A 287,023-nucleotide genomic window follows, 5' to 3' on the forward strand; every position below is an offset into this window, starting at 1 on the left:
GTGGGGAAACCAGAACGTGGAGCCGTTGAGTGGACCAAGGCCTCGGCCTCTCTCTGCAGAAACAAAGCACTCGTTGAAACACTGGACCTACTGCAGTTTCACTTGTTTGATTAAAAACTGTTAATGTTCAAAAAAAAAAAAAAAGAAAAAAAAAAAGAGTTGCTGTCTGGCTTGGACGGACTGCAATCACTAAATGAAGGTTGTTGGAGGCTTGCAAAAAACTTCTAATTTATAAATACAGGCAGATTGCCAACATGCTGCCATGACTGTGAAGAGTCTTTATAGATTAGCGCAATTCAAGCTCGCTGGCAGCTGGTTGCATACTGGTGATTCCTACCTGTAATTGGCAGGATGTTTGGGATCATTGTCATGCTTGAAAACGAAGCTGTTGCTCATTAGATGCATTCCAAATGGTTGATTAAAATCTGAGGCTCCTTTTTGCATTCATAATTCCATCACTTTGATCTCTAACACAGCCTCTGATGAGGTTTCAGTGAACAGTGATGGATCAACTAAAAGGGATAGAGGTATCCGAGTCCTGTGTCAGGTCTTTGAGGATCTTTTCCCCATTTTTAAGGACATGATTTTCAGGTTCATCTGCTGTAGTTTGTAGATTAACTACACGGGGCGATCGTGGCTCAAGAGTTGGGAGTTCGCCTTGTAATCGGAAGGTTGCCGGTTCGAGCCCCGGCTTGGACAGTCTTGGTCGTTGTGTCCTTGGGCAAGACACTTCACCCGTTGCCTACTGGTGGTGGTCAGAGGGCCCGGTGGCGCCAGTGTCTGGCAGCCTCGCCTCTGTCAGTGCGCCCCAGGGTTGCTGTGGCTACAATGTAGCTTACCATCACCAGTGTGTGAATGTGTGCGTGAATGGGTGGATGACTGGATATGTAAAGTGCTTTGGGGTCCTTAGGGACTAGTAAAGCGCTATATAAATACAGGCCATTTACCATTTTACCATTTGCTGCTTCTTATTTTGTCTCCCACTGTCCAGTTTCCTCAAATGTTTTAAGGACCTGCTGCATACCATGCTAAGATGTTCAAAGTTTTCAGCTACACAACACTGGTCTTTTTTTTTCTTTTTTTCTTTTTTTTTTTTTTTTAAATTGGAAAAAGAAAAAATTCCTTTTAAAATGGTCGGGTACAAGGACTGGACTGAAAATGATTTTTAAAAAAGGAGCCAACGCCCCCCCCAAAAACTTTGAAAAGACCTTCAGAAATCATGGAGAACTATTGCTCCAGAGCACTTAAAGAATTACAAGAAAGTTTGTCTCCTTGGAAGCAAATAATTAAGAAAAGGGTGCACGAAGTAAGAAAAACTATAATTTTTTTTGATACAGTACTGTAAATGTGCAAATATTATTATAGGAGGACAAATGACAAGTGCAACGTCTTGTAGTCTTGGACTTTCCAGTCCTCTGGAAATTCATTTATTTCAAGCACTGTTGAGACAAGAGAATAACAGACAATGTCACACCAGTCTGCACCAGATACCCACATGGTAGGCATTTCACAAAGGGCAGTTTGCCACGTAGAGACAAGGGGGTTGAGTGGTGATGGTGGTGGGGCACACCAATACAAAAACACAAGTGAAAAATGTGAAGGGTGGGGGCTGTTACAGTGAATTTGTCATACACATGAACGCACAAGCCGATCAGAGACAAGGAGTTCACTCTGACGCTTCATTTGATGCAAAATGGGCTGCTGCTCAGACCTGTGCCTGATTTATAAAAGTTTAACAGGGTGACCCAACAAAAGTCATGGGATACTACAATGAAAAATAAAGCAATTCAACACTAAGAACATATTAAAATGTATATTGCATCAGAAATTTAGTGATAAAACGCACATACACACATTTCTCCCTAAAGTACAGTGAAAAAAGGTCTACGTTTTCATTCACACAACATAACCTTTATCCAAGGTTCAATATGCTGAAATTCTTTGAGAAATCCTTATTTAAATCTCCCTTGACTGCAAAACATAGATGTGAACCTTCACAAAAAGAGGAACAATCAACAAATTCCTCTTCTCTAACCACTTTGTTTGATTTTTTTTAGTTGCCAATCCAAACAGTTCTTGGGAGTAAAACAATACTACTAATAAAACAAAAAACAAAACAAAAACAAGAACAGGATTAGAATTTTTTTTTTTAAAGTAAAAACTAGTTAAAGAGTACATAATGGAAAACCAAATACCATTTGTTTATATCGCACCGTAAAAAACAAATTTTTAAAGCTGAAAGCCTCAAATTCAAGAATTCAAGGCCTATCCAACAAAACTTCCAAGCTCTCAAACAGAGTAAAACCGTGGAGATTTACTGGGATGTAAAAGATGCACAACTCTTTACAGTCAATCGCAACTTGGGATTAAAGCCATGCCACTTAACTCACATCTTACACGAGTCCATCCACCCTTACATTTCACTGATAGCTGTTATAAGGTCCACCATTGTTTATATGATATACAACAGCATAGGTAATTAGTACTGCAACAAGACTGTTTCCATATCAAAATATACAAAAAGGAGATTACCACTGAATCATTCCTTCATCCACCCAGGGCCTCAGGTCTGCCTCTCCTGCGCCTTCCCTCTCTTTTTTCCCCATACAATAATTTAACAGATTCCACTGAAGTCCACCCACATATTTGCATTGAAATGTAAACATTCATCCATAAAACACATAAAAAAACAAAACAAAAAAAAAACAGCCAAGTGAGCCAGATTTGTTTGTTGCATCCACTGTACAATTTCTGAATCCCACAGAGAAAGAGATCACCCTGAAATATAAATGTACTCTCACTGTTACACGGCAGCTATGACTTGTGCAAACACTTCTGCTAGACTACGCTTGTAAGGAGCTGGACGGAGGTTAGGTTCACAAAGGTATCGGAGGTCGGATGCAGCAGCCGGGAAGGTAGCCACTAAGCTTTATCTACACACCTGCGTGTTGATCAGGTTATAATTTAAACAACTTACAGACGGGTGGCAGCACGGATACAAAAAACCAAAAAAAAAAAACCAGGACAGCCAGTGGCGGTAGACCCAAGCATACATGAGGCTTCTTATGTACAACTACAGTACCTATTATTAAGCTAAACCATGCTTTGGCGCCACAGCTTAGCTGACAACTGTTGCAATGTTGTTATTTTTCCTTTTGTCCCGATTTGTACATGCCCTGCGTCGAGAAACAATGACTCCGAATCGTCACGATCACAATCCGCATGATAGATTTCTTCAGAGAGGCAGCAAAAAACGTGTTATGGAACTTTTTAGCATATACAGTGCAGGATGAGCACTACAGTCTGTATATGAAACAACATCCCGTTACACACGCACGCACACACACACACACACAACAGTATAAAAAAAAAGAATCATATGAATATTGCAATATTGACTAATATTATCTTTGTTTTCCCTCCACACCTACTAAGACTACACTGAGAAGTTGTTGCCTGGCTTTTCTCCTGTGCACTTCCTAAAATTAGAACAGCTGAAGCGTCCGAGGCATTTATAGCAACTTAAAAAACAAACAAACAAACAAATTAAAAAACAACAAAACAAAAACAAATAATCATTAAAAAGTCATAAATAAGTTTCTTCGTTTAAAACAACAAATATTTATAATTACATCCGTTAGAGGCGCCACAGTGATTTGAGAACCGAGAGAGAAATCGAGCAACTCTGAAGTAAACTTCGTTTGGCAGTCATTAATCTGTTAACAGTGTTGGAGGATGCGTGTGGTACTGAGAAATGCAGACTCTTTGTTTCTGTGATGATGTGGGACTTGGTCACAGTTTTCTGGACACATGCAAGGCCTTTAAATGCAAGTACGATAGCAGGTCAAAGCCTCATCTTCTCTGACCTTTGATCCCTGCAAAATAGAACTGAACAACTAACGCCCTTCTTTGTCTTTTGACTTGGTTTTCTGCGGTGTGGTACCCTGTGATCCCAGCTTGCTGCTGGGTTCCGACTGTGACGAGTTGATCCAGGATGCCTTGAACGCCTTTGACTGTGTGACAGGAAGCGTGGGGCTTAGAGCCGCCTCCTCCAAGTCGTCAAAGTTCACTTCCTGGACCGCCTCCTGTTTCTTGAAGGAGTCTCTGCGCTCTGATAGAGCCAGCTTCCTCATCACCACCATCTCTTTTGAGTGGTTGTTGGTGCTGCGCTGTTGTGGCAAGGCAGCAGAGCGGTGGTGATCGCTGCCTCCGCTGGCTGTGTCCTGGTGGCCTCTCTGCCCTCCAATGTGTAGGCCCTGGCGGCCGTGCTCGCCTACGCAAACAAACCCTGTAGCTTTGTCTCCCTCTAGGTCCTCCAGCCCCTCTCCCTCAGACAAGGGCACCTCCATAGTGTGACGTCGGGTGCTGTAAGCCTTCCTATCTCCGTGGTAACCCCCAGTCATCTTGTCACCAGTCAGTTTCTCTGCTGACTGAACTCTCTTGAGCAGCGGTGAGCGCGGCGGTTCTGCGCTGCGAGGACGCACAGAATGACGAGCGATTGTAGGAGGTGACAAAGTCTTGCCGTGAAAACTGTGCAGGGACTTGGGGTGACTTGGGAGGCTAGATGGCGAGCATTGAGGAGAAAGAGATTGGGGTGGTGGGATACAGGCCAGAGGCGAAGGAGGGATGCTGCTGGTGGACTTGCAACGACCAGCTTTCGTGTAGCGACCCAAGACGTGAAGAGAACTGGGACGAGCCTGCGGTACGGGCGAGTTTGGAGAGCTGGAGCAAGGAGAAGAACTTGAATCTAACAAAAAAAAAAAAAAAAGAGTTTAGATTTAGTGGATACACTTCCTCCAGAAAGAGACAACTACATCACTACAAGAACGATTGTCCTCTTCTCTCACCTCCAGAGTGGTCAGGGGCTGGGGAGCGACAAGGTGTTGAAGGCCCAGGAGAGAGGCTTTGTGTTGGTGAGCCAGAGAGGCTGTCACTAGATGATTGGTGGAACCCCGAAGAGAAGCTACGACTGCTCTGCATGGGTGGAGGCGGTGTATGCTTAGACAGCTTCTTCAAGATGCTGCGTCGTCTGCTACAAAAGTAAATTAAAAAAAAAAAAATTGTAAAAAAGCAAATTTACATCATTTACATCTGAGACAAGGAGCCAACTCGTGTTACTGTAATGCTAATCAAAGCTTCTCTAGGAGCATCACTCCGTCTCTCTTACAAAAAGCTTTTCGGAGGCTTTAAGGTTTTTAATGCACGAATCAGACTTGCAGAATGAAAAAAAAAAATCCTTTTTTTCCATTTGCCGACTTTATAATTGCAAAATCAGCAAATAGGAACTCTGCTATTTATCTGAGATCTAACATGAGGCTTCAAGGAGGAGTAAAACGTCCAATTCTTCAATATGATTTCATTCTCGCCCGTGTACCTGTCTTGTCCGTCCTTCCTCTTGCTCTTTTTGCTCCGCCGGGCCATCTTGGCCTTGTAGCTCGCTTTTCTAGCAGGTCCAACCTTGATAGAAGTGTTCTCCAGAGCAGTGGTTTGGAGGGTCACCTTGTTGCCACTCTGTCGCAAAAAAAAAAATAAAATAAAAAATTGAAATTTCTATTTAAATTCTTTCTTTAATTTGACAGTTTTAATCTTCCATACATTATAATGATCATTTTAAAAAAGCAACAAAAACCCTCGAAACAAAACACGTTATCCACATACCTTAAGCAAAAGCTCCACCACCTCAGTGTGTACGAGACCCTGGACTGACTCTCCGTTGACGTGAGTGATGAGGTCACCTGCCCTCAATCCTGCCTCGTGTGCAGGACTGCCCTCCTCAACGCACTAGATCCAAACAGACACAACCTCACAATTACTGGTAAAGCAACCATCTAAATGGTTGTTGCTGCGTTTCACCTATGCAATTAGTAAAACTAGTGTTTTTGGTTTACTTAGTTTAAACTTGTTGTGTGAAAAAAATGCCATGTATAGCAACAAAGTATCACGGCAGCATAAAGGTTTCATAAATAAAGGTATGCTTCTTGAAGAAATTTAAGAGAGGTCGCTGAGTCTGCTGACTTGATTTCATCAGGCAGCTTGTCCTACAGCTTCAGGGCTCTGACAGTGAGTGCACAATTAAAATTTTCAACCCCACCTCAGGACCAGATGAGAGTCAAGCGTTTGTGAATGTTAAGGTATATACAGACTCATATGAAACTAATTAGAGCATCTCTGAACCTTGAAGCAGACCATAGTGGGTGCCACTCCTGTTCCTGAACAGAAAACTGAGGCTACAATTCACACAGGTTTACCAAAACTGGCCAACAGAAGATTGGAAAAATGTTGGGAGATGAGTCTCAATTTCTGCTGCAACGTTCAGATGGTTGACAAAGCATCGATCCATCATGCCTTATAATAACGGTTCAGTGTGGTGTAATGGTGTGGGGAATATTTTTTTGGCTGCTTGGGCCTCTTAGTACTGACTAAGCATCGTTTACATGCAGCAGCCTGTCTGAGTATTGTTGTTGACCATGTCCATCATATTATGACCACAGAGTTCTCCTATAAAGTGAAAGGCTATGAAGAAGCTTTTATAAAGGCTTTTTTTTTTAAAAGAGTGAGGAGGGTCAATTTTTGGGGTTCTATGAGTCTGACTATTGGCTTTCTGGTTGAGTGAAGCAGCTGTTGTCAAATCACGAGAATGTAAAACGAATCATACCAAATTGCATAAGCTTTGTTTAAAACCTCAGTTCAGTAAAAGAAAAAGTTTGACATGTTCCAACAGGAAACCAGCAGATGGCACAATTTCTTTGCCATGTGCTGGAAACTATTTTGAGTCATTTGGTTTTAAATTATACCTACGCATACCTAAAAACTAGCAAACAGTCTCTCAGTGTTTGCATGTTGCTGAGCTTGGTGATGCTGATTTCACTCATTTTTAGGGCCAGCGCAGAAAAAGAGGCCATAAAGTTATTTAAACATCTATGCTTTTGATTCCCAATATAGTATAAATCTAGTCAGTACCAGATAAGATCGCATACCCAGACCATGTGATGAACGGTGTAGACGTCACTGTCTCCCATGTAGACTCTGATGGCTCGCAGCGCAAACCCAAACCTTTTCCCAGAGCTGTGGATAACCACCGGAGGCCTGAGGCAGCTGACATTGACGGACAGATCGCGGCTGGGAGACGAGTCTCTGGACGAGGGGTTGGATGATAAGGACAAAGAAGATTTGGGGCTCGTAGGAGGACCTCCTGAGTCATCTAGTTAGGAGCAGAAGAGAAGCAGGAAGAAACACAGCTGAGTCTTTATAAAGTGTAAGCACTACTGTTTTTAAAATGCTGCATCCAGTAATTAAAACCAAACAAACACTGTTCTAATCTTGACTTCAATATAAATAATGTGTTTTACAATATTTACAATAATTACACAATATTAGGCTGTAGAGGGCACTGTGAATACATGAACACTCGTTTCTTGTCACCATTTTCTTTTAATTCCAAACACTTTCTATAATGCATTCATCCTGCAAAGATACCTGGGGTAATGATGAGTGAAAGGCCAGAGACTGATGCAGACTTGGGGACTTTTCCAGAGGGGGACCTGGGTTTCTCTGGGGTCTCTAACTGATGTGCGATGCGTCGAGATGCCCCCCTCCTGAAGGATGGCCTCGTACCTGTGCTGTTGCTCCGGAGACGGATGCGGCGCAGGTTGGAAACCATCCCATCTACAATAGTGGGTACAATGTGTGAGTACTAGTGTTTCACAGCAGCAAAAAAAAAAAAAAAAAGTAGATAAGGTAGTTTCTGCATTTATTATACTCTTACCCTCCTCATCAGCAGGGATGGCAACTCGAGGCATGATGTCAAAGCTCTGGGTGTTGTTCATTACCAGTGGGCTGGTGCTGCGTTCCGACTGTGAGGAGCTGGATGACGCACGTGGACGGAGACTGAGAAAGATAAAGGTAAAATGCAGGTCCAATAAAAATGCAGATTTTAGCTAAGTTTCTCTTTTAGAAATTGGGCAGTAAACAACAGTTTCCTTCCTAACTACACAATAAATGTCTTTCAACAATAAAAACAAGAAGAACTGCCACTACGTTTTTTAAAAAGTGCATTACTTATAGGGCTGCAACGAGTCACTGAGTAATGTGAATGATTCAATTATTTTAAATTTTAAAAAAAAAAATGCTTGACGCACATTCTTTGCTTCGATGCACACGGCTCTGTGGTAAACGATTTAACATTTAACAAAAGTGTTTAACATTGATAACACAACAACAACAATAGTGATGATGACACAGTTTAACAAGTTGATACTGAGATGTTGAGCTCAGGTTTAGTGAAAGACAAAAGTGTTTCTAGTGTCCAAAACAGCAGCTCTGTTCCTGTAATCACCATTAAAACCATTACTGGGAAACAGCTAGTGAGAGTCCTTCATTGAAGCACCTGATCAACAAACTCAGACATTAAGAAAGGCCTCTTCATCCACCACCATTTACTTTACACAGCAAAAAAATCAGCTCTAAAGCTACAGAAGTAAAGCTACATTAAAATAGGAAGATGAGCTGAAGGCTGACTCCAGCCGTCCTTTTTATATGGAAGCAGTAAACACTGGGAAGTCTAAAGGGGGGCTTGGGGTGTTCTTATGTCAAGGCTTTTACTAAATTAATGAAATAATCAATAGCTGCAGCCCTAAATATTTTATTCGAAAACTGCAGCAAAATGAGCTTATTTGGTATTTTGTGGTTTTTAATCAATTTTCTTCTTAGATATCCTGTTTCTCTTTTATGGTTTAATGGTTCACTCCATTCAGCACCACACAGGGAGGCTTCAGTAAACGCTGAATGGATATATCACTTGTGTTTACACCCGTGGGCAATGTAAAGGCCTCCATCTGACATGCACGCAAGAAAACATCCAACTGGGGGAACTTTAGAATGGCTCATTGGTTTAATACAAAACGACGTGAAAAGACCTCTATAAAATTTGCCCTTTTGAAATAGGAAACGCTTCAACCCAATACGAGAGACTATTATATTTTGTGAATACAGAGAGGGCTGTGATAGTTTTGTTCTCATAATAAGGACATCACTCTCCCTTGTTCCATGCTCTCACCTCCCCCTGTGTCCATCTGCCCTCTTGTCTGCACTCGCCAAATGTTTGTGTCCGTCACCAGGGGAAAGGACTCCCCTGCCCTCCCATCGGTCCTCCTTCTCCTCGCTGTGGCTTCGGTCTGATGACGACAGGCTCAGGTTGGATGGAGTGGAGGTGGACAGGTGCTCTGTGCTGCTGTACACCTGGAGTTTAAGAGGAAAAAGGTGGCATGGATTAAAGAAGAAGGGTTTTTTTTTTTATATCCTACAAATAACCAGAGGTATTTCATTAACCAAATTACAACACCAAAACAAAAAGTCTTGCTTTGTTCCATGAGCCAGGTATTAATATTGATTATAACTCATGAGTAGTAACGAGTACCTTGCTGAAGCGGTGGGCTACAGAGGAGAACTGTCGTAGCTCCAGAGATGATTCATCATCATTTGTTTCATCGTCATCTGAGCCCAGATGACAGTATCGCTCTGATCGGGCTGGAGGGAAACATGGTGGCATGCAATAAATGATCACAAACTGGGAACAGTTTCCTATCCAAATTAAAACTACCACCATGCTGCATTGCTACAAATTTAGCTCATAAAATCATCCATTTTCTGAGAGCTCATTTCCAAATGAATTTCTCCTCACAGGTTTTTAACAATGCAGTGCATCTACTTCATAAAAGGCCCACAGTCAGTAAATCCACATACTGTCAAAGTAGCTGGTGTCCTCCTCGCTCTCTAACTGTGGGATGAATTCAGCTTTCTGCCTCAGGAGACCATTCCAGTCCAGGCCAAGGAAGAAATTGTGCATCTTTACCTCAGTGGCCCCACCTGGAGAAAGAAGTTATTAAACTCAAATATGGGCATCGAGGTCCCCAGACTTGAGTCTGAGCTTGTCTGATCCCCAGCCTTGAGGCATCTGTTGCCATGATTTGGTGCTATATAAATAAAACTTAACTGAATTTCATTCCATTCTCCTGGTCTCTGGCTTTATGCTTATTGTAAAACTAATTTGCTGCTATTTTCTATAAATTCAAATTAATTAATAAGAAAATTTAAAAACAAGCATTTAGTGCTGTGCAACATAGGATGCAATAAGACATTAAATTTCAAGTCTCAGTCAGGTTTAAATGTCAAGAGTAAAAATGAGTTTTCAAATAACTTAAGTGTAACGGACTGCTTCAAAGTTTACCTGCAGTTACAGCAAAGGCCTGATCTGTGGTTTAACCAGCTTCCCGGTACAACCAAAAGCATCTGGTCAGCTGACCTTAATGATCTTTTGAAAGTGTGCATAATTAAAAGGCCTGAAAAGTAAAGAGGTCCTAACCCATACAGTGACCTAAACACAAACAAAGTGTAAAGAAGTCAAAACAGTGGAAATTTGAAGTCTAAAACATTCAAGTCAGAAAGCTCTAGAGAGCTTATTGATTACTGTGAACTAGTCGACCTCTCTGTCTCTATGGGAGGTCTATGGGAAACAATTTTATCAAGCCTGGTTAATGTAAAATTCTATTAATGAATAATCTGCCAAATAAACACACAGAAGACCTCAAATCCTTCCTTATTCCTGTGCCAACTTTATTTAAACTCTTAAAATTAAATTCCTCCACATGAGGCCTTGTGCAGACTATGACCTCCTGGTAAGACACCCAGTGACACATCTGTCACAAAAAGCATGTTTTTGCCTTTTTCTGGCCACCTCAGAGTCACACTGTCCCGAGGCCCAGAGAAGGTTTTTCATCCATCAGCAATCATGCTGTCACCAACCTGTTCCCAGGCGCTCCAGAGGGTTCTGCCTCAAAAGTCTGGTGATAAGGTCCTGAGCATCAGCTGGCAGGGCATCCTCTCCATCCGGCCAGATAATATCATCTGAACACAGGAGAGAATGCAACGAAGGGAACTAAAGGTATCTACAAAGCCCAGGGGACTGATGTGCCAAAATACAGAGATCTATTGCAGAATTTTGAGCGAGAGGATGACAAATGGATTGGATTTACGTGTATAAAAATAACTAACTATGAGTTCAATTGAAAGATTTCCTACCATTAACCACTTGACCAAAGAGCTGCTCTGGTGTGTCTCCAAAGAAAGGCACACAGCCCACTAGGAACTCATAAAGGATGATCCCCATGGCCCACCAGTCCACAGGCTTCCCATAGCCCTGCCTCAGGATCACCTCTGGAGCGATATATTCTGGAGTACCACACACCTGTAGACAGGTTTAAAAAAAAAAAAAACAGAGTTAAAGAGAAAAGGCGGATTTTAGAGAAGCTCAAAATCAGAGGAGATGAAAAAAAAAGACAAGCGAGACGAGACAAACCTGCTTGTCAATGAATTCTCTGGTATCCTTTTCAATGTGTCCTTCATACAAGTTGGTTGTCATGTTCATTAGGCCAATCTTTGAAAGTCCAAAGTCTGTCAGTTTAATATGTCCCATGGAGGTGATCAGCAAACTACAAAGGAAGTAAGCACAGAAATGTTTCATGTTACATCAAATGCTTGCCCTCAAAGCACTGGAATTTCATCTTTAGAGAAAAAAAAATATCAAAGACTCAAAGTTTGAAAATATTCTGCTCTATCTTCAGAAAGATTCCATCTCCCTACAGATCACTGCAAGTTTAAAAATGATGAAAGCTTTTAAGTTATTTAGCGCTGCCTTAAGGCGTTCACAAGAAATATGGGGGAGGGGGGAAGGAATAAGAATATTCTCCTTGTTCATCCGTTTGCCTGACTCACTTGTCAGGTTTGAGGTCTCTGTGTACAATGCCGTAGTTGTGAAGGTACTCTAAAGCCAAGACAGTCTCAGCAAAATACATCCTGGCCATGTCCACAGGCAGAGGCCCACCGATATTCTTCAACAGATTGGCACAATCTCCACCTTAAAAACACAAATGAGGCCACCATGAAAAACGCTTTCAGGTCAGGTGACTTAGACTTAAAGGTGTACCTTGTATGGTAGATATATAAGAGCTTGGTGTGCATGTGTCTCTATGTGTCTACAGTCTGAGCCAACTGTACCTTCCACATATTCCATAACCATGCACAGGTGCCTCCGTGTCTCAAAAGAGCAGAACATGGAAACCACAAATGGGTTTTCAGCAAAGGTGAGGATGTCTCGCTCTACGAACACCTGTTGGATTTGATTTCTAAGGATCAGATTCTGCCTGTAGATCTTCTTCATAGCAAAACGCTGACGAGTGTCTTTGTGGCGCACCAGAAATACGGCCCTGTGTAAGAGAACAGAGGCAAAAGGAAGGGGAGAGGCAGTGACAACACAAAGAGAGACAGAATAAATAATCAGCAATCATCAACAAAGAAAGCAGGGAGATAATACAAAGAAAATCAATTGTGGGAATCACATAGTGGTAAATATCAGTTCAGACTGGAAATGAAACTGCCCTGACTAATTCCAGCCTGAACACAAAAATACTACAAAAACACATCCACATTTTAGTTTCCACTTTTATTTAGATCTCTGTGGTTCTTGGTGCGACTGACTCAGTCAAACGCAAACAAAGAAGTCTGTCTTACTCACCCATAGGCGCCGTTGCTAATGAGCTTTATAGTCTCAAAGTCGCTTTCCAGTGGTTTCCTACGAGGAGGGGTGCAGGCTGCACGGCTCTGAATCACGCAAATCCCAACGAGAGAGAAAGAGAAAGGGGGAGAGGAAAAAAATTACAGCTGCTGTGTTACTTTTGGAGAATTTTTTTCATGTTAACGAGAGCTCCATTTATCACTTAAATAGCATTGAATCAAGAATAATCTGCATGCTCTGCCAAATGGCATTTAATATTTCTTTGGTGCATATGCCACAGCCGTCAAGTTCGTCACCCACCACAGTTAATCCTGTCACAGACACAATTCAGCTCTGCTTTATCAACTGGAGCATCTTTTATGCACGCAACACAAATTGCTAGAGAAAAATGATTTAAAAAACAAAAAAACAACAACAACAACAACAATGATGCAAAGAGTATGCCAAATCCACACAGTGAAAGGCTGAAGGCTGGGATTTTGGGAACCTGCTAATACATCCAGTGCTGTGGAAAGGTATTTGCCTATTCCAAACTTCTTAGGTTTTTCACATATGAGTCACACTTCAATGTTTCAGATCAAACAAATTTTAATATTAAACAAAGACAAGCCAAATTTTCTTAATTATGATTTCATTCATTCATTCATTAAGAAGAAAAAAAAAACTATCCAAACTTGCCTGGACTGTATTTATTAAAAAAAAAAAAAAAAAAAAAAGGCTGTTATTGAGACATTCGGAGGTGGACTAGCTGGTGTGTTTTGAATCATTGTGCTGGTACATAACCTAGGTGATCTTTGGTTTACGCCATGAACTAATGGCCAGACACCCTCCTTCAGGATTTTCTGGTAGAATCTCTTCATTATTGTTGAATGATAACCTCTGACCTTAACTGAGGCAACTGAGGATTGGATGTTTTTAGATGATGTTCTAGTTTTTTTTGTGATAAGTCCTCAATGCAGGTCACTCCTGGGAACGTTCACCATTGTTCCAAGTTTTCTCCATTGTGGATAATGGCTCACACTGTGGTTCACTTTGGCAAACTTTCCAAACTAGCAGATGTCAGTGACTTTTTTTCCCCTCGACTGTTTCTTTAAATCGTGACACGATGTGCCCGTCTCATTTTGATGGACAGCTTCTATTTAAGTGATCTTTTTGATTCAGCAGGTCTGGTCGTAACCAGGCCTGAATGTAGCTTGTGAAATGAAATTCAGTTTTTCAAAAAAAATGTGGTTAATCAGTTAATTTATTATTTAAGGAGGCAATTACTTTTTCACAGAGGGTTAGGTAGGTTTAGAAGTGTTTAGTAATAAAATTTCTTTGATGATCATTTATGTGTGACAGATATGGAAAAAAACCCTAAGAAATCAACACCGTATCAACAAAGGTTGCCACTCGGTGACTTAAAAACTAGTAAGACAATCTTAAAGCAAATAAATCTAATCTAAAGGATGTGGAATATTTTTAAAATACGTGAGACATGAGCGCCATCTGTTCTTCCTGGGTCACTTTAGGGTTCACTGTATGCATTTGGTAACCGTTTAATGTAAGCTTATACCTGTGCAGATGTTGCCTCTCCAGTGTCATCAGACTCTCTGCTCGCTGATCTGTGAATCGGGCTAGTATGCTCCAAATGAACCATCTCTGTAACGGCAGCAGACAAAACAGATCCAACTTTATTAAACGCCAGTGCGAATCAAAGTTAAAAATCACAAAACTGTCACTGTATCTTACGAGATTAGTTCACAATGATTTATTTAAGCTAACTGCATTAGGGTTTTCAAATTTATCTGAAGTAAGCAATAATGAGATAGAAATATATATATATATTTTTTTAAATCTGCACCTTCCAGGGGGTCTCTGGTAAGGCCCAGCTGGCTGATTATGTATCTGGGAATATCAGTTTTGATGCCTTGTCCTACTTTGGCTTGACCCTCTGCAGCCTCCAAACGTTGGTAAAACTCCTCTGGATCAAACTCCTGGATTCAAAATATAAAAAAATAAAGGAAAGACAGTTCAGGTTTCACTCAAATATACATTACTTTGTTGACATAATATGTAGAAAAGCTTCAACTACTACATCGGGAAACGATGGATCAAACATTGTAATACAATTAAAAATGCTGAAAAATGACAGAAAAATGTTTCTGCTCCAATCTGGGCTTTTTTTCTGGCCTGGAAAACTGGAGCATCACTGGCACCTTACTAACAACAGACCCAGGCTAGCAAGGTGAACTTGGCTTAGTAAACAGTAAGCTGGGTTATTATTACTGCACAAACTAATCGCTACTACAAGATGTCAACATCATGTATGAGTCAACTTTCACGCATGCATCTAAGCTGATGGACATAGTGTTATTACGTCACTCGTAAAGCTGTGATTATTACTGCGTCTGTCATTGAGTCTTACCAGACACTCCAACAGCCTGGCAGGCCTGGAGATGATGATGAGAATCTTCTTGACCAGTTTGGTGATGATGGTCACCTCCTCGCTCTCTGAGCGCTCATATGCCTGAACAGAACAAATAGTGATGTGATTATTATAGTGACCTAATCCATTTGACACAAGCCATGAGCCACCACAACTCATCCAAAGAAGCTGTCTGCACTTGTCGGGTGATATTTTTAGCATCCATTTCATCCCCTTACATTGTCTGGTGGTGATTCAAGGGCTGGTATTTCAACATGTTGAATCAATACTCACTGCATGCTCTGCCAGGCTTATAAATAATGGAAAAACATTTGACTTTTTAACACTCATTCTTGCTTATCTAAATCCAACAGCGCTTTGATCAAACAGCAGGTTCAGAAAGTGTATGATAGAGGTGGTGAAACAGTCAGAGGAGCGATTATTCAGCAGTCAGTTTAAAACAAACTCTTGCCCTGCTAAACACAGAAAAATCCACTCTAAAAAAAAAATTGTAAACACCTTTATGAAAAAGCAACACTAGCAAGCAACTCAACATATGCATTTTAGCATGTGGAGAAGGGTCAAAACAATTTCTGTGGCCACAAAGAATATACTAATTAAAGAAATTATTATATGACAAAATAATCATTTAAACCACTGTTTTGCTGTAGAATACACAATCATTACAAAACTGAACACTTGACCACTGCACACCCCTATGTAATAACACAAAATACAGAACATTATTGACGGATGGAGTGGAATCAGCAGAATATTAACAGAGGAAATGGGCCTTTTCATTTCAATGTTCAGTGTCCTCAGTGCTGCTATAGTACAGCATGCAATGTCCCAGAGGGCAACCTGAGCTACCAACAATAACACCAGCTAGAAACATCTTAGAAAGAACCAACACTCCCTGACTGTTTGAAAAAGAAAAGAAGAGAAAAAAAATTCTCTGTATGAAAAAGATGAAAAATCATTTACTAAAGATGAGAGACACCCACCTCATGCAACAGCTTCTCCAATTTCTCCTGCAGCTCCATGAAGTACCTGGAGGTCACCAGGCCATTCTGGGACTTGTCCAGACAGTCTCTGGCGAGCTCCACCAGCTGGTGCTGAATGAATCCAAGCACACCATCAGCCAGGGGCAGAGCGGTGTCCGGGGAACACTCTGCAATGATGTCGAGCAGCCGACCCTCCATCTGGGCCGTCGCCTGGGAAACAAAAATGAAAGCCTTCGTTTAAACCAGTACTGCATACATTTCTAATCCATTTAGTGAGCAGTTGAAGATTTTAACTTTGATTATGAGACTTTCACACAGAAAGGGAGCTACCTTAGGGAAACGTTCTTTATAGACGTGATTCATCATGACAATCTCATTGTCAAACACCCCACAGGTCCGTCCAGGGCTTCACAGAAAGAAGACAAAAGGAGAAAAAAACAAAAACCAGATAAAAATATTACAAATGTCGATATTTTTTTGCACAAATGCCATTAACAAATAATGGAGACCAAACTAAAATAAAATGAAAAACAACTGAACTAAGTGGCAAACTGAACTGATGAAATCAACATTTATATCTTTACTGAACAGCCATACACACAACAAGCTATAACATTTTATGACCACATTAACAATTAAAGTGTTGACTAACATTCTAGGTCATACAAACAGCGTGTTTGACACAATTCAGATCAGGCTCTCATGTTCACCATCCACGACCACACGTGTTGCACCCAGAGGGTTTCGGTTACACGCAGGGGTCTTTTTAAACCCTCCTTACAAGTTCCAAATCAATGTACTGTCAGCACAAATGTTAAAAATAACAGTCCTGGGTGCTCCCTTACACTACGTTGCATACTAAAAATGACAATAATGTCAATATGCGACATGAACTTAACTTGTTCTGGGTAACCACAACAGTTGCACACGCGGTATGAATTTATTTCAGGGTAATGGCAACTGCTTAGACCACTCGGAACTATTTTGAGGCTGCAAGAAATCCTTTTACGCAACTTATAGAGCAAATTTAGAACAACGGCGACACATGTCAATCAGCTGCTGTTGATTTAGATGCATCATTAACAACTATGCAAAGGTCAGGTAAAACCCAAGGGGGAGATTTCTCCCCGGTGTAATTGCTAGAGTTACCCAGATGTACTTATAGAGTATTAGTGTACACATGCAGTGCGAATTACTGCATGTGGCACAGGCATGGACACGTCACCAAAAAAGCAACCACATCAACAGGCTGCCAAAATCCTCCCCAGCCTGTCATAAAAACTCTACAGCAACCTCAAAACAGCCTGCCATTGCAGCTATTCAGAGGGATGAGTCCAGCAATGCCAAGTGATGAGGAAAAGGTTTTATTCTATTCCAGGGGATCACGCACAAATGGCACAGAGGGTTTTTCCAGAGCCACATTAAATAATTATCCCAACATATTCTTTCCAGACAGTATTTAATTTATCTTTTTATAATCATGTGCGAAATATCTCCTGAAAAACCATTAAGCCTACTTTTGTTAGACTGGGCTGGAGTGGCAGCCTCACCAAACAGGGCAGTGCTCATTCACATACAACTTTACAATGTTCTAAAAAGAGCAACTACAACTACTTAAGGTGGCAAGCTTCGTGAGCTTAAACCTTAGCACAGTCTATCCCACATTTGCTGTTTAACTGTTTAACAGGTAAAGTTATTTAATTTACTATAAGCTTTGATTACTTGGTGAGTATGTAGTAAAGCAGCAGGAACGGGTAGCATGTTAGCCACGCTAGTTACAAGTTTGAGGTTTTCATTTTATACCCCGTTAGCAGATCTTCTCTTTCTGTTGTGAGAAAATGTGCATATTTAAAAAAAAACAAACACACTTTTTTTTTTTTAAGGGAAAATTTAGAGCACAGTTCAGTTTAAATATGGCACATATGATCACACCAGTGAAGAGAAACCTTGATTTGAAACTACAATTTAGCAGCACAAGGCCACAACAAGTGGCGCTCTTTTCAACTAAGATCAGGAAACTAAAGCTACAATTCAAATAAGCTCAACATCAGCCGATGAAAAATTATGCCTGGTCTGATGAGTTCTGATTTCTGGTGCAAACATGATAAAGAGCTCGCTGTATTCAAATGGCCTCTATAATCACCAAATCTCAACTAGGGATGGGTATCATTCAGGTTTTATCTGATACCGGTGCCAAATCTGTACTTTTGAAACGGTGCTGGTGCTTAAACGGTGCTTAAAGAATAGAGAACACAAACTTTGTCCAAAAACTTATGTTTTTATTTTTAGCAGTCTCTTTTTTTCTGCAAAATGATAAGCAACACACATGGGGCGATCCGCGCTAACTCGCTAATGGAGATTTACCACACCCGCAGCAGATGTGCTTGTTGTGAAGTCTTGCAGCAAGCTATCAAATACGGTGCATTTCTCGGCTTTTAAAAAACGCTATGCGTCGCTAGGTGTTTCATCAGATTCGAAGTGTCACCTCCTTTGCACAGTGTCACCTTAAAGCACTTGTTGCAGGCTGCTGAGTTTGCATCTTTTGCTGTGAAGTACAGCCAGACTTTTGACCACTTCGCCTTGAGCATTTTTAATCTGTAGCTCTGCTCTAAAAGAGCGTACGTACCTGAGCCCGCCTACTATTCTTGAAAAGCTAAAATGATTGGCTAGAATCCAAAGTGTATGACATCTCAGGAAAAAAGAAAAAGAAAAAAAAAAGCACAGAAATAAAGCACCGAAATGTGCGCTGCTTTTTGGTCTGGTTACTACCGTTTATGTCAGAACCGCCATAATGGCACCGGATATCGGTACCCATCCCTAATCTCAACCCAATGGAGCTTTGTATCATGGACGCACAGCAGACAATTGTGCAGAAACGGAGTGATGCTGTCATGTCAATATGGACCAAATTCTCTGAGCAATGTTTCCAGCACCTTGTTGACACTAAACCATGAAAATTTTAAGGCAGTTGTGAAGGCAAAGAGGGTCCAATGAAGTACTATTAAAGTGTAGCTAATGAATTGATATATAAGGGTATATAGAATGTACAGTTAGTATAATAAGCCTTTAATAACACAACAGTTTTATCTTTGTGCTTAAGTGGTGTGTGTGGTGAGCTGCTGTATACAACTGCTACTGCAGCACATAATTAAATCTACGAGACTGAAGCCAGTTGGGGGGATTTCGGTTCCACCCTTTCAAAACAAACGGCCCAGTGAAGTATGACAGAAATGTTTGTGTAACAGAGACAGTCTATATGCTGCATCAGCATATAGTATAGGAAAGTTACCTGAGACTGCGTGAGCGGACCCTGACAGGGGGCATGGGGTGGGCTCCTTCTTCATCTGCCACACTTTCTGGGCTCGGAAAATGTTTGAAGAGGAAGTGAAGATCCTCTTGCGTGGGCTGAAAGGGCAACTGGTGCAACAACTCCTGTGAAGAAGAGGACTGGGAGGGAAAAGTGGAGAAGAGAAAAAAAAAACCCAGGGAAGTAGGGTCAATGGTTAAGTTGCATTTATTGATTCTTTTTTAAATTAACGAAATAAAAAACAAAACAAGCAATCAACCACTGCCACTACCACTTTTATTTAAATATTCATACGTAGGCGGGGCTGTGCTTTGATTATATAACATCCTGTGTTAAAAGGCTTCCTCTGGTAAGACTCACACGTCTGCTCTCTCCGACTCACTCTTTATCCTGTTAATACCAAAGTCTTAAAGACTTTCATGTTACACTGCAGATCTTAATTAGATGCACCACCTTATATGGACATGCAGAGAGTTGATTTGTGATGTAAAAAACATCATGAATCCCTTCCTACATGAAAAGAAAGACTCAGTGAACTTTATAGATTCCCCAAAGCATTTTTCAGTAGGATTTCGCCCTTTTCACGCAGCACACATGGAGACAGGCAGCATGTGTGAATGTTTTGCTTTGTTTTTTTTCCTTTCCAAGTCAGGATGTGTGACACACCGCCTGGAATTTATGAGAACTCCCATTTGGCTAGGATCTTGTGTATCCCAGGAAGAGCAGAGAGAAGAGTGGCTCATTGGCCAGAGGAAAAACAGAAGAGCCAACGAGAAAGAAAAGCAGAGCGAGACAGTGAGAGACACTAAAAGGAGGAGAAAAAAAAAGAAAAGAAAGAAAAGAAAGCAACAGAGCAAGGACGTGACAGAGCAGTGATAGGAAGGTGGGGGTGGGGGTGAAGGGGCTACGCTGAGCAGGAAACTAGAGACTTGTCAGAATCGACTAAGAGCTGCATAAAGACCTCACTGACAGCAGGCCTGAAAGGGGCATTGTACAGGGAGGGCTGACTTCACCGTCTCAAAGCCATGTGGTTGGCCATACAGAATTTCAGCAGAGACGCAGGAGCTGGGTATTGTTTTCCATTTGAGCCAACTGCAGGTTCAGCGATGGCTTTCGAGATAAAATCCTAATAATCACCATAGAAGACATCGGCAAACAGCTGACAGGTATAGCTGGGCAGCACAAAGTGTGCTTGCAGTATTCCTGAAAGGGAAAGCTGAGTAGGGAAATGATGTGGTACAGCCCCTGCTCGTTTGTGATGTCATCCAGGAAAAAGAAACGGCAAATTTCAACAGGACCGGTATTATTGTAATGATAAGCTTTATTATTCCCGTACTTTCCCCTCAGTCAAAAGAGGACACGCTCAGATCAACTCAGTTCGTCTCGTGTGATGTCATTCATTTAATGATGGACACATGGTAAATAATTCACACAACCTCCTGTGTTTTGGTTTCCCCTTTCCCCAAGTTTTTTTTGTTGTTGTTGTTGAATAGGAGGTAGAGAAATATACCATTATGAGAAAACTTTTATGCCTTTTGACTTAAAAAACAAAACAAAACAATGACAACAAAATTTACTTTTTACCACATTTAATACTGTTTCAATAATTATAGGAAAACTTGGGGGAAAAGGCATCTGAGGACTAATTCTAATATCCTCTCCAAGGTGGAAAATATGACACATGGTCGATGATGGAGGGATTCATCATCCTTGGACGTATCCTGTTATGGCTGCCTGAGTCATTAAAAAGGATACCAGGATCCATCTCCAGACAGCTGCTTTATAAACCAACCGGTGCCCGAAGCTGTCAGTGTGAAGTTTTCCAACCACTTTACTGTATCAGTAAAACTAATTATAATCAAAAATGTCACAAATTTGTAGCGATAATAACGCTAAAGCGACAAGAATGCTCTGTAGATGTAACGAAAACAATCATCCAAACCCCCCGTAGACTTAAAAGCTAGTTGTAAAAAGTTGGCAGTCTGCTTCCTTGCCAAGGAGGTTGCAGTTAGTCTGGATTTATATCGACTGCAACTCAATCTGAGAAAGACAAGCTGTCACAGAGGAAATGGCAAAAAACCCAAAACAACCAAAGACTAAAACCACAAAACTTTTCTCTACTACTGTTTATGGCGAGTGACCCGGTAAGTTTAAAGTGAAGTTCAAGTTCTAAACTGTGAGTCAGTAAGATATTTTTTTTTAATGCTAAAACACAGTAAACATTCCTTTTCTATGAACAAGATACAGTGAAGTAACTCTGACGAGCTATGTAATGCTGATGCTACTTCTAAAATATTTCACAACCACTGTGGAAGCTTTGTTCTAGTATTCCTTCCTTGTACGGTATGTGCAATAGGCTAAAACTAACCAATAAATAACACAAGCCAATTCTATTAAAATTCATATTTTTGGCTAATTACTGCTTTCATGTGGTGTTCACGAGACTACGACTGATTTGGTGACCAGTAACCACAAAATACCAATTTTTAAAAAGGTAAAAATTACAGGTAGCAGTGGTAAGATTGGTTCAGTGGAACAGATTGTTTTGCTTTTCACGTGAAAGATCTGTGAAAAGTTCCCTGTGGGGTTGCCTCAGGATAAAAACTCCAATCAAACATGCGAGATACCTGCTGTGTGGCGACGCCTTGCTAATAAGGGAGAAGACAAAAGTAGGACAGTTAGCAGACTGTCCCACAGACTTAAACTACTCAACTCTGAAACAAACTATTGAAGTGCCATTCAGTGGGAGAGAGGACACTGACGCAAAAGGAGAGGACGTTATCTTCATAACCAAAGCCTGCAGTGTCCAGCGACCAGCTGTCAGCTACAGAGCGATGAGCAAATCTTTACAGACCTAGCCAAACATTTTGGCAGTTACACAAATTTTATTATTCATACACTTTTTTTTTTATTAATGCAAGTTATTTTTCGAAGACTTCTGCCATGTCGACAATCGAGCATTTTATAACTTTTAAAAGGGTTGTGTGCACAGAGTCTATGTTTACAGTGTTGACCATTCTTTTTCATAACATCTACAATTTTTGGTGGTGTTCTACAAAAGGGGGGGGGGGGGGGGGGGGTAGAATTGGATCAGCAAATCCACAGGATGGCTTTGGAAAATGTGAAGGATGGCATAAATTTTAAAACTTTATTTGCACAAGTTTTAAAGCTTTAGCTAACAAAAGACCTACCCTGTGGCCATTCAAACCACACCAAAGTAATTAAGTAACAGACAAACAATTACATGTCAAATATTTTCCTGTTTTGTTTGTTTTTCCACTATTTACTACAGAGATTTCTTTTTTCTTTTTTTCAACAATGGGTCCACATTTTTTGTGAATTGATAAAATCTTTGTTTTATAATCACAGGATAACCTGGACAGTTTTTTCGCTGTAATTTTAGACTATATGTAAAATTAATATTTGTTTCTTACAATTTAGGTCCAAGAGTCATTCCACCACATTTCTTTCATGTACTAGCATTTTGTTATCATGTAGAAAATGAGGCATACAGTTGAAATTGCCCCCTTTTTTATATTCAGAGATTAAATATGTAGGTTAACTTCCCAACTTTAACTCCCCATATTAGCAGAATGGGGAGTTTCACTGGTCCGCCAGCTTTAGATGTGTATGTAGGTCACGATGTAAAATGAGTTTGACATCCCTGAGCTACTGTAAAATCAACAATCATTTATAGGCAGATTTATGACACTTTGTAAGCTGATGGGCTTTACAGCTCAGTTAGTCAGCATCGGAAGTTTACAAGACACCACAGTCCTGTAAAGTGGAGAACTAAATGCCCCCAAGGTAGTGGTTTAGAGAGAGGTTGAATGTGTGATGATGGAAAGAGGTGACAGACAGTAAGAGATACTTCTCCGCTTACAGATACTGATGAACTTGGTGCGTTTGTGCAGTATCCAGAGGAGGGAACAGATGCCACCGACCACCTTCGTCCGTCTGCCCTGCTAAAAAACACACACACAAACAAGCACACATAAATAACAAGCTGCTCAGTGGAGGCTCATATGAAAAACTTTACATCCTGTTGACTCATTCCAATCTTCAAAGCCTAAAAAGGCCAACAGACAACATTTGATGTTTGAGTCTTTGCAAGAAGAAGAAACAGCAATTAGTTATTTTCTTACCTTTCAGTCCGGGCCAGTTGACTACGCAGATGCAAAAAAAGGGAATGGAGGCGAGAGATGCAGATAGAAAGAAGGGGCGAATGGAGGCATGAAGTGAGAGAGAAAATAAACACTGTTTAATGACAGTGACAGATTAAGTCTGCCTGTCAAAGTCACAGTCCTGTTAGTCTGACAGAACTCCCCGCCAGTGGCTGTTTGCTGTTTCTGAACACCTGCCAAGCTGCTATCATACTGCAGCATTGAGGCCTACAGACAGTTTCTCACTATGCACACAGACACACAATGCACTCATTAACACTGCAGAAAACCTCAACCTTTCTCTACCAAATAAATAAATAAATAAATTTCCACTGTCCCAATAGTTTTCCATCCAATACACTCTGAGGAAGTGGCCCAGTTTCCTTCACGGAGTCAATCTGTGGCAACAAAAGATGGTCGAATGCAGTTTCTCTGAGAAACCAGCTCTTGGGGACATGTAGCTAAATTAGAGGTGACAGTGAAAATGAAGGGATCTGAGGGTTAGTGAGCTGTGTTACATGTATGGTTTCTTATCTATCCCTATCTGATATGTACAACATGTTGTATCATGTTGCTGTAAGAAGCCACTAATAAAGGCAAAGGTTTCAAATCAATACTGGAATCAATGGCTTAGTTGTGAAAGGAACAAAATAAATAAATCAGAGTGGACCAGAGCACTGGTCGTCCTTACTCTTCAAGGCTACTCCACGTTCACATGAAAAAAATAACTGCACCAAAAGCAGAGCTACGAAGCTTTTGTGAATAACAAATAAACCCAGTGGAGCTGTCAAAAGTGCAGTCACAGCATCTGTCTACACTCTGGCAGCTTAAAAATGTCAATAAATTTAGATGAGCTGCACAAGGCAGTCCTCTAAGAAGACTTCCCCTCTGCATCCCTGAGCTCTATGGTGCAATATGGCATACTGCACTGCAGCTTAACTCATGACATTTGGGACAGTCGGTCATCACATACATTTAAACTACAGTGTTCTTGAAAATCCTACATTCAAGTATACATGTTGCTGCTCCTTACTAAAGTCTTCTTAGAGACAGGCTACCACACTATTTTCCGCTGCTGACTGAGGAAGCTGGTTGCAGCTAATGTTCCTCTAAATCCCAGCGAGTCTATAAACGGCACGCGTGATGAGAAGGCAAGCTCTGCAGTTTTCTTCCATTATCACAGCAGCCCTGAGTAATGAGTGCGCGCACCAACTCGCCTCCTTAATTGGGTTGACAAATGCCAAGACCCACGTCCAGTAAGTGAGTGACCCTGGGGGCTTTCAGCTGGTCAAACATGGTTCTCCACTGCCTCGATTTGAGGGGCAAAGGGAACAAGCCAGTGCATGTTCAGTTTGTGTGCACACAGTTTCCACCGAACCAAAGATCCCTTGGTTATTTTTTCTGATTTAATTTTTAGTCAAAGCGGGCCAAGAATAAAAATAAACTTTCACTGACTAGATATCTCTTTTTTTTTTTTTTTTTAATCTAATTTGCTGCCATTTCACTCCATTAAAGTACTTTTCATTGCAATATGTCTGTTTTAGTCATTTTCCACTTGATATTACTACGGAAAAGAAACTACTGCAATAATGTGCCTGGTTTAAACCAAGACTATATTAAAAAGCATTTCATTTAATTCTTACCTGCGGGCAAACTGGAAATTGGCAGAAGAGCTAGCAGAGACATTTCTGGGGCTTTCTGAAGGACTGCTACCAGCTGAGGAAACAAAACAAAACAAAATTTTTGAAAATTGAGAGGAAGCTGAAGGAATCCAAGCATATTACTAAATGCAGAATAACTGGACTGGCTTCCTAATGTTTTACACTATCAGTGTGCAACGGTCAACTTTGCAGATGGTTTTCCTTTACAAGTTCAAACTGAAACAATCAAATATTTTAATGACAGTGATGCATACACACAAAGTTATCTAGGGCCCTTCCTGTCCTGTCCTATTCAAAGAAGGATTGTGTCAACAGACAGCAGGGGGTATTTGGTACAATCACACCATATTGCATACTGCTAAAAAGGTAATTAAAGGACTTCCACTGTCCCTGAGGACAAGTCACAAAAAAGGGGGATACACGGAATGACACTTTTTAAGTGGAGAGATCAAATGATGAGGAAGCCTAGAAGGGACTACATTAAAAATGATCACAAGGAAAAGCATTGTATGGCTTTTACACTCTACTGTGGGCACATTATGAGAAAGAAGGAAATAAAACAAAGCACCAGAGGTAAACTAGCGATTGCTTCATGACATACAGCATCAAAAAAAACTTGAGACTGATGATCCTACATGAGACAGGCAATCCTGTGCTCTCCTCAACATTCCACTCTCTGTAACTTCTCTGCTTCACACGCAATCAGCGGTGGCTAAATGCAGGAATTCTGATGAGCCAATCCAATAAACCCTGCACTGAGGCGAGCAGACAAACGGGTAAAACCGAAACACAAGTACCTGTGGCGAGTGGGAGAGGTGAAAGCGGTCGTGACAGCGTGGGCGATGGGGTCCCGACCGCCAAACTCCTTCTCTTGTTGTTACGGGAACTGTGAGTGGAAAACAGCAAACAGAAGAGAGTGATCATCTGTTTTATGCAGTGTTGTAACAAACATGATCCAAGCACACTTTGTTTATCAATCTGTGGGGAAAAAAAAAAAATCAAACTCGATCAGCCTCTGAATTCATATTTTTTTGATGTGCTGACAATAGTAATGCCACTGTAATTATGTATATACATACAAAGCATGCATGACTACAAACATGTTGGCATGTAAATATATAAACAAACCAACTTGAGTGCAACTTCTTTCTTATGCATCAGCGCTAACTACACATTACCTGCTCTAATATTTAGAGGAATTAAACTTTTTGTTTTTCTTTTAGCCACTTCTAATCAGTAAATAATGTGAAGTCTGGATTGAGCAGTGTAGTACGATCCAATGACGTCTGAGAGTATTGTCATGTGAGATAAGGGAAATATATTACTTATCAGTACCACTGGCAGAGCCTGATTAGACAATAAGAACTTTGGAAAGCTGTTTTATCATGATGGAAATAAATAAAATGGTCCAAGTGACCCCTGATATAATTGAGCAGGCCATGACACACCGTCCACATGTTTGTACTTCGGTCTTTGTGAGCTGTGAAGTGTTGTTTCACTTCTGCTGGTATTTTTGAAGCTGGTCTGTGTTGTTTGTCCTGATCGGTTTTTTGGTTTCAATTTACAAACAGTGTTTCTTCTAATTTGCATATATTTGTAGAGTTTAAAATGCTCTTTTGATGCAGCTTTTGGAGTAAAGCAAACAACCTAATGCCTTTTTGGCTTACCAGTCCAAGTATAACATTACTTTAGAGTACCAGTGTTATCTTGTCCATTTCCTGTATGTTTGTATTTGGTGCCTGCAGGTTTCTGCACGCAGGTGTTAACTCCATGTTTTCATTAAGATTACAGTTTTGGCTTCTTTTCAGTTTTCTTTGTTCCCCCCCGTTTGTGATCTCAATGCTTTCTGTTTCATGTCGGTAAAGTAGATCCTGTCTCCCTTTCCTTCTGGCAGTGACCTAAAATAATTGAGGGGCTGAGACGACAACAAAGCCTGACATTTCTGGGTCGGTGCAAAGGCAGATTCACAAACTATATGGCCCCTCAACCCATAAAGACTCAAAGTGCCACAGAAACAGAAGGATGAGAGGGTCAACGTGTGCCAAGAGTTGGGCTTCAAAGTGTATACAGTACACCTCCAACCACAGAAACACTGTGAAGGTTCGCTTTTTTGCTCCTGTTAAAAAAAAGAAACATCAGCAAAAACACTCCAGAACCTGTGCCGAAAGATATGAGAGCACCACTGTATCACACTGGCACACCACGTGAGCGCTTCATCAACAGCTAGCAGTCATAAGACGACTGATATTTGGGACTAACAATAATGGTTTGTATGGATCTTGCAGGAAGACATGAAACATGATGAATGTAGGCCACTGAAACAGTCCTGCGTGTTAACTATGTCTGCTGCATTTGTTAACTGAAGCCAATTTCATCAGCTCACTGTGGTGGATCGGCCACATCACTGATTGATGCATGACCCCCCAACTACATGGAAAGAGTGGATAGTTTGACATTCCACAGATAGCCTATGTTTCAGCGTGCTAATGGCTTCTTCTTCTGAAGCTTCACTCAATAGCAGTACATTTACATTTTTAAATCCTGCAATATAAACTGCAGCTCTTGCGGTTTACACCACTGTAACAAAGGCAAATTGTGCCAGCAAACCAACAATTATGTGTTCAGTTTATGACAAAGAGGTGAGAGGTAGAGACGCGACAATTTAAGATCACTATGAACTCACTGACTGCCAAAGACATATTGAGTGCATTAAGGGCTAAGACACCTTAAGAGCTGACTGGATTTATCTGATTGATGAAAGCACGTTTACAACACTACTGTCCCACTAACCGCATCAGTGCACCGATCAGCAGTGGGCCCTGGTGTCGCTTTATGCGACAGCTGGCAGCAGACAATGCAGCCTGCCCGCACACATACACACAACAGTCTACAATGGCCACGTTTCTCTGTCGGAAACAAAAACTAGGGCGGATGTAACCGACACATACAGTGCAATGCTGAGGGGCTATCACAGACCCTCCGGAGGGATCAGATGTCTGAGCTGTGAAGCGGCTATATTAGCAGACAGTCTGGAGGTTGCCATTAAGCGCCTTGAATCAAATAGCTCGAAATTACGACGTTCAACAAATTGCTGTTTCTCAGAGACTGAACGGCACAGCCGATGACAAACATACAACCCCCCCCCCCCCCCCCCCAGACGTTTTGCAGCAGTTTGGTCGAGGCTAATTAACATTCGTCTCCATTTTCAAGGATAATTTTCTAGTTAGAAACAGGCTTTAGGTTTTGTTACCTTTTCGATCTTTTCATCATGGCCCCGGTCACAAAACTAGTTTTGTAGCTCGGCAGCACGGTCCAGTAGTAGTTTTGATCAGACATGTTGGAGGTGACCGCTAAATCCGATCCGATATGAGAATTAGTATACTGTCGTTAAAGAGGGGGCATCGCGGTAAACAGTCTCCCCTGTCGATTTAGGCTAGTACGTCGACTCCAAAGGCACAAACTCCTTTCTGCTTCTTCGATACAGACTGACCCCAGACCCCGGGCAGGGCAGCTCGGCGGTGCTAGCAACTGCGACGGCCATGGTCACGCTGCTCCTTTTCAATGTCATCAGTAAAATTTTCGAGACAGCCTGTCTCCCACGAGGTGCAACATTATCGACCGATAACTAGCTTCGACAAAACGTAAAGCGTTATTCTGGAGACAGAAACTTTCAACCACAGCAACGTCTCTGCCGCAACGCGCAGCCGCATCGCCGCGCGCCAGCAGGAGGAGGGATTTCTGATGCTTTCATGTCCTGTCGGAAATACTGGTTTAAAACGCTATGACACAAATAATCCATCCGGTACAAAAATCTAAGATTTTCAACGATAAATCTTTTTTTCCCTGTTCTTTTTAATTCTTCTCTTTTATTTTTTTTAATAGAAACAATAAATATAACATTTGACAAGAAGTTATATCAAAATTAGAAAGACTATTTTCAGAGCGTCCGATAGTCTTGAAGGTAACATTTTTTCAATAGAGATTATAGGGATGCTCGCGACTTTTATTGATTTCAAAGCCTATATAAAACAATGGTTCGGAGAGTTTAAGTCTTTTTTCTTACGTTTTAAAATACAGGTATTAACTGTGATAAATATGTATATTAGAAGACAGAAAAGCCTTAATGAAATCACCTGACTTGGCCAACAGATATCAGAGACAATGGGATACAAAGGATTTTATTGCACAAACATAACTTTGTCTCACAACACTATACTGGCAGTGGGACAAGTGTAGGTAAGCAGCACAAACACATGTAGCTTCTAAAGATCTTTGAAACTGTCAGCTGAGATGAATACATATTATTCAGTGATTCTGATATTTCCTTTCATTCCCAGCTATTGAAACTATCTTGGCTTCAGCTCTAGCCCATTCCAGGGAAAGTCCCTGGACAAGTTGGAGTCACATGTATTTATTTATTTATTTTTAACCAGAACGGCTTCTGTTTGGCAACAAATTCTCAGGTAACTTTCTTCATGCACTCCAATGTATCACTGCTGTTCTACTCCTAATGTCTGAAATGAGCTGTAACGATGATCTAATAACGTAGGAATTTTGTGCAGGATACACATTTGGCAAAAAAATAAATAAACAGTCACAACTAAGCAGTTACCTGTTAGATCTTCCTCAGCTTGCTCGCTCAGTTCAGCTAATAATATACAATGATATAGGCACTAGGATGTTAAATCAACTCTAGCACTAAATACAAAAGCAGATTCAAAGCCTGGATTCTTTCAGTAAAAGAAGAAGCGGCTTAATTTATTCTCTCACACTGAGACCTACAATGTCTCCCACTCTCTTCCTCTGTTTTCCCCCTCCTAACATTTACATAAAACCAGTCTTGGGCAGTGAGCCTGCTCTATCTTTCAGCCAAATTTCTTAGGTGCTTTAAGAAGTTCCTGCACTTCAGGATGTGAAGAAGTAAATGTTTACCGTCAGGAAAAGCAGCATGCATGCACAATAAAGCCCACATGTGACAGACAACTGACTGGCCTGGTTTGAGGCACAAAAAAAGGTGCAAAGGGGGACAAAGAGCGAAAGATGCACAGAATTGCCCAGATGACATACTTACAGATTTCCCCTACGAGGAAGACTCAGTTCTTTCTATAAGAGAAGAGGGAAAGGTTGAATTAAGAAAAATGTGATGGTGGTGGTGGGGACATCTTCCACCTTTGCTCTGAAATCACTGGCATCATCTTAAAGGTCTTCTTTTGCTGTCAAGGAGGACACCTATCATTTTGAATACACTGCTATGAATTACATTTCATGCTTACAGTCACAAGGTGCTAATAATAACGCTGCAGTTTTTCCTGGTGGCCTTGTTCTGTGTCACTCCTGTTTATTTTTTCATCGGCACTATGTAAATATCATTAGCTGCTGAATGGCCTAGTTTCTGGCGATGACAAGTGGGCCTTGTAGCCATTTAATTGCAAATCCTCGGTCCGTGAGTTTCAGCTAAGAGGACTGTAAAACTGCTCTTGCCAGTCAGGATTTGAAGGGTGGCACCATGTCACACTGCGAGAGTCTGTGCACAGAATTTGAGACTACCTGCACTTGTTTCATTACCTCCAGTGGTCTGAAAAATTGAGAAAGTGACTATGAAGATGGTTTTAAAAAAGGGAGAACTGTGCACTGAAACAGCATTTCCACCATGACCGTTATTTTCATTGTAACTGCATCGCTCCACTCCATCGAAATTCAATGAATGCAAGGTGGGAAAAGGCTAGTTACTATAAACAGAGACAAGGGAATGGGAACACCCAGTTTGGACTGATGATCAGTGTTACCGCCTCAACAGACCCTGGGTGGAAACAATGCAGCTTTGCCTACTAAATGAATTCAGAAAATACAGACATTAATGGAGCAAAAACAAACACTTAATTATTCTGTGAACATCTCAAATGAACATGGCACCCAGGAGAAGATGTTTCTGACAGTCTTCCAGGAACCATTGGCTTTTGTGCTCCAGATCACCAAGGCAACCAGATTGTCCAAAGCACACAGAAAGAGCTCCAAAATAAACACATAGCTAAGTAGTAGTGAGGTCAGGTCTGATATACACACCTTACATTCATAAAATTTATTATGTGTCCCCGTTGCTGCGGTTCGTGGGACTCCACCTTTTCTGAAAGGATGCCCACAGGGCATGGGGAAGATGCTCAGTGCACATAATATTTTCTAACAATGCCACATAATCTAATCAATAAAGCACAGATCTAAAGAGCAACGGTGAAAGTTTTGGGGGTTTTTTTAAAATGAAAAATAAGCTGACGCCACATAAGCCACGCTGACATCAATGCCTTGCATCGTCGGCAAATGGCTCATCACTTTGAGCTAATCTCGTTTCCCTAGAAACAACCACAACCGCGCGCTGTCATGACAGCCAGCCTCCGTTTACCTGTAGACCGCGGCGTCTCAGGATATTCGGCTCATCCATCACTGAAGACAACGAAAGCACACGGCGGATCCCCGGTCAGTCAGCCCATTCCTGCGCTCCGTTCTCTCCCCGGGAGCGTTGGATACACTCCTCCTCCCTCCTGCTGTTGCTGCTTCTACTGCACCACCATCAACACCTCCTCCTACTCCTCCCCCTTCTCCTCCCATGCACGACCTACCACAAAAGGTGGCCACCACCAGTCCTCCAGTCAGCTGATCACCTGACCAGGAAGAGATGCAGCGTGTTAACCTTATTAATGAAGAGAGGGGTTGGCGCTTTGACCTTCTTATCGACGTTCTATCATCTAGTTGTCAAAAAGCTGACCGCCTTACTGTCTGTAGCTAAATGGCCTTTTTTTAACCCCTAAGAACCCAAGACCTCCCACCCCCATAAATAAAACAAAACAAAAAAAAACCAATTCATGAATATTCAACACAGGTGTGAAACAGACACCTTTCTTCATTGCCACCAAAATTCCCATGAAACACTCGCACTCCATTCATTTCCGCATGCTGCCATCCACGCAGGATGTTTCTCGTGAGCTTGTGAAAAAAGAAAAAAAACCCCATCATGCCAAATAACAGCTTGTGCCTGGAGGAATCATGCTTTAACAGTGAGAGGATGCGCAACAACCGAGCTCTCAAGTCAAGCTGAACAGCGGGGACTGATCTGTGCCTGTCACGCAGTGACACTATGATGTTTTTGTTTTGGGGTTTGTTTGTTTTGTTTTTTTCATAAAACAATGGTCGATCTCTTCTCCTGTGATGTAACACGTGAGTTTACATAAGGGGAGGGGATGTGAACCCTTCCTTGTTCTCCCGTGAAATTCACTGTTGATTTGAAACAGCTAAAGTGGAAACTTACTGTGTCAGAATAAAGTTTTGGGTTTTTTCAGCTGAGTGACTGAATACAGTGACTCAGTTTATCACACTACGGTGTGTTGTTTTGTCTTTGTGTGACTGCTTTACGGAGGGAAGGTGTGAAACACTTGACTAAAACATATCCACATTTTTTCATATTTGTTCGAAACAGCTTTTTATGAAAAGTGAAAAGTGTTTCAGACTTTTTGTGGCAGATTTAAAGCATTAGACCTTTGAATTAAATATTTTGAAATTGTTTCCTCATGTTCTCTGTATAAGTCTTTGACTTCAAACCTCTGCGGCCAGTCAGCCATGGTGATCACAGACAAACAGTAATGTGTTTGGGTTTTCTGTTTGCCTTTCTTTAAATCTGTTCTCTTCGGCAAACAAGACTACAGCCCAAGCACACCATAATCCAAGGAAGTGATTTCCAACCATGAGACACTGAAGATGGGTGGATTCCCCCTGTGACGCTCGGCCTGCTGTTGTATTCACCTGATTCATTTTTCTTTGAATCTAATTTAACTGGAAACAGACAGAATCCCTCTTGTGCATCGGCCTGTTGTCAAGACTGACCGTGAAAGCGTTTGGAGCTCCGCTGAAGTCATCTTTTTACTACCGCACCAGTCGTCCGTGTCTCTTTTTACTCAGTCTAAGTTTATTTTTGTTCACTGAAAAGGAAAGGTAAAGAGGAAGAGATAAAACTCCCCGTACAATTGTGAAGTTTGGTAGTTACTTCTCAGTTTAGAGATGAAATCACAGACATGTTAGATATAGAAAATATTTCACATCTGGAACAGAAAGCATTTCTGTATTATTGGTCTGTCTCAACCTTGGGTTCAGGTTTATGCTAAAAATTGCGTCCTTCTCCTGACCAAATCCAGCCTCACTTAGCTAATTAAATTCTGTAGTGTAGCTTTACGATCACGAGGGGGCGCCACGGTGCAATAAGTCAATGCGCAAGCTGTCTGAACTTGAAAACGTCACCTCGTTATCTTATGGGAATGGTTTCAGTTACAGATATGATTGTTAGGCAACCGTCGCTCAGGGGGTTGAGGAAGCGTATCTGTAACCGGAAGGTTGCCGGTTCGATCCCTGGGCAAGGTTGCCAGTTCGATCCCTCTCTGTCCTGGTCGTTGTGTCCTTGGGCAAGACACTTTACCCTACTTTACGGCCAAAGGGGCCGATGGCGCGATATCCAGCCTCGCCTCTGTCAGTCTGCCCCAGTGCAGCTGTGGCTACAAGCTGTGGAAGGCAAGCTAAGGTTGTGTGAATGCGAGAGTGAATGAATAGTGGCATTGTAAAGCGCTTTGGGTGCCTTGAAAAGCGCTATATAAATCCAATCCATTATTATTATTAATGTCATAAATCGTGTCAATGAAATATTAACATGATTTATTTATTTTTTAAATTAAAATCTATCTATCTATATGATCCACTGTCACGTTGTTTCTGAAAACTTTTTCAAACAAAAACACGTATGACATGGGTGCAGTTCAATCGAAATGACTGCTGAATTGAACGTTTCTGTGCCTGGAGGGTTTGTAAAACATATAAAAATACATATTATGTATCTATATATATATGTAGCTATATAAAACAGCTGTATATCGTACTGAGAGTGAATTTCATCATATGCACTCACAGCTCGAACCTGATGCCCAGACGTGATGCAACGTGTCATCAGACACATATGTGTGTGTATATATATATATCACACAGAAGGACACACATACTTTTACATCATTTTAGTCTTGTCTGATGACACTTTGCATCAGGTCTGGGCAGTGTGTGAGATGACATTCACTGTCAGTACTCTGAAACTCCTCAGTCATGCTGACAAAATGAGTCAGAGGGTTTTTTCCTATCTCACTTAACAATAGATGAAGACCGACAGAGAAGACTGTAAACATTTAATGACAGATTAAACCAGGGTGTCAGTTCAGCGTGAGTCACTTTACACCTTTCACTCGCTTTCATCCGGCAAAAACTCACCTGGGAAAGCACATGATTGTTTCATCACCTTGGTGACTCACTGTTTACAGATTCGCACACATCTCTGCAATTATAAGGGTGGGGAGAATGCTTGGCAGTGCACTGACCCTTATTACTGACCAAAGTGAGACTTATACGTGCTGATAAGGTCTTGGCAGAGCTTCATGATGTATTTGTTTACTTCTTTAGTCTGTCCTATCAATCATCAGTGACGGAAACTGCAGCATTTTTGCTCTCTTGTTCAGCACAGGGGACAGAAGAGGCTGAGATCAGATATGCAGATCCATTTCGTGCTAAAATACACATTTAAGCTTAGGTCTATTGTGTGACCACATGATTGCTGTCATGGCAGATTAAGAAAGTTCCCTGTTTTGACATTGATTACCTCTTTGTTCTTTTATCTGTCTTCTATCTAACCTTGAGACATTTACTCTGTAGGGTGCTCAACATTAAGAGCCTTGATATAGACGTAATAAACTGTCTCCCTTTGTTTATTTTTTTTATTATCTTTGCCAGAAAATGGCCAGCCCGCTTACACATGTTAGGTGAATCTCTCATCAGTTGGAACTTGCTTTTGACCTTTGACTGTACTGGGCACAGCTGCATTGGAAACATTTAGACACAGACTGGTGAGGGTCATTAAACTATCACATGCATAACTCTGTTGGACTTCTTCGAAGTGGTCCGTGTGGATCATTTATTTGCGAAAAGTAATGAATAACTGGAAATTCAAATGCTTCATCATGCTGAGGTGGACGTAACCAAATCTTATCCCAAAATCTCTTCATCCCATTTCTGCTGTCGCCTCCTTCTGTGTGTTGATAAAAACAAAAAAACTTGCAAACGATTAAAAATTTTCTTTCTTACATTTCTGATGTTATAGTTGACATCTTGTTGTCACATAACACAAAATGCTACCATATTATGACATATGGCTCTGGATGAGCCCATCACAGGCTCACCTGACCAAACAGGGGTGTGGCAACACAGGAGCACTATAAATGAAGGCATGCCAGGAATTTAGTTCATAGCATAGGCAAACCTTATCCATTGACTGCTGCTGCTCTCACAAATCAGACCTACCCGGCTGGCTCACCATGTGCATCTCCCACGCGATTCTCCCACTCGTCACCTGCACGCTGCTGCTCCTCGCCTCCACCTCAGGGGAAGGCCAGCTTCACAAGGCCCACGAAAACACACCTGATATGGAGAGCATGGACAGCCAGGCAGTTCTGCTTCTGGAGGCTGTGAAGACAGGGATCCTCAGCTCTTTGGGTATGGACGTGGAGCCCAGACTGACCCAAAAGGCCTCGAAAAAGGAGCTTAGGGAGATGTATCAGCTCTACAGGAGAAAAATAAGGGAGATAAGAGGAAATTCCAGCCAGCCAATGGGGGAAAACTCGCAATCCACCATGTCCACTGTGCTCTTTCCAGGTACAGATGAGAACTCTGTTAGACGGGGCCGCCCACTTGAGCTGCTGTAATAGTGATGTGAAAAGCCAGGTTAGAAAGTTGGATTACAAGAAGAAGACTGAGGCTTTATTATAGTATAGGTTTAACACTGTGTACTTGCAAAACCTGCTATAGTGATGTGGTTATGAATACTACGAATAATATCTTTCCTAATAGTTCACATTCCTGATAAAGGCTGATGTAGCTTAAAATAGAATCTATAGTCATGAAACTGTGGTGTAAAAAAGCAAACACATTCCTGCAAGCTTTTAGAAATCATGAGCGTGACAGGCACACCTTATACACAATGCTTTACTTTGAGGATACTTTATTAGTGTTATCAATAACAACCAATTACAAGAGTTTCATAAAGAATTTATGCAATACTCTTTTATTTCCCCCTTCCCAATTATTCTATGACACAATGCTAATGATCAAAGGATGTTAACAACTTTGTTTCTAATTTTCTTTGTTGTTTTTTGTGTGTGTTTTTCTTTAGTTTCACCAGTTATAGCGCTTCGGAGGGGTTCACGGTCAGGTCCAAGCATGCGGTGGTACAGAGCTGTTTTCCAAAAGAATACGAATATTCAGAATGACTTGACTGTAGCTCGAGCAGAGCTGAAGATTTCCAGACAGGTTCTGGGTAAACTCACTTCAGTCAGGCCTGAAGCAAGGGAGGAGATTAAAATTAAAGTCAATGGGGGAAAGCCAGCAGTGTGGCCGGCTGCCTGGACTGACTCTGTAGCCCAAACTAATATCTCAAACATTCAAGATGCGTACCTGGACATCATCCCAGAGGTAGAGAAGTGGTTCAAGACTAATGGGAAGCCACTGGTTGTGGATGTAGGGGTGGCTAACAGAGGGGCCCTCAAGCCGATCTTTTCTCTGGAATTAGACCTCACACAAGCCAACCCCGCGCAGAGGACGAGGCAGCGTCGCTCCAACAAGGAAGATGACTGTGCTGAACCAGGATGGTGCTGCCGGAAGTCAGTCACCGTGTCCTTCGAAGACATCGGCTGGACAGACTGGGTTGTAGCCCCAGTCGAATACACCATGCATTTTTGCGACGGCACCTGCCCCCACAACTACAAGCCGGCAAGCATGCACACTCAGGTCAAGTCTCGGCTGCACCAGATCACCAAAGGAGGGACACCTCATCCCTGTTGCGTGCCGGCAGCCTACGAGCCCATGGTCCTCATGCACTACGACAGCAGGGGAAAATTGACACTGACTACTTTCACTGACTTTATTGTCAGTAAATGTTACTGTGCCTGAGGAGAAAATGCAACCAACCACTTCTTCAAAATTTAAAGAAGTGTATTTTCTGGAGTGTGTTGTCTTTTTTTTTTTTTTAAGCGTTACATACACAAAAACACAAAAAACAAAGGTTTTCAATGAGTATTAACGAAGCAATTACATTTAAAATCAGAGTTATGCATTCGTTTAAAAAGCAAAAATACCTGTGCTTGTAAACATTTTCTATTAGTTATTTATTTAAGTCTATTTATGGTACTGTTTGTGTTGCCTTGTTTTTGATTTGTTACATCATTATTTAGTACTATTTAATATTTAATTGCACTGGATTGTCTGATTCTGTGAGTTTCTTTTTTTTGTATTTTGGTTGATGTCTTATACATTTCCGTTCATATGGAAATACCAAATGCTGAACTGCTGCACTTAAAGTTGTGATAATAAAATATATTTTCTTACAATATTTCCTTGTCTACGAGCCTTTAAACACACACTGTAACACCTTGCCTCCACTGTAAAAGAGTGCAGCTACTTAACCAGCCTGTCTGAAGTCCAGATCTCTCTTCTAGCGAAGGCAGTTGGCAAGTTATGAAATGAAAAAAAGAAGAAGGTGAAATCCTAGGAGAAAACACTTGGCATTTGGAAAGTAAGGCAGCTGGGTGTCTCAGTTCCCAGCCACCTGTTTAAAGCAGAACTGATGCAACACGGGGGCAAACATGCCCCTGCCACAAAATGTCAAACTGATAATGTAGTATGCAAGTCGTACAAATAACAAAGTATAATACAAAAAAAAAATACCAACAAAAGCTTTCTAAATCAGCCTTGGCTCGGATAGCTCACGGGTAAAATTCAAAGGGTTTTGTCAGTGGAGCTAGTCACTAGTAATCCCTCCTTAGGCTCACAAGGTCCAGCCACGATGACGTCACTCTGTTAGCACTGAGCAAGGGCCGCCCTTTGGCACCCGCACCACACAAGTGTGCGGGGGCTGCCTCACTGAAGGCTTTTGTCTAGGCTTGTCTTCACAGCGGTCAGGATGAAAGAAAAGGGAGCAGGGCTTGTCAAAGAGGTGTATTTACATTAGAAAAGATAAAAGATGAAATAGAAAGATAATATTAAAAAAAAGACATCATCTCTTTTCTTTTATAGGCCAAAGGTGTTGACAGTCTCAACATCAAAATATCACAAAAAGCGTTTGAAGTGATTGAATAACCACGCAAGTAATGTAATCACTATTCACTATAAGTGAAAACTATGGAAAACTACCGTTTAGTCATATGTTGTCCATCAACTTAATGATTTGGAGGTCAGTGGATTATGTTTTTTATTTACATTTTAAACTGCAGCCAAACTTCTTTTTCTTTCTTTTTTTTTGGCAGAAGGAGTTGTTACAACACTATCAGGTACTAACCTGAAGTGGCTGATAGTGTCAGGTCAAGGCGTGCCAGAGAAATCAGGCTGTAAAGAAGAGATAGTCTCCTTAATGACCTTGGCGCTGTGTTTAGTATCATCTTGTTAAACAACATAAGGGATATATATATATATATATATATATATATATATATATATATATATATATATATATATATATATATATATATATTAGGGGTGCAATGATACACAAACTTCACGGTTCGGTTCGATACTTTGGTGTCACGGTTCGATATTTTTTCCATACAAAAAAAATGTTCATGCCTTTTTAATTTGTCATTTATTAAAATTATAAATATATATTTTAACTCAAAAGTACAGTTTTTAAATTTAACCCTAACCTTTGTGCGTGTTTTTTATTTTGACAGCGAATGCGCACCACTTATGTGCACCCCTGGTTATATAGCTCATCATATCGCAGCCACAGAAATTCTTTTGTCCATGAAACCATAAAGCTGCACTTTCTTTTTGCCTTATAGTCTGATTTGTCATAACTTTTCCGTTTTGTGGTAAGCTTTTCTTTGGTTGTCACTTCTTCACCCTGACCTGTCTTATTTAAATAAATGATAAATGGCCTGTATTTATATAGCGCTTTACTAGTCCCTAAGGACCCCAAAGCGCTTTACATATCCAGTCATCCACCCATTCACACACTGGTGATGGTAAGCTACATTGTAGCCACAGCTGCCCTGGGGCGCACTGACAGAGGCGAGGCTGCCGAACACTGGCGCCACCAGGCCCTCTGACCACCACCAGTAGGCAACGGGTGAAGTGTCTTGCCCAAGGACACAACGACCGAGACTGTCCCAGCCGGGGCTCGAACCGGCAACCTTCCGATTACAAGGCGAACTCCCAACTCTTGAGCCACGATCGCCCGATTTTTTTGGCTCAGCAGAACTAAAGTATATATCCTGCTGGTTTTACACACGCACTCACATAAGCTCAGCGATTCTCTGCGCGATCAACCTCTCACATGTTTAAGCTTGCTGCGGGAGATTTCACTTGTCATGTTTGCATAGTAAGCTAACGATTAATAGTATTTTAGTATTTAGTATTTATTTATTTATTGTCATTGTCAAGAACAATGAAATTGGGTTTGGGGCTTCCATACAACCCAAAAAAAAAGAAGAAAATAATAAATACCCCTTAAAACCCAAGTGTACATATTTAACCCAGTGTGACTCCAATGCAATAAGACAATCCTTAGCAATAATGTTCGTAGAAATTCAGACAAAGACCTGAGAAACATGACAAAATACAACAATGCACCCATTCAATATTATTGTACTGTGAGATATGATATCAGATATGATAGTTATCTATTTAAGAAAGAGGGGGGGGGGGGGGGGGGGGGGGGGGGGCAGGAGGGGGAAGAGAATAAAGATATGATGCACCAATGCAGACCAGTTCATTGCTATTAAGAAGTTGGATATGGTTATTGTCCGTGAGAGGGGGGCAGAGAGTTCAGGAGCCTCACAGCCTGTGGATACAGGCTGTTGGCCAGTCTGGATGTTCTGGCCTGTATAGACCTGTACCTTCTCCCTGAGGGCAGCAGATGGAAAAGGTGGCGCGCAGGGTGATGTTGGTCCCGCAGGATACTGTGCACCCTCCTCAGACAGCGAGTGGGGAAGATATTACTGATCTCTGGCAGACTTGTTCCAATAATTCTGCCAGCTTCTTTCACCACCCGCTGGAGTGCTTGCTGATCGGCCTTGGTGCAGCTGGGGAACCACACTAGAAATCCATACGTCAGAACGCTGCTGATGGCACAGTTGTAGAAGTTCAACATCAGAGATCTGGGAATGTGTGCGCTCCGCAGTCTCCTCAGGTAGTAGAGGCGCTGTTGGGCCTTCCGTACAACTGAGGTGATATGGTTGCCCCAGGACAGGTCCTCGGTCACAGTTACCCCCAAGAAGATGTCAGAGGAATTGGTGCACAAATTATCATCACTCACCAATCAGTGCTGTCACTCTCTATACACAGTTTGCACGATTGCAAAGTGAAAGCAAAAAAACAAGCGCAAATTCAAACGCGACTTCAATATGTCACATATTGACAGTGGCTCACCGATGCCAATGACATAATTACCCAGCTACATTTCTGAAAGAATGCAAAAGCATTGACATATATTTTTCCTACAATAGCCCGACGGGCAGGGAAGAGATAGATTTTGGTAGCCCGACTGAAAAAATCGCTAGCTCCGGGACGTCGGGCTAGCGATATTGCGAGCCCTGTATCTGATTGAGGAATCACTCATCTTTGGAAAAGAGAGTTTATTACAGAGAAATGGCTCTTTCCAAAATAAAAGCTATACTATCCGCTTCTTCTGGGCTATATTCTTAGCAGCATATTAAACATATCAGGTCCCCATAAGGAGAATCATGTGCTAACGCTGTCTAAATGACTCGGGTAAATTTGTAGCATGCATGCTTGTTGTTTTTGTCTGCTTCCACTTGTCTTTGCACTAGGATGATGTCAGAGTAAATGTGCAGTCATATTCGTTGTGTTCCCACTAGTGCTTTCAGGTTAATCTCGTTGAAATGACCTTAACGCCACAACACGGCAAATCTCCTTAATGAGCTACCCCTGATCGCCCGTGCATGGGGCTGGACAGCCAACACCTTAAGGAGCTAACTGCGCTAACACACTAGTTCACACCAATGTAATTGAGCATTGCTGGCACATCCAACATACTGTTTTACTTTAGTCCATGACTCGCTTACCTTCAGGGTCATACGCAGTGTTGGGACTAACATGTTATTAAGTAACGCGTTACAGTAACTACGTTATTATTGTGGTAAGGAGCACGATAACTAGTTATTATGCCAAAACCGGGAACGTGTTACTCGTTACTGGGATTTAAATAGGGTCGTTATTCGTTACTTCATGTGGTGGCTATCGCGGAGCTTCCACAGATTCAATAACATTAGCAAGTGGTGGAAGCCAGCAGGTGGATGAAGGAAAAGGGAGGCAAGAGGAGAGAGTGTCAGGTGAATTGAACTTCAGGTAAGAAGTTATAACCTGCAGTCCATCTGGGTCAGATATGAACCAAGTTTAGGTGGAGTTTATTTTCGTTATGTTGACTTTTTCCGTACTGCGTGCTAGCTAGCATGAGTTTCTATACAGCTGGGTGGTGCTATGTTACTGATGTTGAACTTTATTTTGTTCATAAGGTTAATTATTAGAGTTGCCAACCGTCCCGTAAAAACGGAATCGTCTCTATTCAGAAAATATTACGCGTTTCGTATTGAGGTGAAAAGGAACATTTTGTCCCGGACTTCAGCTACAATGAAAAAGACACAAAGCTGGATTTATTCTGTCTTTGCTGCAAAGCTGCCTCTTCTTCTCTCATCCTCTCCCCCTCCCTCTCCTGTTTCTACTTCAATCATGAAATTGATCAATGATCAGCTGATCGGCTTTTCTCTTTTATTTATTTATCGCCCACTTTGCACCAGAAAGAGGAAACCAGCGGATGTCTCGGTAAACAACAGCAGCAGTTTAAGCTTGATCAGCTGTTGTTAGAATTTATTTATTATTAATTTCTAGTATCAGCTGATGTTGGCTGGAGCCACAGCTGTAAACCTGCTGGTCATGATATCGGTTTGGTTATGTGGTGAGAGGGAAACATGAAGATGAAACCAGGAGATGTCCTTACTGAATCATCAGAGCTGTGATGGAGAAACAGGTTTACCTTTTAGGTGACATGAATGAGTTGAAGGGAAGTTATGAAGTAAACTAGTAAGTAAGTAAGTAAACTTTATTTATTAAGCGCTTTTCACATCGCTTAATAAATAAGCGCTGTGAAAAGCGCTTATTTATTAATACTTAATAAATGAACACTTAATAAATGAACTGTTTCTGAGAGACAAATAACACCAGGATCCTTTTCTAAGTAGCTGACAGCTGGTAACTGTGCAGGGGCGGGTCTAGCAAAGTGTTGCCAGGGGGCCAGGTAGAGCATTAAAAAGGAAAGGGGGGGCACAAGGAAATACTTTCTTATTCTCATTTAAAATGTCTCACTTTTAAAAAAAAAAATTATCTGAGTCTTACAACAAACAATCGATAGATTGATACATATATACCATCAGAACAGTGTACATCACTGTCACAACAGAGTTTATTTTCATTCAAAGGCTTTATGATTTTTCCTATAATGGTGGGCCGGTCTCTAGTCAAAATGCCCGGGACAATTTTTTTGTCCCAGTCCAGCTCTGTATGCAGCTCATCTGCAGTCTGGGGTTACCTACATCTTCCTATTCAGAAGGCAGAATTTCCGAGTTCTGAGTACAATCGAAAGCACCACGACTGCAGTTTTTGTGTTGGATGTAAAAAGCAGGCTAGGATAGAATCAGGCGTGGGATTTCTCTCGTGGAAATGTGCACATTATTTTTTCCTTTCTATTGGTAGGTGGCACAGTGCAGGTGTGGCAAGTAAGCAAGCTAGAACACTGGCAATCTTGCTGGGTTATGGAAGCAACACATTAACAAGAGAATTCTGAGTAAAACCAAAGTTACTTTCCCTAGTAACTAGTTACTCTGAAAGTAACGAGTAACTTGAAGTAACTGAGTTACTTTTGATAGAAGTAACTAGTAATGTAACTAAGTTACTAATTTAAAGTAACTTACCCAACACTGGTCATACGTCACATGAAAACCAAAATAATTCCAAACGCCAGATCTGAATGAGGGTGGGGGAGGTTCAATTTGCCATGTTGCAAGGAGAGCTTAACTTCAGTCTCGCTAGCTTGCCCTGCGCTCTTCCTTCTGACGATGCTGTCTGTGTTGAGTGCTCAGTGGATCTCAGTCGAACGCAGATTCACTGAGCGCTCAACACAGACAGCATCGTCAGAAGGAAAGTTGATAAAATAAATCACAAATTTTATATTGTTCGATACATATGCGTACCGAACCGAAAGCACTGTATCGAACAGTTCAATATCGATACGAGTATCGTTGCACCCCTAATATATATATATATATTTCTCAAGTAACTTGAAAAATAACTTAAAAGAAGCTTAAAAAAACCCTGAATTCATAATTACAGCTCAAGGTTTAGGGTGAAAAGGAAATATTAACAGAGCCTGTGGTAAAAAGTGAGCAAATTGATATCTGGCTTGACACAACTGGCTGTAATAAGTGCTTTATAGGTTTTTGGTTTTTTTTATCTTGAAAGGGATAAAGGTCAGTTAAACAGGAGCCCATGCTGCTTTGCGATCAATAGACCGAGCTTTTTTTTAAAAAGTGGGACATACTGAGCTTATTGAGTTAATAGATGATTAAGCAGACCTACTGGAACATCTGTTGGGCCTCTCAATTGAGTCACTGCTCATTCTTTTCTTAGCTTTTGTCCTGTTAATGCTTTGTTTCAAAGATGACATCTTCAGGGTTGCTGCACAGTCGTGTGTGAATGGATGGAAAGGCATTGATTCTCATGTGCTGAAAGGTTTTGAGCTGCATTCCACCCAAACGATACAAGCAAGCAGAGCATTTACTAAACCGTGCTCTGTGTGAGTGTGCGTGGCCTGAGACACACAGGCTTTCGTTTGGGCATTCCCTTCCTTTGGATCCTCAAATAGCCTACCTGGAAAACAATCAGCGAAATTAATGTCAGAATAACTGGAACCAAAGCTAAAAATAATCCTCCCAGTCTATTTTCACCTAACCGCTCTAAACACAGTCACAAACCTCACTTGTTATTCTGTGGCTTTCATATTTCGATTGCTCTCTGAAATCCGCGCAGATCTGGACTCGAGCTGTAAAAAGAACGACAGATTTTCACATCCTCTCTGGACCTTGCGCCTGAAAAAGCCGACAAACCACAGACTAGATAAAATAGTGCTGACCATTGCATCTTTTCCTGCCTTTGCATAAACCACATGTTTTCTGCTTTATATGAACATTTTTGTGTAGCAGTTACTACTAATCATGAGTTTTTTGATTCCTAATATAGTGTTTGTAAAGCCTCATTGGCTTATCATTTTAAAGGAAAGTGATAAGAATTTTATTTAAATTCTGCTCTTTGCATCTTATCTTGCATCTTATAGCATGAACTGGAGTAATAAATCCCACACATCTGGTTGGCTGCCTATACACTCCGACGCTAGAGTAAATCCCAGAAATATATCACGTGGGAGCCATCGAGCTTCTCACTTATCTTGTCCCTTTTTTAATTTCTAATTTAAATAAAAGTTTTAGTATTTTGAAACATTATTTAACTTTATCGGGTCTAAAGCATGTAATGTTTTCACCATGTAGAGTTGCGTCTGTGTGTAACTGCAACAAACTGTTGAGTCATTTGCTTTAGCAACAAAAACCACAGAGAAAAGTTTGGGTGCTGTGTCTGTCTGTCTGTCCGTCCGTGGTAACATGTTTGAAAGCACACATATTTCTTTGTCTAGGGTAAATATACTATGATATCATGTCTGTGATATGAAAAATGATTGGTCTCGCCGCTGGTTGCTATTCCATAACTACATGACCTTTAGTTTAAATTGCTGCTGAATTTTATGATGACTTGGTCAGCAAAATAGTTTTCCTTATTCAAACAGGAAAAAAATTCAGAGAAACCACTGCAACCTGTGTTTGGCCAGGGGTGTCAAACTGAAGTCCTGGGGGCCAGAATTGGCACGCCCAAGACTCCAATCCAGCCCCAGTGGAAAATGTGAAGGAGAGCATTGATTTTGGACTTCTCACTGTATTTTCTGTTAGTTTTACAGCTTTAACTACTGATAGAGACCTCCCCCATGGCCATTTAGACTGCACTAAAAGTAATTAAGTTATAGAAAAACAATTAATTGATAGAAATTGAGAGCATTTTTATAGTGGGTCCACAATAAAAAAACAAACAAACAAAAACAACAAAACTAAAAAAAATAAATGACTTTGCTTTATTATTGCAGGACAGTCTTTGCAATAATCTGCCAGAACCTTTTAGGTAATTTTACACATTTATTTCTTCATGTTAGTATTTTTTTTTCTTTACTCCAGCAGAAAAACTGAGATGTACTGTTGAAACTGCACTTCATTTTTTCTCATATGAAGACATCTCAAAGATTCAGTGTGTAGTTAAACGTTTTTGCACAAAAAGGGGAATTCCAAAGATATGTGTGTCCATATCCATATCTGTAGTTTGATTTTTAAAACCTTGGATTTATTTTGGACGCATTGTTTAGCAAAATACTAAAAACATAACATGATGTCAATATCTACGCAAGTTAAATGTTTCTAGATTTGATTTAGGACCAAGTGAAGAATTTCCAGTGAGAGAAAAAGGACAATACTGAACACACACGACTCACAAAACCTCAGATAGACTGCCCACACTTCTCTCCAAAGGTCAAAGTAAAGCCTCATCTGTAACTACAAGAGAACACCATAAAACAATCTAATCTAATCACAAACTTGATTACCTTGGACTGCTGTCAAAATTTGTACAGTGTTTTCCAGCGTGGTTGTGATATGAGATGTGCCAATAATAGTAGCAATCAAACATGTGTAACATAGATAATCGTACCAGGAGGGAGTGGATTAAATAAAAAAAAAAAAAAGGTTTGTTACTCTCCTCCAAAATGGGAGATAACAGATAACACTGACATGTTGCTACCATCCAGTCATTTCTGTTTACAGTCAGACTGTATCAAAAAGCAGCAGTAGCAGTATGCTGACTTTTAGCTGTACATCGTTATACAAAAACAGAGACAGAAATCAAAAGAGACAGCTTGCTGCATACAACAACTGGAGCAAAATGCGCAGGCCTTTCTATAAATGTGTCCCGTGATTAATCTGGCAAAACGTACACGTCTTCTTCTTGACAGTCATGTGATTGGTCATTAATGTATATGGCCTCATCTATGACGTCGCACTGCAGGTACACGCCGTCATCAGGTTCGACTGGGAACCTTTGAAAAAACAGTAAATGTGATGGAAAACAGTCTCGTTAGGTAAACTGTAAAAGTTTTTGGGTTTCTGTATTTGTCTATATCACAACAGGGTTGTGCAAAATGGGGAAACTGACACACACACACACACACACACACACACACACACACACACACACACACACACACACACATTGTTTCTTAATCCACTTCCGTCCGTTGCTTTTGAGCTTCTGCAGTTTCATAAGTGTTCCAAGAAATACATTTTATGAAAATCTACACGTAGAAAAAACAGTTAATGCAGCTCACCTGCTTTGGTTTGAAGCTGCCATGCTGGAGCCGCAAGTTTGAGGTTTCAGGTTTTCATAGATAGAAGATTGTCCTATTGACTCCTCTCGAATCATACCAGTATATTCATGGGAATCTGCTTGTGGGGTCTCTGAGTGATCCTCCTTTTCTTGCGCTGTTCTTTGTCTAAACGGCATCACATTGGCGATTATAGAGTAGAATTTATAAATGATTACACCAACTATGATCGCAAGCAGCAAAAAGAAGACCCCAAGCCCGACTCCTAGATTTGTAGAAGAGTTGGAGGAACTGTCACTGACTGTGTTATTTCCTCCTGTGCCATTGGTATACATGGTCTGCAATTATGGATAAAGAAACAAAATGGTTCAAAAAGCATGGCTGAAACAATAATGTGATAATCTGTCAAACTACAGCACAAGACAGTGTTTAGCAGTATAGCTGAGATGGAAAGTTAAAGGTTGATTCTAAACTAGAGACCTTCCACTGTTAAAATGTAACATTATAAATATATGATTAAGAATACAAGTTTAAAAAACACAATAAAAATGGATTAAAATGAACAAAACAGTCAAAGTTGACATGTTAAATCAATATGATTATGTAAGCCAAGTCAAGCAGCAGAGGTTAAGTCAATAAAAACACTCATGTTACCTTGAAGTGCTGCTTCAGTGTTGTGGGTCAAGGTCTGCGGCGTGAGCGTAATCATGTAGCTCACCATAAGCACCGTTCGTTAGCTTTGTTGAAGTTCCCTTTATTGAAATCATGGAACTGAGCAAAAGAGACGAAACTAGAATATTTCCTGTAAAAGCTCAGGCTGAAAATAGAAAGCTGCTGACAAGAGCTTAAAAAAAGTGTGATAGTAAACTTTGTGACTCAACAGGCGAACACTCTTCCTGCTTCTACTGAGGTACATCCAACTTTAGCTTCACTTGGTTGGTTATGACCAATATTGTTTTTTGAACAGCAGAGAGTTTAGGTTAAATTGATACTTCTTTCTTTCTCTTTCCAAAAAGTCTCAGATTCACCCAACAGAAAAGTCTTTTTTTGTGTGATTCAACTTATCAGAGAAAAACAACTTTAACTTTTTTGCGCCCTTTTCTCTCAGATGTAAACCCTTCAAGCTGTGTTGATAAGGGATTCTCATGATGCCGTTAAAGTGAAACTGTGCTACCAGCACACTCTCTAACAGACATAAACAGGATCAAACTGCCACTTGGTTCAACAGGACCTTTGCCTCCCCCTGCTGTCAGTCTTAGTCTCCACATACAGAACACGCTCATGCTTCATAACCTCTGCACTTTAATTCTGTCTGTGGATATTTGACCATACACCTTAATAACTTGTGAATTAATGACGCTTCGTTAAGCTTCTGCTGCTACTTTGCCACTATCTGAACCAAATCAACTGGAAGATCCTTTATTTGTCTCTGTCGACCAACAAAAGTCACGCTGCCTTAAAAAACTCTGTTGAAACACTTTCTCACACCACTTACAAGTTTAAATTTGTGTTCTTGAATCAACATAAACACTTGGAACGCAAAGCTGTGCTTGTGACAAGGATTTAAAAATGGCAATGTTTATCTGAGTCAGTCTCAAAAACTATCCGATTACTTTTGTGTTACCCAGAGGAAGAAACATATTAACATTTGTGACCTGCAGAGGAGTGAAGTAACAAAGTACAAATACTTTGTTAGTGTACTTAAGTTGACTTTTCAGGTATCTGTACTTGAGTAGTTTTTTTTTTTTTTTTTACTTTTACTCCCTACAATTTTAAACTAATATCTGGACTTTCTACTCCTTACATTTTCAAAACACACTCGTTATTTTTGGTTTTAAGGCATTTGAGGGGTCACTGGCCCTCAAACATCAAGCCTAAAAAGTAACACATGAAAATCCTTTTCGTTTATTAGTCACCAGAGGATAGAAAGAGACCAAAGAGGCACAATCGTGTGGCAAAGTCAGGGGTTCAAGTGGGTTGTATTTTCTTTTTCTGTTTTTCTTTTTTTTTGGTACAGCACCGGGACGACTGCAGTATCCATAGGTTGCTGTACTTCAGCATCTGGCTACTCCCACAGAAGACAAGCGAGCATAAAGGCAGTAACATTTTTTAAGTGACAGGTCATTTCAAATACAGCATTTCTATCAGCAAGCATGCAGACTGTTTGTGTGCAGGTTATCTGCACACAAACAGATGAAAAGGTCCAGCTGCTGTTTTTGACAGGGAGAGAAAAGAGAGCTAACTTCACTCGAAGATGGAGAAAGATAAGAAAGACAGAAGAGGAAGAAGAGAGGTTATATTTAAAAGTAAAGACGGCTCAGTGGTGTTTGATAAACTGGAAAGTTAAAGCTTAAATGTAGCTCCTCATGACCCAGATACTGGGTCTGTATATGTGACATTATGGTTTTTCATATTGTGAAACGTGCAAAACAAACTGTGGCTAACTGTGTTATTTAAAGGTAGCATGAACATCCTCTGCAGGTTAGTGCAGGTTAAACAGGTTGATTTTGCTGCACTGTGATGGGTTTAACGTGTGTGTGACTTGTGCACACTGGGTGTCTAGGAAAAAGTTACCACTGACAGTATCCAATCAGTGGTAGAGGATGGAAGTCAGCCAGGGAAACTCTACAAAGAGCAGCAGGTCAGCTGGACACAGCATGTAGATTAAGGAAATCTGAGCTGTGCTTCTTTTCACGCTGAGTCATTAAACTGATTTTTCGGCTTTCTTTACCTGCTGAGTCTCACTTTAACCCCTGACTGTACCAATGTTCCTGTTTAGAAGCAAAGAAAATAGAGCTAGTTTTAAATTTTCCTTCTTTTCCCCAGATTTTGTTTTTCTAATTAATTGATTCAGGCTAAGTTTTTATTCCCATCTTCTGATAGTAATTTATTATTACATTATTACAGCACAAGGTTCAGTTAGCTTTGCAGAATAAATAAATGAAAAATGTGGTAGAAAAAGAGCTACTTTCTTACTTCACAGCCTGTCATTTTTCATTTTTAGTTGAGTGAAGAATTTGAATCAGTACTTAAAGTGGTCTTGAGCAATAGTTCTTGGGGTTTTCAGGAAGTCTTTTTAAAGTTTTTCTCTGGTAATTGGTTGCATTTTCAGGTCAGTACTATTTTTGGAGATCCTTATTACGCCATTTAGCAGTGACCTATGAATCATTCAAGCACAAAAAGCCATCTAACTGAAGGGATGAACCAGTGTTGCGTCTACACATAACAGCCAACAAAACAAGGAACCGCTTTTAAATTGAATATTTGGACAATTTGTTAAAAGCAGCCTGTTACAAAAACATTTTTTCTAATTTCTTTTGTTGAATCTATGAAAAATATTGAATATAACACAGTTTGATAAACATAAAATAATATTTTGCTCCAACAAAGTGATTCCCAAAACACTATTAGCCAAAAACAGCATATCTCAACACGGTGTGTAGTGCTTCCTTAAAAAATTTGAGGAAACTGGGCGAGAGGAGGATGAAAGAAGAAGTAGCAGGAATTTAAAAAGACAAAACAAAAATATCTACAGCAGATAAGCAGTATCTGAAAGTCATGACCTTAAGAAGTAGTAAAAAAAAAAAAAATCCAACAATGACCTGACACAGGACCTGATAGATACAGCTGGTCCTTGGCAGTCCAGTCCAGTTGATCCACCTACTGTTCATTGAAGTCTCCTCAAAAAGGGCAACTGTCAAGAAGCCATTCTTAAGGAAGGGAAACAGAGAGAAAAGGCTGAGGTCTGCCAAATTTTACAACACCTGAGCTGACAATCAGAGTCAACAGGTCTGATCAATTAATTCAAATGTAACAGGTTTGGTTTAAATCATCAACAGGATAGAAGCACAACAGTGTCTACAGCCATCTGTAAAACATGGTGGAGCCCCTGTCATGGTTTGGGGCTGAATTTCAGTCAATGTTGTTGTGGATTTTGCCAAAATGGTTGGAGGGAAAAAAATTGCCATCAAATTTTGATGTACCATACAATACCGTCTGGGAAAATTCTGAATGGCAATGACTTCATTTTTCAGCACAACAATGATCCCAAACCCAGTCATTGCAGTAAAAGCATATCTGAATAGAAAAACACACAGTGCAACACTATCAGTCATGGGCCGGCCTCTTCAGAGCCCAGACCTCAAGTTTATTAAAAGCGTGTGGGATCATCTTGACAGAAACAGGTATTGTGGCTTTGGCATTGTAACTGTGCATCTACTAGATGGACTGAGTTCAGATATAGAATATTATTATAGTCAAAGGTTTAATCCATTTGTCCACCAAGGCCCAGTCATGAACTAGTGACCCAACCAGACTGTTCATGCGGATCACCTTGTGTTACCTGGCACATGCCTTCATATGTTTTATATGGTGTTAAAAGATTAAAAAGGTTTTTGGAGGTGTTTCAGAGGAAGATTTGGTACCATTTAAAAGGCTTGGCATACCTGAAAAAAAAGAAAACCTTTCTTATTTTATTGATAATTAATATTTGCCATCTTAGTACACTCTGCTGGAGCAGCATGCATGCTTCAGGACAAGTCTAACTACATTAAAGGAGCAAAGCACAAAAGACAGAATAATGTTACTTATCAAAGACTATGGGGTTCACCAAACTCTCTATCATTTATATCTGTTACCATCTCATCAGCGTTTTGTGAACAACACGGAGCCAGAGTGTGAAATTTGGTGTAGATGTTTAAATGACTTTCAGACTTTGAGCTCGGCCGATAAAGTGAAGTGAAACGTTCTTTCAGCTGTGCACTAAAGCTGAGATGTCGCTGCATGCTGGGCTGTTATTGTCACCGCAGCATGTTTGCATTAGATAAACATTAACAATATCTGACAAAGGACAGCTGGATACAGAAATCCTCCACATGCATTTCCCCCCGTTTTAAAAGGGAATTACATACAGGCTCAACTTAAAGCCTCTTGCCCCTTGGAGGCTTATTGAACAATAAAAATAAATAAATAATAATAATCCTGTGTTCAGACTCCTATCCTCCACCTGCCCTGGAGTCACTTCTTTTCCTATGTTACCATGGTTACATTACAACCAAATTACACTCAACTTAATGGCAGGTGAAACAGCTCCACTGTGTCTTTAGTGTCTGAGAACAAGAAACAATAATTAGGTGCGTTTATCCTTAAAACAAAACAAATGCTCCAGATGTTTTGTGTTTCGTGCGAACTTCAATCTGCAAGTAAGCTATTTTCACTGCGCTCCACACGGAGTCATAAATTAAAATCAGAGGGGGGGTTTTTGGAGGGGGGGGGGGGGGGGGTGTTAGGGGGGATGAAGCAGTGCAGGTGAAATTAAAAATCCCAATGCAGCCAAAAAACAGGTACGGACACGCAAAGACCTTTTCTTTTTCTCTTTCCCCTGCAGACGGATTCGTTTGTCATCGATGGCACAAATACCACATTTGTTTTTCACAAAAAACTCGTTTGTCTTCAGCGAATGTGTAGTCCATACAGCTTTTGTATCTGCTCAGTGGGAAAACTAGGAGGAGAGAGACACTCCCAGGGGGATTCAGAGACTTCTACATTCTCACTCAAGGCGCAAGTCATGTACACTAAGGCCAAACCAAACTGCAAATTGTCTCTCCACAAATGTAATGTGGAGAGAGAATGTAATGTAATGACATAATAATAATATTATTATTATTATTATTATTATTATTGTTATTATTGTTATTATTATTATTATTAATTCTGTAGATTACACTGTCCTCAGAAATATTAAGGGACACGCACACAATGATGCGTGTCTTCTTAAATAGTGTATTTTTGCGGGGGTTCCGCAGTCCAGATGTGCGGTGCGCCTCCACAACACCCCCGCGCAGCGACGTGACCACGCAAAGCCTACCTAGGGAGAAGCGTCAAGTTTGCCGTTCTCTTCCCTGAGTACACCGGAAACCAGCAGATTTCATAATAAAAGATGTGTAAACCGTTTGGTTTTAATCAAGTAAAAGTAAATGTTTGTTCGGTTATCTGCCTGCACGGTTTAACAGATAATGAGATAAAAACACGGTGGCCGGAAGTTGATTTTAGGCTCACATGCCGTCCCTTTCTTGCCTCGGCAGGTTATAACGACGGTTTTAGGGTCTTTGAAGCTTTTAACACTAAAAATGGCTGCATTTGATTTAGGTAGTCCCAGATCCCGGTGCGGACGTCATTCCCCACACACTAACATGTTTAATAAGTGTCAGCAGGATCACGCAGCGCTTTATTAGCACACTGGAGAGGCTTCATGGGATCCTGCACATGTGGCCTTCCTGTAATAAGTCACACACTGGCTCCTGTTGTTTTAGTTAGAGTCAGTCCACAGACTGTTTTAGCTGTAGATTATAGGTATCACCTGTGGTCAGTAAATTCAAATATGTGAAGCCCACTTGGCCTGCACGACACTGTAAAAACCTTTTAAAAAAATAAGTTTAAAGACTTTTCATTCAGGATGAAGGAAAAGCAGGTAAACGTTGCCTTTTTTGGGGGGGGTATTCTGTTTTTACGCTCTGCGTTGTGTCCGCCTCTCTAACCGGAAGCTGTGCGTCCTCCCTCCGTGTTACTTGACGCTGACCATTGAAGGAAAACGGAGCAGAAGAGCGAAACATGGCGACTTCGAACAATCCGCGGAAATTCAGCGAGAAAATCGCTTTACATAACCAGAAGCAGGCGGAGGAGACGGCGGCGTTTGAAGAAGTGATGAAAGACCTGAGCATAACCCGAGCAGCGAGGGTAACGACACCGTTTGCTGCCTTTTCCTTCCCTCCCTCCTGTCTGCGCTCCGTTTGTTTTCAGCGAGCTGTCAAATAGGCATTTGTAGCGCCGCGGCTGCACGCAGAACAGGTAAACAATAACAAACGACGCTTCCTGCCAGCTGTGGCCGATTTTCTCCTGTCGGTGGACGGCCAGCTGAGCCGACACGATGTGTCGGTCCTCAAATGTAGATGCGTACTGCGGGGACCATCTTTCCTAAAAGTTATTGGCTACAATTTTTGTCCCACGCAAGTGTAAAGCAAAGGGGCGTGCATCCGTGTTTGACAGCGCGCGTCCAGCACCGCGATTTTCCCTTCATCTCGTGGGCTTAGATACGAAGCGATTAACCTAAAGCATATGATATGATCCGTGAACGTAGAGATTGACATTTTAAAAAATGAATTAGAAAATCGTGGTGCATATAGGGATATATGTTAAGGTGTGTTTCTGTGCATATAAACCGCGGTGAACTTGTCTGACGGGTCCTCAGGCCTGTGTGCACTGCAACATGAGTGACATTTACGGCAAAGATGAAGGCCAGCAGATTATGTGGAATTTAAGCCACATACAGCACAGGCCTCCAGAATAAATCCTATGGAGGCAGGGCTTCAGTGGAAACCGCTACTGAGTGGAAATATGATGGACTTAACATCATTGCAAGCATCAGCCACTATCCTATCTAAGCTCTGTTTCTCTGAATCTGTGTGTTTGTGTCTGCTCAGAAGACGATAAAGAGCAACTTAAAGGTCTTTCTAGAATCAGAAAAGCAGAAGTATCATGTAACAGTAGATATCGTGGATGCTGGTTCACAGTCTCACGTCAATGGCAGACTGCAGTGCAAAACTTCTAAACGTGCATTGCTTTAAAAAAAAAAATTATTAGAAATACGCGCTCACCCGACACTTTGTTAGCTACACCTCACTAGTGATGGGCTGGCCCATTAAGAAGTGCCTTAAATCCTCTGTGTGATTTTTTTTTTTTTTTTAACTGCAGTTTCCTGTTCTTAGCTGACAGGACACCTAGTGTGGTCTTCTGCTGCTGTAGCCTATCTGCTTCAAGATTCAAAGATGTTGTGCATTCAGAGATGCTTCTGCTTCTTCTTCTTCTGCATGCTTTGGTTTTAATGAACTTTTTTTCGGGGATATTGTATCTTCCTATCAGCTAGAACCAGTCGCGCCTTTCTCCACTGACCTTTGACATCAACAAAGCGTTTTCACCCAGAAAACTGCCGCTCACTGGATGTTTTCTCTTTTTCAGACCATTCTCTATGAACCCTAGAGGTGTTTAGAAAATCCCAGTTTCTGAAATACTGAAATACCAGCTCACTTGGTCCTGACAACCATACTACGATCAAAATCTCTTAAATAACCTTTCTTCTCCATTTGGTTTGAACTTAAGCATCTTGACTTGACAGGTCTACATGCATAAATGCACTGAGTTGCTGCATTGTGACTGGCTGATTAGATATTTGCATAAACAAGCAGTTGAGGAGGTGTATCTTAAAGAAGTGGCCAGTGAGAGCACGCACAAAAATCGCTTGGTATAAACTGAATATATACCAATCAAGTACATTTCATTTGAACAGGTAACTTAAATGTAACATTTTACATTACACTTATGCAACATAGTTACGTGTAACCAAATAACCAAAAATCATCAGTTTGGGAATACATGTTAAGAAAAATGGCCTCCCTATGCTTTACCTTTAAACACGTCCTTATCTGGAAACTAATAGAACAAGTTGCATCAGAGTTATGACTTTATTATTATAGGTCCATATTTGTAGACGATATGTCTCGACAGGTTGGTGGAGGTCTGTGGCCTTATGTTTTTTTTTTTAATCTAGATTTCATTAAGTATGCAATCAGTCGTTTGTGTGTTTTTGGCTGTCAGTAAAATTATGCAAAAACCTCCAAGCTGACTATAATTAAAACCCAGTGGAGAGGTGGAGTATGAGCAAACCCATTAAACAGAGCGAAGCTGGATCGCTTTCTTCAAAACTGCGAGATGGGACAGTGAAACTGGTGAAAGGATGCACTTTTCCAGTGATTAATGGAAAGACAAACATTAGGTAGCTCTTGTTTGAGCCAGAGTTAGACATGCTGGAAGGATGCCTCGGGTTTAGAGTTTCACCCTTTCACACTGTTGCCTCCCTTTATGCTCAACTCTCACTCTGATTTTTCTTTTGTGCTTTTCTCCGTACACGGCTTCTTGTGATTAAAGTGACCCAGACTTCATATTCTGTTGTTACAGTATCTAATCCGTTGCATCAGAGACTGCGTTCATGTAGCTAAAGAAGTATACTCTGAGGTTGGAGGCTTATCAAAATACACCACTGATGCAGGCATAGTAATTGTTATTATTAGATTTTCTGCCATGCCAACAGTAAGCAGTGGGCTTGCATGAGACAATTTAATTGACTGGTCATGGGTTCTCTGATTGGACATGGAAAAGGAGGCTGTTTTGAAATAAACACTGGAGTGACAGTTTGGAGGGTTTTCTTCTGAAATGAAGACAGGCACATTCAGTGATACTGAATTATATCTATACTGCTTTGCTTGCACCTTGGCATTCATATAATCTATTCACATTAAATAAAAAAGAAACCGTTAAATTTGACACTAAATTAGCTGTAAACGTTAGAGCTTGCAACAAAATTTGTCACTAAATTAAACAGCTTTTAGTTTCCACCACTTCGATCTTCCTTTTCTTTACTGCTAAAATCCACAAATCTCACTTTTAGCACTTCAAAAAATTTAAGAAAAATCTGCAAACAGTCCTGTAATGTAAATGAAACAATCATGCAACTTAAAAAGAAAATGTTCTAGCAGAACATCATATTCAGCTCTCGTTATTAACAATATCACGGCCTGGTCCTTGGTTTTTAGGCGTGTGGGGTGTTAATAGCTAATTTATTACATCGCTGTAACTGGAGCGTGGACTTAATGCGAGCGAGAAACTCTTTTACTTCTTTTCTAAATTTCCCATAAATGCCTGCTGATTTACCTGATGTTGTTCTTCTTGCAGTTGCAGTTGCAGAAGACCAAATATTTGCAGCTGGGGCAGAACCGTGGGCAGTACTATGGAGGATCCTTGCCAAACGTCAATCAGATTGGAAACAGCACGATCGACGTGCCTTTTCAGGTACAGGATTGCTTATCTTTCCTTTGCCTTTCACATTTACAACTAAAATATACCTGGTGTAGGTCAATTCAATCTGTGGCCTTAACTGCAAAAATATATTGTGTGATATAAATAAATAAATACCCCCATTTTTTCCCAATCTCTATGAGTAAGTAATATCCTGCAGTATTGACTGGTCGCTTTTTTTAGACATCCTGAGGTTCTTTTTCCCTGGACTAAATATTCTTCTACAGGAAGTCACATACTTTGTGTAAGTCACTTATGTAAGCAGTATATGAACAAAAATAATACTTTATTTAGAGGCAGTGTAAGTATCCAAGGCCACAGCCTACATTAGGTTTGTATACGGTTGTAGCATGGCTCGGCGCAGGCTCTGTCCAATAAACACTGTGTACACAGTCCTGCAATAACTTTGAAGTTTATATGTTGCTGCCGCAGCGTAATAAGAACGTTCTTGAAGCCACGTCTGTCACACCAAATTTGAATTGTGTGTTTTATGTGCAGGGAGACAGCTTCATGCTGGGCTTCAGTGCACTCGGCAACAACGTGAACAGAAGCAGAAGTTTTTTTATTGCTTTAAATTGTTTTCAGGAGCAGCTTCAAAGGTGGCAGGAAAGGATTTGCATTAATTGTCGACAGAAACATAAAAGAAATGTCAGTCTTCAGTGAAAGCCTTAAAACTGATATTGCACAATAATGAATGTTAGAAATTGAAGGGAAAAAGGGTCAGGAGGTTGTGTGTAATTTGTTCTGAATAATAGGTTTCATTTTATTTGGGGAAATAAAAAAAGAAAAAATCATTGCGTTCAGTGCTATCTGCAACGCGACTGCTGCGTTGCTTAGTGTGTCAGTCTGTGTATATGAGAAAGAAGAGCTTCTCCATGTTTTATTCTCTCAGCCAGTGCTGGAAACAGTCTCTTGCTTGAAAGGCACTGAAGCTGCACAGCAAGACAGAAAACATCTGTCATGTGGGCTAAAAAGCCCTTGTCCTTGAAATTTCCACGGAATAGCTTCAGACAAATGGAACAAGATACCAACCTTTAAAAAAAAGGAAAATGTAATGCAGTTTCGTAGTTTTAATTTTCTTTGCCAATGAAATGACAACCCTCAAAAAAACAACAAACAAACAAGTTGAAGAACACGCGTAGAACATAATGCACACATTTCAGATTTTCTTTTTCCAGTCTTCCCCCATCCTTTTCACCCCGGACCACTTTACCTTTCATTCCTGTGCTACATGCTCATAGGAAGTGTTTATTCTCTGCTGGCCAAGAGCAGTGTAACTGAGGTAAAGTGCTGACTACCGTGGCTGCCGCAGTGCTTTTTGTAGATTAATGACCTCAAAAACTCTCTTGTTATTGTTACACATTCAGCTCTAATAGTGCAGGCCAGTGAGGAGCTGAAAAGTAATGTTTGCAATTTGCCCAGTTCATTACCCATTTTTTTCCTTGTCTTTATTTGTCAGAATTCAGGGCTCGACATGAACAGGTCGACGCGACACCACGGATTGGTGGAAAGAGTCTACCGCGATCGGAACCGCATCACATCGCCCCACCGGAAACCCCTGTCTGTTGACAAACACGGACGACAGATATCCTTTTATGCTGCCTGTTGGGTGAAGTGTTGTTTAATGTTGGGGCGATCGTGGCTCAAGAGTTGGGAGTTTGCCTTGTAATCGGAAGGTTGCCGGTTCGAGCCCCGGCTTGGACAGTCTCGGTCGTTGTGTCCTTGGGCAAGACACTTCACCCGTTGCCTACTGGTGGTGGTCAGAGGGCTCGGTGGCGCCAGTGTCCGGCAGCCTCTGTCAGTGCTCCCCAGGGTGGCTGTGGCTACAATGTAGCTTGCCATCACCAGTGTGTGAATGTGTGTGTGAATGGGTGGATGACTGGATATGTAAAGCGCTTTGGGGTCCTTAGGGACTAGTAAAGCGCTATATAAATACAGGCCATTTACCATTACCATTTTTATCTGGTTTCTGAGCTTCAGTTTAAATCAGAGTGCTTGGTCAAAACTTCACTCGGTCAAATTTTTCTTTAGGAGCAGTAGAGTGGCATTTCTGCAGATTATTAGGAATTTACACAGATGTTATCCTACCAATGCATGCCCCATGCTACAGTATTTGTTTTGGCCTGTTCATGCTGTTGGAAGCCTGATATACTTAATCATACTGAGAAAAAACAAACAAACATGTTAATATCCTAAAAATGGGTCAGTTTAACCCATTCCTAGGTGCTTACTAGGCATGAATATTTCAGCTTTTTGTGGATTCAAATGAGAAGTAGCTTTGAAATGAAAAACGATAGGGATGTCTCATAAACTGCTGTAGGTGCATGAAGCCTAAAAACAGGTCATTTTAGCCTGTCGCTAGGTGGTTGCGGGGCAACACGATGCCATCATAATGTGTCATGCATAATTTAGCTTTTGCGAATACAAATTAAATGTTACTGTTGTGAAATACAAACGATACAGTGCTTTTATAAGGTGCATAAGTGCAAAAAAATGGATCGTTTCAAACTGTTGCTGGGTGGTTGCTAGGCAATGCGATGATGCCGCAGTATCTGATATAGATAAGAACCTTCCGGGGCCTAAGATGAACTTGTGTGCACAGGTTTGGTTGCTCATCTTCTAATGCTCTCGGAGGAGTTGGTGGACAAAGAAACCAACGCACAGACAGACAGAGATTTCATGTATTATGATAAATATTCAGTGGGAGGAGTTTGGCTGGGAATAACATGGTGTCAACAGCTGAACATTAGCATCGTGGAGATGTTAATAAACCATAGTCTGCACACACCCACACAGTTCTGAGAACAGGACTAATCACACAGTATAAGTGAAACCACCTGCGGGCTCTCATCATTCTCCAGCAGAAGTCAATGCAAATCTTTAAACTGTATTATTGTTTTTTAAAGCTTAATATATGCATAAAATATACATTTGTGTTTAAATGCTCCTTCGTGGTAGCATTATTGGAAAATACACAGTGCAGAACAAGCAATTATTAACACCTTTTCATTAATAATGCTGTTGTATTCAGCTAGCTTTTGAAACGGAAGTGCTTCTTGATTTCAGATTTTTAGATCTTAATCAAACTCTTTGTGGGCATTTTTGTAAAAGACTTCGGCCTGTAGGTAATGAAAGTGTACCCTGTATTGTAGAAGATCACCAAGCACAGTGCTTTTTTTATTTATTTATTTTTTGAATTCACAGAAGAGAGTACACTGATTCTGCCAAGGCTTTATTCTCCAGCTGTTATTTCTTAACCTGCGATGTCACATTGACAGCTGTCCATATGGCTCAGTATATCTCTCGCCGCCACCTGATACTAGTTGGAGGAGGTAAGACGGTCTCTGATAATGACACAATGTCTCGGCATGGCCTTCTTGCAACTAAATGCATTTTTTTTTCACCTGTCATGAAGAAACGTGTTCAGATAATAACGCAAGACACATTCAGAGTGGAAAGACCCAAGAGGCTAACACTCTGACTGTGAAATCCTTCTGCATTGTCACATATTTAATGACTTTCACAGTTTCTGCCATTGAGAAAAATTATTGAAATGTTTATATTTACACTTAAAACTATTCCAGTGTCCTTATTCTAGTGTTAAACATTTAAAAATAACTGACTGCTGCATGTGATGTTGTTGTCGCGCAGTGCTGTAGTTGCCCACTATGTACTTTTTTGTGCTATTCGGGTAGATTTTGTCTATAGATCGCCTTATGTGAGTTTAAAATTCTTGTGCTGCAGGACAAACTCTGACTCAGCACTGCATCAGTGCACACTAATTCCTGCCCAGCAGGCCTCCTTCACTGGAGGATCACAGGAGCTGCAGCCAAAACGAGGTACACAAGATTTCGAAGATGTTCTCGTCATGTAGTGTAAGAGACATGTTCATTAGTGTGGTGTGTGTCAGCTCACTTCATACAGACACCCTGCATGAAATGAGCTTTTAACTCTGCCTTGAATTAGTCTATATGTGCTTTTTAAATTAGTGTTTTTTTGCATTATCTGCAGAATTCAGTGTTATTTGTTTTTTTGTTTTTTTTTGTGATCCTGTTTAGTTTTTGTGGTATTTTGTTGCTTTCTCCTGACGACTCAGTGGAAGCGCCCTCCAGTGTATGATGAAAGGGTTTGAATGCGGCTTTGAAGGCAAGAGGAGGAAAATTGATTGCTGTGCAGATGGTGCGCATTCAAGTACCATGTGAATTTCGCTCCTAATGGCCATGTGAGGGGAATTATGTCAATTTTAGAAGCACTTTGGTTGAATTTGTATGTATCATCTTGGAGAAGTGCTTGTGCTTTTACCCATTATTTGCATTCAGAATTCCTTTTTCTTTTACTAATGTCACACTTCTTGTCTACTTTCTTTTTTTGTTTTTGTTTTTCCTCTTTTTAAAGGAACCTTTTCTTCCCACTGTCATCAAGTGCTTACTCAAAGGGAATTGCTGGGTACCTTGTCATCATTTTGTACCTTACAATGCAATAGTGCTTGGATATATATAAATTCATGTATATATATGTTGTAACTTGACGCTACATACATTAACGACTGCACTTACTCACTTGATCTGATTAAATGAAGGCAGTTATTATGAGCTTCAACAGGCAGGACATCTGTAGATCCAAGAGATTGAGGAGATTTATTTTTTAATTTCTCCATCTCTCGCTCTCGCTCTTGCTCTCCCCAGTCCTCCTACTCACTGTACCGGGGTCTGAAGCAATTAAACAAGAGGTGGATGAAGATGGACAGAAACATAACTGGGACAGCAAAACAGTAAATCTTCACACAAAATGTTTTTCACTTGAGTATCTCACTGGTCTTCCTGATACACTAGTTGTCTTTTTTTCTCCCACTTTAGAACATTTCAAGATCCAAGCCCTGCAAAGTTCCTGGAATCCAGTGAGTTTTAATGTCTTAGGTTGTCTAAGGATACCTTCCTCTATAGTCTGAGTAACACAATGAAATTATGTTTCAGTGTAAATATTTTTGGGGGGCACGTTGGTCTCACTGTTACGATATAGTGTTTAAATCCAGAAAGGAAGCTTCGGCTAGGTACGTGTGTACACAAATCTGATGAATGGGTGTGAATAAAGCATCTGACTGTAGTTCAACATTTTCATTTTGACTCGCTCAACTGCCAAAGGAATGAGAGTGTGGAGCCAAAAGATTTGCAAAAATACCCTGGGCCAAATGCATGAAGTCCAAATATCTCTGGACTTGTTTGCCTCGGGAGACATTTCCAAGTAATCTGAATAAGCTACTGGTGTTGGCGGTTCTGCTATTTCATCACCGAGTATATCGAGCATGTCATCGCTGGAGAGTTTACGGCACCCATCTGTTTTTCTGCAGCATTTTCCCGTCTCCAGAACAGCAGCTGACCGCTTCGATGAAACCAGCAGCCCACAACACTGGCGGCTCTCTTCCCGATCTGACCAACATCCAGTTCCCTCCTCCGCTGCCCACCCCGCTCGACCACGACGACCTAGCTGCCGCCTCGTTCGGCTCCCAGAGCAGCACGCAGGCTCTGGGTAACACACAAGGTGGTAATAAGCACTCTCTCCTCTGTTCTCTCTGGACATATCTTAAAGTTATGTGCAGGATATGAAGGATCTTGGATTTCAGCATTTGCCACTTGTTTGGTGCCAAGTTGGGTCTTTAAGGAAACTGTTTTCTTGTGCTGGGTAGGAGTGAACACGTCTCAACCCACAGTAGCCATGGAAATCCAGGCCGGGCAGGATAGTGTGATTCCTCTCATCCTGAACGCGGGAGACTCCCACCAGCACCAGAACCTGCAGCTCTCCCCAACAACTCCACCTCTCACTCTCTCCCAGGTACTCAAGAGGAAAGCGTTGTACATTAATAGACATAGAAACAGTGTCATGATTTGTAGGCAGGCTACAAATACTGAAATGAATGCTTTTTGAGGTTTCTGTCATATAAAGTGCCGTGCTCCCAACAGGCAGCCATTAATGCCATGAACCTGGAGCAGCAGCTGTCCCAGTACGCCTTCTTCAGCCAGCAGCCGTCGTCCCAGACACACCCAAACCAGCAAGTGAGTTTCTATCCAAAGCCACAGCTCAAAACATAATAAACTTCATCTCATTCATATGTACGAACATCCAGTTTTATATAGTATTATGACCACTTGCCAAAAAAAATCAATGAATGAGTCAACAGCAGTTGTTTAACTCGGACGTGTGGCTCGTTTTGTTTTCATTTACCCGTTTTAAACATCCAGAGGATCGCTGAGCGTTAGTCCATCTGCATATGAAGCAATTCGCTCACTGTCTGCCGCTTTACAGCTGACAGTTGGTCGCCCTGCCCTGTTGTTAGTTACTTCAAACAATCACCTCAGAGTTGAGAGTAGTTTAACTTGCTTTCTGCCCACCGCTAAAGCCAAATCACTGCTAGTCACTTCCTCTTAGAATGTCTATCACCTTAGGTCAGAGTTATTTGAAGCCGAAAAGATAATGGGAAACTTTCAGCAACGTGCTCTCCTACACAACATGCTGCCAGTGCAGATGTTGCATATCGCTGCCCCCTCCCCCTGGCACTGACTCACTTTCTCTCTCACTCCCTCGCTTTTACCCGTGGTTTGTGGACATCTTTTCATTTTCTCCGCAGTTTTGGTTGCATTTCCTCTCCGGTTTTCTCTTTTCTGCCGCAGCCGTTCCTTAAACTCTTCCTTATAAGGAATTATATTTCTTGGGTCCGCTATAGTAGCTGCAGTGGATTCACACTCGAATCGCACTCTCGAACTTGTCATGTCATGTACAACATACAGAGAAGCGTCTGATCATGTTTGTTATTGGTAGTAGTAGAGAATGAGTCATTATCATCTGAAGTTAAGTCTAAATTTTGGAATTGATGAAATAATTTACTTAGTAAAAGTTATTCTGGGTCTTCCAGCCAATCAGAGTCCTGAATTTTCAGTGGCTGTGGTATAGACCTCAGGAAGTTTCACTGGAAATTAGGATCGAGTCCATTCCTTTACAAACCTGTTGCTGTGTTTCAGTTTGTGACGCTGGCGTTGTGGTCTGCTTTCCATTTCATCAGTCTGTCAGCTCCCTAAGCCTCCAATCTCGGGATTATGTTTATTAATGCAAGTACAGCTAATCCCAATCTCCAAGTCTTTCCAACTTCTTCCAATATTTTTGGATTTATGAATGTTTTCATTCTTTTCATTCTAAGAATGTTCATACATTTTATCTCTGTTTATCACATGAACGCTAAATCATTTGAAACTATAGCTTTATGTTAAATGTTACTGAACACGTGTCCTAACAAACTGTAATCATGAAGCCGTTCATGTTTAACTGAAATGAAAATGCATTTTTGTGTTCCACAGCCCATTAAAAAAAAAAAAAAGAATATTACAAAACTTTGATGTTAGCCAGACTTTAAGATCTCAGACTTAATGTTTATCTGCAGCTGCTGCTGCTTTTTAATTAGATTGATAGCATCCAGATTGTGAATGAGTGAGTAAGATGAAAAATGAGGGGAAAAATAGATAAACTGCATTTAATGACGATGATGCGTTTTGGCTCTCATGGGAACATTCGACTTACTTTGACTTACTTACGTTTACTCGTCTGTGATTCAGTCACCTCTCTATTGTTGAGATGTTTAATGAGATGGAATTAGAGAATAACCACACCAGAGTTATAGGAGCAGCAGTTCATAAATGAATTATTATAACTATATTTTTTTAATAAGGTTCCAAATAAATAATAAAACCTATGATGATTTCAGTTACCAGTTAGTTGGAAGAAAACTTCGCAAACTCTTTGATATTCCTGTCACGTCTGCTTTTATTTCATTTACTTTGATTACTTTTTGAGCAGATCTTCATTTTTGCCACAGTTGACTAAAAATAAAAACGCACCAACAACTGTGCTTTCCATGTCTTTATTCAACATACTGAGTTATTATCAGAGAGGCTGTAAAAAAAAAAAAAAGTGAATCCCTGCTAATTGCTTCTCCAAAAGCTGTTTGGATTCAGGTGTTCCAATTATGAAGATGAGACTAGAAGTGTGGGTTGTAGAGGTTGTTCTCAGTAAGAAAGCCATAGAGAGTTTTCTCTTGTGATAACTATGACTCAGTCACAAAAGCTTTCTCGCTGGGTTTTTGCACAAACCTCTTAAAAGCTACAGACACATTTCCAAGAATCTAGGCGTTCATCGGTCCACAATGAAATAAACAGAGGAGATAATGACGTGGGGCTATTGGGATCACAGCAAGTGCGAATACACGCGGTCCTGAAGAAGGTACAAAGAACCCAAGGCCAACTGCAAAACACCTGCGGAGATCTCGCTAACTTGCTAAAATCTTTGTTCGTGTGTCTCAACTCCCAGAACAACAGATGAGACGCAAGTATAACATTTTGACAAAAAATACACAATGATTTACTTAGAGGGGTAAAAGTAAAACCATATCCCTGCTGCCTCGGGGTCTGGGAAAAAAGACATTTCACAGGAGATTGTCAGTGCAGCAGTCCTTGTGCATAGTCAGGTCAGACTCTTCACCTTTAACTAGAAAGTTTATGTGTGTGTTTTTTTTTACATTTTGGCATGATCTTTGACAATAAAATTCAACAAAAACATATAAAACTCTAAAATCTAAACTCCTAAAAATGTCACATAAAAGGCAACTTGTAGCCTTTTATGTGATTTTTTTTTTCTTCTTTTGATGTGTTTTCATATCTGCCAAGATGTAATAAAATAAGATATGAATATAATGCGTGTGTGATAAGCAAGCATTAAAATTATACAGTGGTGCTTAAAGATTAGTTATCTATTTATGAGTCCACTGCTTATTTTCCAGCAGGCGGGTCTGGTCCAGCTGCCGTCCTCGGTGAACTCCTGCTCCCCGTCAGACAACCAGGCGTCCTCGCAAACCAACATGACCATCGACATGAACGCGGTGAGCAGTCTGTGTCTCGCTGATTTGTTGCAACAACAACCCAGTGATGACTGGTTCTCCTTGGCTGGTTCCCAGTTTTCCCAAAGAACTGTTTTCAGATGGTGTTAACGTGTTGGGCTCGGGGTTTCGCGAACACACTGCCACGTCGAAGTAATCAGAACTGATCTCGTAGACGTTCAGCTGTGACGTGAAGTTGTCCAAGAGTGTGTTTTGTAACAGACGTTTTGCTTGGGGGGGAAAAAAACGACGTGAAAATAGGACTGTGTGTGACAGTGCAATTGTTCTTTCTTTGTTATTTTAACTATGACACAAAACCATAATTTTGCAGTCCCAGAATTTCTTTGTTTCTCTGCAGAGTTCAAGTCCCCCCCAAAAACCACTAAAGCAGAATGTAAAAAAATGCACAAAGAGATTCGCAAAACATCTGTGAATCTGAAAGCTTCTGTAAGGCGCTGTTTCTCCTTCAGATCTTGGCTCTCGCTGCTTCGCTCTACTGTTGCGATGGGAATGTGTTTGGATTACTGCAGAAATGAAGTGGCCTACATTCTCTTCATCTCCGTAAAAGACTGTGCGGCGTGAGGTCACGGAAAACGCAGAGGAAGCTCGCTGGGATCTGGATCTTAGACTTGTATTCTTGTTATTAAACCGTTAATAAGGAAATGTTTTTATCATTTTACAGTCAAAGTAATGTCAAGGAAAACATGACCTTCTTTCATTTTCAGGCGAGTTCAAACAGGTTTACTCGACGCCACTGACCAGGTCACCGGTTTATAGCTCTATCCACAGACCTTGAACTCCTTTTTATCGCTCTCATCTCATGCTACCATTATTTTGGTAACTTATCTTTTAATAGTTTAGGAGTTTAAAGGTTTGAACGCCTCGTTGACTTGATTAAACATTATCAGCCTCATTTGATAAATCTCAATTACTTGATGGCGTATCTGTTGCTTACTTGGAAGGTTTTATAGTACTTTTTTTTTTATTTTGTTAGACAGTATAAAAAACATCTGATGATAGGACAGAACAAGAGATAGCAGAGTGGGTTTTCCCTGGTCACTATTTTTAAAATATTCACTTGCTCAGGTTTAATTTCCAGCGATATTCTTACTAATTAATCCCCTGTAGTACTCAGTCTTTCACTTTTCTTTTCTTTTTCTACTACTCCACTGACGTGAGATCTACACATCACTCGTCACATATTGTGATCATACTAATTACATTTCAGCATTAGCTACAAGTATGCACAGGTTCAATATTCCTCTGATCGCCAGTCTCCTGCAAGAAAAACACCACAGACATGGTTAACCAAAGCTCCTTGTTCAATAGGAGAAGAGTTACACACAACGAACGAGGGGGGGAAACAAAACGACGGCCTCCAGTGTGAATAACTCAAATGTATCCTCTTGTATCAGGCCTCGTCCCTTCAACAGTACCGCAGTAGGGTTGGATCCTCTGCCAATCAATCTCCAACCTCTCCTGTCTCCAATCAAGGCTTCTCACCCGGAGGCTCGCCTCAAGTAAGGGCGTATGGACTGAACGAGCTGCTGGCTCGCTTTGTATAAACATCACCGTCCCTTGCATCATAGTGCTGTGGTTATCTCTGCTGAGTAGGACTCCGTGCAGCTTTTTCTTGTTGATACAGATCTGGGCAAAAATAAAATAAAATAAAAAGCGAGCCCTTCAGCAAGACCCATAACATCAAAACAAGCATTTCCCCCCCTTAAGTTAATTGTATTGTCATTATTTATGCATTTACATATGATTACTTTCTGTGTTTTATAAGCCAAAAAAGAATAATATCTATTAGTATCTAATAAGTAGATAAAACACAGTGCAGCCTCTATTAGTTGACATTTTAACGAGCAATAGCAGGAAATCCTGGGGTTTCTTTGAGTCTGAGTCTACCGACATGCACAGCGGCATCATTAACCTTATAAATCACTGATGTGTTTTCCATGCTTGACATAAGAGGAAGTGAAACCGCGCAGTGAAGGAAATACTCTGGGAGAAAGCTGTCTGTGTGTACTTAAAGTTAATAATATATACATAGAAAATGTGCATTAAAAAGTTCTATTCCTGATCTGAATGATCACATTAAGCATTGACAAACTGTGAACCCTGAGCAGCTCTTGTTTTGCCCAGATCTGACCACCAGTCTCTTTAAGCAGTCTCTTAGTGTCATTGATGTGTTTTGTGATGTAGCCGTGTCCCTGACCTTCCTCCTCCTCTGCTGCTTTTTGTGGTATTTGCATCGCAACTCCACCGTTTCCCTCCCAGTCTTGCTTATTAGACTGTGAAGTGGAGTTTGTTTTGTTCTTTCCCATGTTTGTCAGATCTCTGTGTTTATTGTGGGTTTGCACCAGCATGGGGGGGAATGGGTGAGCATCAAGGGAGATATTAATCCCCTTCGAAGGATTTTTCAGGAAAAGCTGTGCAAACTGAACCTTGCTTGCAATGTAGTGCATTAAGATAAACTGAACACACCCAAGGTAAACATGGATTAGGGCTGTCAGTGATGTGCGTGAGACTTAGTAAAAGCATGTAAGATTTGCAAAAGGTAGTGCTGATAATCTTTTAATCGCTTATTGCTAAGTGTTCTTTCTTAAATACTGTCTTGAATTACACCTTTAAAAGTGCCATCTAGTAAGCCTTTACTGGTCCAAAGATTGAAGTTATAGTTTCTGACTTTTAAACATGCCCTTGTGTGTTTGAGATGTGGAGAGAGAGAGGAACGTGGCGAGTGACAGAGTTGATTCATGCTGTGTGTGCATTTCTATATGTTTGCTTTCCCAACTCGGGCCTTTCCAGAGCTGAAGTGGCTCACTCGTAGTCCCGAGGTTATCCACGGGCCAAACCACAACCAACAGTCTGTGTTCTCTTGTTAACCTGCTCTGCCCCGTGGGGAGTTGTGCAGCGCACACAGATAATGTGGTTTAGAACTAGGTGGAGCACAGACTGAGAATATGATCCAATTACTTATACATTAAGAGGCCACAATGAAACGGGAGAATTCCTGCTGCTGATTCGATGAGGACATTCAAATGAGGAATTTCAAGAGAATTAGCTTGCGCTGGATGAGTCGGTGGAGGGGAGAATAAAGCCACAGAGGGGATTACATTTTCAGTGATTCCCTTAATTTTAACGCACATTACATCCTGTTTGGTTTGTCTTAATTAAAACGTGGAAGCCAGAAGGCAGGAGAGGAAGCTCCTTTTTCATGTAAGGCTTTCCTTTTGTTGTCCTTACGTAGACGATTTGGGGCGTTTGGCCGGTTTGCATTTCAGTGTATTATGTATACAGAGAGCTGTAAGATATCGGCAGCTGATATTGAAAGATTTTGCCTCGTGTGATTAATTAAGCCATTTATTTATTTATTTTATCATATAATACATTTATTTACATATCTGCAGATTACTACAACTGTTTTTTTCTTTTATTTTTTGCAGGTTTTAAATCGTTTTTGTGCAATTAAAATGAAAAGGTTTGTGCTGCAGTAATGTCACACAAATGTGCAAAACGTTATGGCAGATGCTCAAAGACTTGTGAAGGCCTCCTCATGAAAGAAAATCGGCTATAAGCATTTTATAGAGGCATATAAAAAAATCCTAATTATTCTAAGCCTTTGTATCTGGTTGTCTAGACCCGAGGTGTCAAACATGCAGCCCACTTTGATCGTTAGTGGGTCAGACCAGTGAAACTACATGATAAATGTGTAAAATTCCAGTAAAACATCTGGTAGTTTATTGCCTAGACGGTGCTGTAATTCCGAGATTTTTTTCTTTTTAAAACACAAAAGATAAAATAAATACGCTGATGGTGCATCATTCACATAAAAACACTTAATGTGTTGGCATATGCAAACTGGGTGGGCATTTGTACATTAAAAACCTCACACATTTCCAGACGTTGTGACATGTTGCAGTGTTCTAGCTGCTTTGACTGTCTCGTTTTGTATATCCCGTGTTTTTTGTTTAATGTATTATGTCTGAAGCCTTGATGCAATACATATATATGCTCATATTGATGGTGCGCACTTGTAATTTTGACCTACATCTATAATAAACCGATCACTGCTTGTTTGTTGTTGCAGCACAACTCCATACTGGGCAGCGTGTTTGCAGACTTCTACGACCAGCAGCTGCCTTCCATTCAAGCCAGTGCGCTCTCACAGCAGGTACAGGCTCTGTCCGTGTCAGATAGAAACCAATCATCTTCGCATGTTTTTCCTGCATTTAGCTTTCTCCTACTTCAGGGACTTGTTGCATTATTTCTTTCTTTTGGGATTGCCAGTTGGAGCAGTTCAACATGATGGAGACCCCCATCAGCTCTGACAGCCTGTACAACCAGAACTCCACCCTCAATTACTCCCAGGCTCTTATGATGGGTTTGACTGGCCACTGCAACCCTCAGGACTCGCAGCAGCTTGGATACAGTAGCCATGGCAACATCCCCAACATCATTCTCACAGGTGCTTCACACGGCTTCTCAAGACATGCAGCAAGTGGCCTGTTAAGGCAGAGACCCAGACTTTAAAGTGTAGAACTGGTAGATCCAAGTGTGGAGGAACGCTTGTGATTCACATTTTCTTGTGGGTCTTGTGACAGTAACTGAACAGAAGAAGCTTCACAATGATTTGGTTGATTACTGGATTTGTATAATGGATGGAAGCAACAGCACTTTGTCATTCAGTCGTTGCATGCTGCCGCAACCCGACGTGTTGTTACATTTCTCACGAGTTGCACATCAAGGATAAAAAAGGTGGTTGCAGTTATGACGGAAGTTACGACGTAGATTTCCCACAGAAGTCTAAATCGGGCATAAATCACAGGATAAAAAAAATGAAAGTCCAACTTGATTATTTATGGTCTGAGCAGTATGAAAGTAGCGGGTTACCTGTCATTCAATCACTAGAATGTTAGCTCTGACATTGTTAAATGCTGCAGAGACGTTTAACACTTATCTGCATGTAGATTCAAAGATAACCATCCTCTTAAGGTTTGCCTTTATTAGTTTTTAAAAAATTAGCCCTCCTAATAATCAGCTTCACTTAGATATGTAATTATGATGCCAAGCTGTCCCCTTAAGTTGTTATCAAATCATAACCCACACTCCTCTGCATTCTTTTGTTTTCATTGAAGTTGTCTCTAATTTTAGCCTTCCTTCTCTTCCTTAGAAACCTCAGTGAGATGAATAGTATTTTTTTTTTTCTTGTTGTCTTTCCACAGTGAGTGGAGAGTCTCCACCCAGCCTGCCCAAGGACCTGTCTGGCTCCCTGCCCACAGATGTCAGCTTTGATGTGGACTCTCAGTTCCCGCTGGACGATCTGAAAATCGACCCGCTGACGTTGGATGGCCTGCACATGCTCAATGACCCGGACATGGTCCTCACCGATCCCGCCACCGAGGATGCATTTCGCCTTGACAGGCTGTAACAAAAGTAGCGGGTGTAACAGGTGTGTGAACTCTGCTACCTAAAGCCGAGGGTCTCTGAGGAGAAGGTATCTAGAATCAGGCTGATCAAAGGCCTCATCTGGGCTGAGCATCAATTCCACACGACCCAACACAATCGACTCCCACAAATGAGCTCTTAAAATGTTTCTAAAGACTGCTGCTAGCTTCCCTTTAATGGTTCTCTCACTACCTTTTGTGATGGATCCTGTTGCGATTTAGATGATATACCCGTTTTTTATTCGAGGAAGCTTAATGAAAATTTGGGGGCATAAACAGCCCGGTCTCTAATTCTCCATCAATGACTGACTAAACTATGTCTGTAGAGCAAACCCGTAATAAATCACACTATAGCGATCGCACGGCTGTTAACATAGAGTAGCTTGATGACTCAGAGGAAACACCTGTTGAGCTTAACCTCCCTCTGTCCCAAGCTGTAATGGAAGCCCCGGTGAGGCGATGAGTCACCCTTTTGCAAGCTCATTTATTTTTAGGGAATGGTGAATTTTGATTTTTATCATAGTCAGTGGCGGTCATCAGTTTATGCATGAAATCACAAATCACTGTGCATACTTGTTTTGCCTTAATAGCGTCTACATTTTGGTTTTCATGCAAAGATGACTCTTATGTAGATGAGGAAGAAAGAGGGGAAAAAAACAAAGAAGCATTTTAGGGATGGAGTAATTTTTTACAGGTGGTTTGGCCTACGTAATCCGCCGTTGTGTCGTCACTACCATATCATTTTTCAACTTCATTTATCGCACCTAAACGGATAAATGAGGAATACGAGCTAGATGTTTACAGGCTTTGTTTTATATTTTACATGTACAGAATGTGATTAGAGTTTGCGTAACGGTATCTATGCAAAACTACAGCGATCGATTTGGGACTGTAAAATGAAACACACACATCGAACCCTTATACGCAGGAAGGCAGCGTGCAGGATTCTTAGAGGACGCACGGCGACCGTGCCATGTTACTTTTGAAACTGTTTCCGTTCTTTCAGACTAGTGAGGTGTAGAGATGGTGGGGGGAAAAGGCACACTGAGCGTGGCACACAGGATTACTCCCAAAGATGTGACCTCAGCGTAGTTGAAATATCTATATATATATATGTATATTTTTCCAGACAATTGAACTGCCTCTATAATAGAACAGAATTGTTGATACAAAGAGAATGTATTTAGGTCACATCTGTACAACCATGTTGTTGCCATCCTGTCATCCTCATTGCCTCTCATAACTAGCCTTTATGTCCTTAAGGACACATATTGTTTCCCCAAAGCGGATATGACATCCTGCTTTAAGTTTTATGTGTTGCTTTGCTCGTTTCCCTGGCACTACAGCGACTCTATGTATCCGTTTTCTCGTAGCGCTCGTGTTGTCCGTGCCCTTTATCAGTTCGTTCCGTATCGCTCTGGTCGCTCTCGTAGTCGTATGCTTTCGTGCTTTAAAAATCCTCTGTGAAATCAGTGCGTGTTTCAGTAGATGGGTCCTTTGAGTTCATTCAGAAACGTGTCTCATTATTGCACTTTATGCATTTATTTAAAACACTGATTTCTCAGAGTGTATATACCAAACCCCCCGTCCCCACCTACCCTCGTGACTGTTATGTGCACTGGACCTGTCTGTCCTGTCTTTGATAAAACTTGCCTTCTTGTAAAAAAAAAAAAAAAAAAGAAGACGAAGAAAAAAGAAAAGACAAATGAAAAAAGCAAATTGAATTATAGTTATTTTTGAAAACTTCTATAAAAAAATCTATTGAAGAGAGCTGAGTTGTTACTCAGTCGGTGAGTATTTTGTTACACTGTTACACATTTTTCTTTCCTACATTTTTTGCACGCAGCTGTGTCTGTCGTGTCTCTGCAGCTCTGACTGCATCATGTCGGAATAAAGAAAACGAAACAATGCTCGAAGACGTTTGTAATAAATTATTAATTAGCAAAAAAAAAAAAAGAAAAAAAGAAAAACAAACCACGGTTCAAGTTACAAAAATAGTGCATTGGACATTTGCAGTAAGTGTTATTGTAATACTGTGCCAGATGGGATGAGTCAGTCCCTGAAAAGTATTTTGCAGAATTAATATTGCAGTTCAGTGCAGGTAGAATAAAATGTAAAATAGATATAGATTCATTCCCAGGACACTATTCGGCTGTTATGTTCCTGAAACATCGCGTCTGTCGATGTGCGTCGAGGAACCCTGTGCCAGCATATTTATTTTCATGCAACACAAAACTATGATTGAATCTTAAAATTAGATTTTTAAGCTTTTTCCTTTAAAAAACAACAACAAAACTCTAATATTTCAGATGCATCATGTTTGTCAGTGATCCTGCGTTCTAGTTATCACTGTGGGAAAGTGGGGTGGTTGTTTTTCTATTTTAATAATTTTGTGACTGCACGAATCTCCTTAAGTGTTTTCTCTTTATGGCTTGTTTTTTAACAATTTATTTTATTTTATTTTTAAGGGTTAGGTCGGTTTTGTTTGTCTAAGCAAGCGTTTGTTTTTTTTCCCCTTATTCGCTAAACTCGTCTTTTGTCTCTCTTTGATTCTGCATTGTGTATAGGCACGTTACGTGACTGCTAAGTGAAGCCTAAAAGCATCAGATATGTGGTAATCAGCCTTTCATGCACATGTAGAAGCCGTCGTTTGATACTGTGTTTTATACCGCAATATCCAGTATGCGCTTTTTTCCCCGTGGAACACCCACACAGTTTTGATTATGTCATTGTAAATCTATAGACTAGCTTTGTATATTTCTGTATGGTAGGAACAATGTTTTTCGTGCTTTATGTGATATGATGTCAAAGTAAGAAAATGCACTGAGAAATACTGTGCTGCAATATGTCATTGTGGCTCTATATTCTCTGCTGGACCTCCAGACTTTATAGTGAGCCTGACATCTTTTGTGGGTTCTTTATTTCCGTTTGTTTTTTGTTTTGTGTTTTTTTTTAAACACTTTTTGTGCTCATGTAGATAAGCGCTGACTGATGCGTCGCCTGTTACTGCCACCTTTTTAAGCAGTAACGTTCAGGTATCGCACCAGTGTTTACAGAGACAAGAGTTTACAGCAGAGCAACGTTTGTTTTCCTCTACCTTAAAATGTTTCAGCTGAGTTAAATACTGTATCTGGAAAAACAGACTACATGCATGTAGAACCACTTGCAGTGTAGATTAGCTAAACAATTTTGTGGTTTAAACAGTGAATCAGTAAGGTTGAACAGTTATTTCAATATTATTATTTATTAATTCAGAGTTATCTGATATTTCGTTTGGACCTCGTCCATATGCATTTCAAGGCCCTTGAAGCACTTTTCATTTACTTGAAAAACTTTTATTCTGCAGGAATTCCACTTCCTGTTACATATTAGACTATTTAGATTCTTTTGGTCTTTACTTCAGAGCAGATTTGTCTACAGCACTGTATCTTTTTTCTCCTTCTTTTTAAAGTAAAATCAACAGTTGAACCAAAGGTAAAAAAAAAAAAAAAAAAAGATAGCCATAAGTAAGAGAAAAAATTTAAAACTTTTATAAAACATCCTCTTTTTTTCCTCAAATGATCCCATTATGGTTCAAATTATTTCATATTTACCTACAAAGTCATTGTTTAGGTTGGACACAATTACTGATTTCTACAACATGAATTAAAGGGGCACCTGTTATGCATCTCCTTCCAGTTATATTTGCTCTTAGAATGGGAGACACTAATAATAAACAAGACCACAGTAATTACTTTATCCAAAGCCTGTCCTAAATGCTTAGTTTTTTTCTGCTCTTGGCTCTGTATGATGTCACTGAGAGTGGATAGTCTTAGTATGCTCATCAAAGGCCCCAGTGGGATACGCCTAGAGATTGTTTGGCAATTAAGTCACTATGAAATTGATTTCTAAAACGTGTCTGTGGGTCTTATACTTTATGTCACTCGGGCCACTTGGGTCCCAGTGACGCTACTTTCGTGAAGGCCCTTGCAGACGCCTGCATGCCTGCTTGTTTTTTTTTGTGACTTGTCCAAAGTGAATTTACAATACAATGCACCAACTACTAGGCCTGAACTCCACCCACCTTTCGTTCAAACCTTCTGTATGTTTAAGGGGAAAAAAGCTAAAACAGCCTGTTGCATAAACAAAAGATGTCCTGAGAAGCTGCACCAGGGCCCTCTATAAGATACGTGGGGGTTATTCTGTACTGTGAATCCTGCACGTCTACTCTAGAAGAGTCAGCAGTTGTTTGTTTTTTTAAATTTGGTGCTGGAAATGAGCATAACAGGTCCCCTTTAAAGAAATGACTGCTATATCCTGTCCACTAGATGAGAAATCTATTTTCTGCATGATGCCGAATTTCAAAGTATCTTGACATATTGTATTTTGCTTTAAACTAACCATTTAGTTTCGCCTTTGTTTTATAAATTTGTGGTGAAATCGTATTTTGTAGTGAAAAAAAAAACACTGAGACATAACATGGACACGATGAGAAATAACACGAGTAAGAAAAATCACATACAAATACTGTACAGCCAGACTAATAGTGGCTCTGTGACACAAGCTGTTAAAACACAAACTGAATCAGGAAGATGAAACAGAGTGTAAGGTCACTCAGTGGGTTGCCCACAGCTATGAATCCTGTGAGTGCATTTCAAGGACGGCCCAGTGCTGGTTCAAGACTCACACAATGGCAGCTAAAACGTTCTACAATGTATTTTGAGTGAAACTATTCCACACACTGCAAATGCACTATGTTCCTGTTGCCGTGAAGAGGTGCACTATGTTTCTGTAGTGCACTCGCAGCAACAGGAAACATTATGCTCGTATAATATGCAAATCTAGCATTCTGCAGCAGAGCTTGGCAGGTCTGTACTTTTTCTTTTTGAGCTAACCCTTTAAAAGCAACTTGTCCAAACCTTGTTCTTCAAATTGTGCGTTTTCTATTTTAACTGTTAAAATTGGACCAAAATAATCCAAGTTGGCTGTAAATGTGAGCGACGTTATAGATTTGGGGCGGGGCTTTCCATTTAAAATGTACCTGATGTATTTTTCTCGTGTGAAGGCTTCTGTCTTTGTATCTTTGCATTATTATTTGTAAATGAGATGAAAATAAATATATCTGAATAAGCCAAGACACTTGATTTCTCGTATTGTGTTTTTTTCTCATTAGCTTGACTCCAAAAAGTACTAGAAAACAAAGACGTGCAGCAGTAGTTTCATGGTGTTTGCAGCCCCCATAACTGGCATAACTTAGACTTTCTCACCCACTCCAGGACTTCAGTTGCCCTGCCTCTCCCACTCTTTCCGCACCAACAGTTTTAATGAGTTTCTACTTTTTTTTATGTGGGATGGATACTAAAGCTAAGACTGCTGGTGAGAGGACAGTCTTTTCTATGACTTAAATGTGTTCTGGGCTTTGCGTGGATTGGATTATGCTGTGGTTGTCAAGAAATTAGTTTGAGATTAAATGTTTTAATTCTATTTGGTTACAACAGTTAACCCTAAATGTGTCTCTTCTTATTGTTGATTATCCTTAACTAAAACTAAAACTAGATCTGAAATAAAATGTTCATTAAAAATAAAAACTAAATACGGAGGAAATGCCCTTCCTATTTGTTTATTGGTTAAGCTTTGTTATCCTAACTTGCCTACAGTCTACAAGACTGAGTCAACTGCTGTGTAAAAGTGCATTTTTTTTTAAAATTATAATACTTATACTGATTCTTGTAAATTTTGCCTCTGGGACATGCCCTTCATATAATATTACTTAAAAATATTAAGACCTACTAAAAACATTTTCAAAATGCCCAAATGCTAAAATGCCTTGTTGGCGTCAAAGGTTAGAGGAGAATGCCCAGACCATCTTCAGGATGAAGACCACTCATTGAAGCCAAAGTATGCAGAAGAGCATATCTGAACACACAGCACATCAAACCTTGAAGCAGATGGGCTACAGCAGCAGAAGATCACACCGGGTGCCACCCCAGCTAAGAACAGGAAACAGAGGCTATGATTCACACAGAATCCCCCAAATTCTATAATAGCATATTGGAAAAATGCTGTCTGGTCTAATATGTCTTGAATTTCTGCTGCGGTGACTGACATCACGGATGTGCTGTTGACAAATCTGCAGCAACTGTGTAATGCTAGTATGTCAATATGGATCAAAATCTCAGAAACCTTGATGAAATATGACAACTCTGAATGTAAGAAGGGGTCACATTTAAAGCAAAGTCATTCTTGCATCATATCTGATGGCCCCATCAATCTAGCACAGCCCGTCCTGCTTTGCTCCTGTGGACAGGGACAGGCTGTGCTCTTTGACGTATGCTTTGTTGTTTTAGAAACTGCAGGACTCCATCTACTGGTGAAATGCTGTAATATAGAAGGATCGATTTTAGACATGAGTAACTACTGTACTTCGTTGCGATAAACACACACATATGTTTCTTTTATTCGAATGCCTGACAGAATGTGTGCAGCTTTGGCAACAGAGTGCGTAACTAAACAAAACAAAGCAAACGTTTAGACACTTTAAAAAATAATACTAAGTGGTTGTGGTTAAATCTGTCTTGGAGAAGATAACGTGGGGGGAGCTTTGGTGTTTTTGGGATGTGGCTAGCTGGCTTCTGACAGTGGCGAACAATTTTGAACACAGCACGAAACTGTTGGAAAACCATTAGATTTTGCGCTACAAATCACTTTTATAAAACTATCAGTATTTGTTATTTAGGGGTCAAAGGCAGTGCGTAATTCGTTTACATACTACATGATCTGCTGTACAATGTTTACTGTGTAACCACAAGTAGATGGAGTCCTGCGGTGGTGCACATCCCTGAGTGTATCAGGTATGTTTACTTGAGGACGTGCAGACGTCAAAGCGCACACAACGTATCCCGGCATGCAGCAGGAGGCCGTGGAGCGATCCTGCAGCTGGTAGTGAGTTGCGAGAGCGCCGAGGAGGCAGCAGCAAACGGGCAACATAGCTCACACGTTTCCCTACTCCATGTGAGATAAGCCGAGCCGTTACCTTACAGGCGACAGAAAATATGCTGTACGGACGCCTGACGTGTTCCCGAAGCGGCTTTTGAGTCATCATTGTCACCCGGTTTTCATTTTGGAGGATTCCTCCCTCCATCCTCCGGATCGCACCGAACAGGCAATGACAACGGTCTCAGCAACCCCGCAGCAGATGAGGGAACGGCTGCTGCAGGCCATCGACAGTCAGAGCAATGTGAGTGCGCTAAAGCGAGCAGGCTCTCTAGCTTAAGTTACCTTGTTTCCCTGCACTCTGGGGCAACTCGACTTGAGAATTCGCCCGACAACTCTTATTTAATTATATTCCTGTGCCCAAACTTCTTATTGTATATTTTAAGTTGGAATTAGAGATGGGGGTACTTGAGTTGACAGCTTGAAAGCTAATTTAGCTACCAGCGTTACCCTGGACAGACCATAATCTGGCGTGTAGCATGCTAGCGGCTAACTTAGCCACAGCGGGTTTTGCGTATACGTTAAAAAGAAAACTATTTGCTTAATTTCCTTCCAAATTCATTTTCCATTCTGAATTTATTTTCACCTCGTACTTGTTTTTCACCCTAAACTGTTTCATCTTAATAAAAATCTCGTGTTACTAAGCCATGGACGGGAGCTAGCAAACTCTTAGCTCCAGCGGCTAAAGCTACGTTTTTTGAAACAGTCCACCCTTCCTTCTCAGCTGAAATGCTAGCCGCGGCTAAATCGGCTAGCACAGGCAAATTCACAGACACTTGAGCTCCGCTTGACTTTGTCAACAAGATAAGAAACTCGCGTAAAGTTAATTAATTTGTGCTCTCCGTTTTGGTCTATATGCTACCCTATTGTTATAATGATTACAAAGGAGAAGGTTTTGTGAGTTGACACTTCCATCTTTACTTTGCAACGTCGTTTTGTTGCTCTTGAAGCAGACAGACAAGCTAATGCCCCCCTCCCTCCCCTTGCTAACTTCTAAGCTAACTTGCCCCTCAAACACGTTGCAGGCACGATTCAATTCCCTTGAATTTGTCTAATTTCTGGGGAGTTTCCACGATCAGCATTAGTGCAGGGCTCTTGGCTAATCACTGAATTGTCACCAGCATTGGCCTTTCTAGAATATTATAAATGTGATTGTAATTCTCATTAACAGCTTCTTTTGTTGTTACTTAAGTAAGCAGTAATTTTTGGGTAATATACACTTTGTGTGACCGTGATGTTTTAGAAGCTCTATATATCGTCCTTGCAGATATGCAATATGGTGGTCGTACTGGAAGTAATTGCCTGCCTTGAAAAGTATCCTATCACCAAAGAAGCACTTGAGGTAAGACAGTCGACTGAACTTAGCTGCTGCTTTATACCAAACTGTTTAACTGAATAGTGTTTCTAATCCTAGTGCTTGTTTTTTAACGTAGGAAACTCGACTAGGAAAGTTGATCAATGATGTGAGGAAGAAGACGAAGGATGAAGACCTGGCTAAACGAGCTAAGAAACTCTTGAGGAACTGGCAAAAGCTGATTGAACCTGGGCCAGCTGTGGCTGCAAGTGTTCCTGGCTCTACCAATGGCAGTTCTCATCCCTGCAGAACCGATGCCTCTCCTTCTGACATTTCTGTGCCAGGGAAAGGTGTCCCTGAGGTCAAAATCAGAAATGACGTTCACAACACGTACTCACCAAAAGCTGAGAAATCAAGCAGCCGCAAGCGGCGGGCAGAGCACAGAGACAGTGGAGTGTACTTGCAAGAAAAAATCTCCAAAATGTCCCCATATGATAACTCTGTTTCAACGCCACCCACCAATGGGATTGCAGGCAGTCCGGATGCCCTCCCTGACCAGGAGGTTGTCCCGTCTCCTGACAGATCTCGAGTTGAGCACCTTGATAATGATAAAATGAACAGAATTCCTGTTAATGCTGTCAAGCCTCGCCCCAGCTCTCCCGGGGTGGCCAAACTACCCAGCACTTCCTCTTTGATTAAAGTTGCTGTGATGCAGCAACAGGCCAGATTGGATGAAGGAGGCGGGGGCTATTATCAAGCCAGAAGTCCTCGTGGTCTCACTACCAGCCCAAGGAGTACGAAGCAAGATACAATGACCAAGCGCTCTTCAGCATATGCACCAAAAGGAACGCCGGTCCCAAGCCCTTCCTCCAGGGACTCTCCCTTATCTTTTTCCCACACTGTGTCGTCCCCGGCCTCATCTTATGCTGACAAGCTGCCACATTCTTCTAATAGGTCTTCAATGCACTGGGCCAGCAGTTCAGAAGCCTCCTCTCTTTGCCCGTCACAAGACATATCTGCAACACTGGAATCCCCATCAGTCTCCCCCTCACCTTCTCTCTCCCAGCAGAACTCAGAACCACACAGACAGATTTCTGAGGGAGCTATGGTTGTGTCTGATGACGCAGATGGGCTAACCGTACCAAATTCGGAACATAAAAGGAGGAAGTACAGGTCTAGAGATTACTCTGTCAACTTAGATGGCCAGAAAATGGAGGACACCACTAAACCCGTTCGGTTAAAAGAACGCAGATTAACGTTTGACCCGGTCACAGGTCAGATTAAACCTCTGGTGCATAAAGAACCTTCTCAAACAGATGAAGCACCCACTCCTGACCTCGCTGAGTCTAGGCAGAGAACTGAAAGCACTGTACAACAGTGCGCTGCCACCGCCACAGTCCCAGGTCCTAGCCCTAACCCCTTCCACCACACAAACTGGAAGGAGCTGTCTAGAAATGAAATCATCCAGTCCTACTTGAACCTTCAGAGCAATGTCCTTAACTCCTCGGGGGTTCAGGCCCCTAGTGCACACTTTTTCATGTCGGAATATCTGAAAAGGGAAGAACAGGAAATTAAGGAGTCGCGGAAGATGCACGTTCTCCAAACGGACAATTTGACAGGGGATTTACCGGGCGTGAGCCGGGACGTGACAGATGAGGACTTGGACAGGATACACACACAGCACTGGCAGGGGGTGAATGGCGTTTGTGACACCAAGGGCACCTGGTACGATTGGACAGATTGCATATCACTGGACCCTCACGGGGATGAAAGCAAATTGAACATCCTGCCATACGTTTGCCTAGACTGAAGGGGTACGGGAAGGTTGCAGTACTTTTCCACTCCTTTCCTCATCTCACCACAGAGATGAGATACTTTGTGATTTAATTTTTTTTTTTTTTTTTTTTTTTTTGTTCACTGTGAGTTTGGCAAAAATCAGGCCTGCCAAACTCCACTCCCCCACGCCTCTTCCTCTTTCTGTGATAATCTATTAAGATTTTGGTATAAAAGAAGTGTAAAGATTAAAAGACTAGTTGAGTTTGTAATATCAAGGGCTGTTTCTGTTTTATTTTTCAAACTGAAAGCCACAGGAATGAGGCCCGTATTGCAGAGTACTGCTGCTAACCATAAAGGCAAAAAAAGAAGACAGAATTATCCCAGATCACCCAAATAGGTGTAACAATGTGAGGTTTTTCTTTTTTTGAATATTATGAATTGTACCCCTCTTTGAGGCACACTGGGATGATGCTGTTTCTTTTTTTTTTAATCTGTTTAGTTTCTAACAAGAAGTTTTGAACTAGGGTTAAACCTGAGGGAAGGCTGGGGTTTAGCTGTCCTGCACAGACCACCATGTTGGTGCCCAGAAAGATGTTAATAAGAGTTCATCTAGCACAGTTAGAGCCGAATATGTCCAGGGTTTGAAGTTACTGGAACATATTTGGCAGTTACAAGAAGCTTTATGTGAGATATAAAAGAGTAAATTATAAACTTCTTATCATATATACATCTATTTATTTTTGACCAGTTCATTTACGGGATGTTCATCAAAACAAATGTTAAAAAAAGGACGATAACAACAACTATAGATTCTTTTTGCTTTCTCTTCTGTTTGCATCACTGTGCTCTCAGCTGAATCTTAAATGTTAAAGGAAGCCCATGTGCTGTCCTTTCTTTAAGATTGGCCGGTGCGGATTTGTTTTGTTGTTTTGGTTATTTACATTCCAGACTCCACCCTCCAACCAATTTCCGCTCTCTCTGTCTCATCAGCTCGGCTCCTAAAAGGTTCCAGGTCATGAAGATTCTTCTGGAGATGTAACCGTTTTAAAGTAGTGTGGTGCTAATGCAAAAAGGAAAAAAAAATAGTGCAGTCAAATGTTTCCATCCATTAATTCTCTCCGAAATATTAAAGAATGTCCCAGCTGCTGGTGGTGTTCAATGACAAAAGCAAGGACATGTTTGAATGCTGGAACTTTTTCTGTTTCTTTAGATATCGTTTGCCTTCTGAAATTCCTTGCTAATATATATATTTTTTTCTGAGTTTATACCGCCTTAGTGAATGTACAGAATTGAGACCTCTTATGCACTTGTACATAAGTTGACGACTTGTTGGTCATTTTCTTTACTGATTCATTCATTCGAGTGTGAACTGACTGATTCTCCCACAATGTGCCCATGGATTAATACGAATTTCAGACACATTTACGGCTCTCGAAGCTGCTTTTTCCAGGCTTTAGAAATCATTTAAGTTGCAGAATGAGGGTGGCACTTCTTTTGCTCCCGTTCAAAACAGTGATTCAAACATTTAAGAGAGAAACACAGAGCGAGCTGTGCGCATCCAATGTTCTTGGCGTTTTCCATGTGACAGTACTTCAGTTCGACTCCCTTTTTAGTCGCTACCACCATTCTCACATGATTTAAATGAAGATTGGCTTCTGTGCAGCCTCTCTGTCCATTCATTCTTTTTGGTCATCCATTCCTACCTACCAATGTGCCTTGGTTTAAAAACAAAACAGTGAATCTGGATTTGCTTCCGCCTAAAACACGCCTGCCTGGAGCTGGATTTGTACGTAAGAATCCCAAATCCCCACGATCAATCTGACGCTGGTATATGCACCGTTTTCTGTTACTTTTTCTACGCGCTGATCTAGTGAGGGGGTGAAGCTGCAGACAACGAGAAACTGCACGTCGTCATCAACAACACCACTGGCAATAATGGAAAAGTGCTACAACTGGTTGAAAAGAATCTGTTTTTTTCTGGAGTTTTGATGGGGCATCTTTATTTGTTCAGTGTTTAACATCTCTCAGTTGTTTGAAAAATAAAAAGATCTCAATCTTGGCTGCCGTCAGGTCTTTTATGGTTTAAGTAGTTAATCTAAACTGTGCCTTTTGTTTGAAGGTGGACTTTTAATTGGTGCATTTACACATGTCGTCCATGTGGGGGTGCACATTGTCCATGTGTGTTCTTTGTCTGCACCAGAGATGTAAAATGATGAGAGTAATATCGGTTCAAATTCATCAATAATTCTTATGATTTTACTGGGCCCACGCTACAAAAGGTCCTCTGTTATTAAACAGTACATTTTACTAGTCTAAAAGTATAATCCCACCCTTTTAAACTGGCCATATGTGTAGTAAAGCAACAGTTTTTCGGCACCTACTGGTTGTAATTCTGATTGCCTTTGGGTTGCAACATGTTCAATAGGCTAAAGAATGTTTTGCCTACGTCACTCCTCCTATGACTCAGTCAGCTGATGTAATCACATAAGACAGCAGGATGAGTAAGTGCCCTCTGGTGCGTTTATCCTCACACTGAATCAGCCTGCCGCACACCTGTATGACGGTATCATCTGTTACATGTACAAAGAAATCCAGCTGTATTTATGACCAGGAGGATGCTCAGACACTGATGAGATACACCTGGGCTTAGATCACTGATATTTTATGGGGCTTTCTTCTGCTCAGGTTAAAACAGGATAGTTTCAGCTTGGATTTGAGAACAATTTTGCATTAAATGTTGTAGAGTTATAGCCATTTTTAAACCCTCTCCCCGAATTTCTCAGCTTCAAAATTAATTGGTCAAATAAATGATTTTAAATATCAGGATAGTTTTTAATATGTGGGTGAAACTAGTTTGCAGGGGATGACTGTCTGAAGTCTAGAAGCCCTGGATATCACCAAATCTTATGTTTCCTCCCCAGAGATGTTCATTACTGCCTTTAATCCAACCGCCTTCAGTTGTAGCTTGTTTGTGGGTCTCTGCATTCAGTTTTGTGCTACCTGAAAGCACGCACTGTTGAACATTGAAGACTATCCTATTTCCTCGGCTTATCTGTTTGCACTGTAAAGTGCTGCCTAAACAGTTTTGCAACTGAGACTGTAGCCCTGTACATTTCACCCTGCTACTGCTATCAACAGTCAAATCATCAGTACACACTAGTAACCCACTTCCATTGGCACACATATTTGCCCGTGCGCTAACCCTGCCTCCACCGTGTTTAACACATGGTGTACTTTGGATCATGGGCTGTTCTTTCTTTCTCCAAACTTCATCCATAATAAAAGGTGAATCCAAACAACGGTGAAGGCTTTTTTTGGGGCAAAGTCCTCCCTGTTCTTGAGTGTAACCAGGCGTTTGCACCCTGTGCATTCACATTACTTGGACAATGACACACCTACTTCCTCGAGAGTGTTTTCACGTGTCTAAATGTTGTAGTGGGGTTTTTTTTAACCATGGAAATAATTATCTTATCATGCACTTTAGATGTCTCCTGGGGTCTTTCTGACAATGAATTCCTTCTTTTTAAGGACTGTTTATTTGGCCACTCCTAAAGTCTCTGCTATCTCTGACTGGTTTGTTGGGTTTTTCAGGCGTGCAAAATGAAAGATCAACACTTGAAATCAACTCCAGATCTTTTATCTGTTCAATTTGCTGTGAAATGACGAGAAAAAAAAGGCCTGGCCTGAAAGTTTTCAGTCAAACGTCCAATTACGTTTGAGCCTCTGAAAATGGGAACTATATAAAATATAATGGACTGAAAGAAACGTGTCTCATCAAACATCTAAATAAATGATCCAAGTGACCAACTGAGGATTGGATGGTTCTCACTTGGATTCGAATGTTAAAAAAATTCCAAAGTATTTAATCTGTCATTGTAGTTCACAGGCTACGACACAATTTCAATGAAAACCTTTATGACTTTATAACTTATAGATCTTCATCTTCGATCGAATATGCGTTCTAAAAATGAATCAAACATCTGTTTACAGCACAAATTATTAGGAGGCACATCTTAAAAATATTTGTACTTTCAACAATATCTCTGTTTTTTCCACATTCAGTCTACTGTCATTGCAAGCACGTTAATATTTATGGATCCTAGTGGAAAGGAGTTTTTAGGAATGAAACTTTCTTTTATAATCCACCAGCAGTGGTGCATATTATTGAAATATTTCAGGTATTAATTATTTAACTGCAGTTTTTACAAGAGTAAAGCTTTGGTGGATTAATTTGGGTCCCTGGGTCGCATATTCATACTCATAAATCAATGCTCTCTTCCACAGTGTGTCATTTGTCCTGTCTCCCTGCCCTCACCGTTGCAGCAGTTGGCTGCCCCTCTCTGAGCCTTGTTCTGCTGGAGCTTTCTTCCTGTTAAAAGGGAGTTTTTCCTTCCCACTTGCTGAAAGGAAGTAGTTTGATACTGGATGGATAGTCTGGAAAGATGGAGAATAACGTCAGTGGGATTGTCCCCAGTCAGTGGGACAGATTTCAAAACTTAAAAAAACAACAACAGTCAAAACCCCCATACTTTTACAATATTTAATACAGTATATGTTGGACAAACTTTTCAAGGGGATGTCAAAGACATCAGCTGAAGAAGAAAGAAAGATGTATCCGATGAGTGCAGGTAGTAACACTGATGGGCTCCAGCATGTGTCCATGTCGGGAGGAACCGTCGGTGTCTCATGGAGTCATACTAATCTGATGTACCACTGTCATAAAGCAGCCTATTGTACATATTTTTGTCGAAATAAGATAAAGAAAGAACCCCCTGACCTGTCCAGCTGACTGCCAGCTTAAATCATATTATGCGCCACTAATACATTGTCTTAGATACGTCTTACATAGCATCCTGGACTTTCACACATGCTGACATGCCAGGAGAAGTTTTGTTATCTGAAAACCTCACACCACCGACATTACGTCAGCCCAGTAGCTCATTCCCAAATAACTTTTTTCTCCCCCCTGACCGTGACTCAAAAAAGTGCGACAATTTGTCTCGTCCTCTCTCCACGTCTGGTATGCAGGGTGGGACCAGAGGTTCACTCCCACTATTCAGGAATTTGGGAAGTTTCCTTCCATATAAGGAGTTTTTGATATAAATCGCGACCTAAGGAAGAGCAGTGGAAAGGTGGAGCTTAGGATCGATTAACGAAGCGTGGAACGAAGAGTATACAGGACTATCAAGAGAAGTCCCCTCTCTCGCTTTGTTGCTTAAATATTTTTTTACTGAGTAGTGCAGTAGTGCGTTTTGAATGGAGGCCTAAAATACATTTAAACTCATGACAGGCATTGCTTAATTATTTATATATGTGCTCTTTATCTAATGGGTCGTTTTTACATATCAGTTGAAAGCTTTCATGCAGTTGGCACTGTCACGTCATAGCAAGATGATCCTGCGTTCAAATACAGTCTGAGGCCTTTTTGTGTGGAGCTTCCTTTTCTTTGTGGGTTTTCTTTGGGTACTCTAGCTTCAACCCATGCCACATATCAGTGTCCTGTTCCGGTTGTACCCTGCCTCTCACCCCACGACAGTCATGACAGACTTCAGTCCCCACGACCTTCAACTGGATGAGTGTAACAAAATCGATAGATGTTTCTGTTATAAGGATTGTTTATCTTAAGAGCATTACAAGAAACTAAAAAAAAAATACAAATTTATAATAAATACAATAATTATAACAGCCACATAACAGTTTCTAAGTGTAGGATACATGCTTATAAAATGTCGATTTACATAGAAAAAAAATCTGATATGCATACAAGGTGACCAAGATTTAAAAAAAAAAAAAGACTGCACTGGTTTCAGGGAAAAAAAAGAAGAAGGTGGTGTTTTTCGGGTATGAGATACAGTAAAATAAATAAAAAGTGAACTGAAACAATGCTGTAAACTCGCAAAACTAAAGTTTAAAAAAAGTATACAGGAAATATCTTCAGTTTCAATCTTTGTCAGCCTGGCCAAATTTGTTGGCATAACCAGCTTGAAGAGTATTTGGTGCATATGTTTACTGAGATTTGGACATGTACCTGACTTTGAGTAAAGGGTTTTATTATTATATTTATTCCAAATATCACATGTGAAAACAGCAGCCATGATAGAAACTAAAACTAACAGCACAGCTAATGAAAAATGAAACTGAAACCTGATCGTGTTTAGAGAATCTGAGCTAGACTAAAATATGTAAAGCCACTTTGCAAGATAAGAACAACGAAATGAAACTGGAAATCCAAAGTTAACCTCCCATATTTAATGTATTTAGTTACCTGGTTCATGCTTTCAGTGAATTATATTCTCCAGTGCAAATACACACAAAATGCTAAAATCCTAAAAGTCTTTCTTGTGCCAAAAAGTGATTGTCTGCCAAAAACTGATTTCCAGTGTTTCTGTGTATTTTTTATGTGTAATATCTTTACGTATGTTCGTAAATAGACTTCGGTGAACAGGGGATACAAAGGGGTTACATAAAGAATTAAAACATTATCTGTTTTTTAAGTATCTTTACAACTTGTACTTACATTATAACCAATCCGGTCCTTTATCCCCACTTAAAATATTTTTACAGAACTATTGTAATATTTGCTGCCATTTCTGCTGTCCTGTTGGGCAACTTACTCTTACAAAATAAATTTTTAATGTTAATGAGATTTTTGTTACTGCATAAATAAAGGTTATATAAAAGTCGCTGCCAAAAACTGATTGCAGCTTGTATCTTGCTACACGAATGTTGTTTGTGGCTCAAGATGACTTTATGTCATCCATAAGGGATGCATTTGACATATGTTTAACATATTATAGCCCAACAAGTTACTTATAGCACTTTAAATATGAGCAATCGCTTTTTGGCAAATACCGGAAATCAGTTTTTGGCAGACAATCACTTTTTGGCACAACACCGGCTAACCCAGACAGATGCAGATACAAACAACAAAACACATAAAATAAAAACAAGATAAACAAAAAATACGACTGTATTACGTAACCAAGAGCACATGAAACCGATCTCCTTCTTCACCTGTATGAAATTGTGCTAAATATTCAATAATCACTCTTTTCAGCTAGTTTGCAATTAAAAAACAAAACAAACAAAAAACACCTAGAAACTTCGGAGGGTCATTTCCGGGACGGACCGTTCAGGGGTGAACTATCTTGATTCGTGAATCAAGACTCTTTGACAGAAACCGTGGGAGCGCTCTAATTGGCGCCCGTAAAAGAGAAAGGAAGTATTTAGTTCAGTCCGAGGTTTCATTGGAAGACAAACTCGAAGATATTTTAGCGCAGTTTTTATCTTCAAGTCGGAGTCTCTTTCTTTTATTATTGTTTGCCACTCTCAAAGGAAAAATCTCAACACTTTGAAAATGTCTTCCTTTAACAAAGGTCCGGCTTATGGGTTATCCGCAGAAGTGAAAAACAAGGTAGGTGGCCATACTTTTCTCTCCCATATAAAGTTAAGTCGCATTGAACTTTTCTCGCCTTCTTCATTGCGCTTCTCTCTTAACGCGAGAATCACCTGGCCTCCATTTTAATATGGCGCTCAGGTTAAAAGGTAATCAGCGGGGGTAAAAAGGGAGTTTGAATAAAAAGATTTAAAACTATATTTTATACATAAGTCGGAAAATGAATAATTAAACTCTGGTCGAGTGTGAATAGTTTGCAAAGAAATAAGTTGTGGTCTAGTTAGACACCTTGGACCTCCTTAGTCCCTCTGCTCGTGCAGGAGACTTAACTTAAAATCGCACCATGGGCGTTGTCCGTCTTGGCAAACAAGCATGTCGTTGTGGCCAAAAAAAAAAAAAAAAAGTTACCCCCGTTTCCAGCATTTTCCGCCGCCCGTGCAGCTCTCTGCCCTGCGTTGTGACCCGCATTAGTAGATAATGTAATTGACCTGTTAGCCCTCGGATTGGATGCCACTGTTCTCATTGCTTCTGTGTTCTCGTGGTTTCTGCAAGAATAGTTTCCCCACTTCCCCTCATGCGGTAAGGTGTAGCGCTGCTCTTCGTGCTTTAACTTTGCTCTCCACACCGTGCCAGATCAGTGCAGGGACAAAGCCTCTCTCCTCCTCAGCCACTCACTCTGTGAAAAATCAAGGTGTCGACTGACACCCCCCCGCAAGTTCTGGGTAATGTGTAACTTTATTGATTGGGACCTTCGTGAGGAAAGCAGCTTGTTTATTTGGTCACAGCCGCATCGAGTTAAAACCTCAGAGGTGACAAGCCCGATCACGTTGGCACATCACTTTTCGCCAACTTTCCCCCTTTTTTTTTTTTTTAAAAGTACTTTGAATGTGACTTACTGTCCATTTCGTTGTTATTGGGAAGCAGACTGCTTTTTTTTTCTCTCACACAAGTGTTACAGCTGATCTGTCCTTAGCCTTCTGTTCATTCTCTTGACACCCGCATATAAGGGCACTTTAACTTACCTCCACCTCATCCCCCTCCCCTTCTGCATTCTTTGGATGTTCCCTTGTGTGGGGCGAGGGAGAAAGAGAGGGTCGTATCCCCTCCCCAGATCTCCACAGAACAACATGTGGCTGACTTAAAGAAAGCATGCAGATTTCCTCTGTCCATTACCACAGGCGTCCTTGAAGGAGGAGAGAGAGAGAGGGGGGGGGGGGGTCTACTAAAGAGAGAGGTATTTCCTGCCGTCAGTGACGTAGCTCACCCTTAAAATGTGAGGCATTGAAGGCTTTTAAATTCCACCTACCCCCCCCCCCCCCCCCCCCCCTTTACAAACTGATAAACACAGACAGTCTTTGCTTGTAAGAGTAATCCCCAAACTCACTGATACACTGCAATAACTGTTTTATTTATTTATTCATCTCAGTGCACATCCATTCATCGGCTCGGCACACAGACACAATCCGGCGCCCTTCTCGCTTCATTCAGCTCCCTTTATCCCAGCACTGCGGGCTGAATTCCTCGCGTTCAGCTTGTCGCTGGAAATTACATCTGTGTCGGATTCCTTGCGGGCAATTAAAACGGCCAGTGTTGTCTTTTAATATGCGGATAACTGGATGAAGGGAATTTAATTAGAAGACAGGCATTCCTGAAGAGCGCAGCCAGCTGTGAGCTGTGTGCGGCCTGCTTCTATGTAAATAGTAGGTTACTTTTGCGGTTTAGTTTCCCATTGCCTTCGGGGACAAGGAAAAATTGTTGGCTGGTTGTGAGTTTGCACGCAGAACTTTTTTTTTTTTTTTTTTTTTTTTTTTTTTTTTTTTTTTTTTCTCCTTCTTCTTCTTCTCTTTCACTGGAGGAGGAGAAAAGCTGACCTGTTTAACTCTTAGGTCACTTTTCTCCATTTGTCCGCCTTTCAGATTCAGCTCATGAAACTGCTGTTTGTTTACGTGACCCCGATTCTCCTCCTGAATGGCCTCTTTCTCATGCTCTGCATCCGTCGGTAAAGCTTTTAAATCAGAGTAACGCCTCAACCGTGACGCCGTCAGCAGACCACGTTAAGCCCCTTAAAAACTGACGCGCCCTGTTCTTTCTACAGCAGCTCCCTTCCTGTGCCTCCGGTGACTTTGTTACAGTTTACCAAACAGGATATCTGTGTGTGTTTCTGTGGGGGTGTGTGTATGTGTGTGTCGGGTCACAGTGGAGTCACCATTTATGAGCATGAAATCTGACCAACTCTGTCTGTAGGAGTCGGTCAAAGTGAAAATGTGGGGATGACCATGAAGCCTGGCCTCATGCAGTCACAATAAACCTTTTAAAACGAACAACAACTAAAACTGAAATCTTCGTGGTGTGTGTTTTGGTTATCATCACCTCGGTCCTTGGTGTTTGCGCGGCTCAGTTATCAGCAGCTGGAGAAAAATAGAATTCTTATATCTTAAGAGTGTTGAAGTGGGAGGTCATTGAGGACAGGGCGAGCTATTCCACTGCTGACAAAAGAAGCTGGTGTGACTGCATCTACTGTTCTTCAAAAGAGCCACCCACTTGGTTGCAGAACACACATGTGACCTCTGACCTTTGTTACCAACTAGATTGCACAGAAGTACGACCCTCAGAAGGAAGAGGAGCTCAGGATCTGGATCGAAGACATCACCGGCAGTTCCATCGGCCCCGACTTCCAGAAAGGCCTGAAAAACGGAGTCCTCCTGTGCGAGTAAGCAGAGCCTACATCAAAGTTCTGTCACGCTAAACCACCAGGGCCTCGATCATCTGTTTTTAATATGCACACAGATCTGGAAAGCTCACTTTCTTTCTTTCTTCCCCGTTCTTTCTCTACTTTGCAGACTTATTAACAGGCTGCAGCCAGGCTCTGTGAGAAAGATCAACCAGTCAGCACTGAACTGGCACCAGGTGAGTTTGTCTTATTTTAGCTAATTGAGGGCGCGGCAGACTTGTGAGCAGGAGCACTTCATTGACGCTAGAAGTGCAGCAAGCAGTTAGACTTGCCTCTTCCCTGCATTGTGCTGAGGATGTCAGTGCACTGAATCACACTCATGGCTATACTTGGACATTAGCAGTGTTGCTTCTTTTATCTGAAACTGGTTTCTTAATAGTTAGTGCTTATAAAAATATTTGACTGCAACTTGTTAATGAGAGGATACAGGCAGAGAAATAATCGCCCGGCTTCAGCTTAAAACCTGTCGCTCTTGTTTACTTTGGTGCGGCTTTAGCTGGAGAACCTGACAAACTTCATCAAAGCTCTCACAGTGTACGGCTTGAAGCCCCATGATATCTTCGAGGCCAATGATCTGTTTGAGAATGGCAACATGACGCAGGTCCAGACGACTCTGCTCGCCCTCGCCAGCATGGTGAGTCTCTAAAAACGTCGCATCACAAACGGTAGTGGTAGTTTTTTGTGGGGAATGATCGCAGTTTAATGAGAACTCTTCTACACCGCCTTTTCTCTCAGGCCAAGACCAAGGGCTGCCAGTCGCGGGTTGACATTGGCGTGAAGTATGCGGACAAGCAGCAGAGGATGTTTGACGATGAGAAGATGAAGGCTGGACAGTGTGTCATTGGCCTACAGGTACAGTTTTCAGTGTCAGTAATATAACAGGACTGATGCTCGCAGAGTGAAACTCGGGGCCAGGGCTTTAAAGGAAATGCAAACAAGGGACTAAACTTGATTCTTTTTTTTTCTTTTTTTTCTTCTGAAATATAAAGATCAAAAAATTAGAAATAAGAATTTTTTTTTATTTTATTTATTTATTTATTTTTTTTAAATGATCTGATCATTCTGGCTGCGTTTTTGACAGGTGGGCTACGTGCTCGCAAAGCTGAACTCACTGCTGCAAGTGGCGAAACTGTTGTGAAAGAAGGCTTTGTCATGATGATCTCATGTTGAGTAGCGTTCTTCTGTGCGAGAGCTGCACATTGTCACTGATGCTTCAAACCTCCCTACTTTTCTTTCCTTCCCCCTCCATTACCTGGAAGGGTATCAAGTAAACACAAGCACTTCTCAAGCAATGAAGAAATGCCTCGACTGTAATTTGAGAGCGGTGCAAATATGAGGAACAGCTTAGTCAAAACTTTTTAAAACACGTTTGGTTAGTGTTGCACCAGTATCAACAGTCCCACACTTGCTCAAAACAATAAAATGTGAGAAATGCAGTGATGTTGTGCAACAGTTTACACCAAAACTCTTTATTGATCTTGTATGACTGTTGATCATTTATATACAACAAGTGATTGTTCTATTTTTCAGATGGGGACCAATAAGTGTGCCAGTCAGGCAGGTATGAGTGCATATGGCACCAGGAGACATTTATATGATCCCAAGGCTCCAGTCCAGGCCCCCATGGACAACACCACCATCAGTCTGCAGATGGGTACAAACAAAGGGGCGAGTCAGGTATGCATTCTTAAAGGACTGCAGCAGAAATAAGCTTCGGGACACTGGTTATGGCTTGTCCTTGGCGTTCTTTGCCTGCTGTAAACTACGGTCATGTTTGGTCTTGTAGAAAGCTGTAAACTCCTGTATTATCTAAAAGGCAAAGCTCAGTCTCTGTCTGAGCAAAGTCTTTTGTTATATTTTTGCCATAACAAATTACAACACAGACTAAGGAAACAATTTGAACACATCAGCAGAATACTAGATTAAGGATAGCTTGACATCAACGTATATTCTCAGTTTATAAAAATGGTCATTTTGTTACAGTGAGTACATTAATGACATTATGGCTCTGTGTTTGTTGAAACCATGGGAGCTGCTGTTAGTGGAAATAAATGGTTGCCGGGTAGCATTTGATTTCCCCAACAGATCCTCTGTGTTGCTGATCTTTTCTAGATGAATGACATGTATTCTTTAACCCAGTGGCCAAATGTCTGGGGCCAGTCTCGTGTTTGCCAAGCAGGAGGAGAGGAAGGGGGGGGATGCTGGGGAGAATTCCACAAAATCTGACAGTTTTCCTTTTCCTGTCTCCACTTCAGGCTGGGATGACGGCTCCAGGAACGAGGCGTGCCATTTACGACCAGAAGCTGGGCACAGAGAAGTGTGACAACAGCACCATGTCTCTACAGATGGGATACAGAGACGGGGCTAACCAGAGCGGGCAGAACTTTGGCTTGGGACGGCAGATCTACGATGCCAAGTACTGTCCCAAAGCCACTGAGATTCCAGGTGATGAAAATGGAGCTGGTGTCGCCCGTGACTACATCCCAGATTACCAAGACGAGGGCTACCAAGGCTACCAGGAAGAGGAGCAGGTGTACCAAGATGATGGAACAGATTATTAAAAGATTGGAGGGAGCTGAGGAAGGAAAAGCGTGATTGTGTAAGGCTGGCAAGTTCTGCGAGACAGAAAGGTGGTTTATCTTTTATATCATTAGGATGTTGCACTTTTTTTTTTTCTTCCTTTTTTTTGTAGGCCGTATCCTCTTAGTATTGTACGAAAATGTCTTCTTACCCCTGTTTGTACAAAACCATCTACACATATCATCATGAGCTGTATTTCTGTAATTTCTTTATATATTTGAAGTGACCACAAAAGCCAATCACTTGGCTTGGCTAGATATCCCAGGGATTTCTGTCCATGTGCCAAAGTTTTGTTTTGGTTTATTTTTTTTGTTGGGGTTTTTTTTTTTTTTTTTTTTGTCCTCCTGTGGCTTTGCTAACACATTAGTTTCATTGAGGGATCCCAAGATTTTCTTTAAGGGCAACATAAACTAAAAGTGAAACCTTAGGGATTTTTTTTCTTTCTTTTTTTTTTTTTTTTTTGTGTGTGTGTGTGTGTGTGTGTGTGTGTGTGTGTGTTAACAATAAATGGTTATGAGAAAATGCATCTTTCCATGAAATCACCAGTGCTTATGTTCCTGTAATAGCTGTATCATCTGTGTTTTAAAAGGAAAAAAAAAAAATCCTGTGAATGAGAATGTAAACTTATTTCGTGTTAGTTGTTACTTCAGTATCTTCTTCATCCTTTCAGTATTGACATGCGGTAATCGTCCGTTTTGGTTATTCTGGCAGATGAGGGAACAAAATGGATTTGTTAGAACAAACCAGTCTTCTTTAAATTCTGCTATTTCTCTCACTTCTTTATTTCACTCTTTTAACAGAGGAAATATTTCCTTTGTTTGCATAACCAATCTGACTGGAGAGAGGCTTGTTTTCTTTGGACAGTGGAGGAGTGGATAAAATGATACTCAAGTGAAGTTTTGAACATTCCAATCAAGAATACTGGATTCTTCTTTGTCTTTCAGTGAACAATGTTTCAGTGGCTCATTAGATATTGGTTGATATGCAAACCAATCATATATTTGATCATGTAAGATTATTATTTATACATGTTTGTGATTTTATTTTATTTTTTTTTTGAATGGAGGCTGTTTTGTACCTTGACATTGAATAAAATTTGGTATTGGACTATGCTGCTTTTTTTTTTTTTTTTTTTTGTGTGTGTGTGTGTGTGTGTGTGTGTGTGTGTGTGTGTGTGTGTGTGTGTGTGTGTGTGTGTGTGTGTGTGTGTGTGTGTGTGTGTGTGTGTGTGTGTGTGTTTGAATTAAGACAGACTCGACGGCCGCTCTATGTATAATGGCTCATTTATCCAAATATCTAATCGGCCAATCGCATGGTAGCAACTTTCAATGTGGTATGGTTGGTGGTGCCAGACAGGCTGATTGGAGTATTTTAGAAACTGCTGATCTGCAGGGATTTTCCCACACAACCATCTCTGGGTCTGAAAGAGAAAATAACCAGTGTGCAGCACTTTTTCTTTGCAAGGTTATTGTTAAATAAAACTTGATGTGAAAATGAAATTTAAATGGATATGTTATTTTGTGAACGTGGAAAACAAATACAGAAGAAGCATCCTTAGTATTTGTTAATTAATTTTATTACAACTTACCTGATCTTTATTTAGACTTTGGATATTTACACGACTGAGTCATGTCTTTATTAAAACACCTACACTGATTCTTCAAAATCTTGCCTCTGGCATATGCCCTTCATACAATAACAATTCAAAAGATTAAAACACTGAAACTGATAAATGTAAAAATACACTCTGAAAAATAAACCTGAAATTAAAAAAATAAAATAAAATAAAAAATCCAACACCACAAAATGGTCCTCTGGGCCTTTGTGATGTCAGAGTTCAAAGAATGCTTTGAATAAGAAGGAAACAGTGACTCTAATTAACCACTCATTAACCAAAGTATACAGAAGAGCATCTCTTAATGCAGAACCTGTCAAAGCTTGAAGCAGATGGGCTACAGGAGCAAAAGACAGCACAGGGCGACACCACAATGTACATGAATATTGTAGCCGACCATGCCCATCCCTTTTAAAATTCTAACAGCTGCTTTCAGCAGGATAATGGACCATGTCATAAAGCATAAATCACCTCAAACTGGTTTTGTGAACATGACAATGAGTTTTCTGTACTCAGATGACCTCCACAGTAACCAGATCTCAATCTGGCATCATGTCAATAAGGGCTAAAATGTCCATATTGGTGTAGCATATGAATTGTCCAGTGAGTGCGTGCTGGTGTCAGTTCAGTCAAATGAAACGTGTATTTAAATGCTGTTTGAATTTGGCTTTACAAATTTACTATCTGCAAAAGCATAACTGATTTTATATTGACCTTGTAGGTGTGTGTGTGTGTGTGTGTGTGTCTGTGTGCATGTGTCATGGAAAACTGTGAGACACCTACTGTCATATTAACAGCTGTAAGTTTGGGTTTCAAATGCTCTGGCAAGTGTTTGTTTTGTCAGCAGTGCAGCAGAGCTCCAAATGAAGGCTGAGTTCAACAATCAGTGTGGTTTGCCCTTTCAGTAGTTGTCTAACTAGAAAGACATTCAGAGGTCGTAGATGTCTGCCAAAGCCCGTGTACTATTTCACAGTTTTAAGGAAAGTGATCTGTACAAAATTGAGCGGTGTCTTCCTCTGAAAACACTCTCACCAAGCTTCATTAAATTTGGCTAGATAGATTCTGGGCTATGTTCGAGATAATAGATTGTTCATAAAGATGTAACTGTGAACAAAACACTCCCATCTCTCTCTCTATCTATCTATCTATCTATCTATCTATCTATCTATCTATCTATCTATCTATCTATCTATCTATCTATCTATCTATCTATATATATATATTTAAAATAAAAATAAAAACAGAATAAAACAATAAAACCACAATTGATTTGGTGCTATAATTTTTCAATACTTATTCACTATGAAATCCATACAGGGTGTGAACTTGGGCGTGTTATTTAGACTGACACATATTTTGAATTTGTGCCATAGCATTTATGTGTAACCAAGAAACAATGTATACATCCGTCACAGGTAAATCCAGGCAAGCTAAAAAGGACAATTGAAGATAGAACAAACCAGGCAGAGATGACGTAATATAAGATGGGAAGGGTCATGAATAACATTGCAATAAGTAACCAAGTCCCAGTATAACAAATAAAATAAGTTACATATTGCTATATATCCGTAGTCTGTTAACTAGTTTTATATAAACCTGGACAGTTAGAAACTGTACACGTATGGTCAGAAATTGACATCAACAAATAATTCTGACTGAATATTTGATCATTCAATTTTCAATAGGATCAAGGCCCGGGGCTTTGGGGAGGTGAATTCTAGAAGCTGAATGTTGGTCTGCTTTAGCCATTTGAAAACCAGTTTTAATATGTTCTTGGGATCATTGTCTTGTTGGATGACCCAGCTGTGTCCAAGTGTTAACTGTCTAGCTGTTGATACAAAGTCAAGTTGAAGCACTTGTATACACAAGGTGAAACCAGGCAAGCCAAAAAGGACACTTGAAGATACAACAAATTGGTTGTTTATTGTAGTTTGCGGGTTGTTCCTGATCATCCCAACCAATTTTCTCTCATCTGAGGGTGATAATTTGGGTCCTCTTCCAGACCTTGGCAAAGTGGTGATACATCTGAATAACGTGTACTGATGTAAATTTATTTGAACTGATGATCTTGGACTCTTGACTCTTAAAAGCCACAAATTACCATGATATTCATGCCCATAACCCCCAGTGTGTTTAAACTACTGACTGCAACTGTGTATGTTTAGTCCCGGGGTTTCTGACCTAGACCTATGTAGTCATGAGATAAACGTGAGGAGTTTTAGTTATTTAAATGAAATGGTCTCATAAGATTTGAGGCCAATTGGGACACTGCATGAACTGAAAATACTTCATCCGACTTAAAGAATTTCGGAACACTTTTACTGCCTTTCTGCGAAGATCTGTCTGCTCACTACTTTCCTGTAATGTTTTTGTTTGTGTAACTCTTCTCTCCTCCTAAAAAGCAGAACGAACCCTGCCATATCTGTGGTAACACAGACAGTAATGAAAACAGGACACGTTGGTTGAAATCTGACACTGGACACAAACTGCAGTAACTCTGCAGCTGCGCCACCTGCTGTTCACAGAGGAGATCAACGCCCGGAAAACATCACCGGATGTTTGCCAGAAATCGCGCGATATCTGGCCTTGCGAGACTTCTGGCCGTTCTTTTCCCCCGGAACATCAGGCAAGATGGTAGGTGTTTGTTCCGTCTCGCAGCTAGTCAGACTACAATCTGTATGCATCGGGGCTCTAAAGTTGCTGATTTGAACAGCTGACTGTGTCATCGAGTAGTTCCACAGTTTTTATTACCATCCAGTAGAAAATCGTTGCTCCAAATGAAAGATTAAACTGTGTTTACAGCCTCCGTACTAGCCGGAGCTATGGCTAAGCTAACCCGGTGGTAGAGCGTTACTCGTAGCAGTAGCTGAAATAAAATAATCATTATAATATTACTGTAGTTGGTTGTGCATGGGTTATTAAACCGACCTGTAGACGTTTAATGGTGAAAATGAGTGACGCCTGTTAAATTCTGAAGCATCAGTGTAAAATGCTAAGCTACGTACTCACCGGGGTGATCCCGTTTCTTCCAGGCGGATACCGAGATCAAGAAGAAGCGTACCTTCAGGAAGTTCACATACAGAGGTGTGGACCTGGACCAGCTTCTGGACATGTCCTAGTAAGTGACACAACTGATACGGTCACTGGTGATGTCATTCAGTCAACTAGAGTTACTGTACTACTACTGCACATCCTGACATAACGTAATTTGTTGTCACAGTAAGACACTCACAGAGGGGTTTAAGTGATAATACTGACTCACTGAAAATCAAATAAAATTGTCCAATTTTTAAGATGATTTATTCAACTCTGATGCTTGCAGGTCAAAACTGAATAAAGAGGCTTGAGACTGGACACTGAAACTAGAATTTACTTGTCTAATATTGGCAGCCATTTTTTTTTTTTATTTAACCTTTATGTGTCTGACAGCATTGAATAGTTTGTGTATGGACACGTGATTTCTTCTCTTACTTGCATCTGGGAATTGGAGGCGTGAAACTTGATTTAAATTGTTTTCCTCTGTGTCCTGCCTCTAGTGAGCAGCTGATGCAGCTGTACTGCGCCCGCCAGAGGAGGAGGCTGAACCGTGGCCTGCGTCGCAAGCAGCAGACTCTCCTTAAGCGCCTGCGCAAGGCAAAGAAGGAGGCTCCTCCCATGGAGAAACCAGAGGTGGTGAAGACCCACCTGAGGGACATGATCATCCTGCCTGAGATGGTTGGGTCTATGGTTGGAGTGTACAATGGCAAGACTTTCAACCAGGTTGAAATCAAGGTGAGATGTCAGTCTGGTAATTGGCACAGTTTGAAAAGCTGGGGTGGCTTTATTTCTGCCATTGAACTAAATCAGCGCACCCATCCAATAAAATGGATCATATAGGCCATTATCATTTATTTTGGGGGAAAAACAAAGGCCCCAAACAAAAGTGTGCATTGGTCCAGCAGGTATAACTGACCAATAAATTGACCTTTTGCCCATTTACAAACTCATTCAGTTTTCACTCATTGCCCTCTAAAAATAGACTTTCAGCTCAAGTGGCTCACGGAGCGTTTTTATCAAATGTAACTAAAATATAATGTGGAACTGTAGCTACATCTGACCATGGTTGTCAAAGTGATTCAACATGACTGATAATTAGTACACTGGGAAAATACAGATACACTAAATTGAAAGAAAATATGGGACGTCTTAGTTGGTTAAAAAAAATCTAAGGGGTCTTTATCAGTTTTCCAAGAATGTATTTCCTATAAACTAGTTTTCCTGAAGTCACCGCTTTACATTGAGTACACTGTGATGCATAATCTACTGCAGTATTGGACATAATTTTAAACCTGCCATATTGTCCAGTTAAATTTAAAAAAAAAAATTACATCAATTTTTAAGTTGACAGTAAAATATGCTATGAGCCAAATCACCCATTGTGATTGATTATGAATGCAGGATGATGCATAATAATCAGGTGTTGTAAAACCCCTTAAGTATGCCAGCTTCAATGTGCACAGATCCTGCATGCCTCCAAGCTTCCCTATTTTGGTAGTGACCAAGTCAGTGTGTTATTTTGTGTTTCCAAAGTGTACAGGTTTACACTGACAAGCAAAGGTTCCTGTGTTGATCCAGGGAGTAGGCCCACATCTCTTTGGGGTTGTCAGGAAGGGCATCCACCTTTTAAAGAAGGTGACAGCCAAAAGTAGTTTGAATCATACATTACGTTAGTAAATCTTGCATATCCTGTATAAAAGAATTCCTACTGTATTGTATTTTTCAAATCCACAACCCTGTTTGTACACATCAAATTACACTTTGCTCAAGCTGTTGAGGAGAAGCCGTTTTGTTTAAACGTCAGTAAATTTGTTCTGATCTCTGTCACATAAAATTCTATTGCTCCGTACTTAACATGTTGTTTGTCCCCTCTCTACAGCCTGAGATGTGTGGTCACTACTTGGGAGAGTTCTCCATCACCTACAAGCCAGTGAAGCACGGTCGCCCTGGTATTGGAGCCACACACTCTTCTCGTTTCATCCCTCTGAAGTAGAATGGCTGTATTATTTGTATAAATAAAAAATTGGGTGCTCCACACAACATGATTGTGTTGATTTTCTTTTACATTATGGGTCAAAATGAAAATTGAATGCATATTTTAAAGATGGCATGGTGACAGAAACCTCATGAATGCAAGACTCAAAGATAAGGTGCTTTTGTTTGAATTTTGATTTATGCTGAAATGATCTAAGTCCCTGAAATGTAACATTTCTTTACAAAACAAAAGATGCTATGTACATCAAAATTATTGGTGACTTGCTAATTAGAGGCTTTCAGCCTTTTTGACATGGTCTCTGCTTCATCTTGAAGCTTTAAACATCAGGCATCAGCGCCTAACCTGGGAAGCTGTTCATGCTCAAATAAGGTGAGCAGTTGTAATACTGACCACAAAGTTCCTGCCGCCGCTGAAACCAGAGCAGCAACAGCGGTGCGGCTGAAAAAAGCACCGGGTTTGTACTCCACCAGTACGAATGTTCCGCCTCTTGAATCTTAGAGCCAGCTGCAATTTGAGTGTGGCCATTCTGGGCCATGGATACAAGCTCTAGCGGTCTCAAAACTGTTTATTGACATCGAGCTAATAAGGTTTGTAAGCCGGGTAAAGAAACAGTGGCCGAATTGGTGAGTGTTGGTTTAAATTTTAACTTCTTTCACAGAGCCTGTTTTTATAGAAAACCAGACACCGCTAGCTTGTGGCAACCTAGCTTCCAGCCCGGTTAACGGCAGCTAGCTTGTTAGCTTCAGAGCGAGAATGACAGAGGGGAACAGTCCTGTCAAAAGGCAGCGAAGGCAAACACGATTTAATAACTGTCTTTTGCTGCCTGTTTTTAAAATCTTTGGGGTTTTGTTGTTCACCTCATGATGTAAGTAACATCGGCTGAGTTTGAAATGTTCGCTCAAATAAATTTGCCGGTGTTTTTTCCCGGCGTGAGTGAGTAGTTGCAAATCAAGAACAAAGATCTATTGTAGGCAAGCTAACCTTAACTGTTACCATCAGCGGCACCGGTATTATTATTATTATTATTTTACCATTTCACTCTACTAATTTCCCATCCTTAATATTAAGCCTTTAAACGCTGTCAGGTATCTACCTGACTCAAATGGGCTCTTTCCGTATATTATTTTACAACTGGCACATAGGTCCCTGTAATTTTAACGTGTTTAGTAAGATCGAGGCCACGTTAAGTTAAATTTTAATTGCTAATAGGAGGATTACAAGGACTAGACATACGGTAATAACGTTACAGATGTTCTTCATCCAAGCGAAGATTTACGGTATGGCTATTATACATTCGTACATGACGATTAACAAATTATTGTTGAATTCGCTATTTAGGGCCATCTATACGAATTCTGTGGTACATGCTGGTTGGTGTTTTGATTGCGAGTTTGTTAAACACAGATGTAAGTGGCCTCACCATAATATTAGATTAGTCAACTATAATTACCAAAGGAGTAGCATCAGAAAAGCATCTCGGTTGTTTAGACAGTATCCCCCCACACAGGTGTTTGCGTCATATAATCTCTCACTAAACAGAGATTATAAAGGCAGAAATGTGGGCTATACTATAAATCCTGTATTTCACCTGAAGCTGAGTTGTAGATGTGGCAGCTGCTTTTGTGCTATCATAGACTTGCATATAAAAATCGTTCAGGGGATTTCACATCTTTAGTGGACACTGCAGTATGCAAGTATCCTTTGAAGTCTTAATAAAGGATACATTTTCCCCTCTGTTTGGGGCCCACTTTCTGTATTTGTGTTATGCACTGTGGCTCAATCTAATGGGACAAGAACAGCCTGGTGCAGACAGATTTCTTGACTGTGTCTAGCTTTTGTTATAAAGAATTGATGACCCAAATTCCAAATTTGCTAACTAATTTTATTTACAATTTTTTAACATTACATCTGTACTTCTTCTATTGGTTACAGATCTGACGTCAAACGTGTTAACCAGTGAATGCATAGAGTCAAGAAGGTCAGACTTTGTGACAATAAAGACGGTATCTGGACAAGGTACAGTGTTCATGTAGTCTCTCTGCCTTGGTTAAAAAAAACGGATGAATAATATTTAAACCAGTTCCAATAAATGAATGGCCTTGTGTAGGTGTGCCTTGGTTTCTGCACCACTTATCAGTTCTTTGTAATGTCAACGTGCAGCTGTGTGACTGTGAGCATGACGGCTGTGGACGGCCTTTCGGATAATGCAGAGGTGGTGGAAATGGAGGATGTGCCATCTCAGTTCTTTGTGGAGAAACACTCTTGGGAGGGCCTGCGAGATATTATCCACTGTAGCAGGAAGTACTCAGGCATGATTGCCAACAAGGCTCCCCATGACTTCCAGTTTGTGCAGAAAAATGATGAAAATGGACCCCACTCCCACCGGCTCTACTACCTCGGTAAGCCGCACAAAAATGCCCAGTATCAGCTTGTAATTGGTCATTTCTGTCTTTTTCTCAACTGTACTCCTTTCAGTTGACCTCAGTCATGCTTTTCTGCTCAAGGCAGCAGAGGATGATTGCCTCATAATACTAAAACAGTCACGGTGAAATGCCTGTTGTTTCTTGTTGACACTGCCTTTGTTGCTTTTCTTTGCGCTTACCAGGAATGCCTTATGGAAGCAGAGAGAACTCATTACTCTACTCAGAAATCCCCAAGAAGATTCGGAAAGAGGCCCTCTTAGTGTTGTCATGGAAACAGATGCTGGATCACTTCCAGGTGAATTCCCCATCTCTCCTCTCTCCTCTCTGTTTGTGCCACAACCAAACTACCCAGTATGTTGTTATTGAAGTCCAAAATACTATCCAACCACTATGAAGGGATGATGGGGCAGATGAAGGTGGTTTAATCATGTGTTTCTCATTTATTATGTTACATATAAATATATCGATTCATTAAAATCCTGAATCGATTTTTTAATATAAATTTATTTTGCCCGAAAAGCCAGAATCTCAGGTTAAACCTCACAAAATTTCAACAACCACCAAACAGCTAAATCAGTAAATGTGAGCAGGTACACGGATTCTGCACAAAGACGTAAACACAAAGCGCGGACCCGCCGACGCATCAGAATCAGTGAGATGTTGCCTTTCTCACCCGACGGCACGGACACTGTCGGGGCTGAAAGCCGACAGCTCGCTGATTCTGATGCTTTGGCGGGTCCGCGCTTTGTGTTTACGTATTTTTTGCACTAGATTCTGAGCTGCAGGTTTTATCTCTCTTCAACCAAAATTCACTGAACCAGCAGCAAAAGAAGCAGCATATTACGCTTCACATTTGATAAACATCGTCACGGATTCCTTCTTACTTTTGCTGCTTTGCTTCCACCACGATAAAATCACACTTCATGCACAGCTCTCTCTCTCTCTCTGTATACTTCAAGAACAGTTTCCTGTCTAAAAATCTGTTTTCTTTATTATTCGCTTGCGCACAATTATACCGTTGTTTACAGCGCTGTCAGCTGCTGTATTTTTTTCCTTTTACTTACTTCTGTAAAGAAAGCCTCATTTCTGCCGTTCAATAGGCTACTGAACAAATTTAAACTTTTTAAAATTATGCAAAATTGCAAATCGCTTAGCTGTGTCTCTAATAAAACCTCTGTAACTTTCCTCTGCTTCACTTCAGCAGCATCAGGTGTTGTTCATATGTTGATTAATGGTTTTTCCTTCGTTTTTGATCTACTGCAGAATATTTGTATAAAATCCCAGGCCAGGAAAATCACCTTCATGTTTTTCTGTGTTTTATCATCAGCTACTTTGACACAAAGGCATCTGCTGTGATGCTTACACCTTTGATAAAGTCTCGCAAGTGTCAGCTTTCTTTTTATAGATAAATAAATATGGAAATGTACTGATGCATGATCTGAATTATAATATTTTTTACTGTCTGAGGCAAAATTTCCCCGATTCGAATTGATTCGAATCGATTCGGGACCTTGTGAATTGGAATCAAATCGATTCTAGAAATCAGTGACGATACCCAGCCCTAAATTTTTACATATATGTACCGTTGCATATGCACAGGTTTACACAGCAAACCTCTAAAAATCCCTTTGGTAAATTCAAATCTTATCCACATGTTTTCCTGTTGTTGCTCTAAGGCTACGCCGCACCAGGGGGCATATTCTCGAGAGGAGGAGTTGCTGAGAGAGCGTAAACGTTTGGGAGCATTTGGTATTACATCCTATGACTACCATTCCCAGACTGGACTGTTCCTCTTCCAGGCTAGTAATAGCCTATTCTACTGTCAAGATGGTGGCAACAATGGTTTCATTGTGAGTACAGCTGCTCAATTTTTTGCAATTCTTAGATTCTCTTGATTAAAGAATGGATCAGTACAGCTGTGTAAAGACACTGTTATGTTAAATACATTACTTTGGCTCATAAACCTTTAAATACTGTGTATCCGTTCAATTAGAGGGATACCAAGGAATACCTGCAAGGTAGAGATGATCTCTATCTGTGAGTCTCCTGTCAGACTTTCTTCCAGACACACAGTCAGTGAATAGTGTTATTACATAGAATAATGTTATAAGTTATTACATTTCATGTGTTTGTGTGATTAATGGCTAGAGCAGGAATGTTAGACTGACTTTGCGTTGTGGGCCACTTTGTTCTTAAGTGGGCCGTGAAACTGAAACTCCCCTTTCTGTCAGTGTAAAGAAGTGTAACTGCACATTGAATCCCTCCGACATCTTAATATAAGTAATTTCCACAGTACAGCTCAGTTTTTACCCATCAGCTCTAAAAGGCTGATGGGGGTAATGCTATCACCCTGCCTGGTGGACAGACAGGCAAGCAATGGAACACCTGAGTTTGTGAATGCAATAACTCAAAAACAAGGTGACATAGGAGTTTCAAATTGGTGTATCGACTACAAATCTTGGGAGAGTTAACATGTTTTAGATGTCTATCAATAGTAAAAGCTGTAAAACTCGGTTTGGGCCTTGGATTAAGATTCATTTAGATTGTTTGTCAGAGGTGCACTTCAGGTCTTTCTCCCCCTGTGCTTGTGCCTTTTATAATTTTAATGCAGCTTTTTAACCTGCTTGAAGTAACAGGGATTTCCTTAGACCCTTGTACATTACACTGTATTTAAAGAGTTTTTGGAGTGCATGATGCTGCTGCTGAATCTTGATGGGTTTAGCAAGATAAAAAGAATAAACAAACTGGTCGAATAATAGATAAATGAGATTTGTATAAACATACAACAACATCCTCACTGGTAGGAGAAATTGCAATAGCTCGAATGCATTGAGTCACTTTACAAAATCATGAGCTGGTCTGAGTCACTGAAAATAACCACGTGCATCCATATGGGTGGTCTGTACTTGCTGTCATTTACTTGGCTGTGCAGACCAACAATCTCAAGCTGTTATTTGAGCTTCTCTTTACAACTCAACAAGTATTTCAAGTCAGCAGATGTTACAGACGGAGTTAACTTAGTTTACAGAACTCTTTTTGATTGTCCTGATGTCTTTCCTCTAAACTTCCAATTTTTTTTTTTCATGAATCAGGTTAATGTTTTCATAAGGCTCTCGCTTTGTCCACGTAACATTCAATTTCCTTTTGACTAAGACTGTTTTTGTTGGTTTTAGCAGTCAGCTCCTGTAAAGCCTATGGAGATCAAGACCCAGTGCTCAGGGACCCGTATGGACCCCAAGATCTGCCCCGGAGATCCAGACTTTATAGCCTTTATCAACAATAATGACTTGTGGATAGCCAACATTAAGACAGGCGAGGAAAGGCGACTCACGTACTGCCATAAAGGTCTGAAGACTCAGTTTTTTTTTTATTTAAGCAGTATTTTTATTGAGTGAGCTTTACAAATTTCACACTATTAGTGTGTGTCTTGTTTTGGCACTTCATCTTCCCTGTTTTTTCTCATCCAATTTCACTTTGTAGCGCAGAGAGAAAACAACTTTGAGATCCCACATGTTCAGTTTTGTGTTTAGGCATATGAATATGGCATATGGATTTGAACCCATTTGCTAATTTATTCAATTTCTCCCAGGTTTAGATAATGTTAAGGAGGACCCCAAGTCTGCAGGTGTAGCAACTTTTGTCATACAGGAAGAGTTTGACCGTTTCACTGGCTACTGGTGGAGCCCCACAGCAGTAGAAGGTCAGCCGTATGTCTTTTTCCAATAGTACCAGCTCAGCTCGGCTCGACTCAGTTTTTAGGGTTTTCCATTAGGTGGTAGTACCTGGTACCAGGTACTTTTTAGTACCCGCTTGGCCAGGATTCCAAGTGACCTGAGATCTGATCCAAAAAATGTGATGTCATCAGACTGCATGCGGCCGATTGTCAGTCAGTGGCGTCACTCGATGAGTCATGAGAGTGTCTCCTTCACAAAAATCGAAGCTGCCATTTTTTAAACCTGGCAATGAGAAAAAACATTGTGGTCCCCGAGCCTGACAAAAAGCCATACACTGAGCAGCGGGTGTACCATCACCTCGATGCCCTCTATTGTTATGGTGTTCGTGTTGCATACAAATAATGTCGCTGAACTTTCAGCTGCACTGCTATAACGACCCCACGTACATTAGGTGGCACTCAATTGTAATGGAAAACTTCCGAAACTGAGTTGAATCGAGCTGCGTTGAGTTGAGCCGAGTAGGTTCTCGGCTCAATGGCAATTCTTAAGGAACAATTCTTGCAGCCCATGTTATAGGTTCTGTTTCTTTGGATAAATTGCGTTAATTGTTTTTCTCCCGTCAGACCCTAATGGAGGTAAAACAGTGTACCTTCTGTATGAAGAGGTGGATGAAACAGAGGTAGAAATTATTCATGTTCCATCTCCGGCACTTGAGGAGCGGAAAGCAGACGCATACAGATATCCTCGCACAGGTCAGTGCAGGTTTGCACAATGTATGCACAAGGATTTAGAGTAGTGAAAACATACGCACACATTTCTACAACTTGTATTTTTTTCTAATCTCTTATTTACAGGTAGCAAAAATCCCCAGTCTACACTTAAACTGGCAGAGATCAAGACAGATCATCAAGGAAGAGCAAGTGTCTCACTTCCTTTTCTTCACTTTTTTTCTACGTGCTTTAGCATCTTCATTCTTTAGCATGATCTTTATCTCACGTGTGCGTATGCATGTGTATGTGTATTTACAGATAGTGAGCACACACGACAAAGAACTGGTCGCCCCCTTTAACTCCTTGTTTCCTGGGACAGAATACATCGCCAGAGTAGGATGGACGAGTGACGGCAAATAGTGAGTGTTGCAAAATTCTGCCACTCTCAGAATAAACCAGCATAAGAAACTATCTGATTGAGAACCTTTTAAAATTGTAGCTTCAGTTTGGGAGCTATGGACGTACACAACAGTCTCGTTAGTTTTTACAGAAGTTGTACTGGAGGGAACTATTTTTCATTCACGATTGCTCATCATTCCATACAAATCAGTCTTTTGATCGTTGTCTGCTCTCTGTTGTAGTGGTTGGGCAGTGCTGTTAGACCGCAGTCAGAGGAAACTGCAACTTGTTCTGCTGCCACCCGCCCTCTTCATCCCAGTGACAGATGATCCAGCTCTAAGACAGGAGAGTCTGGAGGCTGTGCCCACTAACACGCAGCCATACATAATCTATGAAGAAACCACTGACGTCTGGATAAATGTAAATGTTTTCTCACAGCTCTCTATGGTTACCTTTAAAATAAACTGATTAAGTACATTTATAAATTCTAATTATGACGCTTTCTTTCTTTCTGCAGGTTCACGATATATTCTATCCCTTTATTCAAACGACAGAAGATGAGTTTACTTTCATTTGGGTAAATGAGTCTAAAACAGGTTTCAGCCATCTGTATAAAATCACATCCCAGTTACAACCAGGCTGCTACCGTTGGATAGAGGAATACCAGCACCTAGAGGGTACGAAACTAGGAGATGCCTCTGCATTGATTTGAAATGAAATAATCAGATTTTTTAGGCTGATATTACTTTTGTCTTTAGACTCAGCTGTTAGCGTTTACATTATAGAATGTTGATTTTTACTTTTTTGTCCTCCAGGAGACTTTAAATGTGCAATCAAAGAAGAGGTTACATTGACCTGTGGGGAATGGGAAGTGTTGGCAAGACATGGCTCCAAGGTGAGTGCCAAATACAAAAGAAAAAAAATCACACTTATGAGAGATACAGGTGAACTCAGTAAGAAAATATTTGGGCAGTTCTCAATTTTAATCTCAAGTAATGATCATGAATTTGGAGTGTTGATTCTAAATCCTAATTTTAGGGTGTTTATAAAAAGACTGGTGCTGCAGTGTCTGAAGTTGACAACAGATCCACATCAACTGACATTTGGTATTTCCCTGGAGATTTTCTGTCAGGCTTCTGCTGCAGTCAATTTCAATTTTTGCTTGTTTCAGGCATTTTTTTGTTTTCAGTCTGGGTAAAACAGATGGACAGAAAATGTCTAAACATGTTGACATGCAAACACCGTCAAATGCTACTGAAGCTGAAAGATGACAAGTTAACCTGATGCTACCTTTAAAAAAATCACTAGAACACTCAAATATACATGTTTGTTTGAAATGTACATTTTACTGTATTTTCTGTATTTTGTATTCTGGAGTTCAGCACCAATGCTGACTAGGTGTCAGCTTTTCTAAACTATTTAATATATTACTTGAAACAAAGATTTTCCACTGGCTTTATTTAGGTTTGTCATGGACTACTTTATGGCATCTGAAATTGCTGTATTTTTGCTGAGAGCTGCTGTTTTCATTCACCTTCAAATGCTCTCTAATGTTTCCTTTGCTAGATCTGGGTCAATGAGGCAACAAAGTTGGTGTATTTCCAGGGCACCAGAGACACTCCTCTGGAGCATCATCTTTACGTGGTCAGCTATGAGTCACCTGGAGATGTGGTCAGACTAACTAAGCCTGGCTTCTCTCATAGCTGCTCTGTTAGTCAGGTACTATCATTTATTTGTGCACGTACCTGTTTGCTTAACTCTGTGTGCAAATTTCAGTAATCCAGCTGTTTATCCACCTGTTTTTTTTAACATGTTGCTCAACAGTTGAGTTGCTTTAACATATTTTACTGTTTTGAGTAGTTCTGGTGGGAACAAATACTTCAGTCAGTGCCAGAATTACATTTCAAATATATGAAAAATAAATAAATAAATAAATAAATATAAGTGTTGTTGTCTTACACCTGGGGAAACAAGACCAGTCCAGATTAAGTACAGCTAATAGAAGGTTTAAGTAAAGAGAGAAACTGCCTGCTTAAGAGCAGTGAGAAATAAAGCACTGGCTTGAAGGAAGCGTTTAACCTTCTCCAGGCAGGCAGTTACGACCTAACATCCTGATTACCCCACATACATATTTTATGAGGTTTTTTTACTCAGAAGTACCACTGCAGGACTTGGTTGTGCATTAGCAACAAAAAACTTAATTCGGGCCTGAGAGGGTTAAAGAGAGTGTTGACAGCATACTTGATAGTGTCTCATGTCGGGCTTTGTTGTAGTTAGTGATACAACTTTGCATCCCTCTTGCCTTTTATTTCCTTCCTCTTCTTTATAAGGCATCTCTTTCTCTTCTCTCTTCTTGCAGAACTTTGACTTTTTTGTCAGCCACTACAGCAACGTGAGTACTCCTCCCTGTGTTCACGTCTACAAGCTGACTGGCTCAGAAGGTGACCCGCTGCACATGGTTCCTGAGTTCTGGGCCAGCATGATGGAATCGCCAGGTAAACAGAGCCTGATGTAAAAAAGACCATGTAACATCGCTCGTACTAAAGACGGAGAGACACTGCTTGTCAGCAGTGTGTACACTGAGATAGTATCCAAGAGCAACTGCATTCCTCTGTCTATAAGGCTACGTTCACACTGCAGGCGAAAGCGCATCAAATCCGATTTTTTTGACCCTATGCGACCCATATCCGATCATGCTATGACAGTGTGAACGGCGCAAATCCGATATTTTCAAATCCGATCTGGGTCACTTTCGTATGTGGTACTGAATCCGATACATATCCGATGCTTTAGAAAGCGACTGCTGTTTGAACGGTCAAGTCGCATTAAATCCGCCTTTTACGTCACCGACACAAGACTGAAGCCAATTATCAGCGCCCGAGAAGACATCGCGAACGCTTCCTAGCCATCCAGTGTAGATGTCAGTGAAACTGTTGGGAAGACAACGTAAACATTTTATTTGTACTGTATAATCTGCAGATTCTGACAGAAATCTGCAGCTATCCTTTGAAGCACCGCTCCTCTCTTAAACAGCAATAAGGATCATTATTAGGTTATTTACATTATTATGTAAATAACAAAATAACTTAAAGCAAAAATTGGGAAACGTAAAGTCCGAAGTCTTTATATTAACGGCCATCAGTCAAACAATACTGTTTGTTCTTGGTCTAAACAGAGCGCGTTGTGTGTGACGTCTTCTTTTGCGCATGCGGGCCGCTTTGAGCGTTCACACTAGAGCGCGTTTGCTGTCGCATTTTATTTGTAGTGTGAACGAGGAGACAAAAAAATCGGATTTGATCAAAAAATCGGAATTGAGCATTAAGACCTGCAGTGTGAACGTAGCCTATGTGGTTAGTTCCAACGAAAAGTACTTGTTTGACGTTTTGTCAAACTAAAGGAAAAGTCAGCCAAGAGTCATTGTTTTAAAATCTCTCAAAGGATTTGATAAATTTGGTTTTCACATGGTAAATGTTTTGTTCCCTTTTTTTTTAAAACCTCTCTTGCAGTTAAAAAATTACAAGTCTGGCATTAAACAAAACAAAGCCTCTCTGTGTCAGTATAGTTTTGTGCAGAGGATAGTCTGTCCAAGTGTGAGTGTTCATATCAGGAGACGATCCTAAACATCATCACATTTCTTCTGTTTCTGGGAGCTTTGGAACTCCTGAAATTTAAGGCTTAAAGTTTATTAACCTCTTTAATTCAAACTACTTATCATGGACCAAACCATCACAATGGATTGTCTGTGAAGGTTCTCAGTCATCCAGGTCATCGTAGTCAAAGGAGCTTGCAAAGAAAAGCGTCTGGACTTCTTTAAGTTGCTTGAAGACATTTCACCTCTCATCCGGGAAGCTTCTTCAGTGTCCCTTTTGTCCCTTTTGTCCCTCTGTGGGGGGTCACTCCCACTAGGTTTATATCTGGGACTCTCCACCATTTGACCTTAGAACTGAAGCTTCTCGGATGAGAGGTGAAACGTCTTCAAGCAACTTAAAGAAGTCCAGACGCTTTTCTTTGCAAGCTCCTTAATCACAATGGATTGAAAATTGCTCTATATAAATTTTTTTAGCACTACACCTTTAGTTAATGTAGTTTTCATTATATGGGTGTCAGCTTGAACAGTTTGTGCTTTGTTGGAAGAGTAGGAATTGAAGCAGAAGTCTTGATTTAGACTTTTGTTGGGAATTTTTGCAGACGGTGTAAACTATCTAGTGGCCGACATCGTTGCTAGCATTTATGCTTGTGCAGGTGCATTATGTGTAATTACCTTGTGGCCGTATCTTGGTGTTTTATGTGTGGCACCAGACGATAGACAGCATTTTATTTGTTTGTTTGTTGGTTTTGTTTTTTTCTGCCTTCATGTCCATTCCGATAAATTCTGCAATTTCCCACCTGAAATTTACTGACATTAGAGAGTCCTTACATTGATGTTAGAATTATGTTTCCTTGTATTTAGCCACTTAGAGAATAACAATCAATATACTAACTCAAAGTAGCCGAACATGCACAATGCACGAACAAGCAAATCACAGTCGATGCAATCTGTAGTTAAATTTCTAGAGAGGGGTGGTTGAGGTGAAGATTTCCCACTAAAACATAAATCCCTGTTAACCGCCACCCCATTGCAGGAGCTTCTACAGAGTTGCTTGTCATGATTGTGCTGTTAGCTGAAACAATGTTTTGAAGCTGTAAAAATCTGGCTGAGGGAATGAAAAATAAACCTGCAGCAGAGTCCAGCTGTGGAATATAGTACAGGTTCAAGAGTATCAGTAACCTTAAACACTAAAACGTTTCATTTTTTTATTCCCAAACAATCATTTAGTTCTGTAAAATGTTTTAGAGTGCTGAGGTTTTTTTCTGCTGTAACATTTGTTGACAAAGGGTTCTCAGGCATGCTGTATGAAGCACTTTGAGTAGAAAAGCTTTATATAAGAGAACCAGTCATTTCACAATTTACTTTTTTTTTATTACATAAAACCTTGTTTGCGTATGCCTAACCTGGTGACTGCTTGTTGATGTCATCCAGGTTGTCCGGGAGATTACAATCCACCTGAGATTTTCGACTTTCCGGGGAAGTCAGGCTTCCAGCTTTATGGGATGGTATACAAGCCTCACAACCTGCAGTCTGGGCGGAAACACCCCACTGTTCTCTTTGTCTACGGAGGCCCACAGGTTTGTAGCTGCATCTTATCCATCTTACTTCTAACTGTGTAATCATACGGCTTTGTTACATAAGATTTAATCATTGCTGCCTTCCCTTTGTGGCTAATAAATGCTGCTCTGAAAGTCTATTACTGTGTAAACAAAATGTTTCTAAGAATGTGATTATGTCTTTGTATATGTAGGTGCAGTTGGTTAACAACTCTTTTAAGGGCATGAAATACCTCCGCCTGAACACACTGGCTTCTCTCGGCTATGCTGTGGTTGTCATTGATGGGAGGGGTTCTTGTCAGAGGGGCCTTGAATTTGAAGGAGCACTGAAAAACAAAATGGTAAAGTTTGACACATACAAATAATAATCCAGTATCATTAAAGAAATAGATGTGATGTCAAAGCTCCAGCCGAAATAACTCTGTTTGCCTCTCCAGGGTCAAGTAGAGATTGAAGACCAGGTGGAGGGGCTGCAGTATGTAGCAGAGAAGTTTAACTTTGTGGACCTGAGCCGTGTTGCCATCCATGGCTGGTCCTATGGAGGTTTCCTTTCTCTCATGGGCCTCATCCAGCGACCCAATGTCTTTAAGGTTGGACTACCTGTTTACCCTCAAGCTGTCGTTTATTGTTAAAACCATATTAAACTTTTACCTATAGCCCAAAACATGCAGGCATTTGTTATTTAATGCAATATAAAGTGGAGAAATCATTTCTTAATTCTCCGTTTCCTTATTGCTCATAACCTCATTTGTGATGCAGTTGCCAGTTGCATCCACATGGTGTCTGTCTTGGAGTGTGTTAGCCATTAGTCATTATTAAGTAGAGATGTCTGCAGATACATCAAGATTTTTCTTGTGACATGCGTGCATATCAGATGTAAAACAATGACATCAGAATATACCATTAATAATCGTATTATAACACACACAGTAAGCCTAAACAATTACTCTCCTGCAAAGTGACTTCTTTCCAGATTAAGATGAATTCTTTTTCTTTTAATGTTATTTCTTTTCCATCCCTGACAGCTGGCTATTGCAGGTGCCCCAGTGACTGTGTGGATGGCCTATGACACAGGCTACACAGAGCGCTACATGGATGTGCCTGAGAACAACCAACAGGGCTACGAGGAGGGATCTGTGGCGCTGCATGTGGACAAGCTCCCTAGCGAGTCAGTACACACACACTCTTATTTAAGTTAACAAGAAAGAAAAATGTTTTTAAAATCAAAACGCACATTCTCTGCAGTTTCTCATATTGTCTCTGCATTTTAATAACGATTGTAGGATCTTTAATGTTATATTTTGGTTAAATGTGCTTCACATTTGGTCAGTCCGATTCCTGTGTGCAACTGACAGTTCAAACACTTCTTAAAAAAATCAGTCTCATTCTTATGAAACACCTTTAAATGTGACTCTTAAAACATTTAAACTCTTGAACTCGTGCTTGTGCATGCCACACCTTGCCTCTGTGTCCTTGGGCTACTTGGATCATTTTCATTAGCTGAGGAACGTTGAGTTATTGATGTTTCAGTAGCAGGGTTTTCCTTTAAGTCAAAAGCTGTGGATTATTATTATTATAATTTTTTTGTATGTAAAATAAGTTCTGCTAACATTAAGATTGCATCCTGACGGAACCTCACTATTTAGGGTTCTAGCGATGACCTTAAAAACGTGATACTGAAAGAGAGAGTAAAAGATTTTTTACAACTGCATTTGTGTAATCATTCTGTAAATCTCTTTGTGCCACTTAAAACATTTGTAATGTTGGGAACATGTTTTTACTGTTCTCAGAACACGTATTCATTGCAGTTTAACTAATCACATCGTAACTCTCTTCTTCAGGCCCAACCGTTTGCTTATTCTCCACGGCTTTCTGGATGAGAATGTACACTTTTTCCACACCAATTTTCTAGTGTCACAGATAATCCGGGCTGGAAAGCCCTACCAGCTTCAGGTTTGTTTCATATCTTAAGAGCATAATACATGTGTGTGTGTATGTTTATGTTGTTCCAGCATTATCACAATCATGTTGTCCAGGATCAATGCTGCAGTTGATCACTTATGTTGGTTTGTTAGTGATAGTGAGTGATCGAACAACATCACTGGTCAGATGCAGGGCTGATCCTGGACCAACATTATTATTATGATAATATAGCCTATATGGTGATAATATAACATCACCAGCACTTGGATATCAGATCATGCTTCCAGAAACATAGAAGAAAGTGCACTTTTACTGCTAAGGGCCATCTTAGTTTTCACAGGATTTTCGCTTGTATCACTTATTTATAGTTCAATAAATTAACTTCAGTTAACATAATACAGTAGTTGGATTATATATTAGGATTAGGATTGTTGTTTTGAATTTTGAACCTTTAGTGTCAGTGGGCAGCTATTTCCATAATGACAGCCTCAATGCTGTGACACTTTGCATCGACAGCGTTCAGTGCGATCATGCAAAGCAGCTTCTTTTTCCTGCTGCGCTTTCAGTGCTTTCATTTGGAAATACAAGTTAACTCTTGAACCACTTCTCTGTCACCAACCAATCAAAATCAAGAAGTGTTGAGCTTCACAGTGTCAACTTCAACACGGGTAAAGGTTAAACGGCGCTTGTTTGTCCCTCATGGCCCAGTTATATATGGATAAGGGAGATGGTTTGTGTAACCTAGCAACAGCAGGTGCTAGGCTACAAAAACAACCTTTGTAAAGAAGGTCATGAGTGGCTTCAAAGGCAAAAAAGATATTTTCTAGATTAGATATGATTGGTTACAGTGGGGCAAAAAAGTATTTAGTCAGCCACCGATTGTGCAAGTTCCCCCACTTAAAATGATGACAGAGGTCAGTAATTTGCACCAGAGGTACACTTCAACTGTGAGAGACAGAATGTGAAAAAAAAAATCCATGAATCCACATGGTAGGATTTGTAAAGAATTTATTCGTAAATCAGGGTGGAAAATAAGTATTTGGTCAATAACAAAAATACAACTCAATACTTTGTAACATAACCTTTGTTGGCAATAACAGAGGTCAAACGTTTACTATAGGTCTTTACCAGGTTTGCACACACAGTAGCTGGTATTTTGGCCCATTCCTCCATGCAGATCTTCTCGAGAGCAGTGATGTTTTGGGGCTGTCGCCGAGCAACACGGACTTTCAACTCCCGCCACAGATTTTCTATGGGGTTGAGGTCTGGAGACTGGCTAGGCCACTCCAGGACTTTCAAATGCTTCTTACGGAGCCACTCCTTTGTTGCCCGGGCGATGTGTTTTGGATCATTGTCATGTTGGAAGACCCAGCCTCGTTTCATCTTCAAAGTTCTCACTGATGGAAGGAGGTTTTGGCTCAAAATCTCACGATACATGGCCCCATTCATTCTGTCCTTAACACGGATCAGTCGTCCTGTCCCCTTGGCAGAAAAACAGCCCCATAGCTTGATGTTTCCACCCCCATGCTTCACAGTAGGTATGGTGTTCTTGGGATGCAACTCAGTATTCTTCTTCCTCCAAACACGACGAGTTGAGTTTATACCAAAAAGTTCTACTTTGGTTTCATCTGACCACATGACATTCTCCCAATCCTCTGCTGTATCATCCATGTGCTCTCTGGCAAACTTCAGACGGGCCTGGACATGCACTGGCTTCAGCAGCGGAACACGTCTGGCACTGCGGGATTTGATTCCCTGCCGTTGTAGTGTGTTACTGATGGTGACCTTTGTTACTTTGGTCCCAGCTCTCTGCAGGTCATTCACCAGGTCCCCCCGTGTGGTTCTGGGATCTTTGCTCACCGTTCTCATGATCATTTTGACCCCACGGGATGAGATCTTGCGTGGAGCCCCAGATCGAGGGAGATTATCAGTGGTCTTGTATGTCTTCCATTTTCTGATGATCGCTCCCACAGTTGATTTTTTCACACCAAGCTGCTTGCCTATTGTAGATTCACTCTTCCCAGTCTGGTGCAGGTCTACAATACTTTTCCTGGTGTCCTTCGAAAGCTCTTTGGTCTTGGCCATGGCGGAGTTTGGAGTCTGACTGTTTGAGGCTGTGGACAGGTGTCTTTTATACAGATGATGAGTTCAAACAGGTGCCATTCATACAGGTAACGAGTGGGGGACAGAAAAGCTTCTTACAGAAGACGTTACAGGTCTGTGAGAGCCAGAGATTTTCCTTGTTTGAGGTGACCAAATACTTATTTTCCACCCTGATTTACGAATAAATTCTTTACAAATCCTACCATGTGAATTCATGGATTTTTTTTTCACATTCTGTCTCTCACAGTTGAAGTGTACCTCTGGTGCAAATTACTGACCTCTGTCATCATTTTAAGTGGGGGAACTTGCACAATCGGTGGCTGACTAAATACTTTTTTGCCCCACTGTACACACACAAAGAGCATGTGTATTAATTTATAAATTAATTTGCTGATGTTGGTTGATTGCTCTGTTTTCATTTTTAAAGGTCTACCCCAACGAGCGGCACAGTATCCGCTGCCCTGAGTCTGGAGAGCACTACGAGATAATGCTGCTGCACTTTCTACAACAATACCTCTAAAATCAGACAACAGGGGACAAGTGAAGTCAAATTCCCCTCTTCCTTCTTTTACCCCTCCCAACTGTCCGCCCACCTGTATTCTCCATGACCTCCCCACCCCAGCCCATTTCTAACTGTTTACCCTGTCAGCAAGAAACACATCAGACACCCAGCAGCCACCAGCTCCTTTCCTCCCAACCAACTATTCGTCTCACTTCTGCATTACATTTCCTCCTCTCTGTCTTCTTCTGTTACTCAATTGCTCTCCCAGTCTTCTTCACGCCCCCTTCACCCCCATGTACAGTCTGGAGAAAGGTTTACGTGCACGACATGTGGTGTCCCACCCAGAAAGCCGAACAAAGACTTGTGAAGAAATGTTTGCAGGCTGTGTCAGTCTGACTCATTGCTCACTCACATCTTCATTTCTACAGCCACGATGGTTTCTGCCAAACGTTATCAAATTGTTTTCCCGCCCCCCCAAGCCTGTTTTGTTTACTCCAGTCAGAGGTAGAAGCGGTGGTTACAGTTCACAGATATGACATGGAAATGTGTCCGCGCATTTGCAGACGTAAACCTTTACAGTATACATGCATATGTAAAATACAGTTCATCTCATACATAAGCACAGACACTCACACCCACCCTCACAATAGCCATACATACTGTGGGTCTGTACCTCGGAGTTGGTGTAATAATCAAGAAAGGAAGAAAATCAAGGCTCTTCCTCTGTCTGTGTTTTTAGCGTTTGTTGTTTAAAATGAAATATTTTTATGGATTTTTATTCTTTTTTTTTTTTTCATGAGTGCTGATGGAAGGCACTCATTGATGTTTTTGCGCCGTCTTACCCCGTCATATTACATTGCTCGAGATGTCTGCTTGCCTTCTTAACACATAATTTATATTTGCCAAAGTACCTCTTGACTCTTGATCATGCTGGTATTTCCCTTTTTTACTGCAATAAAGACAACAAGAGGGTGAGCACTGGAGTCTTACAACAGCTTTGTACCACCGAAATACAATTTGTACATGATAATGAATAAATGTATGAATCAATCACAAGCTTTCTTCTGGTGCAGTCTTATTGTTTTTCTACCTGTGAAGGGTTATATGTCTTGTTGTACTTCATATTTTCTGGGATTAAAAGGTTTTTTAAAATTATTATTTTAAATGTCAAGTGTGGCTTAAAGCCTCAATTAGACCCCCCGGCTCCTGTATTCCTCTTCACATCAGACCTGCACCTGACTTAAAGAAATCCACCTCAGCTACAAGAAGAGGGCTTTGAAGCTCCCCAAACATGTGGCAGCTGATGCTGTGGTAACCTTTAGATGTATTGAGTGATGCTTCATATTGATTTGGGAGCACCGCAGAGACTTAACTGGATTCCACTGCCCTTAAAATCACTTCAATAAACAAGCAGGCCTTTGGAGAAGAAGGAAATGGCAATATTTGATCCTTTGCTTGTTATTGCAAGCCTCTAATCAGCCATGTCTTATGTGATGGACCGTGCAGTGAAGGAAACTTAGGCACAGGTTAAAGTCCAAAAAATGATTTTTTATTTAACCCAAAAAACATAATTGGTTAACTCATGCAAAAAGAATCAAAATCTTGGGCCCATAAAAGAGGTCAAACTAACAAAACTCTACTCAAAGTTGACAACACAACTGATAACTCAAACAAACTGACCTAACTTAACGAGACAAAGGGGAAACTTAAATAGTGGCTGATCAGCCCACAAAAACAGGAAAAGGGGTAAAACACACAAAACCTAACTAAACCAAACATAATGAACTCCAATTCCCCCCCATGGTCCCGAGTTATGGCGTGAACCAATTTGTAGCCTTCCTTTAAACCTCGCTCCGCCCCTTTTCCACCTCTTGGCTCCTTAATCAAGGGACTGGAACAGCTGCAACTAAGGTAACTCAGAAAACAAAAGATTAATCATAAACAGTGTAAACTAAAATGTGCGCACTTATTTTAGAATGCAGCGTTATGTGGATATATGAATTAACTAAACCAAAACCAGTTATTTATTGTCCTGTAAATAAATTCCTATATTTAAAGAAAGAAATGTGAATGCAATGTTACTTATAAGCCTCTACACTAACATGGTGGGTATTACCACTGTGTGGCTGTAAGTGCAGCCATCACATCTTATTAGTGCAATTAGACATTTAGGCATGTAGCCATGGTCAAAGCAGCCTTTTAAAGGTCAACCTGGACAATAGAATAAGGAATGAATAGTGATTTAAGTGACTGTTATTCAGAAACTGCTGATCTACTCGGATTTTCAAGCAAAATCTAGGGTTCATAGAGAATGGCCTGTTGTCCAAAACTTGTCCAAAACTGGATTGTACTGGCACTGTTCCCGAAAGAGCCAAAGAGAACAAAACAGCAGGAGGTCAACACAAATAAACCAAAAGCGCCTTAAGTGAAAGCTTTATTTATTTATTTATTGTTCAAATTAAAACTCTACTTAATTTATAGGCCCACCTTGACTTTGAACCATGAAAATCATTTTAGCAAGTTTACATTCATTCATATAAAACTTTGCAAATCAAATGGGAATAACAATATTTAGACTATCCCAATGTCTGGGCTTAGAAGCCCCCCACCACCACGACCAAAAAAATAAATAAAAAAATAGAGAGATATTTAAAGGTGTTAGACAAATGCAAATAGGTTTGTGTTGCCACAGTTTCTTAATATGCCCTAAAAGTACATTTCAAGAATAAATTGGTTTTAGTTTTGATTTAGAGAGTTGCAGAAAGAACACTTTAAATGCATGCTAAATGAAAAAAATGGTAAACCTTATTTACCAAGGTTTAAAAAAACAAAAACAAAAACCTGTTCCCATGCCTTACAGTCGCCCGAGCAGACAGTCACCACAACAAGTCACCAAATGCTTTCCATTTGCAGGAAGTGCTGTCCCGTTCTTTTTACATCACCCAAGCTGTGACATCAGGCCGTCGACTTTCACTGGCAACACCGTAGCCCAGAAGAGAAAGGCGAGTTGAGATGAGGGTAAACTCCTTCAGATCAGCTGTCTCAGATGTTGATCTTGACCCGGCTGTCAGTTCTCGGAGGATCACTGTGGATGAAGCACATTAACAGTAAGCCTGACAAGGATGTAGAAGGTGGTGCTCTGGAAATTAAAGCTGACACCTTGGAGCTACTAAGGTTTGCTTCCAGGTATAAGCTGCTGATCGAGAGGTCTGCTACGTGCGGCTGCGGTTTAGTGCAGATGTGTGTTTGCGCGGTTAGCAAACTCAGTGTTGTGTTACAAGTGTAAGAAAAATAAATATCAGTTTAATTACATGAGGTAGCCACAATGTGAAATCAGACTACATGCCTTGCATCACATCTTGGTTATGGATTTACTGCAAAATGCAAGAAGTTTTCTTTCCCACTGTCGCCCTTGGTCATCTGATTCTTGGGGTTTTGCATGTACAGCATCTTGAGGTGACTGTTGAGGTTTGTGGCTGTGTAAATAAAACTGAATTGCATTGAACATAACAGAGATAAAGTGCACACAGATATTGGTTTCAATCAGTTTTATTGGCTCTTTATGGCCCCAAATCTTTCTCTTAAAAAAAACCAGAACATAAATTACAAACAGCATATATAGATAGATAGATATATACATTTATCAGGTGATTTTTTTACAACATTTAAATAAGGAAAAAAACCATCTACAGTAGCTCTCAAGTCTTAAGGACACAGATAATATCACTGGACAACAGTAACAGTTATAGTTATGAAAACAGTCCTTCAAATACTACTTACAAAAACTCGTCTTAAAAGTAGTCAATATGACTTATTATCAACAACATCTCCACAGGAAAATCAGAACAACTCAGTTAAGAATAGTTTTCGACTGATTCAAATTTGCAGGCAGAACGTGCAGTATGTGGTACAAAAGGCTGGAACAGTGTTTCTGCATCTAGTTTACAGTGAAGTACAACTTTACACAATGCTTCTGTCGTCATGTTCACGTAGAAAATGACTGTTTTAATTAAGTCTCCATTTGGTCTGCCCCATTGGGTTTAAAAGGCTTGCTTGATGCATGCTGCATGGTTTTTTTCTTTCCTTTTTATTAAAAATCTGACAGTCCTTGCTACATTCAAACTTATCAACAGACCGCATACACAGCTGACACCTCACATGTGATGAGGAGTCTGGACTTGTTGGAAAAGCTTCTTTGCTTACAGCTCACTGGACAGGCTGGGGCACGCTGTGATGGGACGTCCTGTTGACTGGGAGCACCAGCTTCAAACCAGCAGAAAGAAACTGCGCAATGCTACGACATATTAATTTTTTTTTTAAATTCCATTGCACGTTTTAGCTTTGTCTCTTCTGTGGCCATCAATGCCGGGAAGGAATCTGCTCATCTTCTCTGGAGAACAGTCCTGATTTTGAGGGCTGTAGCTCTCAGATTAAGTCCCTAAAGGGAGATAACCAAGGAAGTGGCAAGCTCTACCTCATCAACCAATAGTTCTGCTTCTTACAACCCTTCTTGTTTTTGCCTCGTCTGGTTTTTTATGATTTGCTCTCGATTGCAGCGGGAGCAATCATCATCATACTGGATTTCAAAGGGTAGTAACGGCCTCTCCAAGTCTTCCAGAAGATGCCTTGCTTTCTCTGGTGCCGCTGCTTGGGAGGAGGACTCTGGAAATATCTGCCATTCAAGTTGGAGCGCCCACAGTTACTGAACCACCAACCACCTAGAAAAAACAGGACGATATTAGGTTAGTTGATGCGTTTTTACTGGACTCTATGTGAGCCACATCACGAGTTAATATCTGAAGGATGTTCATCATTGTATCTTACCAGAGAGGTGCTTGGCACAGTTGGTGTCACTTTTCTGGTCATTGTCCTGGTCATGGGTGGAAAAAGGCAGACCAGAGGCGGTGTCAGTGGCCAGGGAGCTCTCGAGGTCACTGAAAGTGCCACCCTTCTGAATCTGGAGGGAATATTTGGTTTCCTGTCCGCCCAGTTGGAACGGGAGACGGACGGTTGCAAGGTCATCCACCCAGTCAGAGAGCTTGATGTTGAGGATGTAGCTGCCATCTTTGGCAATAGAGTAAATCTTCTCTAAACCTAACCAGAACTCTCCTGGAGAGGAAGGAAAGAAGAGGAGTTTGAGCTCTGTTTGCATGTGGTCCATTTCAGGTTTAAGTGCTAAAATGTTTTTGGAGGGTATTTCTGTCCACTGATGCAACGTTACTAAAAGGCAGATAACCTGTCTGAACACTGTACCAATCAGCCAGTGAAATAAAATTCAAAAGCATTTACCATTCAGGCTGCCGAAGCCTTTCTCGTAGGCATCCCACAGCAGGTCAAAGTCCACTGAACCATCTTGGCGCCTCTGAATCACTGTCCATCCGCCGTCTGGATAGAAAAACAGAGAAAGAATGATCAGAACATATTCCATCTGATGAAACAGCAGGTTCAAAATCTAAAGGAGTTTTGCTCCACGTACCAGCTGTCATCTCACAGAAGACTTCAAAGGGCTCTGAGTTTGCTGGCTGGATGGTGTACACCCCACTGGTGGTCTCTCCTCTCATGAACAGCTCGTGACAGTCCGATGCCGTCTCTGGAAAAAGAACAAAGAAGAAGGAAAAAAAGTTAAAACTTGGACTGTATCACGGATGCCTTTTTCCCTGGATGTGCTTTAGACATGCTGCCTTTTTAGTCCAACCGCTGTGTTCAGATTTCGCCCCAGCTCCCTCAAATGTTTTTATTTTGGTTATCCTACCCAGCTTTCAGAAATAGGTCATTCACAGTTAGTGAATCTTTCAGTAATGGGCTGCTGCACACTTCGAGTAGAGTGTTTTCAAATAAGACTATATCTCCAGGGGAAAGAAAAATAAAAGCTTATCACTATGTCTGGAGATATGAGTGTGTTCCTGATAAAAACAAAAAACAAAAACTTTGACCTAGCTTTAGCAGGACTGTTGTAAACATGACCTTTCTCCCAGTTCCCAGGCAGCCTGCTCTCTTTAAGTGCTGGGCTGTGCAACCTATAGAGTTACATACTCCTATCCTTTACATTCCTCTACAAACCCCCCGCCCTCTCGCTCGTGCATCCGACCCCCTTCCTCCCCCTTGGCTTGTCACACCTCCCTCACGTGCACAGCAGCCGCTTGGTGACGAAGATGTGCATGGCTGCTGCATGCATGGGGAATGATCACAGCGTGGTGTAGGGATGAGGGGGGCTGTTATTGTATGCAGAGCAGGGGTCTCCAGAGCTGGCACGTGCTTTAATAAGGGATGAGGCTAATTGCACCCCTGGCATAATCCTTTTTTAGTAAGGATGACATCATGTAGTGCAGTTTAATATCCTGCCAAAGCCTCGTCACAATTTACTGTGCATATATATAGATTTAAATTTGGTTGTTCTAGTTGTTTCAGTGAAAGCTCATCAGCTGATCACACAGTAGCAAAATCTGTTTGTGTGAGGTGACCTTTTCTTCTTTAGAGAAATGAACTCTTGTTGTGGTGACTGTCTGCTCAGGGGTCAAGGGTTCTCCTGAACTTTAGCACATTTCTAATTCATTATAATTGGAAATAAGGAGGAGATGGGGTGGCTGGGAGGTGCACAGGGATGGGGGAGGAGAGGACGACCAAAGGGAAAGGAGGCTCAGGAGGAGGAATGCCTGTTTGATTGTTGTAGGGCAAAGGTTGCTCATTCTTCAGGGATGTAAAAATGTTTGTTTAACAGAAAAAGGTGGGACATCTTGGAAATGGGGAGGAGGTGAGTGTCTTCAAAACAACATACGATATCTGTACAAAGTTCAGAGATAAATTTAGCTTGCCTTTCCCCTTTGTTTTCCTTTATTATTATTATTATTATTTTTATTTTAGTTAAGACCCAAGGTGAGAAATCTGAACAAGAGTCCAAGAAAACCTTGTTGCCCTTTCCCTCCTCCACAGCGCAGAAATGATCTGCGCGTAATCCTGGCATGCTGTCTGACCCTGACTGAATTCTCCCAGAGACCAGCAAACTTTCCCCCAGTTGAAACCTTTCCAGAATAACTCTCCCCCATCCCTGAATCCTGCAGATGTCAGAGCTTTATGGTGTAATTGTGATTTCAATGACCGAACTCTAATGTTACCTCAGCCACATTCACCTTTCACCTAGTTCACACACATGGCTATTACAACCCGAGAATTCAGTTTGAATATATCATTTTCCATTTGTATTCATTCATAATTACTGCAATTATTCCATATGTGCAGATTTCAGCGTTATTTAAAACTAAAAAGGAATAAAATGAGATCTATATCTAATCTGATAGAAAGCTCAGAGTTTCTTATCGCTTCCCCATTTGTTCAGCATCCAGTCCAGTCTGGATGAAACCAGTCATTCATGCTGGTTCAGTCACAGCAGCTGTTTGGCGTGCCTGCAGTCTGAGAGCCTTTCATAATTACTGTAAACCACAGTATCAGAGGTGCTGACTAAACACCTTACTAATTTCCCGTACAACTCCTGCAGCGATATTCCAGCAACTTCCTGTTGCTATTGTGATTAAAATCCCTCAAATGTACGATAGACTCAGCTTACAATTAAACAAACAAACAAACAAAAAACCCCAAATCTATACTTTATATTTTAAATATGTTGTACACGTGACTGTGTTAACCCTCTCAGGCTCAAATTAAGTTTTTTGTTGCTAATGCACAACCAAGTCCTGCAGTGCTACTTCTGAGTAAAAGAAACTCATAAAATATGTATGTGGGGTGATCAGGTTGTTAGTTCTTAACTGTTGCAAATCTGCAACGTCTGCCTGGAGAGGGTTAATGCTATATCATATTTAACGAGTAATACTAATATTTCAGTCGCTCTCAGGGATTGCACCTGTTGGTATTTTTGGCGTCACGCTGAGCTGATAAGCTTGTCCCGAATTAATTAGTTTCCTTGATTTTAATTGCTAGTGATTTAAGCTTCTTTGTGGCCTTACTAGACAGATGGTCTGTCACATTTGGCGTCAGATTTTGTAGAGTCGACTTAAGACAGTGTCAAGGGGGGGATTTTGGACGCTTTTTGGCTTTACTTACCGGCCGGCGAGTCGCGCTGCTCCGCGACACCACCCTCGGATTTGCTGCTCCGCTGGGAGGCTTTCTGTCTTGACTGCTGGATCTGAAAAAGGTTGCAAATCAGTGATGAGACAAAAAAAATGACAAAATAATAATAATAATAACGATAAAGATGTTTAAAGAATTTTTTGTGCAAGCAGTGTGCGTAAATGTGGCGCCTGCTTACTTCACTCTGCAGGGTCCTGATGCGCACGTTCTGTTTGTCAAGCTTATCCTGCTGAAGTCTGATGCGCTCCATCAGATCATCAATTCGTCTGTTCTGGGCCTCCAGCATGAGCTGACAGAAAAATATGACACAGGTGCAACAATATTAATTATTATATCATTTTTATTCGACGACGTGTTTGTGCGTAAAATAAATCCATCGCTCAAAGGAGGTCCTCCAGTTAACACCGCAAATAGGGTACCCGTAAGTTTCAAACTGTTGCTTGAAACTTGTTATTTTATCCTACAATGACAAGCCAATAGTGTGTAGGTGTAGTTATGTAACCCATTCGCCGCTCGGGATTTTCCAGCTCACCATACAAAGCTCTCCGACTCACACAATGCTTTGTAAACGAAGCTTTGCTAAGAAAGCAAAACTTTCATGAGCCCCTTCAGTGTCTGTGCTGCAAAATGCAACGGAACGGAAAATTCTTGCATCTGATGCTGGCAGAGCCTTTTTATCCGGCAGCTCTGTCTGCACGTACTGCACGTTTATCCGCGCCTGCAGTAGTAACCTTCCACTCCGGCTTACCACCACCCGCTGCTTACGCTCTGTTTAATTTTATTTAGGACCACTGAGTGTTCAGACACCCCCCACCCCACACACACACAGACACACACACCTTGTAATCCTTGGATGCTGTAAATCCACTGACTTGATAACCAGTGCAAAATCCCTTTGTACTTTGAGGGGCCTACATGGAAGTATCTTAACTCTAAGAAAAATGGTTTGCACACAGTGGAAAAGCTTCATTTCAGATAATTTCCCTCCCAGACTAACTTTCATTCAACTTATCCAACATAGTTCTAATGATCATCATTAACCTACACACATAATCTTACCTGGATGTTGTGAGCATCACTGCTGTTCTTGGCACCAGCATTCATGTCAGACATCCCTCCATTTCCCTGCAACATGCCGTCCACCTTCTCCTCCAGGCGGCTGAGTCTTTCACTCATTGTCCTTCTCTCCTGCTGCATCTCCTCTGCCTTATCCCTCAGCTCGGCTGTGACATTCAGCACCTGCCCCTCTCTGTCTTCCAGTCCCTGGGCCCGAGCTTTCAAAAGCTCCCCCTCTGCTTGTAGCCTCTGGCTTTCCTTCCCCAGTTCGCTCACAGTGCGATTGAAGACTTTCAGTTTGCTTGACAGGTCCCTCATCTGGATTTTAGTTTTGTCCACATGCTCCTTCAGCCCCTGGCCCAGTTGCAGGAGGCCGTGGGCAAGGACGTTAACATCATCCCATGCTGCATACTGGACACGCTTCTCCTTGGTAGCACCACCAGAGCTTGAGGCTCTTTTCCTCTCCACTGGGAAACTTGTGGCCATGAGCACCACCAGGCAGAGAGTCAGAGTTGCCAGTGTTGTCTTCATTTCTGCCGTTTTACTAAACTTCTGAAATACGTCTGTAAACTGTGCACAGAATTGTGCAGTGTCCTGCCTTCTCTTCTTGAATTGGATCTGATAGTTCAGGTTCCTGGATAAACAAGCTCAGTGCTGCTATTATATAGTTTCTCAGCCGTCAAGTCAAAGCTGTGAGCCGCCTGCTATTGGCCAGCTGAGGAGAAGGAGGCGTGCAGTCACTCTCAGGTTTCTGTCCCTCCTCCACCTCTCTGTTAACTCTTCCTGTCAGAGGCTGACGCCAGAAATGATAAAGTGGTGTTCATCTCTGTGCGCTGGGAGACAGGACAGTTGTGTACCCTTCTATGATTTGTAATAGTAGTATAGTCTGATCATTATGATTGTAATATGATTATGAGTACATGAACAGTTGACAATGATATCAGAAGCCAGATAAAAGGTTATATTCTTTGATGAACAATGTGGTTCTGTGTTTGGTGAGTTTGTGCTGGATAAAGATGAAGCACAGACCTTTACTGAGCTTCTTCATTGTGTCCTTAGTTCATGCTGACAGTGAAATAGCTGAACTTCTTTTATTCATCATTTAAAATCAAGCCAGCATTCAATTTTCTGTGTTCTTCTGTACTCGCTTGTATTATTTAGTTCATGTGCCTCATGCTGTTTTTATTTTAGCAGATAGCAAGCTGTGAAAATGTCAGAGTCAAAATGTTACAGCTGTGATTCAAATTAAAAATACGAGAGAAGGTGCACGATGACCACAAATCTATCCATACCTGAATTCTAAATTAATCTCTCTTCACAGTAAACTTTGAAATATTTAAAATTCATACCACTGAAATGAAACCCATTAATCTGAAACGAGCGTCTTTAGCTGAATATTTTTATTCATTAATGGATTTATTGTTGAGCAACTTACATTTTTTATTAAATGTCAGAAAACAGTGAAACCGCACGTTTGTCCACTGAAATCTTAAATTATCTTTTGTGTTAAACACTAAAAAAAACCTCACAATCACCCAGTTTCCAAAAATATAAATAATCTTCAATTATTCATCTTGGAGACTTTGGGACAAAGAAATTAAAATGAAAAAAATTGCTTTAAAAATACCAAGAATGGGTAAAGATAAAATTAAATAGCTATTGAATTTCTCCTCTGACATCCTATTGGGAAAAAGTCAGTCCAGAGAAATGGCTATTTAGTCTTTATCTGGATTTTTCTTTATCATAACTCCTTGGATAATACAAGGAATGTGTGTCATCGGAAGAGGAACATTCGTATTATTTGGCCTGAGGTTCTCCATAGTAAAGATCTGCTGCTGCTCAGAAGCCTTGAGCACTGTGAGAATTAGGGGAAAGTTCACACGGCACAGAGACTGTCAATATTACGGGTTCTAGGTTTTTTTTTTTTTTTTAAACAACCTCTATTGGCAACCCTACGTGATCTGGGGGGAGACCACAAATGAAGGTCCTGGTTAACCCTCTCCTGTCTGCAGACCAGACTAAGTAGGTGAAAGGTGACTCAGAGACTGCTGACAGTGCTGGGATGGGGAAACTCAGCACCCTCATTCATGGACTGGAATGCAACAAACATTCATTATTTTCCCCCCAAAGCCTCAGCAGGGTAGGGGTTTCCACTGAAAGCCCTCAGTGCTCCGGTTAAAAATAGGCTTTTCTTGTTCAGTTTTATGCCCTTCATGTAATAGGAGCGCTGAGGTCAACCCACACACATTTACCTTTGTTTCTCAAACTGACGCACTGCAGGGATGATTCATATCCTCTCAGTTACAGTAGAGCAGGATTATCACTGAACGTAAACATCTTCTGTATATTTACTGAATTTATCTTTTTTTTACAGTTTAATGAAAGGCCAAGTGGTTGTAGAGCAGGGACAAGCAGGATTACTGCATAACAAAAAACAGACTCGATTCATCCAACAATTCCTGTAATGAACCCGATGACTGTCTGGTTTACGTGTGTCATGATGGTACACGCTGATTACCCACCAGCCTTTACGCAGTCCTTCAGGACAATACAGAACTTGGGAGGGATGTGAGCTACAGTAAGGATTACTTTTTACCTGTAAAGATTGCTAAATATTCCATCTGTCATGTGTGGAAAAAAACAAGCTGTTTGAATGTATCTGTTGAAGGAGACCTTGACATGCAGCACACTGGACCGTTTCAGACTGTCTAGAAGAAATGTTGTCTTTCAGATATTTAGATTTCATCAGGGGTAGAAGTAGTCAGATGCTTTACTCAAGTACACACAAGTATTTTCACAAACTGTGCTCATTACCCACAGCAAAGCCGTCTCTTCTGTTCTATATCATTTAATTATGTGATTTATAGCATGCTGCAGGTACACTATTAACATTAAGCTGCATTTTAATGTTTACATCTATTGACATGCTGCTGGAAACTTTAATCAGTGCCAGTGTTATTATATTTTACAAGATCATATGTGTAGAGTTTTAATGTATACGACAAATGGTAACTGCGATCCAAAAAGTGTAAAGTAAAAAGTACACGATCTATCAAAATGTAATGGACTTACGACACAAAGTAGCTACTGGAATTACTCAAAGTATGTACAAGTACCCCAGAGCTTAGTATTCGAGTAAAAACAAGAATAAAATCAGCTCAAACATGAAGATCTGAGGAGCAGACAGTTTATATATTTACCCCAGAACAGACTAAACCCATTGATTACAAAAACTGTTGTTATCATTTTTTAAAAATTTGTTTAATGCCATGGATGTTAAACAGTGTGGGAATCAGTCTCCCCTGTTTCCTCCGAGCGAGTGTGTGTCCCTGCTCATCACCGCATCCACACCTCACTGCCACAGCTGCTTATTCAATTTCCCAAAATGGCCGCTCCCATCTCTGGCCGGCATGCTGACCTTTTACCCAGATTCCAAACACAGAACATCTGTAAATCCTAGTGCAGCCCCCCCTTCACCCCCACAGACATGGTTGTGCACGAGGGAATGGAAAATGGGAAGAATGAAAGAAGAAAAAAGAAAAGAAAAGCAGGTGCTGGAGGCAGTAAACCGATTCTCATGGGCTGGCTGTTTCACGAGGTTTTTGGGTGATTTACATCACAGTTTTTTCCACTTGTCTTTGCTGGAAATTCACATCCAAAAAGATTTAAATGAATAAAACAAAAATAAAAATGAAAAACTGAAGAAAAACCCAGAGGAAAGAAAACAATTGAAGCTTCTTCTTTCATGTCCCAGTTTGAAGAGATGATAAATATATGATCACACAAGGCAGGCTCAAACACATCCATCACACACATCATGAGATATTCATGAGGAGCAGGAAAGCAGTGACCTTTCGAGCCGACTGCACAGCCGGCGAATGGAGCTCATGACTGCTCTGTGATTGCCTCAGTGAAGATGGATTAAGGATGCAACTCTAGACGAATAGGCCTGCGTACAACAGGACTGGTCATCGATAAAAGGCTGGTTTTATTTATTTATTTATTTTTAATAATAGGGGTGACATCAGAATTATATATATAGCTTTTACTTAAACTCAATTTTAACTATTGAATATAGCACCAAATCACAACAACAGTTGCCTCAAGCCACTTTATATTATAAGGCAAAGACCCTACAATAATACAGTTTTACTCCTGGTGTATTAGTTTTTTTTATTTAAAGGAACGGTAACATGAAAGGTGGCCCTCATAGTCATGGAACATGAACTATAAGAGATCCATAGTGGATTGCAGCCACAGCTAATTAAACATTTATTCAAATTTACAGTTATAAATCAGACCGGTGTGTCTGACACTACAGCAAAAAGTGGACATTTTAAAAATATACATCTTTGAAGACATTTATTTAAGCAGAGATATACTCAGGCACCATCCAGATGTAGAGGGGAACTAGCTAGAACCAGTTTTCCAGCTCCTGTCCTCCAAATAAATGCCAAAGAAAATGCACTTCTGCCTCCCAGTGGCCAGAAGCGAGAGCATACCCTGCCTACTTGCTCAACTTTGACTTGTACTCATCTGTCTACAAGGAGGGGTGATGGCGGTGGTGGGTCTTCAGTGCCTGCTCTACTGCTTTCGCCTTAAGCACTGCATACTGAATGCGACGCAGCATCGAGCGAATCAAAACCTGCCAGTTTCTTTTAAGCCTCCAGCTGTCCTCAAACACGAGGTGTGACTTGTTTCACCTCCAGCTGGGTTCATTGGGTACATAGAAGAAGCGGATACAGGGGGATAATAGAAATAAACAGTTCAATACATGGACCTGTTTACATATTGCATGTTCCAAGAGAATCCTTCAGTGTCCACACACTAAATGCCAGATTTTATGCCTGTTTGTGAACTTTAACAACCTGCTTAACCGAACTGTGATTTCTCAGTTCTTTAGTAAAATCATGGAGCCATTTTTCTGTTTGAGTTCAAAACATTTGGGACAAAAAACAAGTTATGTAAGGTAACAGAATGAATAATTACTATTGCTCTTTTTGTGCAGCTGACAAAACACACAGTCTACTGCATGTCTATATAATTATTCGTTCTTGCAGAGCACACAGACAAACACCTTTTACAAGTCACCTCACCTCAGGCGCACATGCACAGACATGCTGCAGGATACAAAAGAACATGGTGCTTCTGCTCGACTGACAGCTTTGGATATTTTAACTTCTCCGATTGGACATATAAGGAACACATGCAGACAGATGCTGGATGCTTTTCCCTCAGTGTTTTTATTTTTATTTTTTTATTGCTTATGGACTAAATGAGTAACCCAGATGCAGGAAGCAGAAAAGTACAGAATGTAGCCCACACATTTTCCATTTTGGAAAATTTAGATATGTATAGACTGTGGCTGAGAACAGCAGCTGTCTTCCCATCATACAATTTTTTTTCTTTTGATGGTGCCGGAGATCCACAGTGTTTTACACACTTTTGGGGTTAAACCAAGTACACTGAGCAAACTAATGCTATCTATTTAAGACTTTGAATAGTAATAGAGTCGTCCTCAGGCTAAATTCTGTTAGACTATGCAGAGAAATGTAATATCAGGACAGTTGGGTGACAGATTGCACCAAGAATTTGAGTCAATTCTGCAGCGTGATGTGTTTTTTTCCTCCCTTCTGGCCACAAAATCCAGAGTTACACAACAGCTATAAAAGCACAGCACCAAGATGAACTGCTGGGATGGTTACTAATGAAAGCAACCAGAGAAGCCATTGAGAGAACAGCCCAAAAGCTGCTTTTTCACATCTGTGCAACGCTAACTGGTCCCAGCAATTCAATTCAATTCAATTCAATTTATATAGCACCAAATCACAACAATAGTCACCTCAAGGTATTTATATTGTAAGGTAAAGACGCTACAATAATACAGAAACCACAATAATAAGACGACCCACTATGAGCGAGCACTTGGTGACAGTGGGAAGGAAGAACTTTCTTTTCTGGAAGAAAGCCCTGGTATGCCACGTCTTGGAATGATACTGCCTAAGTTAAGCATATATATGTAAATAGAATTCGTCCTAGCGTTGAACCCTGTGGTACTTCATAATTAACCTTTACTTAGGAATGACTGCCACTTATTTTCTTTCTTTAAAAAAAAGAAGACAAAATTCTCAATATTGAAAATAACTAGTGTACTTCCAAAAATGTAAATCTAACGCCCGCCTAGCTCTGCACAAATAGACAACCAAAAAATATTCTCCTCACAGCAACTCTAAACATTTACAGGGATCATGGTGTATCTTTTTTAATCAGAACAAAAGTGTTTAAATAAGGAAGACCTGCCCCATGTTTGAGGTCAGGTAACAGTCTCTGAGGCTGTAACTCTCTCATTTATTAAAGCACAGATTTTATGTGGAGTGAGATCAAAAACCTAATCAGTTCATTTCTATATATTCCTTTAACAGTGTGTACATACCAAGGAATATACAAGATGCTCTGAAAATATAAGCCACGGGAGAACAAAAAGAGTTTACGTGAATTCCTAACTAAATGCTGCAGCTGGAAATAAATAGAAACACATATCTATATTGGCTTGGGATTGTGCAGAAATGAGGCTGCGGGCTTTGAATGATCTCTCCAGAACCCGTCTTTTACATTTTATGGACTTAAACCGCAAATCTCTGTGGCTGTTTAGTCTCCTTGGGGTTTCAGAGGATGCAGCTTTGTTCCTTGTTTGTCCCCAAAATGAGCCCCTTGGTGTGTACCCCAGTTACCGAGCCTGATTCCCATGAACTAATCGGCCTCTTATGAAACATTCACGCACGCACACTGAGTTCACCACGGCGTAAGAAGCACTTTGGGTCACAGGGTGTAGGTCGCTAATCACAATGATACTAATTCACTTCTCAATTAATTCTAATCAACAGGAGTGGAGGTGGAAGAGACACTTGAACTGAAGTGGGATCTGACTGTGAATGAGGCTTTTTGTGGGATAGCTGAGGGTACTGGCAGACAACCTCCCCAGCGTTAAGCAGCTGGTGGTTTGCAGAAGAAAGAGAAGGAAAGTAGGCTTGTGTTACAGAGTGTTATTGCTAAATAGTGGAGGCTCTGACCCATGAGTGTGTCCGAGCAGATGTGCACTCTTTAGCACTGACATTTCTGCAGGAATCGTGCTCTTATGTCTCTTATTCCTGCTGCGAAAATGACAATACGCTAAATTTGTTTGCAGTGAAACCGCCCAACTCCTGTGAGAAGACAGTGTCTTTCTCAGGAAATGCACCACTTGAACCACTTCAAGATTTATAAGATTCCACATTGAGTGCATGACCTCTGACCATCTGCTGAATCCCCATTAAAACCCAGAGTGACTGCCTTGATCCGCGTTAATCCAAATCCAGAATCCTAATTGGAACTGTGGCACCAGAAAGCAGTTCAGGCCTTGCTTTTTTCCCTGTGTTTTCACAAGTAACGGTGCAAATCAGAGCTATTCTTCTCAGCAGTGCAGGAATGGAATTAAAAGAAGCAGTAATAATAATAATAATGCATAAACAACAGTTTTAGCCAGTATGTTATTTTGTGTGTTTTTTTCTTTATTGTGGTAAATAAAAATAATTTTGTTTTTTCACCTGGGCTGAAAGTTGGTACATAATCTTTTCTACACATAATAGAAGGAAGATCATTCACCTGAGTTCAGATAGACAGAGAGAGTAACATCCAATTGAAAATTTGGTTCAATTTTTTTGTTTTAAACTTGGATTTTAGCACGGCAACTTCCATTAAAGCGTGGGTGCTGGGTGTGTCAGCAGCTTGGGCATTTACAGCCATATTTTGATTTTCTGTGGCTCTACAAACCCATGTAATAAATGCAAAAATCTTTCAGGAATGTAATATAAACCCTAAATGCAACATCACTAGAACTTAACTCTTCAGTGACCTCTGTAAAGTTTTAGCATGTGCCATCGACTGCATATTGTGCGTGCATTCAAACTGTCATAATATGTCTCTTTCTGTATTTTAGAGAGCACATCTAACCCAGATAACATTTGTTTAAGCCCGCTGGCCACTGTGGTATGTACTGTACATGACGCTACAATAACAAGCAGTGATGAGCAGCATATTGATTCATTTCTTTACCTACAAGCTGTGATCCATATGAAGAAATATTACAGCGATGTGGAGAGTGAGTGCTTACTGAACCCGACTGTACTTTTAAATCCCCCAAAGTCGTATAGCAGGGCCATAAGATGAGCCAGATCACATCACCCCACACAGACATTTTCACGTCTGGAATAATACATGATACCGTGCCAGTACTGAAGTTTTTCCAGCAGTTATGGAGCCAGAACACAAAGCCTTGTTGTTACAGTGTTTACTTAAAACCCTGTGCTACAGAGCTTCAAAACAGTGTTTTTTTTCATTACCGTCCCTCCACAACAGGCTTTTTATCAGACGCCAAGAATCTGACCCTGTATGTGAGCCCGTCACTTTCCCGTCTGTGCGAGCACCTGCTGTTGTGCGGCGAAGTGTGAGATATTTTGCATAAGTCATGCACACTGTGTGTGTGTGTGTGTGTGTGGGAGTGGGGGCTGCTTTATAAAATAAATAAATAAATGAGTGAATGTATTCTGTTTCTGACCTTCACACAAGGAAGCTGTCCCCCCCTCTTTGCACTTTAGCTTACATAAAAGCAAATCAAGCATGTCCAAACTGTGTTTTGTATTTTATCACCCAGCTGCCTTCTTGTGCTTATATATTTCTTTTTTCTGTGGCATGCTGTTCATGGTCACATGGTTATATGTGCATTTCTTTCTGTCTGTATTCAGAGTTATAGTTCAGGCAAGGTCTTACGTGTTATTTCAGAACGATGTACTGTTTGTTTTTTTGTCCACAGTTGTGAATGAAAACCTGTGTGATTTTGCAAACTGATAAACTGATAAACAGAATCAGCATGTTCTGAGTGAAAGATGCACTGTGCATGCTTAAAAGTTTTTAATCTTTTTTTTTTTTTTTTTTAGCATTTCCCTCTTATAAAGATTCTCGTTGACACTGAATGTGAAAATCTGGCTAAGTGGACCAACCTCATTTTCCACAAATTAAAGGCAGGAAATAAGGATAACCGTTTCAAATGCAGAGTGTACTACAGTTCAGTAATCAGCAGGGATGGAGGGGAACAGGGAGGGTGCCAAAGAACTAGATACCAGCAGAGGGACTGAAAGAGAGGGGCAGGAAATGACTTCTAGTTACCTCTGGGGTTATTGTCTTCTGGGCCTATGTGTCCTATGTGTCCTATGGGCCCCATTTGTAAATTTCATGGCCTTGAACCAGGTCGTGGTTGGGTTCAGAGTGTGTACATCGGTGGCCTGTCTCTCCTTGTAGGTTCCATCACCCCCCCTTTGGCCTTCCTGTTACCCTGCATGAGAAACAAAGCCCAAAGCCTTTAGCCAGGTTCCCTTATTTTCAGCGAGTCCCCTTCTAATATTTGTAAGAACGTTATCATGAAGGCATTCAAATAATACCTTTATACATACTATACTATTCTCAATGTATTTCTTGAGACCTTAAAGAACATACTGGTACAGAGGAAAGTATATGATGCTTTAAAAGAAGCCACAATAGCATTTGCTTTATTGATGGCTATATAACTAAGTACAAACAATTTAATAATGAACTATATGACTATAAACATTTTTACCTTTAGTTTGATACTTTTTGATGATACTAAAGTTGTATTTTGATCAAGCAGAATAGGAAACACTGTACTTTCGTGTTGTAGAAGATGCACTGTTAAACCCTTTTTATACTTACTGATACATTTAGCAACATTATTATTCATTGGGAGTTTTGGTTTAGGTCGTCTGCAGATCCACACACACACACACACCTTTCAGCTCTGTTGTCCTCGCCACCAACTCCAAAGCACACCAACAGCGCTACAGTAGCTGCACTTCTACAAGTCACAATGTCCTTGATTTCTTCCTGGTTTCTCTGGAACCGTGTTAAAGATCTGAGACAAACAGACTTGTTGTCTCAGACTGCTGATGTTTTCTCCTGGCTGGGTTAGACCTTGGTGGCATGCAGGCAAACAAGTAGAGACCTTGGGATGGATTTTCTTCTAACCTGCTGTATTTCTGCTTCAAAAAAAGAGTGGAAACAAGGACCGGTGGGAGATACGGGAGCGATAAGGAAGAGGTGGTAAACACATGCCAACTGAAGTTCTTGAAGGGTTGTTGACGCAGAGGGTTGGAGAGGGGCAGAATGACAGTGACGTAGGGGCCAAGGTGACAGCAAGTTGTTTTCGTGCATGGAGCTGCCGAAGACTGAAAACATAAACAGAGTAGGACTCTCTCCTCTTCCTTATGGACTACGTCTGTTGTTCCAGAGAACGCTGATTTTGAAGCGTTTGTGAGTAACAGTCAGCTACAAGCTGGAGTGTGTTTTCTGATTTGCAGGTAAAGCTCATTTGGGTAAATAACCACTTTAGGATAAATGGGGTTTATCAGGATTCATGTCTGAAGGTTGAAAAGAGACAAAGCAGTTTGTCTCTTCTCTCCTCTGTCCCTCACCTCTCTCACCGTGTTATTTTGTCTCCTTCAGGTTCTCCTGGAAAAGCCGTCAAGTGCCAGCACGCTCTCCCTTTACCCTGGCAGCTGAATAGATTCCAGGTATTAATTTGTGGCTTGGTGTCAAATTTCCTCTCTGGTTCCGCATATACTACACGCTGATCCTTTCTTGTAGAAGTCACAGATATTGTCTCAATCGTTTTAGAACTCAAACCGTTCAGTTTCACTAGCCACACTCAAGCCTGATTACTGACAAACCTGCTTAATCTAGAAACTACTTAAAGAGAAGGTATCTGACGAAGTGAAGCACTAAAAGATCTCAAAAAAGCAACACATTGTGCCTCGATCTAAAGAAACAGCTGAGAAATAAAGTCGCTGACATCTCTCAGAATGGAAAGGGGTTACAAAGTAATTTCTAAGGTGTTAGGACATCACTGAAGCACAGTCAGACCTATTATTCACAACTGGAGGAAGCTGAAATTACTCCAAGAACATATTGATAACTCATCCAGGATGTCAGAAAAGAACCCAGAATGTAATCTGAAGACATGCAGGCCTATTTGCCACAGTTAAGGTCAGAGTTTATGATTCAACAATAAGAAAGAGAGACTGGGCAAAAGTGGCACCCATAGGAGAGTTCAAGGATAAAACCACTGCTGACCAAACGCCCCCCCACAAAGGCTCGTCTCACATCTTGATGATCCCAGAGGCTTTTGGGAAAATATTTGTCGACTGACAACACAAAAGCTGAACTTTTTGGAAAGTTTGAATTCTGTTATATCTGCATAAAAGTAACACAGCATTTCATGAAGCACATCATACCAGCAGTCGAACATGGTGGTGAGGATGTGATGGGCTGGGACTGCTTTGCTGCTTCACTTGGACAATTTGCCATAACTGATGGAACCATGAATTCTGTTCCCTACTAGAAAATCCTGAAGGAGGATGTCCGACCATCTGTTCATGCCCTGAAACTCAAGTATGCCTGGATTATAGGCTACCACAGAACAATGATCAGAAACACACCAGCAAGTCCACCTCTGAATGGCTAAAAACCAAAATGAAGGTTTCGGTGTGGCCTAGTAAAAGTCTGAACTTAAATCAAAGATTAAGATGCTTTGGCCTGACCTTAAACAGATCGTTCATGCTCAAAAACTCTTCAGTGTGTCTGATTTAATTATTTCTGGAAAGAATAGTGGGCCAAAATTCCTCCACATGGGATGTGAAAGACCCATTGTCAGTTAAAAGAAGTGCTTGATTGCAGTTCTTGCTGCTACGGTTGGCACAAACATGTCAGTGTGACGAATGTGCATAAAACTATGAAATCATGAAGGGGGTAAATACTTTTTCACTGCACTGTATGTCTGAAAAAGGCACCCAAGTGTTTAAGTTGAACTCAGCTTTGCACACAACCTGTCTGTAAAACAGGCCAAGGTAAAATAGGAGATCATTAAACCTACAGTGTACATAACTCAAACTGACCTCCTTTCCTGTTTAAACAACCGCAGAGATCCTTCAGGAACCCCAAGCTGGAATTTAGCCAGATACCTTTGCAGAGTATTAATTTACAGACTGCTCAGTATTCCTCTGATGTATTTCCTGACATTTACACATCGTTAGTTCAGAGGTAACTGACCTTAAAGTTCTTTAGACCTCAACATTTAAACATAGCCACGCTAAACCTGGATCACCAGCATTCATGACCAGATTTCACTTCTAATGCTGCAGAACAGCAAGTAGATCTGGAGGGGAAAGCATTACTATAACTGTGTGAACTAGTACATCCTCAGCTTTTATCTTAAATAATTTGAGAAAACGGGTCACATATGTTTTGAACAATTTGAATCTGTCTGTACTGTGTTCATTAGCTATACAAGCTACACGGCTTTGGAGTGGTGCTCAAAGTGGGGAGCAGTTGCAGTTAAAAATATAAAATAAAACTAATGTGGATAAATATGATTTTTGGTGGAAAATAAACAAATTCTAATGATTTTTAATGATACAAATTGTGTTGTGCAGATGTTTTTCAGCTTGTCCCATTATTATTAGTTTATGATGGAGAAACAACACTGCTGGAAATGAACGGTGGCATGAATGTTTAAGTTAGTTTAAAGGAGAGAGCTTGGCCTGTAAATAGTCTTCACTTGCTTACATGCAGTCGATTGTGTTGTACCTGAAATGGAGGTCAATTCCGTTAGCTTTTAAAATTCAGACACTGCCCCCTGCTGGACGGAACGTAAACTGCACAAGGTGAAATAATGGCGTGCCCGCTAAATTTGTGGAAATTCCTTAATTTTCATACACAACAGTGCAACAGAAAACAGCTATATTAGCCTTGTAATGTTTGCTATTTAAAAATAAATCTACTTATCTGTGTCTGGGAAAAAGTAATTATAGAATTATTTACAGGAGCTGGAGGTCAAGAGGCGAGATGGTTTGGACACGTGCACAGGAGTGAAGGTAGATATACTTGACAATTGATGTTCATGGGCATGATAAAGGACATGCAGGGAGTTTGTATGACAGACGCGGATGTTAGGGACAGGGTGAGATTGTGGTAGATTTTTCCATTTAATGACCTCTAAAGGAAACAGTTGAAAGAACTAACATCCATTTACTCTGAAAGAGTAGTTTAAAACTAGTCTATTTTAATACTTTTGAACTGTAATGGAATGATAGACTTGAGAAGTTGACCCTTCAGAGTAACTAAATGTATAGAAGTATTGGATTATTTACCTTAATTCACATTCAGCGTACAAGAATTTGACAGCCACCCCTCACCTACTATTAATGCATCAATAATGAGCTATTACTTGTCTCATGCAAGTTTATCATGGCAGGCTAATGTTCCAGTTTATTGAATTAAAAAAATCACTTAGTATAAAAGAAAGAAGACTTCAAGGATAATTTTCAACTCAAATTTATTTCAAAACATCTGAACAAGTGGCGGGTAGTCCACTGAAAAAGACTGCATCCTGCTGTAGTTGATGCTCCACAGTGTTGGATTGGCAGCTTCAGCGGGCACTGTGAAGACAGAGCAAGTGAGAAAGGTTTAAGCCTGTGTTTAAGTCTTATACATTCCCAAATTTGGAACACTGATACGCTCTGAATTGAGCAGCATTAGACATGAGCAGCCTATCGGGAGGACTGAAGGAAGAATTCAAACATCAACCCCTGACCACCATGGGACATATTCCCTACACACTGAAAACAGGCAACCTTTGTGCAGCTCTGTTACACTTTAACTAGATAAGAGCTTCTGACCAGTGGCCAAGATGCAATTATGATCTAATACCGCAGATATTTGAATTGAGAACTTAGAACATTAGGTTGAGTTTAAGACTCATTATGGACATTTCAAAGCCAAAAACAGATCGAACCGCAATATGATTTACTGCAAGCCATTTTTAATGTTTTTTCTAACCTTATAAGGTTATATAAGGAATATAAATATTCCCATAGTGCATGTTAGTACTATGGGAATATTTTTTACTTCTTGTTAACTATAATACAACGGCAAACATTGTCATCACCTCCCCCGCAGTGTTTTATTATCAAACTGTTCTTGGTTCACCAAGTTTTTAATAACAGTAACGTTCAGCATCATCAAAGTATCTAAGGTCAAATGCATATTATCCATCAGCACTCTCACTGTGGGCTTCACCAATGCTGACAGTTTAATGACTCAAAACACTGATCACCTGAGGTTATATCGTCTCACCTATCGCAGCCTCCTGGCTTCTCTTTCAGACTCCAGGAGTGTCAGCACATCTCCCTCTCTGACTGGGCCCTTCACGTTCCTGATAATTGAGCGGTTGCTGTCGTCCATGAACTCGACACGGACCTGGTGGGAAACGGGAGTGCCCAAAACTTAAACATTAAAATGACTCTACAGCAGACACATTTTTCTGTTTAAATTAATGATGTACCACTTAAAGAGGGTTTTGTTCAAATGTTTACAGACAGCCTATATGGATTTTTCCTCATTTTGTTTTTGTTATGCATTCCTTTCTGTGGCAAAGGAGCAAAGCAGTTGTAATTCAAAATATATATTTATTTGGAAATTTTTCAGCTGTTTAAATTATCCACTTAACATGGAAAATAAACCAATGGTCATGATAATCAATTTCAACAAGGAGTAACTGTGGGGTGATATAGCACAATATCTAAAAAATTATTCGGATGGCATTTTTTTCAAACGTTATTTTTTATAATCTGCTTAATCTTTGGGACCCCGACTCTGTTCCCTGCTGTTTCACTGTCAGAAAACAGTATCTGAGGATCTCACTCTGCAATGCTGTAAAAGCGATCAAGTGAACACCCAACAATCAAGTGAACACACATTTTAGTAATAAAGTACTCAGTTAGTGGGCAGCACAGTGTTACAGCAGTTTGAAGAATGGAAGTATAAACACATGTATGTTAACTTAACTATAGACCCTTTTCCCATTAGTACCTACACAGATTGACTTGGTAACGCTCTCATCCCGACACTGACCAGCGAATCGGTGGCATGCAGTCTGGTGATGCAACATTTTAGGACCTACCTGCTCAGATCGCTTTGTAACCCCGTTAGCAGGTAGCATGTAGTATGACCTAATGGAAAACCCCGAAAACCACTGAAAGTCAATCTGAGTAAGTACTAAGAAAAAAGGGGCTTAAGTTGGGTGTAGCTATGAATGTAACATAAATTGTCATCATTAGCCCAAGTAACCAGTACACCAAACAGCACACTAAATGACAACTGAGTTAAATGGCCTGCATCTGTATAGCGCTTTACTTAGTCCCTAAGGACTTAGTCCCCCTAAGGCAGGGGTGTCAAACTCAAATACACAGTGGGCCAAAATTCAAAACTGGAACAAGGTCGCGGGCTAACATTAATATTTATTGAAGAAGAAAAAAAAATCTTCCTCCAGATTTAAGAATGAATCTCTTCTTATGGACTCAAACAAGTTTTGCTGAAAAACTGAATATGGAACAAGAAAAGCTTAATACTAAACAATATATATATTAGCTGTATAATACCAGTAGGCCAGCTCTAATAATAATTTGGTATGGCTTGGCCCGCGGGCCAGAGTTTGATACCTATGCCCTAAGGCAAGCTACATTGTAGCCACAATGTAGCTTGCCATTCACACACTGGTGATGGCAAGAAAAAAAAAAAAAAAAGCATTGATACATTTTAAAGATACATCTGGTTTCTCTATTAAACGTGGTTTCCAGTTAGGATCAATGGCTTGCTCGAGTATGTCATTAGTAGTTAAAATCCAGGTTAAAACTTTGTCCCTCCCAAAATAACCTGCCTCCTTTGTGGTAAAAGAAATCAGAGGAGTCATATTTTGTAGCTTAATCAGTTTTTCATCTTAAACTTCTGATAATAATTCAGCTTAGTTTCAGTTAGTTGGTAGAGCGAATCTGCCTAGTTTCAACGTTAGTGACTTTAGTTACAATACTATGGAGGATATTTATCAGGAGCAAAAAGTTAAGCTCAGATCAAGTTTTTGTTTTGTTTTTAAAGAAACAAACAAAACCCCTGACTTACAGCTAAATCAATGTCCAAACTTCAAACAGCTGTCTCAATACCTCATACTTAATGTGTAAACAAATTATCTAAGACAACACGAAACTTGCATTTTTCATCCTAGCCCTTTTTAAGAGGTACAAAATATCGTTTGTTATTTTTTCCTTTGTTTAGAAATCTAGTTTTTAATTTCACATGAATTTACAGCCCTAGATTGTGTATATCCTTGGCAATAACTCAAAGTAAGCTTACACATATAAAAAGTAAATATTAATCGCAGATACTGGTTTGTGCCGGATAAAATTTGAGGTGTTAGCCAAACTAGCATACCTGTGTACATTGTCCCTGGGAACCGGTTCTCCCGAGAACCTTGGTGACCTGAAAATGAAAACACGAGCAACATGAACATCAAATCTCTAAATTCAATATAATACATATATATAATTTTTTAACGAACACAGAGAATAAAGAAAAGTGAGCATAAGTACTGCGGCAGCTAGCAGAGACTGTAGCATTGACAGGCCTCCATGATAGAAGCACGAGAGCCGAAGAGACGTTTGCTAACTACGACACAAAAAGTGGATTTAGCCTAAAAATTTTGAGCCCATTTGAAACAATACTTATTGTTGTGGGCATTTAATCGCTTTGATACGATAATTTTCAGCGTTTTATAGATTTTCTTACTCTTGCAAGCTTGATGGGCTGCACGCGGCTGGCGTCCATGTTGTCAGGTTAGACCGGAAAGGAAGTCACGTGGTGCTCGGATGGCATATATGGCAACTGTAATCTTTTAGTTTATTAAAATTTTAAATTTTAAATTATTTTTTAATCAAATTACAAGTAACAGAATCTAAACTTACGAGTAATAACAACAATAACGAACTTTAATAAAAAACTATTAGACATTCGTAGTTACCTTCTTTTCCGGTAGATTGGGAAATACCATTCGAAGCACCCATGGTGGAAACCTGGGCCAAACCATTATTCACAGAGTTTCCAAAACTATTTTAATGTGCAGAAACAGAGAAAGGAATTTGTCTCTGTGTAACTGTATCTCTTTCTTTGTGCGTACATACAGACAATTCAAATACTGAATTATTGGAGTGACTACAAATGCTTGTGATATCAGTCAAAAAACACAGCCTATTTATCCAAAGTCAGTATCAAAAAGGTTACTGATTCAGTACATTATTAAATAAATTCACTGTTATATAATCAATATTTTGTTTTTAGTTGGCTTGACTTAATATTGAAATGAATACTTTGTCAATTATACCAGTGAGTTATTGTAAAGAGAAACATATCAGTGATAAACAGTGATAAGGGTCTGTGCAGAATATACAGAAAACAAAGACAATTTTTATCAGTCATTATTAATTTTAATGTATTTTGACTTTAATTCTAAAATCAGGCTTGTTTAACTAGTTCAGCAATAGGTCAAAAAGGCCATAGCTGATAATTTGCGTAATCTACCTGAATATCCTGTGTAAAAGCTCTCTGTAGCCTTGTTAGCCATGCCATACTGTCGTGACACCACCCTCTCTGCTTTTCTTCCTCTCTCAGAAGTCAAAGCCTTAAATCACAACACTAATCCTTGTGAACAGTATTTTTAACTTGCGCTGGGACAGAAAGAACAGCAATAGGATTAGAGAATCAGTGAAGAGGCTGAAGCCCTAACTCATGCAGTTGATCTTCTTGCACAGTGACTCAAAAGTACCACAGCTCTTTCTTTGTCTTTATTTCAACCTGGAGGATTTTTTTTTCTTTTTTACCATGGTGATATTTTTGCTTGATATTGTAGATTTAAAGAAAAAACATATTATCATTTTTCTCCTGTGATTTGATTCAAACTTGGCATAAAACATTTTCCAGTGATTGGTCTTCTGAGCAGCTGTCGCAATGGAGAAGTGGAAAATTCTAAAAAAACGTCGCTCCAGTCTTTTTGCATCCGTAAAACGCGACTTGAGTTTCACGCAAAGCATCGAAGAAGAGGAGAGTGAATTCCCCTTTTCACAGGACAGCTCAATAAAACCGTGGACATCAATGGACAACCTTGACGCTCCTGGTGCCAGAAAAGAGGTGAAAAAAGATGAGAAGAAGGATGCACCAAACCCCTGGCAATCAAACATTGTCAACCTAAATGTGGGCGGAAAGGTGTTTCACATCCCTAAACACTTGGTCCTCCGATACCCAAAGACCAGGATCGGAGTCCTTGCTCTGTGCAATGATCCAGTTAAGCGTCTGACGCTCTGTGACGATTATAATTTTCAGAACAACGAGTTCTTCTTTGACAGGGACCCCATGTTTTTCCATTACATATTTCACTTTTACTGCAGTAATGTTCTGTGGGTGATGGATGGCTTGTGTCCTGTCAACTTTGAGGAAGAGATCTCATTCTGGGGGCTCAAACTGAAGGATACTCCAAGGTGTGCTGTAGATATTTGATATGCAGTGTATCTATTGTGGCTTTGTCTGTGGATATTTAAAATGTAGCTATGGTAAAGCATTTGTCTGTCTTTCTCAGGTGCTGCCGCATTCTGTTTGAGGAGAAATTGGACGACATCAGAGAACACCTGAAGGTTAACCAGGAGCTCATAGATGAGATTAAACCTCACCATGATGACGAGAGCTACAAGACCATGTTTCTTGGAAACTTTCGTAAAGCCCTTTGGGACTTGATGGAGAATCCTTACTCCTCACTGTCAGCCAAAGCCTTTGCAGTGTTTTCCAGTCTCTTTGTGCTTATCTCTATCGTTGCCATGACTCTGAATACAGTCAAAGAACTTAGGCAGTACAAACTTGCAGGCAAAACCTACATGGAGTGGGTGGAGGTTAGTTCTATCCTTTTCTTCACGTTGGAGTACTTTCTGCGACTACTCACCACATCAAACATCAAGCATTTTGTGAAGAGCGCCCTCAACTTTGTCGATTTGGTAGCCGTCATGCCCTACTTCCTCCAGATCATTTTTGAGACTTTTGTATTAGACGCTGAAGACATCAGTGCTCAGGTGGATTTGAAGGCCATGTCAAGAGTCAGCAAAGTCAGCAAGGTGCTCAAAGTGGTCAAGCTCATGCGCATCTTCCGTATCTTGAAGCTTGCCCGTCACTCCACCGGCATGAGGGCTTTCGGCTTCACCATCCGCCAGTGCTCTGAGCAGGTATGAAGGGAATAATCAATAAACACAAATGCTGGTAACATTTGAAGGCCTTTGAATAACATGGCAACCTGCAAGGCAAAGAGACATAAGAGGAACAGGAGGTAGTTTTATGTGAAAGTCACCACTAGGAGAAGTAGATAAGATAAGATAAGATAAGATAAGAAGAGAAGAAGGTTATGATAGTTTTACAATAGGATATCACAATCGATCTAAATTTGCATATTTTATTTCTTGAAGAGAGTGACACTAGATGATTAGCTTATGATAAAGAACAAAATCCACCTACCAGCAGCTCTAAACTTCACTAATGTAACATAATATCACATTTATTCATTTAATTAACAAAAGACAGAACGGTTTCATTGCATATGATGTGTTTAAAACCCATTAATTGAACAAAGCTTGCACAGCCGAGTGCAGAAATGTCAGGAAGGCTTTATAGTAACATCTCAAACTGTCATATTACTGGATGCAAGCCCCTAAAATAGTATCTGCTTTATGACATAGTTTCATATAAACAAGCGCTGTCATTGACGTGCTCTGTTCTGTCGTGCTGCAGGTGTGCTGTCTGTTTCTGTTCATCACCATGGGCATCTTCACCTTCTCTGCTCTGATGCATTCTGTGGAGGTGGATCAGCCCGGGACACCGTTCAGCAGCATACCAGATGCCTGGTGGTGGGCTGCGGTGAGTACGGGACAAGCTCTACGTCCAGTAAAGTTCTATGGCTCTAATATGTTTGGGATGCTTGTTACAAATGCAGTATAACTAAAACATCAGATTTGGGTTTTTTTTTGTGGCTTTTAGTGATTTCTATAAAAGTTTTAACACTCTGGGAATTATTTCTTCTTTTTAATGGCAGCTGTGATGATATTGTAAATTATTTTTGAAAATATTTTCAAGTCCAATTTTTAGGTCCAGCCACACTGATGATGTAACCCTACTTATAACACCACAGTTGCTCCACATCTTTTCATTATGAATGGGGCAATTAATGTTTTACAGCATTTAGAGCGTGTAGCCAGCTCTCACCGGCTGCCACTCAGCTTCTTCCGGATCAATTAACTCAGTTATGAAGCTTTGGTAAGCTCTTTCTCTTGACAGCGCTGAAGGGAAGCTCAGTTGGGGTGTGTCAGTATGATCAAGCAGTGCAGTGCATTTCGGGTGTCAGGGATTAGGTCTATCTGGATTTGTGCTGCCTGCTTAGTCAGACCAAGGCAGATTCACAGTACAGATCATGTTCCGTGCTATTTTTATGCCTTTAAAATGCAGTAAACACTGATTATATTCAAGAGCTCAAACACAGTCTTCTTTAGTGAATTAATGGTTGGCTAAATAATATTCTGAAATCGTCTCTCTTGCAGAAAAACCTACTAACTATAATAAATGTAGGATTTGCCTTTGTGTAATTCTTACCCCAAAGTATCTTCCATAATTGGTACTATATGTGAAACGAAGAGAAAGATGTGGAGTAACTCAAGGGTCACATAAACTTGATATAAATTATCTAGCCTATACAGATGTGGAGAGTGGCTACTGATGGCCGCCAAGCTGTCATATGGTTAAACAGTAACTTATGCAAATTTACTTTCAAGCTTCATATATAAATGATCAATATTTAGAGGTATGAATATCACACCATTTCTAGGAAGGTTCACATGGGTCACACTGTGTCACCAGCCTGGTACTCTGTGTGTCTTTCAGTATCATCTGAGGACATGGTTTTCATTTATCTGGTGGCAGCTGTGAATTTATATGTGTCTAATTCCCTCTAATGCTGCGTAATGCGTCTCATTTGTAGCCAGACAAAGTGATTGCATTCAAGAAATATAAAAAAAGCATTTTAATTACTCGATTCACAGAAAGTAATGGATACAAAGTGCATGAGGCCAGGTGAAAGGCAGGTACTGTGAGGATTAAACTGAAAACTTCTTCTGCTCTTCTCTTGATCCCTATTTAAATCTACACGAGAGAGCACTGGCTTTGAGTAATTTTATGGAAGCTGACGCTATTCCTTTTTTCCTATAGGTCAGCATCTCTACTGTGGGCTATGGAGATGTTGTCCCCATCTCCTACCTCGGCCGCTGTGTGGCATTCAGCTGTATCTCCTTTGGCATCATCCTTAACGGCATGCCCATCTCCATTCTGTTCAACAAGTTCTCTGACTACTATGCCAAACTGAAGGAGCAGGAATACAACTTTTCCAACACGGTGCGCACCTTCCAGCTCAAGAAACGTCTCAGGCGTAAGTTTGACAGCTGCTTCGAACCCCGGCCGGAGGACTCGGATGAGGAGATACACTATCGGCCCAGTGGCAGGCAATTTACCCCCGAGATTGAAGAATAAGAAAAGTTGCCTAGTTGTGACCTCAGTAACCCTAAATGGCCTTATCACCCTTGGGTATACAAAAGTAAAAGACTCCATCTGCCTCTAAGTCTCAGCCTATGTGATTGAATAAAAGCGATCTGATGGGGGAAAGCAGAAAGCTGAGACAAGCATTAAGCCTCAGCTTTGCAGTAGGTACTGTTTTCACACTATAGCGACAATTCCTCTGTCAAATGGACAAGATGCTCAGACTAGACAACTTGTTATGTGTTTCCACAAATAGCACACGTCTACAACTAATGCTCACTCAACAGAAATAGATGTTTGACACAAGGAGGTCAAACAGTGACATTATGAATGAAGCAAAACTTCCCTTATATCCTTTTGAAAAGACTACTGTCATTGAAAGTGCTATTAATGAACAGTTTTGAGTGACTACATAGTCTCTTACATTTTACTTTGATGCTCAGCAAAAAAGAAATTGTACCTTCAAGCTCTAACTAGTGCAACTTTTGGCCATTACCAGCATGTACCGCCACACATCATGGCGGCTTTAAGTCACCATTTACTTGACTGCAATAAAAACATTTTATTTATGTGTGCATCTCAGAACAACTATAACACCATCAATGGAAAGTTCTCACATTTGACACAATTTATGTTTCATCGAAGTGGCATACCTATCGAAAAAGCACTCCCTCTGTTTTTGTCCAGTCACTCAGTGTGGTCTTGAAGACACCCAAGTGGGGTGAGAGATATAGCAGCGGGTGTCAGTATACCGATCAGGAGCCTCAGTGTAATTTGGTTGTCAAGGATTAGTAGGATTTGTGCGTCTGTTTCCTACCTAGTCAGACAAGTGGAAAAGTCAATCAAGTACTGTGCTATTTTGGTGACAGAAGGAATCTGATCAGGTGTGCGCAGACAGGACGTATTTAAATACTTACAAGCTATATTTAATAGACGTACAATAGAGGCCTCCAGCGTAGTGATTTTTCACTCCTACTAACACATGGGCAGTGATGCCTATATCTGTCATCCAACAGCTCAGAATTTGTCGCGATCCCTGCGGCGAGAGAGAATTGAGCTTTCCGTTCTTGACCAGGAGATGTCAGGATCAATCATGGTCTAAGCCTTGTCGTCACACTGTGATGCTATGATTAGATCATAAACCCAAGTCTTGCCTTGGGCACCAGAAGACCAGCATTATAACATATTAAACAAACATACAAAAACTCTTCGCGGATACAGACACCACAGTTTTCTTGGCTCATCTGCTCGACACTGGTTTTAAATAAGAGGGACAGATAGAGGGGATTAGAGACAAGTTCTCTGGTCAGTCACGACAGATGCTGTGGGAGTTACACTCCATTTCCAACTGCAGGAATATTGTGTTGAGCCTCTGCTCATGAAAGACATCCTGAACATCCATTTTACAGCAGACTGTGACTTCATCCATTTGAATAATAATCAGAGACAATGACTCATTAGTGACTGATGTTTCCTTGTCATTAAGTTCTGTGCAAGTGCACTAATTAACGAGCGAACGATCAAATGTAGTGTCAGATGTGTCTAATTTACCCTCTGATCTGGGGTTAAAGTGGTCCGGAACGGTGGCACCTTCAGTTATTGAGTAATTATATCTGATAGGAAGTTTAATATAAAACACTGTCAAACAGTTCAGTTTTCATGCTCTGCAGTCTTTCTGGATGATTCTGATGCCACACACGGGTTCACCACATGATCCCGTCTGCACACGTCCTTTTTTCCGTCCCATCCCTGTCAATAAAGTTGTGTTTGTGGTACAGAAGAGGAGTGAGCATAAAAGGAATAACTTTTAATAAGTGGCAGGTAATTACAAATTCAACGTTTCAAAACAGCTCAACAGATTTAATGCACAAATTGTTCCTGTGCAATTTGGATCTCAACCTGTCTGCTAGCTAGAGGTATAGTGGCTGTATTTTTGATGAGTGATGGCAAAACATGTTAATGTGTATTAATTTTACTCTCAGAGCTGAAGAACAAAAGGAAGGTTTCTATGGCGACTGACATGATTTCATCTGGAAATTTAAAGATTGCATGTTATATCATTAATTTAAGATTTTTTTTAATCAGACACTGTTTCTGTGAATGATGTGTGGCTGAAGTTAGCAATTTCATGTTCTGAAATGTTTTTAAAAAATGAATTAAATGATAATAACCAAAGTTTATACTGGAAAGTAAGTGCAGGTTAAACAGGGTAGTTTGCAAGTGTTGTGGTTCAGTTTACAGTAAGGGAGAAACACGTGACTCAGTTAAGATAGAATTTTGCGACAGAGGTGGAAGTGTAGCTTTCAGGGGAGAAAGCTTATAAAACGTCATTTGTGTACAAAGTCAACAAATTTTTAGGCGATTTTTATCAGACTGGATGGTTACATTTTTATGATATTGCCTGAAAGAAACAACAGTTGGAGCAAGTTTCAATTTTGAAGATTAAGGTAAAAGAAGAAGGTCACATCACAATTACTTCATTACAATAAACGTATCTACGTATCCCCATTTAAAACTCAAAAACAAAAATGAGAAAGTCCATTTATTTGTCATTAAAAATTACTGTCTTTCAGCAGACCTCGCTTATGCAAAATTAGTTAATGTAAAAGAACCTTAAAGTCCGTATTTATTAGTGGACACCTGTCTTATCTTTCTGAGGAATGAAGCTATTACAGGATATAGGTACTGTTGGTTTTACTGTGCCGTCAGCATCAATTACACCTCAAGAGTATGGCTGTATCACATGACTCAGCCAGAAGGAGAGAAATCAGAAAATTTAGAAGGCTAACACATAGTAGTTGACAAGAAGAGGAAGCAATGGATGAACATCAAGAAGGAATCTGAGAAGCTTGAGAAATACCAAGGGCTGAGTTAGGAGTTAGAAAAAATGTGAGGGTGAAGGCAAAAGTGATCCTCATGTGTCTATCTATCTATCTATCTATCTATCTATCTATCTATCTATCTATCTATCTATCTATCTATCTATCTATCTATCTATCTATCTATCTATCTATCTCTATATATATCTATATAGATATATATATATATCTATATAGATATATATATCTATCTATCTATATATATCTATATATATCTATATATATCTATATCTATATATCTATACACACACACACACACACACACACACACACACACACACACACACACACACACACACACATATATATATATATATATATATATATACACATATATTTATATATGGCATATGATAGATCGGCAAAAGAGAAAACAATGAGTTATCATAGGTTGCAGTAAAGCTTTGATTCCACTTTGGTGCAGTAGGCAGTGCCATGATGAGGTAAACATACTCAGCTTATTTGACATCTGCAAACTGACTGACATCTGTGTGTTCTGGGCTAAATGGTTGAAAATGTTAACACACAGCATCAACCTCAGCAAGAAATAAAGGGCAAGAATCTGTGAAGGCAAAAAAAAAGAAGAAATAATCAAGGTGCTTTGCGCTGAGCACAACAGCTGAGAATAACAAACAGGCCACTGCCTACCAGTGATATCATCCTTAGAGGTTAAAATGCTAATCATAGCCAGAAGTGCATTTTAGATGTTAAAGTGTCACCTTTCATATTGTTCATCTGTGCTGGAGATATGAAGCAGTCACCTCTGGTATGATTAAGCAACTACAGTATAGCCACAGGGTGACCATGTGTGTGAACAGTTGCGTCATAATCCTTGACATCTCCTTTTTCCGGTCACACTCTCTTCCGATTAGATCCCATCCTTCATGATGTGTTAAGATAAGATGCTAAAGGGACTCATAGTCAAGGAAAATATTTTAACCACAAGTCAGCACCAAACCCAGATTAGATTCTGCACAATGCAATATAAACAAACAACAGGAAAGTTGACTAAAAGCAGAAAAGCTAATCAAATATAAGCACTGAGTCTTTGTTTAAATACACCGAAAGTGGACAGTGGCGGATGCCCATAAAAAACATGGTCAGAGGTTCAAATATAAAAGTCAGCGTATGTATATATGGATGCACTTCTTTCTATGTGTAAGTAACCACCAACCTTCAGACTGGGAAAGGACTTGCTCTTTCTCCCGAGCCAAAATAATACTCATAATGATAATAACACAATAATAATACTCATTAAAAAAAGAAAAGAAAAGAAAGAAAAGCAGCTTAACAACAGTAACTGCAGAAGTAGTGACTTGTTACTTCCACCCTGAAAAACAAGATCAGTGCCAGAGCAGATTTTTTATCTCACTGAGAGTTTCAGCCTTGAGATTCCACATCACTTTCATGCTGAGCTTTTGATCAGGACATGCTTTTCCCTCACCAAGGCTGAATGCAACTTTTGAACAACCTGTGGCCACTACATACACTCCCTATATAAACCCCCTCAAATTCCTCAGGTCACTCATTTTCTGCCTTTGCCAACCAACTGAGGAGCAGTAACACATCATACAATGCCGGCTGCTAGGTGTTTGGTGTCTCTCGTGGCGGTGCTAGTGGCTGCAGTGTGTGTGGCACATGCACAGGAGAGGATCAAGATATGTGGACGAGAGCTGATACGTCTGGCCGTCTCATCCTGCGGCAGCTCCCGGGCCAGGAGAAGCATCCTGGATTTAGGACTGGAAAAGAATCAATACGCTCCTCTCTGTAAGTACTTAAACAATCTTTTATTTGTGTTTTCATGACATATATGAAAGGTAAACAGGGAAAGACGTACTCTTGCTTCTTGACATCAAAAGTTTGCAAGATTTTTTGGGGATGAAGCTGCACGTTTACAGTGATCTCTCTAAATCCCAGATGTGTTGCCTCTGCACAGGGGAGCAGATCTCCTCCACAGAAGAGTACCTGACTTCAGGGACTGTACGCACGGCTTCGAGGGCAGATGGAGAAAAGGACGCCGTCTCCTTGGCTCCTCACCTTCTGTCATCACGGATCAGGCGAACCGCTGGAAAAATATCTGATATTTGCTGTGAGAAAGGATGTAGCATGAAGGAGCTGATACAGTTTTGCTAAATGAAGCCGGTGGCATATCAGAACGAGTTAAGTGATTATCTTCAGAGTTTTGCTGGGTTTTCTTTTAGTGATCCTGAATGTATTTGGTGATATTTATCTATGACATTTAACAGTATCAAAGATAAAACTGGAGTGCACACAGGATTTTGTTATTTGATTTATTGTTTTTATCAATGTAAATATAGTATATTAACTGAACCGATATTACTGGACAGTCAGTCCATAAGAAATCACAAAAGTCCCAGAATCAAACCCTTATTTTCTCAGACCTAACAAAGATGACAATAAATATTACTCCCAATGAAGTGAAGGTTTCAGTTACTGCTTGTGTCCTATACACTAATCTGCATCAACTGACCCAAATCTTAGACAATTATGATAAGTAAACAAATGCAAAGCATACAAAAAACTTCAGATGCCAGAGAACCATTTTAACACTTGAGCTGTTTTTCTGCTGTATATGCATACTGGTATATATTAAGATCCATGTAAGTTTTGTTGTGAGCGCAGTTTACTGGTGCCAAAGGAGCTAAATCGGATTGAGGCTATTGGCCTAGCCATTGAGCTATTTAACAGAAATAATCTTTGTAACCCGGCCTGTGCCTCACACCGAGGAGTGTATAATTCTCTCAACAGATAATCAAATGTGCCGCTGATTAGCTGCCACTCTATACTGCAGCCTGCGCCGAATGACTCCTAATAGCAAATGAAATCAGCCTACAGTGACTGATTGGTTAATTTGTTTTAATTGAGGGAAGAATGGATTGTGCTGTACGTACGATTTGTTTTTGCGTAATTGGTTTTATTTGCTGTGTTATCAGACAAAGCGCGCAAAGATGAATGCTAAAATTAGATCAACTTGTTAGCAGATTATATTGTTAGAAAGGTTTTAACTGCAGATAATCAGAGAATACAGCACACTAATAATGCCTGTAACAATTGGCTTAATCCATCAAACAATAAGGAAATTAAATTAGAAATTTTGGGTTCAAACTGATGGCATGCATTCAAGATTTGTCAGCCATCATACTACAGTATTAGTAGTATGATGGCCCATGCTTAGAGTAATGTGCAAAAGTCTTGAGCCACCCATCATTTCTTTATATTTTTCTTAGAATTGACCAGACTCAAGCAATAGTTCTCCAGATTTTTTGAAAGACTTTAAAAAAAAAAATCATTTTTAGTCCAGTCATTGTACCTGACCATTTGAAATGCTATTTTTAGGGTTTCTTTGTTGATTCTATGAAACATAACATAAGATAAAGTAGCATTTTTGTACCAACGAGGTGATTCCTGAAGAGCTATTAGGTGAAAACTTTGCATATTTCAGTGTGGTGTGCAGTGTGATAGGCATGAAAAACTATCTGCAGAATATGATTAGTATCTGAAAGTAGTAGTAGTAGTAGTAGTATTTATTTATTGTCATTGTCAAGAACAATGAAATTGCGTTTGGGGCTTCCATACAACCCAAAAAAAGAAGAAAATAATAAATACCCCTTAAAACCCAAGTGTACATATTTAACCCAGTGTGACTCCAATGCAATAAGACAATCCTTAGCAATAATGTTCGTAGAAATTCAGACAAAGACCTGAGAAACATGACAAAATACAACAATGCACCCATTCAATATTATTGTACTGTGAGATATGATATCAGATATGATAGTTATCTATTTAAGAAAGGGGGGGGGGGGGGGGGGGGGCAGGAGGGGGAAGAGAATAAAGATATGATGCACCAATGCAGACCAGTTCATTGCTATTAAGAAGTTGGATATGGTTATTGTCCGTGAGAGGGGGGCAGAGAGTTCAGGAGCCTCACAGCCTGTGGATACAGGCTGTTGGCCAGTCTGGATGTTCTGGCCTGTACCTTCTCCCTGAGGGCAGCAGATGGAAAAGGTGGCGCGCAGGGTGATGTTGGTCCCGCAGGATACTGTGCACCCTCCTCAGACAGCGAGTGGGGAAGATATTACTGATCTCTGGCAGACTTGTTCCAATAATTCTGCCAGCTTCTTTCACCACCCGCTGGAGTGCTTGCTGATCGGCCTTGGTGCAGCTGGGGAAAGTGATGTCCTTAAGAAGCAGAAAAAAAAAATCCAGCAAAGACCTGACACAGGACCCATGTATCCCCACCCTTCAGTTGATCATCGACTGTTCACCGAAGCCTTATCAGAGACAGAATAATGAAGTTAAATTAGAAATTGTGGGTTCAAATCGTCAACAATAAATATGGAAGAGGCCAGGATAAACACAGTGTCTGCTGTCTGCAGTGTTTTGGAGCTGCATTTCAGTTAGTGGAATCTGGGATCTCATCAAACTTGAGTTGCGGTCAGATTTTGATCTGTCATGCAGACCCATCATATGACAACAATTTTATTTTTCAGTATGACTATAACCCCAAACACACTGCCAATGCAGTGAAAGAATCCCTGCATAGAAAAACACACAGTGGATCGCTATCAGTCATGGACTGGCCTCCCCAGAGCACGCACCTCAACATTATTTATAAATACAGAGAACAGAAAAAAAGCCACTCGACATCCAAAGAAGAGCATTGAATGTCAGATTAGAGAACTAAGAGAGATTGTGTTGAAGAATAAATGTCAATTCTCACATTGAAGCTTGTTAGAACTATACAAACACCTATTGTGCATTTTCCAATCAAATTATAAAGAAATAAGGGATGGCTCAAGACCTTTGCACAGCACCATATGTATATAAAAAGGGTATGAAAGGACAAAAACTACCAAACAAACACTACAGTCACCCTTCATCTTTTCCCCCCATTCACTCACATATAATTTTATGCTAATTATAAGATAATTCCAAAAAACATTCTCCTACACCCACAGATTCATTGCTGTTAGTCACCATAACTTGCATAAAAGAAGTGTACAAGCATAATTCAGCTTTTACAATATTACTAATATTTGCTGTCCTGCAAAGACGGGGAGAAAAGCATAGTCGCAGTTTTATAGTTGCCCCACAGTAGGTCATGGAAATTATGAAGTAAAATTATTCCTAATTCAATTTAAGAAGAACACATGTGAACTAAAATAAAACGATTTCATGAAAGGTTTGATGCAGTGTCTCATGCTAACCAGCAGAGAGTGACAGATATCAGATTTTATGCGAGGTGCTACACTGCTATCTCCCACCTGACACCCATCCATCGCTCTGTGCATGAGCTGGTTAATTCTGTCAGGTTAAGGGTGTCGCGTTTTTGTTTTTGTATCCATCCCATTCTTTTCTCGTGTATTTCAGCCACATTTCCTGCTGCGATGATCAGCCTCTCGCAGCTCATTATCGTAAAATGCTCAATCACCTCGAGTGATCCTTTATCTCCTTGTGACAAGAGGGAAAATGTGATCAGAGGACACTTCTAGGCCTGAACCCGTCCTTATGCAGTGCCAACATGAGATGACAAACGCACGGCTGCAGGGGGGCCCCTCTGGTGGGCTTCTCTCCATGCCTGTTTTGTCAACTGAGAAGCTGCTAAACCAAATATGGAAAATGAAATCAGAGCCTTTATCTCTCCTTCTGCCTTTCTATCTCTTTGTGTCTAGTTTCAGTGAGCGGGTAAAGCAGCAGGGCAGAATAGCACCTTTGCTGAGTGCCAGCAGAGCAGCTACACGGCTCACACATGAGCACACAAACGCACACACATACACGTCAGGCAAGAGTGTGCGCGTGTGTGTGTGGACTTGTGGGTGTCAATTTGCATGTAAATGAAATGGCTCTCGGTGCTCTTGTTTCCAACAGTAAAAGTGTCAAGGCTAAGGATGCCATACTTTGTGAATGTGTGTGTGTGTAGAGGTTTCATGTTTTCATGTGTCGGTGTTTGCATATGTCTATGTGCTCTGCATAATCTGTGTGGGCGTACGAGACCGGGAAACCCATTTGAAGTCCGTGGCTGTGCTTGTTTTTTAAAGCGTGTTGTTTTTTTTTGTTTTTTTTACCAATGTGCATGTGGTTTGTGCAGGTTTGTGACCAGCGAGCACACGTGGGTGTGCAGAGGGGAGCAGAAGTCAGGACAATGACTGACATGTCTGTTTTTGTGAGTCCTTTATTGTTAGAGCTCCAAGCCGTGCTTTTACGCAACATAAGCTGTCAGACGTTGTGTCAAAGAAATCCTCTGTGACAGGCTGTGCGTCTTGATTCACACGGCAAACCTGAAGATGAGGTTTACTCCGAGATTGTCATATTCCCCCTTTTATGGCATAGATCTGCTCTGCTCTCCTCCAGATCGTGGAAATGGTGTGAATGATTGATCCTGTTCTCAAAGATCTCAGATTTTATTTTAATGGATCTTCTGCATACGTCTGTGCTAATAACAATGCTAATATTAGTGCTTTTGGAAACTTTTCTGAATGCTGCTAATAATATCTCAATAACTCAGGTTTTCCCATCAAATTCCAATTATTCCAATCTTAACTTTGCTGATAATTCTGTGTTTTTGAGGGTATTCTTTCAAAAGCCAGAATACTTCCTACTAATCCAATCTTAATGGAGGGTAGAGAAATTTAGTCTGTTCCTTATGCAGTCTTACACAGTTATATGATAGCAGAGCTGGTGAGGGTTAAAACAAATTGCTTGTTTTGCATTGCAAGTTGTAAACTGTAAGTCCAGTAATATGTTAAAATATGCTCAGCAGCCAGTTCATTAGGTACACCTACTGGGTGGGATCCCCTTCAGAAAAGCCTTTTTTTCTTGATGGCATTGATTCAACGAGGTGCTGGAAACATTCCTCTGAGATTTTAGTCCATGTTGACATGATAGCATCACACAGTTGCTGCAGATTTGATGGCTGCAAGGCTACAATGTCAATCTCCCAATGCTCTCAAAGATGCTCCATTGGAGTGAGGCCTGATGAGGCCTTTTCTTTTGATCTTTTTCACACTATCTTCTATAAACCCTAGAGATGGTTGTGTACGAAAATCCAACAGTTTCTGAAATACTCAGACCAGCCCTTCTAGCATTTACCTAGTCACTTAAATCAGCTGTCGTCTCGATCATGTCGACATGCCTAAATGCACTGAGTTGCTGTCATGTGACTGGGTGACTAGGCTTTCATGTCAACAAGCGGTTGAAAAGGTGCACCAGTGAAGTGGTTGGTGAGTGCATGTGTAACATAATACTTTAAATATGCAGACTGTGTCTTGAACCGGCAGAGCTTCTTACAGCTCCTCCCTTCTTCACAAAGGGTCACCACGGCAGGTAGCTCTGCATACTTAATTTGGCAGCTTTTTTTTTTTTTTACATCAGATGGTCTTCCTTACACAAACCCCAAGGGACATATGTCTCCTCCTGGGCTCAAACAAGGAATAATTCACTTTCTAGCAATTGTGCAAACCACTGCACCATGGAGCCAGACACAGATAACAGGAAACATTTCACTCTATCATATGACAGACACAAACACTGAACAAACTAACGAGATTTAACACAATAAGTTGTAACTTCTAATTATCTACATACCTTTTAAAAAAAAGAAAAAGAAAAAAAAAAACGAAAAGCAGCAAGCAGCAGGCACATGCAGCCAGAACAGATATGAGTAATGATATCGGACAAACTGGTGCTCTTTGTGCTGTGATAGAGAAAAACACTCCTCCCCTACTCCTGTTTTCTTCAATTTACACTGCAGAAACTTATTTATCACTCACTGTTCCACTGTTGTTCTGCATCCAGCTAGTTTTAAAACTAATTTAATGTTTGCTTTATTTAAGGTCAGCTCCAAAGCTTCACTTTAATCAAATCTGAAATCATTATGCGGTCATGAGGACTCTGTAAACCAATAAACACACCATCAACAGAGTGTACGCGGTCCTGAAAGTTCTAAAAAAAGATAAGACATCTTTCAGACCTATCCCTAGTTCATCTGCAGAAAACCATTTCCTAATATCATCCCATATACTGTGAAACTTTGTTATCCTTCCATCTGCTGCATCCACCATCTACTGCAAAATGATGGGTCTGTCTTCTCCTCTGCTCAGCAGCATTTAGATGGCCTGACCAGCAGTGACAGCTTCAAGAGCATTGTGCAATCAGACTGCTCCCATGGGAAGCCCGTTGTTGTTGGGTGTTCTCTTATCTCCTGTCATCTGGGATTTATATTTCCCTATCTTTAGCATTGGTACTACGAGATAAAGCAAATAAACCACAGTTTTTCCAGAGAAAAACAGAAGTGAAGTAGTATGGCTGTAATGCTTTTTGCCTGTTTTCAAACCTCTTTTTTGCAGATGCTTCCATTTCTTAACTGCATGCCATGATTCAAATCAGACAACTCATTTTACATTGTGGACACATTCAGCTGGACCAGTGAAGCTAAATGACCAATATGTAAAATTACAGAACAGGTTCTGGTAGACTTTCCTGTAACTTTAACATATTAAGTTTTCATTTATTCATTAAAAAAATGTCCTTTACTGTGGACTCACTGTAAAAACAACAACAACAAAAAACAACAACAGAGTAAAAAAATTAGACATTTCTATATTAGAGTGGAAAGCAGCAACTTTTCTGCCAATTTAATTGTGGTATCTTTTACTTAATTACTTGGGTGGGGGTGGGGGGGTCTTTATTAATAGGAAAGATTATCAAACTTATTAAGGTAACAGTTCAGACTTTATGCTTTACTTTGCATTTTCCAAAAGCCTGTACAAATAGTGATTATCTATGAGGGCAATATAGCCACAGAGATTCTTGTTTTGCAGTGCTTGTTAATATTTTGTTGTAAAGTGCTTTGGGCCAGGAGTGTCAGTATCCTTCAGTTTCATTCTTCTGCAACTTAAATGTCCTCAGATTTTCACTGCCCACAGCCCCCAAACCAAAGCCAGTTATTACCTTAGCTCCCTTAATTACTTTCTCGCCCTATACAGTCCGTCATATGCTCGTTATTATAGCCCCTTAATCTGTCTAGTGGAAGACAAGATGCTCATGCAGCAAACACACACACACACGCACAGACACACACACAGACATCAACTGCCACTTTGTCACAACCTTGGGGCCGCTGGGAGGTGGTGAAGCTGAACTAATAGAGTTGAACTGGTAGAGGGCAGTGTGGCAGCAGCAGCCGCTAAAGCAACTGCAGGCAGGTTTTCTGCAGCTGCAGAGCTCAGTGCCACAGTGCAGCACAGATAAAGTGATGCTCCAGTCTACCGCTTACAGCTGAGTGTAATGCCACTGCTGAATAATTAAAAACCTACTTTTTTGTGTGCATTTTCATTTAAGATAGTATTATGTAAAAGTTTGGTCATTTATTACTTTTATTAGTTAGTCCAGAGAGGGACAGAAAATAGCAGATATCTGTCCGGCTACATGTAACCCCTCAAGCTACTCACTGACGTTACTAAATAGCTTTGCGTTTAACATATAATGAAGTGAAACATTTGCCTTTTGATATTTTCCGTTGATTAATTTAACACTTGTCTGTCATTCTGTTAAGTTAGATTCTAATTCTTTTTTGTCAGTGAACATTTCTTTTTTTGTTTACAAGGATTACATTTTAAAAATTATTAGTCATGTTACTAACACCACAAAGTACTAAAGTGTAAGTAAGTGTAAGAGTCTGGCGTTTGTGGGCTGTATACTACTTTTTAAAATAGATGCATAAATAAATATTCAGTAAGTACTCAAATCAGAATTACTGGAATGTTCCCAGGTGTAAGCAGACTTCCCATAATTTGTGGTAAACAAGAAGAAGAACAACAAATCTGTCCATACCTATAATTTTTTAATAAGCACTCCTTATGTTTATCTAGGACAGTATTTCTCAACTAGGTGTACTAGCACCCCTATGGGTACTTCGGAGTACTGCATGTAGTTTTGTAAAATGTTAATTAAAAACAAAAAATGTTAGTCAAGCAAAATTCAAATGAATAAGCACAATAATTACCTGTTTTTGTGTGAGATTAAAAATAAAATATTCAAAGAAAAAATTGGTTGACTGTGTCCTTTGTGTCTGAAAGTTGTTCTCCTGGTACCTGTGTGGATAATCCAGCTTCCTCCCACAGTCCAAAGACACGCATATGTTACGTTAACTGCTGATTCTAAGTTGGCTGTAGGGTGGCCGAAAATGAGCGTGAATGGTCATCCATCTTTCTGTATTAGTGAACCTGTGCAGGCTGTATCCTCTCACCCGACCTCTTGCCCTACGACCGAGTAAATTAAAGAAAACTAATTTGTGGTTGAAAAGATAAAATCAAAAACAAAAGAAATAAAAGCTTGTTAAAAAAGGTGATCTTTACATTTATTTGAGTCACTTTCTGTAACAACTCTAATCAAAAGAAAGCAGACTGAGCTTGTAAAAGAGTTTCAGCACCTAAAAATGACACAGATCCTCAGTGCTGAACAAATAAGCGCAGTAGAAGTTATTTATGTGGTTTTCTAGCCTTGCAACTTGCATATTGATTTTTTTTATTTTTATAACACCTCTCTGCTCACCCTGATGGGGGAGGGGGGGGGGGGGGGTGCTCACAAAATGTCATAAATGTGATGGGGTGCTTCTCACCTGGTAGCACCTAATCTGATGCAATTCCCATGTGAAGCTGAAGCTAATTGGATGAAGCGCAAAGACCCAGCAGTCGTCTCGTGTGTGTGCACGCGTGTCCGTCCACACCACGTGTTTGCAGACATTGAAATGTAGAAGGTGGAGTAACCTCCTCATAATTGCAGGGCACGGTAGTGACACAAGCAAAACATGAGATTAGTCTCCAAGCGCAATGAAGAAATAGAGAATTGATTAAGATGGAAAATGCTTGTCAGGGTGTGTGTGTGTGAGTGACTGAGTGAGTGAAAAGGCTACAAGGAGAAAAACGATCAGGGACTGAGAGAGGGAGAGAGAGAGGGAGACAGTGGTGGGCAGGCCCAGAAAAGCGATTACTCCAGCTGCTCTTTCACAGCTGCTCCCAATTGCTCCATTGCACCTCTTTCTCTCCGTCCATCACTCCCTCCGGCTCGTCCCTCCGTACGCTCATGTGTGACTGGACTGTTTGTAGCTGATGTAATCTTGACAAAACACTCCACAGTGGGAGTACTTAGCTGATGTGCAACCGTCTCACGGATGTACGTTTAAAAGAAGCCGCTGTGCAGATGCAGGAGAGGATTGTTCTTGATGGAATAGTAAAACGGAGTTAAATGATGTAGTGGAGAAATCAATGCTGGGAAGGCTGTCTAAATGTTATTTGAGATCCTTACTCTATTAAGTGAAATAAAACACATTAAATGTTCCACAAAACCGCTGCTCACACACAAACATGGGGGCTCCGTTCCCGCCTGTTCGTCTCTTTTGAAATTCCTTTCACTATTGTCGTCAGACCGTCTCGGGGGTGGGGAGGTGGCTGTTAAAACATGAGCAGTCCATTCAGTACGCTTCACCTAATCAAAGCTACGCTGCTTGTGAAACTTCCAGTTCTCCAGCCTATCAGGATGTGTGATAAAGACAGACTGAGAGACATGGGCTTCCTGGCAAGCTGAGATGTTATGAGTGTGCGCGTGCATGTTCCATGTGTTTTCTGTGTAACACACTTTGGCCTTTGTTTGCCTCTCTCCCCCTCTGTGCATGTGTGTGTGAGAGAGAGTCAGAGCATTACTTAAGCCCAGAGGAGTTGAACAACAGCAGGTACAGTATCTTAATACAGTGAGGTACCTTTTAAAAAAATTGAAACGCTGGCTCTTTGTCACTTCTACTAAGTCGACCCATTAACGAATATGATAGCTTAATTGTTCGGGGTTTGCCCCCCTGCATTAAAGGCATCACTAAAGAAGTTTTCACCTGAGCCTGGGAAGTGAACATGAAGAAGAGGGCTTATATTTCTACTTTATAAATGAGAATGAAGGCCAGTACACAGCATGTTGTAAAAAAGCGACACAGAATTCAGAATACATTTGTGCTTCGCGTTTCCTCACTTCTAATATGAAGGAATCAATTTAATGAGATGATGTAAGGTTAAACAAGGGTCTCCAAAAAGTGTGGCATCTCTGTCTCTAAAACCCTTTTGTTTGGTTTTTTTGTCGATCGCACACACTCACCTTATTTTTCCTGCAGACATGTTGATGGGATTCCCACAGCCAAAGAAACATAGTGCGAAAGTTGACAATACATCCTTGGTTTCTTAACATAAAACTCATTGTTACAGCCAAGGGCAGCACAAAAATGATGCCTTTAAACTCAGTTTTAGTTTTGGTGTCTTTATTTTCCCCATAGTTACTGGTTTTGTTAGCTAACGTAAACTAATGTAAGGTTATTGACTACAAGCAACCAACCAACCTAATGCTGTCATGCTCTGCACTGGTGCTAAAAATCTTTTAGAAACTTTAACTTTAAGCACCTTTAAGCTCAATTGTGTGAATTGGCTTTTATACATGAAGTGTTTCATGTCTACTTTAAGGCAGGTTTACAAGAGGTGTGATAAAGACAGACTGAGAGACATGGGCTTCCTGGCAAGCTGAGATGTTATGAGTGTGCGCGTGCATGTTCCATGTGTTTTCTGTGTAACACACTTTGGCCTTTGTTTGCCTCTCTCCCCCTCTGTGCATGTGTGTGTGAGAGAGAGTCAGAGCATTACTTAAGCCCAGAGGAGTTGAACAACAGCAGGTACAGTATCTTAATACAGTGAGGTACCTTTTAAAAAAATTGAAACGCTGGCTCTTTGTCACTTCTACTAAGTCGACCCATTAACGAATATGATAGCTTAATTGTTCGGGGTTTGCCCCCCTGCATTAAAGGCATCACTAAAGAAGTTTTCACCTGAGCCTGGGAAGTGAACATGAAGAAGAGGGCTTATATTTCTACTTTATAAATGAGAATGAAGGCCAGTACACAGCATGTTGTAAAAAAGCGACACAGAATTCAGTACCGTTTGGCTCCAAACTTGTCGTGTGACGTGCATAAACACTAAATGTGGTTAGTTTTTGCTGAATATTTGCCCTTAAAGAAAGCACTGTAAAAAAAGGAAAATGGCATCAAGCAATGATGAGCTGTGTTTCTGAACAAGAAAGAGAAGAAACAGAGATTCTGGGTTCATCCAATTCTCACGTGAAGGCAGCAGCAGTGAGAATCTCATGGTTTGATCCAGGAGTTGAAGCTGTACCACGACTGCTTTCGTACAGATTTGACCCAGAGCAGTGTCTAGCTGTGTGTCTGAGGTAAAATGGCTATTATTTTACTTTTGGTATATTCTGCACAGGTGCAAGTTTCGAGCTACAAGAGCACTTGTAGCCAGATGCAGTGGTCTGATGGTTTATTTGGATCCCAAAGTCGGAAAAAGTCAAGCAAGCTTGGTTTGAAAAAATACATACTACACGATATTGTGCAAAATGTTGACACGGATTTTACACATCCTGTATATAATGGGGGGGGGGGGGGGGGGGGGGGGGGGGTAATGCACTTTGATAGTTCGTCTAACAAACAAACAAACACAGGAGTGTTTCCCAAAGTCTGACCTGTATTGACCCACCTGTTTAGTGTCCTCCTCATTCATGCTGGCTACCATGGTTGCTGCAGAAGCAGAAGTTCACTACTGTGAATAATAATTAGCTAAACTGAGACAGCACAGCATTACCTTATTGGCAATGTGAGTGTTTTAAGTTTTTCATTACCAAATTGTGTAAATTATTGTGACATACTACTTGGCCTTGTACCCCTGACCCCCTCTATAACCAGTGTTGGGGAGTAACGGAATACATGTGTGGGCGTTACTTATTTAAAATACAAAATATGAGTTAACTGTAGGCTGTTACAGTCGCCACTTAAATAGGTGATAATTAGAATGCAGTTACTTTTTTGAAATAAATAGATTACACGGCAGCAATTTCCTGTTTCATATGTTAGGCCTGTCTATCCCATCTCTAATTTTGGTAATTTCACGCATTGCCAGAAATCCTAACAAAACACGCAATAAGAGGCTCTAATGTAAGCGTCCTGTTAATATTGGTGGCGTGAGTTACACAATTGACCCGGAGCCAGTACAACACAGCCAGCAGTGCAAAGGCAGGAATGCATTTCTTACTTGAAAATTCCAATGCCACTTCACATTTAAAGAAGAAAGGGATGGACGAAATCTGATATCTTTGATGTACTATTGCTGTGTGATTTAATACTATTAATAAAGGATGCATGACAACCTGGTAGCTGCAAATAATCATGTGCAGTTCTGAAAGCAGACAGAAAGAAAACATATTACTGATACAGAAATAGTTTTCCATAAGAGATCACTGCAAAAAGTGCAGCCTCACCTAATGTCCACCCTAATGTTACTCATTTTATATTAAGATTAAAAAATTTAGTTGGTATTGCTTTCAGAACTGCACATGACTAGTTGTAGCTAGCAGGTTCTTAATGCTATCCATCAAGTCAGTCAACGTTAGCTCGGTGGCAAGTACGCTGCAGTAATTGTAATAAAAATCACACAGCAATAGTACATTCATGCAGTTGTAAAAAGCATGACAATATATTAAGTAATCCAAAGTATTCAGAATACGTTACTCACACTGAGTAACTTTACATTATAGACTACATTTTGGGCCATGCATTCTGTAATCTGTAGTGGAATACATTTTAAAAGTAACCTACCCAACACTGTCTGTAACACTGGCACTTCTTCTATACACTATATTGCCAAATGTAATGACTCACCTATTTAAATCACTGTGTGTTCCAATCACCTCCATGGCCACATGTGTTCATTTTTGTTAGTTAACTGGTAACAGAACAAATTGCTCAGTGGAAAATTAGGACACTAAAACCAAAAATCAGACTAAGTGGATCACTTTTGTACTGCCTCTTGCTGCAGCAATGAGTTTTTTCCTTAGAAGCCAAGGATGTACTGTCCACTTTCACTGTCTGTCTCTTTAGCAGTAATTGGCTCTTTGTTTTTTGGCTAGCTGCACTCAAATAGGAAAATCCACCTGTTAGCTGTAATTTTTGGTTTAGTAAAGTGCTTTATGTGTGCACTGTGTGGAGGAAAGACTGTTTGAGTCAGGTGACTGACAAGCTGGAGTCAGGAAGTGATTTCCTCCTGTGGCCGGATTTACTGAGTGGTGCATTCATCTGATGCAATCAACACTAGTTTTTGCAATAAAACGTTTTCTCTTTCCCCAAGTACATCCAAGCAGTTTACAACACAACAGGTTACTAAGCACATCACAAACATAACTATTTTTCTTATCGAAGCACGATCAGGGATCCTGACATCCCTCAGCATGTTTGCAGCAAAAATAAAGAACGCAAAACCCCCAATTTGGGTCTTATGGTATCCTTCACTTACATTTGTGCTTCGCGTTTCCTCACTTCTAATATGAAGGAATCAATTTAATGAGATGATGTAAGGTTAAACAAGGGTCTCCAAAAAGTGTGGCATCTCTGTCTCTAAAACCCTTTTGTTTGGTTTTTTTGTCGATCGCACACACTCACCTTATTTTTCCTGCAGACATGTTGATGGGATTCCCACAGCCAAAGAAACATAGTGCGAAAGTTGACAATACATCCTTGGTTTCTTAACATAAAACTCATTGTTACAGCCAAGGGCAGCACAAAAATGATGCCTTTAAACTCAGTTTTAGTTTTGGTGTCTTTATTTTCCCCATAGTTACTGGTTTTGTTAGCTAACGTAAACTAATGTAAGGTTATTGACTACAAGCAACCAACCAACCTAATGCTGTCATGCTCTGCACTGGTGCTAAAAATCTTTTAGAAACTTTAACTTTAAGCACCTTTAAGCTCAATTGTGTGAATTGGCTTTTATACATGAAGTGTTTCATGTCTACTTTAAGGCAGGTTTACAAGAGGTGTGTTCACATGTGTGTGTCATACTCTACGATCTTTTGGCAGTTGTAAATAAACGTTGAGTGCATCCGGTAGCACAGCAGCTGTCCAGCATTAAACTAAAGGATGACTGGAGAGCAAAGGAGTACACTACTGTTTTGCCTTTGATGTGGGCGTGTCCCAGTAGCTCTGAAGTTGTGTGAAAACTGTTGATTGTGGCCCACTTGTCAACATTTGACCAACGAATAGATCATCCAGGTCCAGTGACATGCTGTTGGGATTCACTGGGTGAAATCACCCTCGGCTTGGTGTTCAAATTGAAATGCACATGCAAATGGACAGAATTGTGGGACCATAAATAACTCTTTATGTCAAAATGATTGATTAACGAGTGACTTAGAGAACAGATTCACATACAGGCAGTATAGTGAGATGTATGAACTCAATGAAATGACTCATGGAATGACAAAAGTTAGTGTAGCTTATGTTTCCCCTTCACTGTGGCGTTGCTGATCTTGATAATATAATAATGTAATTGCAGAACAAATACTGAATATGAATGCTAATCACTCTTATTTTGAAATTTTTTTTTTTTCCACATGCTCGTTTCAGTAACCGAACACGATAATTGTTGAATGCGTAATCACCTACCGCTCAGCCGACACAATGGGCTCTCATGTGTATATTTCAACTTTCACCACCTACATCCACCCTTAAGCATGACAGAACCACCTCCACCCCCCATGCCTGCCACCACTTTCTCATATTTTATCTCCTTTACCCTTCCTACTCCCCCTGCTCTTAACCTGCCTCCTCATTCCTCTGCGTTGGTGGGTACTCTCCTCTTTCCCTCTCCATCCACTACTCTTCCGCTCTTTTGCTCCAGCTGCCTTGCCATGCATAATTAAATTTCCAGTGGAAATGCACCCTTCCTCCATTTTTCTCTTTTTCCTCTTCCTCCATTTCCCTCCATGTCTATCAGTCTTCCTTTCTTGTGCTCTTGTGAATAAGATGGGTAAGTCTTTGCTGAACATCTCAATTTTTCTTCCTCTATGTCTCTCCTCCTTCCTTCCCTTACCACCTGCTCTCTTTAGGCCTACACTGGGACCGAGTGCCAGGCCTGTCTTGTTAAGTGATAATGTTAAAATGCTAAATCACACCACCAGAGCCACCACCGCCTCCCTCCCCATCTCATTCTGTGAGGGGTCTCCGGTTTCACTTTGTGCTGTCATCCTATCCAGTCACACTCATCAATACTCAATGCAGGATCTCCATCAGCCTGTGTATTTCTCTTCCAACATTAGACAAGGTGATGTTTGGGGCCTGACCAGACCCTTGTTAATGTGCATGTTAATGAGCCTGAAGTATCAGACTTCCTTCTTTCTGTCAGTTTCATGTCTTTTTCATTCACTCAACAAGTAAAAAATACGTCGGGTCACATTTATTGTTTCCCCGGTTTCACTTCCACACTCTTCCTCCACAGTGAAACTTATTATAAATGTAGGAATCTCTTAGATTATATATTCATGCGGTATGACACCATGCTCTTGCTCAAAGGAAAAGGGCACAAATTTAAGACACAAACCGCGGGCTGTATTGAAAAATTATATGTCTTTAGCAGCTTTAACTTCAACAATGTTATGTTTGAAATACAACCAGTTAGGGGCGGAGGAAAGTGACAGTAACTACATAGTTTTTTAAAATACTGACTTAATTTGAGCTAGTACTGCATCAGTGATCACCTGCTTTTGCTCAAACCTGGATCTGTGTAAATCCTGTAGCTTCACTATTAAGACCAGGCTCGGCTTGTGCGCTCACACAGATGTGACTAACAGCTGCTGATTCCATTAAACATCCCTGAACTGATGATTTTATATTTCAATGCAATACAAAGGCAAATGTAGGAAATGTGACCAGATTCTGTTTTCTCTCAGTGCAATTACGAAGCACACTGATACTGGTTACTAATATATTCACTGCCAATTTATGTTGTATTCAAACTTGTAACTTAATCTTAAGCAATTCTACTAATAAGGGCAATCAATGGTATTTTTAATTTTATGCTACTAAAAAAAAATAAGTGGGACATTTCTTGCATTTAAACAAAACTTTGATCAGCCTGGTGTAAGAGTCAGGTGCTTTGTATGCCCAGCCTCCACCCCAACCACCTCTGATTCTAGCAAAGCTTTTGAATGTGGCAAAATACTATCTAACGTTAGCTGTACTTCTAATAAAATCCAGACCCAAGACAATAGAGCCACTTTCTTCATGAGTCTCATCTCCAGCAGCAGGCACGTTTAAACTGTGACTTTTGCTATCAGGTCTCAAAACAATGGATAGTACTATTAGTACTATTACGCAAAGTACTCCGTCTTATCAGCTAATGTATTTTCCAGCAGCTACTATACCATTGGCCCACTGGTGGCCCTGTCACCAGCTTTAAGGCTTTACAGGATTTAAACTGGTAATGTACCTGGCTGCTTGCTCACCCATAGCTGACGTTAGGGTAGGATATCAGTGATTCATTACACATATGCAAAGTAACTCAAAAGTTTTTCACAAGTTTCTACAGACAGAGCAAAGTGGTCTTTTTGAATAGTTTTGGTACAGACCAAAAATCAAGCATCAGCTCATCATTCAGGGATGAAACTTTTCCTGGAGTTGAGGTAAGTATTCATGACTATAACATGTATCTAGTAGTGATGAGCATGCAGAGAGGCAGTTCCTGTGTCAGACATTTCCATCACACTAACTTGAGCCAAGCCTTGAATATAATCCAAGGCCATCTGTTGGGTAGATCCTTCGATATGCTAATTAGCTCGTGCCAATCTTTCCTATTTAACTGACGGCATCTTTGAATGGGAGAGTTCTACTGTGTCACAGATGGATTTAAATATCAAGGTAGTTTATATCAGTAAAGATCAGTTTAGGTCTTACCTTTTGCACACGCGTAATGGCAATGAAGGAACGCACATGTAAAATTGCTGTAGTCATCATAATTTTTGGCATCACTTTACAAAAAAGAAAAAAAGAATCCCTAAGAGACTTTTACCACATTGTGATTCAGGCAGTTTGAGAAGGAATTAGACTCCTTCATGTGCTCTAGGATCTGTTTTCAGGGTTGAGGAAAACTAGCCTGTCATTGGGAGACTTTGGCCAATAACAGGTTTTTCCACCAAATCAAGTATGTAGGAAAGAAGTTGAAGAAGTAATAGTTTGACTCCCATGAGAACAAAAAAGTCAGCACTGACTCAGTTTGATCACATATATAGCAATTGTAAACACTAGCTATTTTTCTGATGGAGCGGTTAGAAGCACAAGGAGAGAGCTGCAGGAGAAGGGCAGGCTATTTTTAAGCTCTTGTGTTTTTTGTTATATTTTATTATTATTTTTTTATTGGCTACTAAAATACTGTGAAGTTCATTGACTCTTTTTCAGCTACAGTCGCGGGATGCTGAGCTGTTTACTCTGTACAGAGCAAATACGGTTGTTTGACATTCAGTTAAACAAAGCTGTTTTACACAGCAGATGACAGGGACTAACGTTGCAACTCAATTTTGGCTACAGGAGCCATCAGGTAAACATATACAAACCCAGATCCAAAAATGTGGGGTGCTGTGTAAAAACAGAAGAAAATCATTTGAAAATCTCAGAAACACATATTTTATTTACAATATAACACAGAAAATATATAAAAAGTTTAAACTGAGAAACATTTTACTTTTTCACGAAAATATTAGCTCATTTTAAATTTTAAAGGCAGCAACACGTCACCAAAAAGTTGTAATGGGGGCAACAAAAGGCTGGAAAATTATGTGGTGCTAAAAAGATGAGATTAATTGGCAACAGGTCAGAAATATGACCGGGTCACCTTATTGATGTTGCAAGTGTAATATTCACAATTTTCATCCCCACGTTTATCTTTCTGCTGCATGGGAAAGGTTGGGCATATATTGTGTTTATCAGTGCATTTTCAATGCAAATAAAGGTGTTGCTGTATGAGAAGCTTTTCTGACCTAGAGTCTTAAACAAAAATGCACCTTTTTTATTTTAGAGAAATGAAAAGAAACTAAGACCATAAAATATGTAGGTGAATAAATGGAGTAAACAGACCAAAACAAAACATCACCACAAGGATTTTCTTGTGCCAGGGTGTCTTGGGGAATAACTTGCTGATGTCACACTCTTGTTTTTTTAATTAGGCAAAAATATCACGAATAGTGCCCAGACTTCTACACGCCATGTTGGGGCTCATTTTTTCCATTTTTAAGCCTTAAACCTACCAGAGTATAATTAGTTATTGAAGAGGCATCAGAATTTAGATTGTTTTTCCAGTTTTCATGAGCCCACTGAGGTGTAAGGACCCCTAACCCCAAAGCTATCCTGATAATCACGATACAACATTATGAAATTTTTTTTTGTCATAGATAAAAATGATATAGACCTCAAAAGATTAAAAGAATCAGCAAGGGGCACACAAAATATCTAAATGAATTAAATGAGGGGAGGACTATAGCACAAACAGGTAGGAACAGAAAAAGAATGCAGACTTAGTCAAATAAAAAGCAAGTCAATAAAGTGATCTTTAAGAAGTGATTTAAAAGACCCTGCAGAGTTGGCGAGCCGAGTTGCTCGGGCAGAGTTCCAAAGCTGAGGGCTGAAAAGGTCCAGTCACCTTGGAAAACAAACCAATGGTTATAACATTTGGAAGCAACCAGAGGTTTTAAGAAACTAATGTGGATTACAAAGAACAAACATCAAAAAAAGAATCTGATTCAGAGACACAAGACTTCTAGCAAAATGGTAAAATCTGTTTTAAAACTCAAGGGGAACCGTGTAAAAATGCAGAGTCATCTGCTGATGTGGTATTGTTTTCATCTTTTAAGTCTTTCTATCTGCCTGTGTGTGTGTGTGTGTGTTTCACAACAACACATGATCTTGAGCTGCCTATTGCAGCAAGAAATAACGAAAAGACCCTTACAACATTTTGCAGCTGTTTAAAAGACTGATTTAGTCAAAGCAATATATATTAAAATATAAAACTACATATACTTCTCATTTATTCTCAAGTCTTCTGCAGAATGTCTATTCAGCTGAAATCAGGGCAGGTTTAATTCACAGCTCCAACAGAACAGTTAGAGCACACAAGACACCAATTGTACATGACGATTCATGCATAGATAGAAGCCCAGCCAATACCGTAAACAACAAAGTTCTTGCATTACAACATGTCAAGATTCAGCTACATAACATACGTCCCACTTTGCTGTGTACTAAGCATGCCAGTCATGCGCAGTGAACTGTCCTTTAATGTGTTTGCATCAATTATATGAGTCCAATTCTTTCTGATCCTTGTGGAAATTAAAGCAAAGATGTCAACAAATCAAAATGTAACCTCGCCGTGTTTAATAAATCATACCGTCTCTGTGAATTCTGTTTCAATCCATGTTTTCTCTCAGTTTAACCACTCTGCTTATTCAAATCTCCAGCAAGAGCTTTAGTCAGTGTCTAAAAAAAGGACTGACTTGACGTAATGGGAACATTGTCAAAACAACCCCAATCCTTAACTCATCTCATGAAGTCCCATTCAGTCATTTTTGGACTTTGGATAGAGGATTTTCACAATCATGTGATCATTTCTTTTTCTTTTTTTAAATTGTGTATGCAATAATAATTTAGAATTATTTATTTTTTAAATAAACTGTGTTTCTGTAAAAATAATTGTGGCTAGAACATTTTACCTTTTACTTGTGCTGTGACTGGCTACCATTTGTTTACATTTGCGGCACCAGTAAAGAGGTCCCCTGTGATAATCGTTATGTGCTGAGTAATGTCACAAACAGTTATTAATACTTATATGTGGATCTGCATGTGGGGTTGGTAATCCAAAACCATGCATATGTATGCAAAATCTCTGACTCACTGCTTTTCCCCTTCCTTGTCATTCTCACACATACACTAACTTAAAAAACTTAAGCCATGAGGGGCTCCTCTTACAGCTACGGCTTTGGAATATAGTCCGTTGCAGTTTATGATGAAGAGGCCTGCTGCTAAATCCAGTTGGAGGTTTGCAGAGATAGATGGAGATGAATACCTCTTTCCATCATCCCTCTCGCTTTCTCTCTGCTGACACGTGCTCACTCGCACATGGACACACTTCCTCTAGCTCTCCGAGTTACATGAAATCCACCCACAATTATACAGCACGCAACTGCAAGGGAATCTTTCAGCAGCCGGGGTTTGGTCTCAGTGGGCAGCGCTTCACTGCTGAGTGCGCAGCCTCTCTTGCCTTGGTGGGGGGAGGCCTCCTCTGTCGAGGTATTATCTGCTCCCATCTAAAATTCATCAGCTACTGGGAGATTCGTGACGACAAGTCAATTTGATCGGCTAACAATGCACCGTGGTGGTCGGTGTTCTGTGCACAGGCAGGTATGTGAGTCTGCGTTAAAGAAGGCATAAACAACACAACACATGGGTAGGCATGTGCAAGGAGGCAGAGGGGTGCCACCTGCATCAATACAGAGTATCTAGTGGTTATTTCTAATCAAATGATTGATTAATATGATTAATAAACACAATAAACACAAGAAAATAATATTTAAGTACTTAAAGTAATATTTAAGTATTTAAGTATATTTAAGTCTAAATGTAAAATTATTCATTTAAAACATAAATATGAACACATTTGTGTTAATTGCAAGCGTTTTGCACATAAAAGAAATCACAGTGTGTGGGTGTGTGTGGGTTTGGGAGAGCCTGAGATGTGATGATGGGTCATGTAGCAGCAGCACACGTGCACAGTGTGTGTTTCAAGCATGCATATGGGTCTCATGTGTTCTCATATATAGTGCACACATGACAATTCCCACAGAAGGCCTTTACTTTAATCACTTGACTATTTCTAAGTAGCACAAACTCAGTCCCAGCACAGAGGGCGAGGTGATGTGTTGAATGTTCTCTCATAATATTAGATGATAGCAAAAGCATTTTACCACATGCACACTCTACAAGAGACTGGCCTGCCATCGGGTCAAGGGCACTTGGGCTCGATGTCTGCAAGAACACTTAGACGTGTGCTAGAGGCTGGAGATCAAACCAGCAACCATGCAATAGCAAAGATAACAACCCACTCTACCACATGAGCACTGGCTCCCCAATTAGACATAGTAATTCACTAAAGAAGTTACCAATCAGGGCTTTCCCTGAATCAAAATTGAGACAATCCAATCAGATTCAGCAGTTAAATACAGCTACTTGGATACGTCTCTTTGGTTGAATATAAGTTTACCAGAATATTCGGCAAGGCAGCCTAATATTTTCTGCATTTTCAGTTAGATTCAGGCCGTCTCATCCAAATTTTACCGCACTTTAAATAATGTGCAAATGCATAAACATATTTAAAAGCATGAAATAAAGGCAATGAATCCTCTGTAAAACTTACCTGCTTCAAATAGGCCAGTTTTCCATGTTTGGTATTGCTGAGTGATATGCTAGTGATACACGCAGAGTTGGCTGTCTTTTTACCCCAGCTGGGCTCATTTGCCTTCTCCAAAACAAGGAAGCACCAAACACATCTTACCTACAGATGCTTGGTTGGTATCAGCAGGATCACTCAACCTCAGATTTTAGCTTCTGTCATCAGTCAACCATAAACTTAGTGCATGTTATTGGATAAACAAATACTCAACACTCATGAATTTTAGCTGAAACCGGGCTATCAGACTGAAGATTTAACCACAAATACATGCGTCTATCATGTGCTAAAAATGTAAGATTAGCCTTACTATTAATTTATTTGAACCTCTGTGTGAATAGATGACTGCACACCTGCGCTCACTTTTCTTAGTCTATGCAGATTTGTATATATATGTATATAAAGTGTACAGCAGCAAAAGGTATGACAGAGATTCTCAGTGATTCCTTCGGTTTATCTCAGCACATGCACACAACACATTCACACCCCAGCGCCTGATGTCCTCTCTCTCCTCTTCCCCTTTTCCCTCTCTTTCTTTTTGGCATCCATCACTGTCTGTGGCAATGGACTGCGAAACAAATTTCTATCACGATACATTACAGGTTAAGAAAGGGAGCTGGGAATGTGTTATATATGCCGGGTTCGATTTTTATGTAGGGTCTACAGGCTCGTCCATCATTGCTCTGCTAGGCACCCTTGTGCACTGGGCCCCTGACGAGATGTTGTCTTGGCACCGCTATCAATCATCCTACACTTGCCTCGTGCCCGATGCGAAGGAGGGGGCATGTGTTGTAGCTGCAGGACTTCCTCCCTCCTTCTGACAATGCATTCCCTTCCTCCGCCCCTCACAATTGTTCCTCGTTTGAATTGTGCGTTCAAAGCATGTGCTTTGTATATAGGGCTTTCGTCCCTGCGTGACCTCTGTGGGTCTTCCCTTTTTGGCAGAGTCCTATGATTTTAATGACAGGAGATGATTAGCTACTAATTGCGCCAGCCATGTGTGAAACATGGTTAGCCTGGATCCACCTGGCGCCACTCAATGATACCTGGGTCAGTGCTATTAAAATAATATGAGGTCATGCCTTCATATGAAATGTAGCCTATATAAACCCTAATATAGCTTAGGGAGGAAGCATCATTATCAAGTGATAACAGAAGATTGCATTCCACAGCATTTAAGGTGAAAGTGTCTGGATGCAGTGCTGTGCTATCTGTGGCTTCATAGCCTGGTATAATTTCAGTCCACAAAGACTAGGTTGCATTAAAGTTTAACCTTAGTTGCTCTGATGTCTTAATATATTTTCATTTACCCTTTCTTCATCTTTGTACTTGACATGTGGGTTACACAGACACAGGATACTGAATCAGGCTACTGCTAGACTAATCCTTTTTCTCCCAAAGTCAGGCGGATTACGATTTAAGAAGTACTCCTTCGTCCTTCACACTCCACGGTGAAAGTCACCAAGCTATCAGAGAGCACGGGGGGTAGGCACAGGGAGTAGGGACTGCTGGGTGGGAGTAAAGGTGGAGGAGGAAGGGGGGTAGGAGGGAAATGGGGAGAGGGCTTAATTAGGCCAGATCACCGATGCTCTACGCCATTGCCACCGCCATTCCCACCGCCATTCCCATCCCCGGTCCCTACTCTATTCCCCTAGATCCCATCCACTTAATGTTCTGTGAAATCATATTCCACTCCCAGGAGAAGAAAGAGAAATCAGAACAATAAAGTGACACATTTTAAAGAGAGGCAGCACCACGGGGAAATAGACTGTTAGTGACACATGGAAGATGTGGCCTGATGGATAGCAACCACATCTGTCTGGCCCATTAAGAACAAACAGCATCAGATCCAAAACACAGCAGTCTGGAAGAAGCTCCAGCACCATCCAAAAACAAGGATTCGCTACTGTTTTACGTCCAGTCGAAGTAAGTATTTTGCTGTGTGCAGCACGCCCTCATTAAAGCCAAGGCATTAAATCAAACACCTGTTGACTCTGTCTTACCATTTAACAAATTGCTGTAAAACTAAAATTAATTTTCTTCAGTTACGTGGCATTATTTGTAAAAATCATCTGGATATAATTGATGCTCTGGATGTACACCGTTTTTATCTTTGTGCACAAACTGACAGGAATGTAAACATTTTAATTTAAATCTATATTTGGAAAAGCTGTGACGACTCTTTCAGCTCAAATTTGGTGTTTAGAGTTTGATAGACGTGCATGCGTTATGTAGTTTCCTGTGTTTGTGCACCTGAGAATAGACACCTGTGGTGATTAATCACATCAACACAGCAGCATTCCTGTAACCATCCATCGCAACGAGCAGGGGAATATAGACAAAACTGATACCTTGTCATAATTTTAAGAAAGATGTGAAACTGAATTCTGGGTGCAGGTGTGAGGTTTTGTAGCTCCATGTTACATATTAAAGTAATGAACTGTTTAATGGAAATAACATTAGGAACACTAAGTAGTATCTTTATACATATGGCACACTGAGCCAAAGACGTTTTACAGTAAGAAACTGTTGCTATTAATTACACTAGATAGACTGTAAAATAGCATTTTAATGCAGACTTGGTCTTTTACTGTAATCTGACTTTAAAAGTAAGCAGAGGGCAGAAACTACACGGCAGTGATGTTGACCAGATAGAGGTTAATGGCAGAAAACTAAAACTTATGACATATCTTTTGCCAGATGTTGTCTGTTTTTTAACAGTCGTCACTTCTATTAAAAGCAGCATCATAACTTACGTAACAGTTATAAATATCTGCTTTACTAGCTGTCACGACTACGTTTTGATGGGTTGTTTTCTCCACGGTGATTTGATTGAGCTACAACGCTTGCAAATTTAGTTTCAAATCACTAACTGAAATCCTCCAAAATGCCCCTTTATCAAAATGGATATTTTTCTTTTTATAAGCAGCAAAAATCAATGAATAAATTTAGTTTCACAAAAGCTAGATGTGGCTGTCTCACCAGTTTAGCAATTGCGTGCAAAAATACTCTGTAGCCTCAAGGAATCGGTGAAAAAATACAGCTGAAGGTCCCTTGAAGGTTAAAAACAATGCTGTTAATGGCTGATATTTCACCATGCATAAAGACCATGAACATGAGGTCAGTTTCAAACTGCACCCTGAACAGCAAATTCAAGGTGCACGGTTAAACTCTCAGATGAATGGACCTTGTCACGTAATAAACCTAAGCTGCTTTAATTCCTTAATTAGGACTGTGTCTGTGTCATTGTTCTGCATTTCCCTCAGCTCCATTTTAAATTAGCCACAGTTACTCAAATATACACATACAGAGCTGTTAAGCTGTAAATTCACAAATTAAAGGTTAGATCGTGACCAACAAAGTAGGCCTAATGTTGTTTTTGGGTGTGGCAGCAGCTTCGTCTTTTTTCCTGAAGCCGAGGGGAGGCAACGAGGCGTTGAAGCAGACAGGCCGCCTGGCATGCAGCAGGCAGTGAGCAGCGAAGACGTCCAGCAAAATGGAGGTATTCAAATAGACAGAGGCACCTAGCGTCAACATGCAGACAGACGTGAGAGGGAGGGAGTCTGTCAGAGAGGAAACGGAGAAAAGCTGGACCACGGAGATACACGTGGAATACAAATAATACACAGAATGGACAAACAGCTGGCCAGACAGTGACAGACAGACGCATGGAGACTGACGGATAAGAAGACATTCAGGCAGGCTGGGTGGCAGAAATCCAGACATCCATGCAGAATAGATGGAGGGCAGACAGTGCAACAGGCAGCAAGCACAGGCCTGCAACCACTCCATGCCTTGGGGACAACTTTGGTAGTGAAGAGATGCTATATCTAAAGTGGCTTTACTCTCTTCCTAGGAAGGGGGGGCAGCTTTTTCCAGCATCCAGATAGCATCAGGATTTTTTCATTACGACACAAGGCAGAATTATCATCCAGAACATCTGAATGTACCCCATCCACTCCTCTCTCTGTATCGCTCCTCTCCAATCATTCCTAATGCACTCTATCTGTCTCGCTCCCCTGTCCCTCCACCGTCCTCCCCCTCAATCAGGCAACCCTGTTTTCATTCCTCACTACCTCCATTGTTCTCTCTCTTTGTCTTTTTGCTTTATATAATTCATTTTATTGTTCACTGCATGCATTCGTCCTCTTTGCTTCCCAGTTTAGGTGGATGCGTTCAACCTTAAATGCACTTTTCTCATAAATGTTTGTCCAGTTTCTCCTTTGTAGAAACTCCATCGATTCCTTTTACACTAAGTTCACCAGCCCACATCTATTCAGGTGGTTCCACAGCACGCAAAAGATGCAAAAAAATGGCATAAAAATAGGGAAAGAAAACTGAAAATTGTCATTAATGCATCATACTTGAATTCTACCTCACATGCCAAAAAACTTGCCTGCAGCTTATTGTTCTGCCATATAAAAGCAATATTAGTGACTATTTACTGAGTATTGTTTTTGAAGGCCATTTTGGAAATAATAACATTAAATAAAAGAAGAGCTTTACTGTATTTAAAAAGCTGTTTTGCCCAAGAGTCTACTTGATTTACTCTTTCTTCCTTGACGCATTCCTACCCCGGTGAAGGTGCCTGCTTTTGTTTCTGTCAGTATTTGCACGCCTGCGATGAAGCTGGCAGGCTGAGCAGGAGTCCTCTCTGTGACGTTTGCATGTTTTTTTTAATCCCCCCTTCATTGCAGTATGGCATGTATGGATCTCCCCACCGTGTGACCTACGGGTGACGGGGAAGCCTGCCAACAACGTGCCCGGAAACACCGCGACGCCAACACAGCGCAGCGCGAGCTAAAAATAGTCCTCTGGTGATAAATAATAAAACCTCTCTCCATATGCCAAGCGTCCCTCTCCTCTCCTCGTGATTTCAGTCTGTGCGGCTAATTGTATGACTTAATTTGCTGGGTTCGTGCTGTATAGAAACGCAAGAGCTGAGGCTATTAATGGTGTGTATTAATGCCCCCCCCCCTTTTTTTTTTGTTACTGAAGGAAAATTGCACATAATTTTCCCGTCAAAGCCAAATGCTGAGTTCAGCTGCAATTACAGGAGTGAAATAAATCGAAGAATTAAATAGAAATCTTTAGTGGTGTGACCAAGTTTAAATGTTGGGATAAAACACAATCAGATGCAAAGGTTTGCTCAGTTTAAATTCCCCTTTTTAAAGCAGAACACCTGCCTCTGATACAACATCACACAGCTGAGACTTTAATCTCATCCAGTAATTTTAGATTGAATTAAAATGACAATAATGTGATTAAGTATTAAAGTATTTATTTCTGTATATTTTTTAAATATTGCATTTATTACCGTGCACTGTAGCTGATCATTCTCACATCACTCTCATGTAATGTCATGCACCTCTGCGCGGTTTCTCTTCCTCCATCTTTCTCAAAGACCTAATTTAAGGCTGGTGTTTGAAAAAAAAAAAAGCAAAACTAAAATATAAATGAAAAATAATTACAATCAAAGAGAAATCTCTCTCTCTCTCTCTCTCTGTGTCCGTGTGTGTGTGTTTGGGGGGGGGGGGGGGACACGGCGCTCCCTTTTCTGTTTTTTCCTGGCTGTCTGGTCACGATTCAGAGCCCTCACAGCGTGGAGCTTTGTGTGTGGATGCTGCTGCAGTTGAAGTCCGCATGGGAACCCCCCCTCCCCCCCTCCATGCAAATACCCCCCTCTCACCTCTTTCTCCTCTCTTCTCCTTCTTCCATCTCTCCCTCTTTCTCATCCACCCGCTGCTCCTCTTCCTCTTCCCGCTGCCTCTTCTCTCCCTCTCGCTCTCTCTCCTCCCACGCACGGCTCTCCACGACCGAGAGGCTAAAAATAGCACCAGGAATCCCCGCATCAATTCAGAAGAAGGAGGAGGAGGAGGAGGTGTGGGGCGGGTGGGGGAGTCAGCTCACACAAGGTCACCCCCCTCCCCCCCCCACACACACATCAGTCCCCATCCAGCACATTTCATGATTTGCCCCGGCTCACATCTCTGTTTTTATCCACGAGACCCACACCGTGTCAGATTTTATTTCATCGCCTTGAATTGATAAAAAAAAAAGTCCAAATGGTATCGATCCCTCTCTAAATCCTATTAAAACGTCCCTCCTTATAATTAATTTCGTGACTCGGAGAATGGGAATGAGCTTTCACTGAGCACTCAAGGCAAAAAAAAAAAAAGTAAAATAAATCAGTTTTTTTTTCTTCAAAAAAAAAGAAGAAGAGGGGGACACTTTCCGTAGCAGAAGCCGCGTTTTGTGAGCGCACAAACAGTTGGAAGAGGGGAAAATACCAAGGCGCAAAGAAACGAGAGCAGCCAGCAGCTGTAACAATAAGCTGCTTGCAAAATTTCACAACGTGTTTCCTCCGTTTCCATTCCATGCTACACGCGACAGGAGACGGCAATGACTGGGGGAGCCCCTATTCTTAGCAGGAGACTATTGATTTTCTTTCTGTCATTTATAATCATCGTTGATGTGTCTTCCAAGGAGAGCTCCTGTGCAATCTCTATCAAATAAAAGGTACGTCCTCCCCTTCTTTCCTGGTATTCCTTATTTCTTTGCCTTCCTGCTCATTCTCTTTCCCATCAGCATCAGTTCAAAAGGACGGGGTTTGAAAAGATTGCAGGATGAAATTCCAATTGCAGGGTCTCCCTTTATTTGCATTTTCACACCTTGCAGCAGTAGTGCATGACCCCCCCCCTTTCTTTTTTTTATTTGCAGAGCTGAAGCTTTCTATCTGCCACACACCTATACTGAGTAACTAGGAATGGACAGTTTCTTTCTCACTGGTGTGCAGAGTGGTATTTAACGGTATATCCTCTTGCATTAGATAATGCAATGCTGCACGTGTGCGCTATTATTTACAATTTTCTGTCCTTACATTAGGGGGCATTAAGTGTGTGTTCTAAAGGTAGGTTTCATAAGATGAGCCTTTCACAGAGTAGTGCACAGTCCATCTCCTCCTGCTGTGGATAATATGGAGTGGTGGTGGGGGGGTCAGTTGGTCATCTCCTTTGTGTTTGTTGCGGCTCTGATGATGAGACAGGGACCAAGTCTTTGAACCTTTGCATTAGTGATGAGCTTTCGCCTCTCTATCTCTCATCACCATATTTTACAACTGGACAAAGTGAGCCTCTCTAGTCAGACGCTGGTCCCATCCGCCCACACTGTGGTGCACCAGTGTGCACATCTGTTCACAAGAACACACTGATGCACAAACACACGTCCAGTCGCACATGTTTGGAACGTGTGCGCGCACACACACACAATTAAATATCATGCCTTAACTAGCTTTACACCTATGCAGGAGCACACACACACACACACACACACACACACACACACACACACACACACACACACACACACACACACACACACCGGGCTGCATTATAAATGGACCTTGCCCTGTGTTTTTCTATCTTTCTCTTTGTTCTCTTTCACTTCCCCTCATCGTCAACTGCTCTATTTAGTGCGGTGGCAATGCTGTGCTCTGTGAAAAGAGGGTGATGGCCCAGTGCTCCTGCAAAGGCCAGACCAGAAAATGCGGGGCAGGTGTTTGGTGTTGGTGAGCCGAGAAGACGTCACGCGGACCCGGCGTCAGGCAAAGTCCAGTGACACTTCTGTCATTACTGCATTAACACGGCCACACCTTGATCAGATGTAAAATTTGTATGACGTACAGCACTTTAAAGCAAATGTGATAACGTCTCAGGCGGAGATAAACAAGCTAAAGGGCAGTAGGTGTCACATTCATGCGAGGATTTTGCTGTGTCTAGTTGTCATCTTACTAAAATAAAAAGGTTTTTTGCTACTCATAATGTCAACATTACACACTATAGCAAATATAATACTACACTAAATCAATAGAAACGGTTATATCAACATGTTACTCACTGAACGTATATGTGTGTGTGTTTTGTTTTGTTTGTTTTTTTGTGGCTCAAGGGGACTAATTGGCTTCTGGGTTATATTCTGGAGGTGGATGAGAACCCTCATTCTTCTGTCTCTCCACCCTGGATGTGGTATTCCTTTATTCAATTCCTTAAATGGGATCCCATCTCATCTCGGATGGTACCTGGCATGTCTGTTCATTCCAGCTGCTGCCTGCATGGGCCACTCCATCATTCCTTGTGCCTTGGCCCTTTCCGTGGCAGTAATAGAAAACACTTCATCACAGTTGTCCGCCTTGCAGGACTCTCCGCTCATTTATGGGACAGTGGGATGCAAACATGTCAGCTGATATTTAACAATGACTCTTCCGGTACCTGCCTCCTCCTGAATGATAGCAAAGCTGCTTAGTCATTTGAGTGGTGGAGCAAATCTGACTAATGATCTTAGTTAAATTCCACCATTGGGCACGGGGCCCTTCCACCGCCACTGCCGCGGCTGGCAGCCTGTATCTCCCAGACGCGCTGTGTCGAGCCTGCCCCTTGGTATCATCTCACACTAACTGCACCACGAGCGTGTTAATGCTGCAGCTGAACTGAGTCACGACTCTTTCTTTTTTTTATCTCTGGGATCGCAGGTAGTTCATCATGTGTGGAGCATATCAGCATTAGCACAGGCAAGCTGCACTGGTCCCGCAGAATATGTGTCACATTATTCACTGGTCACTGTATAAAGGCCTACTTTTGCTTCCACTGCACCAAAGTCTGGCTTTGAGGCATTGTCCCAGTAAGTAGTTTTAGAGTGAGATGACAGCCATAGAAATAACATGCAGTGAATATCAAGATGGCTCCCATACACTCAGCCATTATAATGGAAAAAAGTAACAATGTGGAGAAGTTGATGTGGAAAGAAGTGATTTGGAAACCTTTGTTTAACTTAATGACATTGTTTACATATGATATTTACTATAAGCTTTGTCTTTATAACAGCCTTCCGATGTGCTTGTGCAGTGATAAAGTCATTTACGACTGCTATTTGAAATATAAAAGGAAAAAAAGGGTTTTCTCACTAAGCCATACCCTAAAAGCAATGAATTAAAGTGTAACTTTATTTTAGATCTTTGGTGGAGACCTTTACCTTTATATTTCGTGCACTCGTTTTACTTCAAAGTTGGTGTTCTCTTAAATTGCCTAATCTGTGTTGATAGAGAGGTGTGCGTGTGTGTGTTTCCCTAATTGTCACAGTAACATGAAAATTCTGCAGTGCAATTTTTGTTTTTACTGTTGGCGACTTTGATGAGTTTTTGGTCATTTAGGATGCAGAATCACTTTTTATTCTCAAAATTACACCACTGACGAAGCTTGCTGCAATATTATTGATTTGCAATTACTTGAGTGACTAATTTGGATTTCAATTGGTGGTAAGGCCTCTGTGCAGAACAAGAGAGCAATGACAAGAATCAGACTACACTGTTAAATAACAACTAATCCACATTTTCCCCAGATTTATGACAATCTGTCAGAATTTCACGAGTGGCAAAAGGTTGCAAGAAAAATTATTCAATGCATGTAAGGTATAAGAGGAAGATAAATAAAGTCTCATTGTTACAGTATTGCCGTCCACTGTAAGGTGTGCACGCTGAAATGAGATTTTGGCTTTTTTCTCTTTGTTTTTTTTTTTTAAGTCTTGAACAATCAGGCCTCATCTTATCTTTTAAAGACCTCATAGTATCACCCTGATTGGGTCCTCTACCACAGCGTGTCTCTTGCATGGTCTTCCTCGTCTCACCTCCAACCAGGTGTGGCAGATGGCTGCTCCTCCCTGAGGCTACGTCCACACTAATGCGTTTTCGTTTGAAAACGCATCGTTTTCTCTCCGTTTTGGCCTCTATGAAATGTCCATAACTCTGGACAGTTTAAAATCTCCTCCATTTCAGCCCTGATTTCACAGCGTGCAGAATGTGTAGTCTGTATCATATATTTTTGCTCATTATCTGCTACACGGTTTTGTTTTGGTGCTAAGACACAACAGTGGTGACACCTGATCATTAAGGCACACCGCACTAATTTTAAATAATGTAATTATATTCATGATAACTGATGAAAGTTTAGGTAAGTCTCAAAACATTTTTTTTTATGAAGGTCTAACATTAAAGTTAAATTAGCCTAATAGAAATAAGTTAACATTCATCAGATTAAATCAGCTTTATGAGATGTGAATTGGTCTAACATCCGTTTTCTATTACTGTTTTTAATATTATGGAACACAAAAGTTAAACGGGCCACATACAGCACGTCTGGTGCTGCTGTGAATATTCTGGATGATTTAGTAATGCATGAAAGCTTTTGTGAGAGTGCACACAGGTATCCATTGCCATCAACCTACACCCATTTATCTAAAGTTAAGGAAGCATTGTCATTGTACTGTTTTAATATGCTATCTCATTACCCTAAAATGTACCTCAAAATGCCTCGTTTACCTCTTTGTACACCAGTTGAGAACCACTAGTCCAACACAGGCCTACTTCTTTCTTCCTCTCTGGTTCTCTGAACCACTGGTCCAACATACAGTTAAGCTTAATGCTATTTGATGTTAGTATTGCTAAGCTTTATATAGCAAACCTTAGCCTAAACTGCTCTTAGCTAAACTATTCGTAACCTGTTAGTTGTACCTTTATTTTGAAAGAACTCCATTAACAGCTGACTTCCTTCAGTGTGATTTCTCTCCTTTTTTCTTTGCTTTTTTTTTTTTCAATAGGGTGCACATCAAGTGTCCTCACTCAGACCATACCTCCACATTTACGCTGGTATAGGAGCGAAGAATTTTTGTTTTTTTCAAGGCTTTTTCCATAAAATCTTTTCAAACAGTTGCTGCATCTCCCTCTGTTTATGACAGTTTATGACAGAGGATGTGATGTCCATTTGTCTTCAGCTTTGTTGTACAAACCATTTTGGTGTGCATAATCAGCCCCTCGTAGATGTACTTTATGCTAAAGCAGTTAAAACCACCTTTAGGTTAGTTCACGTTACAGTAAACGTCACCAGGAGCAGAGTGCTGTTTTGCAGTGATGACACAAGTACACATATACACACACAAACACCAAACACAGACACACAAGCTGAAAACAATACCTGCTATAGTGTCGCAGCTGGTAACAAGGAGCTGGACTCTGGTTTGAAACCCCACATGTGCTCAATTAAAGTGTCTCTGAGCAAGTCGTGCCAAACACTTCAGTCAAAGTCACATCAGTTTACCTAATACTGTAAATGTAAAGCTTGTCACATTAATATTAAATAAATGCTATTGGATATATTACACCAAACATAGTGAGATGCAAAGAACATTAGAAACAGGTCTTTCAGTGTGGATGTTTTCTGTGTTTTGCTAATGGCTAATCTCTGTACCTGTGTATAATCATTTTTTGGTTTATGTCACAGTACAGCGCATTTTTTGTTTTCCTCTTCTTTTCAATTGAACTCTTTTGATCTGTTCTGTGTTGGTGCACCTGCTCTTTTAGATATCTCTCTCTCTCTCTCTCTCTCTCTCTATCCAGTTTCTCTCACAGATGCACACACTATCAGTTTCTTCCTCTCTCTCACGCACACACAAATTCTTACACATCTCTCCGCTTCACCCTGGTTGGTTTTCTCTTTCTCTGTAATTACAGGTTTCTTATCTACTTCCTGTGTTACATGCTGCAGCCACTGGCCTCTTCCATGTTTCCTCCTCTACCATTTTAGTGTCACAGTGTCTCCCTACAGCACCCGACAGAGACGAGGACACACAATATGCTGTTTTGCAGGTCTGGACCAGGAGGAAGGGAGAAAAAAAAGGAAAACTGAGATATAAAGTGTGGGTTTTGGCATGTGTGGCTGGTTGGTGGATGGGTGTTTGTGTGTGTCCAGCAGTTGTAAAGTTTGGTTTAATTATTCACGTGGAAGCAGTAACATTGCTTCCCAAACTAGCAAATGAAACTCCATCTTGCTTAGGAACTCACACAGGTCACAGCGACCAATTACTTAATGAAAATGCTCAGGTTTCTAATGCAGCCTTGGCCAGAGCTCTACTCCAAATTCCTGCAGTACATAGACATAGCTATAAAACAGAGTGTACCACAGCTTTCTTCCAGTTGTTAGGCAAAGTGTGCCACCTCTGCAGTCTTCGGACCCATCAAACCTTCAAATGGCTGAGCCAGCTTTAAGGGAAGGATTATTACTTATTAAGAATGGTTAATGTATGATGTAAAAGTTGGCTGCGTCTTCATCTCCATCCTCTATCCTCTCCTGTCTCTTTGGCTCAGTTTCCGCTTCTCTCTCTTGGCTAAAATGCTGTGTTTGAGTTGTTTGTGCCTACACTTTTACATACTAGCCATCAGACCATGAAACTACAAAAGCATGCAGAAGTCTTTTTCAATACAACAGTCACATGTCCACACAGTGAAAAGGTTCACTCACCCTCTTTGCATACTGACTGTGAAGTGGACAAAGCCCACAGGCCTGATTCAATTCAACAATTCCCTGTGAAGACCATTTTCAATGTACACATACATTCACTGGTCACTTTATTAGGTACACCTTGCTAGTGTACCTAATAAATGCATTAAGACTTGTCTATATTCTCCATGACATAGATTCAATAAGATGCTGGAAGCATCCTCATTTTGCTCCACAGATTGGCATTGCACAGTTGCTGCAGATTTGTCAGCTGCACATCCAAGATTAAAATTTCCTGTTCCACCACATCCCAAATGTGCTCTGTTGGATTGAGATCTAGTGACTGTGGAGGCCATTTGAATACAGTGAACTCAATGTCATGTTCAAGAAACCAATTTAAAATTATCTGAGCTTTGTGACATGGAGATTTATCCTGCTGGAAGCAGCCATCAGAGGAGATGTGGTCAGAAGGGATTGATATATTCAGTAACAATACTCAGGTAGGTTGTGGTGTTTAAATGATGTTGACTTGGTACTAAGGAGCCCAATGTTCCAAGAAAATATCCCTCACACCATTTCACCATCACTGCCAGCCTGAACCATTAGGACAGGGCGGATCCAGGCTTTCAATTTGATTAATCCAAATTCCGACCCTGCCATCCAAACTGTACAGGACAAACTGAGGCTGGCAACAGTGTTTTCAGTCTTTTGTTATGCAATTTCAGCAAGCCCTTATGAACTGTAGCCTCAGTTCCTGATTCTAAGCATCTCATTAGATGTGGTCTTCAGGTGTTGTAGCTGATCTGCTTGGAGGTTCAATGTGTTATTCAGAGATACTCTTCTGGATAATTTCGATTGTCTGCTCTCAACAAGTCATTTCACCCAGAGAACTGCTGCTCATTGCAGTCTGTTTTTTTATTTTTTATTTTTTTTAGCATTGGCTGTAAACCCTAGAGATGTTTGTGTGGGGAAATCCCACACAGATCAGCACTTCAGATTCACTTACATCACTTTTCTCTTTCATTCTGATGCTCGCTTTAAATTTCAGCAGGTCGTCTACATGTGATTGGCTTGTTAGATATTCATGTTAACAAGCACTTGAATGGGTGTCCACAACAAATTGGCTGGTAAATTTATACAGTACTATACAGTAGAACACCCTTTAACTCTTCAGGGGAGTATTTTTAATAGACAGACTTAAAAAATCTATGAGAACTTTTTTTTTTTTAGCAAGTTTTCTATTATTGGATGAATAATTCTCAAAGCTGCCAAAAAAGTTGCTGCTGCCTCTACAAAGAAAATAGGGGTCACAGAGGGGCATAACAAGCAAAAGAGAAAAGAAAGAAAGGAAAACATCCCTCCACCCTTGTAGAATCCCAGATTTACAACACAAATCAGTTGAACAGACACAACTCTAAAGCAATCTGTTTACCTGGGACAATAGGAAACAAATTTAATAGACAGATTTCCACACAGCATATAGGATCAAAGTCCTGTAAAAGGCATATCTTACTCCTAGAACAGTTTCAGTCTTTGATCTATTATTTCTTATCACTATTCTGCACCAAGACTTCTAATGTCTGACCATCAAATGTCGAGAAGTTTCACAATCAGGGGTTCAAGACAAACAGTGATTCTGCTTTTAAAAGCACAACGGTGCAAGTGGCCTTCATTAAAGCACGTTGGCCCGATGGGTTTGTTTTCTCTGAAATCATTTATTTCTACTGATTAATCCCCAATGCATTCCCATGCTGCAATTTATTGCTACTCTATTTTTATGTGCTCCTCTGAAGGAGAAGCTTTAAACGTGCTGCAGAAGAAAATCCATGTACTTACTTAATAGACCTCAGTTCTATAATAAATTCCAACCAAAGCAACAAAATGTAATGGTCCTACTAAATCAAAGGGGTATTTTCCAACAATTAAATTTTTTTTTAATGAAATCTCTCTTTGTATTACTATCCCTCCTTTACAGCACAGCTGGCCAACAGGGTTTTACAAGTATTGACGTGTAGAATACTTTTTTTTCTCTACATATGGCTATTTTAAATAGGCAGACTTTAAAAATATACATATATCTGAACTTATGTACTTCAAGTTGTCTATTATTGGATGAGTAATCCTCACAGCTGCATGGCACTAACAGATATTTGACGGACAGTCCTCTGGCCACTTGACACCCCGGCAAGTATAGGCTATTTTAGAAATGCGTGTCCTAACTCCTCCAGCACCAACGCCGTCTGCGCCCAGCCCCTCTCTCTGTCTCCATCTAACCGATCCCCTCACAGCTGTGACAGTGAAGCCTGTACAATGTCTTAGTGAGAGCATGCAACAGCTGCGAGCTGCGCGTCACACACGGCAGCCTGCGAGAGGTGACTGCGGGCTCTGAATGCAGCACCCATTCTTAATATTTCTGCCTGGTAATACAAAAACTATGCACATGAATTATTAAATTCCATACTGCAAGGCTTGTGCTGTATAGCATGAGGTAATCGGCTACACGCCTGTTGATTTTATGTGCTTTCCATGGACCAACAAGTGGAAATGTGATGTGCAAACAGACACAAATTGTTGCCGTCGTGTTTTTCCCTTAAACATGCGGATACTTTACGAACAAGGCAATCATGCAGAGTTGGTCATAAATTTTAGTGACGCTCGGGATGTATGTGGGCATGTTGGATATGGGTGACGTAGCAGTAAAAAAGTGATTTCTGATTATACAAGGCGGTTATGGCAACACTGACAAACTCGATGCATTAGGTCCGCAGTGGCTTAACATGATCGACCCGTCAGTGTGCGGGATTTAAACACCTTTCTTGCATAGTCCCGCTCCTGTAATAGGCCAATCTTTAACACTCGGGAGTGATCGATCTGCTGCAACCTGTGCGCATGGCAGGGAATGGACCGATATTGAGTCGAAGGCGGTGTTTTGGCTGTATAGTGACGTTTTAAGGCAGGTCTTGGTCAAACCTACCAATGATACAAGTCGGTCCTATTCTGCTGGGATTGATCGCAATGAACGGGTGTCGGAGCTCTGCACGGCAAAGGAGCAACCACAGCGAGACGAGGCGATCAAGGGGATGCGGCATCGGTACGCGGGAGCTGTCCATCAGCACCAAATCCCCGACGAAAACCGAGGAAACAGCAAGCAGAGCCGAGACCAAGTCGCGCCTGTTTTCAGCCTGCCGCCCCCGCCCTCTTCTCACCACCGAGATCGCACTTCTACCACCGCCGCTCATCGCCAGAGCCTCCAGGAGCTCCCCTGTCTGAGCCAGCCCTCTCGGAGACCTGTTCACAGCGGCGACCCTCTACCTCTGGCGAGCTACGACACCGCCCAGCGACCTTCACACCGAGTCAGTGAACCTAACACCGGGCAGCCGGCACACCTGCACCAGGATCCCTGGGCCCCGGCCGGCTCTCAGCTGCAGCAGCAGCAGCCTCCGCCGCCGCAGTCAGAGAAGCAGCCCGTTTTTCCGAGCTGCCACTGCAGTTTTTCAGAGCAGGAGGCGAGCTTGTCTCAAAACCAGTCCCATCCTTTCCAGCCTCTCCCACCTCATCCCTCCCCGCCTATTCCGCCGCCTATTCCGCCGCCACCAACGTCGTCCTCTTCCTCTCTGCTCTTTTCCCGGGAATCTAAGAGGGGGGATCGTCTCCGAAGGAGTGCCAGTAATTACCAACAGGCAAGCATCGTGGAACGCTGCAGGGGAGGAGGAGGAGGAGCAGGAGGGCACCGAGACCACAGGCAGTTGTTGCAGCAACAGCAGCAGCAGCAACAGCATCAGCAGCAGCAACAGCATCAGCAGCAGCACTGTTATTTAAGACTCCAGCAGAAAGACCCCTCCCCTGAAGAAATCCGTGCAAACTCACAGAAAGGGCGCTCTTTAAATGTATGCGAGTCAACCGAGGCTAGGAGAGCATTCGAGTTTCAGACTCAGGACCTGCAGCAGCAGCAGCAGCAGCAGCAACAGATCCCACAATTACGAGCGCAGCAACAGCTACTGGTGGGGAGCAGCTTGCCTATCAACTACTGCGCCAGCGACTCAGGAGAGCTATGTAGGACTCATCGGGCTCCACTGCTGCAACAGCAAGAGCAGCAGCAGCGGCAGCAGCGGCAGCAAGGCGCACTGGGGCTCTGTCCCCAGCGTCCGCAGCACTGTGAACAAGACCGCAATAAGTCTGGGAGGATCACCGCGCAGAGCGACCAGCCAAACAACCGCGACTCCCGCGTAACCCCCCCGGTAACACAACAGGCATACGCGGGGAACTCGTCCGCGACTACCGGCAGCAACAGCAGCAAAGACAGCCCCAACTACGGCTCGAGCTATCACCTGTGGCCCGAGAGTCCACATAAAGGAGAGGAAAGGATACGCATAGACCTCCACAAGGTAGATTTTTCTCCCCTACTCCCTTCCCCTCCTCTCCACATTTTATCATGCGGTTTCGGAGACAGCTCCAGATGACAAAATAAACTGCTCCTAAGATTTTCAGTGAATGACCACGCCTGCGATATGATTTTTGATAGAACACATTAACCTACGCGTTCGGTGCGCGCACTCGTGTGCGAATCGTCATTCAGTAATCTATTAGGTGGCTTTAACAGAATGCGCGAAACTACCGCACATATAACCAACTCTGTGTTTCCTTTCTTTACCTGGAAGCTTGTTTATTTCGCGTGGTCACACACAAGCGTCCGCATGCAAGTCCAAAAACACACACACCAAACGCACACTCGCGCGCGCACACACCTGTTCCATGTTGCGGTGTTGTTTTAGGCAGTACATTAGAAATATTCAAATGGCGCTGATTAGAAACAGGGAGGTTTGTGTTTTCCACAGAACATGAGGACATTTTTATATTTTGGCTCTGAGACAGTAGAGTCAGTGCTCAGCTTAATGTTATTAGGCCCTGATACCTGGCTCTGTGAGCACACTCACTTCATACATTGCTGCATGTTCCTGCTCGCAGAGATCTCTCTCCCAACAGCCACAGTGCATTCCACACTGTATTAAGACGACTAAATATCGACTGGGTACAAAAAATAAAAAATGGGAATAACTGAGGGTAGGAGTGAGTTATAACAACTCAACAGACATCAGAAGTGAAAGTGGTAACAACAAGTGGAATGTGCGTATGTCTGTCAAAATCCCCAAAAAATTGGGGAAAAAGAAGGAGGGGGTGGGAAATTTAAAGAACTATGAATGCTTCTTGATCCAGTTAGCCATTTGTTCCAAAGTCGCTGATAAAACAGTGACTTGATGTTCTTTAGGCTACTCAAAGTTGGAGGGTAAGGAGTTTTATTGTAGTTTGGACAGAAGGAAAAGATAAGGCAGACAAAGATAAATTGGAAAGTGTTAAACCGGATTGTTGATGATAATGATTGCTGATGATGCTCCCCCGCAGCACACCGAGTACTCTTTTAAAAGTGACACTGAGAAATCTAGTTCTTGAATCATGACTGAGTGTACTGATGGACCTAGGAGGTTTTTGTTTCATTTTAAAATGATTATTAAGTTAGTTGCCACCTTTGTTATTTCCTCCCCCCCTTCAGCATTTCCTCCCACTGCTGTCAAGGTGAAGTTTTTACAGGACAGGGAAAAAAAGGAACAGGAAGGCGTTGATGAGGGCTCAGCAGCATCTAAATCTCACCAAGAGGCTCCTTTTTAAAATGCCACAGCTGTTTTCTGAGGCTGAGCTGGCACCAGTTGCAAAAGGTGTTATATCGAACCACCTTGACACGACTGTTCTGAACTTGGCTCGATTTTGGAGCGTCAGCAAAACGTCCAAAAATGACCAAGTGGCTTCAGGAAAAGTACACTTTTTTCCTTGAAGTTAACAACTTCACAGGCTCTGTGAAGGAAAAATCAAGAGTAGCGTCTCTACCTTTTCTAGTTGCATAATATTACAGTTGTGTCCATACTACAGAGTCTGCTTTGATCTCCAGATCCCTAAAAAATAATGTTATAAGTTATTACCAGAAGTATGACGGTCGGCTCTGGTGCTGCTGCTGGCGTCACTGCATCATAGATGAAGGCACAGGTGATATGTTGTTCACCAGGTATCAGTTGTCTTTGGTTAGTTAGTTAAACATTAATGTGAATCACAAACAAGTGAACAAGAATGGAAAACACAATGTTTGGGAAGAACATAAGAATGCTGCGAAACTATTATCTCTATATAATAGCAAATGAGCCAATATTGCACTAATTATAGTGTAAAAACTCATTATAAAGATTAAATGAACAATAGTCCAAGTGCATGCTCATTACTGTGTAAAGAATCTGGGATTTTTAATAAGCTTAAAATCCTTTGCCAACGTGATATTGAGTGATTTCAAGAGCCACAGAGGCATTGAAAGCTGTGAAATGGTCTGAGGTGTCCGCACATAGTGGGACACCAGTCAGGGCTACAAAAAAGCCTCCGAACGAGAAGCAAGATGAATACGATGAACTTTGTGCACTCTCAAAAATAATCAAAATGCCGTTATGTATTGTAATTATCCCCATTTGTATGCAGCTTTCCAGCATGTAATTGGCACTGTGAACAAGACATTTATTATCACACAACTATTACACAATCCCGTTTCAATCATGAAAATGGAAATGAGGACGAAAGAACGAAGGAAAAAGAAAAACAATCGAGGAACTGCTGCTATGAAACTCTGTTAAGTAACAGCCCTTTTCCACTCGCTCAGGTTGACCATGCCAAGTATTTTGGTACGGCGAGAAATGCTTATTTATCCGCAGACGTTTGTGGGATCGTGGTTACATCTTATTGACTCACCCTTAATGAGACAGCCCATACCCCCTCACCCATCTGAAATCCCTTAAACAAAACACTTGTGACAGAACAAGCCCGATAAAGTGTATACGGTTACAGTATCAGCACACCCTGAAACTCAATAGCTAGCCCACTGAACTGATGGCAGGTAGTACGATATTGTGTCCTGCCTCAGTAACATTGTGCTTTGAAAGCTGCGTTGCTGCTTCTATTGTGCCGGGCTGTGTAAGTACTCTAATGCCTGCCACTTACTGCTATGGTGATATTCCCTGCAGGGACATTGTAGCACATAAACACCAGTGGATTTGCTTTCCTTTAATAAGTTGTTTTTTTTTGAGTATTTACCAACACTGTGTGTAGCAGACACCTGTGATTAATCGGGATACAGTTTGTCTGATTCAATGCCAGGAATTAAAGGAGGTTTGTCTGAAATTTAAAATGTGATAAAATAAATACAAGGCTTTGTATGCAGAGTCATGGAAATCGAGGTGGGTTTCCTTTTTTTGCACTCTTTTTTGTTATATTAACGTGGCTTCTGTCTCTTGTTGGAACACCAAAGATGACATGTGGGAGCACAAGCCGGGGGAATCCATCCTGGCACTTTCATAGAGCATTGTAGGGCAACATCTCAGATTTTTAGATTTTCTACAACATTTTCTACAAGCTTTTCCTTATCATCACTTTTTCAATGCCATAAATGACAAATTATGGCATTAAGCTAATTTATGTAGTTTAAAAAATAATATTAATTATAAAAACACAAGATAAAATCAAACAATTGCATCAGGAGACATCTTCAGAATTTTGTTTTGTTAAAACAACAGGTCAGATCACCCAAATGATCCACTTTCAGCGATACTGATTAGAGAAAAGTAGCAAATCCATGTAAGAGGCTGGAACCAGAAAATATTCTGAAATGACACACCTTTATAGACACACTTTAATATCTCCACCGAGTAGGTTGTCTGATTGTTTTAGTTTGAATATTAGTTTCTTTGAGTGTTTGAAAATTTTACAGGAATTGGAACTTAAAAGAGATGAAACTAATGAGAACTTTTAAATTAGTGAAAGATTTCAGTCTTATTATTTTTTTGATCTGATAAAATCGGACATTCTGATATATCGGCAGATATTTTTTTTCTTTCGCAAACACAAAACATAAACATGTTTTCTTAACACTTGTTATGTGTAGTTATTTATTTACTCATTTACACTGGTTGCTGTGTTTGTGTCACTCCAAACACGTGTTGCTAACAGGAAGTTGCTGAGTGTGCTTTGGTGGACAAACCACGTGATGTCAACGCTCATACGATGTTAAAGGGTGTTTCTTCTTTACTTTTAAAATTTCCATGTATTGTTTGTTATAAAGGCCGGTACTGATGAATTAGCAAATAGCTAAACTCACCCAACGATATTGGCCTGCCAGTGTCAGCTTATATTTTCTGAGGAGCTATGTGTTACAGCTGATCAGCAGTCAAAATCCAAGCACAAGAGAAAGGTCTTCACAAATAAAACGATATAGCTTAAAATGTTTTTAAGAAAGATATAAGTTATAATTCTGCTAGAAAAATGGCACCGATGATCAATTATTAAGTAGTTTCTTGTTCATTTTCTGTCACCAAACTAACCTGTCAATGTGCTAATCATTTCACTTCTTCTCAGTTTACCCAATGTGGCATTAGAGGCTGCGCAGCAAATCAGTCAGTTTTACACTGGATAAAACTGCCCTTAAGGGAAAACCAATATAAAAAGTCGATCTAGAAAGAAGAGAAGAAAAAAAGAAAAAGAAGAAAAAAATATATTTATAACCTGGTGTCACCTTTCTCTCTTTGACCTGTCGCATCACACATTTGTTGGATGCAACAGGCCTGCTTTACTGTACTGTAGCGGTATGTATGCGTGTGTGTGTGTGCCGGGCGATTGCCAGCCCACCTTTCAGGAGAACATAAGGTTGTATGTGTCACTGCAGAATGGATGGCTTGAAAGAGGAGGAAAGCTATTACAGTAAAACCTTTTGTGCAGCTCCTGCCAAATGGCGGTCCAACATGGTTATAATCACTCTATATGATCTAGGTCAACACAGTATATATCAAAGTGCCACTTGCAACCAACTTTGTGTCTCGTTGACGCTGTCTGGAGGATTTAGCGTGGTTGTGTTTGCAAGAGGTCTGAACAGTAGCAGGGGAATGATTATTTCCTTAAAAGAGGGCGAGGAAACATTTGATTCGCCAGATGTTGCTCTTCTCCATTTAAAGCTTCTTGTTTAGCATGTAATTTTTTCTCCTTTCCGGGCATTCAATTTTTCTTGTAACCGAGATCGTTTATTTCTAATTGAATCCTACCTGGACGCTTGTGCACTTGAGCTGTCTAAATTAAGGAAATGTTGAGGTAATTCAGCTTCTGGCTCTCTTTAAAAAACTAGTTTATCTTATCATTGTGTGTGTGTGTGTGTGTGTGTGTTTGGGTTGGCTCCGTAATAACGCTGAGGTAACGCTGTCTGCTGGAACTCGAAACAATTGATGTAGACAGATCTGCTTACAGCATTATGATTTACTGGCAGGCTTATGCCAGGAGAAACATTATGTTCATTTAAACTTTCTCTATCGGTCATCTCCCTGCTGTTGTTGTTGTAGGGCCTCTGTTTGTTTTGCTCTCATTAGATGCCCATGTTTCCACTGGCCTATGCATTGGAGGGCTAGCCAACACCTTCAAAGTAAACACACCCGACAGAACAATTAAATGTCAGAGACAGGGCAGCTCACATTCTAGCTCGCATTAGAAGGAGTGGCACCGCTGTATATCTCTGATAAAGCTGAATGAAGTGAGGTAGGTGTTGAGCAGTGGGGGCCTCTTAGTTTTTGGCTGCAGCTGGCAAAATACGCAGGCAGTAAGTATGAACATGAAGCTCATTTAATAATTGATTGCTGTTTTCCCTAGTTTTGTGTGTGTGTGCGTGTGTTACGGTCTGTTTAAGTGCTACACTGCACTCCAGCTCTGAAATAGATTTGTGTTACCATGTGTGTTGCTATGGAGAGATCAGCCTTGTATTGTGTAGCAGATTCTCTCTGGGTTACTGAGTTAAGGAATCATGTGCAGAGCAAGACTATCCATTAGATTTACAAGTCATTTCAAGCCTGTCTTTGCCACATGCAAGACACACTTAACAGCACTGTTTGCACTTGACACACACACACACACACACACACACACACACACACACACACACACACACACACACACACACACACACACACACACACTCCAGCATAGCCCACACAAACACTGGCATTGCTGTAAGAGGTGTTCAAATAGTTCTCCACTTATTCTAGTTCATTTGCATTTCATTTGAATGATCCTGCACAAGGAGAGTTGTTGAATTACTTGCGGTCTAGTTGAATACAAAGAGTGGAAAGAAAGCGTGCTGGGGGGGTTTCCTCGGTCACGTCGTGGCTTCCCACGAGTAGAGCCAAGGCCTGTTTTCACTCTGTTAGCCGTCAGTGGAGTTTGTAGCTTGAGTGCTGGACCTTTCATGGTGTTTTCCTTTTCTAATATGTGTTGCTGCTTACAAATTAATTTTAAAAAACGTTGTTGGGTGCCGACGGAGGCCAATCCATGACTGGTAGTGTTGCATGTGTGTTTTTTCTGTTTAGATATGCTTTTACTGCACTGACAGTATTTTTTTAGAACAACCATGCTGAAAAATGAAGCAGTTGCCAGTAAGACACCTTCTAGATTGTTTTTCATGGTGGACTGAAAAGACAGTACTTTTCGAAGTTCAAAACACCGCTGGCTGAAATTCAGCCCCAAACCATGACAGAGCCTCCACCATGTTTCACAGATGGCTGTAGACACTTACTGTTCTCTCCTGATCTCCTCCTCAGATATTGACAATGATTTGAAAACAGACAATATTTAAAGGAAATCTGTGAAAGACCTTCAGAAAGACTGAATAACTAATGTTCAAGACCACTGTGACAGAAAATCTTTCTCCATGGAAGAAAATCTAAAGACATGAGAGGTGGCTCAAGACTTTTGCACAGTGCAGCATGTGAATGTTGCTTTTATTTCTCAGATTTAGTTTTAAGATTTCAACTTCAGTCTGGCTGATGTAAATCTGACCATTATTGCTTTATCATGGATGTAACCTTACATATATACAGTAGTTACATATATTGCTCAAGCCCAGTTCTACATTCAGAATGTCATAGATTTATAACATGAGATTGATTAGATGTATTTTATAAAGTGTAGGCTAAAGTGTAGCTATCTAGATTTGTAGGTACAGTGTCTGCATTTAACTATTCAGTATTGTAATCAGATTCTAACTATTTGTACAAAGAGTAAACTGTTGCATCCAACACTGTTTACAATTAGGACTATGCCATACCATGCTGTCCTGGTATAAAGTTTTACGTGATTAAAAAAAAGTGCCATACCTTGATATGAAGGATGTAGCAACATCGTGCATCAACTTCCCTATTGTGTACAGCGATGACACAAGCCCAGACATGTCTGAGAGAAAGAGCCATGTGTCGGTCTCCGATCACCTAAGTAATTTAATACCTAAAAGGGGGGCTACCTTAGCAACCTCCAGCAAAGGAGAGCAAAATATACAAGAATTTCTTTTCTGATAAAGGTAGAAACAACTACTTGAGGCAAAAACACACTTTTGAGTACAACCAGTTTACAGAAAAGAGGCAAAACTAGCAGCTGGTGATGTGTAACCCAAAGTTAAAATGTGACTCAACCGAGCATCACTTGAGCACTCACTACATTCCCTCCATATGACAGGATGAGCAAACAGCGGATGGAAATGACAGATATGGTATTATTGTGCAGCTTGAGGAGAGTTACGAGGTTAAATTATATAGTTGTTGTTAAACTGTTTTCCCTAGTTTTGTGTGTGTGTGTGTCTGTGTGTGCTACACTGTGTTCAAATTCTATGCTGCTCGTCTGCTCTGAAATGTTACCATGTGTGCTGATAGAGAGAGATCAGCCTTGTATTGTGTAGCAGATTCTCTTTGGGTTACTGAGTTTGGTTAAGAAATCATGTGCAGAGCAAGACTGTCTATTAGATTTACAAGTCATTTCACTCTTGTCTTTACCAAAAGCAAGACACACTTAACAGCACTGTTTGCACATCACACACACACACACACACACACACACACACACACACACACACACACACACACACACACACACACACACACACACACACACACACACACACTGGCATTGCTGTAAGAGGTGTTCAAATAGTTCTCCACTTGTTCTAGTTCATTTGCATTTCATTTGAATGATCCTGCACAATAAGAGTTGTATTGAATTACTTGCGGTCTAGTTGAATACAAAGAGTGGAAAGAAAGCGTGCTTGGGTGGGTTTCCTCGGTCACGTCGCTCCTTCCCACGAGTAGAGCCAAGGTATGTTTTCACTCTGTTAGCCGTCAGTGGAGTTTGCAGCTTGACTGTTGGACCTTTTGTAACTGGCAGTTGTCTGCCTGTTTATTGCACTAAGGAGTGCTGTCTAGTGCTGCACGCCCTCCCCCTTGTGCAGAAAGATGCCAGCCAGGATTGGGTGGCTCTTTAAATGTCTCAGTCGCATACAGCTGTGCATAACGTTTAGGCTGTCAGATGTGGCAACGCGGCAGAGCTGTGGCTTGGTTCTGTAGAGACCAAGCAGATTCTGTTTATTTGCTACCGGTAAGGGATTCTGCAACTTTACATAGTTGATTATCATGCTCGTGGTTATAGCTGTGTGTGTGGAAATGTGCTGCAAGGCTGGTGGTGAGGATGCTGTGCGCGGGTGATCTGCTTGTTGGTGAGCACTTTCCGTGAGACACATCAGGTAATCATATACGGAATAATTGATGACGAGGAAAAGAAAACAGCAGCTTAATAACAACTAGTATGTTTTTTGGCGGATAAAGAGGAGTCTGGCTGGGGAGGTTTGGACAAACCAGCAAGCAGCCTGTAGGGCCACCCTTTCTAATTAATTTTCTTTTTCTTGTGATTGATTATAGTGATTGTATTTAAGATTTATTAATATTAAAAGAAATATTTTGAAAATTGTTAAATAAATTATAAATAATTTTTGGGGAAAGCTTTGTTTGTCTCAGCTCATTTTCTTTGACCAAGCGTGTTCCTTAGAATTTAGATAATTAAATGTGAGGGCGGGGCCAGATTCTGGCGGTGTCGACAGGTTCACACTGGTCAGTTGATTTGAGACAAAGTGTTAGTTCTTTATTTTTTCATGTTTGAACAAAAACAGCAGTGTGCATTTCAAGGGACCTTTCGACGTTGGCTGTGGAATCCCTGCAGGCCAATTTGTGGTCATACTGAACTAATCTCTTCTGTCTCCCATAATGTGGAATGAGGTTCAAGAGCTGTGGGACTTGGTTCAGCAGCTACAGGTGGAAAAAGAACATTTGCTACAGGAAAAGGCAACTAATCCCCTGCCGGCAGCATTTGGCTCAAGCACTGGCTCTCCGGCTGGTGACTCTCACCCTGCTCTTACTGTACCTATTGAACGTTTACTGTACATTTCTAGAGAAAGATAATGTCCAGTTTTTAGGGCCTCTTCTGGGATTGCAGTGAAGAAAATTAAAGCTACATTGAGAACCAGAAACTTAAAACCTGTTGATCAAGCTTATTTTATATGTGAACATTTGGAAGGGGAAGCTAACAATGAGATCAGGGTTAGTAATATGTGTACGGACCAAGAGCAGAGAGGGAATATCCAGATACGATTTTCACTTTTCTTGAAGAGTTGTATGGTTGCCCTAAATCCTATTTGCAATAAAGCTTTTTCTCGAGGAAGCAGCGAGAGGAAGAGTCATTACAGGAATTTTCACATGCTCAGTGCTGTCTTATGAAAAAAGGTTGAATGGTGTGTCCCTAGGGGAGCATGTTTTGGTATTTTCAGAGACCAGTTCAATGAGCATGTGTATGACCCAAATTTTAGAACGGTTGGTGCATCAGTCACCAGGTTATACTTTGGATGTGCGAGCTGAAGCTATCCGTTGGGAGTGGGAAGGGCAACCCAATGAGCCTAGGGGCATGGGGACATCTTGTCCCGTCCCTTAGTGCTTTACAGTGCTCTAGAGGTGTCGCACCTACTAACACGGGTTGGACAGAAATTGCTGAGTTAAAAGAATTGTTAAAAAAACAGCAGGAACAGCTTAACCAGCTGACCCAGGGTCTCATGGTATTGCAAACCGCTCCCCACACTATTGCTAGGTTTAAATGCCCTGATACCGTTTTGCATAGACACTGTCAAAAGCCAGGCCACTATGTTAGGGAATGTTACACGCGTGGATTCAGAGGAACAGGCACTTAGGGACCCTGCGCCAGCTGCTGTATGTACTATAGCTCAGGATGTGGGAAACTATTTCCCCTTGATCTGAAGAACAGAGCGTCAGGAGGGTCTAATAAAGGCTTACCTGCATCAGATCCCATTTCTCACATTCCTGCCCCTAGTTTAGTGGCATTGTGCCCTTTCGTGACAGTTAAAGTGGATGGGGTGCCGCTAAAGTGCCTGTTAGACAATTACCAAGAGCTTCTTTAGGGAACATTTCCAGGACGCCCCAAGGTCTCACCAGTCGTTGCAATTGCAGGCTTCCAACGGGTTAGAGATTATGTAGAGCTGGATGTAGAAGTGCTGGAAAAAATGTGCCTCATAAAGGTGAGTGTAAAGTACCACCCTGGTCAAAAGCCCTCTCCTGATGTCCCAAGAGTACTGGGTAAGATGTCCTGTGTTCACACCTAGTGGTGTGGTCAAGTGAGTGGCTGCTATGTGTTTGCAGCAACTCTTTGAGTCAGATGCGGTGTTGTTTAAGCCCCTTGTTGATAATTAGTCCCTCTCAGAGCGTGTGCTTGTCTCTCCAGGAATGGTTACTGTCAGGGAAGGCACAGTATATGTGCCAGTAGTCAACATAGGTGGTACCATGGTTTACTTGCACCCCCATTGTCCACTTGGTGTGTTAAGCCAGGCACAGATTGTAAGCTTGCCCAAGGGGATTTCTACTGTGATTCAGGAGCCCAGTCCTGTCACAGCTAGGCTTTCGTCCCATGATGCTTTGGGTAGTTCAGTAAGAGAACAGATAAGGTCTTTGTACCTCTCTTCTCTCCCTTTGTTAGAGCAAGACAAAGTTGGGGTAATGTTGTTTTCAGATGGTGACCTGGATCACACAAGCTTAGTTACCCATGACCTCCTCTTGCTTGATGATGTCCCAATGAGACAGAGGTATAGGCGTATGCCTCCCTCCAACTATGATGATGTGAGAGCCCGCATTTGCCAATTGCTAGAGAGTACTGTTATAAGAGAGTGGCAGCCTGTATGCCTCTCCCATCGTCCTAGTTCGTAAAAGAAGGACAGTAGCCTACAACTCTGTGTGGACTGCAGACTACGAAATAGTGAAACCAGGAAGGCTCAAAGTAAAACTTGAGAAGTGCCAGTTTTTCCATTGCCAAGTACAGTATCTTGGTTATGTGGTGTCAGCTGCTGCAGTAGCGACTGATCCCAAGAAGGTGGCTGCAGTAGTGGAGTGGCCAACGCCAAGGACAGTATCAGAATTAAGATAATTTCTTGGGTTTTCAAGCTGGTAGTGCGGTTTGTCAAGGTGGCTGCCCCACTCCACCAGCTGGTGGCTGACCTCACTAGGAAGAAAAATTGTTGCGGGAGTGTGGCCCTGTATGATGCCTGGACAGCTCAGAGAGAAGTTTTCAGGACCTCAAACCCCTGATGTCCTCACTTGTCTTGGCGTATGCTGATTTTAGCCTTCCCTTTATTCTGAAGATGGACCCCAACCACAAAGGACTTGAAGCAGTCCTGTCCCAGGAACAAGAGGGTAAAGTGAGACCCATCAACTATGCCAGCTGAAGTCTTCATCCAGCTGAAAAGAACTACAGCTCAATGAAACTGGAGTCCCTGGCAATGAAATTCACCAAAAGAATATCTCCTGGGCCACAGGTATCTGGTGTGGACGGCTCAAACAACCCCCTCAGTCATCTAAAACACAGCCAAGCTTGCAGCTACAAAGCAACGCTGGGTGTCAGAGTTTGCAGTGTATGATTATAAAGTGTGGACAAAGCAACCAGATGCTTATGCACTGTCCAGACAACACCTCTCTCCAACAGCGGTAGGGGTGGAACCTATCTGATCAGGAACCACTGTGCCACACGTGGTTCAAAAGGCTGATAAAACAAACAAGGCAGTCCAGGTCACTATTTCTGCTGTACCAGAATATTCAACAGATGATTTGTTGGCCTTGCAGAAGGCCAATCCTGTTATAAGTGCTGTTCTATCTTTTTGTCTGCAAGAGCGATTTCCTAGCCGTTCTGATAGGCAGAACCTTCCCCCTGATGCATTAGGATTACTGGGTCGGCTGGTGAAAGAGGGAGTGCTGCATCAGAGGTACTAGCGGCCTGATGGGGGTGAGTGTGTGCTCCAATTGGTCTTACCTGACTGTTTACAAGGGGAAGTTTTTCAACAGTTGCATACCTACCATGGTCACCAGGGAGCTGAAAGGACAACAGAGTTAATCCTGCAGCGGTGTTACTGGCCTGCTCTGGGGATGATGATTAAAGACTTGTGTCAGAGATGCAGCAGGTGTAGTGTGGCTAAAAATATCCAGCCGCAGGTTTGGGAAACTAAGGGGCACCTGCTACTGTCAAGGCCGAATGGAATTCTAGCACTGGACTTTTCTCTGCTGGAACCTGCACAAGTTGGCAGGGAGTATGCGCTTGTAATGACTCTCGTTTTCTCTAAGTTCATCCAGGTCATTCCCACTCGGGACCAGCAGGCTTCGACACAGAGGTCTTGGTCAAGGAATGGTTCTATAAGTTTGGAGTCCCACTTCGGTCACACTCTAACCAGGATTAAAGTTTTGAGAAATAGTTTTCCTCTCCTCCCCAACTAACCCAGGAGCTGTGGGAGCTAGTCCAGATAGTGAAGCTGAGAACTGTGGTTGAGTAACGGTTCGCTTGGTAGGGTAACTTGCAGCAACCTCACCTGTACCTGTCAGGGCTACAGGTAATGCTGAGGCAAGCTCAAGTCACACACCACCTCCAGGAGGAATCAGGAAGTCCACCTGAAAGACAGCTGGAAAACCAATTTACATCATCTACCATCAGCAGCGAGTGGTGGGGTACTTTCTTAAATAGCTGGCTCTAGTAAGTTGGTATACTGTTTTAATAAATTGTCAGGATGCCAATTTTCAACACCCAGGCAGAATGTAACTGGCAGTTGCCTGCATGGTTATTGCACTAAGGGGCCACACTTTCATGGTGTTTTTCTTTTTTAATACGTGTTGCAGCTTACAAATTAATTTTTTTAAAACTTTGTTGCGTGCCAACTCCCCACCATGGCTCTTTGCTTAATAAATGACCACAGTTAATTTATATGGTAATTCCTGTGAGATGTTAGCCAAGTGATGCCAGGCATATAATGTATCACTGCAATGCATATGCTTTATGGCTAATTAGGTTATTGATCTGAGGCTGGTCCTGCGTTAGGGCATGATCACAACACACAAGAGTATGAAAGTATGAGTAATGTGGCTTTAAGCAGTCATTTGTCATTCCTTACAATGTCCTAAAGATGCAGATGTACAGTGATGCTCCACAGTGTGTGCGTGCACGGCTGCAGGTGTGTTCGCGCATGCGTCCTTCTACGTATCTTTGAATATTGTCGAGATGTAAGCTCACTGAGTCATTTCAATATTGCCTGCTGGCTGTTTTCAAATGTTTGTTAAACACAGTGTTTGGAAGGAGTGCAGAGTGCAATAATGGGATGTGAAAGATGTGTGATTTCATCATACTTTTGCTCACACAATCCACTAACGCTTTGCTCGCAACCTGCCCTTGAAAATTCAAGTTTGGAAAGCTCGCCATTGTGAGAATCTGTACGATGTTTGCTTTGTGTGTCGGTGTGTGCGCTCTATTGGTGCATGTGAATGCTGCTCCACTGCTCTCACTAAATGTGCTTTTCCCCCCGTTCTTCTCTTCAGGTCTTTATGCCTCCAGGTCAAAGTCTGACTGCTGATCCCTTGAGCTACCGTAGTGCTTAATTTACAGAACATGATACACAAACTATTTCCCTGCACTATTCATTCACAGCCTCCTCTGGCCACTGATAAATATGCAGTGAACGCAAAAAACCTGATCCGCATCTAGTCAGATGCACCCTGCAGTTAGCGGTTTGTAGACAATGTGAATACTATTTGTTACCCTTATACAAACAAGGGTGTTTCTTTGGAAATAATAAAAAAAGAGTAATGCAAGCACCTAATCAGGAAGACTGTGTATTTGTGTGTATTCTACTGTGTGTGTATGTGTGTAATACATTCAAATTACTGAGGCGTGTGTGCGCACCTGTGTTTTACTATTTCCAGCTATAGTGGCTCTTCTCTAACATATGAGCTTTGCAAATTGAAAGAGAATATGAGTTGAGTGAAGCTGCTTTCCTTTGTTACCTCAAATCACCTAGCTGGAGAATATGAAATAGCTGTCATGGATAACACAAGCTGCAGAGAAACAGCTACTCCACTGGGCATTTCTCCGGTGTGTGTGTGTGTGTGTGTGTGTATGTGTGTGTGCTCGGCTGCATGTTCTGTGTTTGCACTTGGTTTAAGTATTAAGCGGAAGAGAGTGAGCGAGTGAGTGGGAGGATTGCTTTAGTTTATCATTATCATGTGCGTACCACAGTCAGCGCTTTAACTGGAAAAGGTGACATTAATTCTTTTCCAGCTTCTCATGTAGAAGAGCATATTATCCTCCACTGTATCACTGCACTGTATTCTTTGCCAGGAATGCTTCCTTGTTTGAGTCATAGCTTGCTTAATTATGCATCTGCAGTAGTCTTTAGAATGGGGATGTATTAATGGGTTTTGGATTTGGGTTACATTTCTTTTGCGGTTGAATAAATAAAAGCATTAGCAAATACAGTACTGTGCAAAAGTCTTAAGGTGCCTCTCATTTCTTTATTTTTTGATAGGAAAATTGGAAACAGGTGCAGCAATTTATTAAAATGTACGAACAGTAGTCTTCAGGAATAGTTCTCCAGGCTTCTTTTGTTCTGTTCTCTGTCCAGATTATCTCACATTGCTTCAACAATGCTGAGGTCTGGGCTCTCGGGAGAGCAATCCATGACTGATAGTGTTGCATGTGTGCTTTTCTTTTTAGATATGCTTTTACTGCACTGACAGTATTTTTTAAAATCAATCTCATTCTGAAAAATGAAGCCGTTGCCGCACTTCCTAGATTGTATTTCATTGTGGACTGAAAAGACAGTACTTTTCTGAGTTCATAATTCCATCAGTTTTGACAAGCTCTTCAAAACCTGCCTGAAATTCAGCCCCAAACCATGACAGAGCCTCCACCATGTTTCACAGATGGCTGTAGAAACTTACTGTTCTCTCCTGATCTCCTCCTCAGATATCGACAATGATTTAAAAGCGGACAATATTTAAAGGAAATCTGTGAAAGACCTTCAGAAAGACTGAATAACTAATGCTCAAGACCACTTTGACAATGACTGAAAATCTTACTCCATGGAAGAAAATCTAAAGACATGAGAGGTGGCTCAAGACTTTTGCACAGTGCAGCATGTGAATGTTGCTTTTATTTCTCAGATTTAGTTTTGAGATTTCAACTTCAGTCTGGCTGATGTAAATCTGACCATTATTGCTTTATCATGGATGTAACCTTAGTTACATATATTGCTCAAGCCCAGTTCTACATTTAGAGTGTCATAGATTTATAACGTGAGATGGATCACATGTATTGTATGAAGTGTAGGCTAGCTGTATAGTTTCAATCCACAAGTATGACTTGAAATCAAGTCATGCTTGTGGTTTGTAGTGTTTTCCTCCCTGATTTCCCGTCGTCTATGATAGTGGTCTTATACAGCTGCTCCAGCCTAAAATAATCAGCTTCCTTCTAACTTTAACTCTTAGTGGTCCAGTGGTCTTTGTCTCCACTTTTTCCTCTTTAACCCTTTCATGAACAAAGCTGCTGTCTCCCGTCTCTTTCTTTGAGAGTTCGTTTTCAATCATTTGTTTCTGCTCCCCAGCCACCTCTTATTCTCTGTCACAAAGGAAAAAAAGTCTTTTAAATAGAATCAATTTACACTAAGGAGCCCAGGGGGTATTAGAAACTGCAGCACTTAATTTCATAACTTCAAAAAAAGAAAAAAAAAACCACAGAGGGAAGCTGTAGCTTAAGGCCGTTAGCACCATTCCCAGAACTTTTATCTTGCTGTAGTATAGTAGGGTGTGGGGTCTGGTTATGGTTCATCACCTGAAAACAAGATTATGCAGAGAAGAAAGTACAGCAGTGTGTTAAATTTCCTCTGGATGTATCTCTGGGTGAATTCACATGCATGCTTTTCCAACTGGCCTCTGTTTCACTTCACCAGAGAAAAAGGGGGTAGTTCATTGCCAGATAAGGATATTCAATTAGTTTGAGTCTATGGAAGGCTGCTGCAACAGTCAGAGCACGCTGGAGCCGGGTGACATATGGTAAGGGCTCTCTGTTAGAATAGAATAGAAACTCGATATCTTCTCATTTCATCTTGTCACTGTTTCAGTAATTTTCCCAGTGGAATGTCAGGCATATACTGTCTGCTTGAGTAGATATCATTTTTCCTCCTTTTTTCAACAGGAAGACCACATGGAAGATGGCTAGAAGAGGGGAAATGTAGCTGAAAGATTCATTTGGATTTTTTCTCCATTGGTGTTTATTCTCCATAGAAAAATGTGCATAGTGTTTAGGGACAATTTATTTATTTCATGAACTGGTGTGTTTACAATTGTCAGGAAGATATTTGGCTCTGAGATCCTAAAAAATATGAGAATTTGTCTGAATCCCCATAAGTGTGTCTTTCTCTCCCTCTCTTGTCCTCTAGCTTCTCCTCTTGGCTTGTGTCTTCCTCCCATCATAAATCTCAAGCTGGATGTTTCCAGGCAACTCTCCAGTCAATCTTTACTGAGTTTGTTGCGCTATCGATCTGTCCTGTGCTATAGGTTGTCCTGGCTTCTCTCTCCGCTATTGATGTTTGTGCCTCGGGGAAAGAAAGAAACTGCCTCAGCCTGAATTTACTGGGGGCCAGTTTTCAAATGACTTACAATCACCTCGCAATGAAAATAGAAATTGTCAGGCGGTGCCGTTTATACATTGATGCTGTTGTAAAGTCTCACAGTAGCGAATGAAGCTTTGTAAGAGTCCAAGATTGTGGGATTGTAATGTGGATTATGGGCACTTAAGGGTGATAATGCCACTGTGGAATATAGGGCCACTGTGGTGCTATTGGGATGTCAAATAGCCACCCAGGGAGTAGTCGCCTAATGAGGTTGGTTTAGTCCACTGGGAACACATAAGCCAGCCATATTTCAAGCTTTTGTGGTTTGGTGTGTTTGTGAGTCTTGTGTCCCTGACCACATGCATTACTGAGCACGCTGATTAATGGGACAAAAGGTCAATGGCATGAGAAACTATTTAGGGCATAAATCATACAAAACATAATGCCCCATACGATCCTACATACATTCTTAGACATGTAATTTTAAACTACTGCTACTCCTTGCACTATTGATCATTAGCAACAAGCTATTCAATGAAGTTGAATTCAATTTATTTTATAAGGCCAGATCACATCACATCTCTGAGCACTTTACATTGTAAGGAAAACCTTACAATCTCACAGAGACACCCACTGATTGTCTATAGGCTAGAGTTGGATGTCTCGAGACCGGTCTTGGTCTCGAGACCACTTTTACGTGGTCTTGGTCTTGTCTTGGTCTCGCTGTCTCGGTCTTGCTGTCTCAGATCAACATAGTGGTCGGGAGATTTGGAGTCAACAGTATCCATGACACACAGCGTAACGTTCGATAATGTATCATGCGCAAAAGCTTTAGCTCTAAGAGCCGTGCTTAGAGAGTGCTTTGTAGTGAATCAGAATAGTCGACTCCCATTGAGCGAGAGCCGGCTCCTCCATTAATTTCCTTTCGCTGCTCAGCTGTCACACAGTGACACACAGTGGCTCAGCCATGCTCAAATCCCTCCAAATTGTAGATTATAATCTTCAGTTTGATATTACAATTTTATCTATATATAAAGTATAACTGAAACCAGTTACATATTTCCCATTCTTTAGACAGTTGTTGGAGATGATCGCTGTTTTGTCAGATGACTTTGGGGCCAGTCAGTACCATCATGTCATCCCTCAAAAGCACACAAAAGTTAGTCTTTTTTGTCTCGGTCTTGGTCTCGTCTAGACTTGGTCTTGGTCTTGTCTTGGTCTCGATACCCTCTGGTCTTGGTTTTGTCTTGGTCTCTGATTAGGCGGTCTTGACTACAAGTCTACTATAGGCATTGCTCGGCAGATGTATACACGGATCGGTACCTACTATAACTGAGCCCCACTTTTTTTATAGGCTCCAGCTCCAGGAAGTAAAATTCCCATTCATTTGTTTCCATTAGCGTTTCAGAAATGCTTAGATAAAGAGTTCTAAGCTGTGACCCAAGCCAAAACTACAAGCTTGGCTTGGATCACAAGAAAAATGTAAAAAGACAAGGCAAAAGGTCCACGACTGTGTAAATAATTACAAACTCATTCCATAATGCACTGCAAGCCCCAGATTCCACCAACCTTGTTATATTTAAACCTTCTCATTATCCTAGTACTCTGTGACGTAATAGATTGTAATATATTTTGCGGTGTGTGAAGAAAAGCATAGCTTAGTTATCGATACAGTTCAGTGCTGTGTTCTTGACCGCAATCACCGTTCTTGTGGTTTCTGGCGTTTTGTACTCACTGAGCTGACGTTTGCAGGTTGAAACATTTGCATTAACAGTGAATTAACAGTGGTATAACATCAAGATGTCGCTGTTTCTATTTAGGATTGAAAGTTGTTTTTAAAACAAGTGAGCAACTGTGGTTCCGATAGGAGGACATACCATCACGTTGCAGTGTTGTCCCATATGGAAAAGAAATAGTAAAAACTTATATGATTTACTCATGAAAGTGGCCACTTTCTCATTACTTTCATATATTGTTTTAGTAAGTATCCAAAACATACAAGTTTCAATATATAATTTTTCAAGGGATCTTATATCTGTTTTCACTCTTGTATGCTTTTCATACAAGTTTCACACAAGACAGATACAAACTTTATAAGATTTATATATATCTTTTCCATATGGGGTGTCTTATTTCAACATCATGGGTCACCGTCAAATCTCTATGGATTCTAAATTCCATCTAAAATCTATAGTCGCATTCACATACATATATTTACATTCTTGTTTGGCGCTTTCTTTTTCATGCTCTGTTGCATCCACCTTGAAAGTCAGATGTCGCTCCTGAGTTCAGTAGTAAAGTCAGAAAAAGAAGGAAAAGCACGATTTGTTTAGCTCCTTAGCAAGTTACAGCCATTCATGCATTACTAGCAATACAGTGCAGTGCTTGTTTTGTTGCACTTAAAAACACTACAGCACGTTCACAGGTAGACTCTTTTCACAAATACACAACACTTAAGGATTAGATATCTGCAGCGCAGATGTTGAGTTCGACAGATGTGTGCGGCTGCCGTAGTGTAGTAGTTGACACATTTGAAAAATTCCTGGTTTAACACAAATCCCCTTTGGTTTACACCAGAAAGGACGTCTACTGCCAATTCAAACATGCAGCACTACCTGCTGTTGCCGCTGAAGGCAGCTTTTTCTTAGTTTTGCTAATATTTAAGCAGTGGATTGTTAAGCCGGGGTCTTTGGAATTGCTCTAACCTTGTGTCAGTTAAAATTTCCAACTGGGAATTTGGAAATTGGGAATTTCAACATCTAATTTTAAGTCGCACACACCATCAGCACCATTGTACTCACTGCTTGTAGTTTGCTCTACACCTGTAACAAAAGTTAAGAAATAAATGACTGGTTTATGTCATCGTGTCGCAAAAAATGGGGCTAAAAGCCCCACTAAAAACACCAGTAAACTGAAAGCCAGGCCGCGACTGCTGAAAACCTTCCAAAAGTGCCACCCCACCTTGCAGCTGGTGAGAAATGAGCATTGTGTTTCCTTTGGGAGGCAGTTAATGCTGCTGTTTGCCTCTCTAGAATATTAATACCGCCTCCGTTCATTATGGCCAAATATTTGATCATACTTACTATACTAAAAACATTGACTCTTTATTTTGTGGATATATTCACATTTCCTTTCCCTTTGTGTTCACTGTGAGCATGTCCCAGAAACGGATGGCACAGGTCCCCTTTTTGAAAGTTTTTGATGTTGACGTACTGAATTCAGTTTCAGTTCAGTTTCATTTTATCGTGCCAAAGTTTTTATTGAGGTAATTTAATAGAACAAAAGGAAAGGATGACTGTAGTGCTGTGTGAGAGAAGGTATGATTTCTGGCCAGAAATGTCTCTCACAGAGTTCGTCAAACACCTGTTCTGTCCTTCTAAATGGGTTATTGGCACAAATCTGGAATCAATCAAGCAATCAGGCATAATGGGAGTCTCTGAGGGTGAACTGGGCAATACTGTTGATTAGCTGAAAGAAAGAAGATGCTTTCCTGTTTCTACATGCAGTACTTGATTACAGTAGTTCTAATATATTTACTCTCCAACCATGCAACATTTAAGGATCCACACACGGCCAGATTTAATGTACATTTTATTTTACTGTATATTATCAATCTCAGTTCACACGTTATGGTCTGTTCTGCAGATGAGTTTGTAACAGCCCTCTCCTTTAATTTGCTGAAAATTAAAATTGTCCCTAATGAGGCAATGGGTGTCCCACAGGAAAAATACCCCTCCTCCCATTAGTTCTAACGCCAATCTCCCCAGGACCTAGATTATAAAGCACACACTCACACATGAAGTAACCTTGTTGGGTCCTAATTATAACAGCTTTGTGTCTCAGTTGAACACAGTGCATTATTAGTCCTAACAATATCACGTTCCCACAGGCGTGTACCTGTGTCCTTCCTTCCGTGAAGGCTTTGTCTTGTTTTTGGCTACTTTTTCTTTCATCTCTAAATGCAGCAAAAAGAGGGCAAGAGGGAGGGTGAGCTTAACAAGACGCCAATAATTGTCTCTGTTATCAAACAGGCCATCAATCTTAATTACAGGATGCGTAGAGAGTGAATTTCCAGACAGTGATTCTACCACTGAGTTTAAAATCTCATGGACAATAACTAAACTCAGTACAAAGAAAACTCAGTACAAAGAAATACAAATCAGACCCCATGCTGTTACTGCAGATGGTTTGGACCATTTGATGGGCGTCTGTATTTGAACCAGCTCCAACCTCAGCAATTTGTATGATAGGATCTAATCCTTAAGTGACATTCTGGGCCACACTCCATACCAGTTGGTGGCGGTAATGCACCTAGAAGTTTTTTGCACACTGCCATAAAAACAGAAGAAGGATAAGGAGTGGAACAGGAGACAGGTAACTCAAAATGCAGAGAAAACACAATTAATGTGGCATTTACAAAGCAGTGAGCGAACAATATAAATCTAATGTGTGCACCATTAGACATGTCTTTGTCTATGATTGGCTTATAATTGAAAATTTACTTATACAGTAATAATGTCAGTCTGTTGTAAGTACAGAAACCTAAATAGCATTGTTTTTCTATTTTGTTATAGAACATGAGGTTGTTACAAAATCCAAGCAAAATTTTAATTATTTGTATATGCACATAATTATTTGGGCAACGGCAGCTTCTGACCTATTTATGCTGGCAAGCCCAGCTGGCCAGGATTCATTTTGCAAAGTGAAGAACAAAAACCTATCACACTGAGAGCAACAGGGCATGCAGTGGGTCTGAAAAACAGAAGCAGCAATGCTTCTAGGGTACCAGGTTCTAAAACACACAAAGAAGACCTTCAATGCTCTAAAATGACAGAGTTACACAAATTAACTGTGATTTTTTCAGCAGCACTTTCATGATGTGAATCTCTCGTTCCACCACATCCCAAAGGTGCTCTCTTATACTGATTTCTGGTGACTCTGGAGACCATACAGTACAGTGTGAATACAGTGAACTCATTGTCATGTTCAAGAAACCGATTTGAGATGATTTAATCTTTGTGACATGGTGTGTTATTTCTCTGGAAGAAACCATTAGACAACCATCATGGACATGGTCAGCGACAATATTTGAGCAACCAAAAGAAAATATCTCCCACACCCTTACAGCTCAACCACCAACCTGAACCATCGATATTTCATATTTTCACATTTTCATAAAATTCTGACACTATCATCAAAATTCTGCAGAAGAAATTGAGACTCGCCAGACCAAGCAGCATTTTTCCAATTTTGTTGTCCACTTTTGGTGAGTCCATGTAAATTGCAGTTTTCTCAGTTCGTAGCTGATAAGAGTGTCACTCAGTCTCTTGTGCTGCTTTAACGCTTCTGCTTTAAGGTTTGATGCGTTGAGCATTTAGAGACAGACTACTACATAACTTTGAGCTGAAAGTACGGGAAAAGTAACTCAAACACACATTTCAACCAAGCACTCTGGCTATTCTCTGACCTCTGACAAAGCATTTTCACCCAGAGCATTACCATTCACTGGATATTCTCTTTTTTTCCCTTTTGGATGGGTGGGAATTCTTTGTAAACCCTAGAGATGTGTGGTGACGTCAAAAAATCCCACTAGATCAGCAGTTCTCAAAAACTCAGACCAGCCCATCTGGCACCACCAACCACGCCACGTTCAAAGTCACTTATATCACCTCTCTTCCCCATTCTGATGCTCTGTTTTAACATCAGCAGCACATCTTGACCATATCTACATTGTCTTAATAAGCAGTGCAAGAGGTGTACCCATTAACTTGTTACAAACCTGCTCTAGCCTCGCTCCAGGCACACGACCAGCTCACCTCAGCGCACTTCAAGTTGTTCAAACATTACAGATTGTATCAGACATGTGAACTCAGTCCGACTTTACATTTCTGTGTATCCTGTGAGAACTTTGAACGTCTGCTTTCTCCTTACTCCCTAGAACTGCTGTGTCTTCACAAAACACTCAGAATAGCTGTAGCTTATCCCGGAGGTAGACACCCCTACAGAGATATGAGGGCATGAAGTATAAGGTGATAAGGCTGAGCACAAAGAGTCTCACCTTTTCCACTACTGCAAGATAACAGGTTTAAAATCATGGTGTTATTCCTCAGACCTGATGTGTCTAAAGAATATACTGTTCACCTTTAAACATTTAATGTTCCAGCATGATTCATTAAATATATAATTATTTCAATCAGCTCAGCACACAGATAGCTCTGACAGAGTAATTTCCTTTATGAGTGTGGGGCTGCAGCTACTGGTTATCCCCTGTCTTTGCTAGAGCTGAGTAATGATCCACATGCTGGCTAGGGATGGATGGAGGAGCCCTGTTTCCTGCTGGCCTGTCAGAGAAATGTGACAGCGTCTAGTGTGCAGGGACAAACTGGAGAGTGTAGCCTGCAGCTCTCAATCACTCCAGGGGCTGGCAGAGACACCCATAGGGAGCTGTCTGTCTTCTCTTTCATTTATCTCTTTCTGTTTTCACCCTTTTATGTTTCCTCGATTTCTAGATCCCTACCTTACTTTGTCGCTTTTCCCGCGTCTCCCTCATTTGTGACCTTCCTTTCATATCGGACTTGTCAGCATCTGTCGTCTGCTCGCAGATTTTACACAAACACATGGATCTTCTCAAACAATTTCTCCTCGAGCTCGTTTTCGTTGCTTTACGCTGTCTGCATCAATATCCAACCTAATCCAGAGCGTGGCAGAGACTCAGCATGTACTTCTATCACACATATGCAACCCCCTGACCACCCCCACTCCTCCTGCCACACACACACAATTAAACAGACTGGCACCCACGTGCTCAAACTTACAAACACTCACCCAATTAATATTAATAATACACTATTCCATTTTAGAGTATATAAGCCTTCAAGACTACAACACAGGAGTGAGGATTTTCTATTTGATTTGAGCTGGATGGAGAATGAAGCAGAGAGGGAGAAATGCAAGACGAAGAGTTGCCATCATCTAAACTGTTCTGCACTGAGGCTTTTCAATTTCATTATAAGTCTCAATTTCAAAAAGCCTGAATGCTACGTGCTGTTCAGCCTAAAATTGAGCTGTTGGTTGGCTGGACAGGCAGCCCCCACCCATGGCTCCTCTGTGGGGTCATCAGGGGAGGACAATGGTCCGGCTTGCCTTTCTGCTGTTTAGTCTGGGTGAAGGGAAACATATGAAAAGCAAAGGGGCTCGGGTAGCTGGCTAACTGGGTGAGAGTATTTTGGAATTGGTTGGGTGCTCTGAGATTTTGGAAAGCAATGTGAGGACTCTTGGTGTAAAATCTGTGAAGGACTCTTGAGTTATACAAAGAGGAATCCAGAGTTAGATTTTAGTATGTTTAAGTTGTCTGCTATTTTTATTGTGCATATTTTCAGTTTTATTATCACACTCTGGTTTATTTTTTTAGCACTAAAAAATCCTTCTCTGATACACACCAGCTCATAGTTTACTCTGAAAATGATTTTTTAACCCATATGAACAAAACATGTAGGCCATGTCTTTAAAAAAAAAAAAAAATTATTTTTCTTGCTTCTGTTTTTGAACTTGAGCACTTTTTCCTTAAATGAGTTTACAACAGCAAGTGGATCATACATTGACTTAAAATAGCTAGCCTGTCCCTGGTTGGTCCTTGACCATAATGAGATTTTTAAACAAACAAATCTTCAAAACACTTTTATGGCATGAACAAGTTCCTGCTTCCGTATGGAGGAAGTCTTTCATGGAGTGCCAAGCAAACTCCAACCAGTGACTCTGGAGTTTTTAGCCAGTTGATCCCCTCTGATTTAGGCCGAAGTAGTAGTTTGCTTTAGGTCGATGTCTTGGAAGAAACTATGATTCTGGCCATAAGGTTCTCTGATACTAGCTGCAGCAACTTGCTTCAAAATTGTCTGTTCAGAATACAGTCTGTCTGTGATTCCCTTACAGTGACCACAGGACCTGCACCGGGTCTGAAACCATCAGACATGGAGCTTGATTTGGCAACAAAGTGGTTTTTCCATCGGAAATGAGACCGTGCATAGGGTCACAGTGGTTTCTTTAGTGAAGATAGTAGATTAGTGCCATATTTCCCCTGATTCTATCCACTAAAGAGCCTTTTGAAGCTTTGCCTCCTTATTGTGGTTCTCTATCAATGGAAAGAATTGGGGCTTTCTATACTTACAGCCAAGCTTTCTTCAGGCACGACAAATACCACTTGTACAGTCAACTCTTGTTGGTCAATCTATCAGCCAGGACATCACTGTGGAAGTCCAAAAAAACAAAACATTATCAACACAGCAATAAACAGGCTGGTTATGTAATGTGTCATAGAACTGATACTGTATGTGTACCGAATATAGTAATTTACTTTGTTGCTTATTTTTGCAGTTTCCTTAGTTTCAGTGGTCGGCGTTGTCTTTCCATCTTGTGCTGATGTACAGTTTACAGTGACAGTTTAATTCCCAGGCTTGCAAAATGCCTTTAAATCTCTGGCGCCAGTTCTCCTCTTGCCCTCATGAGCTGAATCTGTCGGGAGTTCTTCTTGCTGATGCTCATCATCTCTGCTCCAATGTGTCAACACACAGGTGTTTAGCCTGACTGTGTGTATTTATAGTCTGAGTATGCCAATGGACAATCGCAAACAAATGTTTGTTGCTGGCTAATTGTTCCTACAGGTAGTCTGACCAATGAGCAGTGCTCACACCTAGTGAGAACTGCAAATTAACAGATAACTAGAGAGGGGGAATCTGTACAACTTCTTTTTCTTTTTTGCATTTTTTTCCTGCTAAATCATTGCAAGATTTTAGAAGCCAAGGCCAAAACATCCAGCATCAAAGGTAAGCAGATGCTCAGCCATAACTTGTGAGTTATATAAAGTATGATGTAGGCTAAAAATGTTGTGGCTTAAATTGTTGACATCACTAAACACTAGTAAGTTCAAGGTCTCATGTCTCATGAAACAGCTACAAAATGATGGTCATTTTGTTCTGTTCAGAACATGAGATGAGCAGGATATACAGTTGGGTGTGCCTAATTTTGTATCTGCCAAGAAGAGCTTTTATAATCTTTTTTTATTTTAATTTTTTTTGCTTTTAATTCAGTTTCAGTTCATTCACTGAGTGCGTTTTTTCTTCTTCTTTCAGTTTAGTTTTGTGTTTGAAAATGTTTAGACTTAGTTTATTTTTTCTCTTATTAATTCCAGCCTCAGTTTTAACCTCTCTAATTATAATTGCATGGAGGTTATATGTCGAAGACAAGATATATGAACACCAGTAAAGATAAAACAAGAAAAGCACAGAAGTTTTTGAAAGCAGCTGACTCGGTCTTGCACACATACAAAGTCTCAAACATGTAAATAAATACATCATCAGACAAGTTTCGATTTTTTCTTTTCTCTTTTGTACCTGATCAACAAACTTAAAAACTAAGTATATTACATAATAACTAACTGAAACTTTACACCGATTTATTTTATTTTTTCCTTACGTTTTTTTTTTTTGTATTCTTAGTTTTAAGGTTAGTTTTAATGAACTATAATAACCTTTCTATGAATTTCCTAATGTGGGAGTATGGCATTCCAAAGCGCAGCATTAATTTGTACTGCATGATAGGGCTGATCATTTAATTTGTTTTCACTGGAGGTGAACACTTGCTTCTTAAGAAGTCACACCCGTGTGCAGGTTGGGACAAAACACTGGTGCAAATCAGGTTGGACAATGGGCAACAGAAGCAGGAAGTCGGGGAGTAGATGGGCGTTCACAGCGCTTTTAGACTGGAAAGTGTGCCCGTCACATGCGGTCAGCAGGGTCCATATTAATGCTAATGACCCGTTTTAAGCCAGCAATTTCGTAGAAGATCTGCAACGAGAGGCTGCGTTCACTGAGCGTCCGACACGTGAATGACAATGGTAAGCGAGAGAGAGCGGCTGGATTGCGCAGCGCTGCTCTGCATTTCTTACTTTTTAAACGTACTGTTTAAAAAAATATTTAATTTGACTGAAATGAATGGAAATGTTTGCATGGAGCGGTATGGTTGATTTGCAGTGGAAATGGTGGAAAAGCTCAGAGTGACTAATTTAGATTTTTCAAAACTTGCTCAACAGTGACTGTAGTGACTGTAATTAATCTGTTGGAAATATTTCAAAATTTTCAGCCATGAAACTGAGTGAAAGGGACGTGTTTATGGTGGAAAGTAGATACCACCAGGAGAAAGGAGAGAGGACTACACTGGCCGGGCGGCACTCTATCAGGCTGGTTTATTAGTTTAGTCCAGGGCTCGGCAACCCTAGGCACGCGTGCCAACTGATGGCACGACCATAGCTGGACTGGCCATCGGGCATACCGGGCATTTGCTCAGTGGCCCGATGATTTTTTTTTTTTTTTTTTTTTGTAACGGTATAAACAATGAAAGGTGGTGGATTGGCCAGATGCTGGCGTAAAATAACTCAGTTGTTTGGTGGTGGCTGTGGCGGAGCTTCCACAGATTCAGTAACATTAACAAGTGGTGGAGGCCAGCAGGTGGATAAGGGAGAGGGAAGGCAGGAGGAGGAGAGGCAGCCGCTGGTCCGAGTGTCAGGTGAACTGAACTTCAGGTAAGAAGTTATAACCTGCAGTCTATCTGGGTCGGCAGGTGTAGTTTATTTTCGTTGTGCTGACTTTTTACAGTCAGTTACAATAACTCATACTGCGTACTAGCTAGCATGACAGAGTTTCTATACAGCTGGGTGGGTGCTATGATGTTACTGATAGTGAACTTTATTTTATTCATAAGGTTAGTTAGTAGAGTTGCCAACCATCTTAAAAAGATGGAATCGTCCCGCATTCACAGAAATTATTACCCTTTTGGTGTTGTCTAGGATGGAAAAAGACACAAAGGTGGATTTATTCTGTCGTTAGCCGCACAGCTGCCTCTTCTTCTCCTCTCATTCTCTCCCCTGCCTCTCCTGTTGCTACTTTAATCATGAAACTGATCAATAATCAGCTGATCGGCTTTTCTCTCTTGTTTGTTTATCGCCCACTTTGCGCCAGAACGGGGCAATCACGGAGGTCGCGCTAAACAACAGCACGTTTAAGCTTGATCAGCTGTTGTTAGAATGTATTTAATATTAATTTCTAGTATCAGCTGATGTTTGCTGGAGCCACAGCTGTAAAAGCTGCTGGTCATGATATCGGTTTGGATATGTGATGAGAGGGAAACATGAAGATGAAACCAGGAGATGTCCTTACTGAATCATCAGAGCTGAACAGGTGATGGAGAAACAGGTTTACCTTTTAGGTGACATGAATGAGTTGAAGAGAAGTTATGAACTGTTTCTGAGAGACAAATAACACCAGGATCCTTTTTTAAGTAGCTGACAGCTGGTAACTGTGCAGGGGCGGGTCTAGCAAAGTGTTGCCAGGGGGCCAGGTAGAGCATTAACAGCGAAAGGGGGGCACAAAGAAATACTTTCTTATTCTCATTTAAAATGTCTGGCTGTTATTAAATAATTATCTGAATCTTACAACCAAAGTTTTTATCTGATGTAAAATGTATAGAAATCATGCATATACCAACAAGACTGTACATCACTGTCACAGCAGCGTCTGTTTTCATTCAAAGGCTTTATGGCTTTAATACCTGGTGGTCTGGTCTCTAGTCAAAATTTCCCGGGCTGTTTTTTTTGTCCCAGTCCAGCCCTGGGCACGACACGCAGTGAATTAATCTGAGAGGGTGCATCAAAAAATAAATGGCCCCGCCAGCGGTGCACATCGCAAATTGGGACTTTCAGGTGTATGGACCAATGTTTTATTTTCTGATCAAACCAGAAATCTTTAATGAGCAGCTGGATTTGTCTCGCATTAACTGGCTGAGTTAATGTCAGTTAATGCAACATCGAAGCAGCTGGAATCCATAGCTTGCATTTTCACCTGCTGGACATCACTACCTGACAAGTTTAACTGTCTTCAGAACATTGCAGAGGCCTTATTGACAGTATTTGGCTCTACATATCTGTGTGAGCAGATTTTCTCTCACATGAGTGTCCTCAGGTAGCCGTCTGAATGCTGGACACTCGGAGACCTGTGTCTCTGAGTGGGAGACCAGAGATCATACATGTGTGTCTCTGTATTAACAGACATGCCATATTGGCTTAGTTTATTTTTCTTATCATTGTTGTGAGGAGACCACAAATAGCATTTGCATTTTCTGTTGTACAGTTCATTTGCTGTTATGGATAAAAAGTCTTTTTTTGTTTCAAAACAGCTGATAACTATTCGCTGATAGCTGCCAACATCTGCAAACAAATATAATTCTATAAAGTGGTCCTATATATTGTGTAACTGTTCATATAGAGCGTTATTAAATTTATTGCTAAAGCAATCATATGGCACACTGACTTCTGAGGAAATTTTAAATGGCACTCGCCATCAGAAAGGTTGCCTACCCCTGGTTTAGTCTATTGAAGTAAGCATACTAACACACACTGATTTACAGACTCACTCAAAACACAAGGATGACTGTCAGGAAAAAAGCCATCTTATACATGCGAAACGCTTGAGTCAGAATACCTCTGTGTTGGACGACCTTTTTACTGTACATTCTCACAGAAATCCACAAGCGATGCTTGAAGTAGTGGTCTTCAGTAAGTCTCTGTGATATAATTTTTTTGTCAGCTTTTATAGTTTGCCATCCATATTTGCATATCAAGCATCTCAGGAAGTTTGACTGAGACTAAAAATAACACGGGATCAGCAAGAAGTGAAACTTCAGTGTTATTTACCTCCCACACAAAAGTTGGAAATTATCTCTTGAGAATGAGTGACATCATGTTAATAACATTTAAAACCAAAGGAATAAGGATATTTTGCAGTTGCTCACCAGTTACTATGACAATCCCAAGCATTTAAAGGAAAGACAGGCTTTTCTGCTTTGGATCTTAATGCTAGTAAAATGACTTTATTGATGCATTGGTAATGACTTTTGAAATATTTATTAGAATTTAATAAAATGGCTTTCTAAATACAGACTGCTTATGGTTGAGATCGATCCAGCTGTATTTTGCGGGATGATTCAGCTCTGCTGTTTCTCTTCTGACGCAGTCTGTACATATCTTTGATTCACGACCGGTGATATTTTTTGACATTTGTGTCTCAAGAATTTAGAGTATTGTGGAAAAAGTCCCTTTCTGCTTCTCCATGAAACTTGTCTTTGGATGGAAGCATGACATGCTCTAAAACCTCCTGGTTGAGCGGCTGTGTTGACTTTGGCCTGGATAAAACACAGTGGACCAACTGCCAGCAGACAACATGGCCTTCAACATCATCAGACTGCAGAAACTTTACACTGGGTTTTAAAATACCCTGGATATTTACTTTAATCTTCCACTAAACTCCAGGACCTTGATTTCCAGATAAAGTGCAACATAGCATAGCATTGAATCCACTGGCTGTCTGGCTTGGGATGTTCTGTGTGTACTAATAATAATTTGAGATACTGGATTTCTGATGGGCTATAATGAGTAATCATTTGAAATTTATATTTAAAAAATTACTGTTTTGAGATGCCTTTTGTATTGGGTTATGTTGACTGCTTCAAGGGTTTCCTGAAGCAGAGGAAGCCAGAGGAAGGCATAATTTGTGTGAAATCTTTTCAAACTTTACTTGACACTGAAATAAATCCATATTTGGGGATTCTAATCCTCGATGTCAATAAGATGCAAACTGTTAGAATTAATTTAAATTCATTCACAAGACCCTTTTATCCAAGAAGCTTCTGCGGGAAAAGTTAGATTAGGAAAATTCAGCTCCTCCTGTTCTAATTATATCCTCTTCCATCATCTTTGGTAGGACTGCCATATCAGCATCTAATTCTGCAGTCTTTCCTGTCATTCAAACGTAAAGTTCACTCACTTCAGTCTTCACAAGTGTACAGAGGTCCTAATGGCACAGATTAAAAAGCAATTTAATACAGGAAAGGGGATTAGAAACACTATGGGCTGCACTTATCCTTAACCTTTAGTCCTGTTCTCATGGAGCCACAATATGTGCAAGATGATAGCATCACAGGCCCAGAGTTAGTAAATTTCCATTAGGGCTGCCCTTCTGTATTCCCACCAGCACATTTAAAGGCATTAGGCATGCTTTGTCAGGGCTGATAAAAAAGGGCCAGCAGTGCTATCGCACACCCCTGACTTGTTTCGGAAAAAGCACTGTTCCATGTGAAGTTTTCATAACCCATTATGATAATCGGCCCAAGTCTCTGAAGGGCAAGGGATAGACCGGCAGATAGATGCTTCTGGGGTGACTGCTCTATAGTCTCTGCATGGATTGAACATTTTCTGTCTGCGTTGCCGGGGCAGAAACTCATTCCTATCTACCAAGAACAGCAGAAGTGATATAGGACTCAGTAAAAGAGGAGGCACATCTCATAGGAGGCACATCTCATAGCATCGGGTTAGAAGGTGATTTTAAAACGAAAGAGAAAAAAATGAGTCCCCATCCCCCTTATAATGAAGAATATACTGTTTTCAGTGGTGAAAACTTAATATTTTCACAAGGATGCTTGTGTCATCCTTTGTTCTTCAGCTTTCCTGTAAGCTTGCTGTGCCTTCAACAGACATGAAAAGCAATAAACACTTTATACTGTTTTGTTAAATTAGTGAGAAGCTGGGACACCTGAATCAAGGAGATCCGTGTTATTTTTTTCTTCTTCTTCTTCTCCTCTTTTGGGCAGCTAGCTGCTCATCTCTGCAGGGGAAAAATGTTTGTCTGACAGGAAAAAGGGCCATGCTGTGCATTAATCATTTATATCTAAATTTGTGCTGCGCAAAGATTCAATTTTCTGCACTTTGTAGGGTCCAATATTGGTTATATGGTTTTATTTATACATCAAAACCCCTTTCATCCATTATTAATTTATTTTTGAGCCATGCAGTTTGGATGGCATTTCTTGAAGGGGAGCTCTTTTTGTGGGAAAACCTCCACAAAAACAGGGCACCAAATGTTTAACAGGAAAAATCCTGCTTTTACTACTCACAAAAACAGGCTGTTCTTAATGAAGAGCTGTAACTTGGTTAGAAGCTATCAGTTTGTTACTCAAGGAAAAACCCTCCATATGTGGGGCTTTGAAACCAGAACTATTGCTATTTTGATTCATGCTGTACGCTTGGACACATGTCCTGCTAAGCACTAAATTTGTCTCCTTTTATAACCAATATTGTTTTGCAAGATCCTCTTGTCTCCGTGCCCTCTCCAGAGCTGCAGTGATGTAACTCCCACATCAATGCTCTATTTAAAGTCTAAACCTGTGCGTCTCTTCAACCTGCTGTCGGTTTTTACACCTTTAATTATTATTATTATTATTTTTTATAAAGTTGTGGTAGTATTGTGCTAATTCCTTTGCTTCCTGTTCACAGGCCAATACTGAGCAGAAGAAGCTGAGCCATGCTGGATCCAAGCCCTCCCTCTCTGAGAGCTGTGGCCGACTCCCTCAGATAGCCATGAACACCTGCAAGTACAATGGCGGAGTGGTGAGACCACTAGTGGGCAGCCTGGCGTCCTCGTCGCGCCGCAACCTCGCGGAGCTCGACTCGGAGACGCAACCCTTGCAGACGCTGCACAGCTCTGGCCTGGAGGTGGTGGTGTCCAAGGGCAACGGCGGCGAAGACCCCAGCAAGGCATCCAACGAGAGCTTGGTCAGGGAGGGCAGTGGGCGGGGCAGTGGGCGGGCACCCCAGAAGAAGAACAGGGACATTGGCTACAAGCTCGGCCACCGGAGGGCGTTGTTTGAGAAGCGGAAACGGTTAAGCGATTACGCTCTAATCTTTGGGATGTTTGGGATTGTTGTCATGGTGACAGAGACGGAACTGTCATGGGGGGTTTACACTAAGGTAGGTTGTGCGTGCGTGCGTCTGTGTGTGTGTGTGATGCATGAGTGGGAGCCCTGTGTGTTGTCACTTCTATTGTTATGTTTGAGTTGTGTGGGGTTGGCAGCTGTCAGTTTCATGAAGAGTGATTATTAGCACAGACACTGACGTACAGTATGCAACAAAGCAACTGGGAGTATTGCTCCAATAGAAGTAAAAAGAAGTGTCATGTGATCTGCACAATGACTAATAGACTATTTATTCTATTAAAAGATATTGTCTTTTTGGAACTTGTTTTGTCTTTTTGGGGTTTTTTTTTGCTGGTAGGTCTATTTTTGTCACTACTTAAAAGTTTTAGTTATTGGCATTATATTGGCACGTACCCAAAGGACTGATTCCATTGCTATTGCTATTATTGGCAGAAGGAAACTGGGATAGTGGAGCAAAGCGGACATCAAGAGCCATAAAGATTCATACAAAGAGAGATAAAGACACATAGAAATGAAGAGGTCGGCAAGTGAGAATAAAAGGTGGGAATGAAGTTCCAGCTTTTTCAAACTGCATCAGTTTGTAGGAGTGGCAATGACGCAGCACACTCTAGAGACAAGAGGGACTCTTGAACGAGGACACTGGCGAGGCAGTGGGTTTTCAGGGTCACTGTTGTGACCAAGCTACCACCCCTTGGCCTGTCATTGTCCATCAGTGTCAAACAGTCAACCCTAGTGTGTCATATATGGGGGAAGAATATCCTTCACTTAGTGCGGCACAAGTCCCACCACATTATTTTTTACTGTGGAGCTGACACTGCAGCGATATGATAGGTCACAGAGCTGTTTTCTTTCTTCTCTGGAGTCAGTAAAAACAAAGTAGAATAGAAGAGCTAGTGTTTGAAAAGTGCACGGTCTGTTGACTGTTCTCAAGCCTTGAGTTTTGAGCTGTCACAAGCGAGGAATTAATCTGACTGAAAACCTGATGAATGGATGCCATAATACTAGTTTCATACTACCATGCACCTAAACACAAAGCACTCTTCCTGACACAACCCCAAGGGGACAAAAAGCCCCCAGGTTTCTCCGACTGGCAGTGAGCTACTGACCTTTAGTATGCCAAGCAAATCTGTACACCACTACAGAGCCATCCCACTTATTTAAACTTCTTTATTTAAAAAAACACAAAAAAACCACTTGAACATTACAACAATGACATTTCTGTTAATAAAAGCAACAAAAGTACAGAGCAGAAAATCTTAACATTATGTTGCTGACAGGCACAGACTGAGATGTTAGGATGATTGCTGAGTGGCCTGCTAAAGTTTACTATGAGGTATAACGTTTGTTACATTACATTAGCTTGAACATTCACATAACATTAGCAACTGCAAACGTGTGTCACAACTGATCTCCAGGATAACATAAAGAGAATGACCTTTTGGAGGTTGTTAATATGATCTAATACTTAACTGACTTGAATTCTTTGAAAAAATGTGGATGTGAGTCTTTTAAGAGCTTCACTAAAGTGGAAAAGGCTCGTTTGCATGTTGCTTTTGTAAATCACTTAACCTATCACCTCTCGGTCATTCTCCTCAAATGCAAAGTACTTCCAAACCCGACTCATACTCTCTGTGAGACAAGGACATTGGAAGGCCCCCTGTCAGTTCTATAAGAATTGCAGCTTTGGCATATATGTTGCCTACATTACTAAAACAAAACGAGCACTTTTGCAGTTTGCAGAATGTTGGTATTATCTGGTCACATAATCTGAGGATGCTGCATGCTCATATGATCGCACATCCTGCTTTATTGTCCTTTTTTTTAATCCTCGTGTACAAAATGTTGATTTAAACTCTTAAGAAAGTGCTCAACAAAGTTCTAGTTCAAAAAATATTTTTCTTGTACTTTTTTTTAGGTCAATTTGACTTCTTTCTACAAACAGTGGACTTGTCCCTTACTGGCCTTAGAAGTAATTCTGGTTTAAGGGGCTACTGCTTTTTCTTTGTTGATCTTTTACAGTCAGTCATAAATGAGCTTATAGTAAATAAACCACTTTCTGAACAAGACTTTTTTTCACTGTCAGCAGAAAGAGAGGAATGCAGCATGCATTTGTGAAAATTTTAAAGCTGAAAATGCATAATGAATCATTAATTATTCATATGATGTGCTTGTCTTAATGGGTATTTTTACTTTATGTGTGCAGGATTGGAGTGTGCTAACTGTCATGGTAATCATTATGGGCAATTAGAAGTTTTTCAATATTTTGTGAATGACATACTGAAATTATTTAAAAAGCATCAATTTTTCCCTTTAAAAAAGGGATCGATTTTGTTTTTGCCTGTTTGTGTCTGTGTGTGCATTTTAATTGTGTTCTTTCTTTCATATGTGTGTGAGGAAGGGTTTGTGGCTCTAAAATATAGTAAGTTGGTGGGGTAATCTATAGGATGATTTATGGGGTTTTAAGAAAGTCAATAGATTTGTCTGTGACTGTTACTGAGTTTTGTTCAGTCCATTCATCATACTGACCTCAGCTGAAATGGAAATGACCTAATGTCTCTGAGCAGCACCGCAGCCTTCCCACATCAGACAGGTAGCATGTGCTGTGGCTGGTCCATTTTTCCATCTCACGTCCCGTCATGGAGCAGACGCTCGCGGCTCAGCAAAGGTTTTCTGAGCCCTGAAGGAGGGAACATGTAAAGAGGCAGTGAGCACTGGGACTTAAAAATCCTTGAACCTCTGGCACGTGGATTAATTGGTTTACTCTGTATTATTTCATCAGGGACTTTCAAAACAATTTCAGACATTAGAATGTCTTGAGAACATGTCGCCAACCTGAGGGGCAAAGCAATCTAGTTGATGGCTAAAAATAATTCTGTAATATGGACCACCAAAGGACAACATATATTGAGAAGCAAGGACTGTCATCTCACTGGCAATTATGAATGATATTTCCACTTGGTTTTTTTAATCGTTTGTCGTCAGTGTTGTTATTGTAATAACAACACTATGATCATTAGCCTGCTGCAGAGCAGCATTTTTACACCATGGTTGTTAAATTGATTTATCAGTTGGCATTTTACCAACATAGAGGGTTGGGGGAGGATTTGAGTAGCACAGGTTCTCATTTTCTAGATCTACGGCCCCCATGTACAAACGCGTACACACATACAAAGAGCTTTCCTGCGTGAGCATCCAGCCGGCCTATTTATCATCAGCAGTGCTCATTGTGCTGGCCCCCTGCTAATACCATCCTTGCCTTTTCTGCACCTACCATTAAGTGAAAAGTCCCCCTGTTAGTGCTGGGCTTTGATTAATTGGTAGTTTAGATGGTGGGAAATGGTGTCCATAGATAATATCAGGCTACACCTCCACCTGCAGCTGTATTGTTTAGCAACATCCTGACTGCGCTGTTCGTGAAACCCCATTATGTGGGCTCTTGTTGAGCTTCAGCTAATAAGTAGCGTGTGTGTGTATATGTGTTAGTGTGTGTTTGAGGGTGCTATGTATAGATGCAGTTGTGTAGTGTTATCTGTATACATATAGCTATACCATAGAGGTTAAAATGACATGTATATATCTTATTATTAAACCTAGAAAATATGAGTTGTGTAATGGTGAACACTCTTTGACTGTAATGTTGTACTCCTATATATGATACTCTATGATGTTTGCACATATTAAGAGAATGGTTTTAATTTTGGTGGCTATTTCTAATTTTGTCTCTCATGTCCTTTTTGTTTCTCACCCTAGGAATCTTCATACTCATTTGCACTGAAATGCCTTATCAGCCTTTCCACTGTTATATTGCTTGGTCTTATAATAATGTACCATGCCCGGGAAATCCAGGTGAGTGCACTGCAGAAAAAGTAACCTTTGTTTATTCATTTACCTTTTGAGATCAGTGTGGCAGAAGTTAAATATTATAAAACCTGATTTTAAAAAGTCCGTTGGGAATTCAATTTCTACTGGCAAAACTACGCTAAATACAAATCACTTAGTCTTTTTTTCTCTTTAACTGAAATTGAAGCAGACAGCTCAGTGTAACCTTAAAGCACCCACCCAAAGATAAACTTTTGAAGCTTAAAAAAATGTTGAACTGTAAAAAGTGCTTGATTGTAACCACTTTACCCCCCCAACCCGTGTAATTTTGCTTCTAAGGAGCTGGACTTTCTTGTAATTTTTTGTCTTTGTAGCTGACCTGAAGTTTTTTTTTATTTCTTTTGTAAGCCTGCCCCAAAGATACAGTTTGACAGTGTATTTTGGCACCAACTAAGTGATTCCCAGTGAGATGTTAACTTTCAACATGTTGTGCATACATTAAAAGTACCTGAAAACTATGACCTTAAGAAAAAAGAAAAAGCCAAATCTGAACTGGTTAAATTTCCATCATTATGTATGTGGGAAATCAGGAGAGAGGTATAATGTGAGTGTCTACAGCTAACTGTAAAACAAGGTGGAGGCTCTGTCATGGTTTGTACAATGTACAGTCAGACTTTGAGTCACCAGTCCATCTGGAAGCATTTGATTGACAACAGCTAATTTTTCAGCATGACAGTGACCTCAAACACTGCCAGTGCTGTAAAAAATAAACCTGAATAGAAAAGCACACAGTTTAACACTATCAGTCATGGATTGGCCTCCCCTGAGCCCGGGCCTTAACATTATTGAAGCAGTGTGGGATCATTTTCACAGGGAACGGAACAAAAGGCAGAAACCTCCAAAGATGGGCTTTGAATGTCTTTCAAGAAGCCTAGAGAACTATTCCCGGAGACTACTTCAAGAAATTAAAAGAAAGCTGCCTGAGAGAGTTTAGGCTGTGATGAAGAATAAAGGTGTTGATACCAAATATTGACTTTAAAGCTTGTTGGAAGTGTACAAACTGTGTGCTGTATTTCCATGTACATTTGCACACATTTTAATAAATCGCTGCACCTATGTTTGTAGCAAAATGTAAAGTAATGAGTACTGTACATGTGGTGTATAACTGATAAGAGACAATACTTATTTCATACTGTTTATGAAATATCTTATATTAGTTAGTGACTGCAAAGAGTCATTGTGATTTTGTGATAAAGTTTTTCATTTAATTTTTATTATTACCTTTCACTGAGCCTCAGTCTCAGGGTGTGAAATATTGCTGTTGTCAGAGCCTCTGATGGCTCAGATTCATACAGGATGTCTCGTAGTGTTGGTCCTGTGATACGCATGTAGAAATCGTGAGAGGTCTCACTCCAAAATCATTCACAGAAAATGTAGACAAGTGGAAACAAAACTAAACAGGAGAGAAACAGGACCACAGCAATCTCCAATTTAAGCTTTAAACTACAGCCAGTTAAGTAAGTATTGTAAACATTTGATAAAATGACATTTTTATAGATGTTTATAGGTGGAATAGTCAGTATTAAGTGTTTGCAATTGTCTGTTTTGATTCAAATCAATAAAATTCCATAAATAAAATGATTAGTTTTTGCTCTATTAATGATTGTGATTATAAATTGTTACTAAATAGTTTACACAAACAAAACTGACATCACTAAATATTGACATTTCCTACAAACCCCGCTGTCTGTACAAAGGCAGTGTAGGAAAACTATGTCACTGTAAACTCTGATGCATCATTAATGCTATCCTGAGTGCGACAATTAGTATTTTATATTGCTAAGAGGATGGTGGAGAAAAAAGGGCAACAGGTAACAATGGGAGATGGACTACTTTGTCTTTCTAAAGAAAGAAAATGACCCAAAACAGTAAGGACCTGGCCAGAAGCAAAGAAGAGTAACCTACATGTGCAGCATATTCACAGGAACCTCTGCAGCAGTATTAGGCTGCATGTTTTGTTGCCACTGTAGAGAAAAACCTATCTTAAATTAAAGCCGTTAACCCTTTAAACCTCAAACCACAAAACAATTGACCGATTTCAATTGTGTTTTTTTTCTTGAAAATGTTGTGTTTATTAAACTTTCTCACAACTTTTGTAAAAATTATGCTTAAAGGTTTATTGCACAATTTAGGTTTTCCAGTGGGGTGGAAAAAAATCACTCTTAAATGACTCTTAAGTTGTTGTCCAGAAACACTGTATTATTTATTTGCAAACAGTAGTCTTGATGAATCTATACAGTTGTTTTCTGTTTTATTGTATTTGAGTTTCTGTAAAGTTTTCCTGGGATAACTAGAACTACTGCCATACATCTCATGCTCCGTATATTTATTATGTATTTGCCCTTAGCTTATTTGAGTCTTAGAGGTGTGTTGTTTATAAATCAAAACATAAGACACCTATGCTACTCTTGTCTGCTAGCTTGATTTACAAAGATCAGCCAAATTAAAAAAAAGAAGAAAGAAAGAAGAATAACAATGATGATCTTCTGCTTGAGAAATGTTGGATTTCTCATAGACAAGCCCAGAGGAACTCACCATCACCATCTCCCACCATCCCAGTATACTGACATTTTTGATCTACACAAGTTTTGGCAGGTGTTTTTAATGCTATGGCTGATATTTGTAGATCAAGTATTGGCCATCATGAGCAGCATCCATGTCTTATGGATCATCTACAAACACACCAATACTATGAGGCCTCATTCAAAGGTCCATGTGGTTGAAAATGTATTAAAGATGTGTAGAAGGAAAAGAAGTTGAGTGTGGAAGGAAATTCTAACTTTATCCAAACTGACCTCAGTCTGTCTTTTCCTTCAGCTGTTTATGGTCGACAATGGTGCGGATGATTGGAGGATAGCCATGACGTATGAGCGAATCTTCTTCATCGTGCTGGAACTACTGGTGTGTGCCATTCACCCCATCCCGGGCCAGTATGTCTTCACATGGACAGCGCGGCTGGCTTTTACCTACACGCCGTCGGTGGCCGACGCGGATGTGGACATCATCCTCTCCATCCCCATGTTCCTGAGACTCTACCTGATTGGCAGAGTCATGTTACTCCACAGCAAGCTGTTCACGGACGCTTCGTCCCGCAGCATTGGCGCCCTCAACAAGATTAACTTCAACACACGCTTTGTCATGAAGACCCTCATGACCATCTGTCCAGGAACTGTTCTGCTGGTGTTCAGTATATCCTCCTGGATCATTGCTGCATGGACTGTGCGTGTCTGTGAGAGGTAAATACAGGGCTGTGAATAATGGATGTTGTTGCTGGGCACAAACCAAAATGGCTGATGCACAATTGCACTTTGTGGATTATTAGACGTCTTCTCTTCCTTCACTTATCGCTTTTGTTCCCACGCGTTTCCGTGCTCTCTGTCCTTTCCCTGAAATATGTGGAATCATCAGAATAGGTTACATATCGATGTCGTACACGTGTGCAGGAAGGCATACGCTAATACGCCCACATACTACACCACTGCCCGGCCGTTTAAAAACACCCTTGCACACGTTTCATTAGCTCAGCACTTGCTCCACGACTTCCCACTCCTTGTTTTTATTGCTATTTTAGATGGCTTGTCCATAATTCATGAGTGTTTAATTGTTTGTTTGCTGAATGGTTTGTTTTGATAATGCAGAGCAGCCCCCAGGATCCTCTAACCCGTTTTTCTCACCAAAACTGCGCAACGGGCTTCGTCTCAAGGGGGCACCAATGATTCTCGCTGAAAATGAAAGAGGCAGGGAGAAATGAGAGGCTCTCTTTTTCTTTCTCGTTTGTGCATTTGCATAGGGAAATGAGACATTAATGCCAGCTTTGATGTTTTTAAATTCATTTTTGCATAGATGGTGTGGAAGGGGGACTCGAGTTGCATGGCTGGAGAGTGGGAAAATCTATAGCAGCAGTTCTTGTCAAACCCAATATTTTAGTCTACACGTGCTACACCACAAAAGCTAAACATCCCGTCAGAGGAAGGTCTTTCTTTTATTACTGCAGCTCATCTTGCCTGCTTTTATTAAGTACCTCCCCTCCCCCTCCCGTACCCCTGCCCCCTAACTACCCACATGTTAACCTGTCACTAACCACCCCCCTTTACACGCCCTTACCTTGGGATCTTCATGGCTGGTGGATTTAAAACTCAAAAACTTTCACACCAGCTCCTCTGGAGCACAGAGGGAGGCCAGTGAGGTGTCACAGGCATGAGATAACCTCAACCCAATGATAAATAGACTGGTTCCTACATAGCGCTTTTCTACTCTACCTGAGCACTGAAAGCGCTTCATGCATTGGTTGAAAAAACACAACATTAAATTTGCACATGATGACGTCTCCATAAAGTTAAGTTGCACAAAGTCTCTCTATTATAATTGGCTATATGTCACATTTTTGCCATCATTCAGTCTTTAGCACCTCATAAAAGGAAGGAGTCATTTCATTCAAGTCAAATGCTAGTAGAGGAAAAAAAACAATCTACATGGGTTTAGTTTGGATTTCTGAACTTAAATGAATAAGGAGTTGAGAGGCACAGAATCTCTAGAGTGTGGTTTGGTTTAAAAATGCACAAACACATGAGCAGGGCATGCTATTAATCATTTAGCCTCAGAATAATGTGTCCAGATGGGTAGATTTGTGTCTGTATGTCTACGTCTGTTACTATGGATGGGTGCACTTTAGCATGCACATGAAGGTTGTGTGCGTGTGCATGCGTGTGCGTGTGTTTGTATAATGTTTTGTTGTACTTTCTATTTCCCCACTATGCTGCTCCATAGGGATACCATGTGAGTCCTCGTTCTCTAGCCGTGGAAAACCCAACTTATCATTTTTTTCATCGAGCTGGCGCCACTGCTGCCCTGAGTGGGGTTGGAGGGTGGTGGGGAGCGGGGTGGTGGTAGCGGGGAGAAGGGGCAGCTCCTCTGAAACAAAATTGACCGATGATCCTTTCCAAACCCAGTAGGTCAAACGGAGAATTAGGAAGGGCCCTCTAGTTGGCATGAAAGTGGCACAATTCCTTTTAGTGGCTGTAGGAGGACAGCAGAGACCTACAGTGTGAGCAGCACTTTGAAGCAAGCGTCTCTTTGCTAACTGTTGTGCATTAGGCCGGTAGGAGCTGGAGGAGGAAGTTTGTATAAAAATGGAGCAACTCCTTCAAGTCACCTTCACCAGTCTGCCAGAGGGCAATTTGTCTTATCTCATTTTTTCTCTCTCTCTCTCCTTATGCAATTGTTATAGATCCATACTGCAAAAAGATGTCTTTTTAGCAGCAACTCCAAAGATTTTCGAAGACCAAAGGCCTTTCTGTTCTTTGTGTTCACACATTACCATCTCATTATGTGTCTCCCCTCACAAAACTAATTGAACAGTGTTATAGTTTTCCACAGACTTTTGTTGCTTCTACCCAAAAGATTGTTCTGCAGAGATGAAGACACTTTGTCCTCTGTTATCAAAATAAGGCCCGAGTGTGCAAGAAGAGAACGAATGTCAAGTCATTTCGTGTATTTAGCTGAGGGCACTTTTGTCTGGGCTGCGTGTTACTTTTAGCACAGCAAGATTCTGAGTGAGAGATACGTGAGTGGCATAACGCAGTTAGAGGGTAAATGAGAGCATTGCTTTCCATTGCTACATGTGTTAACGGAGACATCTTTTAAAAACAAGAGTTTGGTTTCTGCGGCGTCTCTCGTTTTTGTTTGCCCACGTGAGCCGAATGTCATTCCCCTTCCTCCTTTCTTTTAGTAAACATTGAAACAGCATGCGAGTTTTCATGTTTACTTATCAATCCCATCATTTCAAGTGAAACCAAAGTTGAAAAAAAGAAGAGGCGCTTGTTTCCCAAAGTGCTGTATGTGACTTGTATCTGTTAAATGCGCCGTAACACTGTCACATTGACCACGCTGCGAAGTAAATCAAAGGGCAGTACGGTGTGAGATTGGACGAACACGGAGTCTACCTGGAAAATGCCTAGATGGGGGGAATGAAAGACACACAACCAGAGGGACTGAGAGAGGGTGGAGATGGGAGAAATGCTAATGTTACAGTAGATGGATTTAACACTGGCCCCCTTTCCCATCTTTCTTGTTACAGCCCATCCTCAGAGCTAACCTACCTCAACTAAGCTCCTTAACTAAGCTCTTTTGGCTTCTCCCTCACTACCAAAGACACCTCCCTCCCTCTCTCTCTTACTGCTGACTGATCCTTTGCAGATCTCCTACTGTACCCATCTAACGTGGCATGCTTTGCAGTTTCTCCTCATCTCTCCCCACTACTGATTCCTTGTCCCTTTGCCTTTCCTTATCCATAACAAGCAGGCCTAATCCAGCCCGAACTCAGTTACACACTTGCATGCATGCCTTGCCTGTCTCCCTGGTTTCTCACTCCTTTTTCTCTTTAGCTGTTATCTAATTCTCTTCCACTCCTGTTCTAACTTTGTTATCTGAAACAAAACGCTCTATTTCGGGGCAATGCGAGGCTGCTATTTCTCACCTCGCATACTCCATTCAGGGCCTGTAGGCTACGTAAAAGGCAAGAAAGTTTAGCTGACTTTCCCTTACAGCACAGCACCAGATTATCAGGCTCAAGATACAAACAGCGCCAGCCAAGACAGGTTGTCCGAATGTTTAACTGGAGAAATGCATACCAGAGCAACTTGAACTTTCTCACACCAACCACATGTTTACATGAAATATTCAAGCAGGCTTTGTAACTTTACAGTTTCCAGGCTGTGAGCTCAACCAAACTTATACAAAACCGAAATGTTGCCGTTCCTTTGAGTTTCTTACAGTAGGTTTACATTTATAGTCTGATGCTGCAATGTGGGCAATGTAAGGGAGCCTCTTTGATTCGACGTGGCATGTACTACTATATTCACCAGGGACAGTTAGATTCTTCATTGTTTCACTTGATGTGACAGCGTGCTCGCTCTGCAGGCCTAGTATTGATTGTAGCCTATCAGCGCATGTAAGCCCACAAGGTAAATTTGCATAATATGTGATAAGCACTGGGACAGGTAAAAGACTGACATGCAGTAACATAAAATTAAGTTAGTTCTCTGTTTTTCATCAGTTACTGTCTCTCTCTGCAGTCTTGATGCGATCATATGCATTCAGAAATGATTTTCCGAAAGACAAAGCAGCGGTGGATTTGCTTCTACCAGTTTACACATGGAGTTGTTATCCTGTCTAGGAGATCCTCCTGCTTGTTTCAGTCTACTCTTAGAAAGGGAAAAGTCTGATTTGGGGGAACGTCAGCTCCACTGACTCCTCCTATTAATGCCTCACTGGAAGAACAGACTCACTGCTGAGGCTTCTGCTCTGTCGTTCTCACGTGTGGTAAAACAAGTAGTTTAATAAGCAAAACTGAAAGGTTTCTTTACAGCTGCAAAAAAAGGGACAAAAATAAAATAATGACCTGATGATTAGGATTTGAAAACTTGAAAACTTCACAATCATTTGGTAGGTCTGTTTTTTTGTGTGCACCTAAAAGAGTTAAAAGTGTAATGTTAAAGACAGTCTCTGTGTTGTGTGCAGAAGTAAACCACACATTGTGGAAGGCTGAGTGTACTGAGAAGATTTGAAACATGAAAGAAAATGTTTAGATGTACTGAGTTGGCAGTGGAGGTGGAGTGGTAGTGTTTCGGTGTTTCTGCGTGTCCCATGATGGTTTAATACCCAGAGTGTGCATCAGAGGATGAATGAGTTACTTCTTGGAAAAAAAATTTAACATTTACATGGAAATAGAGCTGGGCGATAGAACGATAACGATATGTATCGCGATATAACTTTTACTCGATAGAGAAATTAAGCTATCGCGATAGACCTCACCGCTCTTGTCCTCTTAAAAAAAAAAAAAAAAAAAAAAGGTCAGCCAATCCAAACTAAGTAGCGCAGAGCCGAACCAATCACAGCCGCAGCGTCACGTCGCGTGACTTGTTACGTACAGCACAAGTGCCAAGCCGCACGTGTGTTTGTTTGGGAAGCAGCCAGCTGGTAATGGAGGAAATGAGTGTGCCGACTAGAAAAATCAACCGAGCGTGACCAAAGAGAAAACAGATGATGGGTCCAACGCCGGAGAGATTGTCGAACGGAAGAGCCATAGAAGTTCCGTAGTTTGAAGGTATTTCGGCTATTTCAAGTCTGACAAAAAACAGAGTAGCGTGCACTGTAAATTGTGCCGAAAGCAAGTCTGGAAATACAATAAACTGGTGCATGCGTCACACTGTGCGCCACGTTATTGTTTCGGTGAAATGAATTTCTACAATACTGTTACTGTTAATTCTACTCTCTGCAGTGTTTAAATGCTTACATATACACACAGTTACTGTCCCTCCACTAGAGCTGGGTGATAGAACGATAACGATATGTATCGCGATATAACTTTTACTTGATAGAGAAATTAAGCTATTGCGATAGACCTCGCCGCTCTTGTCCTCAAAAAAAAAAAAAAAAAAAAAAAGGTCAGCCAATCCAAATTAAGTAGCGCGGAGCCGAACCAATCACAGCCGCAGCGTCACGTCGCGTGACTTGTTACCGTTACAGTATTGTAGAAATGAATTTCTACAATACTGTTACTGTTAATTCTACTCTCTGCAGTGTTTAAATGCTTACATATACACACAGTTACTGTCCCTCCACACACGACTCTGTTCTGCTTCTATGCCCCAGCTTTGTTTACTTTTTCCCACCGAGGCTTCTAGACTTCTGATTGGCCAGCATTTCGGCACGGTTAGGAATCTAGCGCCACCTGCTGCTTTGGCATGTTCATAGCAGCGTTTTCCTTCATTTCTGCCTTTATGTGTGGACGGGATTATTTTTTAAAACGAAAACGGAAAATCTCAGTTTTCAAAAATACCCGTGTACGTGTGGACGTAGCCTCAGTCTCTGACTGGAAGCGCTAATTCGTCATTCGGCTTTTGTCAGACTAAAGTAACTGTTAAAACTGTTTGAAAAGCTCAGCTATACAACAAGGAGAGATTGAGAATTTCCTTTTAGTTCTCAGTTTATTTGATATTGACAAAAGTTAGTCAGTTTTGTCTGTTCTTCTGTAAAACAAACTAAGATTTATTTTTAGAATTAATATTTTGTTTCTAAGTGGAATTGACAATTTAGTAGTCTGTTTTGTTTGTTCTATTTTGAAACTTAAACGCTTTAGCGGCTGCCTTTTGTGTAGTTTGCAATATTTGCCTTTATTTATCTGAAAAAGTCTCATGTTCCGTAAGTACATCTACCCTGTTGGACTTATTATGGGGAATAAATATTTAAATAAAAACAAGCTGCTGATTATTTCACATTTTACTTGTGAGCAACGGCACATTTAAATCTTACAAATATAGTTATTTGGCTTATATTGTGATAGATATCGTTATCGCCTGAAATGAAAAAAACATATCGTGATATGAAAAAATCTCATATCGCCCAGCTCTACCCTCCACACATACGACTCGGTTCTGCTTCTATGCCGCAGCTTTGTTTACTTTTTCCCACCGAGGCTTCTAGACATCTGATTGGCCAACATTTCTGCACGGTTAGGAATCTAGCGCCACCTGCTGCTTTGGCATGTTCATAGCAGCGTTTTCCTTCATTTCTGCCTTTATGTGTGGACGGGATTATTTTTTAAAACGAAAACGGAAAATCTCAGTTTTCAAAAATACCCGTGTACGTGTGGACGTAGCCTCAGTCTCTGACTGGAAGCGCTAATTCGTCATTCGGCTTTTGTCAGACTAAAGTAACTGTTAAAACTGTTTGAAAAGCTAAGCTATACAACAAGGAGAGATTGAGAATTTCCTTTTAGTTCTCAGTTTATTTGATATTGACAAAAGTTAGTCAGTTTTGTCTGTTCTTCTGTAAAACAAACTAAGATTTATTTTTAGAATTAATATTTTGTTTCTAAGTGGAATTGACAATTTAGTCTGTTTTGTTTGTTCTATTTTGAAACTTAAACGCTTTAGCGGCTGCCTTTTGTGTAGTTTGCAATATTTGCCTTTATCTATCTGAAAAAGTCTCATGTTCCTTAAGTACATCTACCCTGTTGAACTTATTATGGGAAATAAATATTTAAATAAAAACAAGCTGCTGATTATTTCACATTTTACTTGTGAGCAACGGCACATTTAAATCTTACAAATATAGTTATTTGGCTTATATCGTGATAGATATCGTTATCGCCTGAAATGAAAAAAACATATCGTGATATGAAAAAATCTCATATCGCCCAGCTCTACATGGAAACTGTTTTGAAGTGCTTCTTAGCTTGAGCAAAACAACTATTGTTGGAGTTGAGAATGTAAAGTGTGTTACTGGGCTTGGAAGCTTACTGAGGAGCTTTTCTAGAGGTGTCTCTATCCTAATTCAGTGAAACATCTGTGATGGATTACTGTCAATCTGATAACCTTTGATGTAAGCACACACTCCAGCTCTGAAACATTAAGATTAAGGGTGTCACGAATGGAGTTTCTTGTCTGTAGATTAGGGAGGACAGTCCCAGCATAGCACAGAGAGACCTGACTTCATGAAAGGAAAGACTGACTGTAGTTCTCAGGTTAATTACGAAAGTTTGCAAGGGCGCACACACAACACTGTAAAGGGCTTAGGCCAGCTGACATTATTTACTTCATTATTCATAATTGAGTGACTTGCAGAAAATCTCTGCAGTTACAGCATACTGTTTGAAAGTTTTCTCACTGACCCTGTAAAAATAAATTTAAAAATGCAGATGTGCTAACACACTCTGAGCATTTCTGGAAGCAGAGGCCCAGAGAAAGCCTCGTTGAGGGGGGGATAAAACCTTGAGTCAGCAAATCCAAAGAGCTTTCAGTTAAAAATAAAACATTTTAGTTGGTTGACAGTAGTGCAGTAGATTTAGGTTAATTCTTCTTTAAAGTGTGTGCATTTTTGCACTGGCACTTTAAAATTCATTTTCTTCCCTGCAATATATATATAGAGGAAATCTAACAGGTACTTAATTTAAAGCTAATATCCAGTTTCTGCAACATGGCGAACCTCCATGTGGTTTATATTTCGTGCTAATTGACCGAAGCACAATTACATCAGATCTTGTGAGACCGCCACTCCTCTGTGTTTGATTTCCTGATGACAGGTCACTGTGACATTGAGCCCCTTGACTGCTCAAGTGTGTTTAAGAATTCATTTGACTAAGTTGGATTTGGGCACAAAGCCAAGAGGTGAAGATTGCTGCAGATTCGTCTGCATAATTTCATTTCATGTTTGAATTGCATGACATATACTTTCATATAAAAGCTTTCTTCATTGTACACATTACACAGAAAGCAGTTAGAGAACTTGGAAATCTATTTTGTTCCTAAGCTGTTTAAACATGGATATTATAAAATACATGTACACAGCCACCCCAGTGTAAGAGGTGATATGCATGAAGGAGCCCTACAAGGGTACAACACTGTTGCCGTCCAGGTAATCACCTGCCTCTCCACAACATGGAAGCTCCTCTCAGATACTGCAGCAGGCAAAATGTATAGTCAATACATGAGCACACTTCATAGTAGCTTTGGAAATAACACCAATGGGTCAAAGCATCACCAGGACTCCAAGACCAGGCAGAGCAACCTGAGAACCACCTGGATGCCCCACATATGGACACAGATTCCAAGCGCACCAGATGTCTCTGTTCAGAAGAGTACCGACCTAGTAACAGCTAAGATACTGCATAGGACCCTCAAACTCCCAGACCTGAGGACCCAAGCTTGAGGACCGCAAACATCACCCACCAGGTGGTGAGAGGGAGATGTATATAATGTGTGTATATGACCACAGGCCATAAAAACAAGAAAACACAAATAAAGATTTAGAAACTTTCAAAAAATTGTTTCACATTGAAAAATATTATTATTCATTAGGCAAATAACAAACTTTAATGAATTAATATTTCTATAAATTTGAGCTGTTACACTGAAATTCTTTAAGAAGGAATTAATCAAATCAAATAAAAATTTCTGTTCAGGAATCCAAGTAGATCACTGTAATTTGGCATCTTAACAACTATTTTTTATTTTTATTTTTTTAACCAGTACATTTGAAAATCTAGGTTAACAACAATAACACCAACATTAAAATATTTCAGTTAAAGAGCTTGTGCATACTGGTGGATTAACCATTACTGAAACATAAAAACAATTTTGGTAATTACCAATACAGTTAATTTAGGGCATAAACTTTACAGTGGGTTGAGTCTAAACTGCATAATAATAAAACCTTCAGAATTTTTAAGTTTTACATATTTTTAACTAAAACGTGTTCCATGTTCATCACATTAGATTGATAGCATGCTAACATTTGTTAATTACCCATAATTAATTCTTTCACACATTTAATCCATAACTAAATTTTACCTAATCGTGCCATTAGAGAAAACTGAAAATCTGGTCTTGTAAAGTTTCAAAAATCACAAATCAATCTCACGTTGGTGCCACAGGAAGAATCTGGGATTTTAAAAACTCTGTACTGTATTGCTTTGAACTGTGAAAACTCGCACCATATTTAAAGTGGACTTATTATTCCGATATTATCATACCCAACTCCATATTTTAATTCTTGGACTCTGCTTGAGTAGCTTTGCATAAATCAGTTCAAAATAATCCATATATAGCTTACACTGGGACTCGGTTCAGCCCTCTGTCTGAAAGAAGCAGTTTTAGCTCCTCTCCTTCAGAAGAACATTATCCAAAGGCCATCCTCCCTTCTGGTTGAGTGTTTGAACACCAAGTGGGTGGGAATACTGTGCTCACAGCCAGAGCTGCTCAACTGAGATGACCATACACCTCCTTTCTCTCTCTCTGACTTGTACTTTTAGTTCATAAAGAACTAAGAGCAGAAGAGCTCTTGGTAAACTGAGCCTAAAGGTACAAGAAATCCCAACGATTCAAAAGCCTGAGCTTTTGTCTCGTACATGGCAATTTAAAAAAAAATTCAGCCATGTTAAATTTGTAATGTGATCCATTTTTCTAACACTATAAATATGATAAAGCATGTAAAAATACAATATGTCCCCTTTCAATTTCAGCAATTAGCAAATGTACAGATGTTTTTTAGTTTGCTGTGCTGCTTTGCTTGCTTACTTTTGTGTATTGCTGTGCTGTAAAAACACTGCTAGGTTTGCAGTTTTTCAAAGAAGCTGTCATTACTTTGAGTTTAATCTGCTCATGTTTATTGCAACTAAAACCCCTCCCCCCGCGGAGCATCCCGATGTATTTGTTTAAAAGTCATCACAGCAGTGTTCAGATTAAATTTTTGGCATTCTGACTTTTTTTTTTCCCATTTATTTTGCCTCGATTGAACATCTGGACAAAAGTGGTGATGTGGTGTTACTATATGAAGGTGATGACTTCAGAATGTAAAGCACGAGCTTTTCAGTGTGAACAAAGTGCTTGGCTCTTTGCTTCGCTGTGCCGGCTGACTAAAGAAGGCAAGAAACAGAGGCAAGGTTGATGTTCTTCCTCTAGCATGTTTGAAATCTAAATATTGTTGTACTATCAGGTTTTGCAAGTGTTTTTTAATTCATTTGTGCATTTTAGGCGCACGAAGCACAGTAGTAACTTTTATGTGTGTGATACCTTAAAAAGCGCCCTTGTTCTGAAGGAAACATCTGTTAAAATATTTCGCGTATGTGAAGGAATCCAGTTCGAAAGGAAAACCTGAGTGTATGTGTGTGTGTGCATGTTGGCAAGGTTAAGTGCGCCTCATTCACATGTGATCCATTCTTGCTACTTTATTTATAGAGAGGCTGTGTTGTCAGCCTCTGTCAAACATCTACAGACAACAGCAGCTGAAAAATGAAGTGATTCCATTCGTGCACATAAACAGAGAGCATAGCCATGTTGGGAGGGAAAAGGCTGATTAGACTACACCGATGGTGATTTGAACAGGCCGATATAGTCATTCACAAGCAATTGTTTATCTCGTTGCTGGTCAGCTTAGTTAAAACACTGCGACTTGAGACGTTGCCTTATCGGTCTTGTGTTGTGGTCATCACACTGTCTCGCAGAACGAAGGCCTCGGTGCTCTTTTGGATGTAAATGGATGTTGTTGCATTTGATGCTGGATAAATAATGTAATCTGTAAAACGTTTGGGTAATTGATCCAAGAATAATGCATTTGCTGTTAGTGTCTGTCAGGGAGAATTTAACCAGGGGGGATTACAACTATCTGCTCTGGACATTATATATGTCCTGTCCTGGAATAAGTTGAAAGTGGTGCCAGCTCTTCTCCATGCTATTCCAAAACTTGACACAGTATATTGAGAGCCTTAAAACGCTATTGATTTGCTCCCATTTCAGCCTCTGTCTCTGCTCCAGTACTGCTGTCTTCTGCTCTTTTTCAGAGAGCTGAAATATGTGCAATGAAATGTCCACCAACAGAAAAACAGGCGATAAAAGAGAAAGCAACAATGCCTCTTTGCATTGTTGCCAAGCATATTTATAGGTCATATTTACAACAGAGGCGGCCATATTGTACTGCAATAAACTGTTCACTGTGCTGAAAGGTGCAGCACATTCCTGCCTGCCTTCGAGACGTGACTCATTCTCTGCATGCCTTGATGACAAAATGAATGAAATTAACATACTAGTCACTAACATTGTAGTCACTTGCAATTACAATATTTAGCCAGCTGATCAAGTTTATCCCCATGGCAGTTATCAAAGGGCAGCTGGTGAAGTGTTGGGATGCAGGTAAAAGAGACAGGGGTGTCAAATTCAATGAGCTTCTTCCTTTGTTACTCAACCAGTCCTCACCCCACTGTTTACAAATGAACAGTACCAAGAAGACGTAACGGTCCCCTTTCACATGGTAATACTTCAGGATTTGTCATAGGTGGTGTTAATCTCTAAATGGACCCTAGGTTTTTCTGTTGCTCCCCTGCTCTCAATATACTGGCTTTGAAGCATGCAGATGCAGACATGTTTTTTATTCCTGCATGGTATTGTACAGACTGCTTCTCTGCATGTTATTGAAAAAGCTTGAATCCCATAGACCACACACTTTTTTGACATTCTGTGGGACAAAAACGCTCAGCTATTTTTCCCCCGGACTTTGAGCATGAATAGAAAAACTTGAGAGTGGGAGTTTTAAGAAATGTGGAAGGCATGATTAGTTCATTTATGGTGTTTGGTAACAATGAACTGTCTTGGAGGAGAAAGAGGAAACGGTTTTTCTATGAAACTGTGAATCTTTTTTTTTTCCCTCCTGGTGTAGAGAAAAACTTCATAGACTGAACCCCAGCTGTTCTGATATGTACTTGTGCGCTAATTAGAGATGATTGTGCTGGTCATTCTGAGTTCATAGGCTTGGACGCTGCTGGATATTTCAAACTCATCGGAAATTCATGATTGGCCCAGTTAGAACTCCCTTTACAAAATCCTTAACCAAATCCCAAGAAATTAGACTCAGAGTCTAGATTGCCTTGTCATAAGGATGTTAGCGTGATGTTGTCTGAAAGTGCTTAATGAATATTTGATTTTGACTTCAAAATTAAATCTTATCTGATCTCCTCCTAGACAGCCCATTGGGAATAATCAGGCGAGTTGAATGAGGGTGGGTGAATGAGGCAGATTTGCCTCCGTGATTGACTTTTGCTTTGCTGTGGAAGGTATGGCAATGTCATCCTCAATCCAGCTTTGTGTGCGTTGTGTTTTTTGTTACACAAGTGTCTTTACGTATGCACTATGGGCCTTTTGGTCCGACATTTTCAAGCATGGCTGTCAGTTTGAACTGATGATTTGCATTACCAAAACTTCTGTCGGGGCAACTCTGAGAAGGAAGGAAGATTTTTATTAAACGTTGACCAATAATCCGACTATTAGTTTGATTTAAAGAAGAAGCGTATGCATTTTTGGATGCACTGATGTACCTTCTGGTGCAATACTGAAAATAACTTAAAGCCATGGCACTATATCCAGTCACGCTGAGCAACATGGCCTCTCTCTTTGTCATTTAAAACTTGCTTACTATACTTAGTATAATTTCTTTCCATTTTAAATCAAGATGATGTCATTTGGCCTCAGACTCTTTTTTTCTTTTTAAATTTCCCATCATTCATCTCATCAAGTGCCTCATTTTCAAACTGACAGATGGTGAACATCATGGTTTCAGTTTCAAATCAGTTATTTCTATTAGAAAGTGATTTTTTCCCCCTGCCTTCGCATTATTCTGAGCGTCCTTCCCATTAAAAATATGGCTCTGCATTAAAAACTGTCTTAAAGATGAAGGAAAACAGAAAGGAATTCTACTGTTTTTTGCACATGTACTGAGTAGACCTTTTCTTTGTTGTTTCTCACTAAAATCTGCTGCATTTTTTTTTAGAACTGGCTTTATAAAACAGGTGTCTCACCTTCCAACATGATTTCTTCCTACTCCTCGATCCTCACCACCTCCACCACCTCCGCTCACAACCCGTTTGGTTCACACAGCACCATGTCATTCTTCAGCATGTTCACATTCACGAAACTGAGTTCCAGCTTTCCTGACTTCTGCATATCTCCATTGCCTTAGGTATCATGACAAACAGGAAGTGACCAGTAACTTCCTGGGAGCCATGTGGCTCATCTCGATTACCTTCCTCTCCATTGGCTACGGAGACATGGTACCACACACCTACTGTGGGAAAGGCGTGTGTCTGCTTACAGGGATCATGGTAGGTTCATCATGTCTTCAGTTACATAAATGTATAACAGAACACACAAGACAACTATGATCAGATAGAACGAAACCTCAAGCTCAAAGTATTATCATGCAACCTGATCGTCAGATTTCAACTTGATTCCTCAACATATATTTGTTTCTCGCTTCCTCTGTTTGTTTGTTTTTAACCTACCAGAACATGTATTTAATTCTTCTTCTGTAGAGCTCACACACTGGTCATTTATTTGAAAGAACCTGAAATGTACTATGTATATATGGAGATCTATGTAACACCAGCCAAACACAATGTAGTGTCCATATAAGAAAGAACAGTTGCTGTTTTTGTGCAACAGGGAGCTGGTTGCACTGCGTTGGTAGTTGCAGTGGTAGCCAGGAAGCTGGAGCTAACCAAGGCTGAGAAGCATGTCCACAACTTCATGATGGACACACAACTCTGCAAACGAGTGAGTCACAGTAAACTGTAATAGTAAACTCTTATAATATGCATTTTGTGTTTGTAACAGTGATGAGAATGTTTTGGTTTATAACTCTTTCGAGCATTCTCAGCTCAAAAAATGTGTGACAATTTGCTTCTTCCAGTCTGTTAATTTGACTGGGATTGTAGAATAAACAATACACTTACCAGCCACTTTATTGGGTACACCTCTTCAACTGCTTGTTAATGCAAACGTCTAACCAGCCAGTCACATGACAGGAAATCAGTGCATTTAAATATGCAGACATGGGCAAAACAACATGCTGAAGAAACCTATGTGTGTTTTCTGCCGACTATTGGTTTTAATCGTTTGTAACTATTAAACCCTGACTCTCTCTCCCTTCGTCCTCTTTCTGCTCTTTTCTCTTTCCCCTCACCCCCCACAAGTTGTGGCAGATGGCTGCCACTCCCTGAGCCTGATTCTGTCAGAGGTTTTTTCCTGTTAAAAGGGAGTTTTTCCTTCCAACTGTTGACAGGGGGTTGTTTGGGATAGCTTTCTAATATTTTAAGGTCTTTCCCTTACATTATAAGAAACTTTGAGGCAATTTTTGTCGGGAATTGGCTTTATATAAATAAAATTAAACTGAAATGTATGCAGAAGAGCTCCTCTGAATGCACAATATGCCATACCTTGAAGCGGATGGGCTATAGCAGCAGAGAATCCGGCCGGGTGCGACAATGGACTAACCAAAACTTGACAACAGAAGATTGGAAAAACATTGCCTGGTCTGATGAGTCTCAGTTTCTGCTGCAACATTCAGATGGTAGGGTCAGAATATGGCATAAACACCATGAACGCATGGATCCATTCAAGCAGACTGAACACTCTCACGTAGTTTGCAGTGATGCATTTTGGTTCTCTTGGACTTTACTCTGTGTAAACAAACCAAACCACGGGGAAAGCTACAAGCTTACAAATTCATAAACTGATTTGGACCAGAGTAAATGAACTATAGGTGCTTAAACGCACTTAGTACCAGCTGAACGCCCTTTAAACACCACCTGTCCAACCCTTAACACCACAGTGTACCCAGCTTCCAATGGCAGCTTCCAACAGGATAAAGCCCCATGTCGCAAAGCTCAGATCGTTTCTTGAAATGACAAGAAGTTTCAGTCCAACAGGGCAACTTTGTGATGTGGTTGAATGGGAGATTTATGTCATGGATGTGCAGCTGATAAATCTACAGTAACTGTGTGATGTCATGAGGAATTGGCTCTCACAAATCCAAAACCAGTATTAGCTAGGTGCAACTAATGAAATGGCTGGTGAGTGTGTGTATGGAGTCAAATACAATGAGTTTTTGGCACATGTAATTCTAACTTAACCTTTTTTATTGTTTTATTTTTCTGTGTGTAACCACTTTTTGAAATTATTGTTAATCATAATAATACACACAGATGGGTGCTTCAGTCTGTAATCTGTCAGAGCAGTTCAAACTACTCTATGTTATATAAGTTTCTCGCCCTTGTTTCATAGGTAAAGAACACAGCTGCCAATGTACTCAGGGAAACATGGCTCATTTACAAACACACAAAATTGGTCAAGAAGATAGATCACGCCAAGGTGCGGAAACACCAGCGCAAGTTTCTCCAAGCCATTCACCAGTAAGTTCACTGCACCTTGTGTGTTTTGCATAATCTAATCTAAATATGACAGAGACGTTCACCACAAACTACCAAGGAGACTTTCAGCATGGCCTAAAACCAGAACTAATGATGCTCAATCTTTAATGCTACTTGTGGTTAACATATTTAGGCTGTATTATCATTTGAACTGTTAATCTGAGATAATGTAATTCTTACTGATTAGCTGTAAAAGAAAATAGTCCCTTTGGGTTCATTCTTTAATGTTATTTGTTGTTAGGCAGCGTTATCAGCTATAATACCACATAGTTGTGTATATCTGATAGTATCAACAATGCTGTTTTCCCACAATGTCCTCTCCTTGAAGACCATTTCCTTTGATTGTCATACACATATGTAAGCTCTCACAGATGGACACATACAGAGCGTGCGCGCGCACACACGTACACTCACGCACACACACACACACACACATACGCACAAACACTCTGCAATCTAGTGTAATGGTCCTTCCTGTTCCCCTCCCTTGCCCCCCTCTCCCCGCGACCCTCTTTTTACCCTGTGCTTACAGTGAGAAGTGTAATGGTTTTCGCTCGTTTCGTGAATGTTGTGGGGTTAAAAATCTGTACTGTGTTCTGTCTTTGTTTTGCTCTATCACCGCAGAGCTCAGAAGTAAGTTGAGTCTTCTATGTATCCTCTTCCTACTGTTTCTTCAACATCCTGCTCCTCCTCTCTCCATGTCTGCGTTCGACATGCATGTAAAAAAAAAAAAAAGTTTACTTGTTGCTAAAAAAAAAAAGAAGAAGAAGAAGAAAAAAAGGATGGATGCTGAATTGCTGTTTTCGGTTGTGTGTGTTTTTTTTTTCTTTACTTCAGTGTTCCATTTACTTCCCTCTCCCTCCCATTTCCCCCCTGACTTGAATGAACGAAAAGCATCCACATTGTCGATAGTGGAGGGCTGTCTGGAGAGAACGTGTGAAAGAAAAAGCATCTTGCGCAGAATGAGCTTGGAGCTTTGTTGGCTTGGCCAGCAGTTCATAATCATTGATGATGTAGTGTATATTGTTGCCCATGATTAATATAGCTGCTCTGGGGCTATATTAACCTGCATCAACAGAACTCATCCTACACTCCTGAAGGTTTTGTGATGACATAAATAAGCACAGTGTTCTATCCTGTAGTTCTAATGTGGATCAAATGCTTGCTGTTGATTTAGTCTTGATTTATGCTGTTTTTTCCCTTTCTAATATGAGATCAAACAACAAGGCCTTGTACATGACATCAATAGGATGGCACAAAAGGCACAACGCAACATGTACATTGGGGTTTTGTAGAACAAAATTGTACTCAAAATGTGTTACGCTAATAAGTAGAGCTTTTACCTCAAATAGTCCCAATTCTTCGACAGCCATAAGGGATGACAAAGCCGGGCAAACAGACACATACGAGCTGGAGCAGTTTCCCACAGAGATAGAGCCGTAAGCGAGCAGTCTCACTCTGCTCTGATATACTGATTTGCACATGAATAAATGCCCTTGAATGTCATCCTGTCTCATAATTTGCCGAACAGGGAAATTCTTCCCCTCGCACATTCAGATGATGGCTGTGTGATGCCACTGCTAACAATGGCATATTATGCACATCAGCGTTAACAGTTCTTACAGAGCCATAATGTATTTGATTAGAGATAAGGAGGCGCTTTGTTGAAGGCATCACAAAACATGTCCAATGTATCATCGTGCAGCATTTCATTTAAAATGTTTGAAATGTCGATGTTGCCGTATGTTCAGCAGTGTCATTAGGCAGTTTATTTCTGGCAAGTTTCATCCTTTATCTGTGGCATCCACACATACACACATCAGCTCATGCACATATGCACTCTCTCTCTCACACACACACACACACACACACACACACACACACACACACACACACACACACACACACACACACACACACACTCACAATATCCAGCACTGAAAACACCCAACTCGTTTCATTGTGCACAAAGTCAGTCATAGTCACTGCACGCTTACTGAATGACCAGTGTGTATATCTGAAGTCCTACCACTGAGCTGTGTGTAGCACTGACAAAGGGCATGCCATCTTTTTCCTTTTTTCAATGTCTTAGTTTTGGAAAGAGATGGGAATGTTTTGATTTCAAACAGGTTTTGGGATTTTCTTGTATGGAAGCATATTGCATTCTTGCTCACAGGGGCATTTTTAACTCCTAATAATACGTTTCTTTCACGTATTGAGCTCCTTTTCCCACTTTTTCAAAAACTGATTCTTTTTTTGGCTTGTAACAAGATCATCTCTCACTATTAGCATCATTTCTCATTACAACAAAAATACTTGCTGCCACCTGCTTCTTAAAGGACTGTAACGTTGTGAAAAAAAGATCTTGTTATAACAAAAAAGAGCTAGCTTAAACATGACAAACAGTCTATTTTTTTTTAAATGAGTGTAGTATGCTTCTGTAATTTTGCATGTTTTGGTTGGTATTGTATTGACCAAGACCAGGAATGCCTTAAATATATATTTATATGCATACACTTCCATATATGTGTATAAATATAAATACATAAAGAAAATATTTACAATGCATGTCTTACTTTCTTTTCAATGTCATCAGTGAAAGAAGTGTCCTGATAAAACATTTGTTGTTCCTCCTCCTCCTCCTTTCTTTTCTATTGGCCCTCTCTGCCCCTCAAAAACCTGTCTCTCTGTGCTCTACTCCTTCAAACTACCCTCCTTCCCCTTCTTCACTCTGCTCTCCTCTCTTCCTTGCTGTCATCTCTTTCCTTTTGTCCACATTCTCCTTCCCTGTTTTTCATGTTCACACCTCCTTGTGCGCCCACTCAGACTGCGCAGTGTTAAGATGGAGCAAAGGAAACTCAATGATCAGGCTAACACCTTGGTGGACCTGGCAAAGGTAAGTTTTCCAAGTTAAAAATCTAACTTAATCTTTTGAAGGTTTCGATATAATTTGTGCTGTGATGATTTTAACTTGGCGTTGCTATTCTGTCTTTATTTAAACTGACTGAATGTATATTCTTCTATTATATGGAGATATTCTTCTCAGGAAGGGCCTAAGCAGGCTCTTTCCAAGGACATAAACTACAGGGAACCCCAAGGTTTTGTCCTAGGATATTTTCAGTGTTCTCCCCGTGCACTTAAAAATTGTAGCATCTTTAGCTTACCGCATAAAGCTGATAGGTGAGCCAATCCTGGGACTGCATCAAGTTGTACATTCTTTTTTTTCTTTTTTTTGAATAGTCAGCAAAAAAACCCTAGGAAAATAGGGTTGTGCCATATCATATCATCCGCAAATACATAATAAAAAAGTACCATATCATTATTACTATATCCAAGGCCTGTGTTTACATTCCCCAGCACACAGAATAACGAGACAAGCCTGGCATGTCTGAGAGCAAGAGCGTGTATCATCCTCTGATGATGATTTGGTAACAAAAAGGAAGCTACTTCAACAACTAGCAGCAAAGCTCACTACTTTGCAAAATATGCAAGAAAACCTTTCAGACTAAAGGTGGAAACAACTAACTTTTTATATTACTTCAGGCAAAAACACATTGAGTACAACCAGGCTTCAGAGGAGGAGATAATAGCAACTTTTTATATGAGACCCAAATGTAAACAAATAACTTGAGCAAACATTGCTGGACTACTTGCTAATTCTACTGCATATGAAAGGAAGAGCAAATGGTGGATAGAAATTACTGATGTGATTATGTGGTTGAAAAGCAGGGTTTTAGGCAACTGGTTAAAATGCTTGGCCCAAGATGCAATATCCCAGGTAGACAATATGTGCAGCTTTAGTTGTTCAGGCTTCAACATTTGAGAGGAGTGCTCTTTTTAATCTAATACTTAATAGTTTTTGAGGGCTAATACAAATGTCAAACATTACGTCATTCAGTACAGGTCATCAGTTTCATTCTTAAATATAACTTTTAAAACTTTTACTGTTATGTTATCTATAGTTTGCGGGAGAAGATGAAAATACAATCAGTCAGAATCAATTCTAACTTTATTTCATGGACTATTTTCTCTGTTTTTTGGCAAATTAAGCTCCTATAGAAATCATTAAAGTGGTAAAGTTATTGTACACAATAAATAATATCCATCCATCCATCCATCCATCTTCATCCGCTTATCCGAGGTCGGGTCGCGGGGGTAGCAGCCTAAGCAAAGAGGTCCAGACCTCCCTCTCCCCAGCCACCTCCTCCAGCTTGTCCGGGGGAATACCAAGGCGTTCCCAGGCCAGCCGAGAGATATAATCTCTCCAGCGTGTCCTGGGTCTGCCCCGGGGCCTCCTCCCGGTGGGACATGCCTGGAACACCTCGCCCAGGAGGCGCCCAGGGGGCATCCTTGCCAGATGCCCGAACCACCTCAGCTGGCTCCTTTCGATGTGGAGCAGCAGCTGCTCTACTCTAAGCCCCTCCCGGATGGCCGAACTTCTCACCCTATCTCTAAGGGAGAGGCCAGCCACCCTTCGGAGGAAGCTCATTTCCGCCGCTTGTATCCGCGATCTCGTTCTTTCGGTCACTACCCACAGCTCGTGGCCATAGGTGAGGGTAGGGACGTAGATCGACCGGTAAATTGAGAGCTTCGCTTTTACACTCAGCTCCCTCTTCACCACGACTGACCGGTGCAGCGTCCGCATTACTGCAGCCGCAGCCCCAATCCGTCTGTCGATCTCCAGCTCCCTTCTCCCATCACTCGCGAACAAGACCCCGAGATACTTGAACTCCTCCACTTGGGGCAGGAACTCATCCCCGACCCGGAGTGGGCACTCCACCCTTTTCCGGCTGAGAACCATGGCCTCAGATAAATAATATAATTGATATTTATTTCTTTTATTTATTAGGTCTCCATTGTTAACTCCTTTTCAAATTTCATGTTTGACATTATCATACCATTTTAAATTCTACATCTACGCATCACATCAAATCAAACGGCACCTGCACTGCCTTAAAAAGTGATCTTGGCCAAGCTAACTCTTTGGAGAATGAACCCTAATGCGAGACTACTCAGTTTGAAGAACCTGAACCTGATGACACACTGTAAACAGCATCTGTCCATAAGAGGCTGAATACAGAAATGCTTCAGTAGCTTCTGTCTGGCTGTACAGATGTCAGCTGAGGCACCAGAGCTGAGAGGGGGTTCAAAGGGAGGTGCATGGCTGCATTGACTTCATTTGATGTGGATGGCATTTGCACTCCAGTGTGTATTTTAAAAGGTTCCAAGGCCAATCGCTTTAATGTGTGTTTACTTGCGCCTTACTGTGCTCAATGGTCAGATCAATCTGCATACACCCTACAGTGGCTCAGCTTTATTTTCAAACCCCATAGAGATATAAACCTTTCACATCTGGATTTTAGATTTGATTTCTGAGGGGCACACATGCCTGGAGACCCTACATGAGTATTTTGTAATCTCTGCAGATGACTGTTAAATTGCAAATCTTATAAAATGCTCTGTGATGTTGAAGAATGCAATATGTTGTATATAATGTGTGATTAATTTTGCAATATCGAAAACTGCTTAGTTGAGATGCAATAATTACTTGCAGATGCCTCATGCTGAGCTGGCCAGAACTGCATGAACTGTTAAGCAATAAGTACCTAAATACTAGAGATGCTTTTCATTATATAAATGAGTTGTGTCAAGCAAACACATAAAGGATTAAAGACCTTCAGGAGCTATAAATGGATTGGAGAAGTTGGTTGTAAAATCTATGGGAAGATAAAATCTATGCTGACTTGCTGAAACTTTACAGCTCCCCTTCCTACTGCTTCCTTTAAATTATTTCCTCCTCTGCTGTAATATATTTACTGTAGTTGTCTACTCATGGAATTTATTATTACTGTTACATTAAGGTTTTTTTTTCCTTAATCACTATATGTGTCCTACTGTATATCATCTCTTAATTTTAGTTGTTGCAACAAGTTGTGAAACAGCTTCTTAATGTTTCTATCTTGCCTCTTCCTCCCTTGTCCCTCCTGTCTCTGTCCTCCTGTTCCTTCTTGTCCCAAAACACATTTACTTTCTCTCCTTCATTAGACCCAGAATGTGATGTATGACCTGGTGTCGGAGCTGCAGGAACGCAGTGAGGAGCTGGATAAGCGCATCGGCACATTGGAGGACAAGCTGGACTCAGTGACGGGCAGCCTGCAGGCACTGCCCTGCCTCATCTCGCAAGCCATAACCCAGCAGCAGCAGGACTTCCTGGACGGCTTTGTTCACCGCTTTCGACCCGCTTCGCTAGCCTCTGAGCGTTCCGAACGCTCCGAGCGATCCTGGACTTCCACCGCCCGTAGGCGGCGCTCTCCCTCCACAGCACCACACACCTCCTCTGATAGCGGATAACCTTGACAAATCTTCTGTAATCACCTTTGAGCCCTACCTTTCCCAAACCAACGTGTCGCCTCATTCTGTCCCATCCAATTCTGTCTCATATCTGCTGGCAAGTCCATGTCTGGACTAATAATGAACCCACATCTTGGTCCGTGACCTGATCCTTGTCCTTTCCCTCCCACTCATTCCTTCCTCTCCACCTAATGAAAAAAAAAAAAATCCAGAAAACCAGTTTCTCTGTGACTGAGCCTCTCAGCACAGGCCTGATTAGAGCTACTCGAAAAGAACAAAGAAAAGCAAGCAAAGACTTAAATCAAGAAAAAACAAATGCATCCAAAAAAGAAAAATAGAAAAAAAATTACAAACTGAGATAAAGTAGAGATATGGTTTATGTTTTAGCCATTGTATGGCTGTCCAAGTTAGCTTTTTTTGTAAAAGCCCTTGTATAGTTAAAAAGAAAAAGAAAAAGACTGAGTTCAGGGTTGCTGAGGTGAGAGCTGGCTATCACACCGGAGAGTCCTTAACAACAAGGGGGGAAGTTGGTCTGTGGAGCTGAGGGCCTTGGCTCACCTGCTGGCCCTCTGAGGCCATGGAGGACATCTGTCCACCCATCTGTCCGTCTACCTGTTTGTCCGGTGAGGAGAACAAGACAAACCATTGGACTTCCCTTTCAAATGACTAGTGTCATGGATTCTTTCCCATAGTTTAGGGTGAAAGCTTTAGGAGAGGCTACAAAAGCTCTGACTTCAGGTCAGTGATTGAAAATGCACTTAAAGGGGAGGAGAAACTGTTACACAAATAAATAGCAATGGGGATGCATATGGCGTTACTACTGGGTAGGAAAAATGATCACTATTGCCAACTTCAAGGTATCAGCTTCCTTGTTCTTACCAAGGAAAAAAATGAGAGCGACTATCTTTTTTAGTTACATATTGACATGTGATTTTTCAGTGCCTGAATGTATAAATAGTAGAGGGTTATTTAATTACTAATTTCAGAGCTTTTTTACGATGTTAACAGTCTAAATACAACATTGCATTCCTTTTTCAGATACATTCCTCTCCAAAACTTTAAAGAAAATGTCTAACATGCATAACATTGCCTCCATTACACCGCAACTCTAAATGTTTTGAAAACCGGTTTTTCTATTTCTAACACAGCGACAAATGGAGAAGTACAGCGAGAAACCCGTGGCGAGACAGATTGAGAGCATATTTGTGTGTTTCAGAGAACAAGTTCACTTTAAGCTCAATGCTGCACACTCATACACAACAAATATGAAATATGTAGTAGTCTACCTTTCTCACTACCACTAATTAGAACTTCCTGTGGTCTTCAGAAAATTGCATGGCTTGAGGTCTGCTGGGATACAGGCACAAACACATCACTGGTCAAACTGAGTAACTAACCCAGCTCTTTTGCATGGTTCTGTCCAGAAGTAGTTATGGATCACACCCAGATGGCTCTGGTTATTTATACGCTTGGTTTCATTAGATTACCTTTGGTTTGTTGGTTGCTTTTCTTTTGTATTATATTTTTTAATTTTGTTTTCTCCCAATTTTTTATTTTGCGAGGATACCTGTGTTTTTTTAGAGTTTCAGAACCTAGAGAATTGCAGCAAGTTGATCCTGTTTAAAATATGAAGAGAGATTTTTTTAAAAAAAATCAGTATTTCCAAAAAAAATCCTCAAAAATACAAAAAATGCTGAAGAAACTTTTCGGGTTACAAAACAGTGAACTGATCTCAAAGTAAATAAACCATAGTTTTACAGTTAAAAAAAAAGAAAAAACGATTAAACTTATATGCTGTCTTGTAGTCTAGTATGTTATCACTGCCCCTCATGTCTGTACTTTAAATATAAAATTAGCTTTAGATTGGCTTACCTGGTGGGAGACTGCAAGATTAATTTTTGAGTATGTTGTCATATACATGCGGAGGAATTTAAGTAATAAACACAAATTCACATTAACTACTTACATTCCTGAGTCCAGCCAGAATCAAAACAACCCGAGATATAAGCTAGCTCTAGCTCCTCTTAAGCTATCGCTACCATATTGTGTCACTATTTCCATTATGTAGATTGTACTGGATGCACTGGGGGCTTTTTTGTGAGGGGTTTTTTTTCTCAGAGAGCTGCAGTGACTCATGGTTTGTAATGCTAGCACTGACTGGGAAAGTTTAGAAAAAGATGCATCAGGAGTTCTCTGTTATATTGAGCACAACACAAACTTTGACTAGTGAAAAACAGACTTAAAATGTACTTATCAAAGAAACTGAACAGCCAGTTTCTTAAAATATCTTTTAGTATGACAAGAGCAAGACAAAATACTCAGACCCTTAATTATAGTTCAAGCTTTATTACAAATAAAGTCTAATTAAGTCAAAATTATTCTGAACAGTTGTTATAAACTGGGAAATTGGCTATAGGTACCAAATCCATTGTAAAGATTTTGCTTCTACTGTAAAATTGGGCATGTCTGTCAGAGCTTCTGAGTTTTGTCACTTTCAGTCTGTGGCTTCAATTGACTCATCAGGAGCATAAGCTAACTGGTTTCTAATACTAGCTTTATATTTACTGTACAGACCTGTAGCCTAAGTGGACAGCTCTCAGTAGTAAAGTATAACATTGAACTGTTCTTTGAGGCCTTTGCTTTGGTTATTTGAGTGGTACAGTGATGGATAAGAAGTGAGGGGGAAACATCTATGAAAGCATGCACTGGCATATTCTAGTGCTGTGATGACTTGCAAAGTTTAATTTGAAGACAAATATTTAGGATTTTCCCAGAGCACATTAGAACAGAACAGGAGGTCATCAGGTTAGCAGGCTAGGATGATTTAAACAGTAGATTGAGTCCCAAAAGAACGCTAGTGCTAAATCTCATATTTGTGGTCCCTTAAGCAAATGGACAGGTGTAGGATCATTATAATTTCCATGGTCTTAATTATTTCCAAGCTGCTTTAGGCTTAACTGAGTCTAGGTCCAACCCTGTGAGAGAACAAACAGGTTCGCTATCTCACAGGCTCTGGATTGACCAGAGAGCACTTCTTTTAAGAATGTATTCAGTTTGCTACAAGTGCAACTTAATCGAGCATGAATATTAGCTTTTTCCCTTTCAACTTGAGTTGATGAAGCATGACTCTTTACTGCCCCCACCTTTAGCCTTTCCTATCTCAGAGTGCTACACTTCTCCCTAATAGTAGCCTATAAAGAGATCTATCATGCTTTTGCAGTCTCTGTTTCAATCAGTATCATCCAATTAGTCAGGATGGCTAAGCCTATCTGCTTGATTACAGCCTTACCTGCCTGTTTCTATCTAAGGTTTCCACCTTGTCATTACATCTGGTACGCCCTCACGTTTTTCATCTGTCATTATTAAGAATATCAGTCCCTCATACAAAAGTAGGCTTGACAGATGGCCTGCAGAAAAGACATTGAAGTGGTTCCAAAAAAAAAGAAAACCCCAAACAAAAAAAACTGCAAGGGAGGAAGAAGCAATGGAAACCCAGGTCATGTCCCATTTTGTACTTGGTGTGTAGTTACAACAGAAAGGATCACAGATGCTGGAGTCTCTTCCCCAGAGAGACATAACAATGCTGGTGTTAAGGACTTCATCGGGTGGCACGAAAAAAAGCAAAGACTTTGCTCATTCACTGACAGGAAGGTTATGAACAGCAAGATTGGGTGTCCTGTTAATATGACCTCATTGTAGATGTCACCATTTAAACAGGACAAAGCTGAAAAGGTAAAGGTAGGTGGCTGCCAGCATGTCATAGGTATGTAGAAAAAAAAATGCCTAGAAATTACACGAGGGGATTGAAATTCTGGCAGTTACAAAAGAAACCCCCAAAAGACCTTTTATTGTTTTACATTTGCAGATAGGAAATTTAATCCAGGATCTGCTGTTCCTTACTCTGTTGTAATTGGTTTTCTTTGTATCCCATCACAAAGACCAGCCTAAACACCATTCTAATATTTACTGAACTGATCCTTTTCTAGAAGATGAAACACATACACAGTATTTCATAGTGAAGTGAGGGACATTCATGATGTTGCTCTGATAATGGTAGATAAGACAAAATGATTAACACATCCCGGACTTTTATTATAAGTAGGCTTTCGTCATAGAGCAGGCATCAGAACACACTTCTGCTGAGTACAGAGTGAACCCCCCACTCCCCAAAAAACTGAAAAAATGTAACCAAATCATTGTTCTGTGTACACTGCCACATGATGCATAATGTACGTAGTAGCACTGGAATAAATCAACTTTTAATGGATGGCAAATGGGTTTAACATGTTCTCTGTATACTGTTCATTGTTCCTTCATTTTGCAGGTGAACCTTTGTCCTAACAAGGAGAGACACCAAGGTCAACATTAAAGACTATCTTCATCTATGACCGTTATTCTTTCTTTTTCTTCCGCTGGGATTTGAAAATTCCGTTTTGAATAATCTTCCTAATGCTTTACTTCCCGTTTCATTTGCGTACTCCAATCTGAAACTTTCCCATGCCAAGAGGGAAGGAAAATGGCAGAAGCCCAAAGTAAAATGTGACACTTGAAAGGTGGGTTGGCAAATGTGTTGACAGACGCAAACATCACACATTTCGTCCTGTGAAACTGAGGCATGGGCCGTCCTAAAACATGATTACAGGAGGAAGTATTGATATAAACAGCACTCCAGAGGACACGCAGCTGCTGGGGCGCTGTTCCAAGGTGAACTGTGAGCTGTGCACAACACACACACTCGTACACAGCCATTAATGTTCAAATAACAAGCTACTATTCATGTCCACATGCACAAACAAGGCTCTGGCTGGTTAATTACAGTAAAATCTGCAGGGACTTGGCAGCAGACCGATATCCCGCAAAAGTGGCAGAGTCAGTCACCCTGTTGTTGTTGCTACACAACCCCAAAGACATGCAACCGTGGAAACACAGGGAACAGCTCCTCAACAATCCAATTAGTACAAAGTAATTAAAATATTGTTTTTATCCTCTAAAGTGATAACAATCATATGTGACATTGAATGCGCTCTCATAGAACTAAATCTCGCTTTACGGTGGAAACCCAAGTAGGAAAGAGAGGCAGAAATTGTGAAAGGTGCACACAAATTATGCCGCATGGCCATCCTTTCCTTCTCTAACAATCTGTCTTAATAAACACATTTAATTCACTCAGCTTATCCTTGTGCTGAAGTGTGAAAAGCAAGAATAGTGGCATTAAATTACCAGCAATCTCCCCTAGAGGGTACTGAAGCTCAGCCAAACAGTGAGGAAATAGGAGATGGAGTCATGTTGCAGAGGACTGAAGATCACCCTTGGAGTTTGGAATTACAGGGGGAAGAAGAATCAGCATATAGGATCCTGAAGAGCACAGTTTGAAAAGATCCTATGGGGAAAACTTGCAGAAGACATGGGGAAGTGTTTTTATTAAGTTATTAAATTTATTACAAGGCTGACTTTTCTCAGGAACGAGCAGCTAGGAGCTGCATTATGCTTAATGCCCTGCATATAGCTTTCAACTAATGTGGTTTGGCATACACTCGGGGAAATCAGAGAGAGTATTGATTTTGGTTTTGGTGTAGTGGTGGAGAGTGGGTGTGAAGGGCCTTTTCATTCCACCAAATGTTTTTTTGAGTGTCACTTATTTCAGCATCCATCATTTCTCTTTCTGTCTTTTTAGCTCTATCTGTATCTCCTCATCTGCTGAGATCCGAACAGAATGAACGGCTGCAAATGAGGCTGCTTGCTGGAAGCTGCCATTGCTTCTCTGCTTCATTTAGCAGTGAAAGAAGGCGGCAGCTCTTTTCAAAACTCTCAAACCATATGCTAGGACTTCAACTGTGAAAGTGTACATGCACTATATATTGCGTATGTGTATGTTCACACTCACACATGCTTGGCTAGCTGGATGTTTTCCACTTGAAAGGATCATTTCAGCCAAGGCTAAAAACTCAGATTGGCACACATACAGTATTGTTCTTGTTTCTGTGTAGGCCTAGTTTCCCTATCAACTTAACACAGAGTCAGCTAACATGATTCATTGATGCCTCATCTGTAAATTTTTGCTCATGTACATAAGTGGCTCTCAAATTGGGGGGCTAGCTCCATCAGTGGGTAAATACAGTTTTATATATATATATATATATATATATATATATATATATATATATATATATATATATATATATATATATATATATATATATATATATATATATATATGATCTCACTGATCTCACCGATTCATCGATTCACTGATCCACACTACCAGGCTATACAGCAATGACATTGGAATGTCGTTCGGACTGGAGAAGTGTAGTCGGATGGTAACAAAGAGAGGGAAGGTAGTCAGAACTGAGGGGATTGAACTACCAGAAGGCAACATTGCAGACATAGAGGACAGTTACAAGTACCTGGGGATCCCGCAGGCAAATGGGAACCATGAAGAGGCCGCTAGAAAGGCTGCAACCACCAAGTACCTGCAGAGGGTCAGGCAAGTCCTGAGGAGTCAGCTGAATGGTAAGAACAAGATCCGGGCCATCAACACATACGCCCTGCCCGTGATCAGGTACCCTGCTGGGGTAATAGGCTGGCCAAAGGAGGAGATAGAAGCCACTGACATAAAGACAAGAAAGCTCCTGACCATGCATGGAGGGTTTCACCCCAAGTCCAGCACCCTGAGGCTGTACGCTAAGCGGAAGGAAGGGGGCCGGGGACTGGTGAGTGTCAGCACCACAGTCCAGGATGAGACAAGGAACATCCAAGAATACATTGGGAAGATGGCCCCAACTGACCGAGTGCTCAGTGAATACCTCAGGCAGCAGAAACCCAAGAAAGAGGAGGGAGACGAGGAACCATCATGGAAGGACAGGCCCCTGCACGGTATGTACCACCGGCAGATAGAGGAGGTGGCTGATATCCAGAAATCCTACCAGTGGCTGGACAAAGCTGGACTGAAAGACAGCACAGAGGCACTAATCATGGCAGCACAAGAACAAGCTCTGAGTACAAGATCCATAGAGGCTGGGGTCTATCACACCAGGCAAGACCCCAGGTGCAGGCTGTGTAAAGATGCCCCAGAGACAATCCAGCACATAACAGCAGGGTGCAAGATGCTAGCAGGCAAGGCATACATGGAACGCCATAACCAAGTGGCCGGCATAGTGTACAGGAACATCTGTGCCGAGTATAACCTAGAAGTCCCGAGGTCAAAATGGGAGATGCCCCCAAGGGTGGTGGAGAATGACCGAGCTAAGATCCTGTGGGACTTCCAGATACAGACGGACAAAATGGTGGTGGCTAACCAACCGGACATAGTGGTGGTAGACAAACAGAAGAAGACGGCCGTAGTGATCGATGTAGCGGTTCCCAATGACAGCAATATCAGGAAGAAGGAACACGAGAAGCTGGAGAAATACCAAGGGCTCAGAGAAGAGCTCGAGAGGATGTGGAGGGTGAAGGTAACGGTGGTCCCCGTGGTAATCGGAGCACTAGGTGCGGTGACTCCCAAGCTAGGCGAGTGGCTCCAGCAGATCCCGGGAATAACATCGGAGATCTCTGTCCAGAAGAGCGCAGTCCTGGGAACAGCTAAGATACTGCGCAGGGCCCTCAAGCTCCCAGGCCTCTGGTAGAGGACCCGAGCTTGAAGGATAAACCGCCCGCAGGGGCGTGCTGGGTGTTTTTTTTTTATATATATATATATGATGGGGTACTGGCCCACAACCGAGATGGGCACAATAAATGTTGTTTATGAAACCATGATGATCGACACTGTTATTTCCAATCTAAGCTGACACACTGACACTACATCACACCTCACAAGGACTCACTCTTCACTATATTTCCTTTATTTACATCAGTAAATAATCAGCAAAGCCAGTGGTAATGGTGTGGCCGGTAATGACAGGTTATTCATATCAAACAGCTGACTCATTAAACCTTTGCTACCTGCTCTCTTGACAGCAAAGACCAAGCAGGTATTTAGGTTGTCATAGAATTAAGCACTTAGTTTAAAAAAAAATCATAAAGTGGAAGTTGAAAAATATTCAATTTTGTACCATTTGATGATGGTGATGCCATTATGCTTATATTTAGATCAGTAAAATTCTGCCTGAGTGTGAGGCATGTACCTTTTTCAGTTTCCAAACCGAGAGGCACTGTACTAAGCTAGCAGTATTACCTCATATAATAATATATTTAAACATGCTTTTGCATTGTCCTCCACATTATATGCAGTTGAGTAGGTGCCTGTGTTGCAGCAGTGGACAACTATGGTAATCCCAAATGAGGTTTAGCCCAACGCCCAGGGCTACCGGAGGTCCACCAACTCCCTATGCACTTGATAGAGTTGTTCAAATTATAAGATCATTGTACTGTATAGGATATGAGTACTGCTTTGTGTGTGCGTGCGTGTTTTCTGTAGGTGGGGAGGGGTGGTGGACTACAGATGTCCTTGCCCCGAGCTTTCTCTACATGAAAATCTGTTTTGGAACAATCGCTGGCACCGAGTGATGCCACGCTATACAGCAGGAATGATTCCTGGAATCAGCTGTGGAGGGTTAAATGATACATAAAAAGACATGTATCACAATGTCATCGCTTATGGGAAGTGTTCCAGTAACACTTTAGAGACGTCATCATCAAAGCCTGCAGTTTCATCTACAACTAAATGTATTTTATGAATTTAGCTCAGAGGACATGACTAATCTTAAAACGCAGATTGTAGCCATTATTCACAGGGCCACGTCTGAATACACTCAGTGCAACACTGAAAAGGTAACTGGGAAAGATAGCCACATTAAATGGGATAAAGAGACAAACCAAACTCAGAGCAGGAGAAGCATGGGAGCCTGCTGCCCTCTAGTGCCAAATACCCAGCTCCCAGTCTAACACAAAGTCACAGCTGAGATGAGAATGAATAATTCATAAATGATGGGATGATAAAGCAGTATTATACCAATGCAAGATACGAGATGTAATTGATAATATGGGTCGCTTATCAAACACTTTCTCAACTCTAAAAAGAAAAGTGAAATCTCATGGACAAACTCCTGTTGCTGATAGTCTTAAGTGATATGCGTAATGCTTTAAGAACTGCTGACGAGATGAACTTTTGTGTGTACCCAGGAGTCCCTGATCCAGTATTAATTACTAGATTGTGTACTTTTTTCCCCACTCTTTTAACCTATTTTTATCAGCAAAGCGCCAACATCATGCACTCCATGAATGTCAACAGTTTCAGCCACTCTCTCTCCCACAGATTAACCTAGCAGTGCCAGTCAGCACCAGCGCAGGGGCGGTTCAGGTTTAATGTTTAAGCTTTTAGTACCACCTCTTTTGTCCACACACATTAGCCAATCTCCCTGTGTGTGCTAAACCAGGAGTGAGTCACCCGAGAGATTGAAGAGAGTGAACTGTGTGGGCCTGCTGGACAGTTGCGGCTCAAAAATCCTATGAGATAGTGCCATCTCTACGTTACCAGAGAGTTGGGGTCAAGGTAAGCTGTTGGATTTGACATTTGAAAAACAAATGTAGAATCAGGTGTCCCGTTTTTTAAAATTCAGCGATAGTATCACGACAGTAGTGAAGTACACGGAGCCGCGGCATTGTGTGAGTCACAACTCACACAAGTCCTCTGTAATTAGCAAAGCCCAAGCAGTACTGGAGTCATGTTGGGGTCTTTTGTGGAGTTGCTGTATTCCAGCAGTTTGTGGTGTATGTGTCATGCTGTTTGACATGGTGTGACTAATGGCTTTCCACTAACACAACTGTCTTTTAGAAATCTTGAATTGAGGTTTTCCTTCATTTTCCATTCAATATAGAGATATTGTGTCACCATATATTTGCAACTGGTTGAGGAGGTCTGTGCACAAGATACCTCACTGTATAAGAATCTGACATTTGTGTTTATCGGGAAGGTTTTTATTTTTAACTATATCCTGTAAATTTTAATTCAGTAGTAGAAACCCACAAATGATTATATATCTATCTATAGATAGATATATACATACACATATATGTGTATAGATATATGTGTATGTATACACATATATAGCTTCATTTTTACCCTAATAAACTGATATACAGATGTTTGAATGTTATTTGTAGAATGCTACTATTCTTTCTCTTTCCCACAGCTTCTCTTTGTCTTGCCGTGGTAAAGATTCTGCGATTTTTCCAATGAATTCCCAAAATCAGCCCACAGCATGAAATCATTCAAGAAACAAGACCAGGAGGGTGTGGTCGGGTCCTCCACCATTAAAGATCCACCAGTTGCTGTATGGGTTACTCACACACCGGATAATATCACCGATGATGGTGAGGATGATGCGACCTCCACAGGTCGCACATCCAGTTCTCCACCTTATGCTGAGCAAGAGAAGGAAAAAAAAGGAAGCCTGAAAGACAGATTGAAATCCCTCATCCCTCAGTCATGGGGCAAAAAATGGACAAAAGAAAGCGACTCTGAAGCCAGCACAACTGGTATCCAGATCCTACCCAATGGGACCAGAGTGAGCCCCCCTGTAAGTCCCTTGGTGGAGCGTCGGAACTGGAATGAATCTCTGGGAAGCTCCAGTCACAGCTCACATAAGCCTTTGATAAGAGAGAGTCCCACTGACGGTCTCTTTGGTCACGTCCCAGTAGAGGAGTCACTACTGTCCAGCATCCACCCTGCAGAGTATTACGCTGAGAAGGTGGAGGTCTACAAGCAGAAGTACTCTTATTTGAAATCATGGCCGGGATTGCTCAGGCTTCTAGCTGGACTTCAGCTCCTATTTGGAGGAATGGTTTTTGCGTGTGTCATTGCTTACATTCAGAAAGACAGTGAATGGTCCAACAGCTACGGACTCTATAATGGTGTATACAACAATGGGATGGGCCTGTCTGGGTACAGCTACAGAGGTCCTATGACTCCTTTCATTCTAGCTGTAGCTGGAATCTCATGGATCCTTACTCTGTGTCTCCTGGTGGTGGGAATGACAATGTACTATCGCACTATACTTCTCGACTCCTCGTGGTGGCCCCTGACAGAGGCCTTCATCAACGTGGCTCTTTTCCTGTTCTACATGGCAGCAGGGATAGTTTACTTGAACGACTTGAATCGCGGGGGGCTATGCTACACAACAATAGGTATTAACCCCATCGTCGCAAATCTGTGTCGGGTTGATGGTGGCCAGATGGCAGGAACAGCTTTCATCTTCATCAACATGGCCCTGTATCTAGGAAGCTTCCTGGTATGTCTGAAGATGTGGAGGCATGAAGCTGCACGTAGAGAGAGGCAGTATTTTGAGAACCAGGTACAGATTTTTACTCCTCTGTAAACAAATATGAAATACAAGGTCAGGTCTTCTAAATCTGAAGACTGACTGAAATACATTTCAAAGCTGCATATATGAAGGTATCCTCATGAATACAGTACAGTTAAATTCTCTGTGAAAGGCTAATATAGTGGAAACCCACCTTTAAATTGCTCATCATTACAGTTTTTTCTGTTAAAGTTGGTTAATATTTAGCTCATTTCTTGTGTGGCAGTATTTTAGAATTTTAAAGAACAGAGTTGCACCTGCAAATGTAGCTATCACCTGCATCTTTGGCACAAGGGCAACTACTGTCACAGTCTGGCAGAGGCAGACGGTGTGGACTGACAAAAAGGACCCAAAACTTGAATATTAACAAAAAGCAAGTCGTTTAATATGGCTGATTTAAAAATAAAAAAAAAAGTACAAAAACAAAAGGCAGAGGCACACAGGAAAAAAAAACTAGAACTAAACTGGGAAAATTAACTGCTGAACAAAAAACAAAGACCAAAACCTTGAACATGGAAAAATCCTGGAAACATGATGTGGAACAACAGACGACCTGACAATAAATGAACAGAACACACAAACTAAACAGACACAAGGGTGATTAGGGGAAGTGGAAACACATGGGGAAACAGCTGACACTAATCTGACATAACCAGGAAGCAAAGCTGACTATACTGACATAGACCTTCAAAATAAAACAGGAAACATGAGACGCAGACATGACAATACAAACTTGACAACAAAAGACACGCAGCATGAAACACATGAAGTTAGAGGGAAACTTAAATACAAGGGTACAAAACACAAAGGGAATCTAATAAACAAATGAACTTCGCCAACCTAATGAACTTTAAACATACACTATAAACATTAAAATAAACTAAAACTCAAAACGCTGGGTCAAAAGACCCAGGATCGTGACAGCTACTTTGTTCCAGTAACAATACTGATAATGATAAAATAACATCAGCACTGCTCCCATGACCGTATCATTTCCCCACTGGCAAATAAACAGGTCTAAGAGGGCTGCCTGCTCTGTGACGTTGCAGGTTTGATAGAGCTAAATAGAAATATCAGATACACAGATGATTGGAGGTTTAGCAAAATATATCCCATGAGTAACCCACAGCAAATATTTGAAGCATAAAACAAGAATGAAGCAAATTAGTTTTCAATGTATGGCCTTTCCAGCTGTTGACAACAACATCTGGGCCACTGTAGGCTAACAAAACAACCATATTACTGTGAGTGCAGATCGCCACATAACCTGTGCAGTAAACATGTCTCTATAGTTTTCTGTAATGGTGTGTTGGGATAATATGTATAGTAATGTAAAATAAGAAAGGATGAGAAGCCAGATGTGAACATAATAGTTCCATTAAAGAAATGCAGCTGTATTTTTCAAAATAAAAGCCTTCATGTAATGATGGCACATGCCAGTATAGTGTTGTGAACATCTTGTTCATTTGTTTTGTATTTGCCAAATGATGTTTTTCTTTTACCTTCAGCCTCAGGAGGAGTTTCAACAGTCCATCCCACTCAAACCGGTAACAACAAAACGCATATCATTCAGGGATGATGAAGCTGACAAAGCGCTGAGTAAAGATTATAACAATCGGGATAATCTTCTACATGACGTCCAAAAGAATCCAGTCAATCTGAACCCCAAAGTGCACATCATTGCAGACTACATCATGTAAGTTAACATTTATAAGTTGAATCACACCATTAGTTCGAAACATACAGAGAATCAGTTTTACTGTGTGTCTCCTTTCTGTAGCAAGTATCCAGAGATCAGCTGTGTGGAGGAAAGGGAAAAGTACAAAGCAGTTTTCAATGATCAGTATCAGGAATACAAAGACCTTCACAGAGACATCAGTGCTACTCTGAGTAAGTTCAGAGAGCTGGATCTCATGATGGAGCGACTCCCCCGAGAGACAAGTAGCAAAGAGGTGAGATTCATACCGACCTCCCATCGGTTTTCCTTTTTTATATGGGAATTAATTACTTTGTTATTCATATAGGACCAACGCAGGATTCAAAGTATTGTAAAGAAGTATCACCAGAAAAGGAATGTAAGTGACAATTTTTTTTAACCTTTTTTTCTGTTTTTTTAATGACAGTATAAACCGCGATTTCTACAGCTGCTCACTCTGAAATCAATCGTAGCAATTTTCAAATTTAACCATAGAGGTATTAGAGTTCTGTGTTCTGCCCAGGTAATAGTAGCTTTTATTCGGTAATTGTCTACTGATGCAAATAATTCTGAAAAATCATGTTTAACACAGATCAATTACAGAATGAATCAGTAAGAAAGGTTGGAAATAGAGCTTTCAGGCATTAATCAGCAGACTGTTGTGTGCATGTTTCGCAGGACCCTACTTTCCTAGAGAAAAAGGAACGCTGTGACTACTTGAAAGCCAAATTGAGCCACATTAAAAACAGAATCCGTGATTATGACCAGGAGACCATGGCAGATGGTCAGACATGAAGAAGATCAGAAACAAGTGTCCACAGCAACTGATGAACTGATGAAATAAAAACGCTTTTTAAAATGTCTGCTTCTTTGTGTGACAGACAACATTCTTCCTTCTGGAAAAGTCTGATTGTTGCGCATCATTGTATTTTCATGTACAATTAGATCAATGTTTACACAAATTCTGGTTTGTGACATGATTATATTCCTTGGGCTACAACATTATAAGAGATGCTTCTTCTGTAGAGCTTTGACTTGACGGTTTTGTGTTTCTAAATACTTTCTTGTCATTTCTGTGAAGGCCGAGCAACATTCACATGCTTGATGTAGAAATAAAATAAAGTTAAAGGATTGTTATATATCTTTCTGTAATATTTTTTTTACAACTATATTAATTTTATGCTGTTATTTCTTTACTTTTCACTTTTCTTCTTTGGGCATCACAGCGAAAGCAAGTTCTCAGTTAAAAAACTGCAGGTGCCAAATTAACAGAACTTGGAAACTGGCAATAATTTTTAATCTAATGATTTTAATATATTTTGGAGATTTCATAGTTTCTCTGATTTAAAATGTTAAATAGGAAAATGCAGCATAATTTCTCCAAATTGTATTGTAAAGTAACTCGGCTCAGAAATATTATTCTTGTTCTCAGTAGACTCTGCCACAGGCACTCATAGAATACACAATGTAGAGATATTATCTATGAAATCCGCCGCTGTGGTATTTCTATTAAGACAACAACAACAACAAGAACAACAAACCAAACAACAAATAAAACCACCTGTTGATCCTTTCTCTTGTCATATACACCCATTAGAACAGATTTATAGTCACTGGCCATGTTATTAGTTACACAAGTTATTAGTTGTACCAGACTCAACTACTTTGGACTTAAGGCCTGCCTTAATAGTTAATTAGCATAGATTCAACAAGGTGCTTGAAACATTCCTCTGACATTTTGGTCCATATTGACATCACCATCACATATTTGCTGCAGATTTGGAAGCTGCACATCTGTGATGTTACTCTACACATCCCAAAGCTGCTCTGCTGGATTGAGATCTGGTGACTGTAGAGGCCATTTGAGTATAGCCAACGTAATGCTATGTTCAAGAAATCGGTTTGAGATGATTTGAGTTTTGTGTTATGCTGCTGGAAGCAGCCATCAGAAGATGGGTACACTGTGGTCATAAACGGATGGAGATGGTCAGCAACAATACTCAGGTAGGCAGTAAGGTAGTAAATCAAGACTCATCAAACCAGGCAGTATTTTTCCAGTCTTCTTTTGTCCAGTATTGGTGAGCTTGTGTGAATTGTAGCATCAGTTTCCTGTTTTTAGCTGACAGCAATGGCACCCGGTGTGGTCTTCTGCTGCTGTAACCAATCACCTTCAAGGTTTTGAAGGTCTGAAATACTTAGACCAGCCTGTCTGGGAAAAGCAGTTATGCACTTATTGTTATGATTTTGTAGTTAAGTATCACTCTGCATTGTATAAAGTATGAATCATAGATCACATGAATTGTACTTTTACAATTATATTAGAATTTATCAAAAGATTTGTCAAAAAGGTTTCGGTCTAATGCGTGGACTGGGCTGAATATCAGTAGGTTATACTTAGGTTGGAGGTTGTAAACTGCAATTTGAATGTAGCAGGAGCCTGGGTATAAAATCTCACGAGCACGTGGGTGAAGCAGGTCGTTAGCGGGTGAACGGTGCCCCTGCTGAGACGCTCGGTAGCTCCGGAGAGTGTGGGTGAAGCTTTCGAAACTTTCATTGTTTTGTTAGGAGAAACTATCCATCCAGTAAAATAAAGGCGAAGTTAACGATCGTTGATGGGATATAAAGCGGACGGTGTGGTGGTGGCCAGGAGTCATGAACGACGCGGTTTAAGCAGCTGAACCTGGATCGGTGTAAAGTTTATGAGTTTTTCACGGCGCTTGGGTAAGTTGCGTAACTCATATGTCCTTGTTGATTCCTCTCTGAAGTTTTTTACATTTAAAGAGAATTTTCTTAATTATTATTGACCGTCTAACCTCGCTGATGATGCTGATTGATTAAAAGAAAACCTCCGAGCATTAACAAATGAGTTTAAAATATTTTACGACCAAGTAAAATGCTCATATTTTAAACACGTTATGACAGTGGACAGAAGTGTTTTTTTCTGGGCTGAAGTGGAATGAGCCTCTTTTAATGTAGAGATGTTCAGTTATGTACAATTAGCACACACTTGCAGTAACAGAGGAGTACACGAGTTCGTTATGTCACGGGTTTAAATCAAACAGAAAAAGTTAAATTTGGGGGGTTTAAGTTGTATCTTCACCCCTCCCTAAGTGGTGCTGACAATCAGCAGGTGCTCACAGGTAACATGCAGAACAGGGGCTATGTCTGTGGCTCTCCACTGCTGAAAACACCACGCATGGCTGCTCACCTCTTATCTGCTGTGTGTCTGAATAATTGAAGCGTGCTGGGTTTGAGCTCATTGGAGTGATGAAGTGTGGGTCAGCTACACTAGAAAGGGTTCAGGGACGGGCTGAGGTGAGAGTGCTGCATGCTGGTGAGCTGAAAAAGGTGCTTATAACTAAAACGTAGCTACACTTAATTAGGGCTTAAAGGGACAGGGAAAATGCGTTGGAAGTGAATTCATCTTTTAGATTTTGAAAGTCATTTTGCTCATCAAAACATCCCACTGAAGAATTTACACTATAAAAAATTGAATTAAAAATACTTAGCGTAATAAAATCTCCTATTAAATGCATTATGTTATAGTGCTGATATCTATATAGGCTCAAGTCATTTACCCTTGCATTAATTCTGTCTCATTTTCACCCCTCTTCCAGGTGAAATTGGAGCATTATCCAGTAAACCATGTATGAGCCTCGGTACTATGATAACCCCCCTGTGTACAGCCCACCCTACAGCACTACCTCCCACAGCTTGTATCCCCCAAGGAGTGTCCAATCCCCTCGAAGCCAGAATGCCCCCTATACCTACGATGTCCCACCAGAGTCTTACTACATGGAGGGGAAGCCTCAACACTTCTACCGCTGGTTCTCACCTCCTGGTTTTGTCAAGACCTTCCAAGGAGCCACGGTGCTCATGTGTTTCCTCATCTTCGCCTTAGTAGCGTCAACTTTGGTGTGGGACATGAACAGATTTGGGTATGGGGGATATGGTGTTGTTGATGCTGGAAGTGTTGGAGGGTTGGGGTCAGGATATTATGGAGGTAGCTACGGCTATGGCGGCTCCTACATGACGCCTCAGTCTGCCAAGGCAGCGATGATTTCCATGGGTGCCATCAACTTCCTGGTGTCACTGGGGTTCTTGGTGGCGAGTTTCTCACGGTCACGGAGCATACGGACATGCAGGTTTTACCTCACTGTGTTCATCTGTGATATCATCTTAGCTGTCCTTCAGGTGAGTCTGTCTCACCCAACAAACAAAGCAAGTCACAAATATATTCAGTTGTTCATTTTCATCAAATCCCTTCGATCAGCACTCATCACCCATCCATTCATCCATCCATCCATTCATTCTTCTTCTGCTTTTCAAAAGCAGTTGTCCTAACAGGATACACCCTGGACAGGTCACCAGTCTATCGCAGGGACAGCATATGAGAAACAGACAACCATTTAATTGACTTGCACACCTTCGGCTAGATTAAAATCACCAGCTAACCTAACATGCTGCATATCTTTGAATAGTAGGAAGAAGCCAGAGTAGCCAAAGAGAACCCGCACAGATACAGGATAACATGCTGACTCCATGCAGAAGGACCCCACTCAGAGGAGGAACACAGTATAGTGGTTCTATGTTCTGTGGGCTGATCAGTGGGATCCTCTTCTGATCAGTCAGTTTTGACCTGAAACTGAATTGCAGCCTTTTGTGTTCAGAAATGATGCTAAATTAAACGTTTGAGCCAACTTTTTAGTGTAAGTAGAAACTACATGAGACTTCTGTGTTTTTAATCTGTGGCATTGGCAAATCACTTATTTATTATGATTAAATTTGCTTTCGGTTTGTCGTCTAGGGCATCATTGACATCATCTTTGTTATTGGTGTGAACCCGATGTCTCAGAGCTCGCAGAGCATGCTGTACAACCCCATGCTCATGATGTGTCAGAACATCCAGGGCAGCCCTAGCCTCAGTGGCAGCGTGGGGGCCGGTTTTCCTGGGGGGTTTCCTCTGTTCAATCAATACCTGCAACACTACTGCTACATGGACCCCGAGGAGGTTAGCAGGAAGTATCTATCTATCTATCTATCTATCTATCTATCTATCTATCTATCTATCTATCTATCTATCTATCTATCTATCTATCTATCCATCCATCCATCCATCCATCCATCCATCCATCCATCCATCCATCCATCCATCCATCCATCCATCCATCCATCCATCCATCCATCCATCCAAAGTTCACTCTTTCCTCAGGCAGTGGCGTTTGTGTTGGGTCTTCTGGTGGTGGTGGCTTTATCGTTTTCTGCTTACTTCGCCTACAAAACCCGCAGCAAGATTTGGCGCCACGGAAAAGCTAACATCCATTGGGATGAGGCCGTGGCCAGGCCATCGGAGGGGCAGGATATACAGGACTGGGTGAGTAAAGTCTCATTATAATTTTTGAAACAGCATATAAATGGGGAACTGATGTTTATCAGCTGAGGATAAAAAAAAGTGAATTAACAAAAAGATGTTGACTTATTTTTGTATAACTTCATTTTTTACAGTGACATCACTTCCTAAACAGTCACAATTGCTTTTTTTCAGATACCAGCACCAATGAATTCCCAGCATTTATATAAACAATCTGTTGAGGTTTTCATGCATTGACAGTGAAAAATGAGTGTCACAAAGTCACAATACCTGTCGATGTTGAATCAAAGAATACTGGTGTTTATCCTTGACACTCCCAGGTTTCACTCTGACTGATGATTAACCAGACTAGTGATAACAGGCACATAGAAACCATTTAACAATGACAGTCAGACAGCATTACAAGGTCCAGGTTTTAGCTTTTAGTGACATGAAACTGATCAGGAAGCTCATAAAGTAACTCACTTTATGGTTAAGAGCCAGGTTTTAAGTTTCACTTTGCACACAGTCTCAGACCGATTCATTTAGAACCAGAAGAATTTGTGGTAAACATATTTTTTTAACTAGTTGTCCCTAAATAAAATTAAGTTGTTTTGTTCCAAACCTCACAGATTTACAACATATGACATAATATATTACACCATACAGCAACAAAGACGGCAATAAATGAACCTCACGTAGCAAAGGTGTCGGCACCTCGTTCAGTAATTTTTTAATTGATATTATTCTCCACATAATCAGCCAAAACCCACAGAAACCAGTACAATATCCATCTAAAGAAATGACCCTGAACAGCAGGTTGACTTCTTAGATTTTATCAATGGGATAAGATATGTGCTTTGCTGTGAATATGATGCAGATTACAAACATTATTTCTATGTTGTTTCTGTCACATTTATTTTTGTTTAAATTTACATTACATAAATTATGACTTAGAAACCAAAAAATCTACTTAAAGCTGAGACAGATAAAAGAGACAGACAGAAATAGAAGCTCTTGACTAACATGCAGCACCACTTTGTTCCATCGGTCAAGATTTTACCCACAGAAAAAACATGTGCTTGAACTATAGTACCAATTTGTACACATTTAATGGTTTTTCATTATTTTCATACATGACAGTATAGTAGAACAGTCCTGAAGACATCAAAAAATTTAAATAACACAATTACAGTTTACAGTCGTGGTAATTTGGGGCTTTTAATTGACACTCACTCTCACAAACATTTGATTAAATGTCCCTCAGCAAGTTGCCCATCAGCCTGTATGGGAATTAGAGAAAATCCAAAATAAATTCAAACTCGTGCACCCACTTCTTGTTGTTTCTTTTTAGAGCCATTAAAGATGAATGCTGTATAATTATTTCACCATGCAAAAAGGACAGTTCAAAAAAATAGCCCCAAATTACCATAACGTTCAAGCCCGTGATGAGAGCATGTAAACTTCTGACCTTTACTGAATGTGCGGAGCAAAAAATGTGAACAAAGCATTCCTCAAATAACCTCCTTTGCTTTGATAACAGGTTTGAGCGCTGTTCATTCTGACAAGCGACTTCCTTAAGTTATCATAAAAATTGTTTCCAGCAGTCTTGCAGGAGCTGCCAGCTGCGATAAGCATTTCTTGACTGATTTCCTCCCTCTGCATCCCAACCATGATGGGTTTAGGTCAGGCTGTTGGAATGACCATGCCATCTGATGCACAACTCCATCACTTTGCCACTTGGTCTGCTACAAAGCTCACAGAACGTTGAGGTGCAATTTGGCTCATTGTCATGTCACTAATAAACATCCTCCACAGCACGTTTATTAATGGGAACATACTGCACATACTGTCCAATCTGCCTTCTTTGCATTTCTCAGAGATGCAGGTATGCTTCATCTCAGATTATGACCTCAGCAAGGATGTGGGGTTTGAGGAATTTAAAGAATTAGTTCTTTTGTGGTTTTATTGACGCATGTGTCAATGAGAGGAAAAGAAAAATTGGTTTGAGAGCTTTTCTCAGAGAGCATCAGCGGTCCAGCATTTACCAGCTATTCCTGCTGCTTTGACGCTATGTGCTCTTTTTATTTCGCAGTAGCCTGATGCGATGTTTAGCAGCAATTAATCCATTAAAGTAGCCATGTGACATGAACGTATCAGGCCCACCGTGACTCATTAGGGCAAGGGAAGCAACGTATTCAGTAAGTTCAGTGAAGTCTTGGCCTACATTCTTCCTATCAGCGCAAAGCATGTACCAAGTTGCTTCATCAAGAGGCAGGCCCTATTCTGGGGCACTCTTGTTTCGCACTGAAGATGCTTGCCTTGCAGGGAGGCATATATAATGTATGTGGCATGTATAATGAATAAAAAGGGTTGAGTTGCCTCTGTGTTGCTGTGTGAATCCCTACAGAGTGTGGTGGCACTAAATGATTCAGTCTGTGAAGGGGCTGCTACACACTGCTGCAGATTAGACTCCTGGCTAAGACGTAATTTCCCCCGGTTTTGTGCTACATGACTGGAAAAGGGAGATAATTGAGGGAATATAGGAAAAGTAGATTAAAAGAAAATGCGTTATGATATCTGAAAACTGTGCGTTGCTTATGTTGAATTAAAAAAAAACGTAATTAATGGGGCTTTTTTTTATCAGCATCAGGAGTTACCCCAGAGTCGAACAGATGACAAGACCTCCTCCAAAGGAAAAATATCTCAAGGTTACAGAGAGATTTTATTGTGATGAGCGTTTACATAATGTCGCAGATTCTATGGCTTACAAATTACCATAATAGTGAGTCAAAGCAATCATTAAAAACAGCTTTCCTGGGTAAATTTCTAAATTCTAATAGTTGGCAGCCCTTTATAGACAGCACAATCATTTAATTAGAAATATCTGCAGCTTTAGGTAGTAATCAGAACCATTACTAATAATAATCCCGATGTCTGGATTTAACAATAACAGCTGAATGTGCACCTGTCTGCCGCAGTGGATCAAATTCCTTGTAGCTTTCCTCTAGGTGCTCCCCACCCACACACCCCCACACCCTCACATGGGGGATTGACTTGCAACCCTGACATTCATAAGATCTATTTCACTGACTGCATTTTTCAAACATCAGCTCGCTAGACCTTTATCCTGTGTGACTGCACCCTGTTACAGAAATAGGTCAGACAAGCCTTCATTAATGATGCATATGACAGTGGATCAAATGAGGCGTAATGCAGTTCCAGTGTCTGATATTCTCCGTACCCTATAAGGATGTTTTCTTTTGACAGTGGTTGCAGCATCTGTTACACTGTAGGTGTTAAAATATCTGTCTGATAAACACATGCGACTCTTCGCCGCAGTCTCAGCCTTTTCAGCGCGCTGCTGATGATATTGATGTTCACACGCTCTCACACTGTTAACGCTCTGGTGGAATGCATCTCACATCAGATGGAACCGGGAAATTGTATTGTGCGCGTGTGTCCTTCGAATGAATCGCCTCTGTTAGCTGCTGAAAGAAATGAAGAGATTATTTTAGGTGAGGGGGAGCTCATCCTGAAAACCTGGAGGAGTGCTTCTCTCTCTTTAATGGCTGAATGGATATGAGAGCTGTCACACAGTCATGCTGAGGCCAAGGCTAGCGTTTGTGTCTGCCCTTGTATCAGTCTGGCTACATGTGAACGCGTCTGGCAGGGACATGCCGACTTTCAGCCAAGTGTTTCTGAGCAGTTTGGAGAACCCTCCAGTTCTGCACTTCTCCACTTAGGCGACAGAGTCAGTCGAAGGATTTCTTTCCGGCTTAAAAAAATACATCTCACAACTCTGGAGGATTATATTATTTATATCATCGTGTTAAATATGGCGTTATCTCAGAAAACACCAAGATAAAGACTTCAGGTTATTCAAACCAGAGGTCCTGGAAGTAAATAAGGAGATTATGATTTGACGGTCCGGATGTTGTCTTAGGTGAATCATGTTGGAGAAGTGCGCAGCACCCAGCAGGCACCGACTGTTGTTGTGTCAGAGAGAGCAGCGCCAGACCTGAGGGCGGAGAACAGCGCGGTCTCCTACGGCAATGGAGCAGTCAGCATCCACAGTGAGGGAAATTACAGAACCAACAGGTGGGTGATGTTTGCAGCAAATGAGTCTGTGACGCACAGATTCTCCAGTGTGGCCTGTGTTCAAATAATAGGTCACATTACAAAAACACACACACACGTTTGGCTTCAAATCCAAACAAGTATGAAGTACAAAAAGCAAAAAGAGACACATTTTCGTCACAGTGTCAAACACATAAGTTATGTTTCCCTGTTCCTGATCTTCAGTTAAGTCTTGATTTTCCACAGTTTCTCTGCAAACAAGAGCAAGACACATGGTGCTGAGCCTTTGTACCAAAACTGCAGGGCCAAAGTTTGTCCCAGCAGCTCTTCAGATGAGAGTGACAGCATCAGGCCTCCACCTTATTACGTGAAGAAGGAACGGAAAAAGGACAGAGAGCCAATGCCTGCTGCTCAGGTGATGATCGAGTCGCAGTATGAAACTGGTTACACCACAGGAGACACCGGCAACGGGCTGGACCGGGACCACACAGATTACCTCTACAGGTATGTCCTGAGGTTGCTGCAACCTCAGAGAGTTCAGTGTGTGAGAAAGTATTTACTCAAAGCAAAAGAAGCTTCAGTGGTGTTCAGAGTAGTTTAAATAATAAATACAAAATATAGTCTTGAACCTGAAATCATAAAAACTACACGTCTCTTTATTTAACAAGAAAAATGTGTTTTTACTCATATAATGTTAAAAATATGCATTACATCTAAATGAAGAGTCTACGTGCTGGTTTAGATGCATTTCCTTCCTTTTAACAGTCTCTTAATTTTTTTTTATGAAGGAATAGAATTAAATAAAAAAAATGCTGAATATCACTGTAGATGTTGACTAAGCAAGAAAAATTAGCACTGGTATCAGTTTTTAAAAATCCCCTTTGGTTATACCCACGATTAAGTAAAGATCATACCCTGAGGAGGAACAATTATCTAATCAGTCACATCTTTAATAAAGAAATGACACAGTATTTATAATATTTTAGAGTAAAATACAGCAATATCAGAAAGAAGTGGTCAGGATCACAGTTGCCTCTAAGGGAGTTCAGCTAATTTAATACTGGTGGAGATACTAATGAAAAGCTCCCCTTTGTATCTGCCATTGCCCCAATAACAGTTTTAATGTAACAATGATTTCATGTCTTGGTATTAACGCTGTTCCAGGCTGTACCCAGAGATAACTTCAGATGAGCAGCGCAGAAGATACAAGAAGGATTTTGACTCAGATCTGTCGCGCTATAAGATCCTCTGCAGCGAGCTGGATGACATCAGCGACAAGATGCACAAGCTGAGCCGAGAGTTGGACGCACTGGAAGAAGACTCCATGAAGTACCAGGTAGAGAAAAACAGGAATAAGGTGCACAGAGTGGAAAAGCTGAAGGTGGAGGGCCAGGAGAATATATCAGCCAGTCATGGTTGTGGCTTTTGTATTTAAGTATTTGACATTTCCCAGCATAAAGTCAGCAAAACCTTTCTTTTTTCTTTTTGTAGGGTGTGGCAGATGAGTATAACCAACTGAAATGCCTTAAAAGTGTGAGTATAAGAAGATCTGTGATGTCATAATGTAAAGTTTGCAGTTTCTTCACTTTAGAGAGAAACTGAGTAAATTAAACATACACTAACCTAAAATCATAGATTGAATATAAAAGATGGATATGCCTGCTGCGTCATCACTCATTGGTTAAATTAAAGATCAGTTGTGAAGCGTCAAACCGAACATTTCTTCCAACGTCATCTTAGCGTTTTGAAATCAACGCAGCTGGTGAAAAAGTGGGACACTGCATGCTAGTCGGCTAATGACTTGTTTATCATAAGTTGTTGCTCCTTCTTTCTAACGCTGCTGAGGACCATTTCTTTAAAATGACCTTTGTTTTATAATCAGTAGGGCTTGAAGCTGGTGATTAAGCCCATAAACTTTTCTGATGTCTTGCAGTAAAGGAGCTGAGGGGTATTTTCTAAATTTTTTTCAGTGGTCACGCAAACAGAAAAAATGCAGGATTAGAGTCACCAGGGAAATCAATAAAAACAAAATTGGCAAGACTTTTTCACCATCTTTGCTTGTCTGAAATCTTCCCACATGCCATTTCATCGTTCTCTGATTTAACAGCCCAATTTGGGGGCTTTGGGGGGACCATGTTACATCCCCAAATAGGCCTAGATGTAAGGGGAATTACATAATACTAGATGGGGAAACATGAGGAGGCTGTTTGGGTCGGTTTGAAAAGATTTATTGTCAGGTTGTGAATAAAAGGAAGCAGAAGTTCATTTTAGGAAGAGACAAAACCAACACAGCAACCAAAATGAAATAAAACCCATTGACTGATGAAGCTACTCAACAGAAAAGCAGACCTACTGCTCGACTCCCTAGCAACCAAAGATAAACAAGAGAAAAAGGGGAATATGAGAAGAATATGGCAACTCTCCCCTACAAGCTCCCTGTGGTCACAATAAATCAGTCGGGTTTAACAAGCAAAAACCAGCTAGGCACATAAGAAACCTACAAAAAAGTAAAAATAAAAACTAGCTAAGCTAAGGAAAGGCAACTTTAGTCAACTTCTATAGTCCCTGGAGAGCATGCAGTGGCTGCAGGACTCATACCAGCACCAGTGACATGAAAAGCAGGAACATCAGGAACTAGCAGTAGGGGAGGGTGGAACCCAGAGAAGGACCTGAAAGCAGAATGTGGCCATCTATATACTTTTTAATCTCTTTAAGGGGAGCTATGACATGTTTTCATATATTAGACAAATGCAGTTAGCTTTTTTACAGTCCAGATTATAAGATAAACTAGCTATCTCATTCCTGCACTGTAACACTACTACAATTGACAATATTGAGTTTGTTAAATATACACTTGTTTAAATTTTGTTTTTTCTAGACGCCTGAGTATCAAACAAAGAAGAAGCAGAGTAAGGAACTTCGGCAAAAACTTTTCCACATCAAACGTCTGGTGAAAATCTACGACCAAGGTTTCTGCTAGTGTACATTATTCATCTGTCCAGAAAGGTGTGCTGACAAGAATTCATCCAGCATTTACTGACTTTTCCTTCACTGGCTGCACAGAACTTCCCAGCTAGTGTCACTAATACTGGTCCTACAGCCAGTGAACCTCATTTCTGTTTTTGACATCAATGTTCATGAAGCTGTAAGCATACAGCAACTCTGTGTGTGGTTTTAAACTGCATAGGAACACGGCGCTGTCATACGTCTGTCACGATGTCTGTCATATTTAAGCATGAGATTTCAATTTCAGTTGTAATTTAATTTAAATATATGACAAACTATGTAAGAATACGCTGGAAGACGAGCGTAATGTAAATAAAGAAGCAAGTGAAACTCCTGTTTTTGTCATACAAAACTACTTTCAACAGCAAACTTGCAGTACATGTTGCAGTGTTTATTTGGCATTTTTCATACAGATGAAATTACAACACATTATTCAAGAAGTTAAAAAAAAAACATAACAAAAGACACATCGTCATCGTTTGATTCTTTTAATAGCGTTGCCATACACATGAAATTTTAAATCTTAAGAACTCAGTAACACAAAGATAAGAAAACATTAACAATATTGTTCCCCTGCCTCTACGGCGTGGTTGTGTGAATTGTAGACTGAGGGAAGAATATGCAAAGAACTTCCAAAATGGCCCAGCAGCAAATCAAGAAGCAGGAGTTGCACCCTTCCTCTCTGGTTTCTTAAATTGCTAACTGCTGAATCGTGCTGAGTTTGGAGTGCGTTTTTCATCATTTCCTTAAAAATACCTAAAATAGTCCTGATTTTGTAAACCCGCCTCTTGAAATACCCATGTGAGGTAAATTCATGTGGACCGGGGAATCCCATCTTCTTCTAACCCGACAGACCGTATAATCTTTTGGCATTGAATATCCTGCAAGCGCAGTCTTTTCACCAGATCCTCATCAATTACAACATCATTCACAAACAGCAGAGACACACTCAAGATGCTAAGAGATGAGAGCATGAACAGCTCTACGTCGTATTAGTTGTAATGGCATTCAGCTTCTTTCTTGACATCTCAACAGATGACAGAGGTATTTTCATGTAAATACAGGTAGGAAAAAAAAAGAAGAAACATTTAGGAGCTACCATTGAAGGCAAATACTTTAATGTTTAAATGAAACTTTAATTACATAAAATAAAACAGTATCAACTTAGCAGAGATCCAAAATAACAGTTGAACATGCAGAAAAGACAAAAGCCGGGCTCAATATATATATGTACATATTTCAATACAGTTTTCGGGAGATCGTGATCTCCAGAAGCGTAAACTGGAATTTAACTGGTAGTGTCGATTATTTACTCTTAGAGCTGTTTTTGTCAAGCTAATTCTTGTTGTTTTAGAATCGTTTCAAACAGCTAAACTCAAGTAGGATTTAGACGTCAGCCTGCCGTTTCTCAGTGCATATGTGAAAAAAGAAAACAAATATATATTTATATATATGTATATATAATAACAATGATGTTTGATCAAAATAACGCTGAACATTCAGCGAGTCAAAACGACTGAAAATCAATTTGGGGGATCTAAGACTCGTGTTACACAGGTGTCTCAAATTTGTACTGAAAAACAAGGCAGTTGTCAAAAAGAAGGCGGTTTCTGGTGAACAAAATTTACAGAGGTTTGTGTTTAGGAAATATCAGACTAAAGCATTCTGATGTCTAGTGAGGTATTAGTCCGCTCTCATCTTACTATGCCTTTTTTTAAAATCTTCTTCAACTACACCACCAGTGAGCCCTGTGGATGAATTTAAATGCGCTGTTTACTCGATGGTCAGGCAGTCACAAGTCGGTTCATCTCGTTTTCTGGGTGTGAGGACCATCTCGTAGGATGATATGATAGACTTTGGTGAATTTTCCTTGGTTTTATCTCCTTTCTGCTCCTTTTCAGGAGCTCCTTAGTGTCTTCCTCGTTGTTGAGGTAAGAGTTTCCCTTCAACAGTGAGGCGCACAGATCGATCCATAATAGTGATACTTCATCATCCTGTTGTCAGTTATTTGGTTAAAAAGGTCATTGTATCACAAATGGCGAGCCATGGAAAATGAGCCTGGTGTGGGAAACACTGCTCCTCCGATGTTTGTTGGCAGGACAGTTTTGTTCTCTAAATGTATTTCTAGTGGGGTGCTGCTGCCCTCTACATGAAACTGCAGAGTCTTTAGTCACTATGACATGTGGGTGGTGACATGACTGGCTGTGGTGGCCATATCGGAGCCCAGCGTGAGGAGCTGGTCTCCGGCCTGGGACCTGGCACCAGAACGACAGCACTGGCAACAAGACAGCTCCAGCTTGGCACTGGCTATGCTATTCTTCTACTCTCTTCTTCTGGAGGCCCATGTGGAGTCTGAGGGCTCGTTCATGAGGGGGAATTGAGCGGTTACAGTACAGTGCATATGATGGCCAGCTGGCGCTGCAGTTTGATAACCACACAGATGGATAGTGATGAGTCAGGAGGTTTCCTGTGGGTCCTTGTCGTCACTATTACCAGACGGAGACCTCGTCTGTCAGGGAGCTACTGTCCTGGGACATACGGCCAGCTGATTGAGTTTCCGGAGAGCTGCATGTCCCGGATCAGCGTCTCAATGGGTGTCTTTCCTATCAGGCGCATGAAAAAGAGCTGGGAGATGAGGCTGGCAGGAACGGCACGCAGGGCGGGCAGGCGCAGGAGGAGGCGGCCGAAGCGCTGAGGCTGACTCGGGTACTGCATCCTCTCGTACTCTGTCAGAGCCACCTGAGCCTTCTCCTGCAGAGACTCCACGTGTACTGGGTCTGTTAGACCACAGGCATCTAAGAGGGAGGAGGGAGGAGGCAGTTACTTAATAGTGTGGGCAGGTTACATAAAGAGTCGTGATGAGCCTAGAGGAAGGATGAAATCCCAGCAAATAATGTAATAAAACCTCCCAGAGGGAAACACGTGAAACCAGAGTGCTTCATCTATGGATGCTCTCAGGCCAAAAAATGATTTATAAGCCTCACTTAAAAAAAGTTTTACTTTAAATAATGATCGCTTTTAGAGGTGACAGTCGCTATAAACTATGTCTTTAAGGCAGACACTTATGTAAGACTTAAGTCAGGAAAAGCTCAGGGCTCATGCTGATCAATGGTGCTGCTAATTACAAAGCACTTAAAACATTACTGCATTTTCAATGACAAGCCAGGAGATGGTGCCATAGGAGGTAAATTGTTCGATGAATGCCTTGGACTAAGTGGCTTGTTAGTCTTCCAGCAGTTCTTTGTGTTTTTTCTCCATGAAAGAAGAAGAAGGGTCTTTTTTACAAGATAAAGCTGTTGGATGTTTGCCAGGCACCATCTAACTGTGAGGATTTGTACCATTCTTTTGTTGATCTAGCTGTGCTAAATGACAGCAGGTGAAGTCAACAAGCAAGACGTTTTCTGCTCTTACTAGCCACTCGAATCACTAATCACCTGGCGAGAACAGCGCGATGGCCTTGAGACAGCTGTACTCAGCAGAGTCCACCTGTAGCCTGGTCAGCTTGTCCACCTGGTCCTGGAACACCCTCACCTGATCCATGAAGGACACCACGCGCTCCGCAGACATGGGCGAGGAGTGGAAACCAGCTGCAGCCAACAGGGGCGCCATGTGGAGCGGCAGGGCAGACTGTGCCGCGCTGAGGATGAACAGCTCGCTCCAGCTCAGTCTCAGCAGGGCCACCTGAGGATTTAGTAGTGTCTCAATCAGTGACACCCCCCCTCAACACTTTAATGTCTACTCAGTTCATTCTGCTTATCTTTTACAGTTCCTGCAATATAATCTGATAAAGAGGGAAGAGTCTTTCAAAGTCAAAACTGTATATGTGGCGTTTAATTAGAAATAATCCTCTAACCTGGTCGGACACAGGCAGCTCAGGGAAATAAGGGATGTTCCTCGCCCACTCCACTGTGCTGAAGAGTAACCGCGCAGCCAGTTCACAGATATTATCTATTCCCATAGCGTTATCAGGACCGGCCTGCTGGTTGTACTGGTGTCCGTAGCGACTGTTGGGGTAAGGCTCGGCTCTCAGGAGCTGGGAAATAAGTTCAGACACTGGCTGACCACCACCACTACCTCCATTGTTGTTGTTATAGAACTCGCCGCCTCCAAGGCCACTGGCGCCACCTATGGGTGTGATGGAGGGGCTGAGGCTCGGCTGAGGTGGGATGCGACCGCGTTGAACTGCTGTATTTTGGTTGGGGGACAAAGGGGAGGAGAGGAGAGGAAAGGAAAGGAAAGGAAAGGGTTTGGAGAAGAAAAGGGCAGAATAGAAAATTGCAAAAGACAAGGGGAGGTGATGGAGGGGATTTGGTTGAGAAGACCAAAGAGAAGAAAAGTTAAAACTGAATTCAGCCAGCAGTGCATTTCTGATTACCAGGCCTGACTCAATTAGGAAGCTATTCTCTAGCATTGAAAGCATGCACAATCAAGCTCAGCTCAAAGCAGGGCAGAAACCAGTAGAGATCTCTCCATTTGGGGATATTAATTCCCGGTATGAGCATCTGCCCTTTTCAAGCGTCCTTGATCAATATGCCCAATTCACACATACAGTAGGAATGCGGCTCACTAGCTGACTCTGACCTCTGACCTCTCAGTCAAGGTAGTGGAGCAAAGGGAATCTCTCTCGTTTTCTATAGGGACTCATAATGTGTGTAGTTAGCGTACTTTGTGATCTGTGATTGCAAGGAATAAACCAACTGAAGGGACACTGAGGGAGGATGTCTGTGCTTAGAATCTCCTAAATGTTGATGTCAGTTTTAAAAAGCCTAACAAATGTGTTTGTATACAACTATTTATTTATTTGTTTGTTGTTGTGTATCTGTCAGAGGGACATTTACTGATGGCCTCGCCTGATCCTCCACTTAGGGTGAAGTTCCCATATTGGATTCTTCTTGATTGAGCCAACAAGTCAGAGGATTTCTGTAGCTTCAACCAGAGGTTTAAGCCTCTGGGACGCAGGTGTCTTAGCCCTGTATCCCTCTCACTCACTGTTACGCAGGCACTAGATTAAGCCACTTAGTACATGGCATTGAGCTGACACGCATGGCTTGCTAAGCCATGATAGGACCTAGAGAACCATGTGTGGCATTCTCTGCACTACAGAGCACAGAAAAGGCAAGATCACACTAGCAGATAATTACTACTATACTTTAATGGGTTTTTATTCTTTATTTTAAAAAAGTATCTGACGGAAATAACGAGAAGACTCTGATGCTTAGTGCTGAATGTCACTTATTCCCCCTTTTTTATAGTGTAGTGGTTTACACATTTGCCTAACAAGCAGAAGATCCCCGGTTCTTTGGGGTTTACGTAGGGAAGGGTATCCAACATATAAATCAAATAAGCAGAGCTACCCACTGTGGCGACCCATTGTAAATACAAGAGCAGCTGAAAGTAGCCTCTTTTATTCATTCAGCTGAACTATTTCCACTATTGTGCAATTACAATCACAGCATTTGCCACAGTGTTTCTTATTCTTATAAAGTGAATGGATGGTAAAATAATTTGGGGAACAGGATAGTTACCTTCTTTGCGCATGCCAACACGGAAGCACTTCTTCAGGCGACAGTACTGGCACTGGTTCCTGTGGTGCTGGTCGATCTGACACTCTCTATTTGATCTGAGAATAAACCCGCCAAAAAAAGTCAATTAATGAATAATAAGTCATTAAATATTTGATTGTCTGGAAAAATGAAGTTGGCCTCATGTCATCGCAAACAATTCTGCAGCACATGCAGCAGAGCAGCATTACAGATGTGTAAAGTTAATAAACATTTGCCTCACATCACACCTCTTACACACTGTATTTACATGTATTAAAATACATCGACCACATTGTCCTGTAATACAGTTAATAACGGTCAGCTCTACTGCGGGCGTCAGTTTGTGTGACGTGTGATCAAAAGCGGCCAAACATGATGACAAATATAAGAACAAACCCCATACAGCGAGTGGAAAAGCTGCTCTGCTCTGATGTGCAGCCATTATCTTCCTCTCAAAAAGAACAAACAAAAAATCTGATGAGCATAAAAGCTGTTTGCAGATTAGTGTCAACAGCCTGATGCCAGCACTTCCTTTTAACAGAGCTACTCAACATTAATATTGCATTATGAAACTAGATTTTCCACGAGGCTGCGCACAACAGGATGGCGCCCAGAGAGCTGATGGCTACATGGTTCAGTCATGTAGCTTAACTGTATGTAGCTGTGTGCTGTGCACAACAGACGCTTTCATTATTATTCAAGTAAAATTGGCTAAAATGTTATCATGGGCTAAATAAGTCAAATGAACAGCAAATAAATAAATAAATAATTGTAATTAATTAATGGATTCAGACAGTTTTTTGATCAGAAGTGAACAGAAATAATCTGAAGTGAGAATAGCTTGGCATGGCAAAGCATGCAAGCTGAAGAGCACGGAGAGTTTTTTAGATCGATTTAAAAAAATGAAAATAATCACTAGTTTCAAAATTGTAATGGCGATCTAGTGAACACATATAATAAATATTAGCTACAAATAATAGCTGATTTGATTAGTAACGTTTCTGTTATTTTTGGGGAATAATTTAGTCAGAAAAAAAACAGATAATAGAGAAAATGTTCTTCCCACATGAAAGCAGTTTGTTTTGTGGCACTTAAAGTAGTACACCCAGTACAACAAGACAAAGAAATGCAGCGAGTCCTTACATTTAGGAAGTTTATATTTGTCAATAACAACTATTTTTTTCAATATTTCATTTAGGCTACATTTTTTTTTTTTAAAGAAAAAAAAAACCACATGGGCGTATTTTTAACGATAACTAATCTCATTTCCTCTTTCACCTTCCAGATCCTGTATTAAGCGGGTTTCTCAACGCTGTGCGAGCTCAGCCCATCAATAAATCAAAAAATAACAATTACCCACAATGCCTCACCTGCAGGTGTAGCTGAGGTTGCGCCTGACGCTCCTCTTGAAGAAGCTCTTGCAGCCCTCGCAGGTGAACACTCCGTAGTGTTTCCCGCTGGATTTATCCCCGCACACCACGCAGTCCACCACGCAGGCCTTGTCATCTTCTCCGGCTTCCATGTCGCTGCCTCCCGCCTGGGGAGAACCGTCTTCCTCCTCCCCCCTCAGGTAGCCCTTGTCCCCCAGCCCGTTAGTGCCCCCATTGGGATCTCCCCAGCCCCCACTCACCATGGCCATCGCTTGGTTACCGAACCACCGCAGAGGAAAATGGGACAGGCAGCCAAGATTTCTGGTTGCTGTCAAGGTAACATAAATATCAAAAAGTCCAGACTGTGTGTGCGTGTGTTTTCCCCCACCTCTCCCTCTCTCAGTTGTTTATGAAGTCTCTGGGTTATTATACAAAAGAACAGAAAGAAAAACAATCCTTGGGGTTGATGGCAGATGTCAATGAGAGGGGGTTAAAAAAAAGGAGGGGGCTTTAAGCCTTTGAGTAGAAGTGTGTTTGGCAGGAGAACGAAATAAAAACAAGAGCGATCAGTCTCCTCCCACTCCACTATGACCTGGAAACAGTCTCAGTGTGGCAACTTTTAGTTTTGCATGCATGTAGATTTCAGTGTCTTGTGTCTCCCGTGCTCTGTCTTTATCCAGCTCGTAGCCCTTGCCTGGTGTTTTCGTCCTCTTCTTCAGACCAGTTCCTGAGATGGTTAAGGGCAACGAGCACTGCCCAGGAAAATAGTCTCAGCCGAGGAACCTTACACAGGAAACACACATTAAGCGCACACCCTCCAAAATTAGAGCAAAACACAAAATCATTTGCAAGCAAACGGCACGAGGTGCAGAATCCCGTCTCGCGCTGCTCTGCATGCTCTTGTCCTCTCACACACGTACAGCCCTGTCTCTGTAGCAACAGTAATGGCTGAAAAAGGACCTCAGCATAGCTCGCCTCAGCACATGCCTGGAGACCATTTCACCGCCCCTCTTAAAGTACCCCTAACACTGAATTTGCCCTTGCTAGTAGCAGCTATTCTGTGTATGTAGAGTCCTTTGAGAGAAAATGTCAAGCTTACCTTAGAGCAAACAGTAATGTGGTGTCTGTGGCTCCCCTCGCTGAAAAAGAAATCCTCTCGTCGCTCTAGAGATCTTCCTGAGAAGGCAGGCAACTCTTCTCTCCCTGCTGTAATCCTCTCAGCAGCAGCAGTAGCATTGTGACCCGTGATGGAGACATTCCACACTGAGCAAACCAAGTTAATGTCCACGCAGCAGCTGCAACATTTTCAGGTGGTCACGGCGGTCCTCAGAGCGATGTTGGGGGCAGCTGCAAAAGCAGCAGCGGTGGCAGCAGACCTGGCGACGTGGACTGCCTGCACTCACTTCCAAAATACACACCAGCAGATCCCCGGCACAAGGAAGTGATCTCTCTTCCTTGCTTGTTGTAGCTTGTTGTAGCTTCAGTTGTGACACAAGCCTCTGTGCTTCCTGCTTCCACAGAGAAAACCCAGAAAAACAAGAGAGCGTACAAGAGGGTGTCCGTGTGCTCAGCCCTCCATAGTTCCTGCGGTCGCTCTCCAGGCGCCTGTGCAGCCTCCCTCCAGCCTTTTGTCAGTGCTTGTCCACCAAGAACTAATGACTTGCGGCCTAGCCCCTGTGTGCTGCTTTTCGCCTCTGTGTGTGTGTGAGAAGCTTTTCCCTATGGCTCAGGCGATCAGAAGGAGGGGGTTGCAGAGATGGGTGCTCCTCTCACCCCTCTGTCTCTCCCTCTCCGGCTTCACAGTCCACAAATCAGATTATGATTCAAGGAAATGGCTGAGCTCGACACACAGACTGAAATTCTCAGCATTTGCTTTTTTCCCCCCACCTTCTGTCTCTCTCTCTCCTCGACCCTCTTTCCTGTTGTCTGTTTTCCTCCAACGTATTTGTAAGTGTCTGTGTGTGTGTCTGTGTGTGTGTCTGTGTGTGTGTTTGAGAAAGAGAGATCAAGCAAAGCCGGAGAGAGAGAGAGAAGGAGGGAGGGGAGCAGGAGTGTATGCAGAGGGGGAGGGGGCTGTGTGTGTGTGTGTGCGCTCCCAGGGATTTGACACTGCTATTCAAGCCCTGTGGTTACCATGGTGCTGGCTGCCTTATATGGCCATTGGAGTCAAAGAGCAAAGAGAGTGGGCTGTGTAGGGCAGCGTGCGCACACAAACACACACACAGGAAGAATGTGGAGGATGTCTGTCTTCAGAGATGCAGAGAGCATGACCCCGAGGCCTCAAAAACCATCCCGACAAAACCAGATTACCCAGAAGCCCCACAACAAACACATGCAAGCCAATCTCCTGCTTCGCCTTTGTCTTTAAGAGCACCCTCAGATTCATGCTTTCATATCACAGTAAACTTTATTTTTTAAGAAGCCAAGCGAGGTAGCATCGAGGTGAACTTTAGTTCCCAGCGCAAAAGCGCACTGCGCCGTGAACGGTGCTCTTTGATCCCGCGTAC

General features: G+C 40.9%; 14 protein-coding genes and 3 long non-coding RNA genes across 28 annotated transcripts; 11 read left to right on the plus strand and 6 right to left on the minus strand.

Moving 5' to 3' along the window:
* Positions 1 to 1,390: 1,390 nt before the first annotated feature.
* On the minus strand, positions 1,391 to 31,690 carry mast3a (microtubule associated serine/threonine kinase 3a). 4 transcript variants are annotated; one of them, XM_004542398.6, is made up of 28 exons: positions 31,508 to 31,690; positions 30,182 to 30,213; positions 25,908 to 25,996; positions 25,093 to 25,165; positions 23,432 to 23,452; positions 23,170 to 23,251; positions 19,269 to 19,426; positions 16,310 to 16,385; positions 15,980 to 16,189; positions 14,976 to 15,077; positions 14,412 to 14,544; positions 14,124 to 14,209; positions 12,569 to 12,654; positions 12,052 to 12,260; positions 11,770 to 11,911; positions 11,354 to 11,486; positions 11,077 to 11,242; positions 10,801 to 10,902; positions 9,742 to 9,864; positions 9,416 to 9,525; positions 9,056 to 9,237; positions 7,766 to 7,887; positions 7,477 to 7,665; positions 6,978 to 7,201; positions 5,659 to 5,781; positions 5,375 to 5,511; positions 4,848 to 5,032; positions 1,391 to 4,747 (listed from the first exon to the last, which is right to left on the minus strand). In XM_004542398.6, exons 1-28 carry the CDS (start codon positions 31,544 to 31,546, stop codon positions 3,897 to 3,899), a joined length of 4,185 nt encoding a protein of 1,394 aa, XP_004542455.1. In that variant the 5' UTR covers positions 31,547 to 31,690; the 3' UTR covers positions 1,391 to 3,896. The 4 variants fall into 4 exon arrangements, with proteins under 4 accessions (XP_004542455.1, XP_004542454.1, XP_004542453.1 ...); XM_004542397.6 differs by lacking the exons at positions 30,182 to 30,213; positions 31,508 to 31,690 and adding an exon at positions 28,361 to 28,831 and having other exon boundaries at positions 23,170 to 23,248; XM_004542396.6 differs by lacking the exons at positions 30,182 to 30,213; positions 31,508 to 31,690 and adding an exon at positions 28,361 to 28,831.
* Positions 31,691 to 35,449: 3,759 nt separating this feature from the next.
* Positions 35,450 to 37,535, plus strand: gdf15 (Growth differentiation factor-15). The gene is made up of 2 exons (XM_004542395.4): positions 35,450 to 35,835; positions 36,353 to 37,535. The coding sequence occupies exons 1-2, from the start codon at positions 35,499 to 35,501 to the stop codon at positions 37,126 to 37,128; spliced, it is 1,113 nt and encodes a 370-aa protein (XP_004542452.1). The 5' UTR covers positions 35,450 to 35,498; the 3' UTR covers positions 37,129 to 37,535.
* Positions 37,536 to 45,404: 7,869 nt separating this feature from the next.
* On the minus strand, positions 45,405 to 47,583 carry LOC143413642 (uncharacterized). The gene is made up of 3 exons (XR_013094261.1): positions 47,369 to 47,583; positions 46,718 to 47,052; positions 45,405 to 46,429 (listed from the first exon to the last, which is right to left on the minus strand). It is a non-coding gene; the product is annotated as an uncharacterized LOC143413642 (long non-coding RNA).
* Positions 47,584 to 53,285: 5,702 nt separating this feature from the next.
* crtc1a (CREB regulated transcription coactivator 1a) lies at positions 53,286 to 76,103 on the plus strand. Of its 5 annotated transcripts, none has more exons than XM_012916752.4 (16): positions 53,286 to 53,449; positions 56,498 to 56,614; positions 58,080 to 58,205; positions 59,891 to 59,952; positions 60,365 to 60,459; positions 61,016 to 61,066; positions 61,306 to 61,391; positions 61,477 to 61,517; positions 61,968 to 62,158; positions 62,304 to 62,449; positions 62,578 to 62,670; positions 65,442 to 65,540; positions 66,953 to 67,057; positions 69,631 to 69,714; positions 69,831 to 70,008; positions 70,766 to 76,103. In XM_012916752.4, exons 1-16 carry the CDS (start codon positions 53,324 to 53,326, stop codon positions 70,969 to 70,971), a joined length of 1,806 nt encoding a protein of 601 aa, XP_012772206.3. In that variant the 5' UTR covers positions 53,286 to 53,323; the 3' UTR covers positions 70,972 to 76,103. The 5 variants fall into 5 exon arrangements, with proteins under 5 accessions (XP_012772206.3, XP_012772207.3, XP_012772208.3 ...); XM_012916753.4 differs by having other exon boundaries at positions 65,445 to 65,540; XM_076877161.1 differs by lacking the exon at positions 53,286 to 53,449 and adding an exon at positions 53,479 to 53,560.
* LOC143413751 (uncharacterized) lies at positions 66,835 to 98,438 on the minus strand. The gene is made up of 2 exons (XR_013094366.1): positions 98,361 to 98,438; positions 66,835 to 67,184 (listed from the first exon to the last, which is right to left on the minus strand). It is a non-coding gene; the product is annotated as an uncharacterized LOC143413751 (long non-coding RNA).
* On the plus strand, positions 77,531 to 83,088 carry crsp7 (cofactor required for Sp1 transcriptional activation, subunit 7). Its single transcript, XM_004542393.5, has 3 exons — positions 77,531 to 78,203; positions 79,227 to 79,301; positions 79,393 to 83,088. Exons 1-3 carry the CDS (start codon positions 78,132 to 78,134, stop codon positions 81,061 to 81,063), a joined length of 1,818 nt encoding a protein of 605 aa, XP_004542450.1. The 5' UTR covers positions 77,531 to 78,131; the 3' UTR covers positions 81,064 to 83,088.
* Positions 88,253 to 94,843, plus strand: cnn2 (calponin 2). Its single transcript, XM_004542392.6, has 7 exons — positions 88,253 to 88,443; positions 91,014 to 91,135; positions 91,266 to 91,332; positions 91,653 to 91,790; positions 91,892 to 92,008; positions 92,687 to 92,833; positions 93,412 to 94,843. Exons 1-7 carry the CDS (start codon positions 88,387 to 88,389, stop codon positions 93,715 to 93,717), a joined length of 954 nt encoding a protein of 317 aa, XP_004542449.1. The 5' UTR covers positions 88,253 to 88,386; the 3' UTR covers positions 93,718 to 94,843.
* Positions 97,827 to 100,427, plus strand: rps15 (ribosomal protein S15). The gene is made up of 4 exons (XM_004542979.6): positions 97,827 to 97,985; positions 98,384 to 98,469; positions 98,888 to 99,122; positions 100,267 to 100,427. The coding sequence occupies exons 1-4, from the start codon at positions 97,983 to 97,985 to the stop codon at positions 100,378 to 100,380; spliced, it is 438 nt and encodes a 145-aa protein (XP_004543036.2). The 5' UTR covers positions 97,827 to 97,982; the 3' UTR covers positions 100,381 to 100,427.
* A 384-nt stretch (positions 100,428 to 100,811) lies between these two features.
* Positions 100,812 to 118,318, plus strand: LOC101485502 (dipeptidyl peptidase 9). The gene is made up of 21 exons (XM_076876547.1): positions 100,812 to 101,006; positions 102,316 to 102,399; positions 102,544 to 102,782; positions 102,989 to 103,101; positions 104,483 to 104,656; positions 105,980 to 106,151; positions 106,396 to 106,506; positions 107,104 to 107,232; positions 107,335 to 107,400; positions 107,513 to 107,609; positions 107,832 to 108,009; positions 108,107 to 108,266; positions 108,405 to 108,484; positions 109,156 to 109,308; positions 109,949 to 110,084; positions 112,610 to 112,755; positions 112,929 to 113,075; positions 113,172 to 113,324; positions 113,760 to 113,902; positions 114,576 to 114,687; positions 117,188 to 118,318. Exons 2-21 carry the CDS (start codon positions 102,344 to 102,346, stop codon positions 117,278 to 117,280), a joined length of 2,658 nt encoding a protein of 885 aa, XP_076732662.1. The 5' UTR covers positions 100,812 to 101,006; positions 102,316 to 102,343; the 3' UTR covers positions 117,281 to 118,318.
* An 835-nt stretch (positions 118,319 to 119,153) lies between these two features.
* On the plus strand, positions 119,154 to 138,876 carry LOC105940739 (uncharacterized). Its single transcript, XR_001167403.2, has 4 exons — positions 119,154 to 119,173; positions 120,176 to 120,369; positions 136,952 to 137,019; positions 137,847 to 138,876. It is a non-coding gene; the product is annotated as an uncharacterized LOC105940739 (long non-coding RNA).
* angptl4 (angiopoietin-like 4) lies at positions 120,796 to 127,058 on the minus strand. The gene is made up of 7 exons (XM_004542391.2): positions 126,404 to 127,058; positions 125,523 to 125,633; positions 125,318 to 125,399; positions 122,739 to 122,852; positions 122,552 to 122,647; positions 122,087 to 122,371; positions 120,796 to 121,980 (listed from the first exon to the last, which is right to left on the minus strand). Exons 1-7 carry the CDS (start codon positions 126,929 to 126,931, stop codon positions 121,796 to 121,798), a joined length of 1,401 nt encoding a protein of 466 aa, XP_004542448.2. The 5' UTR covers positions 126,932 to 127,058; the 3' UTR covers positions 120,796 to 121,795.
* A 945-nt stretch (positions 138,877 to 139,821) lies between the features above and the next one.
* On the minus strand, positions 139,822 to 143,244 carry rps28 (ribosomal protein S28). Its single transcript, XM_004542390.3, has 4 exons — positions 143,123 to 143,244; positions 142,769 to 142,816; positions 140,639 to 140,761; positions 139,822 to 139,941 (listed from the first exon to the last, which is right to left on the minus strand). The coding sequence occupies exons 1-3, from the start codon at positions 143,159 to 143,161 to the stop codon at positions 140,639 to 140,641; spliced, it is 210 nt and encodes a 69-aa protein (XP_004542447.1). The 5' UTR covers positions 143,162 to 143,244; the 3' UTR covers positions 139,822 to 139,941.
* An 833-nt stretch (positions 143,245 to 144,077) lies between these two features.
* si:rp71-39b20.4 (potassium voltage-gated channel subfamily V member 2) lies at positions 144,078 to 150,799 on the plus strand. The gene is made up of 4 exons (XM_004542389.3): positions 144,078 to 144,864; positions 144,963 to 145,596; positions 146,156 to 146,281; positions 147,623 to 150,799. Exons 1-4 carry the CDS (start codon positions 144,338 to 144,340, stop codon positions 147,938 to 147,940), a joined length of 1,605 nt encoding a protein of 534 aa, XP_004542446.1. The 5' UTR covers positions 144,078 to 144,337; the 3' UTR covers positions 147,941 to 150,799.
* Positions 150,800 to 151,707: 908 nt separating this feature from the next.
* On the plus strand, positions 151,708 to 153,263 carry insl3 (insulin-like 3 (Leydig cell)). The gene is made up of 2 exons (XM_004542388.3): positions 151,708 to 152,592; positions 152,762 to 153,263. Exons 1-2 carry the CDS (start codon positions 152,400 to 152,402, stop codon positions 152,956 to 152,958), a joined length of 390 nt encoding a protein of 129 aa, XP_004542445.2. The 5' UTR covers positions 151,708 to 152,399; the 3' UTR covers positions 152,959 to 153,263.
* Positions 153,264 to 189,523: 36,260 nt separating this feature from the next.
* On the plus strand, positions 189,524 to 256,557 carry kcnn1a (potassium intermediate/small conductance calcium-activated channel, subfamily N, member 1a). Of its 3 annotated transcripts, none has more exons than XM_004542387.2 (9): positions 189,524 to 190,902; positions 222,748 to 223,221; positions 226,938 to 227,033; positions 229,884 to 230,302; positions 243,573 to 243,714; positions 244,055 to 244,165; positions 245,675 to 245,802; positions 248,647 to 248,716; positions 251,866 to 256,557. In XM_004542387.2, exons 1-9 carry the CDS (start codon positions 189,598 to 189,600, stop codon positions 252,169 to 252,171), a joined length of 3,051 nt encoding a protein of 1,016 aa, XP_004542444.2. In that variant the 5' UTR covers positions 189,524 to 189,597; the 3' UTR covers positions 252,172 to 256,557. The 3 variants fall into 3 exon arrangements, with proteins under 3 accessions (XP_004542444.2, XP_076732512.1, XP_076732513.1); XM_076876397.1 differs by lacking the exon at positions 189,524 to 190,902 and adding an exon at positions 198,893 to 198,997; XM_076876398.1 differs by lacking the exon at positions 189,524 to 190,902 and adding an exon at positions 217,100 to 217,263.
* Positions 256,558 to 261,519: 4,962 nt separating this feature from the next.
* ocln1 (occludin1) lies at positions 261,520 to 277,932 on the plus strand. 2 transcript variants are annotated; one of them, XM_076876343.1, is made up of 14 exons: positions 261,520 to 261,661; positions 262,302 to 263,462; positions 264,980 to 265,167; positions 265,252 to 265,423; positions 265,496 to 265,546; positions 265,846 to 265,958; positions 268,812 to 269,361; positions 269,975 to 270,178; positions 270,380 to 270,541; positions 274,464 to 274,618; positions 274,844 to 275,101; positions 275,762 to 275,933; positions 276,089 to 276,130; positions 277,476 to 277,932. In XM_076876343.1, exons 2-14 carry the CDS (start codon positions 262,371 to 262,373, stop codon positions 277,575 to 277,577), a joined length of 3,261 nt encoding a protein of 1,086 aa, XP_076732458.1. In that variant the 5' UTR covers positions 261,520 to 261,661; positions 262,302 to 262,370; the 3' UTR covers positions 277,578 to 277,932. The 2 variants fall into 2 exon arrangements, with proteins under 2 accessions (XP_076732458.1, XP_004542441.2); XM_004542384.2 differs by lacking the exons at positions 261,520 to 261,661; positions 262,302 to 263,462; positions 264,980 to 265,167; ... (1 more) ...; positions 265,496 to 265,546; positions 265,846 to 265,958 and adding an exon at positions 267,636 to 267,888 and having other exon boundaries at positions 268,785 to 269,361.
* A 41-nt stretch (positions 277,933 to 277,973) lies between these two features.
* Positions 277,974 to 286,528, minus strand: nr2f6a (nuclear receptor subfamily 2, group F, member 6a). 2 transcript variants are annotated; one of them, XM_004542383.2, is made up of 6 exons: positions 285,616 to 286,528; positions 284,517 to 285,299; positions 283,129 to 283,223; positions 281,457 to 281,785; positions 281,038 to 281,284; positions 277,974 to 280,398 (listed from the first exon to the last, which is right to left on the minus strand). In XM_004542383.2, the coding sequence occupies exons 2-6, from the start codon at positions 284,783 to 284,785 to the stop codon at positions 280,124 to 280,126; spliced, it is 1,215 nt and encodes a 404-aa protein (XP_004542440.1). In that variant the 5' UTR covers positions 284,786 to 285,299; positions 285,616 to 286,528; the 3' UTR covers positions 277,974 to 280,123. The 2 variants fall into 2 exon arrangements, with proteins under 2 accessions (XP_004542440.1, XP_004542439.1); XM_004542382.2 differs by having other exon boundaries at positions 281,457 to 281,788; positions 285,616 to 286,527.
* Positions 286,529 to 287,023: the final 495 nt, after the last annotated feature.

Source organism: Maylandia zebra, linkage group LG18 (assembly GCF_041146795.1).
Source record: "Maylandia zebra isolate NMK-2024a linkage group LG18, Mzebra_GT3a, whole genome shotgun sequence".
In the NCBI taxonomy this organism is placed as follows: domain Eukaryota; kingdom Metazoa; phylum Chordata; class Actinopteri; order Cichliformes; family Cichlidae; genus Maylandia; species Maylandia zebra.

Bases quoted from the DNA above. Each gene is read 5' to 3' on its own strand.
- mast3a (XM_004542396.6), bottom strand. From the start codon at position 28,446: ATGTCTGATCAAAACTACTACTGGACCGTGCTGCCGAGCTACAAAACT. The intron at 16,386-19,268 runs GTAACTTTCCTA...CTTTCTGTGAAG, and splicing joins GTCCGCTCACGCAGTCTCAG to CCCTGGACGGACCTGTGGGG. The intron at 7,666-7,765 runs GTAAGAGTATAA...CCACTATTGTAG, and splicing joins CATCCCTGCTGATGAGGAGG to ATGGGATGGTTTCCAACCTG.
- gdf15 (XM_004542395.4), top strand. From the start codon at position 35,499: ATGTGCATCTCCCACGCGATTCTCCCACTCGTCACCTGCACGCTGCTG. The intron at 35,836-36,352 runs GTACAGATGAGA...GTTTTTCTTTAG, and splicing joins GTCCACTGTGCTCTTTCCAG to TTTCACCAGTTATAGCGCTT.
- crtc1a (XM_012916752.4), top strand. From the start codon at position 53,324: ATGGCGACTTCGAACAATCCGCGGAAATTCAGCGAGAAAATCGCTTTA. The intron at 58,206-59,890 runs ATATCCTTTTAT...CTGCGATGTCAC, and splicing joins TTGACAAACACGGACGACAG to ATTGACAGCTGTCCATATGG. The intron at 61,067-61,305 runs GTACCTTGTCAT...TGCTCTCCCCAG, and splicing joins TACTCAAAGGGAATTGCTGG to TCCTCCTACTCACTGTACCG.
- crsp7 (XM_004542393.5), top strand. From the start codon at position 78,132: ATGACAACGGTCTCAGCAACCCCGCAGCAGATGAGGGAACGGCTGCTG. The intron at 78,204-79,226 runs GTGAGTGCGCTA...TCGTCCTTGCAG, and splicing joins CCATCGACAGTCAGAGCAAT to ATATGCAATATGGTGGTCGT. The intron at 79,302-79,392 runs GTAAGACAGTCG...TTTTTAACGTAG, and splicing joins TCACCAAAGAAGCACTTGAG to GAAACTCGACTAGGAAAGTT.
- cnn2 (XM_004542392.6), top strand. From the start codon at position 88,387: ATGTCTTCCTTTAACAAAGGTCCGGCTTATGGGTTATCCGCAGAAGTG. The intron at 88,444-91,013 runs GTAGGTGGCCAT...GTTACCAACTAG, and splicing joins CCGCAGAAGTGAAAAACAAG to ATTGCACAGAAGTACGACCC. The intron at 92,834-93,411 runs GTATGCATTCTT...TCTCCACTTCAG, and splicing joins CAAACAAAGGGGCGAGTCAG to GCTGGGATGACGGCTCCAGG.
- rps15 (XM_004542979.6), top strand. The intron at 98,470-98,887 runs GTAAGTGACACA...TCCTGCCTCTAG, and splicing joins CAGCTTCTGGACATGTCCTA to TGAGCAGCTGATGCAGCTGT. The intron at 99,123-100,266 runs GTGAGATGTCAG...CCCTCTCTACAG, and splicing joins TCAACCAGGTTGAAATCAAG to CCTGAGATGTGTGGTCACTA.
- LOC101485502 (XM_076876547.1), top strand. From the start codon at position 102,344: ATGCATAGAGTCAAGAAGGTCAGACTTTGTGACAATAAAGACGGTATC. The intron at 109,309-109,948 runs GTACTATCATTT...CTCTTCTTGCAG, and splicing joins ATAGCTGCTCTGTTAGTCAG to AACTTTGACTTTTTTGTCAG. The intron at 113,325-113,759 runs GTTGGACTACCT...CATCCCTGACAG, and splicing joins AGCGACCCAATGTCTTTAAG to CTGGCTATTGCAGGTGCCCC.
- angptl4 (XM_004542391.2), bottom strand. From the start codon at position 126,931: ATGAAGACAACACTGGCAACTCTGACTCTCTGCCTGGTGGTGCTCATG. The intron at 125,634-126,403 runs GTAAGATTATGT...TTTTTCTGTCAG, and splicing joins GTGATGCTCACAACATCCAG to CTCATGCTGGAGGCCCAGAA. The intron at 122,648-122,738 runs GTACGTGGAGCA...TTTTCTATCCAG, and splicing joins CTTCTGTGAGATGACAGCTG to ACGGCGGATGGACAGTGATT.
- rps28 (XM_004542390.3), bottom strand. From the start codon at position 143,161: ATGGACGCCAGCCGCGTGCAGCCCATCAAGCTTGCAAGA. The intron at 142,817-143,122 runs GTAAGAAAATCT...TTTCATTTTCAG, and splicing joins AGCCCATCAAGCTTGCAAGA to GTCACCAAGGTTCTCGGGAG. The intron at 140,762-142,768 runs GTATGCTAGTTT...GTTTCCCACCAG, and splicing joins CCCAGGGACAATGTACACAG to GTCCGTGTCGAGTTCATGGA.
- si:rp71-39b20.4 (XM_004542389.3), top strand. From the start codon at position 144,338: ATGGAGAAGTGGAAAATTCTAAAAAAACGTCGCTCCAGTCTTTTTGCA. The intron at 144,865-144,962 runs GTGTGCTGTAGA...TGTCTTTCTCAG, and splicing joins AAACTGAAGGATACTCCAAG to GTGCTGCCGCATTCTGTTTG. The intron at 145,597-146,155 runs GTATGAAGGGAA...GTCGTGCTGCAG, and splicing joins TCCGCCAGTGCTCTGAGCAG to GTGTGCTGTCTGTTTCTGTT.
- insl3 (XM_004542388.3), top strand. From the start codon at position 152,400: ATGCCGGCTGCTAGGTGTTTGGTGTCTCTCGTGGCGGTGCTAGTGGCT. The intron at 152,593-152,761 runs GTAAGTACTTAA...GCCTCTGCACAG, and splicing joins GAATCAATACGCTCCTCTCT to GGGAGCAGATCTCCTCCACA.
- kcnn1a (XM_004542387.2), top strand. From the start codon at position 189,598: ATGCGGCATCGGTACGCGGGAGCTGTCCATCAGCACCAAATCCCCGAC. The intron at 223,222-226,937 runs GTAGGTTGTGCG...TTCTCACCCTAG, and splicing joins CATGGGGGGTTTACACTAAG to GAATCTTCATACTCATTTGC. The intron at 230,303-243,572 runs GTAAATACAGGG...CCATTGCCTTAG, and splicing joins ACTGTGCGTGTCTGTGAGAG to GTATCATGACAAACAGGAAG.
- ocln1 (XM_076876343.1), top strand. From the start codon at position 262,371: ATGAAATCATTCAAGAAACAAGACCAGGAGGGTGTGGTCGGGTCCTCC. The intron at 265,424-265,495 runs GTGAGATTCATA...TTATTCATATAG, and splicing joins GAGAGACAAGTAGCAAAGAG to GACCAACGCAGGATTCAAAG. The intron at 270,179-270,379 runs GTTAGCAGGAAG...CTCTTTCCTCAG, and splicing joins GCTACATGGACCCCGAGGAG to GCAGTGGCGTTTGTGTTGGG.
- nr2f6a (XM_004542382.2), bottom strand. From the start codon at position 284,785: ATGGCCATGGTGAGTGGGGGCTGGGGAGATCCCAATGGGGGCACTAAC. The intron at 281,789-283,128 runs GTAACTATCCTG...ACCAAAATACAG, and splicing joins TGTTGGCATGCGCAAAGAAG to CAGTTCAACGCGGTCGCATC. The intron at 280,399-281,037 runs GTGATTAGTGAT...CCTCCCTCTTAG, and splicing joins CATCGCGCTGTTCTCGCCAG to ATGCCTGTGGTCTAACAGAC.